Genomic DNA, 288,358 nt, shown 5'->3' with positions numbered 1-288,358 from the left:
TGAAACATGGGCACTGATTGGAGCTCATCTTTAATTTCATTTATTCACTCATGGGATGTGGGCATCCCTGATTAAATCAGCATTTGTTGCCCAACACTAACTGCCTCTACATTGAATGGCTTTGTGGGCCAATTCAGAGATAAGATATGAGTAAACCACATTGCTTTGAGATGGAATTCACATGAAAGCCTATCAGGTAAGACTAAAGGATTCCTTTATTGAAGGACATTAATGAACCATTTGTTCCTTTTTTTCTGGTGATCTTCTAGTTTCAGACTGCAATCACCAGTAAGCCATCACTTGATGCTGAACTTAATGCGCACATTGCAAAAACTGGGGTAAAGCCAAGGACTAGATGCCAAGTATATCCTGCTCCTTGGCTCAACATGACTGAGTGCCGAATCCGGGGTGGACTGGATGGTTCGGTGTGCCAGAATCTGACCTCCACCGTGTTCTGAACTTCCATGTTGCAATGCTTACCCAGACTATAGAGACACAAGAGACTGCAGATGCTGGAATCTGGAGCAACAAACTATCTGCTAGCGGAACTCAGAGGGTTGAGCAGCATCTATGGGGGAATAGGAATGGTCGACGTTTCAGGTCAAAACCCTGCCATCAGAACTGGAAGGATAACATGGGTGGAATAGTGAGTCTAAGTAACAGAGCGGAGAGCAGTGGAAACCACAGAAGGGAAGCAGTCTCACAGAACTCCCGTAGGAAAGAGAAGGAAAACTTCTTGGAAGTGGGCATACCTTGAAGAGAGTTTGCAGTGGAGTAGTACGATGGAGACACAAGAGATTGTGCATGCTGGAATCTGGAGCAACAAACTATCTACTGGGGGAACTCAGCAGGTCAAGTAGCATCTGTAGGGGGAAAGGAATTGTCGATGTTTCAGGTTGGAACTTTGCATCAGTTCCTCCAGCAGATTTACCTAGACTATACTGCGGCTTGGCATTCCCTCCAGAACTACAGAAGCACAACCTGGTTCATTGACGTTGGGTGGGAACTGGGGTCCATAAGGACGGGTTGGGCTGAAGGCCTGTATCCGTGCTGTATTGGTCTATGACGCTACATCTACCGGCTTCCACAGCAACTTGCCATGCGGTCCAGCTCAGCTAACCCACACAACAATTTTACGTCAGCTGAAATTTTTCAGCGTTACTGCATAATGCATGCGTAATTGTTATGCTCCTTGAAATGTCTTCACGTGGTTCATCTGGGCAGCTGTGTTTTGCTCTCAACTCCCAGTCTCAGACTTCTCGTTCAAAGGCAGCCATGTTCCAGACAGGACCAGACAATTAGTTCCACATAGATTAAGTTAGTTTTATGGCATGGGAGAAAATCAGTATATTATGAGAAGAAGGGAAATGCTTCCCAGTGGCGTTGAAAGATGGTGAAATTAAATTCACCTGTCAACTTGCTGGGTTGTGTTATCTTTCCAAAAGGTGAGTCTGGAAAAGAAAACGACTTCAAGCATTTTAAAATGCTCCCGATTCTCAGGATTACATTCAATTATCTTCTTTCTGAACCTCTTGCCTTCCCAATATCTCCGTTTTATATCAAGCTGTAGCTACCTCCATTTAGCTTGTAGTTAAACATAGCTAAATTAATCAATGGGCAAGCTGGCTTCAGTACCAATCCCCTTTTCATAGTTAATTTCCTTTAATACTTGATTAAACATTTCCTAATGTTTACCTTATTGTCATTGGGACTTCCATAACCCACCCCCTCTACATTTTGTAAAAGATTAATCCAGAAGACCTGACATTTATTTGATAAAATCAACATTTGTACCAGGTTTATATAATAAAATCCCCCAGTTTCTGTTCTCACAAGAACCTTACCAATATTGTTCTGACATGGCTGAACTGTGTCGTATTGTTCTCTCAGACAAGATTTCAAGGCAGATACCTTAATTTCTTTCTCCTGTTTTTGCCTGGAGCAGGAACTTTGCAATAGGTTAGGATAAAGAACTGGAACCCAAGCTTCAGTACACTCATTAAGCACTATACATGAATGGATTCAAGGTGGATCCTGTCAATGAACCCTGGGAGGGTGCTCTATTTGAACAGCAATTACACAGCAGTGCCAGAAGGGTGACTGGTAGATTTTACATCTGGGTTAAAAACTTGATGAAAATTGTGGGACACACAGAAACCAGTTAACCAAGTTTGGGGGCTCCTCTCCTCCCTCTTTTATTTGTTGGGATTTACCTCATTCTCACATTAAATGGTATACCAAAAACATAAACATCTTTATTTTTGATACGTCTGTAATTCTATTCTAAACTTTTTATCTTATATCTTTTACGTGGAGGGGAAGTATAATGGAATTTCCAACCATTTGCAACTCACTTTGGATGGTTCAACAGCTGAGAAACAGGCAGAGATATGGATCTCTTGGTAATTAAAGCATAAGTAGTAAGCAGATGGATATAATTAATACAAACTGCACCTGGATTGAAATCTTGCAAGAAATGTCAAGGATAACCTTCCCTCAGCAAGCACATCAGACCCCTGAATAAAGAACCAAGAAGTCAATGGTGTCATGCACCAGGTTCAACAAACTATTAAATGGCGGTCAAGTGAAATGGGGAATTAGAACGAACATCGGTTGGGCCTCATGATTTCTACTTTTTCTTATTTTCTTGCCCTCCTGCTTGCAAATAGAATGAGCTGGGGTGAATTTATAACAGCAGAATTACACATTGTTGCAATAAAAGTCGGGGATGCAGAAGAGGCCAAGAAAGAAAGTCAAATAGCCTTAATTTTTCCTGCACTTTCTTATGTGGAGTATTTGTTTATTTATTGTGTTTTTGTTAACCATATCCACTGAATGTGAATCTGAGCGATCCAGAATAAAATAGAGCACCGTTCTATGCATTCAATGGCAGCTGGGGAATTTCATTCGGTTAATTGATTAATTATTCCAGAATTAAGAAAATCTGGTATCTGTAATGGTAATCATTAAATTATTGGATTGTTACAAAATTCCACTTGGTTCACTAACAGTCTAGAGAACAAAATCTGTTGTGCCTCCCTGACCTAGTTTTTGCCCAACTCCAGGCACATAGCCTTGACTCTAAAATGGCCAAAAAAGACACTCAGTTTGATCAAACCCCCCAGGATCTGATCATAATGGTGGCCTGAGAAGTTAAAGACAGACAATTTATGTTAGAATCATAGAGTAATGCAGCACAGAAACAGGACTTTTGGCTCACCAAGTGCACCCTAACCATCAACTGCCTATTTATACTAATTCTATACTAATCTCATTTTATTCTCCCCACATTCCCATGTTGACATTGCCATCAACAACCATATCCCATGAATGAATTTTAGAAAAGACATTTTATTCATATCCTACCACAGTATTTCTTTTGGCTCAGTATCTGTGTGAATCCATGCTCTATGATAACAGAGTCATGATATGTTGAAACTGAGGTGTCAACTCAGCCCCTTCTAACTAAACACACATGGGAATGTAAAGATTGTATTTACTGGGAGAGTCACCAGTGAAGGATGTGACTGTTGCCTATTAGCACTGGTAATTAAACATGAGATGGGTATTAAAAACAAGCAGTGAAGAGTTAGAGTTTACTTTTAATTACATTGTGCAACCCTTTTCTATAGAGTTTTAACGAAGAGCAAGAAAGTGTTGAAAGCAATTGTGTTTACGTAGCTTGCCCAGATTTGCTTGGGATTTGGACTGGATCCAAGGTATCTCTCACAAAAAAAGGTTAGGCTCTGTACAGGCAAGATTCGGCCCAATGCAGGATAATATACCAAATTTCTAGATGATGATAATTGTGCAGCAAATTAAATCAGAGCAGCCTTTCATTATCTATCAATCTTTACTTCAAATCCAGCTGGGATCAGTGGGATTAAGTTTTCCTTTCCCTGCCAATTGAAATGATCCAAATCGCAATGAGTATAAGGACAGTCTTCTGTGGCTGGAAAATCATAGTGCAAAGTTTCCCAGAATATGGCACTAGGTGGCACTAAATTGTTAGTCTTACCCTATGTGACCACAAGTATGGCTGCCGTGGCAAACTAAAATATCAACTGTAATACTGTTAAGTAGGCACACATAGCAGGCAACTTAACATTAACAAGTCACAGGAACAGCAGATGAATGATAAAGACATCTAACCTTATATCAAGTACCGTATGCTCATCAAACCCACATTGGTTCCTGATCCACCAAGGACCCAGATTTAAAATTTGATGTTTGCTGTCAGATCACTCCAATGCTTTGCCCACCATCACATTCCCTATCCCCACCTTTTCTCTACTTTTTAATTTTCTATAGGCTGTGACTTTCCAAGAACCCAACTACGTTTGAGAGGCATTTAGATAAGACACTTCAATAGGCAAGGCATAGAAGGATATTGCGGGAAAATGGGGTGTGTAGTTGGGTGTCTTCTGCATCCTTGCCTCTCTTTAGCTGGCCACTGGCAGCTCTGCCTTCAATTATTTTTCCACGAAACTCTGGAATTCCTTCCCCAAACCTCTATGACTATTTATCTCTCCCTCTTCTCATAAGGTCCCAGTTTTTTTTTGGTCGAGCTTTTGTTTATCTGCCGCAATGTCTCCATTTTTAGCTTGATGTCATTCCAATTAAGTATGCGTGAAACACAATGAAAAGATTGAGAATCACTTCGGAAACATGTTCTTATTACTGTTTTTGCTGGCATTGTTGGTTGATGAGAACACGTTGGCCACATCCTTGCAGCAGCATCTCATTGTTTTGTCAGGTAGCTCTTGGACAACTTCAAGGTGCAGTATTCTTTACCTATCCAATTGCAGGATCTTCAGCAATGCAGTGCTACGATGTACAACACCGACGTATTGGCTTGTATCAAGTGATGAAGTTCTGAAGTGTGCCGTAAATCCACATTCAATTTACTCAAAGAGAGCCTGCGCTTGGATCATAATATCACCAATCAACATCAGTAATTCTAACAATGTAAAGTCTGAGACATTTGCATGGATGTTCTCTATCCAATCTGAATGAGCTGCTAAGAAATTCAATTAGAACATAGAACAGAGAACATTACAGCACAGTAAAGGCCCTTCGGCCCACGATGTTGTGCCGACATTTTATCCTGCTCTAAGATCTATCTAACCCTTCCCTCCCACATAGCCCTCCTTTCTCTATCATTCATGTGTCTATCTAAGAGTATCTTAAAAATGTCCCTAATTTATCTGCCCCCACAACCTCTGCTGGCAGTGCGTTCCACGCACCCACCTCTCTCTGTGTAAAAAACTTACCCCTGACATCCCCCGAATACCTTCCTCCAATCACCTTAAAATTATGTCCCCTCATGTTAGGCATCGTTGCCCTGGGAAAAAGTCTCTGACTGTTCGATGGGATGATATCATTCATCACACACTGCTCAGGAGCATTGCTGGATAACTTGGACCATATTATCCTGGGCAAACTGGCCTTCCCAGAATAGTGCCAGGCTGGGATTCCTGCCTGGGAAGTGATTTATAAACATTCATCATCTTCAAACCCCACCCCCCTCCTGCCCCCCACCATCCCTGCACTACACTGACCAACCGCACCAAGCATCTCCAAACCCTCACTGTAAAGCGTTCTCATTTCTGATCTCCCTTATTCCACAATCGTCCAAGACCCACGCCACAATTTGCTGCCCTCTCCATCTCCACCCGTCTAACTCTACCATTATATCTGCCAGTCCCCATCCATCCCCTCCCCTCACCAACCATCCAGCCCTGATCTATCTATCCCAAGCTCCAAAACTGTAAGGATCAAATATCCCCTTCCTCCCACAGCACAGGCCCAAACAGGCCTCCAAATCAGCAAAGGGTGGCTCATTTTTGGCACTGAAAACATGCATTAGTTCAAGACTTTGGTTCTGGGTCTCAGGCATGAGTGTGGTTTTCAGCAGAACGTCATTGGTTCTCCAGAGCTTGTTCATCCATCTGTGCACATTGGTAAATGCTACACCTTTACACCAGTAAATGGAGCTGCAGTTTTTACTTGCAGATTTCTGTAATCCCAATGTATCACTCTGGTTTTCTTACCCAAGCAGTCACACCGTGTACCTTATTTAGATAGTCACAGCACTCAGTTTGGTGGCATCAAATATTAAGCTAACACAAGCATTGTACACTCAGAGCAAACAGGTCAGATATGTAATGGCCGTAAGTCTTCTCCAGAAGAAACACTGAAAGATTGTTGCTTTTCGGTTCAACTTCCTTTTTGACTTCTGATAAAAAGTTGATGCGAAAGAGCAAAGGTTGGAAGTGCTTGCAATTATTGAGAATAAGAAGGAACACTGAGCCCACTTCCACTGTTTGTGATTCTGAGATTGTATTTGGGTTGCTTTGATCTGCAGAGCCAAGGCTTCTGTTTGAAGTAGTCATACATTATTGATAAATTCAACCCACGTTAATCCAGTTTAACTCGACTCAGGATGAGAGCCCCCAAGTGGGACGGAAATAAAAGGCTTTCTTAACTTTCATTGGCAATTGCATCTGATCAGGAAAATTTGAGTAACAGGACAGTCTATAAAAAAGAAAGAGGGAGGATTGAAGTCCTGTGGTTGAGGCAGCATGGCAGCATTTAGAAACCAGGAACTAAGAGGCAGATGCTTAGTCCCATGCAAGATCCGAGTAGATAGTGTCTTACTTCCTGGGACACTAATCTTACCCCCAAACACTCAATACTTCAACTATAGCCAGGCTGTAGCTCTTAAGTTTGATGGCCAACACCCTCTGTATTAATTTAATTACACTCCCAAATTATTATCCTGCTGGCACATCAGCTGAAGTCAGCTTCAAATGCCTCTTATTATTCAGCACCACCCCATCAGATCTGCATGCTATCCTTATGCATTGGGCTATTTGAAAGTGACCATTTATATAATTTGTGTGAATGTTGCTGGCTTTAGTAACGTACTTTACTTTTAGTGGGATCTTGCTTAGATCCATCAGGAGTGCCTGGAACTATACTCCACCTTTGTAACATGGTCCTTTCAATCACATATGCTGTGTGATACAGTGAGCTTGCCCTGTAGTGATTGTCTCATTGCATAACATCAAAGTCAACATTAAATACCTTGGAGCTGATCAGCAGATATAGATTTATGTCAGAAATTCTTAGCATAAAAATTTGACATATTTGCTGAATTTGATGGAGACATTGCAATTGCATTTTTGAATCTCAGATTTCCTCAGAATTTTCTGTTGTCATGACAGACACATTCCTCTGACCTACCTGAACTCTTCCAGCCTTACAATCCTCTCCATGTCCTCTGGTCTAGTAGTGGAGCAATTCATTGCCTCAGCCCATTTCTCTAAAGCCCTCTGTCTCTTTACCTTTAAGATCACTGCCACACTAACACAAGTAAGAAATTTCATCTATTTCAGAGGTGGGATCCTCATGGTGTAGAAGCTGTTCCCTCATTTTCTGGACTGGATGCTAAGTTCTAGCCAGAGGGCAGGTGGGAAAGGCCTGGGTGCCTATTCTTATCCACACATTCAGACAACAGCACAGTGGCATGGCTAGTACAGCTGCTGCCTCATAGTTCCAGTGACCCAGGTTCAATCTGGATCTCTGTCTGTGTGGAGTTTGCACGTTCTTCCTTTGAATGCATGGGTTTCCTCCAGGCTCTCTAGTTTACTCCCACGTTCCAAGGATGAACGGGTTAGTTGGTTAATTGGTCACTGTAAATTGCCCCTGGTTTGTAGATAAGTGGTAGAATCTGGTGGGGTGGGGAGGAAATTGATAAGAATGTGTGGAGAATGAAATGGGATTAGTGCAGGATTAGTGTAAATGAGCGTGTGATGGTCAGCGCAGACCTGGTGGACCAAAGGGCCAACCTTCATGCTGTATGACTCTGTGACTACTACATTCTTCTTGTCCTGTCGTGGTGTAGCATTAGAAGGGAGATCCTGAAGGAGGAACAGGCCTGTGCTCCTTTGTCCATAGGTAGGACAGAACTGGCAAGGGTTTCTGTCAGATGGCATTATCCTGCTGGGTATCCCCCTCAATATGATGCCACCTAAGGACAGGAGAGTCACAGAATCACACTGCTCTTCAGCTCAGCACATCTGTGCCAACTAACAAGCACCCATTTACACTAATCCTCCATTAATCCCATTTTTGAACCAACATGCACAACCCTAAACACTACCTCAGTATAGCAACACTACGATCAGTTTGCACTAAAAGTGACTATTTTTTGTTCTACTTGTGTTCTTCCTTGTAAAAATTGTGTATAATTTATGCTTAATTTATGAATGCTGCCTATCTAAACCAACGTGCCTGTGTTGCTGTTGCAAGTAAGTTTATCATTTCACCTATGCATACATGTACTTGTGCATATGGACAGGCACATATGTACTTGGATAGGTACATGGAGGGGTGGAGCTTAGAGGGATATGGGCCAAATGCAGGAAATTGGGACTAGGTGGGTGGGGACCGTGGACAGCATGGACTCTTTTAGTTGAAGGGCCTGTATCTGTTCTGAGTTGCTATATGACGATAAACTCGACTTTGACTTTGACTTATTCTCTCCACATTCCCATCAACTCCACTCAGATTCCACCACTCCCCTCCACACTGGGGGCAGATTACAGAGGCCAATCGATCTGCCAACCGGCACGTATTTGGGACGTGGGTGGAAACTGGAGCATGTGGAGGAAACCCATGCAATCGCAGAGAAAGCGTGCAAACTCCACATAGACAGCACCCGAGGTCAGGATTGAACTCGGGTCATTGGAGTTGTGAGGCAGCAGCTCTTCTGTCTTGAACCCTCCCAAAGGCGGTTGACACAGCTTGGCTGTAAATGGTACCCACTCCAGTTATGAAAGTTTTGTACCTGGCTCCTGTGGACAGGGGAGATTACTGGGAGGTGAGTGGCAGAAGGAATCTTTGGAAATTCCCAGGCTAGTGATACCTGGTAGAAATCCCTCACACAACATAGAAGTTATCCTTTTAGGTATGCTATGGCAATACTGATTTCGTCCACATGCAGCAATGTTAATGGGCGCAATGGAGGTAAATGCACTTCGTGTGGGTATTTACTGAGCAAACTTCTACCACTATTCAGTAACCAAGGAAATAAAGCCCTCACAACAAGAAGCATTGTTCTTGAATTTTTGTGTGTGTACTTGCCTCAGCAGTTTTTTAAAAGGACTTGAAAGGTAATGGAAGATAATGTTAAGATTTGCAGCCTTATATCTTTATAGAGGGCAGAAGAATCCATTGAATTCTGAGGGGAGGGGGAGGGGATTGCCCTATTCATTTGCTCTGCTTTCACTGGGGGAGAACCTCCCAAACCATTGAAATTAGTCCAATAAATTTTGGCAGCCAAGGAATGTGGCTGACAATGGCCATTGTGGCTGTGTCTGATATGTGAAGAGTCTTTATTTCAGTGTTAAATCATTAACACGTTTTCTTCTTTGATCCTTTTCCTATATATGGGCATCTTATAGCAGACCCTATAAAACTGTCCCAATTAAATCTTTGGATTGGTAACTGTTTTCTGTTCAGCTTTGAGAATCCCTTTCAGGGTTTTTGTGTTTTATTTCGTGGTGAGAAGCTGTGGGTGTCTTTGCCCCTGTAGATTTGATGGTAGTTTGCTGAGATTTATTGCGAGACTTTTTTCTTGTGTTCAAAAAATCCGATTGATCCACAATTGAGTGGCCAGGTGGTGAAAGTCTGCTTAACATCTTCATGGTTTTCCTTGAGTAGCATAAAAAGAACAAGAGTGAGCTCAGCATTTATCTCAATTACCCTTCCCCTTCTCACCTTCCTTCTTCTTGCCTTCTGCCTGCAGTCTACAACTCTTTAATACTTGCATGCAAAAAGAAAGCCGATTATCTGGTCTTTACCAGGTTTCTATTTGTGGATCTTGCCATTATCTTTCCTACTTTACAACTTTTAGGGGTGACACGGTAGCATAGCGGTTAGTGCGACACTATTACAGCACCAGCCATTGGGGTTCGATTCCCGTTGCTGTCTGTAAAGAGTTTGTACGTTCTCCCGTGTCTGCGTGGGTTTCCTCCGGGTGCTCCGGTTTCCTCCCACATTCTAAAGACATATGGGTAGGCTAATATGGGTTTAAAATGGGTGGCGCGGACTCGTTGGGCCGGAAGGGCCTGTTACCACGCAGTAAATAAAATTTTAAAAATTTAAAAAATAACAATGGTCCAATCCCAAAAGTACTCTGTTATCTGTAAAGTGCTTTGGAAGTTGCTGAGGTCATGAGAGTCACAATAAAAAATCTGAATCTTTCATACAGAAGAGTTTTCAGTTGATCTGGTGTGATTCGCGGCTCACTCGGCAGAAACCTCACTTCTGAAATCTGAAGGCAGTGGGCTCAAGGTCTCTGTTCATCAAGGTCTGCCTGACCCTTCAAAGGTGCTGCAGTACTGAGGTGCCAAACCTTTCGATCAGGGCACTGATTGTATGGCGTCCTGGCTGACGTGAAATGTTTCAAGTTCAAGTTTATTGTCATGGGCATACATACCCAGGGTATAAATGCCATGAAAAAATTAGCTTTTAGCAGCAGCAGCACAGCACATTACAAACATAAAAACATGAGTTACATAAACTAACATAAATTATACGACACAAAAATAAGATAACATTAGTGCAAGTTGAGGGATATGTAGTCTGAGGTAGAATTAGGGTCATTCAGGTCAGCTCAAGAACCCGATGGCAGTGGGGAAGAAGCTATTGTTGAACCTTGAGGTGTGGGTCATCAGGCTCCTGTACCTCCTGCCTGATGGCAACAATGAGAAGAGGGCATGGCCCGGATGGTGGGGGTCCCTGGTGATAGATGTCGCCTTCCCGAGACGTCGCCTCTTGTAGATGTCCTTGATGGTGGGAGACCTGTATCCGTGATGGAACTGGCTGAGTCCACCACTTTCTGTAGCCTCTTGCATCCTTGTGCATTGGAGTTCCCATGCCAGGCCTTGATGCAACTCGTCAGAATGCTTTCCACTGTACGTCTGTAGAGGTTTGACAGACTCTTCGGTGACATGCCAAATCTCCTTAAACTTCTCAGTAGAGATGCTGGCACGCCTTCTTCATGGTTGCATCTATGTGCTGGGCCCAAGATAGGTCCTCCAAAATGTTGAAACCCAGAAACTTGAAGCTGCTTACAACACCACTCAACCAGCTGACCTATCTCACTCCTGTACGTCTCCTCGTTACCATTCATGATTCAGTGGTGTCATAACAAGGTTTCATTTTGAAGAAGAGCAAGGGCAGTCTTTCCACCATCTTGGCCATTATATCTCCCCAGTCACTCGGCATCAGGCTGTCAGATTGTGTGGCTTACTCCAACTGCCCTCTAACAGGGGTGGGGAAGCCCACCTCGGGAATTTCACCTGCTCAACCACCTCAAATGTTTCAAACCTCTTAACAATGTATGTCTGTTTCTGTACCACAATACTCCTCTTTGTGCGTATTAACATGTGTCGTCCCTTATATACCACTAATCCCTCTAATGGAATTGAAGGGTGTTTTGAGAGAGTAATGCTGTCACTAATGGATAACAGCCAAGATTGGTGGGTGCGTATTATAAGGGTTGTTCTTCATAACTGTCATGTGTGTTATACTTACGGGAAAAGATCACATATCCAGACAAGCCCCAAAACTTAAGCAATCTGCTTGCGACATCATGACACATTTATATACCTTCCTTCTTTCAAGGTAAGCCAGATATGTCCAAAGTGAAAGGGTGCTGGCAGCAAAATTGACAAACTTAGATTGGTTAAGAACACAAAACAACTAAGGTCCTTCTTTGATACATGGTTTGTGTTGCATAGTTGAATCTCTGATGCAAGAGGTTAATCAGAGGTAGAAGATTTTTATAAAGTTCAAACTGTATAATTATCTGCTTTGAAAATCTAGTTCCACATCAGCATATCCTTTCCCAATTTCTGTAACAATAATCTCCACAGTTTGTTTATAATAATGGAAAAGCCACATTGTGTAGTTAACCTGATGTTGTGACAGTATCTTTTTATGTTTTGTTGAATTTTTTTTGGCAATGTAGTTTTCTGTATTTGCATTCCAGAGTTATTGCAAGTTATACAACAGCAAGTGATGGTTTTCAGGAAAGAACTGGATAAAGGAGTGTGGGGAAAACTATGATGTTGATTATATCTAAACAGATTTCTTCAGTAAACTGTGCAGATTCAGGGATGCATTGGGATACTGAGCAGATCCAACTTTACATCGCAGCCTTACGTGAGAAGCAAATACAAATAGTCTCACCTGAGTCTTCACGACTAAGCATGGTGTGTCTCATCAGAGCTTAATTGTGGACACAAGAGACTGCAGATGCTGGAAATCTGGAGCAACACTTAAAGAAGCTGGAGGAACTCAGCGGGTCAGGCAGCATCTACGGAGGGAAATGGAGAGTCGACGTTTCAGGTCGAAATATCAACTGTCCATTTCCCTCCATAGGTGCTGCCTGACCTGCTGAGTTCCTTCAGCTTCTTTGTGTGTTCCTTCAGAGTTTAGTTAGGGCTTTCCAGAACCAGTCATTACATGGGATCACTGGAGGGAATGTAACGTCCAATTTACTCATCTGCTCTGGCCATTAGAAGAGTTTAAGAAGTTGTAGTCTGTTTGAGCTGGGTTGTGCGGGTGGAAATTGTTTCAGGTTTGTGGAGTTGGATGGGGGAGAGATTCATTGGTTTCAAATGGACAAGAAAGCTCACCAGTGCCTCTATTTCCTCAGGAGGTTAAAGAAATTCGGTATGTCCCCTTTGACACTCACCAACTTTAACAATGCACCATAAAAAGCATCCTATCTGGATGCATCACAGCTTGGTATGGCAACTGCTCTGCCCAGGACCACAAGAAACTGCAGAGCGTTGTGGACACAGCCCAACACATCACGGAAACCAACCTCCCCTTCATGGACTCTGTCTATACCTCTCGCTGCCTTGATGAAGCAGCCGGCATAATCAAAGACCCCACCCACCTGGGTCATTCTCTCTTCTCTCCTCTCCCATCAGGCAGAAGATACAGGAGCCTGAGGGCATGTACCACCAAGCTCAAGGACAGCTTCTATCCCACTGTGATGAGACTATTGAATGGTTCCTTTATATAATGTGATAGACTCTTGACCTCACAATCTACCTTGTTATGACCTTGCACCTTATTGTCTACCTGCACTGCACTTCCTCTGTGGCTGTGACACTTTATGCTGTTATTGTTTTTACCCCGTACTACCTCAATGCACTGTGTAATGAATTGACCTGTACAAATCGGTATGCAAGACAAGTTTTTCACTTTACCTCGGTACAAGTGACAATAATAAACCAACCAATACCAATACCATATTCAAACATGAGTCTGAAGTCCACTTGTCCCAAACAAACAAGAGACTGTGATCTACAAGTTTCAAAAACAAAACAATGGAAAGAAAATATTTTACAAAATAGTTATTGTTTGGAATATTTAATCACAAGCATTTCAGATTAGATATTTCTATGATTATTTTTCTTTGAATAGAGGTAGTGGGAATATTGCACAGTGATCATGACCTTTTGCAAGCAGCAAAATAAACTGCAAGGCAACTGCTGGATAGACATGCCACATTGTTAATAGATAACTGAGTAAAACGGCATTATCACTGTAAGTTAGCCAACTACAAATGAACTGATTGTCAACCTTATCACTGGGTACAAAATGTAATAACTTCCTTGTTAACATAAACCTAAGAACGTTATCAGCTGCCTAGGAAGACATGATTTTGATCTTTCCCAGTAAAATATACTTAATGGGGGAAAAATGTGGACTGGGCACATCTTCACAAGTCTGAGGAAATGGAGTAAAAATGGTTGATGACTATGATGTGGGTGGGTTTCTCGCTGGACTCTTGACAAGCAAGTAGAAAGGACTTATTAAATTCAAACATTCATCTACTTCATCCAAGATGCTGTGAAGATTTTGCCCAAATAATTCTGGAATAATAATTTATGGGGTAGAAACAAGCTCCAAAAACTGGAAAAAACAGCAAATGCTGGAAACACTTAGCAGGTCAAGGGGCATCTGCGGAAAGGAAAACAGAGCTAACATTTTGGGTCAAAGATCCTTCGTCAGAACTGGGAAAGAAAGAAAATAGGTTTGTTTTAATTTGCAGAGGGAGAGAAGGGGATGGATGGATACGACAAAGGGAATTCTGGGTAGGGTGTGGTCAGGGTTGCCATGTTGATAGACCATTAATGAGGGTAGTTAGAAGATAAACAAAGGAACAAATGAAAGCTGTGAAATACAGTTACAGGAAATGCTCCAGCACATCAGGCAGTGTCTATGGAGAGAGATAAACTGAGATACGATGACAGCAGAACTGACAAGTTCTGATCCAAACAGTAAATTGGTTACCTGAAATTGTTGAATTCAGTATCGAGTACAAAAGGCTGCAACATGCCCAGATGGGAGATAGGTCTCATTATGACAACACGGGACGCCACAGACAAATGGGTCATGGTAGGAAACGGATGGAGAATTAAAGTGGTGGATAACTGGAAAGTCAGGATCGCCTCTGTGGACTAAACACAGGTTCTCCACAAAGCCGTCACCCAATCTGCATTTGATTGTTCCAGTATACAGGAGAGCACCGAATGCACTACACTAGATTGGAAGAAGTACAAGGGAATCACTGTCTCATTATTTGGGCCCCTGGAAGGTGGGAAGAGAAGAAGTAAAAGGATGATAGTTGTATGGAAAAGGTTGGTGAAGGTGGAAGAGTGGACCAGGGAGATATGAAGGGAAGGATTCCTTCACAATGTTGAAAGGGGAAGAGAGGGGAAGATGCATCTGGTGGTGGAATCTCATTGAAGGTGGTGGAAATTGCAGAGGATGATCCATCAAATGTGAAGGACAGTGGGGTAGAAAGTGAGGACCAGGGGAGTTCTATCCGTGTTCTGTCTGGGTGGAATGAGAGTGAGAGAAGAGGTGCAGGAAACAAGTGAGATGTGAACATGGGGCCCTATCTACTTTGGGAGAAGGGAAGCTCTGGTTAAGATAGAAGGAAGACATCTCAAAGGAATCTTTGTGGAAAGTCTCATCAATAGAGTATATATTATGGAGACAGAAGAACTAGGAGAGAGGTGTGGAGACGTTACAGGAGTCACAATGGAATGATGTGTTGTCAAGATAGCTGTGGGAATCTGTGCGCTTGTAATGGATGTTTGTGGTTAAGCTATCTTTTGAAGTAGAGACAGAGAGATCCAGAAAGGGAAGGGACAAGTCAGCGAGACTAATTGAAGATAAGAATCTGGTGGAAATTGGCAGCAAGAGTTATGAAGTTCTCAAGTTCTTTACAAGTGCAAGACAACTACAGTCATCGATGTATCAAAACTAGAGTTGAGAGAGGAGGCCTTGAGTAAGACTGAAACAAGAACTGTTCCACATACCTCAGTGTTCGCTCCACTCATGAAGAAGTGGGCGCTCCACTCATGAAGAAGTGGGCACTCCCCTCCAGCTTGCTGAGGCACAGGGCTCAAGGGGAGCTCTCTCCACACTCCCCCGTGCATGTTTGTGTGTGTTGGTGTGTGCATACACACTTGTATGTTTGTGCACGTCAGCAAATGTGACGATTGAAGAACAGAGTTTACGTGCTGTGGAGGTCACCTTTGATTTGGAACATAGAACAGTACAGCACAATACAGGCCCTTTGGCCCACAGTGTTGTGCCGACCTTTAAACCTCACCTAAGACTATCTAACCCCTTCCTCCCACATATCCCTCTATTTTAAATTCCTCCATATGCTTATCTAGTAATCTCTTGAATTTGACCAATGTACCTGCCTCCACCACCGCCCCAGGCAGCGCATTCCACGCCCCAACCACTCTCTGGGTAAAAAACCTTCCTCTGATATCTCTCTTGAACTTCCCACCCATTACTTTAAAGCCATGCCCTCTTGTATTGAGCATTGATGCCCTGGGAAAGAGGCGCTGACTGTCCACTCTATTCCTCTTAATATTTTGCACACCTCTATTGTGTCTCCTCTCATCCTCCTCCTCTCCAAAGCCCTAGCTCCCTTAGTCTCTCCTCATAATGCATACTCTCTAAACCAGGCGGCATCCTGGTAAATCTCCTCTGCTCCCTTTCCAATGCTTCCACATCCTTCCTATAATGAGGCGACCAGAATTGGAGACAGTACTCTAAGTGTGGTCTAACCAGTGATTTATAGAGCTGAATCATTACCTCGCGGCTCTTAAACTTGATCCCACGACTTATGCTAACATCCCATAAGCTTTCTTAACTACCCTATCCACCTGTGAGGCAACTTTCAGTGATCTGTGAACATGAACCCCCAGATCCCTCTGCTCCTCCACACTACCCAGAATCCTGCCATTAACTTTGTACTCCGCCTTGGAGTTTGTCCTTCCAAAGTGTACCACCTCACACTTCTCCGGATTGAACTCCATCTGCTACTTCTCAGCCCAGCTCTGCACCCTATCAATATCCCTGTGCAATCTTCTCCAATGATATGTTGCCAGCATTGTTCCAATACCCATTGGTCCTCCTGTCACGTTCTTCAATGTGGAGAACCTCGTTGCTCTTTCTATGTCCTCTCCAGCCTCTTTCTCCTTAACAGCAGCCATTATGCATGTTGCTGCTGTCTGGCTGCCAAGGGGAGTGTGCCTTTTCGAGGTGACACAGAGTAAATCCAATTAGCAATCATCCCTGAATGAAATTGTACCTGTCATACAATTGGATGGGGCAGTTCCAGTTGGGATCCATGCTACATATTCATTGTTTCCCTGACACCAGACCTGCAGCTAAAGATGTTCATCATTTGCAGCTGCCTGATTCAGCATTTGGTAGTCACAAGAAAACAAGGAGCACAGCTTGTTGTGTTCTACAATTGTATCCTTTATAATGTACCCTACTGGGTGCAAGCAATACACATAATGATGTTTTAGCACACCAAGGAATTCAATTACTAGGCAAACATCTCGGCTTTGCTGTTTCTGGATTCCCGACATTACAATAATGCCTGTGTTTCAAAATGTACTTCATTGACCTAAAACTATCTGTAAAGGCAGCTCCCTTAACTTTTAATGTCAGGCTTATTAACAGTTAGATACTATATTGATTATATCTTAGCAGCTCAGAGAAGCATTGTGCGGTCTTATCAGGCAAAGCTTTATTTAAACTATTAGGGACAGTTGGTACTTTTTATAAATGATTGTTCTATTCTAGTTCTTAAACAAAGACTTAGCTGGCAAAGATTTCGTTGACCATCTGTGCAGCACTGCAATATATTCATTTTGCAAGTGTACTTACATTGTCAAAATGGTACAACTGTGTGTCTAATGACTATTATCTATTTAACTGCCATGAGGAAACTTTCAGTGTTAATAGCACTTTCACAAAGGTTCATAGGACTGTGATTTCAGACAGCTATGGAACTGAGGCCTGGGCAGTTGGCCTCCCACTGTAGCCCCAGCATACATTTGGAAAAGGGAGACATGGGAGTTGATTTTCAATCTCCGCCCATACTGTAAAATCAACCATTTTGTCATACTTAACCACTGCTACTTCCAGAGATGTGACTGCTGAGGAAAGGAGATGGTCTCTGTCTGCCCCTTATAATGTTAATGACAGGCAAATCAAACTCATGGTGGAGATTCATTCTGCCAGGAGACACCACTCCTCAACCACTATGGATAGATTAGATTAGATTAGATTAGATTAGATTAGATTAGATTAGATTAGATTAGATTAGATTAGATTAGATTAGTTTGTTGTCATATACTCCAGGGTGCAATGAAATTCCTTGCTTGTGTGAAGCTCACGGTGTAGACAATGTACATGGTAATGATAAATACAACAATGAGTGCATACACAGCAGAATAGTGCACAGATTGTAGTGCAATCTGAAGTAGCACAACAAACAAAGTACTAAAGTGACAACAGTGGAATAACTGAGAGGGGTAGATTAGAACCAAGTCCACATGGGTGCAGTGCACCCCCAGCTCAGCCCTTCCTTGTCTCTCGAAGAGTTCAGAGATTTATTTTACCATGGAACAGGTCATCCTGGGTGGGGCAGCAAAAATAGAGGAGGATGTAAAGAGGCTTCAAGGGAATACAGACAGGCTACGTGAATGGACAAGAACATGGCAGATGGAACATATTGTGGAAAATTATGATGTCATCCATCTGGTGCACAAAACCCGAAATCAGAATACTTGGTAAATGGTGAAAGATTGGGTAATGTTGGTGTTCAAAGGGACCTGGGTGTCCTTGTACATAAGTAACTGAAATCTAACACTTAAGTATAGAAAGTGGTTGGGGAAATGAAATGCTGGTATTTATTACGAGGATTTGAGTACAAGGGTAAAGATGTCTTATTGCAATTATATAGAGTGTTATTGAGACCTCACCTGAAGTATTATATGCAGTTTTGGCTCCTTACCTTAAAAAAATAATTTACTTGCATTAGGGGGAGTGCAATGAGGATTCACTGCACAGCTTCTGGGATGGTGGGTCTGTCTGTATTCAAGACTGTATTCTCAGTGAAAAGGATGAGAGAAGATCTCACTGAAACTTACAAAATCCATCCAGGAATCAACAGGCTGAATGCAGGAAGGATGTTTCCCCTGGCTGAGGATCCCAAAATAATAGGTTGGCCATTTAGGACAGAGATGAGGGGAAATTTCTTCATGCAGGCACGGGTGAATCTTTGGAGTTCTCTACACTGGAGGTCTCTGGAGGCTCAATCATTCAGTTCAATTGAAACAGAGATATGTTTCTGAATGTCAAGGAAATCAAGAGAAATGGGAATGGTGCAGGAAAATAGCACTGAGCCAAGATCTTGATGTATGATAGAACAGGCTTGATGGGCGAAATGGGCTACTCCTGGTCCTTTTTCTTATATGCTTATGATCATATTCTCTACAATCTTGGCTTATGGAACCAAGGAAAGTTTCTCTGGTTATGTGAGAGAAATTACACCATTTCCCATGTGCATAGCAAGAACAAAGTTTCCATGAGCAAATGGGAGGTAGTTCAAGTTCAAGTTCAATTTTATTGGCAAAGGCATAAATACACAGGGTATAAAAACCATGAAAATTAGCCTTTTTGCAGCAGCAGCACAGTATATATGTTGACATAAACTTAAATTAACATAAATTATACATAACTTACGCAACAAAATAAACAAAATAAACAGAATGTCATTAGTGCAACTTGTAATTGTGTCACCTGGCTCCATTGCTCCTTGCTTATGATACCTTCCCCTTGAGCCTACAAATCCTCTCAGGGAATTTCAGCGTCCTGTATTTGGTAATTCGCTTTGACTCTGACCTCTCTAATAATGACCTAATAACAAATGGCACAGGAGTTAACCCATTGCCTCACAGATCCGGAGATCTGGGTTCAATCTTGACCTTGGGTGCTGTTTGTGTAGTGTTTACACATGTGGGTTTCTTCCCATATCCCAAACATATGCTGGTTTGTTAATTTGCCACTGTAAATTATCCCTTAATGTAGGTTAATGACAAAATGAACCAATGTGGAGTTGATGGGCGTGTGTGCGAGTGAATATGTTGCAGAGATACAGCAAAATAAGGAGTGGGGGGAAGCAACTAATGGGAGCAGGTATAAACAATAGGCTGAATGGCCTCCTGTGTTATTATATGTATGATTAGGTATGACCTTAAAACAGCTACTGGATCACAATGTACAAGGCTGTTTTTCCTGATAGAATGAACTTTAAAATAAAACTCTTCAAGAAATGCAATAACAACAAGCAAAACCATAATTTAGAAAATAGGAAAAGTCCTGTGTAAAGAATTTACTTCGTGCTCCAACTTCTGCTGTAGCATGTAGAGTATTAGGGTAAAAATGTGAAGACATGTTGATTGTGCCTCCTAATAATGACTGTCAAAATGGGGCTGAGGGGTAAACTGTGGTCCCGATGTTCTGAACAGTGGGTTCCAGGCAGAATCTGACCCATGTGAAGATGAAGGACCAAACCTACCAACTGAATGGCTCACCATCCACCCTCTCAGCAAGTGAAGGCCACTAAAGAAGAACACTAAGATTTTAAGATGAGATAAGATATCTTTTATTAGTCACATGTACATCGAAACACACAGTGAAATGCATCTTTTGCGTAGAGTGTTCTGGGGGCAACCCGCAAGTGTTGCCACACTTCCAGCGCCACATGCCCACAATTTCCTAACCCATATGTCTTTGGAATGTGGGAGGAAACCAGAGCATCCGGAGGAAACCCAGACAGACGTGGGGAGAACATACAAGCTCCTTACAGACGGCGGCCGGAATTGAACCCAGGTCGCTGGCACTGTAAAGCGTTACGCTAACCGCTACACTACCATGTCTGGTAGGTAACAGGAGGTATGAGCTCATTGACCCAATCACTGTTGGATGGTCTGAGCCTTCAATATCCTGGAAGGTATAGAAGCCGGGTCTTTTGCTGATCACCATGGGATCAGCTCCTGAAGGCAGCATCGGGGGGAAGAGAAAGGTAAACTCCTCCATCATATTCCTTTGCTAAGGCCCTGGAGAAAACCCAAATGCTCAGGAGATCAACAATAAATGAGAAAGCCCTTTATGTGGGTTCAATCACAGACACACAAAGGCAAAAAAAGGAAAGCCAACATCCAAACTTAGTCCTAAGTATTTGTGTCAGATCTTCCTGGCATTAATTCCAGGATGTACCCAGATATTCCTGGCCAGCCAAGGCATTGACCCAAGTGATTGACAGCACCTCTCACCCCACCAGTTGTGCTGCCACTGCTCTTTCACTGTGCTGTGGTCTCCTCATGGAGTCTCAGAGGACACTTTGAGCTTCCACAGGCTTCTTAGCTCTTTGGCTAGGCAGCTACCTATTAACACTGGGGAGGGTTGAACCTGACACAAGTGCAGGTGACCCCACTGAAATGAAAGGGAGAGGTCAACTCCCAGCAGAGAGGTAAGTGCAAGCCATACCTGGGTTACAAATGCCTGACTACTCAACACCCCGACATAAGAATGAGCTCCTATAATATTATTAAATTTAGAAGTCCAACATATTAATTTCCTCTCCCTCTCCACTTTTAGTAATTGTTCTTTCTTATCAGCTTTATGTGCTTTTGATGCTATTCATTAAAATACCGTGGAGGTATGGTTACCATATCGAGTGACTTTTGTGTATCTTCCTACTTATGGACAAAACCAACCTATGGACATTTGTGAAAATGGAACCTGTTTGTAATCAGAAAACAGCTGATAAGAGTATTTTTAAAAAGTAATTACTCAGGTTATTCAATGTTTTTGTTGTTTTATGTCTACATACTGTAGTGTGCTAGAAGTGCAGAAGATTCAGATAATATTGAGAATATTTTTATTTGTAACAGGTTTTGTTGTTACAGAATATTTGTGAATGGCAACATATTCAGTGACACTGTCAGCTTTGACAGCCAGTTATCCCGGAGGTGATGCCTCACCAGTTGTCAGAGCCATTCCGTGAGTGCAGCAGGCTGCCTGCACTGAGACCTCACACTGCACTCAGCCAGGCCAAACCACTGGGATCTAGGCTCCCTGTGGAGGCGTGTGGACAGAGGCACACTGTAAAATATACTGAGGCATGGTGGCAGGCTGCCATTTGAGGGCTAAGAAAGATCTGTGGGTCTACCATAACGAAATAGAATAGTGACTTTGTGGGCCATTTGCCTGCTGTGTAGAAAGCATGATTGCCCCATTTGATGTGGCGAACTGCATTAATTAAAAGTACATCAAAGTCTAAATATTAATTATTAATCTTGTAACAAAAAGGAAGCCAACACAAAGATTTATACATGTCAGAACTTGCATTTCTCTAGTGTCACAGCCTCAAAGTGTCACAAAATTCTTCACATGCTTGGTTTCGGGGGAATGCGGTGTAGGTTCACAAAACTGATTCCTGGAGTGGCAGATTTATCATACGAGGAAAGATTAAGTAGACCAGGCCTGTACTTTCTTGCGTTTTGAGAATGAGCTGTGATCTCATTGGAACACACAGAATTCACCTGGTTGGGATGTCCGGAACAAAGGGTAACAGTGGATGTCTCAAACAAAGGGTACTGGATGGGACTGACCATTCAAGGCAGAGGTGAAAGGAATTTCTTCACCCAGAGGGTAGTGAGTCTTTGGAATTCTCCGTGCAAGAGAACTGTAGAGGCTCAGTTGCAGTGTCTATGCAAGAAGAGGTTGATAAAAGCTTAGATGTTAAAGAAATGAAGGGATATGAGGTCAGTGCAGGAAAGAGGTGCTGAATGGCAGTGTGCAAGTGGGGCCAAAAACTGACCACTGATTCTGGAATTTGAATTGGATTATTATTGGAATTGGTTTATTATGTCACATGTACCGAGATACAGTGGAAAACTTTCATTTGCATGCTAACCAGGAAGATCATGCCATACATCGAGGTAGTAAAAAGAAAACAGAATGCAGAATATGTTGTAGCAGCTACAGAGAAAGTGCAGTGCAAGTAGACAAATAAAGTGCAAGGGCCACTCTGAAGTTGATTGGGAGATTCTGTTTCTTATTATAAGCCAAGGAAATACACTAAATGTCCTAACACAGGGAAACAAACCAGTCAATCTGGAATGCACATTAAACAATACAAGACGAAGTAATGAGGCTTTATATAAAAAAAACAGAATCTGCTAGGGATACATAGCAGGTCAGGCAGTATCTGTGGAGATGGAAACAGAGTTACCCTGCCGAGTTAAATGAATTTTTATGCTGAGATAATGTAGGAGAGGAAAGGTTGCACCACCCAACCCAGGGCCTCACTGAGCCAATTTGATGGTTGAGTTTCAACTGCACCTACTCGGTGAGTTAAAGTGCTGCAGCAGTATTCAGAAGGAGATACCAGGAAATCTGGACCCAAGCTTGAAGTTAGAACTCGAAAGGTGAAGTTGGAAGAGACCTATCATGAGAGCAGGAATGGAAATGGGCAGACAGTTCCTTTAAAAAATGGAAAGGATCTATTTTTATGAGCATCTTTTAAGGACCACTGGTTAGTTTGTTCTTCTACTAGACGGCATTGTTAGTCTGGATTACATATCTGGAGTGGGACTTGAACCCATAACCTTGTGACTTGGAAGAGAGAATATTACCACCTACAGTTATCTGCATAAAATGGTGGGAGTCTGTCCAATAGTAAATGCAACATTTCAGCTATTTAGTTGCATACCTATTCCATAATCCATTTACTGTCTTCAATGTGACACATTCTTGAAAACAGATACAGTATGTTGTTTGGGTTACTTTTCCTTTGAAAAATGCTCTGGTTGTTTAGAATAATGAAGGAGACATTGCTTTACTTCAAAACTTGAAAAGCAACAGGCAAAACTAATAAGATTCTATTTCTCCTTGAGAGCAGAGCCAATGGACTTTTTCAGAAAACAGGTTCTGACTCCAGGGAAGAAATAAACAGGAAGCTCTTCCAAAGGGTGTTTCCCATTGTCTGAGTGGTACTGAGTCATAGAGAACAGGAAGGTTCAAAATATGATTGCTGTGTGTGAAATCAGTTGATTAAAGAAGTTGACTCATCTAGGTCACCATTTATGTTCAAATGGCTTGGGTTAGATGAGTCCAACATAAAAGAAACCCATTTGGCTTATTGAATCTGTGCTGGTTCCTTCAGAAACAATCCAGTTCATCCCATTCCCTCTTCCCCTGATTTTTTTCCCTCTTTTTTTACCCGATTCCCTTTTGGCTGTGGGATTAGAATGGATGACACTCTTTCAGCTGGCAGGGAAAAGGTGGGCCTAAGGGCCCCTCTCTATATCAGAACTTTTCTGTAATTCTTCTTGTGTGACTCTGTCGTATTGAATTAGTATTTCTTTCTAATCCAGTGGTGCATTTTGAACCCAAGCCAACCAATGCAGATGTCAGGGGAGATTTAAACTAGTTTGGTGTAGGAACGTAGCATTGAAAAGGAGAAAAAGAGAGGCAAGAAGCATTAAAAGAGATAAGTAACACCAGGTCAAGAAATAGTAAGTTGTTAGATGGGACCAGACTAAGAAGGGGCACCAGAAGGTCTAAGATAGGTTCACAATGCATGTCTCATAGAGTCATGCAGCATGGAAAACAGGCCCTTCAGCCCACCGAGTCCATGCTGATCACCAAGCACCCCCCCCCCCCTCACTAATCCCAGTTTTTTTATTCATCAGCTCCCCGCAGATTCTATCACACACCCTCAGGGCAATTTTCAGCTGCCAATTAGCTACCAACCTGCACATCCTTGGAATGTGGGAGGAGACTGGGACACCCGGAGGAAACCCATGTGTTCACAGTGAGAACAAGCAAACTCCACACAGACAGCAGAGGAACTCAGGACTGAACCTGGGTCACTGGAGCTGTGAGGCAGCAGCTTCTACCAGCCGCCCCCACTGTGCTATCCTCTGAGCACCCCTAGCCCTTTGGGGTAGAGAATTCCAAAAATCCACCATCTAGTGAAGAAATCTCTCCTCATCTCAGTCCTAAATGGCCAATCTTTATTCTGTGGCTGTAAATCCCAGGTCAGGGCTCCTCAGACAGATGAAATAAAGAATATTAATCAAGGTTGGTGACCTGCAGATGCAATTAACCAGGAGGACTTACAATGCCACAGAGAATGCAGAGACCTGGCTAAAACTAGGGCAGGAATGAGTTCCAAATATTCCTGGATGCAATGTGTACGGGAAAGATAGGGAAGTACAGGAAGGAAGAGGAACAGCAGTATTAATTAAGAAGAAAAATGACAAGGTTAGAGAGAGGGAATATCCTGGAATAATTAAGGACAAAAACTATCTGTTCAGAATTAAGAGGTGCTATTACAGTACTGAGACTATTCTACAGACCACCAATGGATATGGAGATCAAATACCTTGATCTTTCAAATGCTTATCCATCTCCACCTTAAATATATCTAATATTTTGGCCTCCACCACCATTGGGGACAGAGAATTTTAGAGCTTCACTACCCTCTGAGAGAAGAAATTTCTATGCACCCCAGTTTTAAATGAACGGCTCCTTATTTTGAAGCTCTGTCTGCTTGTTTGTGACTCTCCCACTAGTGAAAGCATCTCAACATCCACCCTGTCAAGCCTCCTTATGACCTTATATGTTTGATTAAGGTCACCCCTCATTCTAAACTCGAAGGAATACAGACCCAATCTGTCGAGGCTCCCTTGTTAGGATAACCCTCTCATGCCAGGAATTAGACTAGTGAATCTCCTCTGGAGAACCTGCAATGCCACCGATCCTTTTTTCAGGAAAGTGATCAAAACTGCGCACAGTATTCCAGGTGAGGCCTCACCAACACCCTGTACAACTGTAACAAAACCTCCCTGTTCTTGAACTCTAAACCTCTTTGCAATGAAGGCCAGTGGGCTCGTTGCCTTCGTAACTACTTGTTGGATCTGCATGCTAACTGTTTTGTGATTCATTCACTGGAACACTTTGATCCCTCTGCAGTCTCCCTCCATTTAGATAAGGATCCACCCTTTGATTCCACTTACTGAAGTGCATGACCTCACACTTCCCCACATTAAGCTCCATTTGCCAGATTTTCATCCAGTCACTCAGTCTAGCTCCCACCACAGAGTCGTAATGTTGTCACTACAACATGCCCATCCACTTATTTTCATACCAATGACAGACTTTGAAGCCTTACAGTTTGTTTTCTCCTCCACGTCATTGATGTAAATAGCAAACAATTGAGGGCCAAGAAATGATCCTGGGGTACCTCACTAGGTACATCCCACCCACTTACTTCAATGCTTTGTTCTCTATATGACAGCCAGTTTTCAATCCATGCTGACACACTTCCTCCAATACCTTGTGCTCTTAATTTATGTACCAGCTTCTTATGTGGCACTTTGTCAAATCCTTTTGGAAATCCAAATACACTATAGGTTCTATCAACTCTCCCTGTCATATCCTCAAAGAATTCAACCAAATTTGTCAAACATGATTAACCTTCATAAAAGCATATTGATTAGGTTTGATTACGTTCAGTTTTCCCATTTATTTATTTATTTCCTCTTTGATTATTGACTCCAGCATATTGCCAACAATAGATGATCAACTAATTGCCCTATAGTTCCCCACATTCTGTCTTCTTCTCTTTTCGAACAATGGAGGCACATCAGCTGTTTTCCGAACTTTCGGCACCCTGCTGGGATTTAATGAGTTTTGAAATATTTCAACTGATGTGTCCACCATCTCTGCAGTCCTTTAAAACCCTTAGGTGCAGGTTATTTGGTCCTGCCAACTTGTCTGCCTTTAACCCCATGAGTTTCTCCAGTACTTTATCTCTTGTGAGTGGGATTTTTACAAGTTCCTCCCTGTTATTTGAAATTAGCCTATCTGTTATCTTGGGGTTATTTGCAGTCTCCTCCACAGTGAAGACTGATGCAAAAAATTGATTTAACATATCTGGCATGTCTTTGTTTCCTGTTATTATTTCACCAGCCTTTGTCTCTAGAGATCGCACACCAACCTAAGCCACCTTCTTCCTATTTACATATCCAAGCAAACTTACTGTTTGTTTTGATATGACATATAAGTTTTCTCTCAAAATCAGTTTTCTCCCTTTTTATGAATTTTTTAGTCTTTCACTGCTGGATTCTAAAAACTAGCCCTTGCCACTTTGTATACCCTACTTCTCAATTTAACATTATCTCCAACTTCCTTTGTTAACCACAGATTGTGCCTCTTTCTCATGGAGTCCCTCTTTCAAATTAAGATAAATTCCTGCTGAGTGTTTTGGACCAGCAGTGAATATATGCCACTGTTCATCTACTGACCTGTCTCTTATTCTCCTAGTCCACGTTAGACAACTCTGCCTTCATACCATTATAAACATCCTTATTTGAGTTAAAGACATTGGTTTAGGTCTTGTGCTGTTCACCCTTAAACTGCATCTGGAATTCTATCAGATTGTGGTAACCACCTCCTAGGGGATCTTTAATCACAAGATCTCTTATTAATCCTTCCTCATTACTCATGACCAAATCTAAAGTATCCTGTCCCTGGGCAGGTTCTGTAAGATACTATTCTTGAAGCAATCCCTGAGGGACTTTAAAAATTCTTCTATGATCCCTTTGCCAGTTTGGTTCATCCAATCAATATGTAGTTTAAAATCTCCCATGACAATTGCAATTCCCTTCAAACATGCCCTTGATATTTCCCAATTTTTTCCTTCACCCTGTTGAGAGGTCACATCTTGGTGGCCTATAGACTATTCCCACCCCTGTCTTCTTCCTCCTGTTATTCATGATTTCAACCCAAACCAATTCTACACCACTATCCACTGTCTCTATAGCATGATTCCACATCACTTTAATATCTTCCTTGATTAACAACACTACCCTGTCTCCTTTCCATTTTGGTCTGTTCTTTTGGAACATGGTATAACCTGGAATATTGAGCATCCATTCCTGATCACCCTCCAAACACGACTCCCTAATAGCTATCATAGTTATAATAGTTCTACAATAGCTGTTGTTTTCTGTGCTGTCAACTCTATCTTATTGCAAATGCCATGTGCATTCAAATAAAGACCTTTAAGCTTTGATTTTTTACTGCTTTAACTAACTGGATTTCCTTTCTGCTGTATACTTTTTTTATATTTTCTGCCCAAGCCTCTCACATTTTGCTTGCCCCTCACTATCCTGTGCCACTGCTGTCTCATTTCCTCTTGATAAAACATCCCGCCCTTGCATCCTCCCAGCCCACCTCCCACCCCACCCCCCTCGCCCACTTAGTCTACAAGCATATTTATGCAATTCACCAGGTCACTGGTCCCAGCAAGATTCAGGCGAAGCCCATCCAAACAGCTCTCGCTTTCCCTAGTACTGGTGCCAGTGTCCACAAATTGGAACCCATTTCTACCATACCATGCTTTGAACCACACATTTACCTTTCTAATCCTAATTACCTTCTTCAATGAAAATGGCATTTGTATCCACTGAGTGCAAAGCTACTGATGCAGGCACATCAGATTCTAATGTCAGATTTACTTAGAGTCTAAAATCATGGTAAGCTCCACATTCTTTATAATAGCATGTTCTTGGCATATAGGCTCTAAGTATGTAGCAAATGTGGATTTGCAATTATAATGTAAAGGTACAACATACCTTGAGTTTAGCTCTTAAAAATCTAAATTTATTTCTTTAACATATAAAACAAATTATGACAATACACTGAGTCATGCAATAATTTGACACTCTGAATGTTTCACCCCTCAATGTGAATTAGTTGCTTAGTAAAAAGAAATTCGTAAGTCCTTCCCTTTCCTTTTGGTCAATATAAGTTTATCGAGTGTTAACCAAAAATGGGAATCCGTCTCGAGAGTAATTGTTTAAAAGAAATGCATGGTGGTAGAGTGGGACAACTGTTAATGTTGTTGCCTCATAGATCCAAAGACCCTGGTTCATTCCTGACCTTGGGGTCTGCATTTCCTCTAGGTGCTCCAGTTTCCCCTCACAACCCAAAGACACACTGGTCACTTAATTGACTCTAATGCCAGGATGTACCCAGTTATTCCTGTGCAATGAAAAAGGCACGGTAGTGTAGCAGTTAGCGTAACGCTATTACAGCGCCAGCGACCCGGGTTCAATTCCGGCCACTGTCTGTAAGAAGTTTGTACGTTCTCCCCGTGTCTGTGTGGGTTTCCTCTGGGTGCTCGGGTTTCCTCCCACATTTCAAAGGCGTACGGGTTAGGAAATTGTGGGCATGTTATGTCGGCGCCTGAAGCGTGGCGACACTTGCGGGCTGCCCCCAGAACACTCTACGCAAAAGATGCATTTCACTGTGTGTTTCGATGTACATGTGACTAATAAAGATATCTTACTTGCAGCAGCATCACAGGCACATCAGAGAAGCAGCGTTCATAAACATACATTAAATATAAATTATACAACATTTTTACAAGGAAGAACACAACTAGAACAAAAAATGTCCATTTTAGTGCAAAGTGATCACAGTGTTGCTGTACTGTAGTGATCAGAGTTGTAAATTACTCTTTAGTGTACGTTAATGGCAAAAAAAAGATCAAAGGGAAGTTGATGGGAATGTGTGAGAGAGAAGGTTGCAGGTGTACAGGGAGATAAGGAGAGTGGAAGGGGGACCAATGGGCTTGCTCTCCCAGGTGTCCAAAAAGATAAAGCTCATTAGCACTGCAGAACACAATGACAAAGCCATGTCTACATTATTTACAACTGGGCACTTGACCAAGAGAATCTTAGATAAAACAGAAAATGCAGGATATACTTGACAGATTAGACAGAACGGAGAGAGAAACAGAATAGCCAATTCTTTCCCTGCAGCTGCTGCCTGACCTGCTGAATGTTTCTAGAATTTTCTCTTTTCATTTCCGATTTCCAGCTTCCACGATATGTTGTATCATTGACTTTGTAATTCAGTGCTGCAAGTTTAAAGGGGGCAGGCAAAATCTGAATTTGAACAATGGGCAGAAGCACATTATTTTCAAGTGCCCTCCATCCATCCAACACCCCAACTTCTCCCTGTTCTTTGTTTTTTTTAAAGTTGCAGTGAGTGGAATTGAGAATATCATGTTTCAAATTGTTGCTTGCCGCATTTTAAGTAAGTTGTAATTGTAAGGGTGAGAGTAGTCTGATGATTCCCTTGAAATTATTGTGGGAACACAATCATTCTTTGTTTTATAACGAAGGGGAGGGTCATTAATAGTTTGTTGCATGGTCCAATGTTTGTTTTACTCCTGTTTGCATATCCCTCAGCTTGCAAGCAGTTTTTCCAGATGGGCATCGGTGCAGTAAATACCACACCTTTTACTCTGGCAGCTGTCTATGCTCACTAGCTTCACTTGGGCTTTGTGACCCCCCCCCCCCCCCCCTGTCCTGAAGCTGTCGTTGATGAGTCTTAGAGACCCATTCTCCACGTCCGTGCTGGTCTTATGATTCCATTCAGTTGGCCTGTAGGCCACTCAAACCATGCAAGCTGCTCAACACTCTTCATGCTGCAGTTGCTGATTCACAGAAATAAATTGACATCAAAGACAACATGAAATTTTATTTCTTGTTGATTTAATGAATACATTTAAGGTGGTTGAAGAGGTTCTGAGGTCACAAACTGCAGAGTTCATTCTGCATACAGAGAATAAGAATCCTTTCTGTCATAATGTAGGGGAATCATAGAACACTACAGCACAGTACAGGCCCTTTGGCCCACAATGTTGTGCTGACATTTTATCCTGCTCTAGGATCTATCCAACCCTTCCCTCCCACATAGCCCCCTATTTTTCTATTATTCATGTGTTTATCTAAGAATCTCTTAAATGTCCCTAAGGTATCTGCCATGCATCCATATATCTGCCATGTATCATGGGGACATGCAACCCTGAAACAGGCCCTTCAGCCCAGTGAGTCCCCATCGAGCACCCATTTACACTGATCCTACACTAATCCCACTTTATTCATCTCCCTCTAGATTCTACCACTCACCAACACACTAGCAGAAGTTTACAGTGGTCAGTTAACGTAACAACCCAATCTCTTGTCTTGGGGATGTGGGAAGAACCAGGAGGACTTGGGGGTAATGGTGAGAACAATGCAGACTCCACAAAGACAGCACCTGAGGCATGAAGTTGAGGGAGAAGATTAGGCAACATCTGAATGAATTACCACCATTACCACCTAAGCCCACATCCCCTGATTTCCTGAATAGAAGTCTATCATTCTCTGTTTTGTTTGAGGTCAATGACGGAGCACCCACAGCTCTCTGGGGTGGAGAATTCCAAATATTCACCATGCTCTGAATGAAATAAGTGCTCTTCATCTCCGTCCTAAATGCCTGACCATTATTTTGAGGTGTCCCCCTGGTTCTGGGCTCCTCAGGCCAGGGAAACATCCTCCCTGCATCTAGCCTGTTGAACATGTAAGTTTTAATGGGATCTCCTCTCATTCTTCTGAACTCTAGAGGATACTGGCCTGGTCTATTCAATCTCTCCTCATACGGCAAACCTGCCATCCGTGGAACCAGTCTAGTGCATCTTTGCTGCACTCTCTCCCTTGCAAATTTAGGATAAAGTGACCAAAACCATACACAATACTCCAGGTGCATTGCTCGTTCACCTGCAAGTTGGCTTTCAGTGACTTGTCCACCAGGTCTTTTTGAAGATGAAAATTTCCGAATCTCTACCATTTAAAAGACACTCTCCATTTCTGTTTTGTGCACCAAAGTGGATGACCTCACATTATCTTCAATCTGCTAGTCCTTACCTATTCACTCGGTTTTCTGTGATATATGATATTTATTTGTTAGTCACATGTACATTGAAACACACAGTGAAATACGTCTTTTTGCATTACTGAGAAAGTGTTGGGGGCAGCCCGCAAAGTGTCGCCACTCTTCCGGCACCAACATAGCATGCCCACAGCTCCTAACCTGTGCATCTTTGGAATGTGGGAGGAAACCGGAGCACCCGGGGGAAACCCACGCAGACATGGGGAGAACGTACAAACTCCTTACAGACAGTGGCAGAATTGAACCAGGGTCACTGTTGCTTTAATAGCGTTACACTAACCACAACACTACTGTGCCGTTACTCAAGGACCGATAGTCAGGTCCTTGATATTTATTGCCTTTTAGTTTCACCAGATTCTTTAGTACTATGTTTTTACTAATACTAATTTCCTTCAGTTCATCATTCTTGTTCGACCCTTGGTGAAGACTAACACAAAGTTCTCTTTGTTCAATTATAAATACTCCTGTTTTTCTCAGTTGGGGACCCATATTTGCAAGAACAGACAGATCCAAGCAGATATGAAGGGTCTCGATCTGAAACATCGACTGTCCATTTGCCTCTACAAATGCTGTCAGACCTGTTGAGTTTCTCCAGCATTTTGTTCTTTGCTCCTAAAATCTGTATTGTTCATTGAGGGAAGCAGAGCAGGTTGAGAAAATGATTTTTAAAAAAGCATCTTATCTTGAAGAATCCTGGACTTTATTAACAGAGGCTTAGAGAACAAGAAAGTCACAATGTAAAGCACTGGCTTGGTCAGAACTGTGTCCTGTTCTGGGCACCGCACTTTAGGAAAGAAGTGAAGGCTTTGGAGAAGGTGAGGAAGGAATTTACTGAAATGTTTCTCGGGATGAGAAACTTCAGTTATGTGGATAGAGTGGAGGAGCTGGAATTGTTCTTCTTGGAATAGAGGATGTTGTGATCTGAGAGGAATAATTAACATTATTAAGGGTACAGAATAGACAGAATAAAACTGTTTGCATTCTCAGAGGGTAAAAGGCAAAAGCACCAAAAGAGATACGAGGAAAAACCTTACTATGCAGTTTGTGATCAGGTTCTGGAACTCACTGCCTGGGATAGAAATAGAGGCAGATTCAATTGTGCATTCAAAAGGGATCTGGATAAGTATTTGAAAGGAACGTGTCTGCAGGACTTTAGGGACAGAACTAGTAGGGGTGTGGGGCTGGCAGAATTCCTTTTACGTAGAGTTGGTATACCCTTGATGGGCTGAATGGCCTGCTTCCATGCTGTAAGCTTTCTGTGTTTCTGTGAACGTTGGATAGGCAAGTTAGACATTCTCCTGAGAATGGGCCGTGATCCACATTGCTCCAAAAATTACAATTGCAATTAAAGCAAATTATTTGCCACCTTATTAATGGAATTTTAAAATAAAACATACAGGATTTTATTTTCTGCATCAGATTTGAAATGGTTTTGTTGCTGAAAACGTCAGCTTTTTGCTGATTTTGAATTCCAACCCAGCTGAAGCAGTTGGAAGGTGTGCACAGTCTCTAACTCCTGTTCTCAGGGTGCTGTTTTTTGGCATTTTAATGTAAAGCACAAATATCTCTGGAATCCCCCTTTATAACCAAAGCTAATAATTACTTGTTGTGTTTACACACCTGCACCACTTCAAAAGTGTCTATCACCTCCCAGACCTCTACACTCACTTTTTTTCCCCTTACAAAGTTGGGAAACGGCATTATGTTAAACCTTCCGTGAGAACCTTTCTCTCCCCTTTTCACTTAATCATGGTGTCACATTGTTATTTTTCACGTTCAGATTACTCTTTATGTTCTATATAAATCACACTAGTAGTAATTTCAATCTGTAAACAAGAGCAGTAAACATTTGGCAAGCCCGACCAGAATGTTATAAAGAGCCCTTGCAAATGTGCTGATGTTAATCATATTAGCACAAGTAACCAAACCTGAGCCTTTGAAGTTTCTTTTATAGAAAGTGTTGATTGCTGATTAAGAAAGTCAAGAGTATAGATTTGCAACCACAGAGGTTGGGTAATATATTAATAAAGTGACAGAATTTATCTTCTTGGGCAGTACTTTACCTGAACAAAGTCTTTGAAACTTACTCATTAATTAAACCTTGTGCACTTCTCTCTCATGACCTCTTAGCTGGCTGGCTGGACTTTGACTGAATGCAAAGCTAACCATTCCCCTGACTGCCTCATTTTCAGCATGGGCGTCATGTCTCTGCACAGTTCCATCCCCCATCAGGAAGGCCTTAAGGCTCTCCGGTTCTTTCTCGATAACAGACCCAACCAGTTCCCCTCCACCGCCACCCTCCTCCGTCAGGCAGAACTGGTGAGACTCCCAGTTAACAACTTCCCTTTCAGCTCCTCCCAGCTTCACCAAGCTAAAGATGTAGCCATGGGCACTCGCATGGGCCCCAGCTATGCCTGCTTCTTTGTCAGCTACGTGGAACAGTCCATGTTCCAAGCCTGCACCGGTAACACCCCCCAACTCTTTCTCCGCTACATTGACGACTGCATTGGGGCTGCTTCCTGCACCAGTGCGGAGCTCGTCAATTTCATCAATTTTGCCTCCACCTTCCATCCTGCCCTCAGATTCACTTAGTCCGTCTCTGACACCTCTCTCCCCTTTCTGGATCTCGCTGTCTTCATCTCTGGAGACAGATTAACCACAGACATCTCCTACAAACCCGCTGACTCCCACAGTTACCCTGACTACACCTCTTCCCACCCTGTCACTTGTAAGGACGTCATCCCCTTCTCCCAGTTCCTCTGCCTCCGCTGCATCTGTTCCCATGATGAGGCTTTCCATTCTAGGACATCAGAGATGTCCTCCTTTTTTCAGTAACCAGGGTTTTGCTTCCATCACTGTCAATGCTGCCCTTACCCATACCTCCTCCACTTCCCACACGTCTGCCCTCACCCCCTCCCCACCCCCCGGACATAACAGGGACAAGGTTCCCCTTGCCCTCACCTAACAACCTACAAGCCTCTGCATCCAACACATCATTCTCCGCAACTTCCGCCACCTCCAATGGGATCCTACCACCAGGCACATCTTCCCCTCATCCCCTCCCTCTGCTTTCCGCAGGGTCCGCTCTCTCCATGACTCCCTACTCCACTCGTCCCTCCCCACTGATAACCCCGCCGGCACTTATGCCTGCAACCGCACCAAGTGCTACACCTGTCCCTACACCACCTCCCTCACCACCATTCAGGGTCCCAGACAATCCTTCCAGGTGAGGCAGCGCTTCACCTGTGAGTCCGAGGGTGTCATTTATTGTATCCGGTGCTCCCGGTGCAGCCTCCTGTACATCGGTGAGACCCAACGCAGATTGGGTGACCGCTTGGTCGAGCACCTTCGCTCCGTCCGCCGCAACAGCCAGCACCTCCCAGTGGCCACCCACTTCAATTCCACATCCCACTCCCACACTGACATGTCTATCCATGGCCTCCTCTACTGCCACGTTGAGGCCAGGCGCAGGTTGGAGGAACAATATCTCATATTCCACCTTGGAGTCTCAAGCCTACCATGTCCATGTCAGCCATAAGAACATATCTGTACAAATCCCATTTACCAGCCCTTGGTCCCCCATGCCTTGGCAATTCAAGTGATCATCTGGCTACTACTTAAATGTTGTGAGAGTATCTGACTCCATCACAAATTCAAGCAGTATGTTCCAGATTCCAACCACCCTCTGGGTGAAAATGTTCTTCATCAGATCCCCTCTAAACCTTTTATCCCTTTCCCTTAAACCTGTGCACTCGGGTCTTAGACACCTCTGCCTATGGGGGAAAGAATTCTGCTATCCATCCTATCTATTCCCCTCATAATTCTGTGTACCTCCAACTTGTCCATCCTCAGCCTCCTCCACTCCAGGGAAGGCAAACCCAGCCGATCTAATCTCTACCCATAATCAAAGCGCTCCATCCCAGGCAACATCCTGATGAATCTCCTCTGCACCCTGTCCAGTGCGATCACATCCTTCCTATTGTTTTCTGACACGGTACTTCAATTGTGGCCAACTAATGTTTTATAGAGACGTTCAACACCGCACCCGTGCCCCCCCCCCCCCCAATGCACTTATATCCCATCTCCCGGTTAATTAACACAGGTATCCTGATAGCCTTCTTCACCACCTTATCTACCTGTACTGCTACCTTCAGGGATCCTTGGATTTTTACACCAGGATCCCTGTTTCTCAATACTCCCTTGGGCCCTACCTGTCATTGTGTATATCCAACCCTTATTAGGCCTCCCAAAGGGCACTTAGTGGGATTAAATTCCATTTATCATTGCTCCTCCGAAGGACTTGTTGTCCTTCCCCTTCCCCCTTATAGAAACGTGTTGACCCTGAACTTTCATTAGTTCACTTTTGAATTTTTGAATGACTCCCTCAAGTAGGGAGTCAGAAGGAGGAAGTTCCGAGAAGGTCCTCACCTTTGACAATGATGGGACACATTATATGAGTGTTAACAAAAGGGTGAAGCATTCCCAACCATGTTCAGCCAGGGCTGCTGAATTGACGATCCACCTCAGCTTCCTCCTGAAACCCCCACCATCGCTGACACAGTCTCCAGCCAATGTGGTTCAGTGGTTGAGAACACTGGATACGGCAAAGGCAACAGGAACAGACAACATCCCAGCTCTAGCACTGAAGACCTGTACCTCTAGCCAAGATGTTCCAGTGCAGTTACAATAGTGGCATCTACTCGAGAATATGGAAGATTACTCAGGTACGTCTTGTTCACAAAAAGGATAAGTCTAATTTTCATAATTAACATTTACTCCATATGCTTTCAACCATCAACAATGTGATGGAAGTTGCCACTGGCAGTGCTATCAGTTGGCATTTACTGCTCGCTGATCCCCACTTTGGGTTTCGGCAGGAACACCTGGCTTCACACCTCATCACAACCTTGGGCCAAAAATGGACCAGAGAGCTGAATTCCAGAGGTGGGAGTGGCTGCCCTTGGTGTCAACACAACATTTTACCAAGTGTAGCATCAAGACATGAAGTCAATAGACTCAAAGGTAAAACCTTCCAATGGCTAATATCATCCTTCACACAAAAGAAGATGGTTGTGACTGTTGGAAGTCGATCAACCAATCTAGTACATCATTACAGGGGTTGCTCAATCAGTGTCCTAGACCCTACCATCTTCAGCTGCTTCATCAAAGACCTTTCTTCTATAGTAAGGTCAGAACAGGAGCTGTTTACTGACGATTGCACAATGTTCAATTCCATTCACAATTCCTCAACAGATAAAGGTGTGGATGGAAGAGGCACTGCCTCTCAGCTCCAGTGACCCAGGTTCAATCCTGACCTTGGGTACCGTGTGCGTGAAGTTTGCATATTCTCCTTGTGAACACATGGGTTTCCTCCAGGTGCTCTGGTTTCCTCCCACATGCCAAAGACTTGCTGGTTGGAAAGTTATTTGGCTACTGTACATCACCCCTAGTGTGCAGGTGACTGGTAGAAGCTGGAGGCTGGGGAGTCGATGGAAATGTGGGGAGAATAGCTTACAGGGAAAATTAGATGGAATGGGATTGCTTTGTGAGCCGGCTGGACTCAGTGTGCCAAATTGACCACCTTCTATGATGGTCAGGAAGACACAGGTGTGGAAAGAAACTTAAAAATTAACTGAAAGGAAGTGCAAGTAAAATATTAGTTAAACTGTCTGTGTAGCAATGTGCAGAGTCTCGCTGATAAAACAGGGAGTTGGAGGCAAGAATGCAGTGTGAGGAACCAGATACAGTAGGAATTTTAGAAAATTTAGGACAGAGCAGATAAGAGAAGTAAAAGTAGGAGAACATTATTTAATACACTTGGATAACTGGACGAGATGTATGAAGAAGATTAAAGGCTAAATATTAGAGCTATGGAAGTGAAATGGACAACAAGCTTGGCAACAATAATGCACAATAGCGATGGGAAACATATTGTGTGCTTTCCTCGGTGTCCAAGGAAAATGTATTCTGCCACAAAATAAACAATAATGAGACGTTGTGGATGAATAACGACGTAAAGGAAAATGGATGGTCTGGTCAGAAGCACACATTAAATACATGTAGAGCAAGGGAGAGCATCATAAGGGAGAATGTGGAGAGATTGGGACTGTATTACTCAAAACAGTTTGGAAGACAAAGAAGTACGAGTCCAATTATATAAGTTGTATGGGACAATGGCCAATAAAAAGGAACAAAAGAAAATAACAAAGAGTTAAATGTTAAAATTATAAATAATTGCCTCACTTTAGTATTTTTAAGGGGTCAGGCCAAGAGGACATCACATCAAAAGACTGTGGAAAGGATGATGATATAATTAAAACAGAAAGTGGAAAAATATCAGCCTGATCTGGTAAAAGTTTCTTCCATGACTGCAGATGTTCAGGACTACTGCATCAGCATACATCAACATGGATGCCCTGAGCTTCCACACAGCTGTTTGCAGCTGTCATCCTTATTGCAGTCCAGCTGTGGAGCATGAACTTCAGCAGTATTCCAGCTTGGATTCCTGCCCATTGAACATGCGCCAGGTTAGATCTGGCAGGAATTCAGTGTCTGCATTCATTTCAATGGAGAGGAAGGGCTGCCAGGCAAAAGGGCAACTTCAGGTAATTGCAGTTTTTGTTTTAATTGAATCAATTTAAATGTATTTAATTTCATTTTTTCTAGTGTTTTAAAATGTTTAAGTATTCTATTTGATCTAATAATTTTAATAATGTTTAACATTATTTAATCATACATTTAGCCTTTAACATTACGAATGTTTTAAATGTTTGTGGATGGCAGAGATATTCATAACATTCAGCATTTTTGGCAGCTGGCTTAGCATGACTTCACTAGCTGCCAAATTAGTTCAGAGGGACCAACCATCAATGAGGCTCTGTGTTGCCTTTATGGAAATTCACGCCGGAGACTCATTCAAGATAATGCACAGGTTTAGCAGATAGACCACCAGTATATGCCAGTGGCAAGCCATTTTGGACATATTTTGACCCATTAATTAAATGAATCAAACTCTAAGAAGTATTATAACTAGGAGATTGCAGTGGCATGAATAAATTCATTTGATAATGTGATTAAATTGGGTATAATGCAGAGGACTGCACACACAATGTGAATTAAAAGGGAGTTGGACTGCATCCAGGGAACTAAAAGCCAGTTGGTTTCTTAGGCCTAGTAGGAAAAATAATGGAAATCCTGCTGAAGGAAAAAATAGAAAAACATCCAGGAACATAAAATAGCCCAAGCTCTGATGTCCTTTTGTGCATGAGACCCAGAATGTCATTTGTGGTACAAGGTCAGCACAGAATGTGGAGAAGGCGAGTGGTATTTGGGGAAAGAATCAATGCGGAACAGTGAAAAGCCAGACAGGTGTTGGGGGATTGTTGGGCAGATATTGGCAGGTGTTGGAAAAACTGGGGAAAGTCTATGAGTTGGGGCAATTCTCCCATTTTCCTCACTGATGGTTTCCTCTTAAAGATAGGTTAGTTGGCTACTATAAATTGGTACCCAGTGTAGGTAGTGACAAAAAGAATCAAAGGGGAGCTGATGGGCATGTGTGAATAAGTCAAAGCATACAAGGAAATAAGGAGGGCTAGAATGGAAATAGTGGGATTGTGCCCCTAAGAGCCAGCATGAAGCAGATGGGCGGAATAGCCTGCTTCTACATTGTTATAAATAGAAGATTTAAAAAATCAAATGAGGAATTCAGCTGCTACTTTTTTACCCAAAGAGCAGTGAAGGTGAATCATATCCATACCCTTGAGGGGCAGTTTGATAAGCTTACGAGTGAGAGGAATAGAGGAAAATGTCGCTGGATTTCCTTTGCTGGGAAAGGAAGGGAAGGGGAGGGCTAGTAAATGGCGTGACTGGCCTTAATCTGTGCACATTTTCTCAATAGCTCCCCCTACTGTATCATAGAGTCAGACAGCACAGAAACTGACCCTTTACCCAATCGAGTCTGCACTGTCAATCAAGCACACTTTTACACTATTCCATTCCACATTTACAATAACCCGCTCATCTTCGGGGGGTGGTGTGGAAAGAAATCGGAGTATCTAGAGGAAGCCCACCTAGTCACTGGAAGAACTTGCAAACTCCACACTGACAGCACCAAAGGTCAGGATTGAACCCAGGATGTTAGAGTCATGAGGCAGCCCCTCTACCAGCTGTGCCACTCGAATGGTTTGAATTTAATGATACTGTAGAATGCTTGACATCTATCTGAGGAAGCCCCAGTTTGACATTGCAACTGAAAGACAAGATCTCTAAAAGTAAAATAGTACAGAAGTCAAAAGACACTAAACATATAGAGTGGTATTTTAGCCTTAAGCAAATTAATACAGATGCTTGAATCTGAAATAAAACATAAAATGCCTGAAATACTCAACTGGTCAGGCAACATCTGCAGAGAGAGATAAATAATCTTTCAAGGGGAAGGTCAGAGAAAAGAAAAGCTTCAAGAGGCAAAGAGGTGGGGGAGAGGTGGAGAGAACACCATCAAAGGTCTGTGATGAGGTGGAAACCAGGAGAGATAGAAATAGGTCATGGAAGTGGGTGAAAGAGGGCAGTAAAGGCCAATGACTAACAAGAGGTAGGTTTGGAGGAGGGATCAACAGGAGAAGACAAGTGGTCATCTGAAATTACCAACACAGGCACCAAAATCTGAAAGCATTGAGTCCAAAAGGCATAATCTACCTAGCCAGAAGATAAGGTGCCACTCCTGAAGCTTATGTTGGACTTTGTTGGAACAGAATAAGAAGCCAAAGGGGGCAGGGTGAGGGTAGGAGAGGAATGGAGAATTAAAGTGGGATGCTTTGCAAACTGAGCTGAGGTGCCATCTTAGCCTTATTCTCCAAAGCAGCAAAGTAACTACGTTTACTTGACTTCCAGAGGTTTGAGAAACCTGATTTGTCAGAAAGTGCAGTTGGTTTCGAGCAATTGCACAAAAGTTGCCAATATAATGCACAGAATGGGTGACCAACCCAGAAGACTAGGTAGTGTGCCAGCATAGGCAGGGTGGGTTTACACTTCAGTTCTAGCTGTACCTTTGAATAAGAGGATCAACAAATTTCATTTCCATTACTATACTAAGTCAATGTAACTGCCCTGTGTAATGAATTGACCTGTACGATCGGTATGCAAGACAAGTTTTTCACTGTACCTCAGTACAAGTGACAATAATAAACCAATACCAACACCAATACCAACATGTGAAATTGTGAAACATCACTTGTCAGAAACCATTGTGTATTGTTCAAATCCACAGCTCGTACAGATCTGGTCCAGTTTTCATTAGTTGCTCACCAGCATTTCCCTGGGACATTTTGAGTCCTGTACACTTCACAACTCTCCTATTTAGTGTTCACCATTCCTCAGTTAATTGTAAATCTACTTTTTTTGCCTGAAACTTGGAAACAAGCCCACGTGACTGACACTGATTTCCTTTTGTTAATTGGTTCAGTCTCATATCCCAGAACTGCTTTTTAGAAGATGATGGAAATTGTCTCCCAGATGAAACTTTGATTCTAAATTCATGCAAATGGGACATGGTTAAACAGCAAATCATTAGTTTTTGCAGAGACTGTAGCCTTTCAAGTCTGACCGCATCAAAGTAAGGACAGATGTGACAACATGAAATCAGTATGTCTCTCCACAAAATCAATAGCTCTTTTATGGTGTCATGTAGAATTAGCTTCTGAACCAAATGGTGATGAATCAAAGTTTATACGATTGGTAAAAGTGTATGTGTTCCAGGGAGAGGCTGTGTATATTTGCACATTATTCAATATCCTGCGGTAGGGTACTGAACTTGTTGGGTCAGAATTAGCAAACAAAAAAAAACTGCTCTTGTTGGAAACCTGAAATAAAAACAGCAAATGCTGGAAACACTCAACAAGTCAGGCAGCATCAGGGGAGAGAGGAACATTAACTCATGTTTCAGGTCAAAGACCGTTCAGCATAACGGACACGTCCACAGATGCTGTTTAACATACTGAGTATTTCCAGCTCATTTTATTTATATTTCAGAATCAGCAAATGATTAAAGAGGTTAGCTTTTTTTAACCTTCACCAGCACAGGTTAATAAGTAACAAGGTCAATGGAGAGCTTTGATTTTAAGTAGATTTTTGATTATCTGTCACCAGGCAGAAATGATTAATGGTGCTTGTCTTAATTACCAACATGCAGCCCTTCAATATAATCCCTTAATTATAAGAGTTTACTTTGCCAGTTATTTCACCTCCTTTCTTTGTCAAAGATATTGGCTTCATGTTGGGATATGACTTCAAATCCATTAATCACTCAAGTGACCACTATTGATTGAATGCCAAAGGCGGCTCCTGTCAAAAGGACCATTATGACATCCCTCTTCTTGACACTTCCAGCAAGGATCTGCAGACAAAACCTGGGAGCTGCAACCCAGGCTGACTTTAATGCTTTTCCCTAAGGTCTTGAGACTAATTATAGTGACCTTCACCAAAATTGGGTAATGTGAAAGGAAGCAGGATTGAATCCAAGATCAATATACTGACCAAGGTGGAACCAGTAGAGAGATCAACAATATTCCCCATTTACAATGAAATATTTCTCTGTTCCATCCACCATGAAAGTTTACCACACTATAACCAGCCACGTATGAAATAGTAATATGAATTGCCACCTCTACTTCAGTTTTAGAGTGAGATCATTGGTTTGTATTGACTTGCATCTGGTCTTTGCTGGGTTCCCAAGCTGCTTGCAGTATAATTGCTATTGAACTAGCCGAAGCCATTGGAGCAATAACCAAAAGGGTCAAAGCAGGACAATCCTATTTAGTATCACGTTGTTCTTTGAGGGATAGGGAATGAAGATCATTCATGTGAACAACTGGTTTGGGCAGAGAGCTGGAGCTGGCTATCGATTTTATAAATGCTTTCCTAATTCTTGGCCTCTGTACAGCTGCCAAGGCAAACTGGCAGTGATCCCAGATGAAGGCATTTTGGAACGAGCACCAGAGCATTCTGTTCACTTTGTCAAACAGTGAACCACATCTAGGGGCTTCCAAGTGTCAGCGATCAGGTGATATCTTTTCATCAATACAGTTTGATCCAGGTGATCTAACTTTCAAGCAAGATTCACTGCTCTCACGGTCCAAGGTTTTGGTCAACAGTCTTGGATCATTGCTGGAAAATGCAATCAAGTGTAACAGCTGGAAATGGCTCCTTTATCAATGCAGTGGATAAGTAAAATAATGTCACCTCCATGTAGTTCAGGGGGAATTTTTTTTTCTAACCTTTGATCTGTGGTTTTCCACATCATGCTGCTCTTTACATCAAAGACCCATGGCCCTCATGCCACCTTCCAATATACAAGATTTTTTTAACTCCTGCAGAAGTGAATAGTGACAGCAAAGCATTGATTAACCAGTGTGAAATCTTCTATTATCAGGTGATTTAAATCAAAATCAATTGATTGTCTAAAAACTTATTTTCAGGGAAAGCATCTGAAGTAACATTTGGAAAAAGCTGATGGAAAATTTAACCTATATTCCCTCACGGCAATTTAAGTGTCCCTGTGTTAGTTGTGTCCATTGAATAAATGACCTGCTGCTTAGGAAGTTATAGAATGGACCTTTAAAAATGAAGGTGTATAGTTAGAATTCCGGTTTCAATCAGCCTGGCAACTTGGCCCAATGCATTTGTACTCTCAACAACCAGACTAAAATAAGAGAAGCTGGCACATGGAAAGTACTTTTCAGAGCGGAGTCAAAGAATACTGCCATTCCAGGATGTTCTGACCCACTTTGACTACATGTTACGGTGATATAAATGCAATTGTACAAATATACCAAAGGCAAAGCAATGTTTTCTCTGAAGTACTTTATGAGGTAACCTTCCAGATGTTCTGCTTTCATAGTATGTTTCTATTTGGCAGCTTTACCTAAAGAAAGACTTTGGCATACATATCCATGCAGTTCTAGTCTCGAAGTTGGGCTTACTTGTGTGTTTAAATAAACCAAAACCTTCAAACATTAGCAGCAAGTTTAGGGGAATCAACTCTTGTACAAATAACATCTCAAAAGAACTGACCTAGTGCTCTGTTATTTTAATTTTTCCAAAAGATGGTTAAGAGTGATAACAGTTTCACAAAAGGGTATTGCACATAAATGTCATCAATGGGCCTGCCACCAAAGACTTCTGCTTGCTTGTTTCAGCAGTAGATCCCTTTTAAAAGCAAATCCTTGCCCCCTAATCTACTTTGGACTTTGATTGCTATTTTAGAACTGGTGAGAACCTGCCTCATGCGTTCTTCAACATGTCTCACAGATGATGAAAATCCAAAGATCATGAAACATTTGCTGAACTCATCATAAGGAAACCACTTCATTGTTCTTTGGGTACAAATAAATGTTACTTCACTGGTTATCTAAAATATCTTTATTAGTCACATGTACATCGAAACACACAGTGAAATGCATCTTTTGCGTAGAGTGTTCTGGGGGCAGCAGGTAAGTGTCGCCACGCTTCTGGCACCAACTTACAATGCCCACAACTTCCTAACCCATACGTCTTTTTTGCAATGTGGGAGGAAACCGGAGTACCCGGAGGAAACCCACATAGACACAGGGAGAACGTACAAACTCCTTACAGACAGCGGCCGGAATTGAACCCGGGTCGATGGCCCTGTAATAGCGTTACACTAACCACTACACCACCATGCCTGCCCACTACTAAAGATCCTAACCCAGGAGCAACATCCCTTCCACAGAGTGAAGGGGAAAAATGAATGTAATTGTAATATGTTTCCTACCCTAATGGCCCCAACCATCTGTTAATATACCACTGCTGAACCTTTCACTTTGGGAAGTTCAAGATTCATAGAGTGATACAGCATGGAAAAAGGCCATTTAGTCCAAAACCCATTTTACTCTCCCAATATCCTGCAATTGTACCATCCTACAATTAGCCAACTTGATGCCTAACTTTCATATTTGCACTTGTTTTTTTTAGTCTGTATGGTCTTACTGTAGACAAATTCAGCTAACAACTGTGACAACTCCTCAAAAAGTAATTAATTGGCTGTGAATATGTTTTAAATTTCATATAAAATGCCACATATACTCGGGAGGGAAACCAGTTTTGATTGAATTACAGACCTCACATCACATCTCTCCTGAATCTTATTTCCATTGATTCCATTGAGAGTGAACATAAAGGACCGTTACCTCATAATCTTCCCTGAATATGAGGCAGACCTTGGGAAAAGTACTTGGACGTAGTAAGCCGAGCTGCCCTAAGATGAAATTTTGAGGGAATGATCCACCAAACCACAGAAGACTGAGAAAAATAGACTCATGCAGGACTCCAAGACCTCTATTATTGAACAGAAGCAGGGTTGATAGCTTAATTGGCAATTTTAACTTGCCCCTATTGTGTGGGTCAATGGTAGAATCATAGGGTAATTGATGGAATGTGGAGAGAATAAAAAACGGGATTAGTGTAGTATTGGAGTGGGTGGATGCATCGTGATCAGAATCAATGGGGCGAAGAGCTGTTTCTGTGCTGTCTGTGGGTTTATGTCTATGTCAGAAGACCTAGTGACCAGGGTTGGACTTTGAACCCTACTTCCTGACATAAAATCATGTTAAGTGGGTGGGCTTGCAATGAGGAGCATGGGGGGGGGGGGGGAGGTTGGGGGGTGAGACAGAGGTAACAATCAGAAACTGCAGACACTGGTATGCTCGGAACAAACAGAATCAACCTCAGGTAAACAAGGAAAGTGACATGGAAAGCAGCTCATTACTTACCCAACATCACTGTGTGCGCAGTTACAACGGGCATTCAAAGGTGGGAATCAATTTAATAGCTCTGGGAGCCTTAGTCTACATGAAGGGGAGAGAGGTTAAGACATGTTCTTTCACCCCTTTAATGCAACGAAGTCAGAACTGGCCAAAGTGAGAACTTTCCAAAGTGTTAACTACCCACTTTGAGTGACAGAGTCACAGAAACATGGAGTTGTTCAGCACAAAAACAAATATACCACGTCCATGTCGAACCTTTTGTCCATCTACATTAATCCCATTTGTCTGCATTAGTACTGTCTTCTTCTGGGGCAGGCACAGTAGCGTAGCAGTTACCGTAACGTTTTACAGCACCAGCGACCCAGGTTCAATTCTGGCCGTTGTCTGGAAGGAGTTTATACGTCCTCCCCGTGTCTGCATGGGTTTCCTTCGGGTGCTCCGGTTTCGTCCCACATTCCAAAGACGTACAGGTTAGGGAGTTGTGGGCATGCTATGTTGGCGCCGGAAGTGTGGCGACACTTGGGGGCTGCCCCCAGAACACTCCACGCAAAAGATGCATTTCACTGTGTGTTTCGATATACATATGACTAATAAAGAAATCTTATCTTATCTTCTGTGCCTTGGAGACAGAAGAGACTGCAGATGCTGGGATCTGGAGCCAAAAAACAAGCTGCTGGAGGAACTCAGTGGGTCAGGCAGCATCGATAATGGCAAAGAGATAGTCAACACTTCAGGTCGCGTTTTTGATGCAGAGTCTTGATCCAAAATGTCACCAATCACTTTTCCTCCACAGATGCTGCCTGACCCACCAACTTCCTCCAGCAGCTTGTAGTTTTGCTCCTTCTTATGTCTTGTCTATTTAAGTGTCTGTCTAAGTGCCTGTCAAATGCAATTTTATCTGATTCCACTACCTCTTCTGATATCAGCCACAAATGTGGGATGATTATCAACAGCAACATGCATTAATATTGCACCTTTAACACTATAAGCACATCCCAAAGTGCTTCACAGACAAAATTTGACACAATGTCATACAAGGGGATACTAGAACAGAAAAAGGATAGTTTTAGGGACAGACATACAGGAGAAATTAGAGGCAAGAAGTTTAGAGTTCAGGACCTAGGCAACTGAAGGTGCAGTCACCAATAATGACATGACTAACATCAGAACACGTAAGAGGCCAGAAACAGAAAAGTGCAGAGTTCTCAAAGCTTTACAGTATTAGTGGAGAATGCAGTGGAAGGGAGAGAGGGAGACGACGGAGGGGTTTTAACATAAGAACAAGAAACTTTAAAAATGAGGCATTGCTGGAGCTGGATCCAGTCTAGATCAATGAGCACAGGGTGATGTGTGAACAGACCATAGGCCAGTTAACATACAGACAGGGTGGAGACCTGGAGGCCACCCAGAGGAGCATTGGAATAATCAAGCCTATCTTTGCTCTCAGAGTAAAACTATTCTCTTCTAATTTATAACCAAGAATGACAGTAAAAGGAAGCACCTTTTCAGAATCCACTCACGTTGTCTGCAAGCACAATAACCTCGGCCTTTGCTGTTGGAGAACTCAGAGCTCATTATGAGGAATCGTACAACAATTAATAACATTTCAAAGGGAGCATTATTTTATAAATAAAAAATTCTACATTTTTTTCCATAGGACAATATCCATTTACTAGTTTTCTGAACCTAACCCACTTATTACAGGGCTTTTATAGCAACATTGAATTACTGGTGGCTTTAATTCAGGCAGAGCATTCCGTGAAAGGGTGTCAATTTACACATTGTCACAGCGTTCTGGATCTGAACAGTTGTAAAAGATAAGATTTCCTTATTTTGCTCAGAGGTGTCCTCGGTGGTTTGGTTGGCACATGGTAGATAGGTTGGTGGGTCGTGATTGAGACACAAGAGACTGCAGGTGCTGGAATCTGGAGCAACAAACAATCTGCTGGAAGAACTCAACGGGTCGAGCAGCATCCGTGGGAGGAAAGGAATCGTCAATATTTCGACCTGATACGTCAACAACTCCTTTCCTCCCATAGATGCTGTTCAACCCGCTGAGTTCTTCCAGCAGATTGTTTGTTGCTGTTGGGTCATGATGTCTGATTGCCAGTATCTGGTAGGAAGGTGCTGGTTTTAGTTAGAATCCCGACCAGTGGCAGCAAAATGAGGCTACAGGAGCTTTAATTACTCTGTTACACACCACTGGAGCGGCCAGGTAATGGATGGGAAGCTGCAGGGATTCAGGCAACCCATCAATGTAGAGGCTGGAATTTTGAGAGGGGCTTGCGTTAGTGTTGTGGGGAATGGGGGAGATGTGCCCAGATTCTTCTTAACAAAATGATTGACCTTGCACTTTCTCACATTAAATTCCATTTGCCTAGTTTTTTTCTCCACTCACTCAACCTATCTATGTCTAGCTGCAGAAGCCAAATATACACATTGCATCAAGTATGTTTCTTCCTACCAACTTTCATATTATCAGTAAATTTGGATACCTTACATTCTGCCCCCTTTCACTCTGATGCTCTGCTTCAATGCCATAACCAATCTTCAATCCCTGCCAACACACTTATCCAAGCACCATGAAGTTTTCTAAATGGCAAGCTATTTCTTCCTTAATTATAGACCCCAGCATCTTGCCAACCACAGATGTTGAACTAACAAGCTTAAAGATACACACTTTCTGTCTTTCTCCCTTCTTGATCAATGGAGTCACATTTACAGCTTTCCTTTGTCAATATTTTTATTAATTTCAAATAAGAAGTACAAAATGCATGAAACAAAGGAAAAAAAGAAAATGTTACAAAATAGATTGTATTGAATCACTCAAGAAATCACAGTGCTTCATCTTGATAAACAAAAAAAATCAATTGATATTGATAAGTTGGAATAATTTTATTATATAAAAAAAATCTAACCCCCTTACCAAAACCAAGGCTGTTTAGTAACATCCTAAAGACATAGTAGTATTGGCCAATATCTGTACATTTAGCACCAAATCAGTGGTTTTGAAAGTAGTTCAAAAAAGGTCCCCATAATATTTCAATTTCTGAAGAAACTTGGAATCAAATTTTTAAACTGGTTAATACTTCATCATTATGTGCACGTCACTCCCTCCTTCAATTTAAAGTGGTCCGTAGAGTCTACCTGTCCAAAGACAAGTTATTGTGTTTCTATTCAGATATATCTCCTTCTTGTGACAAATGCAATAATGGAGAGGTTTCCTTAATCCATATGTCTTGGTCATGTCTGAGTTTGGAAAAATTCTGGATAGAGGTATTTCAAACTTTTTCCATACTTTTTAAAATAAATTTTAAGCCAAATCCTTTAACTGCATTATTCAGGATTGTTGGAGAAAAAGATATAATTCTGGAGACTTCTGACTTACACATATCGGCCTTCATTTATCTTATAGCCAGGAGGGCTGTATTGCTTAAATGGAAGGAAACTATTCCCCCTACTCATGCTCAATTGTTACGGGATGTTATGTCATATCTAAATTTAGAGAAGATCCGTTGCTCTATTTCTGGATCTATTCTGAACTTTCAAATATTATGGGGACATTTACCATTTTCCAATCTGCTGGTACCTTCCCGAAACTTGGAGATTTTAAAAAAGCTTCATCCAATGATTCCACTATCTCCACAGCCACTTCCTTTAAAACCCTCAGGTACAGGCCATCGAGACCTGGGGACTTGTCTGCCTTTAGTCCATTTGATTTTTCCAATATCTTGACCCTTGTGATTGTGATTGTCACAAGTTCTTCCATACGGTTTGACACCTGTCCATCAGATATCTTTGGAATATTTGCAGTGACCTCCACAATAAAGAATGACACAAAGTATGAATTTAACTTATTTGGCATTTCCTTGTTTCCTATTATTAATTCCCCTGTCTCACTCTCTAGTGATCCCACAGTTACTCTCCCTACCTTCTTTTTATATATCCATAGAAGCTCTTTTTCTTTGTTTTGCTGTTCCCTGCCAGTTTTTCAATTCTTGCCCTCCTTACTAACTTTTTTGTCCCTAAGTGCTGGATCTTTCAACAACTATAGTTGTATCCTGGCCAATGCTTATCCCTAAGACAGAAACTATGAAGGAACAGATTACTAGGTTAAAACTGTTTGTGGGAGCTTGCTGTAATTGAATTGGTTTTCATATTTCCTGTGCCACAACAGTGAATGCATGTTACTTTTACACTTCAATTTTATTTGGCTACAAAGCATTTTGTGATGTCCTTGGGTTTGAAAGGCATGGTGCAGATAAATGGAAAAGTGTGTCTTTTGTTGCTAACTCTAACCATCCCTGATTAAATCTGCTACCAGTTATACTCACTGAAATATGAAGTGTGGGAAGTGAGTATGATGGAAGCAGGTACCCTGGTATATACTTAGCCCCAGCAATCAAGGGGCAATTTCTTCCCCTGGATGTTTCTTCTTTTATATGTTATCATATATTTATAATGACACAGAAGGAGACCATTTGGCCCATTAGGTCCATGCCAACTCCAAGGGGAGTAATCCCATTAGTCCCATTCACCGTCTCTTTATTTCCCTGCAATTTATGTGTCCATCAACTCCCCTTTGATTCTTTTTGCCTTTAATCTACACTAGGGATAATTTAAAGTAGCCAATTAATCCATCAGCAGGTCGATGGGATTTGGGAGAAAACCAAGCACCTGAAGGAAATCCACACAGTCCGTGAGAGAATACGAAAACTGCATGCAGACAGCACCTGAGATCGGGATCGAACCTGCGACTCTGCAACTGTGAGGCAGAAACATTAACTGCTGCATCACTGTGTCACCTCTAATTTCTACTGCAGTACTTATTTTCTGTTTTTGGAGCTTACTTTCAATATCTTACAGCAACCTGCTGTTTCACTTGTCTAAATTGGTTTTTATTCCAATTTCTCATACTCAACAGTTCCTGGCAACATCACAATTTGAAATAATAGATACCATCAACTAAACTGAGCTACCTGGCATAAGATATGATGAGCTTTGATGAAAACCAAAAAAAAAGCTTTTATGTTAATCATGATTTAAATAGGGTGCATCCTCAATAACATACAAAACTGAAAAGTATAAGCAGTGTAAGCGGATTTTGAAGGAAAGAAATTAGCAAACCTCAGTCATGTGGCACAGCTAGTGAAGCTGCTGCCTCACAGCTCCAGATACCTGGGTTCAATCCCAACCCTGGGTGCTGTCTGCGTGGAATTCGCATGTTCTCCCTGTGACCGCGTGGTTTTCCTCCAGTTGGTCTGGTTTCCTCCCACATCCGAAAACCGTGTAGATTGGTAAATTGTTCCTTGTATGTGGGTGTGTGGTAGAATCTGGTTGATGGGAACGTGGGGAGAATAAAATGGGATTAATGTAGGATTAGTGTAAATGGGTAATTGGTCAGCATGTTCTCTGTGGGCTGAAGGGCCTGTTTCCATTCTGTATCTCTTTATCACTCTGGCCATGCATTTAAGTATTTTATTTTAATGACTCATTCCTTGGGGCAAACTTTGTAAATGATTCAAAATTCACTGAAATAAATGAGCAGGATTGAGAATTACAAAGAAGAATTTACACTGCGGAGCAAATACTGCATGGTCTTGTTGGGGCCTTGGAGATAATGGGGTAGATTTTGCCTTCGTGCAGTAACACACCATCAATGACATGAGTTGGCAGCCTCTTTTACACCACTTCTGACTTTTAACTCTTTAAATCACAAATAGACTCATTGTCCTTGCTGAACATCTGGCCAAAGGTTGAGAAAGTGAATGATATTGCCATTTGTTCGCTTGCTACTCTCTTTTGAAGATTTTAACTCCGTTATTCCCCTTCATCAGGAGACTAAGCCAATGGGTAAAGGCCAGCAAGAAATGGTGCAGGATCTTCTGGAAGAAGCACGATGAATGATCAAAAGATTACAGCTGTATTTTTGTTACACCTTGACAGCCAGGTCTAGAGGTTGGCAAAAGGCAATTTGGTCAGCTTCAGAAGCACTTCTGATCACAAAGAGCACATTGGGTCAGAGCACGAGATAAGTGCAAAAATGAACTACTAAATGTGGTAGCAGAGGCAAAAGCTCTTGAATTCTGAACTAGGAGTGGTTGAATGAATTTCTTCATCTGTGTCTGTCAAATCATCTGCTGAATGCATGCAGCTCTTTACTTTATAAAACATTCCCCCACCACCGGGTTCAAGAACAGCTACTTCTCTTCAACCATTCGGTTCTTGAACCAACCTGCAAAACCTTAATCACTACATCTGTACGGCAAAACCATGACCACTTTGCACTACAATGGACTTTATTTTTGTTCTAATTGTGTTCTTTCTTGTAAAAAAATGTGTAAAATTATGTTTAATTTATGTTTTTCTTGTGAATGCTGCTTACCTGATGCTATGTGGCTGTAATGCTGCTGCAAGTTAAGTTTTTCATTGCACTTATGCATACATGTACTTGTGCATATGGCAATGAACTCGACTTTGACTTTAAATCATTCATTTGTCCTGGTCTATTTCAAGGGTGGCCAGAAATCTCAAGAAAGTTTCAAAGCATTTCCATACAACTTTTGTGAAGTGTATAAGTAACCTGCAGAGTGCTTAATCTTAATCTACATCTATTGTTCGAACTTCTCTTCTGAAAGTACTGACCAGGTCACAGAGCCATAATCATTGACTGTCCTTTTACATCTCAACAACTGAACATCCTTTCACATCAGAGTCCAAACCACAGTCCAATACTGTTATTTGTGGGCTCCACTGCACGTCCAAAGTGTTGGACAATTCTGGCTTGGGAGACTGTAATTATTGGAAGCAGATGCCTATGCTCCAGGATATCCTCAGCAGTATTCACAGAGTATGAATACCAAACAGAGAGAAAGACCAGGTAAAAATGAAATTAAACGTATGTTCTGAAAGATAGAAAGAAAAAGAAAGTTTCTAAAATGTTTCGGAGATACTAATGTGGATGCTGAAGTGGCAAGACAATTTCAATCATATGGAACAATTTCATTCCGGGGATCAGCATATGGGGTATGTCCCCAAGTATTAAAGGGGAAATGCATACACATTGTTTATTGAATTCTGGTTTGTCGGCAGCAGAAGCAATGGTTTGACAGAATGTGTGTAAACGCTCACAGGTTGCAGCTGCTTTTAGTGATACGTCCCTGAACATAATGTTGAGAGTGCAGAGACAAACATTTCCTGACTGAATGGAGGGAGAAGTCTACCATTAAAACATTCAGAGTTGGATGGAGGTTCCCTGTGAGATCATCTGCAGGACCATAGTGCCACACTCATTGATTCCATGCAGGAAACAGTATAATGACTTCAGCAGAGCAAATGCTTTATGATGTGTGTAACACCCTAATCCCCTCATTCTGATTCTCAAACTTAATCCAGCACACCATTCCTCCTGTCAATTTACCTTAAGGGAGCCCATCCCTCTCCATCTATTGCCTTACACACATCCCAATCTGTCAACCTCACCAACACTATGCAGCGCCACTCCTCTCCCTCATGCCCTTCTCCAAGAAAGACTCTCCATCCACATCCATTTATTTTCACTCATGGGTTTCTTCTGTGCAGAAGAAACCACAAAACTTAATGTAGAGGCATTGGAGGTGGCCTTCCAGACATCAGAGGAGCCTTAGCATGCTCCGGTGTTGGAGAGAAAGGATCTCACATCTACCTGTGACAGATTAGAATATCATCCACAAACAAAGCTCACTCAGGTATCAGCAGTGACATAGTATCGTGTATATAATCAGGTAAAACTATCTTACCTTGGTGGATTTATTTTGTGCCTTCAATGAGAGACGTGAATTAGAGCTGTCAAACATCCTACAGGAAGGGGTGCCAGAGGTTGGAATTGGTTTATTATTGTCACTTGTACCGAGGTACAGTGAAAAACTTGTCTTGCATACCGTCCATACAGATCAATTCATTACATAGTGCATTGAGGTAGTACAAGGTAAAACAATACAGAATGCAGAGTAAAGTGTCACAGCTACAGAGAAAGTGCAGTGCAGGTCGGACAATAAGATGCAAGGTCATAATGAGGTAGATTGTGAGGTCAAGAGTCCATCTTATCGTACTAGGGAAACGTTGAATAGTCTTATAACAGCAGGATAGAAGCTGTGCTTGTGCCTGGTGGTATGTGCTTTCAGGCTTCTGTATCTTCTGCCTGATGGGAGAGGGGAGAAGAGAGAATATCCCGGGTGGGTGGGGTCTTTGATTATGCTGGCAGCTTTACCGAGGCAGTGAGAACTATAGACAGAGTCCATGCAGGGGAGGCTGGTTTCCATAACATGCTGGGCTCTGTCCACAACTTTCTGAAATTTCTTGCGGTCCCGGGCAAAGCAGTTGGCACACCAAGCCATGATGCATCCAGATAGGATGCTTTCTATGGTGCATTGGTAAATGTTGGTCAATGTCAAAATCTTTAGCCTCCCTAGGAAGTAGAGGAGCTGGTGAGCTTTCTTGGCCGTGGCGTCTACGTGGTTGGACCAATTGCAACAATTCCCCAGAGGACATCACTCACTCAGAGGGTGCACAATCACAGGACATGAGACATTGCCTCAAGAAGGCAACATCTACCACCAAAGATCCCCACCATGCAGGTCACGCCATCTTCTCGCAGCTACTACTGGGCAGGAGGTACAGAAGCCTGAAGTCCCACACCACCAGGTTCAAGAACAGCTACTTCCCTTCAACCATTCACTTCTTGAAACAACCGGCACAATCCTAATCACTACCTCAGTATAGCAACACTCTGACCACTTTGACCACTTTGCACTACAATGGACTTTATTTTTGTTCCAATTGTGTTCTTTCTTGTATGATTTTGTTTACTGTGATAATGTTTACTGTGATAATGATTTTGTTTACTATGATACTGTGATCCCACTGTGATAAGACTACTGAATGGTTCGCTTATACGATGAGATGGACTCTGACCTCACAATCTATCTTGTGACCTTGCACCTTATTGTCTACCTGCACTGCACTTTCTCTGTAGCTATGACACTTTGTACTGTAATTGTTTTTACCTGTACTACCTCAATGCACTCTGTACTAACTCAATGTAACTGCACTGTGTAATGAATTGACCTGTACGATGGGTATGCAAGACAGGTTTTTCACTGTACCTCAGTACAAGTGACAATAATAAACTAATACCAATACATTATATTTTTCTTGTGAATGTTGTGTCTCTGATGCTATGTGCCTGTGATGCTGCTGCAAGTAAGTTTTTCATTGCACCTGTGCATACATGTACTTTTGCATCTGACAATAAACTCAACTTTGACTTTGACTTTGAGATCACACACCAATGCAAATACTTACTCTGGGACAAGATCCCCCAGTGACTTACACACCACAAGTGACAACACCAGATGACAGAGACAGAAAGAATAGTGGAGAACTCATGCCATAAACAGAACAATGACCCGAGGTCTGCTTATCTATGTGTAGATGCTGCACCTTGGCAGCACTTGATGAACACAATACTCTTGAACAGAAGGAAATGAAGTGTAATGGACATTGCATGGAGCTTGGAGCCTCTGTCTCTAACCTGACTGCCTTGATGCCACATGCCTTGTTATACACAGAAAGAGTGTCCACCCTCATGGAGCATCAAATGAGTCAATTAAACCAGTCTACATAGCCCCTACTTGCACACTCTAACCTCCACCTTGAATAAAATAAAGCTTCGCTGCATATCACCAGGGCAACAGTTTCATGCTAGTTTGTTGATAGAGAGCTACAGAAGGTTTGCGAGAGAGATGCAAGTAACTAAAGAGTAGGCATTGAGCTCAAACTGTCTGTTCTGTTGCAAAACAAAAACCCAGCAAGAGCTGGAGCCACTCAGCAGAGTAGGTAGCATCTGTGGAAAGAGAAACAAAGTTAATGTGTTTGACAAAGGGCTTCGACTTGGAACATTAATATTGTCTGACGTGATGAACGTTTTCAGAATTTTCTGGTTTTATTTCGGATTTCCAATATCTGCAGTATGTTGATTTTGTGTCTTGTTGCTGTTGCTTCAGTCATTCCCCTGATTCTGTCTCATTTCCCAATACCCACCTGCTGTAACGCAGAGGGGCTGAGTACAGTACGACAGCATGGATATCCGAGAGACAAAAAAAATTCCACACATGCTGGAATCTGGAGCAACACACAAAAAGTGCTGGAGGAACTCAGCAGGTCAGGCAGCATCCATGGAGGGAAATGAACAGTCGACGTTTCAGGCCAAGACCCTTCATCAGGACTGGAAAGGAAGAGGGCAGAAGCCAGAATAAGAAGGTGGGGGGAGGGGGATGAGCACACGCAGGCAGGGGATGGGTGAGTTCAGGTGGTAGGCGAGTCCAGGTGAGGGGGGAAGGTGGGTGGGTGGGGGAGGGGGGGGAAGATGTAATAAGCTGAGAGGGGATAGGTAGGAGAGGCTGAGGGCTGAAGAAGAAGGAATCCGGTAGGAGAGGGCAGTGGACCATGGATGGGGGAAGGGAGGAGAGGAGATGGGCAGGTCATCAAGGCAGGGGAAGGGAGCCATAAGAATAAGGGAAGACAAAGGAGTTGGGGGAGAAGAAAAAGGAGCTACCGGAAATTGATGTTGAGGCCATCAGGTCGGAGACTCCCAAGGCTGAATATGATGCGTTGTTCCTCCAACCTGTGCCTGGCCTCAACGTGGCGGTAGAGGAGGCTGTGGATAGACATGTCAATATGGGAGTGGGATGTGGAATTGAAGTGGGTGGCCACCGGGAGGTCCTGGCTGTTGCGGCGGACAAAGCAAAGGTGATATCCCGCTGCAGTTAGACCCTACCTGGAGTAGTGTGTACAATGTTGGTCTCCTTTATTAAGGAAGGATATTCTTGCTATGGAGGGAGTGAAGCGAAGATTTGCCAGACTGGTTCCTGGAATAGTCGGACTGTCAAGTGAGCAGAGATTGAGTAGGGTGGACGTCTATTCTCTATAGTTTAATAAGAGGCTACCTCATCAAAATACACAAAGTTCTTACAAGGCTTGATGGGGTAGATGCAGGGAGGATGTTTCCCCTGGCTGAGGAGTCTAAGACAAGGGATCACAGCCTCAGAGGTATTCCCTTTAGGATTGTGATGAGGAGACATTTCTTCACTAGGAGGTTGGTGAATGTTTGGAATTCACTGCTGGAGAGGATATTAGAAGAATCAAGGAGAAGGGGATACAGCAGGAAAATCGTGTTGGGGAAGAAGATCAGTTATGATCTTGCTGAATGGCAGAGCAGGCTTCAGGGTCTGAATGGCCAACTCCTGCTTCTATTTCTTATGCCCTTCTGTTATTGTTCCAGAACCTAGAGCAAATCAGCCATTGAGTCCAGGATCTGACACCCAAGTGTCTATCCTGGCTAAAGCCAAAGATGGAAGGAATCAGGAAGATGATGGTGTCGATATATCAACAACAACACTAAAGCCATAGAGTTTGCACCATGTAAGAGTACTAGAAAGAAGAGTTAAGATTTAAGGATGCACAAGGGTTGGCACTTTTGTTTAGTAATGTTGGAATGTGATGTTTACTGTTATAATCTTGACCAGAACATGTTACTTACTTACATCACCTTTCCTGATCCATTTCTGATTGGCACTTGCCAAATGGTCTTTTAACTTGTGATGAAAGGGGAGAGGCGAATTGACACCAAGCAGTGGGGTTCTGTGGAAGAGATGTTTGGCTGTTTAGGTATCTCATCTTTGTTTGAGGGAGGTGGCTTGTTTGGGTGGGAAGTTGCTTTTCAATGCGGATGTCAGATGGTGGAACGGTGGAATGTATAATAGTGTATGCTGTTCCTGATATACTGACATCATCACATTCCTGCTTCCTTCTGTTGTTCCTCCAGCATGTCCAAGCTTTGGTTCCCTGCAACATTCTTGTACACCATGACTATTTTGGAGACACTGGCTATCATATACTGAAGAGCCTATCTGCATCTGCCAAGATAGCTGAAGTCCTTCATTACCATTGCCAATGGCTACGCAACATCACATTGGCCAGCATGTGGTTTTTACTTTATCCCTCCTGATTGAGTTGTTCACAAGGCCACCAGCTTTGTTTTCATTGGCAGTACCTTGCGTTCAAGCTGCCAGCCAGAAATTCTGCTGTGAGGAAATCAGGGAGGGTTGAATGCCACATGACGGTATTACCGTGGCAATCACCCAAGAAACACACAAACCTACATGAAGGTATTTTCTGCAGTTACATGCCATTTGCACATTGGAGTAGAAAGCATTGTAGTTCTGACAGTTCTCGGATGATCCAGGTAATTCTGGCCACTTCCAGTCAACGATGCGCTGCCATCATGACTATCTGCTCTGACGGGCTGGCTTCATGCTAAATAAAGTTGACTTCATCACCAACCCAGGCTAATGAAACATCAGTTGCATCACGCCTCCATTTCCAAAGACAGAGAAGTGAAGAAGCTGACAGTGATTGGTAAGTAATGACCATGAGTTCGATTTGGTAGCAGTTCTTGTTCCAGCTGCAAAGGCAACATGTGTGTAGGTCAAAATGATAGCAGAAACATAATACTCCAACATCATGTAATACACCCATGTGCAAACCCTTGTGCAGCCTTAAACCTTAACTGTTCTTTGTCGAACTCTCACATAGTGAAAACTCTGGCTTCAGTGACTTGCAAATAAGGATTCAGCACAAAAATTCTATTGCATTATTACTGTCTCAGCACTGAGCATCCAGGGACTCTGAGACCTTCATATTACATTTGTGTTTCATATTAGATTTCCTTATGACATAGAAGGAGGCTATATGGCCCATCAAATCTATGCCAGCTCTCAGAGCACTCACATCAATCACATTGCCCAATTTATTTCCCTATAACCTATTTCCTCACACTGGATGAGGTAGGTTATCCAGGGTAGTGGGAATGGCCTCCTGTGAGCTGTGGCTCTCTGTAGATCCTCATTACCCTGTGGATCCACAGTCTGTGACAGGTCTGGTGTTAGTGCTCCTGTTGTTGATCACAGCCACCCCCAATGTCCAAAGTAACACAGCAGAGTCAGCATTTGATGGATTGGAGCTCCAAAATGGAGGTCAGACTTACAAGGAGAAACAGGGAGGATGTTACTAGTAGGAACCACCAGCCTCCCTTGTCCAGAGGTATTGAGGACAATTATAGCAGTACAAGTATTGCTATAAAGCAGGTCAACAAAGACTCTTGTAAATTTCTATAGATGTACAGTGGAGAGCATTCTGACTGGTTGCATCACATCCACTGCACAGGAACCCACAAACATCACTTTGTTATTCCTTTTTTTGCACTATTTATTTAATTTGTAATTTGTAGTAATTTTATGTCTTGCACTGTACTGCTGCTGCAAAACAACAAATTGCACAACATATGAGTCAGTGATAATAGATCTGATTCTGATTCTGAGTTGAACCTGAGACTTGCTGGTCTCAGTAAACCAATGGATCCAATTGGTAATCTCAGTTACCAATTAATCCATCAGACAAAATTAGTTGGCAAGCCTAAGGATAGCTAAAACTAAAACAGATTTTAATTTCCTGTTTTCAAACAATGTTTTCCCTTCTCCTGCATTTCCCATCCTTTGCCCTACATTATAGTATTATGTTTCTTTAGTGTTTTTAATTTGCCAGCAGCCTTTTGTTGTAAATTAACTTTAACAATGCAAATCAAGCTGTACATAGTTCATACATATGCTTGAAAGTCCTTTTAATGTTAAATTATTGCAATGGGTCACAATTCTGTCATTTTCTTTTAGTGTATTGAACTAGTGAGCAACAATTATATCATTAGGGGAATTTGGAAAGATCAATTAAACAGTTTAAATTTAATAATTTAAATTTAATTTAAATAGCAACATTACCCCGAGGTCTATCATGGTTTGACTTTGATGATGTATCTCAGCTCCCTCTCACTGTGGGACACACTAACACAGCAGACAGGTCCTTCAGTGGTGTAATCAATGCTTGAGGCGAAAACTAAAATTGTGAAAGTACAGAGATGGTTTTGAATCCAAAGGTAGTTTGTTAATTATGCAGCTTTAAATGTATGTTAATTGTAATACTCACAGTAATGATTTGAAATTATGCTGGGCAAAATTCATAAATTTTCATTCTCAATGCAGGCACAATTTTCTTCAAAGGTTTTTCTAAAAAAAATGACTATAATGATTTGGAAGGAGCTTTTAAATATTTTGGTGTAGAAACCCACATACAGATGGCAACAATAGCATTTAAAGGTGCAGCCAATGGCTTAGCTGTTGTACACAGCGTGAAGCTGATCTCCACCAATCATAAGGCCCAACTTTGATCCCTGATCTGAGATCACTCGTGCCAAAGGGAGGCTAAAGTTGGCCTTAGGATGTAGGTAGCTAAATTCCAGCCAATGTGGGAGGGGACAGAGGGGTACACAGCTGTATGATAGTTATCCTTGTTCACTACTGAGTGCACATTCATGAATAGCAGTCACTTGGGTAAGGTTCCAGAGACTGCTCACTTAGGAAAGGAGCTAAAGGGAGAGTCTTCTGGAGGAAGTGAATAAGGAAGATTGATTGGTGATGTAAACATCCACATCCCACAGTGAATGCATGGACCAGTTTGTATCAGACATTTTTAATCGGTGCACGCATTGCTTGTGTGGTACTGAGTCAATCAAATGACGGACTCATCAGGTTTAAACTGTCTGTGCTAACTTAGCAAACTCATTTGGGGTTGTGATTGGCTATCACAATAAGCCTCAAATTCTTGAAACGAAGGAATCATCAGACAAGGTCCCCATTCCGTTGCCATTCCTCCTGGAAACTGCATGCAATTGTCGCTGGGTAGGGCACGTGGATACATAGGAACATGGGAACAGTAGCAAAACATTTAGCCCCTTAAGTTTGTTCTGCCATTCCAAGATATAGTGGTTAATCTGTGACCAGACTCTATAATCCTTCGATATATTTTATTATCAAAAATATAGCAATCTTAGATTAAAAATTAACAACTGAACTGACATCATTCTTTTGAGTCCAGATATCATTCTGGTAAATTATATTGCACTTCCTCCTTACCTAATACTTGCTCCTTAAAATACGGTGATCAGAGTGCTCCAGATTACAAACAGAAAAAGCTGAAAAACTGTACACGTCAGGCAGCTTCAGTGGAAAGAGAATGAGAATTAACATTTCAGATTAAAGAAAAAGAGAGAGAACCATACTCCCAAAATGTTTTCTGAGCTCTGTCATGAGAAGAGATTATGAGGCTGACAAAGGAAAAGATTCAAGGATGTGCTTAAAGCCTCCTTGAAGAAATGAAACATCTCCACTGACTCCAGGGGATACCTTGCCCATGACTGCTCAAAGTGGAGAAGAAGCATTTGGGATACTGTTGAGAATCTTGATGACATGCACTGGGAGCACACAGAAGACCAGTGTGAATGGGAAAAGGAGTAAATCATCTCACAAATCATCCACCTGCCCACCTGCCTTGTTAGGCACTGGCTGTGGAAGAGTCTGCAACTCCAGCATTGCCTCATCAGTCACCTCAGAACCCAGAGTTAAAATAAGTCGTCCTTAATCTTGGGCGACTGCCACAGAAGAAGTAGAATTGGATCTGGGTATCATTCTTTGCCATATACTCTTTGCTCTATGTAGGTTCAGACTGCATATAAAATGAACACCAAATTTCTCTCCAGCAAGAGCAGTCATTGGAGTTTAAAGTAATAAAACTGATTCATTTCACTTTGAGGCATTTGTTGGAATGTGATTGGGAACCATATAACTGCAAGTTCCCAGGTCTTCCTTCCCAATGCAATGATAGACGGGATCACTTTTATAATAAAAAAACAGAAAATGCTGGAGACTCTTGTCAGGTCAGAAAGTACCTATGGAAAGAGAAACAGAATTAATGTTTCTGATGAAGGGCCATTGACCTGTAACATTAACTTTGTTTCTCTTTCCACAGATGCTGCCTAACCTGCTGAGTGTCTCCACCACTTCCTGCTTTTACTTCAGATCTCCAGCATCTGCAGTTTTTTTGTTTTCCAGGACTAATATTTTATTGGCTGCATCACCAGCATCCTGACGTCCACAACATGTTTGAGCAGGTGGTTGATCCTTCTTTCACCCTGAACATGAAATGTGATAACATTGCAAAACATACAGTAAAGTACCCAATCACCTTCACTAACTGATTATCCAATTCAACTGTGTAGCACACATAAACATGCAACACAATAGAGTTTCTGGGCCTTATCTCTTATACTTTATTAATTTCCTACCCCTGTTCAGTTGTTCAGTGTCAGAGTACAATATCAGAACACAACAGAAAAAAGAATCACATATTTATTACCTTTCAAGCCATGACTCAAGGTCAAATTGCAATGTTTGAATATTGATGAAGCTAAGTACAAAGCCGTGAGCTATCAATTTTATTGTTGGTGTATATTGATAATCTGAATTAAATTGCTTTATATTGTTCTCTACATGTGATATCAATGTAACAGTGTTATTCATCTTTGAGGACCTGTGCATATCAGATATGCACTTTATATAGCTTCTTAAACATCTTCATTAAACTATTTTAAAGCTTTTAATTGAAAATTAAAGAGTTAATGCTAATTGAAGTACCAAATGAAACAATGACAGCCTGTGCTGCTGGATGCCAGGTTCTGTGAGAGGTCAGGGGAAGGGGAAGTGTACAATTGGAGAAGATTGGCAAATCAAACGTGAGTTACTCACAGATACTGGTTTGCTCACAATAGCTTTACTAGAGTAGTCTTGGACCAGTTGTATTACCTGCTTACCAGGCATCACTTGCTGATAGGCTGAAGAGGTAAGGAACCAATGGACATAATGCAATCTCAACAAAAGGAATGAAGAATAAGGGGCAGTTGGAAAGAAGTTACATATACACAGCGCCTTTCATAACTCACCTTCTAAAAGAGTGTTACAATCAATTAAGTTGCTTTCCTGACAGAGCACAGAAGTAAATTTAGTCACAGCAAACTCTCATAAACAGCAGCTAGCTGAATGACCCAATAATCAGTTGTATTGATGTTGGTTGTGGGATAGGTGTTGCCCAGGCTCTTGATAGAATTCCCCTCCTCTTCTTTGAAACAATGCCCAGGGACCTGTTGTGTCTGTGGAGGAAGGAAGACAGGGCCTAGGTCAAAAGCCTCATCCGAAAGATGGTCATTCAACGATGAGATAGATTGCAGCTGAGTCAGACCATGCTTCTTGAACTTCCAGAAACACATCCTGCCAGCAGGGGTCACTGCACAGTGATCTGGAATTTCCAAATCTCTTCCTTCCTCTTACCTGTGCATTTGCAGCTCACCCATCTCCACATCTCACCTCCCGATCTCAGCAGAGTTAGCACAGCACAGAATCAAACCACAGGAAATAACACAATGCTTTAAACAGAGGCTGCAATTTCGTCTTTAAGCTGCTAGTTATTTCAGAGCAGCAAATTATCACATCCTTTCAGAATAGATTGTAAATGCCAAATTTGAGAAACTGATAAAATAATCAATTACAGTGGCTCCATCACAGAATCATAAAGTGACACAGAGCAAAATGACGCCACTCTGGGGCAGCAGAGTGCAGGGCCAGTAGATCTTCTGCCTCACAGCACCAGCCACCTGTGTTCAATCCTGACCTGCGGTGCTGAGTGGAGTTTGTATATTCTTTGGCTGTGTAGGTCTCACCAGGGAGCTCTGGTTCCCTCCCACATCCCAAACATGTGTGGGTCGGTAGGTTAATTGGCTGCTGTGAATTTACCCCCAAGTGTGTGGTAGATGCTGGGGGAGCAGAGGGGAACATGGGGAGAATGAAATGGGATTAGTGCACGATTAGTGTAAATGGGTGCTTGATGTTCAACATGGATGGGTGGGCTGAAGAGCCTGTTTCTGTGCTGTAAGAATCTTTGACAGTCAGTACACTGTACCTGTAAACATCAACCTATAACTAGTGGGGTGCTCTAGGAATCACTGCTGGGGCCTTAACGTACAGTAGTGTAGCGGTTAGCGTAACGCTATTACAGCGCCAGCAACCCGGGTTCAATTCCTGCCGTTGTCTGTGAGGAGTTTGTACGTTCTCCCCGTGTCTGCGTGGGTTTCCTCTGGGTGCTCCGGTTTCCTCCCACATTCTAAAGACGTACGGGTTAGGAAGTTGTGACCATGCTATGTTGGCACCGGAAGCGTGGCGACACTTGCGGGCTGCCCCCAGAGCACTCTACACAAAAGATGTATTTCACTGTGTTTCGATGTACATGTGACTAATAAAGATATCTTATTTATAATCTATAAATAGATTAAGTCTACTGTGGCCAAATTTACCAATGATACAAAGATAAGTGCATTTTAGCAAATTGTGAGGGTAACACAAAGTGCCTGTAAATTTGAAATAGATAGGTTAGGTGAGTGAGTAAGAAACTGGCAGATGGAGTATAATGTGGGAAAATGTGAGATGATCTACTCTGGAAGAAAAGAAAGAAGCAACTTATTATTTAAGTGAAATGTGACTACAAAATATATAGTATCAATATATCGGGGGAAGGGGTGGGGGGAGGTGCCAGTACATGAAAGGCGAAATGTTAGCATGCAGGTACAGTGAGTAATTAGGAAAGATTATGGAATGTTTGCCTTTATTGCAAGGGGCATGGAATAAAAAATTGGGGAAATTTCAACTTAACTTTACAGGACACAGGTCAGACCACACCTGGAGTACAGCACACTGTTTTGGGATCCATACTTACGAAAGAATCCTTGCACATGAGGGGCCATGCAGAGAAGGTTTCACTAGGTTCATTCCTGGGATGAAGGAAGAATGAGCGATTTGGGCGTGTACTCATGGAAGTGTGGAAGACTGAGAGATGACCTTACTGAAGCATAAAAGATTCTGAGGGGAATTGACAGGCTGGATGTTGAGAGGATGTTTTCTCGAGTTTCAGATTAAGGGGTTGCCATTTAGGATGGAAATGAGGCAGAATTTCTTCTCTCGGGGGGGGGGGGGGTGTGAATCTTTGGAATTCTCAATGCCAGAGAGCTGTGGAAGTGGAGTCACTGAAGATATTCAAGTGGGAGAATGGCGAGTCATGGGGCACGGGGAGAGAACAGGAAAGTGATTTTGAGGCTAAGACTGGATTCACCGCAATCTTATTGAATGGCTTGCGGGACTGACCGGTGCCTCCTGCCTCTGCTTCTTATAATCTGATTTCACAATAAATGTGTGAGGGTCCATTTGATTTAGACCTGAAACACAGAGCAATGTTGTCTCTGATTATTGTGGTTGGCCTAACAAGACAATGAAGTCTACTAGTGGCAAGTGGTGGGTCCAATTTCACAGGATCAGAGGGCAGATCAAAGGGAGTCTCTGCATCAATTACAAGCCCCCTCTGTAATCAGCAGAGGATACCAAACTGCCTGCTTATAACTTCAATAAAGTTAACAGGGTGGGAATGCAGGTCTGCTTTGAAGATGACAGTTTTACATGTCACTTTATTTAGCCTGTAAAACATAGTTTTATTTTAGTTTTAGCAAGTGGATTTGTAGATGACTCACGTGTGTGTGTGTGTGTGTGTGTGTGTGTGTGTGTGTGTGTGTGTGTTTATTCTATAACATTATGATTCAATGAGAACATTGGAAGATGTTTTATGTATGGAGTCACACAGAATATAAAAAGTTAAGGAAACATAAGAACCAAATCCAAAGCATTAATTGGACAATACATTCAAGGTCATCCCACTATCCCACTTCCAACGAATGGTGCATTCACAGAACAAATGAAGTTACTGTTTAACAGCTGTGGTAAAAGTCACACATGATGATGTAGGAGATGTTTGTGTTGTCCCTCTGAAATTTAGCATAGTGACGATCAAAATTTAACAAATCCCGGTGCACAGAAGAACCATGCTGTGAACGTAGCCGTGTAACATGGTGTTGCATCAAAGCCATGAGCAATTAACAAGAGGTGGTGTAAGTATCTCCATTAAACAATATTTACACTGGGTCATTTTGAGAGAAGTTCAAAGAAAGTTTGAGTAGATTCCAAGCCAATTGATTCTGGTTCAATTATATCCCAATATATTTAGCACAATGAGTGAGGGGAAATAACATATATAGACAAAGGAAGTTGGCATATTTTCTATTTTAGTTTATAAAATGTCATTTGTGCAGGATATTGTTGATATAACTCATTTTTCATTAAATTTCCCAAGTTTGGTCTTGGTCCTGTATGTTTTAATCCTAAGTGTCTTGTGTAGCATCCTGCTTACACCTCTAAATATATAAAAAACTATGTGCATCTGTGAAGATTTCATACAACAAAAAAATGTAACACATGGTGGGGGTGGTGGCATTGGCATCATGAAAGAGTGGAAGGAAAAGAAGTGGGGGGGGGGGGGCTCCCGTGAAGCATAAGTGACAGCAAGGACCAGCTGGTCTGAATGCCCTCTTCCTGTGTTGTGTATTCTTTGTGATTCTACCTGCTACAGTAGATTCATTTATCAGAGAGCTTGCACTCAGGTACATTTATTTTAAGTAATTTTGGGTAAGTTGCTTATAATCCGTAAGGTCAGCTGCAGATTTGTCTTCATTAAAAATGTATGAACTGGGAAAGGCATGGTCAAAATGACTTCTGAAATTAAGCTTTTTCACTGGGCTTGATGGCAAAGAGGTGAATCACTGGTTCCCACCCTGAGGAAACTTGTACATATGACTCATTCTTTTTATTCTTTATTCCAATTTTAATCCCAATTATATTGAAATCATACTTTTTCCATTCGCCCAAATCAAAGAAAGCTTGAAGGATGGAAAGAAACCACTCAGCCTATCCCTATAAGAATAATCCAACCCAATCCTCCCCCCAATTCTCTGCAAACACTTTACTCTCAAATACAAACCCAGTTGTCTTTTGAATGTCATGACTTCACCTGCCTCCATTACCCAGGCATTCTTGCTTCCCCACCATCCCCCATCCCCACCCCAGAGTGTTTTGGTGTTCCTAACCATCAGCAGTACAGGAAAAACTTCCTCATATCACAAATGATTGCTTTGCTATTCCACTTCATTCTTCATTCAATATTTCATCACCATTCTACCAATAGAAACCGTTTCTCTCCAACTAGCGTAGTGGTTAGCACAACACTGTTACAGCACCAGCGACCTGGGTTCAATTCCGGCCGCTGTCCGTAAGCAGTTTGTATGTTCTCCCCATGCCTGCGTGGGTTTCCTCTGGGTGCTCCGGTTTCCTCCCATGTTCTGAAGATGTACAGGTTAGGAAGTTGTTGGCGTCCTATGTTGGCACTGGAAGCGTGGCGGCACTTGCGGGCTGCCCCCAGAACACACTACACAAAAGATACATTTCACTGTGCATTTTGATGTACGTGTCACTAATAAAGATAGAGCCTTTCTCAACTTCCTCTGTTCCGAGGAGAACAACCCCAAACCAAGTCTCTCATCTCTACAACCATTTTAATAAGTTCTCTTCTCCACTCTCTCCAAAGCCTCCACATCTTTGTGGGACCAAGAACTGGACATGATTGTCCGCTGGTGTTTAGAAGATTCATTGCGACTTCCTTGCTCTTACAGTCTTATATCTCTACTTATAACCCCTTTGTCAATCTACCCTGTCATATTCACCATGCATATATAGGCTGAGATATCTCTGTTCCATTGCCTTTAGAATTGTGCAATCCATCGGTCAGAATCAGAATCAGGTTTATTATCGCTGATATATGCCGTGAACTTTGTTGTTTTGCAGCAGAAGTATAGTGCAAGACATAAAAATTACAATAAGTTACAAAAATAAATAAATAGTGCAAAAGAGGAATAACCAGGTGGTGTATTGTCTTCCCTTGTTCTCCCTTCTGAAATCCAAAACTTTGCATTCTTCTGTGATAGATTTGCTACCACGTTGCACCAGCCTGCCGATATCCTCATACTATCCTCCTCGCTGTTCGGTTCCTTTCCAAATCCAGTATCATCTGCAGACTTGGAAATTGTGCCAAGTATTAGGTATACAAACTGACAAGGGGCATGGATTGGTTAGATTGTAGGAAACCCTTCTCCATAATGCAGACATCTAAAGCCATAGGTTTAAGGTGAGCACTGAGAGGGTTGTGGGGGGTGGAATCTAAGAGGATTTGAGGGATCTGAGAAGGTTGTTGCAATCAGGAGGTACAGAAGCCTGAAGTCCCACACCACCAGGTTCAGGAGCAGCTACTTTCCTACAATCATCAGGTTCTTGAACGGACCTGTACAACCCTAATGGAACACTATGGACCACCTCTTGCACTACCATGGATCTGTCTCTGATTGTGTCTTTTTTTTGCATTAATGTCTTGTTTTTACACAGTCTTTTTCCTCCCTCTTCACTGTCTTGCATAATTTATGTATAATTAATATAAGATTTGTATTCTGTGTTGTCTGTACCTAAGTGCCTGTGATATTGCTGCAAGCAAGCTTTTCATTGTACCTGTACCTCACTTTACTTGTGCACATGACAATAAACTGGGCTTGAGTTGAACACACTACCTGAGAAAGTGGAGGAGACAGGTACTCTCACAACATTTAAGAAGGATCTGAATTAGCACTGGAATCGCCAAGGCAGAGACAACTACGGACAAAGTGCTGGTAAATGCAGTAAAGGGCCTGTTTCTGTGCTATATGACAAGGGACAAGTAGTTAATATAGTTAAGGAAATTTTCATTACACTTACATACAACGCCAATTGACGCTAAAATCTGCCACATGTTTATCACTTTGAAATTAAATCAGGTCTTTAATCCTTCTGAGTCAATGACAACTCTGTGAAGGATCGCCCTTCACCCAACTCTTAACTCACGGCTGGGCGGCGGGGTGAGGAGGAGTGTTCCCTTCGAACTGTGGCATCTCTTTTGAGAGTTGCTGTTGAATCTGATTTATCACTTTTTAAACAGGTTTTTGTGAAATAATCGCAGAATCTCCGAACGGGAGGTCTGTTCTACAGATGTGCTAACTTTTAACACATTCGTAAGCGCGCAGCGGAATTTCTATCCTTGGATGTAAAATCTTACCCTCGCATTTTAGCTGCGGGGGTTGTTGGAGAGCCGGGTGGAGAGTTGCAAACAGGAGTCGGGCATCCTGGTGGAGTGGATGTGAAGAGTGCCCGGGTGCAGAGAAACGAAGCCCCACTTTCTATAATTTTAACAAACAACAAAAAAACGCCCAAGTCGTTGTTTTTTTTTCCGCCTTGTGAAAAAGTAAAGAGGTCAGAGAGATTGGTGGGTGGGGATAACCCTACATGGATCACGTGCTGGATCAAAGCCGGGTGCCGCCTTGCGGAGCTGTGGAAGGCGAGCAGCGAGTGAGCAGAGGAGAGGCGAGCAGAACCATGTAATTGACAAGGCTGTTCCAGTGAAATCGACACACTGCCCAGAGAAGGATCGGCGCCGGTCACCAAGTGGTCTTTGCTTTATTTTTGGGAGGGTTGTTTCCACTTTAGAAAAAAAAGCAAATTAAAGTTTTTTTTTCTCTAGACATCTGTCAACGGAAAGGACAAACATCAAGCCTCGCGCAAGCCAGGATTAATCAGAAATTATGTCCCGATCAGCGCTAGTACAACCGGCAAGATGATGTTAAGGGGAGCTGAGTTGGTGCTTGTGCTCTTGGTAGTGGCGGTAACAAGTTTGGGGTCCGTTTGTGCCAAGGAGACTGCCTTTGTGGAAGTGGTGCTTTTCGAGTCCAGTCCCAATGGTGAATATACAACTTTTACAACGGACTTGCAAGGCCGATTCTCCCGGGCAGGAGCCACGATCAGCGCAGAGGGAGAGATTGTGCAGGTAAAAAATGAAGCATCGATGCCCTGGCTCGGCAGTGCTGCGGGCACACAACAAAAATGTTTTAAAAGTTTTGCAGAGTGGTTATTCACTCAACAAGATGGCTCCGGTCTTGGCTGCTGGTGGAGCAGCGTGAACGTCGGTTCAAATGCATAACCACATCGCTTATCGCTGGTGTAGGGCCAGATATTGATCCCGCTGTCAATAGTCCCCGTCCATGTCTTGTCTAAACCGGTCTCGTGTTCAAACTTAAATGGGTTCGAGCTGCAAAGTTTGTTCCGAAGTTTTCTTTAACCGTCTCGCCAAAAAAAAACATACATTAGAGTTGCTCCGTCCCGGGAGGTGTTTTGAGAGCAGATGAAATGCCTTGTGGTTTACTGATGTTTAATTTGTCGGTGCTGCAGATTACGTTTGTAACTGTGTGCGTGTCGTTCTGTACAATGTGGTGTGTTAAAGGCTCTTTACTGAGCGTCTCTGTGGCTTCAAATGCACGTGGGGAGAGAGCGCGTGTTGAGTGATACCAACATATCCTGCCGAGTCCCCTGCGAATAATTTATTCCCATTTTCTGTTTTCCGGTATTTAGATTTTATTTTTTTTAATCTGGCAGTTCAACCGGAATAAAGAGCGTCCCGTCACACACCAGTGTTCAGCACCCTGTAGGGTGTCAGTGCATCTGGGTCTTATGAAAAAAAGATCCTCTTTGAGAGTTGCACTGATTGGGAAGGTGACCATGTTTTATTAATTCACAGCACCAGATTACCATGGCAACTACTAACAGAGCCACTTAACCATTATACTGGGTTTATTTGTTATATATAAAAAAAAGCATGAGTTCGGCTTTTAATAGTATTCTGCTTCGCTCCGTGTCTCTATTCTGAGTCTGGGTTTAGTTTTAATCCAGTGAAGGATAATAACTCCCTGTACAGCGCGGTATGTGAGTGCGGACGGAGGGGTTGTTCTAAATTGCCTTCCACGCAACGGTCTTGGAAGTGCTTCCATAGCCTGATGTCTCCTTTGCGCTCACTTCCGAAGCAGCTAGGTGTTGTGATTCAGGATTCCTCGCTTGATGAAAGTAGCTTGTTCCACTGTGTGTGTATGTGTAACAATGCGCTCCCCTAGTGGAGGTGTCCTCTGTTAGTTCCTTTGTAACTCAATCCTCTCGGAAATTTAAAAAAAACTATTGTTTATGTATTGTTACAGTTGCAGAGAGTGAGTGAATGAGAGAGAGAGAGAGATCCACCAACAGATCAGGGGGAAACTTGCCCTGATTTAGCGTTATTTTAAATTACAAATATCAAAATCTGTCAATATCGTTTTTACTGTTTATTTTAAATGGCGAGCAGAACTGATGAAACGAACAGAAATTTATCCCCAAGCCATTGCAATGTTGTGGAGGTTGAGCTATTTTCAAAGCAGTCCGTTCTGTATAAAAATATTCTTAATTATAGTAATGCCGCTTCCCATTACCTTGTCTTTTAAAGTTAATTAAATCTCCGTGCAGCAATCTGTTTATTGACAGACGATATGGAAAGCGGAGAAGCGGGACGCCGAAGGTTGGTGTGTTGGGTTAGGCAGGAGGCGAGATGATAGATGTGGCGGACATTGATCCTGACAAATCAGTGAAATTGACCTGAAATCGACAAGAACATTGCAGTTGAAGACCTGGGTTAAATTTTGTTTCGATGTAAGTGTGACATGAGCTGGGACATTTTCCCCCTTCTGGCTACGATTTAATAACTGTCTTAGCGACTTTAAAACTGCCTTCGCCTTCAAAGCTAGCAGTTAAATCCGGTTTGTCTAGACGAACATCAAAGTAATCTCAATTCAAACATCAAAGGAAGATTTCCTCTCACACACACACAAAGCCTGCGCGGAGCCGCTCTCCGCTTCGGTAGCTGGTGATTGTACAGGAAGATTAATAAACTACGATCGTTGCTTCTTAGCAATCGATGAAGGGTTGTAATAGAATTTTTTTAAAGAATCTTCAGCTTTCCGGAAGTTTATATTGGAATAAAACGCAGGCTGGTCTGGGTGAAATGGAAGTGCCAGGAGAGAGCGTCTTCCTCAAAAGCATTTGCCTGCGAGATAAAAAAAAGTTGAATTGTTAACTGCTAAACGTGCGCTCCAAGGGCTTCGGAGTTGGGGTATTTTCAAGGTCAGCCCGCTATCTAAGTGCCCTAAAGCGTGATATGCATTATCTACGTGAATAATACCCCCGCCAACACCGCTCTGCTCATAAGGTGCACTTGTAGTTCATGTTTGAATTAGTGACCCCGAATTTCCTTGGGTTGCCGGGTGCGATTTATCTTCCAGCCTCCGGATGGCCGGAATCACGGTGGGGTCTGTCCGTCTCGCCGAAAGTGAGCACAGGGGGTTCTGTCTGCCTAAACTGCTTGTTCACTGTTCTTTGTGACCCCTGTTGCCTATATTTTCGATTACTTGAGGATCTTGTTATCGTTAAAGCACAGCCCAGTGAACTATTTTAACGAGAACGCGTCAATTGCTTTCTGATCTACTGGAGGAACTCAGCGAGTCAAGCAGCGTCTGTGGGGGGGACGGAATTGAAACGTCGACAGTTCCTTTCCCCCTACAGATGCTGCTCGATTCGCTGAGTTCCTCCGGCAGATTGTTGCTCCAGATTTCAGCGTCTGCACTCTCCATTTATTGGAGGGGATTTGGTACAGAGTTGCATCAAAATAGAATTGCAAGAATGTTCCAAACTGGTCCTTTACAGGTTGAGCACCGGTGAAGAATAGGTCCGATTGTCTTAGAAAAGCAATAGCTTTAGACCACAACACCACCCTACCTCCCAAATCAAAACGCAGACGAAACGCCGACTATCTCCCTCCATAAATGCTGCCTGACCCGCTGAGTTCCTGCAGCGCCTTTGTGTGTTGCTGGCATTTCTTCCGCGCTGCATCCGAACCCGGCCACCTCACCCCCTGAAGCCCTCAAGTCTCCAACTCCTGCAGTGGAATGTCTGACTCTGCAATCGGTAGCGGATTCAATTTATTTGAAAATTAAAGGAAAACTACAAACGGCGGAAAACTCAAATATACGAAAACAGGGAATGCTGAAAACACTCAGCAGGTCGGGCAGCGTCTGTGGGAGGAGAAACAGACAACTTTGCGGGTTGGAGACTCTTACTCAGGCTCAGCTTGCCCTTCAGAGTGTTTCCAGCAGTTCCCACCCCTGTTTTGATTCAATATATTTGTTGGCGCTTTGCATATTCAAGTTAAGGCACACTTTTCAGTGTCAAAGAGCCACCCAATTCGCCCAATGTGTATCGTCCTGAAAATATTCAATCAAGCTGGAGGTTTAGTGTATGATTTGTGAAAGCTGATCTTTTAGAACAACTTCGGATGGGGAGGGATGGGGCTGACTCTGCACCTCTGTGCAGCAAGCTTCTTGCTGTGAGGGAATTCAATGGGTTCCACACAACCCGTTGTGCGGAGCCGTGCGGGAAATGTGATCATGTAAACGGCGGTGCAGTGCTCATGAAGTTGGCTGCGCTCTGATTATCCTCTGACAATGGTTGCATTTATGCACAGACCAAACTCTTTCGACTTCTGTTTTATTTTTCTTTGAAGCTCCTGAGATGACTATCTCCCTTTGGCTATCTCTGTACCTTCAGCTGCCTTTGTTGGTTCGTAATTTGCATCTCCCTTCAAAACATTTAGTTCCTTGAGACAACAAAAGACAGAGGAATTTGTGTGTGTGTGTGTGTGTGTGTGTGTGCACTCATGGTTTTGTTGGTATTAGTGATAGAGTCGAGAAATTGGATTTGAGAGAGTGTGGGGAAGGTGGGTTGGCTTGTGGGGGGTGGGGTGGGGAGAGTTGCGAGAGCGGTGGTGGTGTGGCCCCAAGCCCATTTACTTTTCATTGCGCACCTTTCAAAGTTTTTATTCTCTATCTACTGTTATCCTTTGAGTGGAAGTATCCCTGCAGGTCCAAAGATATTACATGCATGGTTGCCTGGAGTGAAGTGTCAAGTTACAATGTGCTCATACACTTCAGGAGTGTTTTGTGAACATAGTTTCACCAACTAATATTTTGTTGGAAATTGTTCAGGCTTTAATGTTGCAGAACTGAAGGTGTCATTTCAGTAGGAAACCCATTGGATTCCAAGTGAATTAAAGCCACAGATAATTTCCCTTATATAAATTACAGTCAGCTAATTTTTTTGTATTATCACTAAGCTTTGGCCATTTTATTTTTGCTTCTAAAGAACTTGCTCTTCAGGCTCAATTAACAAGAAGTGAAACAAATGTTTGCCATTCCAACTGGTCATCTCTGTGTCTCTTCAGCTCAATCTCCACTTGATTTGTCACCCCCTACATCTGAACCGCCCTCCACCACAAACCCCTTTGAGATTTCCTTTAATTCATGCCAACAGTATATATCCAGCAGGTCTTGTAACCCTTTCTTCCTTCATCCCACCACCGGTGACTGTGTCTTCATCTATCCAGGCCCACCATACCTCTTTAAGACACTTCTTAAAATCTGCTAGCCAAGTTTGTGGTTACCTGTCCCAAACTACACCTCTTTTTGTCTTATGCCAAGGGCTTTGGGGCTTTTAACTGTAATAAAATTATTATACAAATGCAAATTGTATTTCAAGTTCAATAGCCTTTGGTTACTTCACTGCAGTGTATGTTTGCATACAGTAGGTGGGAGTTATTAAGTTGCAAGCCCATGAGGGCTCTATCTTTGCCTTCAATGTGTTTTTCCTCTTCCTCCTGAAGACACTACCTTGTGATATAATGCAGGTGCCCTGAACCTCAATGTTCCCTGGTTCCTCAGTCAGGTGGACCTTTCAAATATGCCGGAGTGTCTGTACATCTTTCAGTTATGAGGAGCAACCCAGTAAACTGTTTTACCCACTCCCAGTCTACATTCCACGCAATGCTCGAAGGAAGAAAACCTGATCCCAGCTCTGGCTTAGCAGGGATCAGCTAACTCAACACGTTCTGAGGACATTGTGATGAGAAGAGTTCAATATTTTACCCATGGTGTGCTGATCATCTGAGCTATTAGAGAGTACTATTGGAGACTGGTTTCACGAACTATAAGTAAATATTCCAATACCTACCTCTAGTTCCATTTGGTGATAATTGTCTAGCCTTTGCCATCATTGCACGTGTAATGTAAGAGTATGAAATTTCAAAGGTACTCTTCAACTGTTTTACAGCAAAATAGGGTAGTGAAGGTGACAGATCACAAATCTTATGGTCGATTTAGGAGCTTGAACGAAACATAAAGAGTAGCAGTACAGGCCAATTAGTCCTTGGGCCTGTGTCACCATTGCTGAGGTGATGGATGATATGCTATCTCAACTTTTTTGCATGAAACACCTAGCCTTTGGTTCTTTTACCCAAGCTGAGGAAACTACATCTGCTTGTTTCTGTGCTGTACATCTCTATGACTCTATTTCTCCTGTGAAGCTCCTCAAGAATATTATTTCTTTCAATGAGTTCACCTTCTCATTGTTCAAAACTGTGGGTCAAGTTAACAAGGTCTCCACAAAGCAATCTCTCAGGATCGTCCTGTATGCCCTTAATATGATAAGAGTCTGTGCTTACTTCACAGTATCTGCATTACTCTATCGCAGCATGATTGCAATAAGAATTGCACACAGTTCCAAAAGTGTGAGCTGTTGGAAAAAAAACTTTTTTCTTGTTATGGTAACTATCCAATGACTCCACTGCAAAATATGCAGTTGTGGAGTTGAGGTGAGAAAGGGTCTCCTGGTTGGAGGTGATGCTCCACCCTCATGGACATTGTTGGGCAACACAGTTGTGTCCCAAAATCTTGCCTTTACCGCAAGTTGTACCATTATACCAGCCTGCTGATAGTTCCAACACAATGAAGACATTATGTTAATGCAAAGTGTTATCACTAAGGGAAATGAAATGTCATGTCCAGCTTCTATGCACATGTTAAGTTGTGATAGGCATGTGGGTGCCATTTTGTTGGTTTCAAAGGGGATTGATTGGGCAGGAGAAATGGGAAAGAACTGGCAGCTCTTCACATGTTGGGAATACTTTTCATTCATTCGTTTATACTGTACACTGCCCTGCCTTCACATGCAGTCTCCTTCAGATAGTGGTTTTAATCAGTAGCCCATATTACTGCGATTGACTTTGCCACGATGTGACACTGTCTGCACAGACTGGTTTGTTCCCTTAGTATGTGCTTGGGCTTATGATCACCACCAGTGCATTATTGAACCACAAAATCTTCAACACTTCCTTCTGCAGGAGAAAAGTCGACCGTATTTTTTAAAGTAACACCTTCAATAAGCAGGGCGCAGTATGACATTTGCTGCTTTGATTGTTATTCATGCTGCTAAGGTTTGCGTGTGAGAGCTCGTACTGCTGGAGGCGAACTGTGCCAATGTGACAACATTTTAATTTAACAGGGCCTGCTTTGATGCGCTTTTTAAATATTTATAGGCAGCTCCGAATTGCTCTTTTTTGTATGTGAGCCTTTACCAAAAGTGCTGAAGTGAAAAGAACCCTCCTCTGAACTACGGTTCTATGTCTCTAATTCTTGTGAAATCATTCTGTTAACATACTTGTGGCTTCTCATCCCTGCAAAGGAAGTCAGTTTGCATGAGTTTTCTCACACTTCAATGGCTGGAGCGTGGAGAAAAAAACAGTGCAGGAATATCCTGGAAGTCCCAGGGGAGATTTACGTTTGAGTTAGTTGGCTTTGGCCCAGGGTTCAGAGGTCACAGTCCTGCCCATGATGGAGGGATGTACTCCCTAAGGTTTCAAAGAATTCTATCTCACCTTTTACCACCTGCACACTCACTTCTAACTTTTCCATTACTAATAAGCTAATGTGATCAAAGAAAATTAAAGGTTTTTTTTCAGGTGTCAGAGAATTTTCTCCAGGTTTAATCACAGGTGAATAATATATTTTTAGAGACTTTAAGAGAATCCTGGAGGATTTGCAGCCTGGGTGGTTGGTGGTGGGTAATGGTGAAGGAATGAATTTCTGCTTTGAATATCTAGAATTAGTGGAAGGAAAAGCAGTCAAAGCATTCACACTCTGATACCCACTTGAAAGCAACTCTCCTGACCATATGATTCACACCACTCCTTGGGGTCCTCTTCTTCCACTGTCCTTCCAAACTCATCTGTTTGCAGAGGTCTAGGTTGGGGAATATGCAGAGGTGGAGTGAGGTATGGCCCTGTACTTAAGAAGAAACAATGCAAGATAATGAGTCATGGACCATTATCCTAGACCAGCAAGTGTTGCTTCATTGTTCCCTTCACCACGTGGATGGATCATCCACCTTCTCCATTAAATACCAGAAAGTATGGGGACATTAAGCCATGCATAATGTGTTGAGCAGAGGAGTGTGACAAACTCTGTCTATGGACTACTGGTGGAAACAAGTTCGCAGACAGACAGACCATGGATCACACAGCCTCTATACTCAATCCTGTGGAGATGACCATTTGTTGTGACCACAACCAGAGCACTGTTTGCCCAAGTTCATGGTGGTGAATGCACCAGTAATTGCTGGGACCGTTCAGGACTCCATTTCTGGGGAGCGCTCCTCTGAGGTCTCTTTCACCATAGCTGTGAAGGTCTCCCCCATCTTTTGGGCCCTTGAGACCCAAGGATTTCTGGCGAAGCTGCTGTCTGTGACAACATTAGCTGATGCTCTGGACAAAAAAAGGGGCACAGCCATACTGTACTTTGGGTGCTCAATGTTCACACTCTGGAATCGCACCCCAAGTGAAACAGCTGTACATCCTCGTGCCTCATTTCCATAGTGGTGGCCAGCCTACATGGTCCTTCCAACATTAGGTCCACCACATCAAATAGCTTAGCCTGTATTCTCTCATAACCAGTCCACATGCAATGCAATTCTGCAGTGCCTCATCCAAAAAAGGTCTGGAAATTGCACTTCTTTGGCACAAAGCCCATCTCACCTCATCAAATTGCACCTCAGCCCACCTTCATACTCAGCAGAGTTTCTTCTGCCTCTTGGTTGGATGTAGCAAACTTGTACCTCTTGAAAATCTCCAGTGCCAGATTAAAATGTCCCTTCATGGTAATCAAATTGTCCTGATGTGAGTCCTCGTCTGCAGCTCAGGGCATTGGTCGACTCACCATTGTCTCACTTGTCTTGGTTCCACCACCAGCAAAAAATCATCTTCCTCTTCTCATGTATTGTAACAATTTCCTGTTCTGTGTCCCCCCACCCCGCTTCCCCGCCCCGAGAGCTCTAGGATATTACTCACTCTCAGAAAAACGTTTCACGTACCAATGGCTGAGGCACTCACACTTCTCAAGCTCTCTAATGTGTCCAAGATGTCCAATGCCTGCTGTTGTTACTGGTCAACTCAGAGAACCTCATTCAGGATTTACCCCACTGTCTTGGTCCTTCTTCCAGCAGCAATACCCTAAAATTGTGCCAATGTAATGTATCCGAGTTTCTTTATGTTATTGCCATGTCTTGGCGATTAGATAAAGGTAAGAGCATTCTTTAATGAAGACAGTAACGTTCAACCAAACAGCGGTGTCTGGTGCAGCAACGTATCAGTATCATGTCACATGGTACACTCTTAAATGTACTTTTACAATGCTGTAACCACTGCTACCAATGGCTTCCAGGGTAAGGATGCTGCTTGAATGGCTGAAGTGTCAGAGGCTGGGAAGTGCCTGTGAGAAATCATGTATCTCTCACGTGAGAAATAAATGTCCATACAAAATCACAACTTAAAGGGACAGTTCAAACAAAGAAACAGAAGGACAGTGCTCTTTGGTACTTGTTCTTTCCCTCTCAGCTCTCTGATCCCGATAGACTTCACTGCGGTAAAGTCTGACAGGCACCGGTTGGCATTGGATGACTTACTGAGTCTACTTAACTGTGAGAGCTATCACCACCAGGTTTCATATCAACTGCAGCTGAATTCCCATGTATTGTGGCAGGGTTCATTACGTGGCTGTGAGTGGTCAGAGGTCAGGGAGACCCACCTTTACCACTGGGTCATCCAGGAGCTCCAGGACCTTATGAGTGAGAGCAGAAAGTAAGGCCGAGGAACTGAATCCCAGGGAATCTTTGTAGCTTTGATGGCTTGTAGTCACTGGAGAAACTTCTTGAAGCACATCAGAGAAGCTTTACAGTAATTACACATGTTAATCTGATTTATATACAGTGGAGGCTGTTAATACTTTTATCTATGGGGGGAATGCTTGTAATTAAAACATTTCACTAAGCAAAATACATTAAGTTTATACCTTTGCAGTTGTGATTTAATGCCCAATGCATTTTAAAACTGGCTGTATATTGAGCTTTAAGTTCAGATCCTGGGCTTGGTGTCTGAGCTAATTCATGCTATACCATTGAATCTGATTTTTCACTCTCCTTTTCAGAGATCAGGTTCCCCCAGATTTAGCAGCTCCATTGATGAGAACATATTTCTGGCCAATGGCTCACTGCACCTGATTTAAAACAAAAATCAAGATAAAAATCCCTTAAAAACTAGAGGGTGGCATGGTGGAGCTTCAATTTCACATCTCCAGTGACCCAGCTCTTGAGCTAGGGTGCTGTGCTGTCTGTGTGGAGCTTGCATGTTCTCTGTTTATATGGTTTGCCCCGGGCGCTCTGGTTTCCTCCCACATCCCAAAGATATACGGATTAGTCGGATAATTGGCTACTGTGTAAACCACCCCTGGTGTTGGTTAGTGACAGGAGAATCGGGGTGTGTGTTAATGTGTGAAGGAGCAATTTCCTGCTCAGGGCAGAGATGGAGCATTTAGGATGGTGTTGAGAACCTCGAATCCATACATGGGGAGCACGCAGGCCCTAAAGAAAGGGCAGAAGAATTGGACCACTTCGCAAATTTCCCACCACCCACATTCTCCTGTCCCATCAGTCTGCAATTCCCACATTAGCCTCGTCAGCCACCTAGGAACCAAGTTGAAATGAGTTATCCTCAATCCCAAGGGACTACCAAAGAAGAAGAGTAGTCACAGCCTCCCAACCTGAAAATGAACCATTTATTCCCACTGTCTGCTCTCTCTCTCTGTTAACCATCCCTCACTCCACTCGTTCACCACAACATTCTATTGTAGGTTAAGATCACCAGCTCAGTTCAAGGTGCATGAATCAAAGACTTTTTTAACTCAGAAGCAAAAAATACTCACCAGTAAGCCATGGCTGAGACTAAAGTTAACGGTTTGCCAACCTGTGCAGTGTGACAGGTTACAGATGGAAAGCTGGAACATGGTTATGGATTTTTAAGTGTCTATCAAGAGAAACACTTAAGAAAATTGGGCACAAGTCCCAATTAAACTTACTTGTGAACAGAAGCTACATGTTTGCTGTAACTTGTCCAGTAATTGATCTCACTGACCACAACTTTCTCTTAAGAAGAAAAAATTCTACACACTAAATTATTCATTCCCCTGACCTGTACTACTTATTTTGCATTTTTGTGTGTTTATTAAATGTCATCTTACTTATGGAATTCTGGAGGTACATTATCTGGGATTAATATTCTTCTGCTTCAGGTGTATTTGCTGTCATCTTCCTCTCCAGAGTAACCGCCATAGGAAACCAGAGTTCCCACAGGAACGCTGCCAAAGTATGTCCTCCTGCTCAGTGCTGGCAGGGAACTGCCTCTCCACCCACCCACAGCTTTACTGCAGAAATGTTAGCTGTCCACAAGCAGAGCAGTCCTGATGCATCTTCCAGGAGAAACCAGATGCAGGTCAACTCTCACCTCTCACCCACCACATCGTTTCCTGCAACACTCTCTCAGTCCCCTTCACATCACACTGCGTGCCTTCAAAGGTAGGGAGAGGGAGGAAAATCTCTGTTCCTTATGCAGTAGTGCTCCCTTTTTATACTGAGATCAGGTGCCCTGTCCAGAGTCTCTTGCAAGCAGTAGGATCTGGAATTCCTTCCTTAAACCATTTTAAGATACTTCTAAAATCCACCTCCTTAGAGGAAGTTTCTGGTCACCTGCCCTGCTGTCTGGTTGTCAGAGTGTGTTTGATGGTTGCTCATGTGAGGGGCCTGGGGCCATTTTATGACATTAAAGCTGCCTTTGTTGTCAGCTTGTTGCTCCAGTCGACCATGCTTGCATGCAGCCTGTTCAGCAGTTTGCTTTATCTCCTGCTGCTCGACTGTGTTTGTAGTGTAAATGGAACGGCTTTGATCCTTATCTTGGCGGTACCTGGAGTAAATGATACCAGATTTACCTTGGTGCAAAGTCTTAAGTGTATACGGGGTTTCAGAATGCTACGTGCTCTGCACCAGGGAAGGCTGGCGGCTCTGTAAGGTGATCACTTTGGAAAGTGAAATAAAGGTGGATCCTGGCTAGCAGGCTGTTTCTTTTTGTTGAAAGGAATTGAATTTCTGTTTGGGCGAGCAAAAGGCAGCCTTCCCCTTTGCTGAAGAAGGTTTAGCAGCGAGAGCAGAGAGGGGCAGGAGCTTCCTTTCAAAGTGAATGGTGTTTTTGGTAGGAAGTCTCCAGTGAGAGGGAAAGATTAGAGAGTCATTATCTTTTGAAGACCAGAATTTTTTTTGTTTGTGGGAGGAGGGGAGGGGGAAGGAAAGGAAATGTGTACCTCATGCAATGCTTGTCCTATTTTCTGTGTTCATACTCATTCTCGCTGTGCACTGGCAGACTGAATAGAGCTGCGGAACTTTGAGGAGTTCCTTGATCCAAACTTTTTCCCTTCCGGCCACAATCCAAATGAATGATGGACAGGGCTTGGCAGGCAAAATGATCTGCTCCTTTCCTTTATGACACAGGCCTTTCTCTTGACTCCAAAGTGCCCAGTCAGACTGCAGACATTTTATAATCTCTTGTAGCCCATTTAAGTGTAGAAATACTCAGGAGCGCACTCTGAACCTAGTCCCACCGTATGCACACAAGTGGGGCCAAGGAGCTGTTCACTCCTTGCTGTTGTAACTTCATTGTGACTTTATCAGAAATGGACTTGCATGTGTAGGACTGGATCCCTGTCACTCTTCCGGGGTCATTACGGTGGAGTGGGCGCTACTTGGAGATGGGTCGCAGATGCGGATTTTCCATCCGGAATCTGTGAATAGGCTTTGTTGTAAGTTTTGGATGAGCCATAAGACATAGGAGCAGTTTAGGTGATTCGGCCCATCGAGTCTGCTCAATTTATTTTTCCCTCTCAACCCCATCTCCTGCCTTCTACCTGTAACTGTTGACACCCTTACTCATCAAGAACCTATCAACCTCCACTTTAAATATTCCCAATGACTTGGCCTCCACCAGCTTGCCCTGCAGTGTACTCAGAGACTTGGCACTGGTACGGCCTCAGTCTTGTTCTGAGCTGGCCGACTTCAAGACTTTGGGCATTGAATCTCACTCACTGTAGTGTGTAAATGGTGGGGTAGGAGTCAGTGTATTTGGTTCACCGGATTCAGGCATGAGGCAGCCTGCTTTTGAAATCCATGCCAATGAGTGTCCTACTTGGCTGGAAGCTAATGTCCCTCAAATTTGATCAGAAGTCACCATTTTGTTTGCTTTTCACCATCCGCACAAACTGTTGGATGCTGTTTTTATTTAGAAGTGTGTACTTTTAGCCGCAAATTAGCTTGTGACTTATTGTCCTGTGTTTATGGATTCCACCTGGATTGAACATTCTCATTGCCTCCATCCTTTCTGCAGTCCAAGGTTTTGGAAACAATACAAATATAAAGCATTGCTGTTAGTCATCACTTTAAAGTTTGGCTTCAAAGTGACTTCCACATCAGGATGAGCGTCTGCCTTCAGCAGTCATGTGAGTGGGAGTCAAGACTTGATTTAAGCCCTAAACATAATAAAGCCAGGGAGAACTGGACTTTGATCGGGGCTGTAACTTTGGTGTCACACTGCACAGTGTGGCGTATAACTCCGGTCTGGGGCAGATAACCATTTTAACCAAGACATAAGGTGTAAGAAATAAAAGCAGGAATAGCTCATTCAATCCCTCTTGTCTGCTCTGCTGTTCAGCACCACTTTCCTGCACCTAATGACTGCTTTCCTGAATATATCCAGCGTTTGAGCCTCTACTGGCCACTGGTGTAGAGTATTCCAAAGATTCGCCATCCTGTCAAAGAAAAATTTTTTCTTGTCTTTCCTTTTCTAACTTCATATCCCTTTATTCCCTTAATAGCTAAAAAACTATCGACCACTGTCTTGAATATACTGAGTGACTTGAGCCTCCAGGTCCCTCACGTTGTTTATCTTTCAAAATCCTTTATAGATACTAATTTCTGAATCTTCCTATTATGCACGCCTATAAAATGAGGTCCAGGGGGAGTAATGCATAGGATGTTTTGTGCATTCGTTTATATAAATAAATAATGATAACACAGTACTGTAGTGTGGAGAGTGTGAATTGTAATTTGCCTTCAACTCAGCTAACACCAGCTGTTGTTTGCACATTGCAGCTGCCAGCTTTAGATAGGTACAATAATCTCCATGGGTTAGATAACCAAGGAATAAGTGACATGGTCTAGCAGAATGAATAAAAGGGCTTTTCTGTAATGAAGTAATGATAGACAACAATGGGAGACACTCAGCAGGTCAGGCAGCATCTGTGGACACAGAACGGAGTTCATGTGACCCTCATCCAAACTAGAAGATATTAGAGTTGAACAGCCGGGGTTGGGTAGCTGAGGGCTAAATGATCAGTAAAGGATTTCTAAAGATGATGCAGACTTACAGTGAGTAATAACTACCTTATTAATTAAATTAATTGTAAGATAGCATAGGAGTTTTAAAACAAGTGGGTTTTTTTGGTGTCATTCAATAAAAGGATTTGAAGAGGCCCATTCAAAAAGTGCACCACCAGTTTAATCTGATCCTTTCACTGTTGAAGCTTACACAGAAAATTCTTTGAAGTTTAGTCACTGTGTTTCCAGTAATAACTATGTGGATGCATTTAAGTACCCATCTAGTTCACAAGTCTGAAATGTCACTGGTATAACAACCATGCAATGTTTGTGTGTATGTGTGAGAGAGGGGGGGAAGGCTCACTTTAAACACAGCTGCCTAGTTTATTTTGCATTCTTGTACTCATGACTATGCTTTTACAAAATGTATTGCACCTTTGAAGTAAGTGCTGATGAGTTGCAGTCAGGAAAAGTTGTAGTGCCTCTTTGAGCTGTAGGTCGTACTCTGGATCAGGCTGACCTTCCCAGCATCCAGAGTAAACAAGGACACAGTGCTATCAATGACAGCTCTGTGCCTGTGGATGTCTATAATGTGCGGACAGTACCAAAGCAGTTCGTGGCTTCAGTCAAACTCAGTACAGTTTTCACTGAATTTACTCACCCCACATCTTTTATTTACTACCAAGAGCCACAATGGGGTAAAATGTACTTGCCATTTCCCAGTGATTCAGAAGACAACTACCAGCGAGATTCTTTTCATGGATTCACATGTTCCTGATTTGTCCACTTGTGCATCACAGGGAAGAACTCAAGAACATGCTGGGTGTCAGATGTCAGCACTTGGGCCTTCCGCTCTCCACTGTACTCAGCACCGAGTCCAGCCACGGAAACCGGCCGTGCTGAGTTGGAGGTTGCATACACTTTGTTTCAGACCTTCAACATTTGAACGCCAATCAGACAAATGGTTTGGTTTTATTTTAATGCCTTTAATCATATCAGGTAAATGTGTTCTTAAAATTGCGAAGATAGGGTGAATGCACAGGTAAAGGGAACAAAAAACTAGAGGGCATAGGTTTAAGGTGAGAGGGGAAAGATTTAAAGGAGTCCTTAGGGGCAATTTCTTTACGTGCATGGAACGAGCTGCCAGAGGAAGTAGATGAGGCGGGAACAATAACAACATTCAAAAGACATTTGGATAAGTACATGGATAGGAAAGGTTTAGAGGGATACGGGCCAAATGGGACTAGCTCAGGTGGGCACCTTGGTCGGAATGGATGAGTTGGGCCGAAGGGCCTCTTTCCATGCTGTATTACCCTTTGAAAATGCATTTATTATTTAATTTTAATTTTTAAAAATGATTAAAATCAATTTTAACAGTTGCTAAATGTCAGTGATTGAGACAAGTAGCAAGGGTCAAATAGATCTTCCACTGCACAAGCTATTGGAAAGTCATGAGGGTGCCTTGGGCGGAGCCTCAGGATCCGCCACCTGAGGCCCAGTTGCATCTTATGGTTCCTCCCCAACTTCACGGGATTGCCCCAGCAAAGAGGCCTCGAATTTGATTGGACTTGGGGCCTCATTGCATCATGCAGGGAATGAACACAAAGACTCAGCCGGGGGAGCATGACCCAGCACCACTCCCTGAGGCTTTTGTTTCAAGTGGTCACTATTTTCACAGAGGAATGCTGCAGCTCTAGTGACTGGTTAATGGTGTGTGGTAACAACATTTTCGTGCTGTGGTGGAAATAACCCATGTCACCTATTTAAAAATCTGCTGTCTGTCAGGCAGTGATGCCAATTTAATGTTTGTATGTTTTCTCGGTAGTAAGCTTGACTGGATTCAGAAATATTACGTTGGTTGTAAGCATTTCGGAGGGTGTGGTTTGAGCCTTTAATTGCTGGTTCCCAGCAATGATATAAATAATGTTCCCTCTGCAAATTCCACAAGCTCCAATGGATAGCGTCACTGAAGGTGATCAGTATCTGTGCACTAGGTATAGAGCAGGATGTATTTGAATCCTTGACAAAGGGCCTTCAGCTCCTAGAGGGTTAAAGCTGCAGTTTGTTCAACAGAGATGAACCAAAAATTAATTTCTAAGATGAGAAACATACTTGAAGGAAACCCAAAGGGGGACAGTCTGGGCATGTAGTAGGCAGCATCAGTATGATTAACCTGATTAATCATCTATCTTTCCCTTGGCTATATGAGTGAGATGGCAATTAAAATAATTGGGGACCTGCCTAACCATGATGGCTTTGGTTGACTCACCATACATTGTTCACATTTGGTTCTAAGTGGTGGCTGTTATAACAGGTCACGTTGGTGGTAATCACACGTAATGCCTTGGTCTGGGATTTGCTATGTAATAAATCTTTGCAAAGACATTTAAATATATTTAAGCCTAGTGCTTCACCGTCAATCTCAAGATGACTTTATAAATATGCCGGTAGTCATCTATGGCTTGTTCTTGTCACATTCCACTTTCTGACTACACCACCTTCATGATGATAATCCTCTGTCAAAGCTAATGACATCAGACCAGAGTTGCAGAGGTTGTCTATCCCTTTTGCTGAATATTGTGGCAATAACGTGAATATAAATTAGGTCTGCTTCAGAATTGGATAAGCCATCTGTGACATCATGTAAGCTGAGGCCCAGCTGGATTTGTTATCTACGGAGTGAGTGAACATCTCCCTCTTTTCACACCCCACTGCTGTGTCCATTCTGGTTTCCTTTCCCTTCTAACTTGGCTTATCAATGGCTTGACCCAAGGCAGAGTTCCAGGTTGTTGGCACTCTCCTGTGTCACATGCCACATGGCTGAGCCCAATGCTGTTTTTGTGCATCGTTCACTTGAACACTCCACAATTTGCCTTTAATCAGCTGTTCAATGTAATCTTCACAAGATAGGTAGATATGATTTTGAGCAGCTGTAACTAAGCAACAGTGAGGTGCTGAATTCCTGGTTCATCAGTCCAAGTACTGGGAAGTGTATTACTCACTGAGGACCTCATGCACCAGATTGTGATGTCTACAATGATATTGATCAAATGAGCTCTCAACATATACTACATCCTGACTTGCTTCTTTACAAGGAACTCAGTCTTAACCAAAATAATGCAGATTTTAAACTTCTGATAAAATAACAGAAAATGCCAGAAATACCCAGCATGTTAGGCAGTATCTGTGGAAAGAGAAACAGTTAACATTTCAGGTCGAGGAATTCTGATGAACATCTTCAACCTGAAACATTAACTATCTTTCTCTCTCCACAGATGCTGCCTGACCTGTGACTATTTCCAGCAGTTTTTTTCCGCTCCATCTGAATCCCTGGAATTAATACAATGTTCTAAAGTGTGTGTGTTGTAAAAGCAGTAACATCACACACGACAACCTCTCTTGAAGAGTAAACTGGCTTCAGCATGTATTTAAAATGTTTCTGTATTATTAAATGCAATAATCACATTGTGTGTGTGTGTGTGTGTGTGCGTGTGTGTGCGTGCGCGCGTGCACAAGCACCCATGCAATTCACTACATTTGAAACAGACAGCAATATTGGAACAGGTGAACAAAAGTTGATCAACAATGCGAGTTTTAAGAATTGACAAAAATATAAAGGCAGGGAATTTTCAGAGAAAGGAATCCTGAGCTTAGGATCTAGCCAGCTGAAGTTACAGAAGCCAGAAAATCAGAAGGTAAACTGGTGGTGCCAAGAAGCCAGAATGAGTGCAGGCAGATATCTAGGAAGGTTGTAGGACTGCAGACAGAGTTAGGCTGTGTGGATGTATACCATGTGCACATGCACCTGTACATTCAGATAGCACTGGACCACATTGAAACTTCTCAGCATTACTCAAAGGTACTATAAATTACTTTAGGTGTAGCAGGTTTCCTTTTTCTCAGGAAGGTGTTGTTACAGAGTGAATGGATCCTGCAATGATGTGAGGAGGGCAAGGGATGGGAGTGCTCAGTGGTCAGAGGGACCTGGACAGTCTGGTGAATAGTGTTCGCAGGAGTCATGTTCATTGAGAAAGGAGGCTGTGGAGACTCTCCAGAGATACTGCCATGAGTTTCCGGCAAGAGGTTACCCAGGATGTTTCCCTAAGGACATGAGTGCAGTCGATGCAATTCTGACACAAATCCCTGCCCTCAATGTGCCTGTGACCTGAAGGGAAGGTAGAAAAAGTCTTACTTTGCGTGGATTTTAGCTGCGCTCCTGAATGCAGCAGCGAGCAACAAAGTGTGAGATGGGGCAGGGATGAGCAACAGCAGCCTGGACTGATCCTGAGGCCGGGAAACTGAGAGGGACTGTGACCTCAACAGTAGCCCAGGTACTCAAGATTGCATTTGAGATCACAGGCAGGACAAATAATAACGTGGATGTATATTTAAGTAGTGTGTGAAGCTGGTTATTCTATGAATTAATAAAAGCTTCCATTTCTCAGACCATTGAGATTGAATGTCTTGCGTGTCACACAGCTGTTCACATTGTCTGAGGGAGTTTTACACTGGGGAAAAGTGGTGAAGGAAAGCAAAATTGTTGCCAAGAAATCAGGAGGTGACACCCAGAAATGTGTGCAAAATTGTTCTTTTTTGGGTTCAGCCAATTTTCCACAGCTCAATTCAGCTTTTCCAGGGTTTGTTCGAATGAATTTCTGGACTGCAGTCCCTGAGATTGGCTTGACCTGGCAGCTAGGTGGGTTGATGGTGCACAGACCGTGCAGAAAAGTAACAGGCAGAGAAACATGGCAGAGCGTCCCACAAATCTTGAACTTGTTCCATTACGGAGAGAAAGAGGGAGACTTTTGAGAAGTTGCAAAAGGCACTAGTGGTATAAAGCTTCAGAAAAACATGTAACATCTGCTCATCTTTCTGGATTATATGAAATAGTGCATTTTCCAACTCTCCAGGAGATCTCCAGATCAATGCAAAATTTTTCCGTATCCACTGCATATAAGACCTTCATGTGAACTGCACTGGTGACCTTCAGGGGAATGGAATCCTTTTAACATGAATACTCACCATCCTCCAACGTCTTCCCTTCTTTATCAGATGCTGTACAAATTTAAAATGTTCAAGTTTCCTTGAACACCATTTATTTGACCTAATTTGGTCCATCACTAAAAAAGATGCCTGTTTCTTTTTCCCAGATTCTCATTAGACCTTCACAGGGTAACTACCTGAAGTTGCCAACTTTGATGCCAGTGCTTTGGGCTGTGAACTTTGCTATTCTAAGCTGCTAAGATTGGTCCTCATTATGGAGAACAAATATCTCTGGTATGACAAATAGAGCAGATCCATCCACCTCTCAAGTTCCGCACTAAATAGTATAACATCCCGACTGGGATATGCATTGCTATTCCTTCATCTTGGCAGGTCCAAAATCCTAGAACTCCCTACTTGGTAGAACTTTACTAATGCCTTCACTGAACTTCAAGAAAGCAATTTACCACCACCTTATAATGTTCAACTGCAGGGATCAACAGAAATACCAAAATATCAAAGGTGCCCACATCCCCAGAATGATCTTAAGAACACCAGCTTTAAATTCCTGGGCGTTAACATATCGGATGACCTGTCCTTGGCCCAGCTCATAGATGCAATCATAAGGAAAGCACGCCTGCGACTTTACTTTCTTAGGAGGTTAAGCAGGTTTGGCTTGTCACTGAGCACTCTAATAAACTTCTACAGATGTACTGCTGAAAGTTTCCTGACTGCTTGCATCATGGCCTGGTATGGCAATTTGAATTCACAGGAACATATGTAAGAAGCTGCAGAGAGTAGTGGACTCTGCAGTATCTAAGGAGGCACTGCCTCTAGAAGGCAACATCCATCATCAAAGATCCCCACCATCCGGGCCATGCCATCTTCTCGCAGCTACCATCGGGCAGGAGGTACAGAAGCCTGATGTCCCACACCACCAGGTTCAAGAACAGTTACTTCCCTTCAACTGTTTGGTTCTTGAACCAACCTGCAAAACCCTAATCACTAGAGTTTAGCAACACTATGACCACCTTGGTCACTTTGCACTAAAATGAACTTTTTTTTTGTTCTAATTGTGTTCTTTCTGGTAAAAATTGTGTTTAATTCATGTTTTTCTTGTGAATGCTGCTTATCTGATGCTATGTGTCTGTGATGCTGCTGCAAGTCAGTTGTTCTTTTCACCTGCGCAAATATGTACTTGTGTATATGACAATAACCTCGACTTTGACTTTGATTCTTAAACACAGGCTGTGCCAGCTGCCTAGAAGATGTAGTTAATGGAAGTAACTAGGTTTGTTTCCCTTGTACAATCCCAGCTCCTTGCAGTGAGAGCTGGTGTCCCTAACCTCTCCAAAGACTGTATTGGAGCTATGAATGTGGCTGTATTATCTCACAGGCAGTGCAGATGCCTCACCAACTCCTTAACAATGATGAATGCAGTCATTTCAGGGACCATTAAACAATTTATTTATTAACAGATATTTTACAGAATAAACTATTAGGGTAGAAATCTCATTGACAGTAGGTTCCTTTCTTAGAGGGATTATTAGAAATGCATACACTTACAAAGGCTGGATCCCACTTACAACAATAATTGTTGTGATTAATCGAAAATGCTGAAGTGCTATTGTGTTTTAACCCTGCAAAAGTTTGCTTTATCGTTAGGTTCAAGGAAGATCTAATACTTTTCCATTGGTTTTCTGCATGATATATGATTGCTTAAGTGAGTTACTTTCCTGGGGATATAATGCACCACACTGCCATTCGCTGTCTTGCCCCTGCTTCCCCAGTGCCCCATTTGAAATGGAGTTTATGGAGTGATGTTCCCATGGCAAGGTGCTTTATATGCAAATGGCAACTGCAGGTGGCAGAGTTAAGATGGGTGCCAACCCCTGGTGACCCTCACTGCTCTCCTTATACATAAGCGCGGAGGCTGGTGTTTTTGAGGCACTTTCCAGCGAGGACAACCCAGCATTCACCTGGGTCAATTACAACAGTTAACCTGCACATTATTGTGCACAAAATCCTAATCTTAGCGTTTATTGACCCACGGTAGCTCTCAGAGCTGTAATGTCTTTGTACTCAGGGAATGCTGTACTGTTAAGAGAGCATATTAAAAGGCATACCTGAGTGTTTGACTATTTGGGTTAAGAATTCTGTGGCACTCTTGGCAAAGGAGCAGGGAGTTCCTGTGTTCCAGCTACCATTCCTCTCTCCTGCAGAATGATCGAAAGCAATGCTGTGGACTCACAGAGCCATACAGCATGAAAACAGACCCTTTGGCCCACCAAGTCTGTGCCAACCATCAACCATGCTTTTACACTAATCCTACATTAATCCTACTCTTTTTATTCTCCCTACATTCTCATCAACTCCCCTCAGATTCTACCAGGCACAATTTACTGTGGCTACTTAACCGCCTGACCCACGTGTCTCTGGGATGTGGGAGGAAACCAGAGCACACAGAGGAAACCCACACACTCAGGGGGAGAATGAGCAAACTCCACACAGACAACACCCAAGGTCAGAATTGAACCCGGTTCTCTGGCACTGTGAGGCATCAGCTCTACTTGCTATGCCACCATGCCACTTAAGTGATAATTGTGGATTTTGCTTTGTCCAAAATTGTATTTGTGCCTACAAAATAGTGACTGCAGTGACTGTGTGTGAAGTGATGCTTTATAAACAGTAGTCTTTTTTTTGAACTTCGCGATTGGAAGTCCTTGATGGTGCAATCGAGGATATTAAGGAAATTTAAGCAACCTTTAACCACTTATTATTCGAGGAGAGGGTGTTCTCTATAATGTGGATAAGGTGGAAATTGTCCTTATTCTGAAATGTTAAAGTTACATGTAAATATTAACACTGTTTCCATAAATATGCCTTTTATGCATATATATATCTATAATGTTTATCATCTAATCTCTGTTCAGATTAAACATACTGAGTTTTACACTTCGTCTATGACATCAGCACAACCCCTTGATTAGATTACTGCCTTGTAATCTGTTATTCTCTATTTAGAAAGCACATGCAGTTAACATCACAATAACTCTACTGAACAATTCTGTGACCTCGCTTGACCCTTCAGATGGCTTATGCAAACCGTTTGCCTACTGCAGAAGTCCTTGGGGAGGATGTGGTTGAGGATCTGAATACTGAGCTCCTTTCAACCTTGGAAAGAATGGCTCTGAATTAGTGTGTACTGGCTGCTAAGAAACAAGTTCTATTTTAAACGAATTGTACTGAATACAGAATGGCACTGAATCCTCCCCGCCCCCTCCCTTCACTCCTTTGGTGGTCATGCCATCAGCCACCTATCTCCCACTCTGTAGTGACCCATCCCCAAATCCCTCTGCTTCTCTACCCTCCTTTTCTTTTTTAAGCCCCTTCCTTTTAAACACCTATTTCTTTAACCAATTATTCACCATCCCTAGCAGTAATTTTTTTTTAGTTTGGTGTTTATTCCACACAGCTCCTTGAATGTTTATCTATATCAAAGGCACTCCACAAATCTGAATTGCTATCACTAAAACACTGTGTAATCACTGCTTAGAAACAAATACAATTTAAAATGGAATTGTCTGGAGTATCATTCTATTTCCCAGACCCCGATGGGTTAGTTGCTGGTTTGGTTACAGTGCAGGTGTTCTGGGACAGAAAGTGGACTGAGGCAAAAGAGGGCTCGACTCTTCACACTCTGAGGAAAACAGCAGGAACTGTCCCGTTTCCAAAGTGGAGCCCGATGCTCTGAAAGTCTCCCACTTGTTACATAAGATCTCAGCCTTTGCACAGATTTGCATTTGACTCGGCAGAGTGAAGTTTGTTTTGAAGCTTGTAACATGTAACCTAGAATGAACGGAATGGACTGAGCAGAGAGGGTGGTTCAGAATAAGCCTCATTCTAACCTTCACCAGTGTTTAAAAAATTTAATGAATGAGGAACATATTGCAAAAACAAAAGAATGCTGCCTGACTGAATACAAAGGGAAGCAGCAGTGATCTGACATTAAGCATTGCAACCTAACTGTTCTGATTTGGTGTGTTTCATGCTGCCTACCTTTACAACCTATGCAAGTTGAATGTACAGAGGAGTGTACAGTTTACTGAAAGTGTGCAGTGCTTCAGTGAGTACAGAGGGCTGGTTGCAGCATTACTGAGAGAATCTGGAAGTCGGTGCAATGCTTGACTACAGTGCAGTGCAGAGCTCCCAGGCTGTCAAGGGTGAGGATGCAGTAGCTCTGTATAACATAGGGATGCCACAACTCTTCAGGTGTTGAAGCATTGCTGGGATGAATTAATATTGAAGTCTGATGGGCATTTTGTGTTTTCATCTTCCCTGAAATGCATGTTTTACAGATGTCAAACACGGAATTGATTTGCAACCTATGCCGGCAGGAATGTTGACCCTTTGCCAGTGCAGCCCTAATCTCAGATTGGAAATCTTGGCATGTAACTGTGGACAGGGCTTTGTGGAAAAGTTTCCTTTGAAAGTACTGAAACAAAAAACTTTTTGCTCAGCACACAGTGATTGCTAAAGTCAGGAATCAGCCAGTTAATCACAGGCGTTTCATGGAACCTAACTAGTCTCACACAACATAATTTTATTCAAAGCAATTTGCCACATTCAGTGCTTTTAAACAATGGTCTTATTGCATTTGTCTGGGTTAAACGCATGTAATCCTGTTGCAAATATTTCAAGGGCTGTGTTTTATGCAAGGTGTTTATTCAAAGTTTACACTGGGATGCCATGCATCAAATGTAAAATTCATCTTTTGGGAAAAAAAGGGGTGAAATTAACCAGCATCCTACACAACTTCAGGATGTCCTAAGGCACTTCACAGTCAATGAAATAGTTTTGGAGTGCAGTCACTGCTATGTTGTGGGAAATAGATGCAGGAGGTTAAACATCGAATGCTCTGTGCAAATCCAGTCCCAAGCAGTAGAATGAAAGGCTCCACTGTCTCTTGGCTCTCAGGTTTCAACACGAAATGAGTTTGGAATTCCCAAAGCAGATCCTCATGGTGCAGCCCTATGGAACAACATTGCATGCTAATTCAGTGCTTGGCAACTTTACGCGGACTCAGGTTCCTGGATAGGAGCTGCCACATTGCTGTGAAATGCTTAGCATACTGAGGTGGAGTGCTTTATACTTGCAGCTGGTTGCTGGATGGCTACAGCATGAGGGTCACTTGGAAACTGCTTTCACACCGGCACTTGTGTGCATTCTGAGAGACCAACATTCAGAAGCCAGTGACTTGGTTTTGTTTTCCATGGCTTCATCCTTACCATGGGATAAAGAGTTGGACTTATTCCATCACTGAGGTTGGGTGGACACTGAGACCTAGTTCACGGACTCCTCTCTCTCATCGCCAAGGGTGTTGTCACTAGTCTAATTTTTTTTAAAGAGTATTGTGACTAACATACTGTGGCTGTGATCTCAGTCAAAGTAATGTAACATTTTACCAATAGGCTTCTTGTGCGACCTGTGTTATTCACCACATCAAATTGTTTCCAGTCCTGGAGACGATCCTCCAACCACGAGTAATTGGTGTCAGCTGGGGCTTGGTAGTTAGCACTCTTGCCTCTGAGTCAGGATGTGTGGGTTCAAGTCACATTCCAGTGATCTGAGTGCAAAGAAACCTTGGCTCGCACCTCGTTACAGTACTGAGGTAGTGCTGCAGTGTCAGAGGTGCTAGCTATGTGCCTGTGATGCTGCTGCAAGCAAGTCTTTCACTGACTTGACTGTCTTTCAGTTGAGATACTTGAACAGAGTTGAGTGCAAATGATCCTATGGCACTACTTTGAAGAAATGCAGGATGGTTATTTCTCCTTTTTGGCTGATATTTATCACTCAGCCTGCATTCCAAACCAGATTATCCGGTGGTTATCGATTGCTGTTGATAGGAGCTGGCTGTGTAAAAATTGGCTGGCACATTTTCTGCCTTCCAATTGTGATATACACTTCATTGGCTCTAAAGTGCTTTGTGATGAGCTGAAGGGGACGTGAAAGGTGGTATATAAATGCAGGTCCTTTTTCTGCTCTGTGGAATCAGAGGAGTTTATTATTGAAATGCAAAAAGACTGCTGTAGATCCAAAAATAAGCAGAAAATATTGGAAATACACAGCAAGTCTGGCAGCATCTGTGGAGAGAGAGTAACAGAGAATGTTTCTGGTCAATGCTTTCATTAAGACATTAACTCCCTCAATTACCTGCATCCATTATATAAAGTAGGCAAGTTTGTGGAAGCCAAACAGGATCATAAACCTCTTTAAAATGTATATCTGTCAATGTTGCATCGAATGAAGAGAGCTTCCAGGAGCTGGGTCAGTGGTGTTAAATAGTCCAGTCCCTGAAACATAGAACCAGCCATCTGGTGATTACTTTGTTTATAATCCATCCCTATCATGCCACCTCTTACCCCTGTTGCATTCACCCTCATGTATGCATCAATTTTCCCTTAAAATGCATCAGTGCTATTTGCTTCAACCACTCCGTACGGCAAGTCTCACTATTCCCTATGTATAATCACCTGAAATAGGGAAATCAGCTCACAAAACGTTCTCTTAATGTTGGAACTTGAAACAAGCTGAGAAGAAAAAAAATAATCTAAAAAGGATTCAAAAACATGAATTAGGAGCAGGAGTTGACCTATTGGCCCTTGGAGCCTGCTCTGCCATTGAATAAATTCATGGCTGATCTGATTGTAACCTCAGCTCCCCATTCCCATCTACCTGTGGTTATCTTTCATCCACATGCATTTTAAGAATCTATCTACCCCCATCTTAAACATATATAAAGGCTTTGCTTCCACATCTTTTGAGAAAGAGTTCCAAAGACTCACAGTTCTGGACTCTCCGTCCTGTCCACATCACCACTTCATGACTAGTCAGAATTTGTATTGTTTCCATCAAAACCCTTCTTACAGTTATAAATTTCCATGGATACAATGGATAACTTCTCTGGACAAAATACCAAGTTTCGAAAAACCGTTTGTACAATTTTTATTGTACTGCTAGCCAAGTTTCACATTGGAAGCTGTTTATAAATAAAATTTCATCTTCCCTCCCATTGCACTGCACTGAAATCTTAGTGTGATGGAAAGACTTCTATTTATGTAGCAGTCATGGTCTCCAGCTGTCCCAAGGTGCTACACTGCTAATTAATGTATGAAATATAGCAGCCAATTTGCATCCAGCAAGGTTCCATAAACAGTAAAGATAAACAGGGTTTTTTTGGCAATTAGGGTTGAAGGATGAGCATAGGTTAAAGAACGCTATCTTGCTTTATGAGATGTTTTATCTTCTCTCAGGCAGAAAGGGTCATGGTTTAATATTTTCACAAAATGGCAGCATCAATGCCAATGTAGGAACCCCTCATGTGGAGTAAATCTGTGGAGTGCAGTTTGAACCTACAGACTTCCAGTATTACAAATTGAGCCACAGCTGTTATCTGATCCACAATGCTAATGGCTGGAGATTGCACACATAATTGGTAGCAGCACTGTCTGATGTGACAGGAGATTGCTCTATTGTCATTCTTTTCCTGAGTGGGTGTATGACAAGAAAGCACCAAACCTGTTCTATGTGCTAAATGCCGCTCCATCAAAAATAGTCCCCTTCAGGTAGAGCTACTCATTGTAATCAGAGATATACACACTAGCCCCTGTGTAATCTCAGTTTACTGCTATAGTTTAGACACAAAGGAGGAACCCTGGGTGTGTTGCTCCTCTGCAATATCCAAGCGCCAATTCTGAAGGTGTTTGGGGATTAGGTCATTGTTTGTCAGGAAGTCTGCTAACAGAGGTGTTTTTCTTTTAAGTGGATGCATTAATTGTACCATTACTGTACACCATTGAAAAGAACCTCGTACTAAATCTCTTCAAAGGCCTTTTGCATAACTTGAGCTATCTAGTTTATAATGAGCTGCATGAATTAGAGGAAGGGTTGATCCAATCCATCACTGAACAGAAATAATGAGAACATGGATGTGATTTGTGTTGATTCCCAGTACATTGACTTCAGCAAGCACCTTCCCTGGTTGTATTATGGGCAAGTATACAGTACCTCCCTCTTTAATGGTGTGGAGTACCTGAACAAGTGCTTGACTTCTTTGCCCCTCCTTCTCTTCAATCATGGTGCCCAGGGACATCAAAAACAAAATATATAAGCTCTTACCACAGCTGTGTTGAGTCAGTCCAACCCACTTAACAAGGTGGTTTCCTGCGGCTGCTCTGTATAGACTGTGCACTGATACCAGGTACCGATTTCATGTGCCGTATTGCCGCTGGAGTTTGACCCAGCAATTGACATGAATTGATCATTAATGACTGCATGCATCATACACTAGGTCCCCATTATTCGTGAGGGACAGGGGCATGGACTTCCCACAGATAACAAAATAAAATAGAGATATTAAAGGGGTACATTAACTACCCTCAGTTTTACCCTAGGCATCTCCTACTTGGTTCCATTCTAAAAGGAATGAAGTTTCCAAGGCTTTAAATGATAGGATGATTTAAGCTGAGCAGCTGTGAATTAGCGGGAATAAAATTTGTTTCACAAAGGTTGTGCCAATCCTCTGGGGCCTAAATATGGACCAAGTAAATGGAGAGTTCACCATGACCATAAAGCTCAACCCAGCTATAATTCCTGCTCCCCGTCCTATTTGTCCATGAGCCCAATGCTGACTGACTTAACCTGGCTCCTAGCCTATGGTTGTCATTCTTATGTTCGCATTGCTTCATAGCCTTGCCCTCTTAATTTTTCCTTCTCTCCCCACAGTGGCCTCATGTTAAACCCTAGTTAAACCCTACTTCTCCCTACTGTTGGTAGCAATGGCTTGAGCCATCTGAGACCCAAACCCCAAAATTTCCTTTCAAAATCTAATTGGCATCCCCCTCCCCCCTCACTCCCCCCCCCCCCCCCCCCCCCCCCACCTCCTCCTCAAACCTCACTGACCAGTCTTCCCAGCAGCCACTCTGGTGTTCCTCATTTACTGATCAGGCTTCTGCATTGTTCCTCTGGAAGATTTTCCATGTTAAAACCACCGTAAAAATCCAAGCCATTGTTCATTATCAAACCGAGCAATTGCCATGGACATCCAATTGGAATTGTGAGTTTTGTGCAGCAAACCACCCCCCAGCTCTCTCCCCGAGATACTCTGCAAAATGAGCAGCAGACACTCGGGAAGTCAATGGGAGAACATTAGGAAATGGATCAAAGGCAAAGTTGAGGTCAATGTTTTGCGGAGCAGCACCAGCAAAAGGACTGGGAGATGGAGCTGGCAGGACATGTCAATGGCTGAAGCTCTACTGATGATTGAAAGGGTCAGGGGCCTTGAAGAGCCAGTTAGGGAAAATGAAGGGTGTTACATTGTCCATCCTTGGCAGGATAAGAGCACACATTCTGCTTTGTGCAACAGGACCATGCTGAAGATTGCAGATCTGCAATTTCTTCAAAGCTTAATACTGATAGTAACGATTAAAGGGAAAATTGGCTTTGTTTGACCTGAGATGGCCATTCTGAAATCCTGTCTCCCTAAAATAGAGACAATTTCAGCTTGCACTAAGAGCATCAGCAGAGTACATTTGTGCTGTTGAAAGCTGGAAAGTGGAAGCTGTGGTTGGAAAATGCTGAGACTGGACAATCTATGATCCTCTTAATTTTAAGGGCTTAATTCAAAGGGATTTAAAATGGCTCATATGTCTTTCCCTGCCCCAGATACAGTAAGAAATCACTAAAGCCAGGAGCACAGCTGTGGGACTCCTGCTTCCCTTGCTCTAGCAGACAGAGTTCGAATCCCTGTATTCACCATGGCTCTTGGCCCGTTCATCTGAGTTGTTGAAGTTAAAGTAAGTGCTGTGACTGAAAATGCCCCGCACTGCCAGATATTTAATCAATGCCCTTATTCAATAGAAGCCAATTCCTAACTACCTGTGGCAGTGAACAATTTAATCAACTTCCCCTTTCAGCTCACAAGGAGTGATCGGAAGGCCAATATTAAAATGCAGAAATTAATGCCCACTGAGATGTTATGTACAGAACATTCAGATTAGTTTACTGTTATATACAGCAGGGCGCAATGAAATTCCTTGCTCGTGTGCAGCTCACAGAGTAAACAGTATACATGGTAATAATAAATACAGCAATAAATACAGCAACGAGCGGAAAAACAACAGAATGGTGCAAAGTACAACAGAATGCGAAGATAATAGTGCAATCTGAAATAGTGCAAAAAGAAATGCTAAAGTGACAGTAAACTGAGAGAGTCCAGGAATATGGCAGTGGCACCAGGAAGGGGAATGTCAAAGAGATGATTGGTTCAGAAGTTTGATAGTAATTGGGGAAGAAGCTGTAAGTTTGAGTCTGGATGTCTGGGCTTTCAAGCTCCTGTATCTTCATTTATGACGAAGGTTCATGTAAACACGTCTTCTTATTAAAAGGTCAGCTCAAAATGGCTGGGAAGTCATTATTTACCAAAGAAAAGGTTCCACTGAAGAGTTAAGATTGGGAATTTCAGGCGGGCTGGTGCATATAGATGGCAGGGAATTAAGGGGAGACTGGGATATTTCTCTGAGAGCCAGAATGGACTCAATGGTCTGAATGGCCTCACTCCATGCCATAAGGAGATAGAAATTAAGTTGTGTTGCCTCTGGAAAGGTGTTCCAGGCAAATGGTGTTTCCCTCCATCTGTCCCCAGAGTGGTCAATGAGTTTTCTCCAAAGCCGTTGTGTTTTGGGCAAAAGATCAAAGTGATTTTGCTTGCACAGGTAATAGCTGGAGCTGGAGAGTTCAGTGTGATAAAGGCTGTGTTCCAACAGATCTCCGGTGCACACAGCTCTGAAGAATGACACACACCTGTTATCACATTTAAAAAGGCACCATTGTGCCCGAGTTTTACAAGGTAGTTATCAGCATTTGAACAGAGGCAGGGACACCCAAAAAAAGAGGAACAAATATTTGGCATTTTTCATTCCAACTTGCTTTTAAAATGCTGCAATAGCTCCTTCCCTGAGATTATCACATATACCCACTTATTTTTATAAGGGGCATTTGCTTGTGTGAACAAGTGTTAGTCCTACCGTAAAGCATAGTTCAGCTCCCTTCCCCCAAAGCAAAGTGTTTTGCAAACACTCTTTCATGAAGACAGGGTGTCTTTACATGCAGCCTTCCATTAAACCCTCCATGACCCCAGAGGAACAACACTCCAGTGTCCTCCACACACACACACACACACACACACACACACACACACACACACACACACACACACACACACACACACACACACATTTAGATCATTTAGATAGCAGGGTGGGGAAGTTAATAAATGTAATTTGTGCTTGATCGAATGTATGGTTACAAGACTGATTGTCGCAAACCAATGGAATTCATTTGAAATTTGCAATTATATAGCCACATAAGAATAACTATTAAATTATTTCTCCTCTCTGTAAGCTTTACTTTGCAAAATTTTACATTGTGGGAAAGACAACCTGAACTGTAACCACATTTATGTGGTAAGTGGGCAAGGGTCAGATAAAGGTCAACACTAATAGGTAAAGTTCAACCACTACAAAGACCTGTCTGCAACCCAGCACGGATTTGCATTGGAAAGGCAATAGGATGTGCTCAATTGCTCCCTGAAGACATATCACCCATGTTGGATGTCAGTGTTAAGCACGTGTTGCAATGATATTTCTAACCACTACGTGGGCAGAAAGTTAGTGGGCTGTGTGAAACCTTTCTAATGCGTAGCCTGGAACAGGGCCGTGTGAAGCCTGGGAAGTGGTATGCTCACACCTTGGCCATGCTGGCTGCTCTGCTTGTTCCCAGCTGAGTCATAGAATCACACAGTGCAGAAACAGGCCCTTCAGCCCACCATGTGCATGCTGACCATCAAGTACCAATCTACATGAATCCCATTTATCATCACTTGGCTGGTAGCTTGGTAAACAGAATAATGCAGTGGGCTGCTGACGGTCAACATGGATGTGGTGGCTCACTTCTGTGCTGTATCACTCTGTGCTAGGAGCAAGTACAGCAGGGTGCTCCAACTCTGGGCCATTTGTATTCCACACTGAGCAGTTTGTACTTCACCTCCTGAAAATGTTCAGACTAACCTTACTCAAAAATATAAGGAGAGGGAAGCCTGGCTGATATAATGCTGCATGGGACAGCCAGATAACCTGCCAATGTCTAGCACTGAATGACTCAGTAACACAGGGCCATGGCCACTCTTACATTACACAGCAGCCCAGATTTCAGAATCACTTCTTGAGACTTGATCTCAAGAATCCAGGCTGACAATTCACCGCAGGACAGAACAAACTCCACACTGATGGGGAGGTATTTTGAAAGGGATATTAAACCAAAGCCCCTTCTACCCCTTTCACTCCACCTCACCCCTCAGATGGGTGTAAAAGATCCGAGATCCCAATCCACTGTTTGAAAGATCCCAATCCACTGTGTTAAAGAAGATTAGATAAACTATACCCAATATCCTGGCTGATATTTGTCCACCAATCAACATTACAAAGCAGGATGTTCGGTCATTATTATGCTGCTGTTTGTAGGAACTTGCTATGCCCAAAGTGGCTGCATTACTTCTGATATTACAACAGTGACTGCACCAGTATAAGTGTATGTCCTCGTTTCATTATCTATCGGGTTACTTAGGGAGCTTCAGAGCAACTATATTAACCAGAGATAGAAGTAATCTACCATCAAATTTCTCATAAGCTAATTAAATATCTTTTACAGATGGTGATAGTGTTATGTAATTTGTCTTTATTTCAAACGCAAGCTTATCAAAAGATAACAATTTAATTGCTGTTAAAACCTATTTTTGACATCCGTCATGGTGATCTTGTATGAAGATTTGGCAGTAAGTAGCCACACCTCAAAATTCCATAATAAATTAACATAAAAATTTCATTGTTCCAGTTATTTTAGCACAGAGCATTATAAGCACTTGAAAGTTGAACCCACAGTGCCTTGTACATTCCTCCAATTAACTTTCAACTCTATCCTGACACCAACAAAATTTCTGAGGGAATCATTTCCTTGCAGGGCAGAATAAATTTTTGGCTGTAAGCTTGTCATCTCTTTAGCTATAATCTTAAACTCTTTTCAGTTGTGTTATTTTCAGTGGTCAGGAATTGCCACAGTTAGATTACAGACTTTGAGGAAGCTACATAAGGCAACATGTTGCAAAGAAAGATGTCAGTATGGGAAAATCAGCAAAGTGTGCTTTATAACATGACACAGATTGATGAGTGACAGTAGTTAGGAAAGAGAGAGAAGTCTAGCCCCAGTGGAAACCTAATTTATAGACTGAAAATGGTGAATCAGTGGTCATCTAGGGGCTAGCATTTGACTATAGTAAGTAATAGACACTGGGCCCTTATTGTAGTGCCTCATACTAATGCAGCACTAAGTTTGGAAGCTCTGTTGGAGAATGGAAATTGGACAGTGTCCTAATTTTAGTCTTGGGTATACAAGACATCAATATCTTAGGCACAAGAGCAAGAACAAGAACAAGACCAAACTGAATTGAAGCTTTCTTCAGTAGAGGTTGACGTTAATGCACAACAAGGAAACATCTTCATCCTTGAAAAATTCTGGCAGAAAATTTGGAAAGTGTGTGAAGAGGTTTGCACTTGGCAAGGAAATGATGAAGTCATGGACTGTGTTTTTCTTCCCACCCCTCTGCCGTAGTAACTACATCAAGCTGTACAACTCTTCAAAAGTCAATCTCATCAATCCACTCCCTGACCTCGCTTCTCCTGATAGATGTGGAGTTGATGTAGTCCTGAATGATTCAACCTCCTATTGTTTGTGCTTCCAGATTTCTGGTTTAATTATTTGTTCCCCCTGAGCTCACTCCCTACTGCAGAGTGCCTAGGGCCATTGAGTTAAGGCTCATGTTCACCTTCTTCCTTCTCATTTCTCACAAGGTTCTCAGATCAAGTATGGAACTGAGCTGGATTTGAAGGACCAGGAGACCCCTGGCCAGACACACCATGGTCACTGTCAAGGGCACTCCATCCACTCAATGCAGCCTGTCTTTGGGAAGATAGTGAGAGGCACTACATAAAGGCATCCCAAAGCAAAATATTGAAGTCTAGAATCTAGAATATATAAAACAAAAACTTCTGGAAGTACTCAGATGGTCAGACAGTGTCCGAGAAGAGTGAAACAGAGTTAATATTTTCAGGTCAATGACCTTTAATCAGAGCATCAGTTTTGCTTTCATTCTACAGTGTCGATGAAAGACATCATTTGTCAGCTGAAATCCAGAATGGAGTAGAAAACCAGGAAGGACATAGCTTTGCAAGGCTTTTTTATTTTGAGAAGTAATTTCTCTCGCTCTTCTCCTGCCTCCTTGCCCAAACTGTCCTGAACAAAAATAGTGTTTAGATATTCACTCAAAAATATTTGATTTCAGCTGTTAAGCACACACAGTGTGGATGGCCTTCTTTTAAATTGTGCTCCATGTACTTTTTGAAGATGTGCAATGACCCTTGACAAGAATGCACGAGTCTTCACAGGTCTCTTACACCAAACACACATGAATGGAATCCACAACACGAGGCGGCTTCCTCCTATCAGATTGCACACATTCATGTAGCAATATGGCAACTGTGTTCCAAAAACTAAGGATGCAGATTTGATCTGAGAAACTCAACAATAATACAGTCTACATACCAAAAGCACCCTGTGAATGTAGGCCCTGTAGGCATGCATCAGAGAATCGGCACAAAGGTTAGCATCCTGCTATTGTATCATGAAAGACTCACTACTGTATGAATGCTGATGGACTTTGTTGTAGGTGTTGTTCCAATAGGGTCTGATTCAATCTCTTCAGCTCAGAAGCTTCAGGTATTAATCATCCATTACTCAAAGGTTACTTCTGAACTTTTGGCCTCTCTCTTCCTTTTTGATCTTCGTTCTAAGATTTCCTCAATGGAGGGCAGGAAGTGATCAACTGATATGAAGGACTGAAAGTGAACTTTTCTAAGCTACTTATCAGAAAGCCAGCACAATAGCAAACAATCACTTGTACCAGTAATTCCCTGCCTCACCTTTAATTTTGCCATCTACTCGATTCCACAAGGTACAAATTTGCGCTGGGTGCCAGAAATCATCTGATACCTCAAACTAAATAAGTACAAGACCTCGCACAGTGAGTGTGGACAGGCTGTTTGACCAGAGATGAAATCCTTTCTGAGCCCTGACCCCACCTTAACCAACGTCCACCTGCCTACTTGCCTTCAGAGGGTACCTAGTAGGAGTGCCTGCACTTTTTCTTTTGATCTTGCCAAGTTAAGATAAGACATCTTTATTAGTCACATGTACATTGAAACACACAGTGAAATGCATCTTTTGCGTAGTGTTCTGGGTCAGCCCGCAAGTGTCGCCACGCTTCCGGCGCCAACATAGCATGCCCACAACTTCCTAACCCGTACGTCTTTGGAATGTGGGAGGAAACCAGAGAGAACGTATAAATTCCTTACAGACAGTGGCGGGAATTGAACCCGGGTTGCTGGCACTGTAATAGCGGTACACTAACTGCTACACTACCATGCCTGCCCGGAAACAAATACACAATCGTTGTTAAAGCAGGGACCCTCATCACCATCCTGGAGAACGTGTCCCACAAATATCTCATAATTTCTGGGTGAGGACATCTCCTTTCCTGCACCTGGTTGGGTACATGTCACGTCAAGGGATATCTATTTCAGCAATACAAGTTTGTGCAGACCTTTTACTTCATGTCAATTGAAGTGGTTTCCATTGATTCCATTGTCAAAGATTACAAACTGCTCAGTCTTAAAAGTGTGTTCAAGCATTCAAAGCCATTTTGTGATTTCTGTGTTAAACTGTGCATAAATACCACAGTTGCTGTCAATTTCACAGTGTAAAGGTGCAAAATGTCTTCACTATTTCCAAAAATCCAGGCCATAGAGTCTCCACTGACATGCAGTGGAGTTGGTCATGGTTTGAGAGCCTGTGTACCAAATTCGAGTCATTTGCAACATTTACTATGCCAGTGTACTCCAACCACTTGGAAAAAAAGAGTGAAAACTGGCAGTGAAGGAAATTAATGGACTGAATTATGGACCAATCATTAACTGATTATCAGCAGTGGTCATTCTCACACAATAGAAGATTTTCTTCCTCTTAATCATCAAGAAAAAAATACAATCAATAGTTTGGTAGGAGATTCCTTTATTCTCCCCACACTCCCATCACCTCCCACCCCTCCATCTCCTATACTCTACTACTCACCTATACACTTACAGTGGCCAGTTAACCTGCCAGCCTGCATGTTTTTGGGATGTGGGACAAAACAGAACACCCGGAGGAAACCTGTGCAGTCACAGGGAGAACATGCAATTTTTAAAAAAAAAATAGAACTCTGATTTTTTTTCTTTTGAACGAAATGTCTTTCTTCTTCACAACTATATCAAATAAATAAACTGAACTGGAATGGAAAGGGTGGATAACTTTTTAAAATTTTTAAATAAGTTTTATTTACAGCGTGGTAACAGGCCCTTCCGGCCCAATGAGTCCACGCCGCCCATTGTTGGCAACTCGGCCAGCATTACATACACTCATAAATCAACTACTTTGTATATCATAATCCTCAATTCCTCACAGACACATTCTCAACAGTAACTGAATACTTCCTGTTAGCCTGTCAATTCGGCAACACTTCTCCAGCCCTTTTCCTATAACTCCCTCTGGGACTGATAAGGAAAATACATCCCAGGCCTTGCTTGATGTCTCTCCTATTTTGGAAGAACTTTGATAATTTTCCTTTAGTTAGGTAGAAATTGTCATCTACTGATGTTCCATTCACATTTTGACTGCTGCAAAATGTTATCTGGCTACACTTTAGTAGCATTTTTCAAGATTTTAGAATGACCCAAAGCAACTTACAGCAAGTTCTGTGGTCAGTTTTATAGTAAGTAAATGCTGATTTGTTTGTAGTGTGCTCTGACAAAAATCAGTGTAATAATGGCCAGATAGTCTGACCTAACCGTGTTTGTAAAGTAATAAATGTTGGTCAGGATACTGTGGAAAAACTCTTCTTCCCTTCCTCAAAGTATTGCAAAGGTGTCTCTTTATCTACTAAGGAAAGCACATCGGATCTTTACTATCTCACCCAGAAGACAGTATCTGCAACAGTGCAGCACTCCCTCTGTACCGCATTGGAGTGTCAGCCTTGCATTTTTGTTCTCAATCCTCTGATGTGGGATTTTAGATGGCACAGCAATGCATCTAGTAGAACTGCCTCACAGTGCCAGAGACCCAGGTTCAATCCTGACCTTGTGTGCTGCTTGTGGAGTTGCCTCACTCTCCCTGTAACCACTGGGTGTTCCAGCTTCTTCCCACATCCCACTCAAGAACTAGTGTTAGATTGTTAGCTGAACAACATCCCAGCTCACCATTTTTGCTTGTGTTCAAGCCCACTCAATTTCCCTCAAGCTACTCCATAGTTCTATGTGCCAGCAGTAGCCAGTAGGATTTCATTCGCTGTGAAGCACTTTGTCCATCGTGAGGTCATGCTATGTAAATGCAAAGATATTCTTTCTCCATTCCCTTAAGATCAGCAATATTGTCAACTCCTTCAGTGACAAGGCCCTTTTTAAACAAATACCATTTGCTTTTTTTCCACTCATTTTTAATTTCTCTACATGGTTTATGTTAGTCCAAGTTGTTGGGCAGTTAATAAAAGTTTTCCTTCAAACTGACTCTGAATTATCAGTAGATAATGCATGCAAAATTTTTTATTTGTCAGCTTCAGTGTCCTTCATTGCAGTGGTTTTAATTTCATTTATTTATTACTTCATTTATTTAGGGTAAATTGGTCCTGGCAAACTCAAAAAGATTAACTGCCAGCAAAGCAAAATGTTTGGCAGCAGCTTTGCTGTGAGTTGCCTTTGGATTCACAGTACTGAGGCCTTTTGAATGACGTTCCAATCTGTAAGGAGCTGTCACCACTGCTGAGAACATAATTCATGCTTGTCTCTGACTGTCAAGGAGACCATTCAGCCCATCAAGTCTGTGCCAGCTCAATCATCAGACAATCCCATCAGTCCCATTCCCCCAACTTATTTCCCTGGAAACTATTCCTTCTCACATCCCCCGAATTCTGCCACACTTCAACAGTAGGGGCAATATACAGTCACCGAATAACCTACCAGCAGAACGTGGGAGGAATCTAGATCACCTGAAGGAAGTCTGTGTGGTCATATGGAGGACATGCAAACTCCATACAGACAACATCCAAGGCGAGGATTGAACCTGGATCGCTGGAGCTGGGCGAAAGCTGTACTGACTGCCATGCCACCCATCCGTCCCAGGTTAGGTGGCACAGGTTAACTGACTTACCTGACTTCATGCGGCAACATTGTATGAAACAGCGGCATTTAAAATTCATTAAGGCGGTAGCCCTGACTCAGCAGGAGAAGCAATGTGACGAGTGATCTGGTCAACTATTTCATTGCTGTTTGTGGATGCTTGCTGTGTGTGCATCAGCTGCATGTTTCCTACATTACAAGTGCTCAACGTACTTCACTGGCTTCAGAGTGCCGTGGGTCACGAAAAGTACCATGAGAAGGCAAGATCTTTTTTGGAAACATAATATGTTAATTGTTCCTGGTGTAACAATGGGATCAAATGAAATGCCATACTCCCGACTACTTTCCTCATTGAGAGGGGATGGTCGTCACTTTATCAATATTGTATTGCTTTTTAATATAATTCAATATACATTCATGTATATGCATAATACATAGCATACACCACATATATGACTATGACTATATTATATATGTGTACATATGATATAGTCATAAAGTCATAGTTATAGAATGGACATTGAACAGAAACAGGTAATGGTTGAATTTGGTACTGGGGCAGGTCATGGGAAAGGAAGAGAATCTCTGCACCTTTCTTGCTCTTCCTTTGGGAAACAAGCATGGAAATGACTTTGGTGGATGCAACGGGCGTGCAGATGACAAGACGTGGCTGAATAGTGAGCTGTCAGTCACTCACGGTGCCCTTGTTGAGGGAAGAAGACCCCTCCCACTCCCCTCTCACTGACCCAAGCAATTGCCAACAGATGCAGGCAGTCCCCGGGTTACGTAAGGGTTCCATGACTGAGAACTGTCCGTAAGCCGATTTCTCTGTGAGTCAGAAAAGTCCATTTTCTACAACTACCTATATCATATCGCTCTACATACACTTTTTACAATTCTTTAATTTCATCAAGCAATCACCCTAACACTACCCATAATTAAACTATAGGAATAAATACTGTACCCAATCATTAAAGAATACTACAAAACATTTTATCATTATTATCTTGAAAAATGCTTTAAAAATATATGGGAAAATTTATGTAATGTCAGATTTACTTAAGTAGGTTCTTCACTAACCCACGGAGCCCTTGTACTTATGCTGCTTTTAATTCCAGCAGAAAACCTACTTTTTGTTCACATCTATGTTATCACCTGGCTAAAAGCAACCCAAATTCAGAAACGTAGTGAAAGTACCTTGTCTTACAGACTGTTCATACTTTAAACTGTTGAAAACTTCCTGGCCGCAGTGAGGAGAGCTGTTTGCCTTCACGTTACTATAGTGACTGGTAGATAAATGCATTCCTGTGACATTCCTCTGTACTCTGTTTTAGATGAGGCATTACCCTATTGTTAGATGGGTTAAATTGTCCATTAAAATAGAAGACAGGTGAACTGCATATACGCATTCAACTGTTACAACATGATATTGTTTTCTTTGAAGGTGAACAGGAAGAGTGGCTTTTTACTTCTTCCAAATGCGAGTCTGGAGAGAGACTATTCTGAGATAGGGTGTGGTCGTGGAAATAACAGATCTTTAGGAATAATTTGAGTAATTATTATAGAAGAGTTAAAATGCAAACCTGTTAAGCACGTTGGCTTGTCTGGTTATATTGTGTGGTGATGCTGGAAGAGTGTGAAGTGGCAAAGAAGATAAGAAGACCAAACTTCACACACATCACTTGCAGGCATCTTCTTAAACTAAACTGATGACTTTACTGGGAAGGGCCACTGAATTTTTCTAAGTTTTTACCCAGTGTTTAGGGGAATGCATTTTGTGATTCTGTACAAGTACCTATTGTCTGTGCTGTGGCCTTACGTACATGGATTTGGTTTGGACTGATTTACTTTATATTAACTTATTACAGAGAAATCCTTGCATAGATGTCTCCTATGTTGTTATTGTGCATTTCAAAATCATGATTTTTACAGTTTTGTCAGCAGGGTAGTAATTACAGGGAAAAGTTGCAAATGCATTCTTCATCAAGAATTCATTAATCTTCCCCCTTGGGCAGTAATACTTCCTGAGTGTACACACACACTGCAAACTTCATAGAATCATAGAACAGTACAGCACAATACAGGCCCTTCGGTCCACAATGTTTTGCCGACCTTTAAACCTCATCTAAGACTATCTAACCCATTCCTTCCACATATCCCTCTATTCTAAATTCCTCCATATGCTTATCTAGCAATCTCTTGAATTTGACCAATGTACCTGCCTCCACCACCACCCCAGGCAGCACATTCCATGCCCCAACCACTCTCTGGGTAAAAAACCTTCCTCAGATATCTCCCTTGAACTTCCCACCCACTACTTTAAAGCCATGCCCTCTTGTATTGAGCTTTGGTGTCCTGGGAAAGAGGCGCTGGCTGTCCACTCTATCTATTCCTCTTAATATTTTATATACACCTCTATCATGTCTCCTCTCATCCTCCTTCTCTCCAAAGAGTAAAGCCCTAGCTTCCTTTCCAGGATAATTGAAAGCAAAATAATAGGTATAATCATCTCACCTTTTAGCTGAGAGAACACTTCGGAAGCTTAATATTGTTCAACATGAAAGTGCTATTTAAAATTTCGTGCTCTGCAGTTTAATATTTGAATTTTCAGTCTATAAACTGGTCATTTCTATTAATGACACTTTCCTTCCTCGCTATATTTCTGAGACCAGCAAAATATAGCCCTGTCCTTTTACAGCAATCAACACAGGTTTCTCACTGGTTTAACTATATTGTGGTCCATGCATCGGGGAGACCTGACTGGTTTTATAAAGCAAGCTGGAGTAAACTTCCATCAGATCCAGCTGTAATCTTGTTCTTCACTATCACATTGCTGCACATGTGAGACTGATACTATCGGAAGAGAACTTGCTGATGAGCACGCAGCATTCTGGAAGATCAAAGTGCCTCCTGAGTGCTGCTGGTCTACCATGTACCAGTCTCCCCCTTCTGTGTAGGGGCACAGAAAGCAGCCAAGCCCTGTCCCGTCTGTTATGCATGATCAGAGCCCCGGGGGTAGCTACTACTTTGGCTAGACCTAGGAGAGAAAACAAAGGGGGTTTTGAGTCAAAGAAAAAGAACACCGTTTTCAATATGTAGGGAATTGATGATCTGAGATAAACCGAATGAATGAATACAGGGTCACAAGAAGCAGAGGGTCATATCTGCTGAGACAATCAGCTTGGTTAAATGCCTCAGATACCCTGGATAGTTCTTTCCTCTCCCGCCCCTTTGAAAATATCACAGCTAATTAGTATAAAACCATATCTTGAAAAGAGAGTTTTTTTCAAATGCACAAGCAGTTAAAAGGATCATTCCTACACAGCTTTTAGAATATGATTTTATATATTGCCCCTTGAAGTAAAAGTCTGCTGCATTTCTGATATGTCGCACTGCAAGGTGAAACAGGAATTCTCTGGCTCGTCCATCATTCACTGTTAAGTGTGCCTATGCTGCAAAAGCATTGACCATTCTGTGTTGGTGCAAAGTAGTTGTACCCTGCTTCAATATGAGAACAATCTTGGTGTAGCCTTGTTGAACTCCCAAGGTCTCTCTCAGCAGACACTCCATTTTAATGAAACTGTTTATATGTGTGCCAAGTTGACATTATTTTATATACAGTTAGTTTTAGCATTCTGAAATGCCCCACTTAGATGCAGAAAGCAGATCTAACAGTAAGTAAGTAGAAGAAAATTGGGTAATTGAAGCGACACATTTTCTACAGTTTTGGTGAAAGGGCAGGTGAGTTGTCTAATTTAATAGCTCTTCCAGAAAAAGACGCTAAAATAACATTTCCTGTGCGATTCTTTGATTGGAGAAAGGATGAAAGTGGCAAAGAGGTGCCCATCAGCTGAATGTATTTCAGGACTTCGCATTGCATTGATTTCACTGAATCAATCATCAGCACTTCAATACTCTCTAGAATGGGCATTGATTTGTGAAACACTATGGTAATCTAAAGTTCCTTTAATTCCATGAAAAAATCAATATTCAAGAATAGCAACTTAAACTTGCTGCCAGTCATATCAATATCCAGGCACATGTTGTTGTGGTGACTAATTGTGGTGGGAAGGTTCATAAAATCTATTCTAAGAATGTAAGCAAGACTAGATTTATCTCTCCTTGGCCTGGGAGTGTGACGGGCCTTTTGCAAGAACCTCTGCGGATTGTGCTGCAATGCTACTCCCACATTATTCAGTTCGAAGTCCCTGGTTCTTGACCCAATGCCAATAAAGGCGCGGTGGTGTAACGGTTAGCGCGACGCTATCACAGCGCCAGCGACCCGGGTTCAATTCCGGCCGCTGTCTGTAAGGAGTTTGTACGTTCTCCCCGTGTCTGCGTGGGTTTCCTCTGGATGCTCCGGTTTCCTCCCACATTCCAAAGACGTATCGGTTAGGAAGTTGTGGGCGTGCTATGTCGGCGCCGGAAGCGCAGCGACACTTGCGGGCTGCCCGCAGAACACTACGCAAAAAAGATGCATTTCACTGTGTGTTTCTGTGTACAAGTAACTAATAAAGATATCTAAATCTAATATGTTTCAGGGTCAGGATGGTGTGTGATTTGGAGGAGAATGTGATCTGATGCTTTCAATTCATCGCTGCATTTATTCTTCTTGACTTTGAAGAATATGTGTCAATTGAGATGCTGAATGGCTGTAGTGCTGTTCATAGATTGTTGATATTGCAGCTATGCTTGTTACTTATCCCTTTACCCATTCTGTGCTATGAAACCCTAATAATCCACATTCTAGTTATATCTGGACTTGACTATTCAAAGCATTTCTGGAGGACCTCCCTTGCCTTGATCTCTGTAAACGTGAAGCTATCCAATACCACTTTGACGTTTGGTTAAGCAATGCCTCAGTTTTAAAAGTCTTGCTCTGATTTTCAAGCTTCTTCATGGCTTTTCCCCTCTTTATCTTTGTAATCTCCAACCCTCCAAACAATCTGCATTCATCCAATTCCCGCCACTTGATTATTCCCAAACGTAATTGCTCCCATTGACGGAGCAGCCTTTGGCAGCTAAGGTCTGGAAAACCTCTCCACCTTTTTTTCTGTTTTCACCTCTCTTTCCTTCCTTTAAGACCTGCTTGTCTGATTAAGCTTTGAATCATATTCCTCAGGACCCAGGTAGCAGCACTTGTTTGATATTGCTCTTGTAGAAGCTGGGCTGCCCTATGGAGAGAGTATGGTTGATGGCACAACACATAAAACATCTGACTAGCAATCCAGAAACCTGGACTAACTACTCCGTAACCCTGAGTTCAGATCCAACCTTGCAGCTGTTAGTTATTTGGTATTTGGAAAAACAACAAAACGTCTTTGTAATGATGAACATAAAGATGGTTCCTTGCAAAGTCTAGCCCATATGTGACTCTGGACCCACCCCATATAGTTGACTTTCTTAAGATGGTTAATGCCACCACATTCTCAAGTGGTAACTAGGGGCAAATGCTGGCCTTGCCCGCATCCCACAAAATGAATGGAAAAGAAATAAACAAATGTCGAGGAATAAAACTGCTGGTATTACTAATGGTGACCATGAAACCTACCAGGTTCTCACAACGATTCACTAATGACTTTTGGGAGAGAACTCTGCCACGCTTGCCTTGCCTGGTCTATATGTGACTATAATTGCACAGCTTTGCAGTGGACTCTCTACTGCCCCCTCAGACTGTGAGCGAGCCACTTTGTTTGGACAATTAGCAAGGGCAATAAATGTAGGCCTCCTCCCACAGATGCTGCCCGACCCACTGAGTTCCTCCAGCAGATTGTTCGTTGCAATAGATGCAGGACTAGCCAATGATGTCCATGAATGAACAAAACAAAGGCACTCTTTAAACGTAAGTTATGGTTGTATAAGTGTGAGCAGTGGAAGTGACTGAAGTGTTATGTGGAATGTTGATGGATGGAGAAATAGAATTGCTGTACCTCTGCGGGCTCTTTGAAGGAGCCAAGCAATTCACTCTGTCCAATTAGCTTGCAAAACAGTTACCACGGTGCCAATTATAATTGGCAGGTAGCATAGGTGATTGTACATTGCAAGACGACCACAATAAGTAAAAGAATGCAAAGTGGTGAGATGTGTCGTTACCAGGCCAGGAAAGGACATAGTTATCCAAGGGGATATACAGAATGAGGTGGATCAAATATCCAAGAGGACTAAAAAATGTCAGATGAAATTTAATAAAAGCAAGTTCTGAACACAAGAAGATTTAAAACAAAATGATGTTGAAAAACTTAAGGAAGCCAAAAGTGCAGATAATATACTGCAGCCATCAACAAAAGCAGTAGAGTTCAAAAGATAAAAGTATCCAAGCAAACAGTGAGTTCTTTTTTAGAGTTGTAGAGCGCTACAGCACAGAAACAGGCCCTTCGGCCTATCTAGTCCATGCCGAACAGATCTTCTGCCTAGACCCATCTACCTGCACCTGGACCATATCCCTCCATACCTCTCTCATTCACGCACCTATCCAAACTTCTCTTAAGTGTTACAATTGAACCCGCATCCACCACTTCTGCTGGCAGCTCGTTCCACACTCGCACCGCCCTCTGAGTGAAGTAGTTCCTGCTCAGATTCCCCTTAAATATTTCACCTTTCACCCTAAACCTATGTCCTCTAGTTCTAGTCTCACCCAACTTGAGGGGAAAAAGCCTGCATGCATTCACCCTATCTACACCCCTCATAATTTTGTATACCTCTATAAGATCTCCCCTCATTCTCCTGCGCTCCGGGGAATAGTCCTAACCTATTCAACCTATCCCTGTTACTCAGGTCCTCAAGTCCCGGCAACATTCGTGTAAATTTTCTCTGCATTCTTTCAAGCTTATTGATATCTTTCTTGTGGGTAGGTGACCAGAACTGCACACAATATCTCAATTTGGCCTCACCAAAGTCTTATACAACTTCAACATACCATCCCAACTCCTGTACTCAGTGCCCTAATTTATGAAGGCCAATGTGCCATAAGCTCTCTTTACGACCCTATCTACCTGCGATGCCACTTTCAAGGAATTGTGGATCTGTATTCCCAGCTCCCTTTGTTCTAGCGCACACCTCAGTGCCCTACCATTCACTGTGTAAATCTTACCCTGGTTTGTCCTCCCAAAATTTATTTATTGTCAAGATGTGGGCATCGCTGGCACAACCAGCATTTATTACCCATGCCCTCTGCCCTTGAACTAAGTGGCTTGTATTAGTGAGTCTGGTCACATGCACACCAGCCCAGGTAAGGCAGGAGATTGCCTTCCCTGAAGGGCACCAGTGATTCCACAACAATCCAGTAGTTTTATGGCCATCATTACTAATGACTAGTTTTTAAATACCATATTATTAATCTGAGGTTAATATCCACTGCTGTCATGGTGGGATTTGAATACAGTAACTAAAGCACTACACTACCACCATACCAGAGATCTGGTAGTCAGAACATTTGTTTTGTCCAATTCTGATCAGCAGTCAACAAAGGAGGCAAATGAATACTGGGAATAGTTCAGGGAAAGCATGAAAAAACTGGGATTTTCAGGGGGAACTGATTTTGCAGAAATTTATGATAGTTAAGGGAACACAGAAGATAAAAATGAAACATTAGTTTAAATTAAACAGGAGTAGATCTTACAGGCAAGGGTTAAATAATGAGATTAGTAAATGGGTTCAATACATTTTCTTAACATAAATTATTTACCTATTAGTGGAACAATGTGTAATTTATCTATTAGTGGCTCCCATTGGAACAATGAGGCAAATTGAGCAATGGAGTCACCTAAGTGATAATTGGTTACTGGGATTTTAGCATCTTCTTCGCTTGAGGAACTAAATGTTTGCAAACCAGAGGTCAAGATGAAACCTACTAGAATTTGGCCAATTGATCAGTTCAAAACCTTGGTCCTGGCAAACACTGTGGGAATTTATCAAAGCAAAGCTGTTTGCAAAGTATCAGCAATCAGCCCAGTAAAGCATTGTTTCCTTTACACTATTCTTTGCAAAAGATCAAGGTAAATTAAACAAAGGCCAATCAAATAAACTTAGTGGCAATGCCTCAAATATATAACTCAACCCTCTTGGGTTTTTATGACTGGTTTGATTTGTAGTCTAGTTAGACCCCAAGGGAGATGCCATCTCTTTAAACAATGAAACAAAGTACTGAAATATACTTAAGTGCTTTAGCCAACTCCTCTCCACAAATTATTTGCACAGCTATCATTGGGTGAGATTGCTGGCATGCTGTTGTATTGAAACTGGATAAAATTATATGGTGTGATTTGACCTGAGCTGCATTTTCATTTAATTGCTTGTATTCATTCTGGTCTTTAATTCTGTGTTTCTTGTGGGAAAACCTTTGCGAATTTAGGGCATTAAAAAGGCAACATCTTTGAACCTTCACTGATCCCACATCAAGGTTTTCTCTTGCCGTGTGATAAAGCATCCATTAACGATAAGAAGTTGGTTGAGGACAGTCTTAGAAATCAAATACACAAGAGCTCTGATGCAGGGTCTCGATCTGAAATGTCAGCCATCCCTCTGCCTCCACAGATGCTGCCTGGCCTACTGAGTTCCTCCAGCAGTTTGGTTTTTGCTCCAGATTATAGCATCTGCAGTCTCGAGTCTTCAAATACAAGAGGACAGATTCTGCAAAGTGATGGCACTGAGCCGTGCAAGGTTATAATCTGATTTCACACTGAATTTGTGTAACTCTGAAGCAGACTGTTCAGTCCAGATGGTCTCTGCTGCTCCACACGAACTGCTACTCAACCTCATCTCAACACATCAACATGATCTGCTATGCCATATGTGTCTCCCTTCAGTACTTTGTAAGTCTCTTAGATGCCTGGTGATATCCCCATTATCATTACTGTGAAATGTGGTGGGTTTCACATCCTCATCACTCTGCTGTCATTTCTCTGGTTCTTTACTACAATGGCACACCCTACGACAATGACACACCCACACACATCATGCACATTCCTCACATACACATCCCTCCCAGGCTCTGACAGAACTTTTACTCCTGTACCTGAAGTCAGAGCAACATCGTCATCTTTCATATGCAGCCTTGTTGAAGGGTCCCAGTCCTCAGATGCTGAGTATTGATGTACCAGAGTAGCATTAACATGTGGAAGTGGTATTTTCTGATGTGCATGATTGGGAAATATCTTCTTAGGCTGCCTGATTTACTCCAATTGAAGCCCTTGCACTGCGTTTTCCATGAGTGTGGCAATACACTACAATTAACCTTAGCGCTACCCTGGGGAGACAACGTCGGCCAAAATACTTGCCCCATGTCATTAATTGGGACCATCTTCAATCCAGTAGATAAATAGGACACTCCGTCTGCCTGTATTCTTGTGGCAAGTGATCTACTGAGTATGGAACCTCTTTTGTACAGCGACACGAACCAGCAGCAGAAGAGATGCAGGTTAATTAAAGCTGTATGTTAAAATTTAATAGGCAGTTGATGGCATCCAGGCTGAATAACTTCAAGCAAGTTCACGGCAGAAGTTTGCAATGTGATCACTAACTGCACCTCACTGCAAACACGAAATGGAAACACAAGAGGCTGCAGATGCACTCTGTACTAACTCAATGTAACTACACCGTGTAATGAATTGACCTGTACGATCGGTATGCAAGACAAATTTTTCACTGTACCTCAGTACAAGTGACAATAATAAACCAATACCAATACCAATGGTGGAATCTGTAGCAACAAACAATCTGCTGGAGGAACTCAACGGGTCAGGCAGCATCTGTGGGAGGAAAGGAGTTATTGACGTTTCTGATCGAAACCCTGCATTAATCCTGTTGCTACAGTTCACTAAATCCTTGATGCTTAGTTTCCATGTCCAGTGAATGGTTCAGCAGGATCCATTGTACCAAATAGCACATGTAGCACTGTGTCCAGACAACAGTGTGGGCACCTTCAGGAGAGGAAAGGGAATGTGGAGTTTTGGTATGTATCCTCTGGAACAGTGATTGTTCAAAGTGCAGAGAGAAGATTAGGGACCCCAAAAGAAAATAGAGACATTCATTCATGCATTTCAATATAAGCTTTTGATGTAGTAATCTTGGCCTAAAGCTTGAGCTTGCATAAGAAGGCTGCCAGTTAACTGGAGTGTTGATCTTTATAAATCATCTTTATAAATCAGCATTCTCCTCCAGGATTTTTCAATGGAGGAGAATGCAAAGATGTAATTCGTCACACAATGGCAGGATCACACGTTTGTTTTCGTGGCTGTTTACGGTCACTCCCACTATACAGGGGGATTGCATTCGTAGAAAACGGACTGTATCGTGAATTTCCATAATGTGAAGTCGCATCATCTGCTCATGCATCATGAAACACGAGTGGAAATAAAATAGATTTCGTGTTTATTTATTTACATTTTTCAGATAAATTCTATAAGGGTAAATTTTATTCGGTATCTCAAATTTTTGGTCGTGATTTGTGAAGGATGAATTAACGTAACCCGAACGGCCATAACACGGGGTCTGTGTGTATATTTATTTAAAGTCTTATGTTAAGCCTCTGAGATGAAGGGCAGTCATGCCATCAGTGACCTGTCCTCTCCCCTCAAGGAACAAACATGTACAGCGGCCAATTCTGAGGCAGAGCCGGTGTATACAATGGGGTGACAAATTTCACCTCACAGTGCTCTGAAGTTGAAAATGGGCTGAACCCAGAGTGGGGCAATCCTGTGCCCACTTCCAGGACTCTTAGCACCTGACCGGAAATTTGACGGCTGACTTTCCAACAAGATTTTTCCTAAGACTAGGAACATTTCTCCAATATGTCAATATTTGTGCAGCTCCTAATATTATCTGCAGTGAGATTTCCACCTTCACTGGGTTGAAAATGGGCAGTTATTGTTGACTTAAAGAAAAAGCAGCTTTTACTGGCTCTGCTGTTTAAAGGACCATTACACACCCACATTCTCCACTGCTGCTTACAATCCTCGCTGCTTACTCTACATGTTACTCGCAATTAAAACTGAGCACTCCTTGCAGCTTCAGTTGTTTTTCTACATTCCAGCCTCTTTTGCAATGAAGTTTTGCCCACACCTAATATTTTCCTTGCTGGGTGGCATGAGGGACGAGCTTAAGCATTAGAGACATCACAGGAAGACAATGAGGATCATTTAGGAGGAGGCAGAGAAGGCCTCATCATCCAAGACCTTGTCCACTCAGAACTTACAGGGACGCAAAGCCATGGAGCAGTGTCTACACAGGCAAGGCTTCACCAAGGCACCTCCGACCCAGATCTGTGACCTGGGTCACATACACACTTGGATTTCTCTGACCATGGATGTTGATCCACAGTCACACTTCACCTCCTGGCGTCAAGATCATTTCCAGGCCCCAGCAGCTCAGCTCTGCCACAACTCACAGTTTGTTGCCCACTGCTGCCTTTAGGGAGGCCAACTCCGTCCTAGGGACAGGCGACTTCATTAATTTTCCATCAACCTGTAGAAGCAGGCAGAATGAGCATGTGAGACACAAGAGATTCTGCAGATACCAGATGTACCTGGAGCAATACACAAAAAGTGCTGGAGGAACTCAGCAGGTCAGGCAGCATCCATGGAGGGAAATAAACAGTTGACGTTTCAGGCCAAGACCCTTCATCAGGACTGGAAAGGAAGAGAGCAGAAGCCAGAATAAGAAGATGGGGGGAGGGGAGGAGCACATGCAGTCAGGGGATGGGTGAGTTCAGGTGATAGGCGAGTCCAGGTGAGAGGGGGGAGGTAGTGGGGGGGGAGGGGGAGAAGATGTAATAAACTGAGAGGTGATAGGTAGAAGAGGCCGAGGGCTGAAGGAGGAGGAATCTGGTAGGAGAAGGCAGTGGACCATGGATGGGGGAGGGGAGGATAGGAGATGGGCAGGTCATCAAGGTGGGGGAAGGGAGCCATGGGAATATGGGAAGACAAAGGAGTGGGGTGGGGGGGGGGAAGAAAAAGAACAGATGGGGTTACCAGAAGTCGATATTGAGGCCATCAGGATGGAGACTCCCAAGGCAGAATACGAGGTGTTGTTCCTCCAACCTGCGCCTGGCCTCAACATCGCAGGCTGTGGATAGACACGTCAGTATGGGAGTGGGATGTGGAATTGAAGTGGGTGAACATGAGGTGAAATTGAAGTGAAATGAGCATGTGAATTTCAATGTGGGCTTCTACGAACTGCAGGCACTCATGTAGCATTACTCTTTACAGAGACCTCCCTGACTACTCCTCCCCTGGAGGGTCTGTGTGACCATACTGCAGCTACTGTTCTCCACTAGCTTATCCATGCTCCTCTGGGTCTTTGAGAATACCCTCCCTCCCTTCTCCCATCACTGCAGCATTCACTCTTGAAGTAGTGGTGCTCTCTGGCAGCTGGAAACCAAGAGTGTTGGAAACACTCAGCAGGACAGGCAGCAGATGCAGAAGGAGAAACAAGAGTTAATGCTTCAGACTGAGGAGCCTTCATCTTTTCTTGAGTAAGAGACCAGAGGATCGGGAATTCTGGAGACAGGGGAAGGTGTCCACAGTCTAGGGTGAAGGGTACTGCTTGCACTGTGTTATAGAGTGATAGTGTTATACAGCACAGCAACAGACATTTCGACCCTGAAGTCCACACCAACCATCAAAAACCCATTCATGCTAATCCTACACTCATTTCATTTTAAACTCCCCACGTTCCCCTTAACTCATCCCCAGATTCTACCAGTCACGTACACACATTGGGCCTATTTATTACGGGCATTTAATCTACCTTTGCAATGTGGAGTACCCAGGGGAAGCTCATGAGGTCACAGGAAAGATGTGCAAACTCCACATAGACAGCAGCAGAGGTCACCATCGAACCCAGCTCACTGGAGCTGTGAGGCAGCAGCTTGTATCAGGGCTCCTTTAAGGGTCAGGGCACAGGGTCACAGCTGTGAAGGGGAAGTGCCGGTAGTTGCGAGAATTTTATCTCAACCAATAGGAAAGTGCACACTGAAAGTAATGCAGCATGGGTTACACAGGGAAGCCCAATAATGCCACTTTGAGAACTTTTCATTGGAAGACAGTGATTTTTCTGAGACTTAAAAACAGCCATAGGTGCAAACAAGCTTTTCATTGTACCTGTATCTCACTGTACTTGTGCATATGACAATAAGTTCAACTTGGCTTGGGTAACACATAGAGTTATTTTAGCACCATTAAAGAGTAGGAAAGGAATTTGCAGACCACTATGAAAAAACAAGAAGACGCTGGAGGACCCTCAGGGTTCTGACCCTACACGTTGACCATCTGCTTTTCTCCATGGATGCTGCCTGACCTTCTGAGTTCCTCCAGCATCTTTCATTTGATTCCAACACCTGCAGTCTTTTGTTTCTCTGGTATTACTGCAGACCAATATATCGAATGCGAGGGCACGGCCATTTGATGCACATGTCTTTTTCCTTTCCACCCACAGCCTCTGTAAGAGGCGAATGACTTCCAGTTTAAAGGCTTGGCCTTCGCAGGAACTACAGGTGGCATTCACTTCACTGGCTCAGCAGGTCATTGGATGGCAATGCCAAACCTCATCATAAACACTGTCTGTCTTGATGCTCCAAGGTGCAGTCTGTGTGTAGGAATTTGAGGATTCCATTTATGCCCTGCGAATTAGATATTCAGTGTAGATCATCCCCCTCCTGTGATAAAGATCATATTGACCTGTATACAGGATGCATTCCAGATGTGAAATCTACTGATGGGGGCCGGAGTGAGGGGGAGGGGGTGCGTGAAAGGGTATGTCTGTGTGTGGTAGACATTACAATGAGTGAAGGCCATGACCACACTTCAGACCATATTTGTTTTATGCATGAAATTAATGGAAGGTTTCCTTCAATTTCTTCCTGACTCTGCTGCAGGCATTGAATTATGCTGGTTATTGAGGGAGCAGGGGGTTGTGGGAGTGAGGGTGGGTCAAGGTTAACCCTACATGAAGTTGCCTCACTTTCTGGACACTTGCAGAATGTTCTAACGAGGCTGGTAGCTCTCTGCTAAACTTGCCTAAGAGTTGAAGGCTTATGCCCAACAATGCCCGAGGGAACCCTTTTGAAATCACGAAGAAATACAATCCCAATGTCTCAAAAAGGTGCAATTAGACTGTAACAGTCGAGCAAGCCTCATGTTATTAATCATGACTTTTACAGCACTAAAGCCCAGTTGATTTAGAGCAGTAGGGGGCCTTCACAAGTATATTGTTGTTTTAATACCTTTTGATATCTCTTTTTACTTCATTGGCAATAAAATATGAACCTCTTTATTGCTGTCTTTAAGAACATGACGGCTGAACGAGACCCTAGAGGTGGAGATTTAATATACCAGTTTGTTCCAAGTTCACTCTGATCACTAAATAAACCTGTCATTCTGATGAATATATGTGGGGAGGGAAAAAAGTATCATGAGCATCTGAAGTTTTAACTATTAGATTAAAGATTAACTACTACACTGGGAGGGAAAGAGTTGGCTGCGGAATGGTTGGTGCTGTAATTCACTCTGTGCTTTATACGACTGTATTTTGAGTAATACTGTGTGCTCACTCTAAAGGGCTGACTTTCACAATTACCAGCGCCCATTATCTGCATATACCTTTATGATTACTGTGTTATAATGATTCCAGTGAAAATTAGTGATGGGAGCATGCAGTGGACAGGAGCGTGTGTTTAATACTCATTCACATGAACATACTCGACAGGGTAATAATGCTGTTTTGTCCTTGAAAGATGTGGCTTGTGTTTGACCAACAACCACTGTGTGCATTTATATAGCCCTTTAAACTTATAAATGAGCCAAGGCTGGACCATTATCAAACAAAATTAAGCACAGAGCCACATGAGCGAACAAAAGGTTAATCAAAGGAGTTGGCTTTAAGCAGCATCATAAAGGCAGAGGGAAAGGTTGAGAAGCAGTGCTTTTTTAGGAGGTGCTTCCAGTGTCTGAGGTGAGACTCCTGTGCTTACAGGGTTATCGCTTTGCATCGACAAAACTACAGGCACCACCTGCCTCCTGCACTCCCCCCTCAAAATATCTTGCCAGCACTGAGCTCAGTTCCAGCTCCACAAAACAGATCAAATTCAGAGTCGAACCTGGAAGCCTGCCAGTTGCATAGCTCCTGTTAAACAACGGGCCGGCTACATGGTAGCTGAATCTTACCGAAATCATCAGGAGGACATAACTGTCTGCAGGGAGTACAAGAATTTCTTGGCCTATGATTCCAATCGGAGCGGGTATCTTGACAAAACCCATCCAGAAATCACATCTTGAAAGGGGTAATTGTTATAATCAGTTCACTTTTTAAAAGACATTCTCCATATGAAAGAAGCAAAAGGAATCTTACATTTCACAGATAATGTGGAAGGTTGTTTTTAAAAGTGTTTTCAGATAAATCCAAGGATAAATTAGAAGGAAGACCAACGCAACAATTAATGTGTACTCAGGCCTGTGTTGGCCTCCTGTAGGTGACTGGTGTAACTGTGGTATGAGGTCCAACCCTTGGAGATCATCACCTTCCTCACATTTATCTGGCTGCTGACAGAGTATAATGGCTCATGCTTTGTGACGTTCCTCCGTGTGATGTGCAGGGAACAAAAGCAGAGCCCGGCTGGTCTCCAGGCTGGAGGCCCTTGCCTAGGCCACCGCCTCAATTGCAGTTAGCTCACTCTCTAGAGCCCAGCTGCTCACTGGTGCTTTTTGTCCGCATTTTTGACCCCACTGTGATGATCAGCACCTCGGCAGTGTGCTGTCAGCTGCCTGGTTTGATGTTCGAATGCTTAACGCCCATGTTCTCTCACTGTGGTAACAAGGAGCTTTGATGCTGACCCCTTGCTGTTCCTCCTGTTGTCTCCTCTTTTAATATTATGGATGAGGTCCAGTATTTGTTTGTTGGCCTCTGCCTGGCTCAACTTTCCCAGCTTTCCCCTGCTCAGCACACTGTTCTTCAGCTGAGCCTGCCCTTGTTTGATCATGCAGAGGCAATATTTTCAGGTCTGAGCTGGCAATGAGAAGCCAGAGGTTTGGATGGGAGCTGGGGGCTTGGTTATGGGGTGGTGGGGGTGGTGTGTGCACCAGTTTGCAGAAGCTGTGAAGCACCTAATGGAGCTGTGCTCAGAATGGAAGAGAAGTGTGCAGTAAGCACTGGCAAAAGCAATGGCAGTCTCGGAGATACTCTTCCTATTATTGGCCTTGGTCATCAATAGAGCACACCCATGCTACTTGTTGTCACAGAAACATTAATAACTTTCAGGGCGGTAGTCTTCCTAAATATGAACAACCTTAATGAAAAATCAGTCCCTATTTTGGACTGATATAACTGATTAGACATGGCAATAACTTTAACACTTCCATTAACTGAGTAAACCATTTTGGGTGATTACACTGTAACATTATTGTAAAAAAAACCTATTTCTGAATGTTCTTGTTTTAAATGGTAAAATTACACCCAACTTTCCAGTATCTTCATGTTCATTTCAAGTTTGGATTAATTATAAAGCTCTCTTAAGATCCAAATGTTTTCCAAAATTTAAAGGTAAACTTTTCTGAGTTTACTGCAAACTATTACAACTCCATGGCAATATAGAGTGTTTTTAATATCAATAGAGGCTCTGGTATGTCATTGATAGCAGTGTATTAATAGGCTGTATTATAGACTGAAGAGGAGGAGATGCTTTGCTCCATTGATTGCCAACAAAATGGGTTCCTGATCTCAATCAGCTTGTGTAAGGGACAGGAGGTGGTGTGAACAATAAAAATCAGTTTGACATCAGCTTTACAAATTTAATCAATTGGGTTGGATTTGAAGGCAGCTTCCAGAATTTAAAGCACTATATAGTCTCCCCAAAAATACTTTCAACACATCAATCATTCTTGCCATTCCCGGTTGCTAAGTTTTAAATACAGAGTCAAGAGTCTAGGCAAATGTATGCAAATAATAATGACAATACAGATAGCAGATGTGCTGGCAAGGTGTGTGTGTGTGTGTGTGTGTGCGCGCGCACGTGCGTGTGTGTGTGCGCGCGTGCGTGTGTGTGTGTGTGTGGGTGTGTGTCTGTGTGTGTGTCTGTGTGTGTGTGTGTGTGTGTGTGTGTGTGTGTGGGTGTGTGTGTGTGGGTGGGCGCACATCCGCCTGTGTGTGTGTGTCTGTGTGCGAGTGTGTATGTGCGTGTCTGCCTTTGTGTGCGCACATGTGTGTCTGTCTTTCACTGATCTAATATCATGAGCTAACAGTTAATTAGCCTAAATTGAAATCATAACAGAAAGAATCACAGCACCATTCCAATCTGCCAAGTACAAAATTGTTGCTCTGTACCATGTCTACTTTATCAGTAAACACAGCATGTACACAGTTGGAAGAGGAGCAATGGTTTAAAAGAAAATTAGTTTTGATTATTTGTGAAGTTTTTTGTAAGTTGTACTTTCTTGAATATACAGTACATCATTTGGGGAAATTTGATTTCTCTACAGTAAAGCATGCTCATATTCTGTGTGTGCCTCTTAATGCTGCTGGACAGCATGAGATGAACCTTGTTTGCTTCACTCATTTGTGGTTGGGCTGAGGTAATTTCAGACTTTGTACATAATTCAGCCCCAGGATCTCTCAAAATGTCACGTCACACTGTGCAATGTGAGATTTTTCTCTTGGTTGATGGATTTTCAGATATTTCGTGCAGGAACAACTGTTGAGCAAAATATGATTTTGTAAAATGATGATAACAATTCTGCCTTTCACCAAGGTCATTTAAAAAAAACAAAGAGGAGCAGGAATTGAGCAAATCACCTGATTCCCTCATCAACAATAGCCCACCTCCATCAACAACAGTGACTTACTGTTGTATATAAAGCACCTTTACTGCATATAAAACATCCCAATGTTCTTCACAGAAACCCAACAAAATTTGATACCAAGCCACATGAGATGGTAAGGTTTGGGTTTTAAATTGATCTTAAAAGGGAAGGAAAGGAGAGAGGCAGAGTAGTTTTGGATCAGGCTTTGGAGCTTATTGCACGGGTGGCTTAAGTCACTGCCATACACACAAAGTGCTGGAAGAACTCAGCAGATCAGGCAGCATCTATGGGGGGAAATAAACAGTCGGTGTTTCAGGTTGAGACCCTTTCCGAAACGTCGACTGTTTATTTCCCTCCATAGGTGCTGCCTGACCTGCTGGGTTCCTCCAGCCTTTTGTGTGTGTTGCTCCAGATTCCAGCATCTGCAGATTCTCTTTTGTCTCCGTTAACTCAAAGCCACTTGTGGTCAAGGGATTTAAAGTCTGGGATGTGCAAGAGACCAGAATTTGGAAGGTTATAGAAATGTCAGAGGGTTGTAAATCAGGAGTCAACTGCAGCAATAGAGACAATTGAGGTCATTGGCTCAGGGAGGAATTTGAAAACAAGAATGAGAATTTTAGAATCTGAGATCTTGTGCACAACTTGTGGCATTCAAACTAATTATACAAGCACCTTAGCATGGATTCAATTCAATATTGTGAGGTATCTGTTGGCTAAATTTTTGAAGTACAGCCCTGTTAATCTGTGTTTGTTCCATGTGAAAGCAGAGGAAGTGTTGGTTGAGCTTGGGTTCGACTTGGGAGCAGAGGAACGTTGGGCTGTTCAATCCTTCAGTGATAGAGAATAAGATCTTCCATTGGCAGCTTTTTATGGACTATTGGCCTGAATTGTATCATCAAGCAATTTAAGCAACTGGAGGTCACTTTAACTGTACTTCCCAATAGCTTCAGGAGGCGAGAGGGATGCTGACCTTCTAGTAGTTCACTTGGAATCCACTGAGAGATGACTTTCCCTGCAGGATTGCTCTCTTGTTTCTTGTCATCTGGCCATCAATCCTTTTGTTTTGTGGTTACCTGGAGTTCCAACCCACCCTGCTCCAACATCCCAACATCCTCCCTGTCCACCCCCTTCGTCCAATCTTCTAGCCCCACCACCCACAACACCCCCCACCCCACCCCACTGTACTTTTGAAAGCCTTGAAACTCAGAAAATGGCAAATTGACTGCTTATTGTCACTGAATTGTCAATCTGGTTGCATCCCGAGGATCAGTTTCACACATCTCCATTTAAAGGCATATTTACAACAAGAAAATCTGGATTTACTTAATCCAGATGCAATCTGCCCATTCTGGCGCTGTCCCTCTGTCTCATAACACAGAGACACTTAGCAGTGATGTTTTGAATTGTTTGACCATAATGACCTGCCTCTAACTGGTGCTGTCTCCATCTGGATAGTGGGCGTTTTGGCGTGAGCCTTGATCCAAACCTAACTCCCTTATCACTGCTGCTGTCTCAAATGAGCAACAGCGAACTGGTTTTAGTCATGTGTGGCTGAATTAGTGAGCAGAATTTAATGATGTATAATTGTGTTCAGTTCTGGTCACCTCATTATAGGAAGGATGTGGAGGCTTTAGAGAGGGTGCAGAGGAGATTTACCAGGATGCTGGCTGGATTGGAGAGCATGTCTTAGGAGGATAGGTTGTGCGAGCTAAGGGCTTTTCTCTTTGGAGAGAAGGAGGATGAGAGGTGACTTGATAGGGGTGCACAAGATGATAAGAGGGATAGATCGAGTGGACAGTCAGAGACTTTTTCCCAGGGTGACAATGGGAACATAATTTTAAGGCAATTGGAGGAAAGCATAAGGGGGATGTCAGGGGCAAGTTTTTTACACAGAGTGGTGGGTGCGTGGAACGCACTGCCTGCAGAGGTTGTGGGGGCAGATACATTAGGGACATTTAAGAGACTCTTAGATAGACACATGAATGATAGAAAAATAGGGGGCTATGTGGGAGGGAAGGGTTAGATAGATCTTAGAGCAGGATAACATGTTGGCACAACATTGTGGGCCGAAGGGCCTGTACTGTGCTGTAGTGTTCTATGTTCTATAATGGTGGTGGTGGGGTGAAAGGGGAATGGGCAGGATGGAAAGATCACCACCAATGACAGCTCTTCAGGCCAGGAATCAAAGTGGTGTGAGATGGATGGTGCAGAAATCAGGCAGTAGGTCGCCAGTTGTGGTGGGAAGGTGGGGTTGGGGGTTTCATATAAGGCGGAGAGGGAAGTGGGTGGCTTGCATTTGGTTTGGCAGGTGAATTAAGAATTGCCTGTACATTGGAGAGGGGAGCAGCAGATTGGGGGTTCAGAGGTTGGTGCAGTGAGAGTGTGGAAGGACCCAAAGGATTAGCTACATTTTTCACTTCCCCTTTGACTATCCAGCTCCCTAAGACCAAAGCAAAGAAACTGAATCACCTTAAGGCCCATTTTTCAAGCACAAATCGGACAAAAAATCAATTTAACCTGGGGTAGATTACACCTACAATTAGTTCTGGTTGAAGCAGTGCCCATCAGAAAATTGGAAAGGGAGCACGCACCATTCATGTCAGTACACTTTTCCAGCATTAGGTGCATACCTATTGATGCTGTTGTTGCTGCCGTGCCCATTTCCATTCTCACTGACATAAGTAGGTGCCATGGAGCATTCTCAGTACAACAAGGAGCATATTGTACAGCTTTATTGCTCTTCTCTCTACTGAGAAGGACACTGTGCTGGCAGAGAACATTCAGAACGCTTCCAAAGTCTACAGTGTGCGCACAAGTGAACAGAGAATGCATTCTCCAATATATTGCTGCTAACATGTTCTCCTTAGTCAGTAACTTGGGATTGAGGATGTCTTGCTTCCGCTCTGATTTTGTGGGTTCTGAGGAGGCTGACTAGACAAATGTGGGAACCACAGAATTTTCCAAAGATGCGGCAGGAGGCAGTTGATGGGTGAAGAGAGGGTCGTTTGTGAGGTGGTCTTCTCTTTCCACCACCTGGCTTCTGTGTGCTTCGGAATCATGAACTCGAGGTTCTCAAACCATCAATAAAAGCTGCCTCTCCATTTTGAGAGGTTACAGATCAGAGAGCCACTGACAATGCTACGTTTCTTCAAGAAGGTTTTGAGCACATCCTTGAACCTTTTCCCCTGTCCACCTGCAAGCCTCTTCCCATGACAAAGCTTAGAATATTGTAACTGTTTTGGGAGTCCAGTGTCGAGCATGCAAATGATGTCCCCTGCTCAGCCTAGCTGCCTGTGTGTAACAAGGGCTTCAATACTTAGGATATTGGCCTTTGAGGAAAGTTGCTGATGTACTCACTCAATGGTGAAACCACCGGGAGCTCTTCATTATCAACACTTCTAGGTGAGGTACAGCAGGGTTTGCAGCAATGCCAGCAGAGGCCACACCAGAGTCACTTATCTCTGCCAAATGAAGGATATAATTTGTCCTAAATTAGGACACATTTCAAACAGTGTTAATGTGTTCAGAATCATTTATAACATCGACAAAAATCAAATAATACAAAAAGGCAATTTTAGGATGTTTGGGTCAGAAAATGACCACCCTTGTGACTTTCCCTTTTTACATTATATGTTCATATTTGAGATCCCAGTGCTGTGATGCAGTGTCCCCCAACAGGCTGAATTCCTTTTCCTTTGCGTCCACACTGATGTCCTCAATGATCCATGAAAAGCTCCAGTCCTAAGTTATCCAGTTTCAGACTGCTGCCTACTCCCAATAGGAGAACCGATCTGGGATGGTCGGCTATGGGAACAGTTCAACACAGTGCCTGAGAGGCTGTGGTGGGAGGTGAATTGGTGCTGTCATGAGTGGGGACACGGATGGTCTGACCCACGCACTGGGCAACTTCTCTGGGGTCTGAAGAGACAATGGTCCACTGACCTGATGACATCACAGCGTTCCACCATTGTTTCATCCTTCTGTCCAGGGCAGACCCTGGATCACAGTGTCTGACCACTGCCGTCTTCTGTCTTCACTCTTCCTCCTGGAGCCTCTGCATAGTCTGAGCAGGACTGTTCGCGAGGGGGGGGGGGGGCGCGGGGAGGTGGGGGAGGAGTGGTGTGAGTGAGTAGCGAGTGGGCCAGTGCTCCTGCAGAAAAGGGACCGGTTCCCATGTGTCTCACCTCTACCGCTCTAGGACAGCAATCCACTCACACATGGCTTGTCTCTGCCCATGCTGGTGATGTGCAGCAGAACCACTGACAGGCACTATCCAAGAACCATGAGCCAAGACACAAGAAATTCTGCAGATGCTGTAATCTGAAGTAATACACAACAAAGTGCTGGAGGAACTCAACAGGTCAGGCAACACCCATGGAGGGAAATAAACAGTCAACGTTTCAGGCTGAGACTCTTCATCAAGAACCATGAGCTGTTCCTTGTTGGCATTGCTGTGTCCAATGTAATCTGCTCACAAGTGGTATCTTTCTGCTCAGTGAGGACATCAGCCTGTTTCCTGGTACCTTAACGTTATTTCTTTAGAGCTTCACATTTCCTCTGCCTGTCAGAGACTGGATCTCCAGTTGGATCAATATAAGAACTGTTTGGAAGCAGAGGGACTTCATGTGGTCTCTGACTTTGCCTCTGATGGTACCAGGTGATGCCAAAACCTGTAACCAAGGCTACTCATCCTTCGCAGCGCCAGTCTCTGAGCTGGTGCTGTGGAGTGTCAGATGCAGCGACGCACCCTATCATCATCATCTTCACCCTCTCCTTCAAGTGCCCTGTCTGCTGAGATGGTGTTCCGCGGAAGGGGAGACCAGCGGCCTTACACTAGCAAAGCCAAATCAAAAGTAGTTACAGCTGTAAATAGCTTCTGAAACACCTTTATGGTAATGTAACAGCATAGTCGGCAATGAAGGTGCGATTGTTGACCTACTCAAAGGGGATGTTATAATCGCCAATGAAACATTGTTAGTGAGTGTATTTGGCAGAATAGGGATCCCTCTTTTTCTTCAGCTGGTGTGACTGATCTGACCAATAGCAGGAGGATCCTCTGTCGGGGACAGATGCTGCTGTTGGCTCCCTGCTACTCCTTGTTGTCTTTGCCCAGCAGGAGGTGATGAAGGACACTGAGTAGTTTCTTCCTTCTCATCCCTTTGGAGGCTTGAGCTCTATGTGGGACAAGAGAGTGTTGAATGGTGGGGTGAGGGTGGGAGGTGGTGTAGGAGATTGGAGGGGAGGACGTGTGGATGGTGGAACAGTCTGTGTGTGTGTGTGTGTGTGTGTGTGTGTGTGTGTGTGTGTGTGTGTGTGTGTGTGGTGGGGGGGAAGCATCAGCAAGAAAGAACAATGTTTACATTGGTGTAGAGCTCACCTTGTCAAATCAAATTAGGTCACGAAACTTCCTGTGACATTACTCCATCTTCTGGGGATTCTTAATCCTAGAGGAGACAACTTGAGCCGTCTCTTGCCTGACCTTTCCGATGTCAATCCTGGCGGGTTTCCTGTCTCCTCTCACCAGCCTCAGCATGCAAGCCATCCCTTCTGGCATGTATCTCTGATATGAGTGCTTCTCTGTCACTTTGTGTTAATCTGGGAACTCTCTCCCTTCTCCATGACAGTCACTGCATGTACTACTGGTGTCTGTCTGCTTTAAGGGTTAATTTTTATGTTTATAATTATAATTTATTCATAAAAGATACAGTTATGCAATATGGAACACTGCATTGTCTGCTTTTCACTGTTGAGCTCATCATTACATTCGCTTTCAATTGTTACTGTATGTCAACTTGTCACCAAATTTTCAGTCAAAAGCATCCTGTCAGCAGCTGGTCTACACTAAATTGCCATCAGCTGCAGTAAATTGTGTGGTCCCATCAGGAGCTGTGTTGGTCCCATTTTACTGTTTGTCTTGGTGTAAACCACTCTCACACTATTCCAAGTGCCGTGACAGTAAGAGATTACAGAGAGCTGTGGACACAGCTCAGTACATCGCGGAAACCAGCCTCCCCTCCATGGCCTATGCTTCTCGCTGCCTCGATAAAGCAGCAAATATTATCAAAGGCCCCATCTACCCCGGACGTTCTCTCTTCTCCCACGTCCCATTGGGCAGAAGATACAAAAGCCTGAAAGCACGTACCACTAGGCTCAGCTTCTATCCTGCTGTTATAAGACTATTGAGTGGTTCCCTAGTATGATAAGATGACCTTGCACCTTATTGTCTACCTGTCCTGCACTTTCTCTGTAGCTTTTACACTTTATTCTGCATTCTGTTATTGTTTTGTCTTGTACTACCTCAATGCACTGTGTAATAAATTGATCTGTATGAACAGTATGCAAGACAAGTTTTTTTATTGTACCTTGGTACATGTGGCAATAATAAACCAATTCCAACTTTAGCCCAACTTAATATCTTTTTTTAGACACAAAACCCAATTAGAGTGCTCCAGGAGAAATTGGCTCAAGTTTCCCTGCAGTGCTGCAGAAGGATGTCACCCTGCATAGCTTCAACATGGAAATCATGTTGGGGTTGCAAGGGTGCCACATGACCAGATGTCATAGGGTCATACAGCACAGAAACAGGCCCTTCAGCCCACCATGTCTATGCTGACTATCAAGTACCCATCTGTACTCAATGAAAAAAATGTAGAAGTTGGAAATCTGAAATATAAACAGAAGATGCTGGAAAAACATGACAAATCTGGCAATACTTGTGGAAAGAGAAACACAGTTAATATTTCAGTTCCAGGACTTCAAGTTATCCAGTCAAACTCAAGGAGTCAAAGAGTAATGCAACATGGAAACAGGCCAACTCACCCATGCCGAACAAGGTGCCCTCCTAACCTGATCCCATTTCCCTACAATTTCGCTGTATCCCTTTAAACCTAACCTATCCATGCACTTATCCAAATGTCTTTTAAATGTTGTTATTGCACCCGCCTCAACTACTTCCTCTAGCAGCTCATTCCAAATATGCACCACTCTCTGCATGAAGAAGTTACCCTTCAAGTCCCTTTTAGCTCTTTCCCCTCTCACCTTAAACCTATGCCCTCTAGTTTTTGGTTCCCTTTCTCTCAAGGTTGGTGACAAATGTGACTTACTCAATCATATTGCATTGAAATATACAGCACTCTGTGATGGAATTTATTTATTTAACACTATTAATACTTCTTGATAAGTGCAATCTGAATTAGCATTCTGTTCCTCTCTCATCCTGTGAACCTTTCTGAAAATTTCTACACAATCACTGGAAGTGTTGGTTGAAGAATTTGAGAACAGTGATCATAATTCTGTAAGTTTCAAAATAGTCATGGAAAGGGATGAGGCTGGTCCTCAAGTTAAGGTCCTAAATTGGGGGAAGCCTGATTTTGATAGCATAAGTGAGGACACAGTGAAAGTAGACTGGGAGTAGATACTTGTGGGTAAAACAACATCTGACAAGTGGGAGTCTTTTAAAAGAGAGTTAGCAAGAAGGCAGGGCCAGCATTTTCCTGTGAGCGTGTAAGGCAAAGGTTGCAGGATTAGAGGAAGGTTATTGAAAGTTTGTTCAGGAAAAAAAGGAAGCTTGTAACAGGTATAGGCAACTACAATCAAGTGAGTCTCTTGAGGAATATAGAGGTTGTAGGAGAGAATTTAATAAAGAAATTAGAAGGGCAAAAAGAAGCCATGAAATACCCTTGGCAGGTAAGATTAAGAAGAATTCTTTCTATAAATACATTTGGAGCTAGAGGGTAGCTTAGGAAAGATCAGAGACCATTGGGGTAATCTATTTGTGGAGCCAGGGGATGTGAACGAGCTCCCAAATGAATACTTCTCACCTGTATTCATCAAGGAGAAGAACATGGAGGATAGTGAGTTCAGGGAGGGATATGTCGATAGTCTGAAGCATGGCAGTATTTAGAAGGTGGAGTTGTTAGATGTCCTGGAATGTATAAGTGTGGATAAATCCCCAGGGCTGGTTGAGATCAATCCCAGGATGCTATGGAAACAAGGGAGGAGATAGGTGGGGCCCTGATGGAGATTTCTGCATCTTCAATAGGCACAGAAGCCTGGAGGATAGCTGATGATGTTCCTTTATTTAAGAAGGGCACCATAGTTGAGTCTTACATCAGTGGTAGGGAAATTGTTGGAGAACATTCTAACAGACAGGATTTATGTACATTTGGAAAGGCAAACACTGATCATCAGTAGTCAGCATGGCTTTCTGCAGGGGAGATCTTGTCTCACTAATTTGGTTGAGTTCTTTTTGAGGAAGTTACAAAGGAGTTTGAGGAAGGCAGTGTTGTTGATGCCGTTTACATGGACTTCAGTAAGGATTTTTCAAAGTCTTGTCAAATGCCTTTGTTTAAGTCCCTATGGACCACATGGTAGGCTTGTTTAAGGCACATGGGCTCCAAGGTAAACTGGCTTATTGGATCCAACATTGGTTTAGTGATAGGAGGGGAAGGATAATGGTGAAAGGATGTTTTTTCTGATTGGAAGTCTGTGATTAGTGGTGTACCACAGTGATCAGTATGGGGACCATTGCTCTTTGTGATATATGTTAACAACTTGGACCTTAATATAGGAGATATGATCAGTAAGTTTGCAGATAACATGAAAGTCGGTGACGTTGTGGATAGTGAGGAAGTTTGTCTAAGGCTACAGCAGAATATTGATCAGATGGAAAGTTGGGCAGAGTGTTGGTATATGGAATTTAATCCCAAGTGTGAGGTAATGCATTTTGGGAAGTCAGGTAGGACTCATTCATTAAATGATAGGGCACTAAGGAATGTTGATGAACAGAGAGACCCAGGGATCCAAGTCCACAGAGTTAGAACGTTACGTTGGAACTTTACAAAACACTGGTTAGACCGCACTTGGACTATTGTTTGCAGTTCTGGTCGCCACACTATAGGAAGGATATGATTGCGCTGGGCAGAATGCAGAGGAGATTCACCAGTATGTTGCTTGTATTGGAAGACTATAGTCATGGGGAGAGAGAGGACAGGCTGGGCTTGTTTCCCCTGGAGCAATGGAGGCTTAGGGCTGACCTGACAGAAGTATGAGAGGCATAGATAATCAAAATCTTTTCCTCATGGTCTGGTTTCAAAACCAAGAGGGCATGGGTTTAAGCTGAGAAGAAGGAGTTGTAAAGGGGATCTGTGGGGTAAGTTTTTTTACACAGAAGGTGGTTGGTATCTGGAACGCGCTGCCAGAGGAGGTGGTGTGGAATCAGATACAATCACTATGTTTAAGAGACATTAAGGCAGACACTTAAATAGGCAATGTATAGAGTAGATGGGCAAAAAGGTTGGCATGGATTTAGTGGGCAGAAGGGCCCATTCTTGTGCTGTATGACTCGATGACTCTACAACACTGATCATTTCCTCTTGTCACAAAGATTTAGGTAATTCCACAAGTGTGACAGAGGAATAAATTAATCTTGAAAACAATGGAACACCTCCACTGAAAAAAAATCAAGTGATTTCAGGAATTTCAAAAAGTTAAAAGAAATCCATTTCTGTTCGATATTGTTGCCTGATTTTCTCTGTGTTTGTGGACACTGCACGATTTAATTGAATTTACTGCCTTTCTCTGACCCAGAAGACCTGTTAAAAGGGAAGTTTTCCCATAAGTCTCCTCTCTCCAGGAGTTAGAGCCGTCAAAAACCATTATTAAACAATAAGAATAGTACCCTTGGGGCTCTCTTGTTACCATATCAAAGGACTGGGCTCAATGTAAATACTTCTTTGATGATATAATGTATCTGAGTATCCATGCAGGAGACCTGAAAGACACAGGGATGAATAGGGGTAGCTGTACATCAGACAATTGAAGCTAAGTTTACAGTAGATAAGATGGTTGACTTCCTGAAGCAGCCTTGTAGTACTAGCTGCTTCCCCTGTTGCTGTGGGAATCTCGCCTTGATTGCATTGTGCTTTGAAGCAAACTGGAGCACACAAGTTTGTGTGACCCGCAGCCTTAAAGCTGCAGTGCGTCAGCAGCTACTACTTTTCCTTTTGCATTGTGAGGGCAAGAGGGCGAGCTTGAGCAATGTGCTTCTATTTACGGAAGGGACAATTTTCCTCTTGGAAGCAGGAGCCAGGTCCATTTTATTTGATATTGTTCATTGTCTCCATACCTTATTCTCCTCACTTGCAATGTTGGTTTGTTAAGTTTATTGTCATATGCACAAGTACGTGTGTGCACAGGTGCAATGAAAGACTTACCTGCAGCAGCATCACAGGCACATAGCTTTAGAGACACAATATTCAAAAGAAAACCAAAAGAAAACCATAAGTTATACATACATTATACAAAAAAACGATACAAGAAAGAACCCAATTAGAACAAAAAATAAACCATGTCCAATAGAGTGCAAAGTGGTCAAAAGCGGTCAGTGTTACTATATTGAGGCAGAGATTTAGGGTTGTGCAGGTTGGTTCAAAAACTAAATGGTTGAAGAGAAGAACCTGGTGGCGTGGGACTTCAGGCTCATTGTTGGGGTTCATATCAACTGCAGTGTTAGTCATTGGTAATTGAATGCATTGTTATGTCAGAATACTGTCCCACAGGGGGTCACACTCAAATGCTCAGACTTGTTTTGAATGTGGGTAAATTGCATGGAATGTTGTGCAGAAGAACATATTGGATTATCTGGTAAATAATATGGATGCTGTTTATTTGACCTTGATATGCACATTGTTTGATGGTTATGAAAATCCAACTGTAATACATTTCACAAGCAGTTTGTTCTCTGCCAATTTCCAGGACATCCATAGGATGAGATGGAAAAGAATACATTCCTCCGCATCACATTTTACTTCTTCACCAACCTTTTTCCTTGAATCCCCATCTCTCCACTGCCAACTCCACAAATTATCCTGGCTTTTTCTTTCAAAATGCTTGATTGAAAATCAATAGTTGCTCTGTAACGCCAGAGAAATCTTTCAGCAGGTTACACTGAAAACTGCAGAAATTAGACTTAACCAGCCCTCCAATAACAACCTCTGGCAAAATGCACACTGTGGATGTCCTCCAAAAGCAAATGAATGTGCTTCTCTACATGGGAGCTGCAGGACAGCTAGAGTTTTGGAAACATAGTTGCACCTCATTAATCTTGCAACCCTGACATGTTAAAGACAGCCACTGGCCCAAAGCAAGACACACGGCCTGCATTAACTAATAATCTGGCACCTTTGTTAACCCAACCGTTCACAAACGATTAAACTGGCTGGGTTCCTGAGGAATGTATCGTTTTATACTTGTCACAGTTCAGCTCCTGGATAAGTGGGTGTTGGAATGAATCCGACTGCCTGTGGAATGTTGCACTGCATGCAGGGATTTGCATGAGACAGCAGCAGATGCAACATGTATGAGTACATAATTGCTTCGTTACCTTGTGCCAGCAATTTCACTAGTCAAGGAGAGGTTGTCTTCATAAATAGGTGAGTTGGTGAAAATGTTCTTATTTACAAATGAAGAGCGGTCTTGTATGGAGATGACTTGAATTAGAAGGATTCAATCAATCTTTTCCTGAATGATATCTGGCATCTTCGGAGCTGACTCACAGCTCCTGTGACCTAGGTTCGATCCTGACCTCCAGTCTGTGTTGAATTTGTACATGAGGATTTCCTCCAGGTTCCTCCCAAATCTCAAAGATGGTTGGTTAATTGTCTAATAATTTGCCCTTGTGCAAGTTGGTGCCAGATGGAGTTTAATCCGGGCAAGTGTGATGTGTTGTACTTCGGGAGATCACGTAAAGGGAAAGTACACAGTTAATGGCAGGACCCTTAACAGTGTTTATATACAGAGAGGGATCTTGGGGTCTAAGTCCATAGCTCCCTGAAATTGGTCTCACAAGTCAATGGGGTGGTAAAGAAAGCATGTGGCACGTTTGCCCTTATTAGTTGAGGCAATGAGTTCAAGAGTCAGGAAGTTATGTTGCAGCTTTTATAAAGCTCTGGTTAGGCCACATCTGGAGTATTGAATTCAATTCTGGTTGCACCATTATAGGAAGGATATGAAAGCTTTGGAGAGGGCACCTGGATTAGAGGCCAGATGCTATAAGGAGAGGATGGACAAACCAGGGTTGTTTTCTCTGGAGTGGTCGAGGCTGAGGGGAGACCTGATGGGTTTATAAAATTATGAAAGGCATAGATGAATAGACAGCCAGTATCTTTTTCCTAGGGTCAAAATGTCTAATACTTGAGGGCATGCATTTAAGGGGAAAAGTTCAAAGGAGATGTGCGGGGCAAGCTTTTTTACATAGAGGCTGGTGGGTGCCTGGAATGCGCTGCCAGGGCTGGTGGTGGAGGCAGATACGAAGGTGTTTAAGAGGCTCTTAGGTAGGCACATGAATATGCAGGGAATGGAGGGATATGGACCATGTACAGGCAGTAGGGATTAATGTAATTAGGCATCATTAGATTAATTAGTAGGCCAAAAGGCCTGTTCCTGTGCTGTACTGGTTTACGTTCTATGTGCTAAGAATCAGGGTGGAGTTGGTGGGCATGTGACAGAGTCCTCTTAAATGCATGCCCTCAAGTATTAGACATTTTGACCCTAGGAAAAAGATACTGGCTGTCTATTCATCTATGCCTTTCATAATTTTATAAACATCTATCAGGTCTCCCCTCAGCCATGTTGGGGGAATGGGACTGATGGGATTGTTCAGACAGTAGGCATAAACTCGATGGGCTGAATGACCTCCTCTGTCCCATGAAAAATTTGAACAAAAAAATGTCAGGTAGACAAAGGTGGTTTTGTAGCTGTTGATTTAACAAACTCGTGTTTTTGTGTAGCTAACGTAATTGTTGTCTGCCCACTGTAAATAGGACTAGTATATGGGATACCTATTAAAACTGATGAAAATCATTTTCAGGACTAATACAACTAAATTCTTCCTCGTACAAAGAGATACTGAGGCAGGGGTGTGAATGGGGCATTGTATTTTTCTGCCCTTGTCTGTTTATCTTGTTTGCTTTAGTTTACAATACTATGACTTCAATTAAACTCCTCTCATTGTAATCCATCACCACTAATAACAGATCTGTAGAAGTCTTGCTGCACTAACAATCAAATTCTCTCCCAAATGAAATCCAATTTTCAAAGAGCATAATTGACAGCGGTGTCTTGAACCATGGACATATCTGTGCAATTTTAATTCTGTTTTGTTCTTGACCCGTAAGATGCATTCTTCTGCAGGTGTGAAATGAAATAACATTTTCTCTGACCCTAATCACAAAGTACAATTTTCTTTAGAACTGATTGAGTTTCAGTGCATTTCAATAAAACCCATATGGTAGGAAATGAGCAGGAGAGACACACCTGGCTTACACAAAGGGAAATCGGCTCAGGATGTTGCTTCTGATCACGATCTTATGATCTTATTTACAGAGAGTGTCCTGAATCAAAACTCAATAAATAGCCTGCTAGCATATATCCAGCCTCACTCAAGTACAATATTGACTTGGTTAAAGAACCATAATGCTCCCTGTAGCTGTGAAACCTGTGGTTTTGGGGTGCACATGGAAAGCTAAATGGTAAAAGGAGAAGTGATCAGACGATTTGAATGAAGAGTTCCCTCTGTAGAAAGAAGAAATCTGTTTATAAAAGAAAATAAACACATCTTTGTTACATTGGAAACCCAAACCTACATGGACGTGAGTTCAAGACCCTTCTTACCATCATGTATTTCACACGGGGGAGAGATCTCCCCTTCAGAGTCACTTGCTCCTTGTTGGTCATCCTCTTGATGTCCTCCTTTTTCTTGGGCAGTACATCAGGATCGACAATGATTTGATTCCACTCTGGTTTCGTGGATTCTGAGATAGCCAATGAGGCCAATATGAGGATGCAAACTCTTCCACAGTTTTGGGCAGTGGGCGGGCGATGGTAGGGAGGTGGGATCCTTCTGCCTTGTACACATGGTCTTTGTGAGCTCCTAATGAACGGATTTGAGCGAATGCTCCTTCTCTGCATAGTTATGGGCCAGAGATTCCCAGGAGTCAGTGGGGATCTTGGCATTTCTTCAAGGAGGCACCATCACAACCTTGGAATCGATTCCTCTGTCCACCTGGTAGTGTCCTCCCATGACAGAACTCCAAATGGAGTGTCTGTTTCAAGGGTCTTGTGTTGGGCATGCAAACAATGTGACCTGTCTAACGAAGTTGATTGAGTGTAACAATGAAGTCGTTACTGGGGATAATGATCAGGGAGAGCACACTGAATTTGTTTTGCTTGTCCTTCTGATGAATTTGGAAGATTTTGCAGGTTTTACCTGGGAGGTATTTTTCCAGTGCAACCTTTGCACAGTGCACTACCCTTTATCCAAGAGCACTGAAAAGTTTAGGCAGGCAACCACACGTTCAATTAACTAATACTCCAAAATCTTTCATCTGTACTGATGTAACACCCTTCACATTTTTGGGATGAAGGTTTTTTAAGCAAATGAAATACTTTTGATTTTAGATGCAATGTCAATTTAGATAAGATAGCTGCTAATTCGTACACACTAGGGCTCAACAATTAACAATGGCTTAATAATCTAACTTTTTTCAGTGATGTTTGTTGAGGGATAATTACTGGGTCTGAGCTGGGAATTAACTCTCCTTATTCTTCATTGTGGAACTGACAGGAGATCTTTCAGGTCCATCTGAGAGGGTAGACAGGACCTCAGTTTGATCTCTCATCTGAAAAATGCCATTGCGGAGAATGAACCGTTCCCTCAGGGTGGAAGTCAGCCAGACTGCAGGGCCAGTAGGTATTTGCAGTGGGATTTAACCCCCCAACTTGACACAGGAAGTGAGAGTGCTAGCCACATCCAGCACCTAAATGAAGGATTTAGACAGGGAAATCTTGGTCCACACAACCACATGTTCAATTAACTAATGGCCATGCATTAGAATGCCAGATAAATCAAACATGTTAGAAAATGCAATGTATTTTGGTAACAGTATGAGTTATGAGTTAGAGAAGAGAGAGATGTCAGTATCCTCCATTTTCCAGCCCCAGTGGTTTCTTGTTTAGCTGTATGAACCATTGCTGGTTCACTATATATGTCTGGAACTCCTTTCAACTGTAAATGCCCAGCAAAATTGTCACCCAGACGCCTGGTTCACCATCTGGTAGCAAAAGTAAACGCCCTTTCTGGGTCACTTTTGAAGTGGTGTAATGAAGTTCAGTGCGGTTAGTTTTACAAGGGAGAGGGTGGGGGTGGGTTGTGGAGCTTGACTTATTTTTTTTGTTTTCAGAAAAAAGTTGGTGCATTAGCGCGATTCATCTTAACAAGACTGCTTTTGTTGCACCTTCTTTATTTAGTTCACAGATGCTCCTGCCAAACAAATGCTTTCATCTCGATTCAAAATAAAATCTATTATTGGCGAAAGTACAAAAAGTGGACAATCGACCTTTTTTTGTGTGCTAGCTGCAACTGCTGGCCTGGGGAACTTCAATGGAAAGGACAGGAGTTGCTCTCATTGTAGTGGCTCATTTCAAAATAATCTAAGCTTTGGTGCACGTGCTGAGTGTTAAACATGTATACAGGGCTCTTTACTGTGGGTACAGAAGAAACATTTAACGCCTACAGACTCTTTCCAGTCAAGTATCAAAGGCATGCTTTGCTTTAGAACAAGAGACGGCTGGATAAGATAGGGGCCAGTGGGTTGCATTTCGGGGACAAAACTGGCTTGTGCTGTAACTTCTGCAGCTGCTGTTAACTCTAAAAAGCCGCATTAAATAGAACTGCTAATTTGCAAAATGGCAGCCGGCTTGGAATCTGCCTGCAACATGAGGCTCCCAAATTTCTGTGCTCTCTGGAAGTTTATAGGATATCTGAAAATGTGAGCGAGGGGAAGGAAATGTGATCTGCAGAGTCCAGGGTTGGTGTTGTCCTATCAACCATTTAGTTCATGGATCTGGCAAGTTCAAATTCAGCAGAGTTCAAGCATTCACCAAGGACCAATTGGATACTTGGGCCAGAGCTCCTGGAATATGTCATCTTCATAACACTATTCTCAATGTTTATTCTGCAGGCATTTGGCTCAATGAACCATGGGGGCCTCATATTCATATCATGCCAGCAATGGAGACAGATACATGCAGGCCTAATCTGACTTCACACTGGGGCTTTGATCTTCCCACATGTCTCCTGGTGAACGTGCGAATCTTCATGCAGAGCCAGCACTTCTATCACCCCGCCCCCAGAGTACTGAATGGCCTAAGGTCTGTAGATGGTGGAATTGCTCTTCAGGGTGAACTGCACATGCTTAAGTATAGTCCAAATCCAACAAGGTAACAAGAGACTCAGATGCTGGAATCTGAACCTTATTTGTTATAGCAAAGTAACAACCTGACAAGACCTTCCTTATTTTTCCCACTGCATGTAAGCCATCAGATTCCTTTGGAGGAGGAGATGCAGGATTTTTCTAATGGATAGTTGTCTGCCCACTCAGTTCTTCATTCCTGTCTGCCTGTCCCATTGCTGTGGAGGTGGCCTTGTCTATACTGTGATACAGTCCCTTCAACAGCTAAATCCACTTTAAAGCTTCGCTGACATTTGTAATGATGTCTGTTTTGCCTTTCCCAATGGGAGGAGCAAAGCAACAGCCAAGAGCTGCTTTACAGACTTGGTCCCCAGCATGGACAGAAGAGATTGTAGGAACATAGCCCACCTAAAAATTGTTCTCATTCAGACATTTTCTTTGATGTAGAAGTGAGCATTTAATAAGCATTCACTTCCACTGCATTACTGTGACAATGTCATGTTATTGCTGATGTCTTCATTATAGCTATTTAGCTGAGCCACTGGACTGCTATTTAGTGTACTGGCTTTATAAGGTACAAGTTTCTTGCAGACCTGTCTTTAATGGGCCCCACCAAATGAAAGCATAATTTAAAGCTATTTTTAACCCGCCACTCATGTGGAAGGGAAGTGTGGATTATATCAAATCAACAGCAACTGCCTGATTAACAATTGAACAGGCCCTTTAACCTGAAATATGGCTGAGTTCAATCACTGTTGAGCAAACTTTGAATCAATTGTCCTTATGCCACCTCATGTGGCTGAGTCAGATTTTTTTTTGATAATGTCCCCATAAATTACTTGGGGATGATTTATTACAGTAAAGGTGTTCTCATAAAGAGACATTGTTGTTAGGAAGTTGTTTCATGACAATGCAGTTTGGCTCCATTTAATGTTCCTTTCCAGTCACGCTCTCAGATTGCCACACCAGATGTGTTAGCTAAGGACAGAGTAGATAGCCCACCTGATGAACATCCAGTACTCAGCATCCAGCATGAAGTATGAAAGATGGTGACATAGGAATCTGATGCAACAGCCTTGAGCAAGGGGAAAGTGAAATGGGAATAAAGAGATGAATACAATTGGTGCATTAGACTGTTGCATTGGCAGAGTCTTGTGAGCAAGAAATATTCCACATTGCTTCCATCTACCACCATATCTTTGCCCAAAGTTACATTAGAATCTGAAAACCTGGAAAAGATATGGCATGCTGAAAGTCCTGAGGAAATTCAGGGTCAACTATCACTTGGAATTGGAATTGGAATTGGTTTATTATTGTCACACGTACTGAGATACAGTGAAAAACTTAGTTTTGCAAGCCATCCATACAGATAAAATATAAGTACATTGAGGTAGTACAAGGGAAAATCAATAACAGAATGCAGTATATAGTGTGACAGTTATAGTTACAGCGAAAGTGCAGTGCAGGTAGACAATTAAGGTGCAAGGGCCATGACGAGGTAAATTGTGAGGTAGAAAGTTCATTTTAATGTACAAGAGGTTCATTCAAGAGTCTTATAATAGTGGGATAGAAGCTGTCCTTGTGCTTGGTGGTAGGTATTTTCAAGCTTTCGTACCTTCTGCCTGATGGGAGAGGGGAGAAGAGAGAATGTGTGGGGTAGGAAGGGTCACTGATTATGTTGGCTGCTTTTCCAAGGCAGCGAGAAGTGTGGACAGAGTCCATAGAGGGGAGGTTGGTTTTCATGATGGATGGAGCCATTATCCACAACTCTCTGCAATCCCTTGCGGTCTTGGGCTTTTCAATTTGTTTTTGAAATTGAAAAAAAATTTGAAAAAAAGAATCTTTTCAAAATTCTTCAACACAAAAGTGCTTATGAATGAATATCTCCCTCCCAGTGGGATTATCTGATGGGATTGTGGCCAGTCTATAAAGTTATGATATAGATCTATGGTCAGCGTGGACTCGGTGGGCGAAAGGATCTGTTTCCATGCTGCATGCCTCGATGACTCAATGACTCTATGTCCTTGTAATATTGCCATTATTTTTTTCCCTTTTTATTTACTTTACCCCCATCCCCACCCAAACCTCAGTTTCCTCTGTCACTGTAGGGTTACTGACTGTAGGCTGTGGGTCTGGTGTCTATAATTATCAGAAGCCTGCTCATACTTCCAGTGCGCGTCTACACAGCACAACAGATCCTGTGGGACAGGAGCTGATGCAGAGCTTTCTGATCAGCCTGCCAAAGACTACTCGACGTCCCGATCTGAACCACTTCCAACAATTTCCAGCGCCCCTTCCCAGCGGCAGCCATTCTGCCTTTGTAGAATATCACCGTCAGCTGCAGCTGATATTCCTTCTTCAATATTTAATACCTGGAAACACTTAGGCCCTGTTTATGCGCATTTACATTGCAATCAAATATCATTAGGGAAATTAAGTGATTTGGTGACTGCTTATGTGGGTTCATTTTGAATAGATAGCTCTCATTTGCGTATAGAGTGCTCATCACACTTGAGAAAATAGCGATGCATTGTGTAGAGAATTTTAAGGCACTGCTCAATGGGAAAGTAGACATAAACGTGGGTAGTAAATTTATTGTTTTATTGTGTTAGCCAGATTAGCTGTAAATTGAAACAGTTAAATTGATGGCACACATCATTGAAATGAATGGCATAGATTAATCTTTTTAATTGCTGATTTATTGTTTTTGAACTAGTAATAATTGCTAAATTTCCTGGCCTTAAGGTGAATCAGTGTTGCAGACAAGGTTTAAATGGATATTTCTGTAAGCATTAGGAGTCAGGCCTCCTCTTGATATGTGGAGTTAATTAAACTGTTCAAGATATAGACGCAATGTGAACTGATTCAAATGCAGTACATCATTGGCTGTACATTTAAACCTACCCAGCTAACACTGGTTTATTGAGTTCTTGCATACATGAATAGCAATGTACTTGGTGAAAATATTAATTAGTTTACATTCATAATCATATTGGACCTACACTGGTACCTCATTTAGTGCTCAGGATATATCCTCAGGAACTGGAGCCCTCGTGGAATCAGCCCTAACATGGGTGGTTATTGCATCATCTAGAGTTGTGTCATGGGCAGCACTGCTCTGCTTGGTGCTTTCAACCAACTGACCCAGAATGAGATTAACTCAGGCATTTGCCTGCACAAAAAAAATGTGGCCGCAATAGAAAAATCATGCTTCGTTTACAAATTATTCTTTTGGTGTACATGACAGGCAACACCACAGTGGCCAATCCTGTTATCGTTTGATATCTACATGCTTATAAAACCTGATTAGTTTTAGCAGCACAACTATCTGTGATAAAGTGTGTCACCCACACTCCAGCCCTTTCAGAGGTCAACTCGCTGGGCATGGATTGGTGAGTGACTGTGGAGCATTCCTGGTCCAGTGTAGTTCATTATTGACCAAATGATTCAACATGGGATCTTGTCCTATCCACTTGTCCAATACCTTCTTGTCACCCATTTTCCTCGAATGTGGACAACAAGGTTCCTCATCCTTTCATTGTTACTCCTGAGTAGCCCTTGGCAAGACTGACACAACTGTGTTTTTGCCCCCTTCATTCCTTATGTTTCGCTGAAGGCATAATCAACACTTGATGTTCATTGCGCACATGGGCATACTTCCTTACTGCTTTCCCAATTAAGTGCTTCTACTTATAGATGTGACATCTCACAACACTTAGCAGCCAATGCGCTTTTAAGGATCTTTTTGACTAGAAATCGGATTTCACTCACCTTTCTCACCAAAAAAGGGTTGTGACACTGGGGACAAACTTCCTTTAAAGTTTATCGTAGTGCCTTCCTTTTAAGAAGTGGTAGCAGACAACCTGCACGATTAGGAAGGCAGCTGCCATGTCAATCACACACTGACTCATGGGACCGGAATCATGAAGATGAGGGAAAGATTGGTGGGGGTGAAGCAAGTGTGGGTCTCCACATGAAGATTTGCCCCAACACACAGAGCCATCTAACTTGTCTCTTGCACTGACTAGGTGGTTGCCCCAAGGCGAGGCATCTGTGAACTGCAGACCTCTGTGCTGTGAGTAGACAGAGTTGTGAGTTTTTTATATTGAAATGACTGGAGCGATTTATAAAATATTACAATGATGTCCCAGCAGGAACACTTTAGATCAGACATGATTCATTACTTTCAGAGCCTTGTGCTCCCAGTGTTATTGAGAGTTATAAACCAAGGTAACAGTTAATGACTTTTGATCAGATTTCTGTCCGAGAAGAATAAATGAGCGTTGATGTTTTCATCATGTGTGGGAAGTATGGTGGGGAACTGACATCAGCCTTCGTGTGAATAGGAAGTGTCCAGTTTAATTTTCCCATGGAGGGACATCAATGGGGAACAGGCACAGACGCATCAAAACATCCCTGCACTTTATACATAAAGTTGCACACACCAGTCCAACTTTTGGGCATGTACATCTAGGTGAGATTACCTCAGCAGAGGTCTCATCCAAAAGTCTGCTCAGCTGACGATACCACGCTCGCTCCATTTGGATCTGCACCTTCAGCGTAGATTGTACGTTCTGGAGTGGGACCTGAAACTGAAGTCTTCTGAATTCTGCCAAGGATGTGACCGGATAATGAAAGAGATCAGAATGGACAAGTTGGAATAAGGAAGAGGCCTCCCACTATACTAGAAAGCAAAGCCCAAACGTCTACAGCTTTCAGTTAAGGATTGTGCCAAAATCTTAACACACCAGAGAGTGGGAATCTTATACCCAGAAGTCAAAGTTTCCACCAGTGCCCAAAGGATGTTCTCAACATGATGTTAGTCAGGATCTGGCACCGCTGTCAGTCACCTGATTGGCACAAACAGTCAACGTAAACTGTGCCCCAGTGCTGAGTGTTTCTGGCATGCATTTGGATGACATAAAGGATATGATTTGATATGACATAAATTGGCTTGGTATCATGTGTTTCCATTCCTCTACATTTTCCACTTCGACAGCTTTTTATTTTAGGACTACAGCACTTCTGAACTCAGATATAAAACTGCTCTTTCTATATAATGTGGCACTTGTTCAAAAATAAAATTAAATGCCGTGGTTATCAAAACCTTGTGAGAGTGGTGGTAAGATTGTCTCTTCAGCTCTTGCAGAGACGCAGCTTTTTAGGTTAGCAACAAGCACCTTATTGTGTCCTTCAGAAATGCCCCAAATGACACCTCATACAATGAATTCCATTGAAGCATAGCCAAGGTTGCCAACTGGGCGAAAGTCCAAAGGATCTTAAATCCTGGGTATCGTCCCATCAGCAGCAGAAAGGGGAGCAAGTTGAGACAGGAAACTAAGTCAGCACAGCAAGCTCCCACAGAAAGCAATGGGATAAATTTTTAGCGATGTTGGTTGCACAGAGGCTGAGATTTTTGTGGCTGTAATAATTACAAAACTACCAGTGTTTGGCATCCTTGGACTGTGAAACTGACTGGGATCTCTAATATGCAACTCACACTGTCAACGATTCTCTTGCAGTGTGCATTGAATCACAGCCTTCTCCACCACAATCGAGGGAACCAGCAATTTAATGAAAACGTAAAGTGTTTTCAAACTAGTTTTGCTGTAAAATGTCCTGAAAATGTCAAGTTGATTGAGGTTTAAGAAAGTTTTGGATGATGTACCAAGCCATTATTGCTGCCAAAGAAACTCCATTTGTATATGATTATAATTTGCTCAAGAAATACTTCAGAATAAAGTTAATTATTAAATAATTATTTTAAATGGAATCGAAATAATTATTTTACATGTTTTATTAAATTTTTATTAGGTTTATAAATGACATTTCACTTTCACATTTAATCTCACATCTATGTTCTAATGCTTATTCAGCATTTTGTAAAAAATTTAAAATATTGGTTAAACATTGTTTTCATCCTTCTCATTTAGCAGTCTGCAATGATGCTTTAATGTGGTTGGCTACTCAGCCTGCTACTGGATGCCAGGGATCCCTTTAAACCAGTGAAGGAAAAAAGTGAAGCCCATGGTATGGGATCACCAGATCTCTGTGGGCTGCTTTCTCTGAGGTCTTTGGTGTTGACTGCAAGATCCAATGACCTCAGATGCTGTTTTGCATCCGATGAAGTGCATGCAAGGAACCAGGTGCCATCCTCCCTCAGTGAAGGAGTCCGTACTCCTCCAGGTTGTGCACAGCTTGGAAGAATGTACTCTGGATGGCAAGGGTATACAACACACTCTTGATTGGAATTTCAATGGCCATGAGTAAGGGTGGCTGAGCATTGTTCTAACTGAGCTGGTATAGTCCAGGAGGGCATGACTCCCACACTGGACTTGAGGTAGTTGTTGAAAACCAATGGGGGAAAAATTACTTCCCACGAAAGGCTGGCTATCTGAGCCAAACCAGACAACACCTGATTCTAGGTGTTGGGTTTGGGTTGGGTCAGTGGTAAATACTGATGAAGCATTCAGGTCAGACTGGGCTGTGCCATCCCAACTCAGTAGGTTATCCTGGTCAGGATGGTTTGCTGAGGATTGTTGCTTGTGTCCTCTATTCTGAATCAACGTCTGGTGTTTCATCCTCAGACAGATCAGCAATTCAGGTCAGGCATGGAAAAAATGTAGAAGTGTTCAAAATTGGCCATGTTCTCACCAGGATTGGATTCGGTTCAGACTGGCTGGGCTCAGATCAGGTTTTGGCTGACCACGCTCTGACCATATTTGGGGTTGAGTTGGCCGTGGGTCTGGCCAGGTTAGGTCAGGGTTGGGGTCAGGTCGGGTTGGTCATGTCTCTGGGCTGGAGTTTAATTTTACACCTGAGCACCTCAGCCTCACCTACCTCCTTGTTACAGACATGTCTGTCCACAACAGTATAGCTGGAGTGATGAACGCACAGTCTTTGCTAAAGCAGCACTTGCCTTCACACTGAGGACTTCCCTCATATTGTGGTGTAGGATTTATTCAGAATGATTTTATCAAAACTGCACTGTTTTCCATCAGCAGCAAAAACTGAACACCATCACAGTCTGTACCATCCTGGCCTGGCTTATCCATTGTTCTACCATTGCTATCAAGCAATAGTTAAGTGAGGAGCTCAGAATAGAACACAGGAGAAATATCTGGCAAATGCAAAAATGGGCGTCAACCTAATGAAGCAACAGCACAGGACTGCTTCACAATCAACAGCAGAAGCATCAAGATTAGAGGCAGAGCTCAGCAAACTCACCACCAACCAATTAATCAAAGCAGAAAGATCAAAGAAGAGCACTCCCCATTTCCAATGATGTTGAGTACCAAACTCTTGGAATTCTCACTGGAAGTACTTTCACAACTCAGGTGTTCAAGAATGCAACTCTCCACCACACACAGTCTGTCTATATAATCTCTGACTCTCCAACTCTCTGAGATGTCAATGCTCTTATAATTCTGGTCTTTTCCCCATCCCCAAATTTAGTTGCATCTCCACAGGCAGCTGTGTTTTCAGCTACCAAGACCCTACAATTTTTTCCCCAGCCATCTCGCCGTCTCTTCTTTCCTTCGAGGTGCTCCTACTTACACAACCTACCTTGAAGCATATGGTCACTGACCTGTGCTTTTGCAGCTATGCATTTTTTTTTGTTTGGCAATGTTCCTATGAAGTTCCTTGAGATGCTTCAGCTATGTTAAAGGCAGAGAGATATAGATAGGTTAAGTGAGTGGGCAAGGGTCTGGCAGATGGAGTACAATGTTGGTAAATGTGAGGTCATCCAGTTTGGAAGGAAAAATAGAAGATCAGATTATTATTTAAATGGTGAAAGATTGCAGCATGCTGTTGTGTAGAGGGACTTGGGAGCGCTTGTGCATGAATTGCAGAAGGTTGGTTTGCAGGTGCAACAGGTTATCAAGAAGGCAAATGGAATGTTGGCCTTCATTACCAGAGGGTTTGAATTTAAGAGCAGGGAGGTTATGCTGCAACTGTACAGGATACTGGTAAGGCCGCACCTGGAGTACTGCGAGCAGTTCTGGTCTCCTTACTTGAGGAAGGATATACTGGCTTTGGAGGCGGTGGAGGGGAGGTTCACCAGTTGATTTCGGAGATGAGAGGGTTAGCCTATGAGGAGAGATTGAGTCGCCTGGGACTATACTCGCTGGAATTCAGAAGAATGAGAGGGGATCTTATAGAAACATATAAAATTAATAAAGGGATAGACAAGATAGAGGCAGGAAGGTTGTTTCCACTGGTAGGTGAGACTAGAACTAGGGAACGTAGCTTCAAGATTTGGGGGAGTTGATTTAGGACGGAGATGAGGAGAAACTGCTTTTCCCAGAAAATCGTGAATCTGTGGAATTCTCTGCCCAGGGAAGCAGTAGAGGCTACCTCATTAAATATGTTTAAGGCACAGTTTGATAGATTTTTGCATAGTAGGGGAATTAAGGGTTATGGAGGAAAGGCAGGTAGATGGATCTGAGTCCACGGCCAGATCAGGCATGATCTTATTGAATGCTGGAGCAGGCTCAACGGGCCAGATGGCCTACTCCTGCTCCTGTTTCTTATGTTCTTATTACAAAACTGGGAGTTAGGGTTACAATTAGGATTGTAGTTAGAATTGTTAACTAAATGCTTGCCTTTCCAATGATACATATAAGCCATGGATGGATACATTTTAAAAACAAGATGGAGGAGGGGAAAAGGGGAAAAGGAACAGAAAAGGCCATCGGAGTTATTCAGATAATCATGGAACCCATTTGTTTTAAGAGGAAAGCATGGCAATTGAAATGGATTAAGATGCCATACACTTGACAATAGACTAAGACATTTGGAAAAATTCGCTTCAGAAAGGTTAAAGAAAATATTTAACAATGCATTTAATTTATTTATGCCAATGAAAACAAATCTGATTTCAAATAGTATCTTAGCTAGTTTTCAGAATCTCTGTGTATCCCATGATCAATGAGTAACTAAAGCTTTTTTTTCCCAGGGATGGCTGAGTGTGTGCTGTGTGTTTTTATAAAGGGGGGTTGCTGGCTGGCAGGTTATGACCCTAAGTGCAGAGCTCGATGTCGATGGCAGGTGGATGTTTCTTTCCGAAACGATACCAGTGCCAGTTAATGTTTCCTAAAGAAAACAAACTTGGGATCCCTGAAACCTGAGCAGCACAATAATTAGACCAGCGGCTTGCTCCAGACTAAATGTGCAGCCTGCCAGGGATGTACAGTTTCCTTTTTAAAATTCCCTGGAGAGAATTTCTGTGCCAGAATTTTTATTCATGTTGGATCGTGACACATCCCTTCAAAGTTGGCTTTTAGAATCCTCTTTGCCTTGTCTTCCCAAGAATTACAAACAGTAGTATTTTAAATGTCCTTGGAGACAAGAAGGCGAAGTTCATTTTGGGGAAGGGGGGTGGGAAGTAGAGAAAATCCCAGCCTAAATACTGCACCTTGAGTTTGGTGAGGTATTCATTTACTTCCTGGTAAGTTTAAGGATTTATTTTGGTTCTCCAGTCTTGCCCAAGACTTCAGACTTCCATCCCTCTCTGCCACCCTATACAACCCAGCCAGTTTAGTGGTCAGTGGGAAGGTACCTTTGGGCAAGGTTCAAGCACCATTCTTTCATTCTTGGTACATTTTGGCATCCATTGCCTCCGTGCATCCAGGAATATAGATGCCCACCAGTTTATCCCTCTCTATCTCTGCCATCATCACTATTCTAGTTCGACTGGATTCTGGCAAAGATGACTCGGGCATTTTCACCCTGATGGTGATGGGTGAGATGGCTGGTTTCAGTCCTCTCCTAGATACACAACGTCCCTCCTTCCTAGGCATGATGGCTGTCACTGTTGTCCTGGATCCCATTCCATGGTCAGCACTGGAAGCCTGGATTGTCCCCTCCCATGATCCCACCTTTAGATTGGCGCTCAGCATTTCTAGGAGTGATAAGACGTTCAGCCCCTTGCGTCACTGGAAGAAGCTCCCTGGAATGGCAGAGAGCTGACTAACTCTGCACCGTTGAACAAGGGGAGCAGAATGTTTGTCTCCTGTCCGAGTAAAAGGAATCTCAAAGTTTTCGTCCAAATTATACCCATCAGCGTCAGCCACTGTGTATGACCACCGGTGGGGATGGGACAAAGCACAGTTCTCGTAATAAAAACAATATTGGAAAAGGTAATTGTGTTTTCCACCTCCACTCCTCGTCCCCTCCCTCCCTCCGTCCTCATACCTCCTCCCCTCCCCTCATTGGAGACTGAGTTGCTGTGTGCATGGTTTATACTTGTGGAGCTTGCTCTCTCATCCTCAGCCCCCACCAAACACAGAGCCAGAACCCAACACTGTGGAGAGTGTCAGCTCCCTGAAATGTGCTTTCCTCAAACCTGCCTCCCTGAATTCCCTGAGGAGGACACTGCTGCTGAAACCTTGTACCTTGTTGATCCTTAAACACTTGCAGTCATAGAATTATACAGCAGGGAAACAGGCCCTTCGGCCCAACTTGTCCATGCCTACCAAGATGTCCATCTAAGCTTGTCCCATTTGCCTGTGTTTGGCCCATATTCCTCTAAACATGTCCTATCCATGTACGTGTCCAAATGTCTTTTAAATGTTCATCTTGTACCTACCTCTACCACTTCTTCTGGCAGCTTGTTCCACAGACATACCACCATCTGTATGAAAAAGTTTCCTCTCAGGTTTCTATTAAATCTTTCCCCTCTCTCTTTAAACCTATGCCTTCTCGTTCTTGATTCCCCAACCCTAGGAAAAAGCCTAAGTGCATTCACCCTATCTATACCCCTCATAATTTTATACATCTCTATAAGATCACCCCTCTGTCTCCTACGCTCCAAGGAATAAAGTCCTAGCCTGCTCAACCTCTGCCTATAACCCTGTCCCTTGAGTCCTGGCAACATCCTCGTAAATCTTTGCTGCACTCTTTCCAGCTTAAAGTCACGTTTCCTGTAGCAAGGTGACTTAACTCCCATCCATACCTTGGAGATGCATTCACTTGTGGCCATGGTGGTGCGGTGTCAGAGGGTGACTGAAGCCATGCATCCAGTGGAGATCAGCTGTGATACTGAGAGGGCAATGAATTGCCTTGCACTTTTCAAACATCAACAGTACCTAACAGCAGAGAAATGAAGGCGTACAGTGTTTATTTAAACCCAATTACTCCACACTGGCCCTCAGTTGGATTGTTCACTTCAAGTTCTTTATTTCACTCTTTCAACTGAGGCAATGCTTCATTTCACCTTCAAGGCCATATATCTTGTGCTACTTCAATCAAATATAATTTTTTGAAGAAAAAGCTCCCCCTATTCTAATTCAGAACTTTGTGTTGTGGTTGCATTGTTAAATCAGGAAAGAGTGTTCTGAACCTGACTTTTGTTCCTCTTTGATGTCAACAAGTATCCTATTATTTTTGCAAATAAATAATGTTTAGCACATGCACCACCTGTAACTTAGTTCTTTTCAAGCTTAACAGTGCAAAATTGGCTTGATGCAGAACTGTAGGTCTCAGTAAGACTGCCTGGTGGCTCTTCAGCAGACAGATTCTTGTTTGCTGGGATAATCACATTCCTCGGATGAAACCGAGGCTTTTGCCACATTCCTTCTCTTTTGGAAACTTTCCAAATGTCCTTGTAGCAGAGCTTGCTCGATCTCGGATTGAGTTTGTGTTTGGGAGCAGAGGGGGAGGGGGGCGTGGGTGGTTGGAGTAGAGGGAAGGAAGTGTATGTGTAAGGGAGATGGAGAGAGAGTGAAAAATGTACTTCAAAGCGAGAACGAGAGAGGGAAGGGCCCTTCAAAGAGTTTTTTGATGAGTTATTTGTGTTCCTCACTCTTGGGGGCACTACACAAGTTATTCTGAACTCAGTGACCAGATGTTAACCTAAAGACATCACTGGAGATCTAAGCAAATGCTTCTAAATAACTCTTTCCTGTCTGGAATGAATTACTGGTCAAAACTTGATTCCAAGTCAGAAATAAGCTTTCTCGCCATCAACCCCATTACAACAATGGGGTGGACTTTCTCACCAAGGTCTCTCTCTGAGAAAGGGGTCAGGGTTGACTAGTTTATGAATGGTTGGCTCTAGGTTCTTTATTTAATTTTTTTTCTGGAAAGGACATCAGGTAACCTGCCTGTATAACCCTGGTCACCACCTTTCCCGACAGAGACTCAGGGTAGAACTTTGTTCTCTATTCAGTTTGCTGAATGTGCAGAAAGCAATGAATAGCCGTCTAATTCCACTTCCTTAATTCAGTTTCATTAGAGTCTGTTCTGTACCACATCTTGCTTACATTACCATAGCTCACATTTAGCATACATGGTAGAAGACAAATATCTTTTTGTAGCATGTAAAGCACCATGCTAAGTACCGTCCCATCTCCCTCTGTGCACTTCCTACAGTAACCATGGAGTGGCAATCAGACTGGAGGCTTATTATCCCCATCTAATGTCAGGCCAGCTACTGAGCTCAATTGTAATGCCCTCTGTAGGCTGGCTGACCGCAGAGTTTGGATTTGACCTTATGAGCTCAGTATCAACATAAAGCACTTTTTGTTTAAGCTCATCTAGGCTGTATGATTTAGAACATGATTAGCAACCCCTGTGTGTGAATTACAATCTGTCATTCCTTTGTAGGTTTAAAAACCATAAGAGTTCTCCCTCACGTCTTACAGGGATTTATATGAAGGCATTGATGGAACCACACCTGGATCACTCTTGTGTAGTTTTGGTCTCCTTGCCAATTGAAGGATATACTTGCCTTTAAGGAAGTGCAACAGAGGATCACAGGGATGAAATTAAGTAAACTCAGACTACTTTCCCCTTGGGTTTAAAAGAAAGTGGTGATCCCACTGAAACATAAAAAATTCTTTAAACATCTCCATGGGGTAGATGCAGGAAGAATGTACCTATTTACTGAAGGATCTTGATTGAAGGATAACAGTTTCAGAATAAATAGACATTTAGAAATCAACTGATATTCTGACAAAGGGTCTTGGACCTGACACGGGAACCCTATTTCTCTTTCTGCAGATGCTGCCTGACCTGCTGAGTGTTTCCAGCATTTTCTGCTTTAATTTTAGGAATGAGATGAGAATTTTTCTCACTGGAAGTTTCTTAAATCTTCCCAATTTGATTCTCAGGGCTGAGTTTATCCAAGAAGTTGATGGATCCTTGAGATGGGAATTGATATGGGGATTGTGCAGAAAGGTAATGTCGAAAGTTATCCATAACCTTATTAAATGGCATTTGAAGTAATTAAAGTGTTGGTAGATAAATTTCTGAAATATCAGGGAAATGAGGGCTGTAGGAAACTGGCACAGAAGAGGAGTTGAGAGCTGGGGTAGATCAGTGCTCCTATTTTCTTCTGTTCTTGCATGGCAGGGTCATGAAAATCTGGAGGTCTCTTCCCCCTCAAGAAAGCTGTTGAGGATAAATCAAAGGAAAATATCAATACTTGATTTGTAGAAGTTTGCTGAATGAGGATATCAAAAGCTGGTGAAGTCGGGAGGTGAGTCGGATTAAGACACAGAGCAACGATGGCTTAAGTGAGTGACAGAGGGACCAAATGGCCTTCTCTGTGTAACAAATATTTACATATAAAGATCTTCCATCTTCAGAAAAACTCTGGAATTTTCACTTCAGTACAGGTGCAAAATAATTTTTGGAATAGACAGTGAAAGAAGCCAGTCACTTGAGTGGAAAATTTGCAACTTGCAGATGAAGTGGCCCCAACACTTACCCTCATTTTGCCAATTTGGACGGATTCCCTGCAGCACATCTATGAACATTGGCTGAGAATAAGGATTGCCAGTGAACAGTTGAACAGCACAAGATTGTTGAGGTTAAATTACTGCTTTTACTGCCCAACTATTTATTATTGTAGAGCGCATAGATTCAAAAATTTTAAAGAAAGGCATTGCTTTCATTACCATTACTTCGCGTTTCCAAGGCAACGACATCCAAGCTCATCTGTGCCACTAGCAAACCAATTGATGAAAGGTTTAAAAGGAACATGTATTTTCCATCTTTGAACCTCGGGATGTTCACAAAATCTATACCGGCAAGGGGGTACTTTTTGAAGTGTTCACATGTTTTGATGTAAGAAATTCAATAACAAATTTGTGCACAGTAAGCTCCCATATGATAGCAACCAGTTCATCTGGTTTCAGTGATAGCAGTTGAGAGATAAGTATTGCCAGGTCACTGGGGAGAAGTCACCTGCTCTGCTCTGAAGTAATATATGGGATCTTTTAAATCTGCCTGAGTCTTCTCCAAAAGACAGCATCTCTGAGAATGCTGCACTCCTCCAGAATTGTTCTGCAATATCTGTGTGGATTACCCCATGAAGTTCCAGCAGAGAATTCACAGTGTTTTAACCCTCCGAGCAGTTTTCTGCAATTATTTTTTGTTTTATCTCCCGAGAATACCTGCCAACATCATCAGGCATATGTGACCAGATCAGCAGGCTGCTTAACCCTACCAGTAAGGCTCAATCCCTTCAATGAGCCCTCAAGCACTTGTGAAATGGGCTGTTTCCTTCTATCTCTTCTTGCCCAGGGATAAGAGGCAATTTGTAGTGTCCATTATTCCCAGATAGGCTGGGATGCATTGCCTGAGATCTTTTTATTGAACGATATGGCACGGAAACAGGGACTTTGGCCCATCAAGTCCATGTCAACCAATTACACCAGTCCTACACTAATCCCATTTTGTTCTCCTCACATTCCCATCTGCTCCCTCGGATTCTACCACTTGCCTACACACTAGGGGCAATTTACAGAGGTCAATTAGGCTTAGCAGCACTTTGGGATGTGGGAGGAAACCCACACAGTCACAGAGAGAACACTCCATGCAGACGGCAGCGAGAGGTCAGCGTTGAACCGTGCTGTGAGGCAGCAGGTCTGCTAACTGTGCCTCTATATCACCCTAATCCTCATTAACCCTAAACGTATTCAGTATTTCTTTGGGGAATTAATCCATCACTAGATCTGTACAAGGTGGCTATTAGTCAAGGCTGGAAAACCATCTTGACCACATTTTTGATCAGTTTCCTCCACCCAACTGATACTTCACCTGGTATTATGTAGGGCAACACATGGCTTCCAAATGGGGGTGTGATATATTAGAAAGCTTGAGGGTTTGTGATAACATGGGACAAACTGGATGGAGCACTGGGGACCATCTCCTAACCATTGTCCTTTTTTGTTTGAATTACAGTCTAGCTCCCTTACTATAGCCGGAAACACAGATGTTATGAACTTTAGAGCAGCCATCGAACTATAAGATAGTAGGTTATTGTAATCCACGTTCACTTGTTTGTGCAAAAATGTGCCAATTCTAGAGGGTTTTGTATTTTTGATGAGGTCAATAACATTCCTAAGATTAGCCCTTGAGTCATTTTTTTCCATTTTTTTTGTGTAAAATAAAGTTGCCCTTGATGATCACTTTCCATGTTGTTAGCAACTGTCAAACTCTTAATAACCATGGCTCTCATTTGCTCTATTTAAATCCTGTCATGAGGTGGATATAATGAAAGACTTCATGCTCCAATTCTGCAGAATGAATTGTAATCCTGCTGCATCTTTTAACACTTTTCAGCGTGACTAGTCTGTTCATGACTTTGGAATGGCTTGAAAAGTACAATCATTTTATATTGAAACAAAATGCTTGATTTTTGGAAGATTATGTATTACGCTCAACCCAGCATTTTAAACAATTACAACAAAGGCAATCTTCCTTTCACTGCAGCCTTAATTAATTCACTGAATGGGGCAAGAATTGCCCTTCTAATTAATAAAGGTAGACAGATTAGGCTGTTGATGGGCAGTCAGATTTTTAACATCTCTCAATCCAAGAAGCAGACATGGCGGCATTCACTGTACTCTGGGTTCGTGCGTCACGTTGTTTTGCTGCTTTCTTGGTTGGGAGAGTGGAGGAAAGCTGGACTGGGACACCCCGTTACAGTATTAACAAGCCACACCTCCCCAACGCTGACCCAGTCTGACCTGACACCAGGCCATAAATGACTGTCAGGCCTCGGATTCTCCCCACCCCACAGCCCCCAGCCCAGCCTTGTATTTCAGGCATGACTGAAGTTTGCAACAGTGAACCCTCAGGGCTGTTTGTTCCACTGTGCACCAACTTTGTGCTGTGCCCATTAACACACACTAGAACTTCTATATAAATATTTCAATTGCACATTTGTGTTAAGAATGAAAGCTCCAGTCTTGCATCATAAAACTGGATTGGAAGCTCAGAGGAAGTGAAGAATAAATCTGTCTGTTTAATGGCTGTGTGGCAGGGATTGTGTAGGGGAGTGCACTCCTTTAGACTTGTATATCTCCTGGAACCTTTACCGAGCATATTTTTTCTGCCTTGAAGCACATTCCCAGTCCTTCTGTTCTCCCCGCGGTGAATCCGGTGGAAATGAGTTATCAGGATACTGGATAATTCAACCTCCATTTATTACGGTGTTGCTTGTTTACACAAGGAAGATAAAACATTAATGTCCAAGGCTCATCCAGTTCACTGCCCTTCATCTGATTGAACCACACGCTCACAGATTGGGGCCTCAACTCATTTTACAGCTAAGTGCTGAGATTATTTTCATCATATCTTTTGACGTTTATTCTGCTCATTCTTAAGAACATCGAGACCCTGGATGGGTCTGGTCTTGGTTATTTAACTGAAAGCAAGTGGTACCAGGGTTTAATTGTAGAGATTCTCCAACAACAGGCGGTCACAATGGCACAGTGTTTAAGAACAGCAGAGGCAGAGAGAGAGGGTTAAGATTCTGTCATTTTTGCTGTCAAAGGTCCCGCGACTGTTTACTTCCCTTCCTTTCTTATTGGCTGCCAAGATTCGTACTGTTTATTTGCCTCATTCTTTTGAGCTTGGATTTAAACTGAGTTCAATCATTTGTCGGTCGTGGGTTCAGGTCAGAATTTGCAGTTTCAACTGTTTTCTGTCCAGGACTCGCAAAGATTTTTTTTGAAATGTAACAATTTGACTTCAACCATGTTTGTCAGACTTTGCCTTTCTTGTTGTGTTGAGACAATTATTCAAATTGCATTGGGCTCCGTCACCACGCTGTGCTGCAGGAGGTGATGTCAAAAGTGCCAGCTTCCGTCCAGTATGAGACCTAATCCTTCACATGATGTGAGAGCCTGAACCTGCTCTCCGAAACCTTCACCTTAATGCCAATGTGTGGTACTTTTTAAAGTGGGCATCGGTTAGTGATCAGAAAAGGGGACCATTGCTCTCTTCCCTCCTCTGCAGCCTGAGCATTGACACCCAATGACATTCACACCATCACCCACCTAAGATGATTCAGTTAAGCTCCGTGGTCTGGAAAGGTCTATACCATCACCAGTGACATTTCTCAGCATCTGAACCATTGCATTATTTGCATCTGGCATAAATGCAACCAAAAATAATTCTTCACTGCTACTTCAAACCAATAGTCTGCATGGGCACAACTTTTGTTTGCTGCTTTTTGAAGTTTTTTCTTTAACTATCATTTTTCTCTGCTCCTTTCCTGCAAGGACCGATCCCTTTCCGATTCGTTGGCCACGTTACCCATATGGTCATTATTTAGACATCAACCTTCTCTATGAGTGCTGACAAGTTGCAATTGAAATTGACCCAACCTTGTCTGAAACCAGTTGATGCGCAATTGCCTGTATCCTAGCTGAGACCTATTAACACTACACAGATAACAATCATACCTAAGTGCTCCATTATCTGTACAGCTTAGCCAATCGCTGGAGAAGCTCACTGCACTATCAAAGGGGTGAGTCATTTGGAGAGGCAGCAGTCAATTTTTATAATAAATGGGAGCTCAATCATGAGAAACAAATAGCAGGAACTTAATAATTATGGCTGCTATTTATATAATTAGTCACCCGGATTATTTCAAGTATTCAATTATTACATGATTTTTGTTAGGCTTTTTAGATGCATGTGACATATAATCCAAGGAAGGTCAGGAAATGAAACACTGGAGCTCCTGTACACTGACGTGGTATTGATATAAATTGCGTCAATTGCTGTGAAATGCCCTCACTATGAGAACTAATTTGTGTTATTCACAGCTAATCCATTACCCTTTGACTTTAGGTTTAGGTTCAAATGTAGACCTGGCTAATAGGAAGGAAGCTTCTTCTTTCCATCATCTGTAAGAATCCTATACAAAATGAGCCAGAGCAGTAGTGCTCAATGGAGACTTAACCAAGTGTCTTAAAGAAAGAATTTTGGGTTATCGTTCACATCCCGATGACGTCCTAAAGTGTTTTATGATCACTGAATTTATGTTTGAGATATTGTTGCTCCTGCTTAGTAATTTATTGTGAGCAGTTAAGTCCAGTAAACCAGTCAGCGAGGGAAAGACTGTGGATTAATTTTTGTCAAAAAGCAAAAATAACTGCAGATGCTGAAAATCTGAAATAAAAACAGAAAATGCCAGAAATACTCAGCAGGTCAGGCAGATCCGTGAAGAGAGAAACAGAATATTTGCAGCCAATCTGTCTTTCTGTTTTGATTACAGGATAAAAGTTAGGCAGGGCTCTGGAAGAAGTTCCTGCTCTTCAAATGTTGCCTTGTTTTTCTTTTGTAACTTATTTGTTGACAGGTTGTGGACATTGCTGCCCAGGCTGGTATTCATTGCTGATTCCCAAAAGCTCCCTGAGTTGAGTGCTTTGCTAGGCTCTTTCAGAGGGTAGATAGGAATCACACCACATTGGCGCATCTTTGATACACATTGGCCAGGCAGCGTTAGGACGGCAGATTTCCTTCCCTTAAGGGTACGAATGAACAGATCGGTTTCAATGACACCGTCTCCATTCCTCAGGTGAGCTTTTTAGTCCAGATTTACTGTCTTAAATTCACCAGCTGCCATGGTGGGAATCAAGCTTGAGATTCCAGATCTGTGGTCCAAGCTTCAGGGTACTTGTCCAATACATGAGCTACAGGACAATTGTACATTATTCTGAAGAATCAGTAGTGAATCAGTTTAACATCTCATCCAAAATATGCTGTACAACAGCTGTTCCTCAGTACTGCAGAGTCCTGTTAATTTAGATAATGTGTTGGATGCCAGACATTGAAGCAGTCTAAAGCTAACAGAATCAGTCCGACATTGGGAACTTCTCATGTCTGTGGAAGGATTGGCTCACAGGCAGGAACTTTCCATTGCATCTTCTCCACGTTACGCTGGCATCTAAAGCTCTGTGAACAACAGAAAAAAACACAAAATGTAAATGCAGTACATGTGTATATCCTTTACCTGAAGAAGGCTGACAGGAATCACTTCATTCTTCCACCCAAATAAAACACTGAAGTCCCGTGTGTGTGTGCAAAACGAGTTGCATTCCACACAGTGAATAGAAAGGCTAGCAAGAAACATCACATACAGTCGACACCACCCTCCATAAGACTGATTCATCCTCTACCTGAATTCCTTCGCCCCCATTATATTAACACTGCCCCCAGGCACTACATCCCATAGTTATACAAAATCAATGTTTCCATAAAGAATTTAAGGAGCAGCTCCTGGATATGTCGAGCCTTGTTTCATAATTCTGGACCAAATGCCTGATATATTATTGGTAATTATTTCTGTTTAAGCCCAGACACGACTTGAATGAGATGATGTGTAAAGTACCCAGCCGGAGGCAGCCCTTTGGGTCAACAAGCTGCATGATTAATGTTCTGGTGTCCTTTAACCATTTCTTTTGAACGGCTTCTTGATGTTATAAAGCTGACTTTTGGGGCTCGGTGTGGGGCTCTGTGTACTGATTGCACAACCGTCTGAAGCATTTTGCCTTATGGCCGATCTTAACGGTGACTGAACCCAGGGTGATTCTGGTCACCTCTCCATCTCTTCTTTTATCACTAGGGTTAAAAAAAAACACAGAGTTTGCATTTACTTAATACCTTTGGCAAAGCCAAAATGTCTGGAAGTGCTTTATAACCAATGAAGTAAAGTGTAGAGAGCGCTGTAGTTCACATGTAATGGTTGCATACAGAAATCTTTAGTATAGTTTATACCTTTCTGTTCCCACATGAATGGAAACTAGGAATGCATCCATTTGCAAATGTTGGTAAAATTGAAGGTTGGGTGTGTGGGGGGGTGGAGTGAAGAGGTGGATTTAAGCATGCAGATTAGCACCCAGCAGTGAGATGGATACCTGGCCGTACCAACATTTACCATTCTGTTGATCAACTGTCATCAATAAGCTAGAGGACCGATTAACTCACTCACCCCATCACAGGGTTCTTCAGCTTAGAACATAGATCACTACAGCACAATACAGGTCCTCCGGCCCACAATGTTGTGCTGAAATTTTATCCTGCTGTAAGATCTATCTAACCCTTCCCTCCCACATTTTTCTATCATTCATGTGTCTATCTAAGAGTCTCTTAAATGTCCCTAATGTATCTGCCTCCACAACCTCTGCAGGCAGTGCGTTCCACGCACCCACCACTCTCTGTGTAAAAAAATTTACCCTTGACACCCCCGTTATATCTTCCTCTAATCACCTTAAAATTATGTCCCCTCGTATTAGCTATTGTCACACTTGGAAAAAGTCTTTGACTGTCCACTCGATCTATGCCTCTTATCATCTTGTACACCTCTATCAAGTCACCTCTCATCCTCTTTCTCTCCAAAGAGAAAAGCCTTAGCTCACTCAACCTATCCTCATAAGACATGCTCTCCAATCCAGACAGTGTCCTGGTAAATCTCCTCTGCACCCTCTCTAAAGCTTCCACATCCTTCCTATAATGAGGCGACCAGAACTGAACACAATACTCCAAGCGTGGTCTGACCAGAGTTCTACAAAGCTGCAATGTCACCTCGCGGCTCTTGAAATCAATACCCCGACTAATGAAGGCCAACAGTCCATATGCCTTCTTAACAACCCCATCGACCTGTATGGCAACCTTGAGGGATCTATGGACGTGGACCCCAAGATCCCTCTGTTCCTCCACACTGCTAAGAGTAACTTGTTGGGCCTTGATTCACTGTGGTCATGTTGATACTAATTTAAGTTATGTTGCTATTTCCAGACAATGGCTCTGCATTCTGTGCTTTCCCCTTCATTTTAAAGAACAGCTCACCATCTAGCACAAATTGGCCTGTGGTATTTTTGGAGCATGCACTGATAGCAGTTTCTGCAGTGCTGGCAGAAGGTAACAAGTGCATCTCTGCGGCTGATTTATTCAGTGGCACCAAAAGTTTAAACAAATGAAACCCTCCCCACACTTGTTTTCTTCTCTGACTACTTCTGATTTTGTGTAGTCTGTGACCAGAAATAGGAAAACAAAATCCGCCTGAGATGTAAGATGTATCGTACTTCCATTGCACCTGAAGTGAATGACCTTGGAAAGGTGATAGGCATGTGAGAGAGAATAGGTTACTGGGAAATAAGTGGGAGAATGGGATTGATGGGATTGCTCTGAAAACTGGCATAGGCTTGATGGGCCAAATGACCTTATGTGTCATGAGAAATGTGAGAAATAAGCAACTGGAAAGGGAGTTTTTTGGAACAAAAAAGCCTTTGGAAGTTCATAAACACTGAGTACCAGTAAACAGAACCCGATTCAAAGCTTCAGGGTGAACTAGGTCAATAGGAAAATGGGACCCACACATAAGTCTAGGGTTGATGTCAGAAACATATGAGGCATATACGTTGTTAAAATACCTTTTATGTAACAAAATGACATGTTAGCTCATATTTAGTTTATTCCTGTTTTTATCTCAGTTTTTCAGCATCTGCAGTATTTGTCTTCCCCACATGCAGAGCTCCCTTAGGTTGTCAGGCAATCTTTTACGTCCACCTGACAGACCAGACGAGAATGTGATTTTCTATCCAATCTGAAAGGAGTCACCTCTGACATAGAGCATTCAACTCAGCAGTGTAGTGGCTAGTCTGCCTAGATTTTGCTTTTTCTGCTGTGGTGATTGAGTCCACCAACCTTCTGACTGAGGTCAAATTGCGACCCTGTGATTCAAAGGTGGCACCAACTAAAGCAGTGGCATCAATGTGGAGAGAGTTACTTTGTCATGATGTTGTGTTCAGAAGCAAATGGCATGTGATCTGGAGATACCCATTCTGACTGGACGAGTGAAGAGGAAATGAATTAATTTTCCTTCAGGTTGCCAAGCCTGTGAGATGGATCTGCAATCAGAACCACAGAATTCTAACTGCAGGTATCAATGGGGCCCATTGGGACTGTATGCTTTATCTTGTTCCAGTAAATTTGGGCTATAGACAATAGACAAGAGGAGCAGAAGTAGACCATTCGGCCCTTCGAGTCTGCACTGCCATTTTGAGATCATGGCTGATCCTCAACAATCAATATCCTGTTCCAGAGAAGTGATCTAGCATGAGCTCAAAGGGCCAAATGGTCTATGTCAGTGCTGTAATGTCTATGAAATGGTGATTGTTTAGGATGGAGAGGAATTTGAGGGGATTATTTAGGAACAGTACCAATGCTCTGATGTAATGATGTTGCTGTCTGTCACACCATCAAGCTTTGCATGGATGCTGCTTTTTATCAGAATCTGAATCAGATTTATTATTACTGACATATGATGTGAAATTTGATGTTTTGCAGTGGCAGTACAGCAAAAGACATAAAATCTATAAATTACAAAAATAAACAAATAGTGCAAAAAAAAAGGAACAATGAGGTAGTGTTAATGGGTTCACGGATCATTGAGAAATCTGATGGCGGAGGGGAAGAAGCTGTTCCTGAATCGTTGAGTGTGCGTCTTCAGGCTCCTGTACCTCTTCCCTAATGGCAGTAATGAGAAGAGGGCATGTCCTAGATGGCGAGGGTCCTGATGTCGTTTTTAATTCAGCACCAAGATGTCACATCGAGGGAAGAATGAAGTGACCTTATTTTAGCCACTCATAGGCCTCTGGTTATGTATTTTTGATGTGCAATTTGGCTCAAATTAAACCTTAATTGAGCTTCAGGAAATAACATGAGAATTGCTAAATTTGGACAAACTACAAATTAAAAGCTTCCACAATAACTGTAATTCCACTCCAAGTTGGTGACGTGTAATCCACTGTTCCAGGAAAGAAAGCAGTTAAGCACCTAACAGATAAATTTCCAGCATAATCAGTACTTACAACTGGTTTGAGCAAACTGTGAACATATTTTTTTAACAGTAAGTGAAATAATCAAGGTTTGTAGGGCCATCAACCAGCAATGTTGGAAGGAATAAGATATGAGACAAGCTAGAGCAGATTTGAGGAATCTGTGTTTCCTCATGGGAACAATTAACACAACAAAATGGCCCAAGCTTTCGAATTGCCTCCCTGGCCCCATATCACTTGTTCCTCCTTTAAGAGTCTCCTTAAAACCTACCCCTGTGGCCAAGCTTTTGATCATCTTTCCTGATATCTTCTCTGTCAAAAATTGTTTTGGTTGATAAATAGATAAATCACACACTTTGACTGTGTGTGCTTTATACGCTGTGATAATGGTCTGGCTGAGTTATTGCTTTGGAGCTTTCAGTCTAATCAGAATTTTAGTATCAGCTGTGGAATGAAGTAAACAGAGTAAAATAAATTGAGGAAATGTGGTTATTCTGGAGGCTATTTACACTTCCTCCTTGCAGTTCCCTTTATTCCTGTGGAGGATGTGGGCATCACTGACAAGAACACCATTTATTGACCTTCCTGATTGCTTGAAGTACATCAAACATAGAACAGTACAGCACAGGAACAGGTCCTTTGGCCCACAATGTCTGTGCCAAACACAGTACCAAATTACACTGAATCTCTTCTGCCTGTACCTGATCCATATCCCTCCATTGCCTGCATAATCATATGTCTATCTAACAGCCTCTTAAATGCCACTATCATATCTGCTTCCACCACCACCCCGGCAGTGTGTTCCAGGCACCTACCACTCTCCATGTAAAAAAAACTTGCCCCGCAGATCTCCTTTAAACTTTCCCCCTCTCACCTTAAATACATGTCCTCTAGTCCTTGACATTTCTACCCTGGGAAAAAGATTCTGTCTACCTTGTCTATGTTTCTCATAATCTTATAAACTTCTATCAGGTCTCCCATCAGCCTCCAACGCTCCAGAGAAAAGAAACAGTGGCTTGCTGGGCCATTTCAGAAAGAGTTGACCACATTTCTGTGGATTAAGAACCTCTTTAGCAAAGGCATCAGCATTCTTGTCCTATCATCGTCTCCATCACAAATATTAACTTTACGCTTACAGATTTATTTGATTAACTCAATTTAGCTGCATTGTTGGGATTTGAACCTGCCCCCAGCTTGCTCATCCAGCTCACTATATTGCTAATCCAGTAATTTAAACACTATGCTACCATACTTTGGAAAAAATGACAGCTAATTTCTAGGACTGAATTCCTGCCAAATACTCTGTTGTACTGATGCATTGATCGTAATTCCACAAGAAATTCACCATGGTACAATGACTTTGGCCGTCCATTTTGCATCCTTCCTGGTTTTTCAGTTCTGTTAAAATCAATTGGATATCGAATGGGTGGCCTAACACAAAGTAGCTGTCTCCCAAGGATCTATGCCCCTCAGTATTTCTTGTAGAAAAAAAAGACTGCAGGCCCTAAATTTTACAAATTATTCTGCACTGGGTACCTCCTCCCAGACGTGGACTCTGCTCCCAGTAGGTGCAGTTAATCTGCAACACCTGGAATCAGCTCAGTAGTTTTAGCAGTGCACAAATTCTACCAGTCACCTACCCACTCAGGGCAACTTACACTTACCGATTAACTGCCAACCAGCAAGTCTTTGAGATGCAGAAGGAAACCAGAGCACCCGGAAGAAGTGTTTATTTTAGTTTGATGGTTCAATAGCCCCGAGAAATCCCCCTTCCAGGGCACCAACTTACTCTGGTATCATGGAGTATGGAACAGTACCAGTCTCGCTCCAGATACTCTAATGACAGAGTACCTTTCTGGTCAGTGTACTGCTATGAAGAACAAATGTCATGCTGAGTACATTATTGAAATTGAGGTGGGATGCAGGAGGACAGCTCAATGACTTCTGAACAATCCCAGCACCCGAGTCCACTGCAAATTAACGTACATTTCAGATCAATTTTGCCTCCAAGGTCCAATGCCAGTTTGTGTCTTCTGGATGCAGGGGACAACCACAACCTATTAATCGCAGGTAGTCAGTAAGTTCCTCCAAACAATTACTTTCATAGATGAGTGAACAAGCTGACCTAGATGCAACAAATTAACCCTGCTCTATTTTTATTTTTCAAGATGAAAGACAGCAATAAAGAAGCCCAGGAAGCAGGATATCACATTAGACGAATTAAGAGCACATAGAGGTGAATTAAGCACCTTTTTGAATTGAACATAAAAGTTTAAAATAATCTATACAGTTGGGGGTGGGGGTGGGGGTGGGGTGGTTGGAGAGAACCAGTTTTTTGTAGAGCTTGTCATATAATCACCTTGTGTCTCTGAGCCAGCTGCTATTCTTCTCTGACGTGGGAAGGGATAAGAGCCAGACTTTGTCTAGTGTAACACCAGATCTGATATCAATATCACAGGCCCTGTATCAAACCTTTTCAGTCCTCTTCATTGTTTGAGTCCTCATATCATCCAGCTGGAACCCTGTGAACAATGGACGGGAACAACACGCACAGCAGAGTGCCTTCCGATCCGTATTGTACATTTACAGGCCTTCAATGCCTATTATCATTTTACTATATCTTTTCAATCATCCTCCATGAAGCGTATTCCATTTAAAGTGACACTGCCCCTTTTCTGTCCAGTTGACAGCTGATGTCCATTACAAGACCCCAAGCTCAACAAGGCACATTTTCCACTCCACTCCTGGTCGTGGCTCTGATCAATCCAGTGAACAAACTGAAAATAATCTTCTCCCCGTCCCCTTCACCATCTACCTGCTGTTCCCCATCCCCCCCCCCCCCCCCCCAACCCACCTCATCTTTGTGGAACTGAGCCACAGGGGTCTTTGAAGACCTGAGATATAGAGTCACATGGCATGGAAGCAGGACCTTTGACACCATGAAGTTTGTGCCAACTATTAAGCACCCATTTACACTAATCCTTCACTAATCCTATTTTACTCTCCACGCATTGCCACTCACCTACACACGAGAGGTAATTTCCACTGACTGATTAACCGACCAACTTGCAGGCCTTTGGAATGTGAGAGGAAACCTGAACACCCAGAGCAGTCACAGGGAGAACCTGCAAACTCCATGTGGTCGGGATTGAACCCGGGTCGCTGGAGCTGTGAGACAGCAGCCCTACCAGCTACATCACTGGGCTTCCTATTGGTGCTGAGTTAATGTTGAGTTAGTTGATGTCAGTAAGAACATGAACATTGACTTCATAAAGAAAGAAGAAAAATGGCTTGCATTTATATAGTGCCTATTATGACCTCATCTGAAAACACTTGACAATGAATGAAGCAATAGAAAGAACCAAGACACAGAATCCCTGCTCCCAGTGACTAACCATTGAATTCATAACCAGACGTATCTGGATTTGAAGTAAAAGCAGGTTTGCAGGGAGAACCTGCAAACTCCATGTGGTCGGGATTGAACCCGGGTCGCTGGAGCTGTGAGACAGCAGCCCTACCAGCTACATCACTGGGCTTCCTATTGGTGCTGAGTTAATGTTGAGTTAGTTGATGTCAGTAAGAACATGAACATTGACTTCATAAAGAAAGAAGAAAAATGGCTTGCATTTATATAGTGCCTATTATGACCTCATCTGAAAACACTTGACAATGAATGAAGCAATAGAAAGAACCAAGACACAGAATCCCTGCTCCCAGTGACTAACCATTGAATTCATAACCAGACGTATCTGGATTTGAAGTAAAAGCAGGATTGTTATGCGCCCGTCATATCTGTATATCTATCCAAATGGAGTTACATTGACTGTGTTATGCAGGTCTCTGGCAGCTTTAAAACGTTGCAGTGGGGATATCTAATCTATAGACTATACAGTCACAGGAGACAAAGTGTGGCAAGGCACCCTGTATCCAAGCTCCAGTGTGATTCAGCTGCTTCAGTACATGAGGATTGGAGACTATCGTGGAATAAGTTAACAAGTCAGCAGTCTGTTGGCTTGAAGGCTGATTTGGCATCAAGTGATTTTACCATCTGTCCAGGTTCTGTCTGGGGTGTTGCTAAAGAAATAGGAACACCTCTGAAACTGTTCCACAAGTCTTCCAACTCGCACTGGAGTACAAACATTGAGCAAAAGGACAGAAGGAAGGAAGAGTCTTCCTTCTTACTGAGCTCATTTCATGACATTAGGGCTTCATATTTAAATACATATCAAACTGTAATCAATTTTGCAATGTCAGAAAAACAACCGTGTCTAGGGCAAAAAAAAAATTGGCAAAATTTTTATTATAATTGTTTGTTGTGGGCAAAGAGCCGCCTGTCATTTCCGCCTCACTCAGTAAGTGAGGTTGCCATGTGGTTGAGTGTCTTTTATTGCTTTGTGAAGGCTGAGCAGGAAAAAATTGGTTTGTGAAACACTTTTTGATGAAAGGATCTGTGACAATGTTAATCAAAATGCTGTTGTTGCTCTTTTTGAAGTGGATTAGTACCAAAAGTTGCAAGGCCATTCTAAAGAGTAAACATCCATTTTGAAACAAATTAAAAGCTTACATTGTTACTTGGTAACTGGATGTCCACACACTTCATTTTTCCCCCCCAAGCTTGTTATTTTTTCTTTTGTTGCATTAATCACAATTATATAAAGCTATAATTGTAGTTACAATGCTATTTTGTATTAGCTGTTCTGCTTTTTAACTGCCCGGTCGCTGTAACGTTGCAGCTGTGTTTCATTTTGCTTATTTATAGCATGCTTGGACAGAATTCCCCCCGATTTTGGAATTTGTTTCTCTCCTAACGGAAGAATTCTTTGCCTTGAGGTAAAAAAGCCTCTGTTCAGAACCCATGTGGATTAACTCCTGAAATGGCCTGGCCTGGTTTCTAAAGAGAGGATTCTGCATTTCTTTGTAAGGTTTTAATGCTGAAACCCTTTCACAAAAGGAGGGGGATAAGCACCTATTAGAAACCATTGCATCAGTTTTCCTTTAAGGACCCTTTGGGCCCAGTTAAAGCTGACCCCTTTTGTTCTAAGCTGCAAGCCTTCATTGAAAGCAGAGGTGGGGTTTAGGGCTGCTATGGGTCACCAGAGGGACCTTTTAAGAGTCAGCCTCTGCCCCAGGGGTATAGGGCTGTGTTGGCGCCAGCACAGCAAAACTGGTTTATACGCATTGTTTGGTCATTGGGTTAATAGGATAAATGAGGCTGGGCAACCTCCTGACCTATGCTCAAATGCGGTAACTTTTGTGTCCTTAAACCAGATCGGGAGATTGAGGACAGGGGGGCTGCTTATCCATTAATCTGCCTTTTTAAATAACTGAGCATTTAATCCGATTTGTTCCATGGGATGGCAAAGTTTCCTTACTTTTGTCCAACTTTTTTCCTCATGGATTCAGGTTGTGTGGGGGGTGAGTGCATAAGCAGGCATCCGACGTGTCTTTAACAAGCATGCTTCTAAGCACTGAATTTTTCTGTTCGATTTCTTGCACACGCAAATAAAAACATGAACATCGAGTGCCGATGTGCTGTAATTTTTAATTGTGCTATGCAGCTGAGGTGCACACTGTTGGATAAACTGCAATGGGTTAAAGTGCTGAAAAGCTCCAGTCAGCAATGCAGTTGTTGCAAGGGATGATGCTATAGGACTGTGTTCAACATTGTTCTATTGGCCCAGTTAAGCATGCACTGCTTGCTTTTAGCTGTGTAGTAATTTAAGAGATTGAAGGAATTGTCTTGATTCTTTCCACCAGCATCTCTCAGGTGTATGTTTTTGCAGCTGAAGCAATTGCAACAGGAAGAAAACCAAAGTGGGAACTTTATAGACCCAAGGTGGTTGTGTTGGTTGCAGAGTATTCCTTAGTGATGAATAAATATTAATGTACACATTATTCGGTTGTTGAGGAGGGCTGCATTGGAACAGTTTATATAGAATTATGAGGGAAATGAGTTAATTCCCCATAACAAAACAAACTGTGCAATATTCTACAGATAAAATCCATGAACAATTTATCGATGTTCCTTTCAGCCACTCTGTTGCTAACTTCATCACCAATTTCCTCAGGAGATACCACTGATCCCCTCTACTGGGGCATAGATCACCCGACCCTCCACCACTCAAATGGACGTGATACACTTGTAGGCCTAGGTGGTGAATTTCCGCAAGCTATTCGACCTACGGGTGCATCATATCCAGCCCCAAACCTGCCCTGAAATGGAATTGCTGGGTAGAATCAAAAGCATGAATTCTGCTCCCCATTGCTTTCTGCAGATCATGGTGCTGGAGACATCTGTCTATTGATTCTGAAGCATGGCTGTAGTTTTTAACTGTAAGGCTGGAGTTGTATTTAACCTGCCATGACCTTGGAAGGCTATTGGTCAAGAATGATCGAAATGGACATATGAGATAAAAGGCTAAAATATTGCCTCAAACTGAATTTTTCTTTTAAGCACACTTAACTACTTTTATCAAACTGAGTTAATTGACTTAAAGTATAATAACAAATCAGAACTAGGGAAGGTACACATCAAAAATAATGAAGCTGAAAAGCTGCAATTGAAAAAGGTACATTGAAGTAACAAATTCAAAATAACAATGCAGGTTTTAAAAATGAAATAATGAAAAAGGTTAAATAAATTGTCATAAGCTATTTTTTCTCAATATTCCAATATTCTTCAAAATAATATGCTGCCTGGATTAGAGGGCATGTGCTATAAGGAATGGTTGGCCACACTTGGGTTGTGTTCTCTGCTGCAGTGGAGGCTGAGGGGAGACCTGATAGAAGTTTCCTGTGAGAGGCATAGGTAGAGTAGACAGCTGGCATCTTTTTCCCGGGGTCGAAATATCTAATACTAGAGGGCATGCGCTTAAGGTGAGAGGGGGTAAGTTCAAAGGAGATGTGTGGGGCAAGTTTTTTTACACAGGGAGGGGTGGGTGCCTGGAATGCACTGCCTGAGGTGGTAGTGGGGGCAAATACAACAGAGGCGTTTAAGAGATAGGCACATGAGTATGCAGAGAATGGAGGGATATGGACATTGTGTAGGGAGAAGGGATTAGTTTAGTTAGGTGTTTAATTACTAGTTTAATTAGTTCAGCACATCATCGAGGGCCACAGGTCCTGTCCCTGTGCTGTACAGTTCAATGTTCTATGTTCTTATATTTTACCTAAAATAAATAAATATGACATTAACAATTAGGAGCAGGAGTAGGCTATCCAGCTCTCCAAGCCCGTTCTGCTATTCATCAAGGTCATGGAAGATCTTCTGCTTAAGCTCCATTTTCTTGAACTATCCCCATACACACTTGATTCCCATGTTCACATATTTCTCACAACATGGATGGAGGCCATTTGGTCCTTTGAGTCTATGCTTGCTCTCAGAGCAATCCCAGTAGCCTCATTTCCCCACTTATTTGCCTGTTAGCTATTCCCGTTCATACGCCCACCCTGATTCTCCTATCACTAGCCCACTTAGTGGTAAATTACAGTGGAGAATCAACCCATCAACAGCACGTCTTTGGGATATGGGAGGAAAGTGGAGCTTCCAGGGGAAACTCATGCAGTCACAGGGAGAACTCCACATAGACAACAGCAGAAGTGGGAATCAAACCTTGATCACTACAGCTGACAGCCACCTGCTTTGTCTCTGTTTTGAAAACGCTCAGTCAATCAGATTCCAGAGCCCTCCAGGGTAGAGGATTCCAAAACTTCATCACCCTCTGAGTGAAGAATTTTTTCCTCTTCTCAGTTCTAAAAGGTCCTACAACATTATAACTGAATTTAGCCACTGAAATGCCATAACTATTCATTTAATATCATTGTTAGGTTTACTATAGCTCAGCAGAGAGCTGTGGAAACTCTGTGGGAAAACAGTGCAAGTGATACTGTTGCCACTACTGCAGAATTACTGTGCTTCCACTGAAGTTATGGTAGAAATTCGCCTCCGATGTTGTTGCCCAGAACTGTGCTTCTTGAGTGTAGGTAAATCAGGATGTTCAAGCGACCACAATGTGCACAGTTGTTCAGGATTCATTGACAGTGTTTAGCTTGCCCACTGTTTCTGCCCAATAAGGTTTTATTAGCACAGAGTGGAAGAGACTCAATACATTAACAGGTAAAGCTTATACTGTCTATTTTTGCAAGAGTGGTATGGATGTATAAAAGAGAGAAATGGCGATCCATTTTAAATAAGATGCCCAGTGATTATACCCCAGTTACTACTTCTGTCTAGAATTAAATCAGAACCATCAGTGGAGAATTAATATTGTCTCAGTGTATAACAGTATTTCAGTTTGTGTGTTTGAGAGTGAATTAAATAAAAATGAATGCTAAGCTTAATCAATGTTTAACTAAACTTTGAAATAAAACCTTTCAATTTTTCTCCCAGAAATGACAGTAAGAATGACATGGGTGGGTGGTAGAGGAAGGGTGTGGATACTGTGGGGGAGAGGGAGAGATGTCATTCCTTATGCTAATTTGAGTTCTGCTTTGGAATAATTAATTGAATTTTGCTACTTGTTATAAATGTTGATTGTGGTCCCCTGTGCTTTGATGTGGAGAATGTGAATATTCCAGTCAGGCAGAGCCATGTGATTGAGGGAGAAGGAAGTGGAGGGCAAAACTAACAGCCTGAAACCCACAGCCAGGAACTACGTTCTCCCGCTATAGTGATGCTTGATCAAAGAAAACCACAGGCTGCTGAACCTACTAGGAACAGGAGTAGACCACTCGGCCTTTCAAGCCTACTCTGCCATTTAATAAAGCCATGACTAATCTGACTGTACCCTCAGCTCCACATTCCCATCTACCTGCTGTAACCTTTCACCCTCTTCCTTATCAAGAATCTATCCTCTCCTTTAAAACTACTCAAACACTCCGCTGCTACAAAACCTTTGAGGTAGAGCATTCCAAAAGCTTACGGGCCTCTGAGAGAAAAAGTCATGTCTCATCTCTGTATTAAATGGTGACCCTGTTTTTTTTCAAATAGTCACCCACAGCACCAGGATGCCCTCCCTGTTTCTGGCAATTTATAGGACTTCAGCTTGGTTTATTGTCATATACACCAGGGTGCAATGAAATTCCTTGTTTGCGTGAAGCTCTCAGAGTAAGCAGTATACCTGGTAATAATAAATACAACAAGTGCAAAGATTGTCGTGCAGTAAGAGGTAACCAAACCCACTCTTCCCTGTGCCACTGAAAACCTACCTGCAATCGAGAAGCAATCACACCACAGAGACAGTGGGTAGTCCACAGCCCAATGGTACAAATGTTCAATTTTCCAACTTAAGGTAACCCTTCCCTACCGTGTTTACCCCCCTTCCCCTCCCGACCTTCCATCCACCTTCGGTCCTCCCATTTTTGTCCCCTTTCCCAACACCCACCCCCCCCCACCCCCAGCCATCCATCACCCATTTTTATCCCCCCTCCCCCTCCTGGCTCCACCTGATCATCGCCCTTCAAGCCTACTCTGTCCACCAATCATCTGCTCACCATTCCCTCTCTCCTCTTTATACTGACCATCTTCCCTCTCCACCCTTAGTCCTGATGCAGGGTTTCAACCTGAAATGCCAACAATTCCTTGCCTCTCCCTAGTGCGACTTGGCCCACTGAATTCTTCCAGCAGATTGTAGCTTTCACATCATGTGGGTGCGAACACTTAGTTTCCCTCGAGTGCTGGTCATTTCGTCCAACCACTGCAAATTGCTGCTTAGTCTCCACGTAAGCAAAATGTTCTAATTGCTTCAGAAAAACAGAGAAACAAAGGACTGCAGATGCTGGAATCTGGATGAAAAAACAACAAGATGCTGGAGGAGCTCAGCAGGTCAGGCAGCATCCGCAGAGAAGAGCAGACCCTTCTTTGACCCTCTTCTCTACAGATGCTGCCTGATGCTCTAATTGCTTTTATCTGCTTTGTTTCCATGTCCCTTCAATCCCATTTCCTTCTTTAACCTAATCCTGTTTTACAAACTTTGACATCTGGAGTGTCATGTTTACGCACACAAGATGTCTTCAATATAGCTTAAAACATGCAGGTAGGTTTATAGTTGTTTGTATAAATAGCACAGGAGAAACATGAGTTAGTATTTTGTAAGTGTTTCCTGACAACATATCCACTTTAATTGCCAACTCTAGGACTGGGACTTACCTGGTTCACAACCGCTGTGATTGTGTGGCTGGAATGTATTCCCACCCTTCCGCATGGCTTTGAACTTCTCTGCTTTGTTTCTTTAATTGAAAACTGAAGACTGAGTGTGACAGTTTTGTCATGCTGTGTTTGTTAAAGGGGACCATTTTTTTTGAGGGGTGGGGATGGATAAATATTAATAGGCATTGTTTTTGTCCTAGCAGCTCGCATACTTGAGACATGGGACTAGAGATTGTGAGTTGTTTCCAGTAGGGTATAATGGCGTGATTAACATCAGTGTCCCTTTAAATGCTGTTGATAGTTTCTCTCTATATCTAACAATTATAACCACCAAAGAGCTGAATGATTGCAGCTTTTAAAGGGACACTATCATCTTTTGTAGACAATTATTATGCAGGATTAAAGCTTGGCACAGATGTTCCTAAAATCTACTTTGTTACTCTTGGAGCAAAGCAATAGCACACTGGCATGCAGATTCCTGTGACAAACTGGGACGTCAGCAGAAAGTTCATCTGATTCAGAATGTACCAATTACATAAAAGGATTTTCAACTGCAAGTAAACCAACAAGGACCATAAAAGCAAACTGTAAAAGCTTTTACCATTACTTAGAAAGGAAGAAATTAACAGAAGTAAGCATATCCTGTCTCTGCCTAGCAGGGAGCTAAATTGTTATGGACAATAAGGAATTGACAGTGACATTAAACGAATCCTTTTTTATGTCTTTGTGATAGAGGATGCAAAAACACATTCCAGAAAGAGTGCAGAAGCTAAGTTCCAGTGTAAATGAAGATCTTAAAGGGACAGATGTTGGGAAATGGTCTATCACTGGGGCACTTAATGGGACAATTCCCCTGCATCCAATGGCATTCTTCCCAGGATTTAACAAAAAAAATGGTTTTGATTGTCTGGAATTTGGTAAATTTTGTAATAGTCCCTTGTAGATTATCCAAGAGAAAGACAGAGCAATGATAAATAAATTAGCCTGATAACGATTGATAGAGAAAATATTCAAAACTATTATTTAAGGGTGTGGTTACAGAACATTTAGTAAGTTATAATGACTATGCCAGATCAACACAAATTTATGAAGGAGAACTTGTGTTTGATGAATCCTTTTTTAAAGATTGTAGTTAATATTAGATGAGATGTAGATAGTAATACAGGTGATGAGGCAGAATTGGAGATCATGTGATTTTGGGAGAATGTGTTTACATGGACTGAGGATTGGTTAACTGACAGAAGACATAGAGTAATAGGTCATTTTTAGGTTGGAAGTCTGTACCCAGTGGCATGCTGGAGGGTCATTGCTTGGACCTTGGCTGTTTACAATCTATGCCATTGATTGTGACAAGAGCTCCCAGTGCAATGTATCTAAAATTCCTGATGAGACTAAACTAGATTGTAAAAATAAACTAAGAGAGAATAAAAATAGGCTGATGAAAAGACGTAGGCAAGGGAATGTGACAGATGCAATATGATGTGGAGAGCTGAGAAGTTATCCACTTTGGTAAGAAAAATAAAAAAAATTCCTACATTAGAAAAAGGGAAGAGATTGGGAAATTAGTATTCAGGAAGACCAAGGCATCCTGGTCTTATCCATATGTACAAATTATGAAAAGTTGCCATTCAGCTCCAGCAAGCAATTTAGAAAGCAAAGGGTCAAAGGTTATGAGGAGCGGGCAGGAAGGTGGAAGGTTAGTGTAACGCTTTACCACTTTACAGCGCCAGTGACCCGGGTTCAATTCCGGCCACTGTCTGTAAGGAGTTTGTACTTTCTCCTCGTGACTGCGTGGGTTTCCTTCGGGTGCTCCGGCTTCCTCCCACATTCCAAAGACGTACGGGTTAGGAAGTTGTGGGCATGCTATGTTGGCGCCGGAAGCATGACAACATTTGCGGACTGCCCCCAGAATATTACGTAAAAAGATGCATTTCACTGTGTGTTTCAATGTACATGTGATCAATAAAGATTTCTTATAACTGAGACCATGATCAAAGAAACTCTGATCTTATTGAACAGTGGAGCAGGCTCAAGGGGCCAGATGGTCCACTCCTGCTCCTATTTTAAAGTGCTTATGTTCTTACTGGTGGATTGCAGTGGAAGAGATAATTATATTTGACTTGATGATACCACACCTGGAATGGTGTGTACAGTTTTGGTTGCTTTGCCAAAGAAAATATAACATTGCCAGAGGGAGTACATTGAACATCTATTGGTGTAATTTTTGACATGAGACGGTCATCCCATGAGGACAGTGAGAGTAGGTCCACTGTAACCAGAGTGTAGAAGAATGAGGAGTGAGCTGATGGAAACTAACAACATTTTAAAGGGAAATACCCTAGAAAATGTTGGAAATACTCAACGGATCAGGCAGCATCTGAGGAGAGAGAAACTGAGCTGAACATCTTAGGTCAGTCACAGCTGTCATGAAACAACATTGACCTGAAACGTCAACTATGTTCCTCAGTTTGCAGACACTGCCTGATATGTTGAGTATTTCCATCATTTTCTGTTTTAGTCAGACTTGCAGCAACATCTGTATTTTGCTTTGGAAATTTTTTAGGGGACTTGATATGTGAGATACCGGGAAGAGATTTCCCCTGGCTGGGAGTTCTGGAATCGGAGCCCACTGGGAATAAGTGATCAGTAATTTAGGAATGAGATGAACAGGAAGTTCCTCACTTGATTTGTGAGTCTTTAGGACTCTCTGCCTCGGATGACAATGGATGCTAAGTCATTCAATATGTTCAAGCCGGAGCTTTGCAGTCATAGAGAGATGCAGCACAAAAACAGGCCCTTCACCCCACTGAGTCTACACTGACCATCAACCACTATTTACAGTAATCCCACAGTAATCATATTTTTTTATTCTTCCCACATTCGCATCACCTCCACCCAACCAACCCACAGATTCTACCACTCACCTACAAACTAGACGCAATTTGCACAATTTCCACTTGAAAATTAACTTTCCAACCCATATGTTCTTTGGACATGGGAGGAAACTCGCGCAGTCACAGGGAGAACATGCAAACTCTGCGCAGGCAGCACTCAAGGTCAGGATTGAACCTGGGACTTTGGAACTGTGAGGCACTGTGCTGCTTATAAGAGGTTTACCGGAAGATCACACATACTTAATCAATTCTATGTTTCTATCCTGTGGTAGATTCTATACCAGGGATATCAAGAGATACTGAAGGAGTTATACAATTAGCCTTCGATGGCAAAGCAGATCTGAAGGACCAGATGACCAATTCCTGCACCTATTTTTTGGTTTCTGTGATAAAGTGAGCTTGCTCTGACACCATTTAGATCCCCCATCCGTTTTACAGGTAAAATAGTCTGCATATTAAATTGCAAAGCATAGGGAGCCTCCTTTCTGAATGTCATTTCCCCCAGCTTTCTGCCTTTTCTCTTGGTAGTACTGCTGACAAGGATACTCTGGTGCTGGCTGGCATCGCTGGGCAGAACACCATTGCTGTTGGTATTCTGTACTTGCCAGCTAACCTCTTGTGTCCCACCTAATTAGATGCATGGTAAAGAACCAACACTGTCACTTTAAATTCCTGTTCAGGATTCATTTCTGTCATTAATGATTATAAATGCCTCTGATTGAATAATTAACTGGTTTACCACAGTACTCTTATGTTCAGAGCTAACTTTTAATCCAACACTATCAGCTTACCTTTTCATAAATGGGGTGAAACCTGTCCCATATGCTGTGCTATGTATTATTGCAGTTAGGGAGCAGGTGCAGCCTCCAGTTAAATTATATTCGGTTTCCCTGGTAACCTCTTCTGATTTCCAGATGACCTGCTTTATCTCCTCCCTTGAGTCTTCCTAAGCTAATACTGTAATAGCACTGGAACCCATAGGAGGTCCCATTTAACATCAGTCTATTTGTAGGTTAAATCAGCACATATAATTCAGCAATGTCTCCTGGTAAATCATTTGCCAAATTGTGGAATTAAATATTCAAAAAACAGACATGCATTTTTCTAGTACCTTTCACAACCTCTGTTGTAGAGGACTTCAAAGCCACAACTGCTGAGTGAAAACATATCTTCACATCTCATTCCTAAATCACCAACCACTAATTCTGACACTCAGGTCCCTTGTTCTAGGTTTTTCCAGCATCTTACCTTATCAGGAGCTTATCTCTCTCTCTCTCTCTCTCTCTCTCTCTCTCTTGCTGTCACTCTCTCTCTCTCTCTCTATCGCTGTCTCTCTCTCGCTGTCTCTCTCTCTCTCTCTCTCGCTGTCTCTCTCTCTCTCTCTCTCGCTCTCTCTCTCTCTTGCTGTCTCTCTCTCTCTTGCTGTGTCTCTCTCTTGCTGTCTCTCTCTCTTACTGGCTGTCTCTCTCTCTCTCTCTCTCTCTCTCTCTCTTGCTCTCTCTCTTTCTCTCTCTCTCTCCTCATAGAACAATAGATACATCCCAGAAATAAGTCACGTATCACAGCTAACTAAGTACTTTTGAGTTATAGTCATGGTTGGAAATCCAGCAGCCAATTTGCACTCAGCAAGATCTCACTGGCTGCAGTTTAATACTGACCAGATAATCAGTTGGTGAACCTTGACCCAATATCTTACAGCTCAGCCAAGGCTGATCTTCCAACCTAAGATGGTCAGTTCAGATCTCTAATTGGCTGTTGGCCAATTTTAATTCAGTTGATCTAAATTAACTTGGAATACAAAGCTCAAACCAGCAATAGTGATCGTGAAGTTATAGGATTGTTCTTTAAAAACCAATTTGGTTCAGGAATGTCCTCTAGAGAGGGAAACCTACAATTTGCAATACCATATGTGACTGCAGACTCTCAGTGATGTGGTTACTCTCCAAATTGGCCTTGGTTAGGGATGATGCACAAGTGCTGGCTTTGTTAGTGATGCCCATATCCTGTGAATAAGTAAAAAATCCAGGATTCAGACCTCCAGTCTATGCTCAATCTGCTGATCTTAGCCTGAGGCAGATACTTCAATTCAAGGACCTTTCATCAGAATTGTGAAATGTTAGATATTAAAGAAAGTGCCTGAGTTGTAGAGAAAAAGGGGAGGGATAAAGAGAGCAAAAGGAAAGGTCTGTGATCGCGGGAAGGGCCAGAAATATTGAATAAGATATCTTTATTAGTCACATGTACATCGAAGCACACACAGAAATGCATCCTTTGCTTAGAGTGTTCTGGGGCAGCCCGCAAGTGTTGCCACACTTCCAACGCCAACATAGCGTACCCACAACTTCCTAACCCGTACGTCTTTTGGAATGTGGGAGGAAACTGGAGCACCCGGAGGAAACCCACACAGACATGGGGAGAACGTACAAACTCCTTACAGACAGTGGCTGGAATTGTACCCGGGTGCTGGCACTGTAAAGCATTACGCTAACCGCTACACTACTGTGTCTGCCCCGAAATTCAGCTCTACTGTTAATGGAAAGTTGGGAGACAGAGCTGAAGTATATCTCTGTTGCTAGCACTCTCACCACTGATAACTAGGATCGCCTGGAGATTTATCTCTGGCTGGTAGCACTCAACATGCTATATAGTAATACCATTGTGTGCATTCTGTCTCCCAACTTTCCATTAACAGTGGAGCTGAATCTCAGAGGCAGAGTACAATGTCCCCTTGGTGTTATATAACATATTTAGTGCTACTGACTGAAGTTGAATTTATAGCCACTTGAGTATTAAAACCCCACTGCAGACCACTGCATTATCTGAGGCTCTGCTGCAGGACTAACAGAGTGTTGCACCCTTGTAGGTGCTGGATTTTAGATACAAGGTTAAACTGAGTTTGACTTGTGGTTTCAGCTAGATATGATAACGACATTATGCCCGCAATTAGCACCTGTTTGCATTAGGCAGCTGTATTTCCCTAAAGAACAATTAACAATAATTAAAAAGAAAACCATTGCTTTAGGATGTTTAAAGGTGGGAGAATATATTATGCAAATACAAGCTTCTCAAAAACAGTTGCTACATGCACCAGGATACCAGGCATGTTCCAGTAATTTAGTCTGGGTCACAGATACATGTCCACATGAGGTGCGAAGTGAGGAGAGCCTGCTTAGTCTGTTTTCCAGTTGAGGATGACTCAGTTTATGCTGTAAATTGTAAAATAATTTAATTGGTTTTGTTCAAAGGAAATCTTTGGTCCTAGCTATGTTTAATCACAGGTACTTGAATATTAATACAGCTGAGAATTCTCCCAATCTCTAATTAAAGGGACATTCCCTTTGAACAGAGACATTTCTATTATCTAGTAACTACCTGCTCCAAACATTAGGAACTCAGGATATTGAATAAAGTGCCCAATTCAGCATGAGGTATGTTACCAATCTGACCTCCAGATGTGGACTTTACTTCTTCACCAGCAGATATCAGGAATTTTTCCAGCAGCTGTAAAAATGGGACCATATGCTCTGAGGACCATGTGTCGATATTCACTTCTAATAAATGGATTTCTCATTTCTGCCAAAATGAGTTGACTGGACATAAGTAGACATTTCCCCTGGTTTTAGCAGTGAGCCTTTGAAAAACACACCTTGTGAAAAATCTATATTGTTGCTTCTTGCACTTTTTAAAAAATTGTTTCCAAATATGTTTTGGGAGATTTAAATTTTTCATGAAACCTGAAAAGCATGAACAAAAATGTTGTTGATATAATGAGGTTAATGGCATCCTTACACACTCCTAGTATATAAGTGTAACAGGAGAAATGCCCCCATTAACAAAAACTGAGGGAAATAATTGACTGATCTCTGAATTTAATGGTGAATGCTGAAGTCACATTTCTATTGTGCCATTTCAAACTTCACAGAGTTGGTAATATTATTGTTGAAGTAATTCTCCTGTATACTTTGTGTTTGTTTTTTATGTCAGATCTTCTTACTGAGTGGATTCTACAAATGTATAACACAGCATCTTATTTCTCCAGTCTGTCTTTATTGAGCATGTACTTCATGTGGTGTGTATTTACTTAAGAAACATAAATCATTATTCAGTGAAAATAAAGGGACTAACAAATAATCAAAAATACTGTGGCTAACACAAGGGGACATAATTTTAAGGTGATTGGAGGAAGGTATAAGGGGGATGTCAGGGGTAACTTTTTTACTCAGAGAGTGGTGGGTGCATGGAACGCACTGCCTACAGAGGTTGTGGGGGCAGATACGTTAGGGACAGTCTCTTAGATAGACACATGAATGATAGAAAAATGGGGGGCTATGTGGGAGGGAAGGGTTAGATAGATCTTAGAGCAGGATAAAATGTCAGCACAACATTGTGGGCCAAAGGGCCTGTACTGTGCTGTAGTGTTCTATGTTCTAGAACACTACAGCATAGACATCAAGCACAGAATAATGTTGAACCTTACTTGCACATACCTTCCAAATATAAGTAAAGGGGATACATACCCAAAGGCATGATTATTTCTTATTCAACTGCAAAATAGAGCAGGCACTGAAGATCTGAATCTAAAAATAAAAACTGCTGGAAATACACAGTAGGTCATTCTTCCAACTTAGAACGGAATTACATTTCTACAGAGTTCCCTATTACTTCTGAACTTCACATCAGGTGAAGCTTGATGTATAGGTCAATGTTATAATGCAGTGAAAGCATCACTTAAATTGTACATTGGAAGCTTGAACTAAATGCATTGTTTTACTTGTGTTAACTGAAATATCGCCCAGGGCATTCATATTCAAAATAATGCCATGGGTATTTTATTATTGGGCATTCATAAGATATCCAGTAACTAATTTATATTGGAACAGCCCATGAAAAATATTTAGGCTCTCGTGCAACCAAAGCAAATCTGAATCATTGTCCAAACATTCCTGAGGGAAACCATTGGGACAGGTTTAATAAGTGAGGCTGTTCGCCAGTGCTGTAATCCAACCAGCTCACACAAACCCCTGCTTTGTAACCAAGGCCAAGCATTATTAGAGGTGGCTGAAGTATTGTATATTCTGTGGTTAAATAGACAGTATCCTCTTTGTCTGACTTTCTAAGCCATATTTAATAACTATCAGAAAACCATTCATCCTTTCATGCACTGTATTGCAGGTCTGTGCTGTCAACAAGTTCCAAGAAGTTTACCAGAAAGATAAATGTAATTACAGTAGGTAGATAAAAGATGCAGCATTTTGTTCATAGATTGTGCACTCCTCTGCTTCATTGTAGGGTTTTTTTTTGGCAATTTATCACATCGCCACTAGGGCTACAAATGTAGGCAGCACAGTGGGGCAGCGAGTAGAGCTGCTCCTCACAGCACCAGTGACCTGGGTTCAATCTTGACCTTGGGTGCTGTCTGTGTGGGGTCAGCATGTTCTCCCTGCGACTGTGGGTTTCCTCCAGGCACTCAGGTTTCCTCCCACATCCCAAAGATTTGCAGGTTGATTGGTTCATAGGCCACTCTAAATTGCCCCTCATATGGATGAGTGAAAGAATCTGGGAGAAGTTGATGAGAATGTGGAACTGGTATAAAGAGGTAGTTTATGGCTGGTGTGGATTCAGTTAGGTGCTATATGTCTCTATGGTGCTAAGTGTAATAGTGAACAGGTGGAAGGAATCTTCCCCACTCACATTGTGAAACACAATGAAGAAACAGCTCAGTAATGAGTTTACTGATTCTGAACCTGGGATGTTGAGTTTGGAGTGAACATGTTCAACGTGAAGTATTCCCTTAGTTGCAATATCAGTACCAGTGTAAGCAATGAAGTGCATGTTAGAAAGTGTGCAGTCTTCAAGACCAATTTATTGAGTTCCAATGGGAACTCCCCCCAGTAGTAAATATTGTTAAGTGTGTCTAGTTTCAGCATTTGAAAGAACGAGAAAATTGCATTTACATAGCAACATTCACAACCCAAGGACATCTCAACATGCTTTGCAGCAGGTGAAGTGTCTTTTTTGCAAGTGTAGCCATTGCTAGTGTAGGAAACAAGGCAGCTGATATTTGCCTAGCAGCTTCTAAAAGCAGGGGTGTGACCTGTAATCAGTAATCTGCTGTCCTGTTGATTGAAGGATGTTAGGGGGGATACTGGAGGGAAATTCTATGTCCTTTGAGATAATGATGTGGGAACTTTTGCACCTACTGATCTGAGGAGCCCTTACAACAAGAATATGACCACAGGCAACCTTGGGAGAAAGAAATGGAGAGGGAGGTTGGATGGGGGAGGGGGAGGTGTCAATAGGAATGGTGTGTTTTGAGATGCATACATTAATAAGTATGTATTTTGGGGATGGGGGGGACTTAGATGTTGTGGGCATGAATCATATTTACCTGAACATCTGCTGACCAATCAAATGACCTTTGAAATTTGATCTTGTCAGTTTGGCGTGCTGCACTGATGGAGCTGGTTGCTTCAAACCCAATCCAAGCTAAAATTTCACACAATCTGACCAAACTGATTCATCAAAGGGAGCAGCTAACATGATATTCCAAATATCATTCCAAATACTCCAAAAACCAAATTTATTTGTTGGTTTTATTTATCTTTTCCATCCTCCCTTCTGAGACCCTCTCCCACCGACATGCGAGTTTATATTTTTGCAGTGCATCTCGTAGAAGCTGTTTGTCATTTGAGATTCTTGATTATGTGAGTGAGTAGCTTGATCTCTCTGTGACTTTTAACAGAAACTCAGGCTGACTGGAAGTAAGGATGAATGGGAAGGGAGATGAAGAGACAGTTGTATGGGTATTGTTCTCCCTACTTTGGACTCTGTACTTCTGCTGGACTGTTGTAATATAATGGGACAGGACAGCTGTCGTAACCAAAACAAAAGATGTGCCAATAGTTCCCCCCTGTGCTGAGCTGCAGTATACTGGCATAGCAATGTAACAGTGAAATAAATCCTAGGAGTAATAACCATGTGCTTCCTCTGGTCACTGATGTTAAATGAAGGATATGTTCATGTACAAAAGGGCTAACCAAGAGACCTGGTCTTACAAGGAGCTGAGGGACATTGTTCAATCAGCCCATGATGAGCATATGAAATTTGTCCACAATGAATATAACTTTCCACCTATTAACTTTCTGTTGTTGGTTCTCCCCAGATGCACCCATTGGGACTATGCAACAACAATGATGAGGAGGACCTGTACGAGTATGGATGGGTGGGAGTGGTGAAGCTGGAGCAACCAGAACTGGATCCCAAACCCTGTCTCACTGTACTGGGCAAGGTAAGGCAGGACACACTGGGTACAATCTTGAGTGCACAGACCTGATCTACACAAATCCCGTTGTCTGAAATTTTGATGGATTATAAAACAAATTTGGTTATCAGTGTTTGTCTCATTAGCTTAAAACTAAACATAGTGCTTTAGCATTTTGTCTATATTTAGAGACTGCCAAACATCCACTTTCTTGGGCATTGTGAGCAAGCCAGGAAAAAAAACATAAGGAGAATTACAGAAAGGAATCAGTTTTAATACTTCCACTTACTGGGTGCGAAAATATTAGAGGTGGGGAAGATTGCTTGCTTTAACCAAGGGGACATGCAAAGGAGGATTGTCAGGTGATGAATATTGTTCGATTAGTGTTGGCTGTCCTTATCTTGCAGCTAAGACATGCCTCTGAGTGTATTTGTTGGAAAGTTAACATGATCTTTGTGCACTTTTTATGGTATATTATGAATGGCAAGACATATGTAGAACAAAAATTTTCAGCCATGGATCGTGTGTCGAAGGATGAACCAAGTCCATATAATACTTATGGATTCAGCTTCTCTGCTCCGTCACCTGCTCGATCTTCCCCTTCGTTGTTGCATCGTTCTGTTTTTGACAACTGACATTTCCTGCATCCCGACAGCAACCCAGTTGGTGCATTTCACTTGTGCCTCTGCTGTCCCTTCTCAAGTTTCCTTGAGCATGCTGTTCAGATCCAGTGATTTTGTCGCTTTAGTTTTACTAGGTAACAATTAATTTTCTCGATTTCAATCCCAACTGCACTAATATTATCTTCAGACTCTGGTGAAGCGTCCATTTTGTTACCTTCTTTGGTCAAAACCAAGACGAAGTTATTAAGTAGTTCTGCCATTTCTCTATCTTTACTTGGGAATGTAGATTACTCACCCTTCAGTAGCTTGATTTCTTTATGTTCTTGTTTCCACTTCTGGGAGATGTATGGGAGCACAATCAGTGGCAGTTCTACAAGTCACACACTCTCCTGCCTTGCCCATATCCCATGGATAAATAGTGAAGTAAAAAAAACACATAACCAATTCCGGTGCTGTATCTTTTATATAATATTGTGCAATTCCTAATCTCTACCGTAGTTTCTTGTGGTTTGTTTGACTCTTTCCCTCCTCTGTTGTCCTCTCTTTCAGGTTTCCTACCTCGCTCTGTAGAGTTCAGAACATTAGTTACCTCTCAGAACTTTCTTGGTTTTTCTTTGTCTGTGGACCCACACTATCTGCAGTGTGATCTGAAGGCTAGAGCGAGTATGTCTGTTGATGTATGATGACCTGATTGTAAGACCAGGGCAGGTGATAAGGAGTATCCCCCTAATCTCTGAGGCCCTCTTGAACAACAATGCTGTCCTGCATTTTAGAATCACACTTCACGGCTTGACAACTTCTTAAAGTGACCACAGTATATTATTATTTCGAGGGCAGTCAATTTAAACTCTTAAAGATTGCCTGAAGCACAGAACCCACTTTATATATTTTTCATCAAATGAATTTGCAATTTTCTGAATAAGAAATGGTTTTTAATGAAATTGAATTTTCCCTCTTAAAGTGTATTGATCACATTGAAAGTGGAGAGAAATTAACTTTTGATATAGCAATGCAAAGTAAAGTTTCCTAAATACTTTTTTTTGGTTTTAACAATGTGAAAATGATGTTCGTGTTTGTAATGTTACTAAATGCTGATTGATGCCTGAAGGGCCAGTCAGAAGGAATTTATATGCAGATCATGTACAGAGGGGAGAATGGGGTTGAATTAAAACCATGTTGATTGTCTATTACCCAGAGCTTGGTAACATTCAGATTCAATTAAAGTGCAGCCCCAATTCAACTGTACTCTGTAAACTGACAGACTTCAAAGGGGCTTAATCCCTCCATTCCAGTTTGTTTGAACTTGAGGAAAATAAATTCAAGGAGACAGTATTCTATTCTGCCTTCTGTTCAGGGTTTCTCCTTCCACTAAATGTGCACAGGCTCCCTCAAAATGGTCCCAGTGTTAACCTTCAAAGTACGAGGATGCAGGCTAATCCATACAAAGTCTGCAGTGCTGCCGTGCAAATCTCTGAAGCACTCCACCCTCATTGAAGTCTTGTCAGCCAACTTTGTGGGTGTTATGAGGACCTATAATGCCTTATGAAAATGCTAAACACCTAAGTGGCAGCTGGTGACCCCCCGATGCAGGCATATACATATATTGGCACATATGATGAAACCTTGTTGTGTTGGCACTTGCTGTGACAGTGTTTGGAGGGCACTCCCACCCATGGCGAGTAACTTGGGCAAGATGTCAGAGGGTGGTTGCCAGTCATGGAACTACGATGCAAAAAGAGCCCGTGCCTTCAGGAAAGGAGGAAAGAATATAGAACAGAGGAAATAGCTTTTATTTGTCTTTTTACTGCTTCAGGGCACCTCAAAGCACACTACAGCCAATGAAGTACAGTGAAAGTGGGCCCACTATTACAATTTGTATGGAGCAAGGTTCCACAAAGAGCAATGTGGTAATGGACAGATAATTTGTTTTCAAAAATTGGTTGAGGGGTGCATTTTTTCTCACCACTGCCCTGTGCCAAAGAAGTCCCCCCACCCCACCACCTTCTAAACAATGAGATGAGATGCACAACTGAAAGCAGATTAGGTCTCGGTTTAATGCCTCAGTTGCGTATTGGGTTGCAAAAGCCTTGCAAAGGAGGGAGATTGTAGGATGAGAGTTAAATAGTGATGTTGCTGGGTGCTTGGGTACAGTCCATTGAATTCATTTTACCAGCCAAAGTCCTGCCTCTTGGTTTCCAGTTAAAGATACAGAGTTGGACAATAAATGTTGGCACAATGCGCACATCCCATAAATGAATTTTAAAAATGCCATTTTAAAATTAGAAAGTAGGAACTGATTTTAAGACCTCCTCACTCAACCATCTATCATCAGGCCTATAACATACTGCACAATATGACATATGCAAGAATGGCCTGGGATTTGGCATGGCTTGTGACTTTTCTTTATTCCCTCCTTCACTTGCTGAGGTCAGACCTGGCCTCGTCTGGGCACTTCCCGCAACAGTGCGGTTGAGAATGGGTGGACGAGATTCTCGGCCCCAAGACTCAGTCCCTGTGGCCCAGTGCTGGTGCTCCACTTTGGCACAAGGACCAAGAAGGTGCAACATTTTGTTCTTGTTCATGATCCTTGATCAGTGGTGGAGACTATAACTGCATCATGCTTCAACTCAGAGAAATAATTGTTCATCTGATTCCCATTCCTGATCTCTGAAAAGAGCTCATACCACAAAAGTACCAGGCAAAGACCATCTCTAACACAAAAGAATCTATTGGTATTGGTATTGGTTTACCATTGTCACTTGTACTGAGGTACAGTGAAAAACTTGTCTTGCATACCATTCGTATGGGTCAATTCATTACACAGTGCAGTTACATTGGGTTAGTACACAGTGCATTGGTAGAATGATTATAGTAAGGGTAATGTGTAGATCTGTAGAGAGCAGCTTGCAACGAGTCACCACGTTCCGGCGCCATCTTGCAACAAGCTCCTATCCTTGATATTCAGTAGTTTTGCCATTGCTGTGTTTAACAGCATCAATATGCCATTGACCTGAAACTCAGGTGGACCAGTCACATAAATACAGTGGCCATGAGAGTAGGTCAGAGACCAGATATCCTGCAATGAGTAACTCAGTTCCTGACACAGCAGAGATTTTATTCCATCTACAAGGTACAAGTCAGACCATCAGGGAATCCTCCCCATCAATGTAGGAACAAGCAACTGTCAAGAAGCTCGACACCATCCAGGTCAAATCCATCACCCTAAGCATTCATTCCATTCACCGGGTGCACTCTCGCTACTGTGTGTACCATCTACACTGTAGGGGCTCATCCAGGCTACTCTAACAGCACCTTCCAAAACCCCCTACCTCTACCACCAAGAACAGCAAGGGAGACTGACACATAGGAACCACCACTTGCAGGTTCCCCTCCAAGTCCTGTTGCCGTTTCTTCATTGTCACTGGGTCTAAATCCTGGAACTCCCTGCCAAACAGCACTACCTTCACCAGAGGAGCTGCTGTAGTTCAGAAAGGCAGCTCAACATCACATCTCCAAAGGCAATTAGGGCTGGGCAATAAATTCTGGTCTTCTCCGTGATGCCCTTCTCCTGATAAACAAGTTTTTAAAAAAGGCGTGGGATCAGACCCGAATGATTTAGTTGCTACAGTTAAAGGATCTACCAAACTTCCATAACTTTGTACAATAGTTGGGAAATAGCCAACTTCACTTGGTCCAAGACAGTTATTTATTCCTGCCACACAATAACCTGGTATCAGACTGAGTCCAATCCAGTAGAAAAACAGTAAATAGGATGCACCGTTCGAGGGGGGAGGGGGGGCAATGGCAAGTACGTGTTTGGGGAATAAATATCTCAACTAATAGTAGATTGTGAAGAATATGTAAGCAGTGAAAGATGAGAAGGAATCCTTTTCTCCAGCAAATTCTTCAGCAATGTGTAAGTCATCTGGAATTTGTAGATTACCAGATGGACAGGAACAGCTGAACCACAAGTCTCTCTGGGCCTGACTGATGAAAGAAATGAAGTTGTCGGTGCTTTTCATCTCACCCCAATCTCAGCCTCTTTGCACTGGCTTAAGTGGACAACATGGACAAGGAAACGGGGGCGAAGCATGTTGTGGAGACACATTTAGGAGGTGCTGAATTCTTTTCAAAACGTAGCTTTTCATCACATGAGAGTCTGAGGGAAATTGCAACTAACTCGATCTGCACAAGAGTCTATTCGTGCATGGTCCCTCGAGTGTGAAGAACAGAAATCTTCACCTCTGTACCTGATCACCTGTCAATCACCAATTTAGCTTTTCCTTCGCAGACAGCAGTCTGTGTGTCCATATATGTTATGTGCATAACGTATGATATATTTCTCAGGCTTATACATTATAATCTCTTTCCTATCTTATTCATGCTGATTTGTAAAATAGGCTGAATGATTCTTCTCTGATTTCATCGCTTGGGAGCTATTTATTTTTTCCATAGGCTTACTATTTCGAGGAATTGGCCAATAATTTATTGAAGTAAGTACAGGCTAGAAACTCTTTCCACTGGCAGTGATAAAAGTGGATTTGAGGTTCTCTCACATTGCTCCTCCATTTATTTTAGCAAGGGGGGGGGTTAAACTATTGAAAATCTGCATCCCAGCCCACCAAATGTTTCACCCATCCTCTCTCCCAATTGGTTAAGCCTAATTATGCCTTAGTTCATGACATTTTCTGAGGACCTGCTCCACCTCTACCATTTTGTTCCAGAAGCTATTCTTGAAGCCAAATCCTGGCCTTATCCAAGGTCTACATGAGCGGGAGTCTCACCAAATTCCCCAAACCACACAGACAATGTAGCCGCTTTGTTTGCCTGCCCTTCAGTGGTGTAGGGCCACCAAAGCCTTTGAAGACCTTGAATTGAGATTAACCCATTCACTGTAAAGATCAAATATGGGCATATTATAGACTTTTATGTTTCTGTTCTACATAAGTTTCCGGTATCATGTCTCAGTGACATTGCTATTGTTGTTTAGTGGGAAGTAACTTTGGTGACAGATATTAGATCAATGAGAATGGGGGTGTTTTTCAACATCAGAGAAAGAGCTGGTATGCTCCACAAACAATTAAGGTTTTATAAATTAAAAGACTTGTGCTTGCAAATACTGCTTGGATACCTCACCCAAATTAATGCAAAAAATGCCAGACATATAGTGTGCAGTGTTTATATCATCTACTGTTTCTGTTCACATTAGGGCTATGATTTGTCAGTCATCGAATGCAGTAATGAAGAGGTGATGAGTAGACGTTTATTTCATTACTGTTATTCAGGCACATCAAACACCTGCCTCCTTTGTATATTTGTCATTCAAGGGTTTAAATTATTACTTTGTCTTTCAGTGGGAAACAATGAATAGCTAGGAAGCTCTGACTCCCTAGCCATTTTAAGTGAATATGTTTTGTCACTGGCTGGACCATAACCTGCCTAAGGGCGAGATGAATCAGACTGGCATTGTGCCCACGGATGCCACGTAAACACAGTTGTGTTCAGATCTCAGAGCTCTCCAGTAGAGAAAATCTGTCACCTCTCATCAAACCATCACAAATAGCTGCTGAGTACCATGACAATATTGGCAGGTCACTGGTGAGATTGGGGAATGGGGAAGGAAAGTTGCTGAGGTTTTTCTTCTGAGGCAGGAGTTCTCACAACAGAGGATGGCTTTCTCATGAAACAGTGGCATATAGTTGCAACAACATTGGCACATCATTTTAATCAGCTGGGTATACAAAAAACCACCATCCTGAACTGAGCCAGGACTGACTCACATGTACACTTGATTTTGATGGGGATATGGATGCAAAAAGAAATTTGCATATTGCCAGAACATTGTGTGCAAACTAGGAATAAAATAAATGGAACTGAAGTGTCAATCAGCCACGGTCTCATATAATGATGGAGAAGATCCGAGGGACTCTTGTTCTTATACTCCAGGCTGCTGTGCTTCACCCAATCTGCTCAGTAGAACCATGCTTTTCTGGTGTGTGCCCATGATCCTCCTCAGCACCAGTGCAAGAAAGTCAGCTACAACAGGGGATCCCATGGATTTCAGCAACTCCCCACCCTTGTGAACAAGAGACAATTTTTTCACTGTACCTCGGTACAAGTGACAATAATAAACCAATGCCAATATTAATACTAAAACATTGACCTTGCTAGTAGCTGGCAGCAAAGAAAAACTTGAAGTTATTCTGGAATGCTGAGACTAATTCATACTTTAGCTATCCTGCTTCGGAAAGATGTGGTTAACACTGTGGTTAGCTTCCTATAAACAGTACACAAAGCTCTAGGTGTTTGGTGCTTAAGAGAAATGTAATCCACTGAACAGCACAAACCTGTGTCCCTTAGGACCAAGGCATGGTCAGGCAGGAGGACGATTAAATAACTTGACTTGCATTATCTCCATCTGAAATACAAGGCATCAAATTTCAGTTTCCAGCAACATAGTGGGCCAACGTTTTATTCAAAATGTTGTATTGTGTATGTAGGGGTAAAGTTTCCACAAAGTTGTCCCCGCCTCCACAGCAGAAACCCTAGAGAAATGCTGGGAACGGCTAGGAGATCATTTTTGCTACATGACCTGCAAATTATGGTGGTAGGATAGGAAAATCCTTGGGGTAGTTTCTGACAGATTGCTCTTGTGTGTCAGGAATTGCGTCCAATTCAAGCCAAGTCTCCAGTTTATTCATTTTTTTTCTCTCTGTCTTGCACAGGGCATGCGCTTGGGTTCAAACTAAGTCCAAGTATATGGAAACACCGAATTGGCTTTACATTTGCACTTAATTATTTGCTAATACAGTTTCATTTACATAATGCTGTATGAAATTTCATTTTCAGATTCAGCAATGGGTGATGTTTGAAAGGGCTTGCTAATATCAGCAATCATTACCATGGTTTGACTTCACAGAATCTTAAAACACAAATGGAGACTTTTCAGCCTGTGAAACTCCCTCTAAAAGAACAATTGAGTAGCGTTCCCCTGCACTTTTCTTTTCAAATATCTATCCCTTGTAACTCATGGTTTTTGAATTCTGTTTTCATGACTGTTTCTGGTAGCACATTCCAACAATTTCTCCTAACTTCATTTTGGTTTGAGCAGTGATCTAAAATTTGTACCATCTAGCTACTGATTTATCAAACAGTGGAACAATTTTTTTTTCTGAATCTTGAATGTCACCCCCCCCCAAACCCTTTGTACTGAAAAAGCCTCTGTTTCTTGGTAATTAATGCTTCTCTTCTCCAACACCATCTTATAAATACTTCCTATACTCTATCCACAACCATGTTATGGGAACCAACTCTCACAGTATTTCTGTTTAGAAACTCAACCTCAGCCAATAGCTACAGTAGTGTATGTTATTCTCTGCCTCCAAAACTCAGTTACGATCACTTGAAGAGAATCTTGGAAGCAGAGTAGAATGCATTAACACTAGTCCATAGCAGTTTTTTATGGCCACAGATTGGGAAAGAGTTTCAAAACTTTATCTCATTCCTCCTCAAACTGACCTCTTTGATCACATTTTTGGTCACCTGCTCTCACATCTCTTTACGTGGCTCAAATTGTGTTTGATGATGCTTCAGTTGGCTGTTTTATGACAAAGTTATTACATAGATATGGTTTGTTCTGATGTGGTGCCCAGAGGTGATACAATATTCTAACATATCAATATAAATGGAGAATTTTTTAATGATTCTAGACCAACTAAATGAAGAATCCACCACTCCTGTGTTGTGTAGTACATTTTTACTTCATTCAAACAGACCATTCAACCCAATTTATCTATGCTGACCAGTAGGCAACCTTCCATATTAATTCCTTTGCCCAGCACTTGTTCCATAACCCTCCTTGCCTAAGCGATTCAAGTGCTCATCTAGGCACTTCTCAAATGCTGTCAGGAACCCAGTTTCAACCATTCTCTCAGGCAGTGCACTCTAGGTACTCTCTGGGTGAAGAAGGTCCCCTCTAAATCTCTTCCCTCTAAAATTCCCTCATATTCTCTAATAAATCTCTACTTGTGGATGGATTGTTTTAACTGGACCATTTTCTTGCCAATGCATACTATTGGTGGCTATTTCTTTCAATCCGAGCCAACCGTTGCCAGTAGCAAGCAGACTGTGCCCTCGTGTTGACAGCAGCATCCTGAGTTTACCGCAGTAATGTGTAGTTTGTGGAGACACAGGTTCTCAGGATGTTGGGTGGCACAGTCAGTTGGGGTGGGGGGCAGGGAGGATGTCTCCCCAGGTTTTCCCACATCAATTTATATTGTCCCAGATTGCATTGGGGGTGGTCATTTAAAGCTCTAGAGGATTTATGTGTTTCAGTGAGCAGGCTAAGCATCAGCAAACCACATCAATCACTGTTAATTGGTAGACCACGTATTATCCTGTGGACAAAACTTTTCTGGCTGGTGAACTCTACCTAGAGCTTTGTATTTTTAGGCAGATTAGCATAGATTATTACAATGTGGGGGAGGGGGAACATCTGTGGGTTTAACTCTCCATCATCCACCTCTTGGATCCTAAACCCAGAACATATTTGCCTTGGTAACAGTTCTAGCTCACAAATCAATGCAAAAACCATAGGGGCTGACTTACTGCAATGTTGGTTCAGGGACCTGTTTAGAGTGAGCATCCAAGTTACAGGCCAAAAGGTACAGAGTTTCATATTTGACCATAACATTTTCCCTTCTCCCCCGTCCTATCGCACAGAAGATACAAATGCCTGAAAGCATGTACCACCAGGCTCAAGGACAGCTTCTATCCTCCTGTTATAAGACTATTGAACGGTCCCCTAGTATGAGGAGATAGACGCTTGACCTCACAATCAACCTCGTTATGGCCTTGTATCTTATTGTCTGCCTGTACTGTACCTTCTCTGTAACTATAACACTTTATTCTACATTCTGTTATTGCCTTCCCTTGTTGTACCGCGATGATGTAATGAAATGATGGATGTATGGATGGCATGCAAAAGTTTTTTACTGTACCCCAGTACATGTGACAATAATAAACCAATTTAACAGTAAGGCAACAACAATGTGCATTTATATAGCACTGTCCCTACAGGGTGTCACTGATAGACACCAATAGAGGAGGTATTGATGCTAGTGGAAAAAGCCTTGCTTGAGGAAGAAGGCTTTAAGAAGCCACTTATAGAGAGAAGCATGGAGTGGTAGAGAGGTTTGGGAAATAAATTGCAGAGTTTAGGATCCAGGCTGCCACGAAGGAAAGTGGGCAAACATGAAAATGTGCTGAGGTAGGAGGATTGCAAAGCAAAAGAGTTTATCCTTTGCTTTCCTTCCTCATTTTACGTGGTGATCCATGCACAGATTGGTAGTCCAACACCATGCAATTAGGTGCTTCTGTACAATGGGAGTGTAAACACAAGGATCTTCCCCTATTCCATAGTGTGATGGAATATATGCCTATCATTCTGATGCTGAACACATGAGTCTGGTTTACAATGTAAAACCTATACACTGACTTGCTGGAGAGCTCTGTTCAGGATCTTCTGAGCAAAGGCAAGAGATTTGGAAATAGAAGTTGTAGTTATGGAGCTTATGTTTAGAAAGGAAATCTCTATGACAATTATTTCTCTCTACAACTCTAAAAACTTTCAGTGCTAGGGGCAAACAACTAGACTCTTCAGATAGATCTTCCAAAGGGTCAACATGGAAATGATGGGCCAAATGGCTTCCCCACATATACTGTAAGATAATATGATCCTTGCATCCACAATCTGATTGAGTGGGAGAAGAGGCTCAAGGGGGTGAAAGGCCTACTTGTGTTTAAAATGTTCTTTGGCTACTGTTAGGGAAACGGAGGACACCAAGACTTCTCAATGCAAGTGTAAAAGTGGAAGAACCAAGATAACTTCTCCCCCAGAAATGGTGCTATGTAAGTAAAAGAGTAAAAGTAGTTCATATGACAACTAACTACGCTGGCAACCGGAACTGGTTCATCAAGGCGCAGGTTGAAGTGTGCAATTCAATGATGGGCATCATTTTTCAGGAAAACGTTTACATAGACCTCCTCATTTTTGAAGGAATTCTGCACCAATTTTTAATTTCGAACAGAACAACCAACATTCATATCCAAAAAGCAAAAGAAAAACCTTCAGCTGCTGGAAATCTGAAATAAAAGCAATAGAACTACTCAGCAGGCAAGGCAGCAACTGTGGAGAGCACTGTCTCCACGAATTCTCCCTGCCCTGTTGTTTATTTCCAACACCTTGTGTCTACATTTCAGATGTCCATGATATACATGCTAAGCAATCTGTAATGAGGTGGATGCGCAGTCGGTGCTTAGAATTTCTATCTGGGCAGCTGGAAGTTAGTTTTCCTCACCTCACCCTTGCTATGAGATATATGTGCAGCGGAAGAACACTCTCCTGCTGACACACCCCATGGAAAAAAAGTAAGATTTGTTAGCAGGACCCAGGAAAATGAAGCATCAAAAAATAGGAGCAGGAGTAGGTCATTTGGACCTTTGAGTCTGCTTCACCATTCAGTACAATATACCTCAATACCATATTCCCATTCTCTCCCCATACTCCTCGATGTATTTTGTGTTCCTGGAAGTTAGCAGGAGAAAACAGTAACATTGAGATGCAGAAGGGGGCAGTCACTATAAATTCTCAGTAGATCCATTGGTGTAACAAAAGGGAAGGCCTATTTAGCTTGCAGCTTTGCAGTGCAGTTATCCAGCTCTCGTATCGCAGGTTGTATTGGCTACTGCTAACCCCAGAGGAAACAAGAAAGTACATGGACAATCCTTGTTCCTGACCAGCTGAGGACTAACATGGAGAGAAGCTATACACAATGGAGTCTGACTTTCAATTAGATCAAGCCTTCAAAATAGTTGAAAGATAAGATTTTCCAAGAAGTGGCAGTTGATTGTGTGCTGCCAGTCCTGCATTGGTTTACAGTGGGTACTGATGGAGTGGGCCTGGGGCTGTGTGTAGACAGTGCAGGGGAGGCTGTCTTACATATCAAGAATGTGGGAATGCCTTGAAAGCCAGGTAACAAGTGAAAAGAGGGAAAGAGTTAATATTTCAGGTCAGTGATCAGAACATCACTATTGCTAACCAGATTTCAAGCAGGAAAATCCTGGCCATTTGCTTGTTACCAGCAGTGGCATCACTTGAATTGCACAGGAACCACAGCCTTGATTTTTGGCTTCAGTTTGTAACGGGGCAAGAGTGAGAGCTACTGACAGTGGCACCTGTGACCCAAGGTCAGCAGGTTCTGCAGCACTTCAACCAAAGCCAAAGGTGCTGGAAGAGCTCAGCCAGTCAAACAGCTTCTGTGGATAGAGAAACCAGTAAACTTTTTGGGTCAAGGACCCTTGAATTCCCTGCAGCACTCACTTAGGATTACCGAGGTAAATATCCCCTCTTCCCGCACAGATGTGCAGCTGTTGCTGGCCCAATACGCTTGCTCATTGCGAGCTGAGGACTTGAAAATACGGCAAAAGTGGAGAGGTTGCCATCGCAGTAGCAAGTCACTTGAAGCTACCTAGGCCCAGAGCCTTGAGACCTCCCAAAGAGAGGCTTAAGGCCCAATAGAGGGACGAATCACTTTCTGATGCTCCAAAATGACAGACTTTCTGCAGGACTATCCCAGACAGAAAATAGGGCGTTGCGCGCACAGATCCACACCAACACACATACATGCACATGTGCACACACACACACTCCAAACCCATTCATGCCACAGCAGGTTTGGTTTAATCAGAGATCTCTAGCCAAAGGCAGACCATGTTTTATTAATAGCTTGTTCCTCTTGAAGCATCAAGATATAACAAGAGGTGATGTTTTAAGTTGTGTGCTATCTTTAAAGTCTTTATGGAGGACTAAAGCAGTGCCTTGGAGTATAAAGTAAGGAACTGGAGGATTGGCTCAGTCTTAATACTCCACACTGGGTAGCACAGTGCTATCCTGCCCCATTTGCAGTGCTCCTGTTGCCTCGTACCCCAGGATAACAGCTCCAGGGCTGCCCATTGTTTTCCTGGTCACACCAATTGCTGATGTCCAACTGGAGCGCGGTCAAGAAGCAGGGGGAGGGTGGGGAGGGTAAGAGAGGGGAGTTTGGGAGCCCCTTGTGGTGCCCCGTGACTAGGAAAGTTGAATGGCTCTCTGCATCATTGTGTGGCGGGGTTGTGTGATACTATTTCTGTTACGGCCAGCCTGCATCATCAAGGAGCATATTAAATGCTGTTACCTTTACCAACTAAAGAAGTGATTGTTAACTTCAGGAAGAGGAAGGAGGGCGAATATACACTGGTGGGTCGGCAGTGGAGAGGGTCAACAGTTTTTAATTCCTGGGGCATTAGCATATTGGATGACCTGTCCTGGGCCCAGCACATAGATGCAATCACAAGGAAGGCACGCCAGCATCTTTACTTTCTTTAGAAGGTTAAGGAGGTTCTGCTTGTCACCAAACACTCTTACAAACTTCTACAGATATACTGTTGAAAGTATCCTGACTGGTTGCATCATGGTCTGGTACAGTAATTCAAATGCACAGGAATGTGTGAAGCCGAAGAGAGTAGTGGACTCAGCCCAACATATCACAGGCACATCCCTCCCCACCATCAGTGGTACCTACAGGAGGCACTGCCTCAAGAAGGCAACATCCATCATCAAAGATCCCCACCATCCAGGCCATGCCATCTTCTCGCAGCTACCATCAGGCAGGAGGTACAGAAGCCTGAAGTCCCACACCACCAGGTTCAAGAACAACTACTTCCCTTCAACCATTTGATTCTTGAACCAACCTGCACAACCTCAATCACTACCTCAGTATAGCAACACTATGACCACTTTGCATTACAACGGACTGTTTTATTTTGTTCTAATTATGTTCTTTCTTGTAAAAATTGTGTCTAATTGATGTTTAATTTATATTTATCATGTGAAAGTTGTGTCTCTAACGCTATGTGCCTGTGTTACTGCTTCAAGTAAGTTTTCCAATGCACCCGTGCACACATGTACTTGTGCATATGACAATAAACTCGACTTTTGACTTCGAATTTGACACCTTTTAAATGCCATCCTGACAGGCTTTGGGTTCATGGATCCATTGGGCTTTGGATGATGGCGGGGCATTGTGGACGATAAGACAATTCTGCACTGCAATGTCGGGAGAACAGAGAACGTGCGTGGACATTTTATCTTCCCGAGTGCCCAGCCTCTGGAATTGCTGCCTGGAATTTCCTTGTGGGCCACCTCCAACCTTTGTTGGCTGGGTGCAGCTTTTCCCGGCTATCCCCCTTCTGCGTGCCAGTATCCCTGAACCGGCCAGCTCCCAGGATGGGAACCCACTGAGCCGGTCGCCATGGTCACTGGGAAGCTCTCAATGCCATGTGGTTCCATGTGAGCTGTTCCCTCACAGAATGACTTGGCTTTGAAAGTGAAGTACAATGAGCATTATTATACCTCGCTTCTTGTGCATCAAAGCAGGGCCTTTTTTCTAAGCCTTACCACTGAGGAGCCGATCGTTTTAAGAGGCCAAAAATAAAAAAAAAGCCTCCCAACCTGCTAGTGAGGGAGGTTTGAGCACACTGATCCTTTTGATGAAAATCATCAACTGTTAACATAGGATGAGCAGTTAAAGCTGACACAAAGGACAGGCTCTTGAGGGGCGGCGGGGGTGTGGAGGGGAATGAAATTCCCCTTTTTCAGCTCGATTGTCCCCAAAATGAGAAACTGAAGCTCAAGAAAAGACGCACACTGCGGGGTTGAAGCGTAAGATATTCAAAACACGGGGAGGAGAATTCCTCCAGCACTCAAATCTGTGTGTGAATCAGCAGTCTGAACAGAAGGGATCCCATTCCTTGGCCTCTAGCTGGGAGTTGGACAGCAGTAAATGATATCAGAGGGTTGGTGCCGCTTTGATGTGGAAACCAGGGGGTTTTATCATTCTTTCACTGTGCCTCAAGCTTTGTCCTGGTCTTGGCTCTCTTGCTGTGACAACCTGCAGTGATAGGGTTTGCTTATTCATCCCGAGCCTTGGTGGTTACAGGCCTTTTTCTTTTTGTCCAAGGGATGGATTCCCTTGAAGAGGGGAGGGGAGTGGGAGACTTTTTTGAGGGGGGGGGGTGTTTGGTATGTCATTGTAATGCAGAGAGCAACGTGCTACTCAGCTGTGACCTGTGAGCCTGAGTTAATGTGTGAAGCGACCACTTTGGATTCACACACCTGGCTCAGTGGGAAATGGGGCGGTTGCTTGCTACGACTCCAGCTAGATTCTTAAAATTCTGCAGAGCCCCTTTGTTGACAAAGTGTCTGGTTTAAAAAAAGAGGCATCTTAAAATGTTTTGATTCCAATCTGTTTGCACCTTAACAGAGCTGCTGCCAGTCGTTTAGGTGTTCTTAATAATTAACATGCATTTGGCTTGACCATGCAGAAGATATTGATTCTCCTAACTTCATCCACCTCACCCCCTGCCCACAACCAAATGCAAAGTTCAGATTCCAGCTCCTTCTCAAATCTTCTGCTCCACCACATTGAGTTTACTCTTTAGTCACTCCGGAGGTGAACACTGTAGCATTTCTGGACCATGTTAATACAGTAATGTTGCTGATTTGACCCTCATTTCTTCTTTGGAAATACATTTTAACAGCAGTAGCTTTTTCAGTTGAATGTGTACTTGCTGAGTCTGATGTCTGCTCACACTTCCTGTTTGCACAAATCGGCATCCTGGTGTCAGACTTTTTTTTTGTCATACATTTGTGGGTCATTAGTGTCTGGTAAAAAATTTTTGCAGTCACATTTCTCCATGGTTTTACCTATTGAAATGCTTCAGACACTGAAAGTGTTGCTTCTGCACAAAACTTCAAGTCTGATGTACAGCTGTTGGTATTGGTACTGGTTTATTATTGTCACTTGTACCGAGGTACAGTGAAAAACTTGTCTTGCATACCGGTCGTACAGGTCAATTCATTGCACAGTGCAGTTACATTAAGTTAGTACAGAGTGCATTGAGGTAGTACAGGTAAAAACAATAACAGTACAGAGTAAAGTGTCACAGCTACAGAGAAAGTGCAGTGCAATAAAGTACAAGGTCACAACAAGGAAGATCGTGAGGTCAGAGTCCATCTCATCGTATAAGGGAACTGTTCAATAGTCTTATCACAGTGGGGTAGAAGCTGTCCTTAATCCTGGTGGTATGTGCCCTCAGGCTCCTGTATCTTCTACCTGATGGAAGAGGAGAGAAGAGAGGATGACCCGGGTGAGTGGGGTCTTTGATTATAATGGATTATTATTGGTGGAAGCCACCGGGCCTGGAATTGATGCAGATGCCAAATTGTCTGTCCCACCACAGCATGAGACTTTAGCTCCTGTCAATCCACCCACTCGAACCTATTGCGAAAAGGTTGTTGGCCAGATGTGGGTCCTGAGCAGCATGTGGACCAGACGGAAAAATCCACCAATGTGTTTGGTGGCACAGCGGCTAGTTTGGGGAGCTGCTATCTCAGAGCTCCAGTGACCCAGGTCCAGTCCTGACCTCCAATGCTGCCTGTGGGGCTTACAAGTTTTCCTTGTGACGGCATGGGTTTCCTCTAGATGCTGCGGTTTCCTCCCACATCCTAAAAATGCACAAGTTAATATGTTCATTGGCCACTGTAAATTGCTTCAAGTTGACCTGAGTGGTAAAATCTGGGAGGGAGTTGTTGGGGACATGGGGAGAAATGGGTTTGGTTGGATTTGTGTTTGATGGTTAGCACAGATTTGGTGGGCCGAAAGGCCTTCTAGATACTATAATTATAGGGATAAAAGGTTGTTTGGTAAGGAGTTTGGCCAGGCACTAGGGCATAAGAAATAGGACCAGGCGTTGGCCATTTGATGCTTTGAGTCTCTTCCACCATAAACTGTCTGATCTCTGTCCCAGCTCAACAGTTGCTCCCGATCTATATATACCTAGATTCCCCCAATATCACTCTTAGTCTTGAATGTGCTAATGACTGTCTAGAGGAAAGTTTCAAAAATTCGCAACCCTGCCTAGTGCAGAAATTTCTCCTCACCCCATCCTTCAATCACTGACCACTTACTCCATGTCTCTGGTGCCAGGTGCTAGTCTTTCCAGCCAGTGGGAATATCCTGCCAGTATTTACCTTATCCGGGATATTATCTTCATATATTTTTATACAATCCCCCATCTTCCAAACCACCTGGGAATATGGACATGGACTACTGAATCTTCCCTCATAGGACAATCCTGTTATATGAGAAATCATTCCAGTGAAGTTGTTCCTTAACAGAAGCACTGCCCTATAAATTTGTATGCATGGCACTGTTTTCTCATAGGCCTATGACAACCGGCTACTTCCCGAGTGGAACGTGGTTGCGCTGATTTCTGAAATCACAGGAAATTTGTCAGGGCATTTCTGGTGGTGAATCGGGCTTGCAATTTCTGCAGCGATATTTCCTGTGTAATACTTCTGTAGAGCACTTTCCAGAAAATTGAGTGACTTAGAAACATAGAAAATTAGGAGTAGGAGTAAGCCATTTGGTCCTTTCAATATGATCACAGCTGATTGTTTATCTCAATAACATATAGCTGCACTCTCCCGTATCCCTTTTTGCCTTTTTGGTATTGGTTTATTATTGTCACTTGTACTGAGGTACAGCGAAAAACTTGTCTTGCATACCGATCGTACAGGTCAGTTCATTACACAGTGCAGTTACATTGAGTTAGTACAGATTGCATTGAGGTAGCACAGGTAACAACAATAACAGTACAGAGTAAAGTTTCACAGCTACAGAGAAAGTGCGGTGCAATAAGGTGCAAGATCACAACAAGGTAGATTGTGAGGTCAGAGTCCATCTCATCATATAAGGGAACCGTTCAATTGTCTTATCACAGTGGGGTAGAAGCTGTCCTTAAGCCTGGTGGTACGTGCCCTCAGGCTCCTGTATCTTCTATCGGATGGGACGGGAGAGAAGAGAGAATGACCGGGGTGGGTAGGGTCTTTGATTAAGCGGCTACTTCACCAAGGCAGCGAGAGGTAAAGACAGAGTCCATGGAGGGGAGGCTGGTTTCCGTGACGCTGGTTTCCGGGAGGCTGGTTTTTGTATCTAGAGATCCATCTTCCTCCTTCAGGTTGCATGACTCGGTCTTGCTGCCTTCTGTGGTATTCAAATAACCTGGGGAGTGCCTGTCATTGGGCACTCTCAGAACAATCATGTTTTAATAGTGCCACTCCAGGAGCGGGGCACAGGTCTGTGCCAGGAGCCCCATTCATGTAGTTACCTCAGTGTCTGCTAAAGGTTACCTCCAATACCAAGAACCTGAATTTTCCCAAATAATCATCCCCGTGCTATTTCGCAAAGTGCTTCCTCGTGAATTCTAAGGCACCAGATCATTTATTCACTCATTCGCCATGCTTCGTACAGCTTCAAAAAACTCAAATTTGTCACTGAACATTATATATTTATATATTTGTCACTATTTCCCTCTGGTAAATTTGTGTTGACTCAGCTGTTGTAAATTTCCTAGTAGCATCTTAAGAATAGCTTCTACCTTTCTCTGTACTCTGGTAGCTACCCTATCATTTCCATCCCTTCTCTACCTTCATGGACAGCACGTGATGCTTGCCACCTTTCACACTATGGTGATCATTCCACAAGTTAAGTCAATGCATCCACTATCACTGGAGCATCTCTTTGAAGGCCTAGGATGAAGTCCATCAGATCCAGGGGGGTTGTCAGATATAGGTACCATTCATTTCTCCAGTACTATTTCCTCCACTAAATACTATTCCTTCAAATTCCTCACTCTCATGAGAACACTTACTTCCCCAGTACTTTCAAACATTTTATTTTGTCTTCTACAGTGAAGAAAGATACAAGGGCTTTATCTCTTTACAGTTTCCTTTTTGTTCATTACAATTTCCTTCGGCCCTACCCTTAAAGTAATCTTATTTACTTTGTCAATCTCTGTCTTTAATTACCCCCACAGAAGTTTTTACAACTTGTTTTCATGTTTCTCATTGGTTAATTCTCCTATTTCTTTTTCTCTTGATCTATTTCTTGCTAAATTCTAAAATCCACTCATTCTTCAACATTATTGGGGAAATCATGAGTCTTTTCCTTTAATCTAATGCTATCTATAATTTATCTAGTTAGCTATGGCTTAACAATTTTCCCAGGGAGGGTTTCTACCATTTAATCTAGTTTTCTAATCTATATTAACAACGCACTTGCTTCCAGAGTGTTTTAAGAGCTAGTTTGGACTTTACTAAATCACTAAAAAGCTCAATATAAAGTTCTATCATATTATGAATATACTTCCACTGAAGCTCCTTTCCTGGTTATAAATTAATCCTGTTTCATAAGGCAGACTGATCCAGAAAACTACTCTGAGCTCCACAGTATTACTGCAGACTAGGTTGAGTGAATGTGAAAAACCCAATGATTATTGCAATATTTTTATCATTGCAGCAAAATTTTCCTGAGTTGTGTTCTATCAGAATCATCAGGATTGCCAATTCACTCTTTATTTTTTATGTTAAGTGCATTGAACTCCTCAAGTTTGGTACTGAATTCAAAAACGGTTCCACAGGTATATGTTACCAGGTTGCAAGTTCAGTGACTTTAATAAAAGACAGATTCTTTTAGTTAGTTTGCAGGGCCTATAAACTACTCGCACCAATATTTTCTGCCATTTGTTGTTTCTTAGCTTACACCCTCTCTATCTTTACATTATCCTTTACTATCAGGACAATGCATTATTTTGCTCATCTGCAAATCATTTATTCCAGAATACATAGTTCCAAATCGGTCACTGCAACATATCTCTTTAAAGACTTATTTACTCAAAGATGTTTTTTTTTCTCACTGTGGTATTTAATCATCCAGGTTGTTGTCAATACTTTGGCATTTTAAAGGAAGTACCTTCATCCTAGAGTATAGTGGAAATGGGAGTCAGAGACTTGGGGCTGGGGAGGCCCAGGTTTTCCATGAGGGTCTACTAGAACACTGCTGCAGCTTCTTGCTAACAAGAAAACAAAAACACTTATAAAAAGAATTCACCTTCTTTGGCCTCTATGACAACGGCATTCATTGCCAGCAGTTTGGTCTGTTGATGAATCCACACCACAGCTTCCCAGCACAGCCTTGGGCTAAGGTTGCGAGCAGGCTCCAACGATATTATAAGAGTCCGTTCATTATATTTAATGAAGGATCCTGCTGCCTCTCTGTTGACATCCTCTCTCGCTCCCTCCCTCTCCTCTTTCCCTCCCTCTCATGAGTCCAGACTAATGTTCCAACCCACAGGAAAGGTGTGGGATTGGTGGGAGTGAAGTCCCAGTGGACATTTTAGCTGCCTGCTTGTTTAGTTTCTACTGGAGTGGGCAGGATTACAAATGGACCTCTTGCCAATATTTCCCGTATATAAATGCTGGGTCTTCACTTCTGCGGAGAACGATCTGTGTAAACTTGCCACACTCTCACTGTATCCGCTTCTCAATGGTGATGTTGGAGCGCCTCCACTGGAACGTGAATGTAATTACAGCTTGGGGAGTTTAGAAAGTCACAGAGTCGTGCAGCGCAAAAACAGACCCTTTGGCCCACCACATCCATGCTGACCTTTTTGTCCATTTACACTAATCCCAGTTGCTTGCATTATGTCCATATCCTTCTATGCCTTGCCGATATAAATGCCTGTATAAATGCCTCTTAAATGTAGTGACTGTATCTGATTCTACCACTTCTTCCTCTGGCATCAATGTCAAACCAATGTCAAAAACTTCCTCCCTCAAATCCTCTTTAAAACTCCGTCCTCTCACCTTAAACCTCTGCCCTCTTGGTTTTGATACCCTTACCATGTGGAAAAGATTCTGACTTTCTACCATATCAATGGCCCTTATAATTTTGTATATCTCTGTCACATCACCTCTCAGCCTCCTTTGCTCCAGGGAAAACAAACCTAGCTTATCCAGTCTCCATAACCAAAGTCCTCCGATTCAGGCAACATCTGGTGAATCTCCTCTGCACTCTCTCCAGCGCAATCCTTCCCATAGTGCAGCAACCAGAACTACACACAATACTCCAAGTGTGGTCTAACCAGTGCCATGTAAAGTTGCAAAAACACAGAAATAAGGTATATAATAGAAATGGATTTTCAAATGGGATCTGAAATCATTATACTTATATAATCATTACACAAGAATCATTATACTTGACTCCTGTGCAGTCAAGTATAATGATTCCTGTCCTCTGATATCAATTCACCTGAAATTTGCAGTTGATTTTGACTGCTTGTGTGCAACACTATGTCGTGGACTTGGTTATGAGAGGGCAGGGGAAGTGGGGCTGGTGAGAAAGGGAGGGCTCTCTGTCAGTCAGTGCTCCAGAATGAGTGTCAACTCCTGAGGCCCCAATAGTCTCCAAAGCTATTATGTCACTTACTCCATCCAGAGCTATGACAAAGAGCAATGGATAGACTCTTTGGTCCTATCCATCTACGTCGATCATTACTTTTTCCTCCCACTTTACAGACCCTGCCTTGTCTATTGTTTGCCTGCAAAATAAGCTCGTTTCTGCTTGAATGTCAAGGCTTCAAGCAAACAAGTTTCACCTTAGTTGACCGGTCAGTTCTCCTTGCTGTGGCTCAATCTGTGCATTGTTATAGCTGTGCTGCAAGGACCAAGTTCTTCATGCAGGAAAGCAACATGATTGATAGAATTAGGCTCAGTACACATAGAGCTAAATCCAGGTTCCTATTCCCAACACAATGTGCTTGCTAACACTGGAGGAAGCCTGACTGCTGTGGTACTTGCAGTGTAATAATCTGCACAAACACGTCAACCAACCTCACAGAACTTCAGTGAGGAGTTCTTTCCCTATGCATCTCCACCACGAACAAAAGGAAAAGTCGGGGTGGTGGTGGGGAGAAGGCACCTGAAATGAGCGGGACCTGCAAAATGTTAGTCAGTGGAGAGGTGGTGCAACATTGCGGGTTCCTCCCAAGTCCTGCATCACCTGCAACATTATAAACTTCCCGGGCATTTTTAAAAAAAGTGTGGCAGAACGTAATAATGTGAAGAGCATAAAGAACAGGAGCAGGAGAAGGCCATCTGGCTCTGCCGTCCAGTATGATCATGGCTAATCTTCGACATTTGATTCCCTTAATTTTCAGAAATCGCCCATCAATTCTTACTCTGAATGAACACGGTGACTAAGCCTCAACAGACTTCGTTCCAGGGTCGATCTCCAGCGAGATCCCCATGGAGCCTCTACTATCCTGTGAACAGCAGTATTTGCATGATGCTTATGTCCAAGGTCCTGTGTTTGCAGTTTAACATCACCATTGCATTAACTGCAGTACCTGTTTCTGTAAAACCAAACCCTGCTTGACAGATATCCCACTGCCAGGCAACGACTGCCTCACTGGTCACAGCAAGATGTTTTATAAGCTCTTCCCACCACCAGTCTCTCAATTCCCCACCATGACCCTCTGGGGAAGGGTAAGTCCTCTCAATGCATTCAGGATGACGAGGAGAACATTTAGGACAGACGTCAGAAAAGAAAACTAAAGGACAAATACCAATGAGGAACAAGGAAGTGTTGTGGCCGTGATAATGAGCTCACTTAAGAAATGGCTTGTAAAGAGACAGAGATTAAAGGATTAGTTTCCCCCTCCTTGTGAAACTATCTGGTGGTATTTCAGAGCCAAATGTAACATGCTTCCAAACAGTTTACTGGCTTGTATATACTTGGAGACTTCTGGCATTGGACATCGTAAACTAGGCAACTTGCCTCCTAGTCTACAACTTAGTTAGACATTCTGGACTAAAGGGCAGGTTTCTGAGCTGTGTGCCTTCAGACTATTCATCAGAGCCAGTAGTGGGATGTTGGTGGAATAGATTTATGGATGATCTAGAGGGATGGCCAGTATAAAAGAAGCCTTTACTATTCAGCAAGTGATTTCCAGCCAGCTAAAAGAGTCCTGTCCCTTCACTGGGTGAGGTGGGGCGATTTCACTGCTGTTTCCATTACTTGGATTTTCACAGCTGTCAGTTTTGAGAAATGGTTAGAATTATATGCGGGGAATATAAGCCTGATCAGTTTTGAAATTGCCCATCATCTGTGCCAATGCTACAGCCCAGATGGAAGTGAATTCACTGTTTTGTCTCAGCTGAGGAAGCTGATATGGAGCCTTGGCAGCCCTGGGCTATCGGAGGGGCAGTTATACCAGTGGCTGGGCTTGGCCTTTATCCAATGTCTGCCGACTCACGGGCTCAGGTCAATTACCCAAATTGCCCTCTGCCCTGACCCCAAAACATGACTCTCCATTGAAGCCGGGTGGGATTTTTAATGAGCATCCAACACAATAACACAATCCCAATAGGTTCCCTTCATGTGTGTTTCCCCATTTATCAGGCAAGAGCAGGTTTGCCCTCTCTTGGCTCACGCACACACGCACAATTATGGAGAGCTGGCCATTTTAACTATAAGTTTCAAAAGGGAAACCGATGGGATTGGGTAGGTTTCCTATTTTACCTCCAACCCCTTTGCCCACCCCTGTTATTCCCTATTTTACCTCAGCCAAAGATAAGATCAGAGGTGGTGTAAAGCCAATGTTGTGCTCCATCCTGTCAGATGTGACACAGGTTGATGATAAATCTGACTCCACCCTGACCCCTGGTTCACTCCTGTCCTGACTTGTTACAGGTTTAAGTCACCTTTGGAAACCATTCATTGCAGCAGTTTGGCAGGTAGTTTGCTTCAATGGTGCTTTAAAAACACCCATCTCTATCCTGTCCCCACACTCCTCTCCACCCTTGCACCAAGCCCCACAACCTGGAAATTTTGACTGTCTGTGTCCAAAAGCCTAAAAAGTATTATCCTGCCTCTGCGGCTGATTTCAGGTTTCCTGGGCAGCTCAAGAGGTGGAAGAGCAAATGCAAGCTCAAAATTGACTCATTTCTTCCTCACAATGTTATCAGAATGTGACCCGGAATTCTCTCTCTGCCCTTCCTCCTCTTTTCCACTTCTAGAAACTTCCAGGCAGAATATTGCCTTTGTAATCTGGGCATGGATCACAGACGACAGTGGCTAGGAAGAATTTCTACATTAGCTGACTGAGGTTTCCTGAACTGTTAATGTCTAACTTCTGCCACTAATGTAGTTCAGAATAGATACAATTTGAGACAGGGCTCTCTGCGGTCAGCTGAGGAAATGTCAAATGCCTGAAGGAAACTTTCTCATGCAAGAAGAAGTCCCACCGCCACACCTTCATGAATAAATATTAAAGCACTATATAAACTCTAGATCATTGCATCCTCACAACAATGTAATAAATGGAACTTTACACAACAAAGGGGAAAACATAACTCAAATATGAGTTGTTTCTTTACAGCTTTGGATTGTTACTTTGGTGAAATGAACTGTTCCGGTCTTTTTCCCTATTGCTTATTTAGTGTCCCTGCTTCACCGCAACTTCCACCTGAATCATCCGTTCAAGTGGCTGTTTAATAGTTGATCATCCAGTATTAGGAGCAAGATCCAGTTGTGCTACTGGATTCGCCATCAACACTGACACATTGCCACGTGCACACATGGCCCGCTGCCTGTTTAAGCCAGGGGGTGGTGATGTGAAGGCTCTGCTCCATCGTACCTGGGAAGTTTAACGTTCAGGTGACTCTGAAACTGTACGGACCCCAGATTCCAACTCAGCACCTTGATATCGGAAGTACACACACCCCCTGTGTGGGTGGGCTGATGTTGGTCTCCTAGTATTTTCATAGATTTACCAGGGAGTTTGTAAGAAGGTGACTTCATTGGTTTCCACTGGAGTTTGGGAGGAACGGAGATGGTCATTGAAAATATCCAGCCCCCACTCCCCAATCCCTCCACAACCCACCCCTTAATTGGGGCTGTTGTTTGGAGGAGGGTAACTCAGCTGAGTCACTTTCTTGCTCTACATTTTGCTTCTTGCAGCAAGGAGAGGCTGTAATCCAGCCCATGTTTTCCTTCCAGGAGTTAACTGTGACCCCAGTATTGTTCCCATTGCTCGCTGCACGCTGACGTCTTTTGGCCTTTGCCAAGGTGGTAGATTTCAGCTGGGAATATCCCGAGTCTCAAATGGCCAGCATCCCCCTGGTCAACGTGTTTCCTCCTTTAAGGGACTGAGGACCATTCTGCTGATCTTGATGCCTTGAACCCCAAAGGCATCTATTAGTTAAATCTCCCCTCTGACTGGTCCTCTGTAGCAAACTGTTAAACAGTTACTAACATCTATTAGCAGTCCTCTGTGATGTTCCATGTGTGAAGCTATCACATGACCCATCAAAGAACAGCAAAGTACTGAGGACCATCTAAAAATGATCGAAAAATCCAGGCTAATCGTGCGATGTTTGGGCTGGACTGGAGCCAACTTTCTGCTGGCTGTGTCCTTTGATGTGCACAGTACAAGGCTCTATTTTTGTTGTCTGGGAAGGACCTTCAGGACTCCAGCCAACTGTTCACTTTGGCATTAATAATGAAATGGTTCTCCTGAGCAGTCTGCATCTCGCAAAAAACACCTCGGGTTTGGGTTCGATTCCTGCTCATGCCCAGTATTACAGCAAAGGGAACAGGGGCACAATTTGCCCAATGGACTAATGTATGTGGTCTCTTCCCTGCCTGCATCACTTCACACAAATTGAACCAAGTAACATGTTTTGAAAAATTATGTGGATAAAAAAATGGATGTTAGCTAAACAGTATCAAGTGAGCTGCTGGTTTAATTCACTGATGGTCAGGGCTATAAAAATGATCAACCTGAAACCAATAAAAGCTCAGAAATTCCCCAAATCTTCCTGCTGGTCTCTACAGAGGTACGTTTTTCCTCCTCTACCCCCCACCACCCCCCTGCCATTTGGTTCCAGTTCTCCATTCTGCTTGCAAACATAATGAATAAAAACTATTTTTCTACATTCCTTTTAATGTTAGCATTCATTCCCTATCCCCTCTCCCTCTGCCCTCTCCACATTGAAAACTGAAGCCCCAGTTGGGTGCAGGCTACTTTTTATACTTTTGCTGAATTTACCTGGTTTAATTCACAAGGACAATCAGGGCTCCCTTCTCTGAAACAAAAGTGCCCAACTATCAAGTGGGGGTAGGTTCAGGTCTGGAAGCAGTGCCCCATGTTGTCAAATAGCCTCCAAGGTACCAAATACAACAGATGCCGGCAATCAGAAACAAAGGCTGAAAATGCTGGAAATATTCTTCTTCCTGAAATGTTAACTCCACTTCTCTCTCTACAGATGCTCAGAAACAGAATCAGGTTTATTATCACTGACATACATCGTGAAATTTGTTGTTTTGCAGCAGCAGTACAGTGCAAGACATAACGACGTAAGGATTACTACAAGTTACAAAAATAAACAAATAGTGCAAAAGAGGAATAACGAGGTAGAGTTCATGTGTTCATGGACCGTTCAGAAATCTGATGACGGAGGGGAAGAAGCTGTTTCTGAAACATTAAGTGTGGGTCTTCAGGCTCCTGCACCTGCTCCCCAATGGTAGTAACTTGAAGAAGGCACGTCCCGGGTGGTGAGGGGTCCTTAATGAATGATGCCGCCTTCTTGAGGCACCACCTCTTGAAGAAGTCCTCGATAGCGGGGAGAGTTGTGCCCATGACGAAGCTGGCTGAGTCTACAACCCAATGCAGCCTCCTTTGATCCCGTGCATTGGAGCTTCCATACCAGGCGGTGATGCAACCAGATAGAATGCTGAGTAATTTCTAACATTTTCTCTTTGCTCAGATAGTCTGCTGTATTAGCTCCTATTTCTAACCATCCAGGATTGGCCTGGAATCTCCAGGAATTAAAGCACACAGCTGCTCACAAGCAAGGAGCAAAATTACAGGAGGAATAATTTTTTTGTTAAAATTTTCTGTGAAAATTTTTTGTTAATAGTTATCAGAATTTTGAAAATGGGAGCAAAAGAAGTGACTGACAGTGAAGAATAAGCCAAGCAGGATTGGTATACTAGAAATGCTGCCTCACTACACCAGAGCTCTGGTTCAATCCTGATCTCTGGCGCTGTCTGTGTGGAGTTTGCACGTTTTTGTTTCGACCAGATGGGTTTCCTCCAGGTGCTCCTGTTTCCTCCTGCATCCCTAAGACATGTGGCTTGGTAGGTTAATTGGCCGTGGTAAATTCCCCCAGTGTATTGGTGGGTGGTAAAATCTGGGGAGAATTGATGGGGATGCAGGGAGAGTAAAATGGGAGAAGTGTAGGATTAGCTTCAGTGGATGATTGATGGTTGGCACAGACTTAGTGGCTATATCTGTGCTGCATGATCAGAGAGGATTGACTTAAGAAATCTAGGAAAGAAATTCTAACCCAACAGCAAATCACACGCAAGAGCTGTTTTATGCAATGTTTTAATGCCTTAGTGATCATTTCAGGTTGATGGGACTGACGTTTGAATTGCTTCCTTTAGTGAGAATGCATCTCAAGAAGGGTGAGGATAAGAAATGAGTCAAAAAGCACTTCAGAGGGAATGAGACTTTACTTTGGATCTATCGGAGAATTAAGCAGCAGAAACCTTTGCTTTGAACTACTTTCAGTGCCAAAGTCATTGCACATGAGAAATCCACAAGTCACAAGCAAAGGAGGGAGGAGGAAGTGGGGAAGGCAGGACTATTCCATTATTCCCAGCAAGAGTGTGTGTTACATTCCGTGAGGAAGAGTAGTTTGCATCAGCAGTTTCCATCCCAGTGAGTAAGGCAGTGTAATTAGTATCCTTGTTCGCTAGCTAACCACATTCTAGCAGTCTGTGTAAATTAACGTGGTACCTTACTTGTCTCAGGAACTGATTGGTATTTTTTTCTGTGAATCTGAGAACTCATTTCATTATTCCATGTATGAAAGCAGCGCAAGATTGAGTGGAATGCTTTGCACATAAATAAAACAGTGGACTCAGCCACTCGGATGTAAATTATTCAAGAAAGTGTTTATTTCAGGAACCAAGTCATGCATAAGGAATAGGGCTGAACTTTTAACATTGTGGTAAGTGGAAGATGCACATTGGGTATTTCAAAAGCTGGAAAACTCAAAACATTAACTCTTTACTGGCCTGATGCAGCATTAGGTAAATATGGACCAGTTTAAATCTACTTGCTGTGTATGTTGAAAAGAAGCAATGGATTGGTCAACGTTGACCTTTGTGTAAAATAGTTTTTAGGGTAATCCCTACAGAATAACTTCTTTTGTTAGTGACAACTAACAGGTATGTTCTCAGTTCAGGGCTTCGTGGGATGATTCCATTTTTGGAATTTGACCACAAACAAAATGAATTCCGCTGGAAGTGACAACCAGAATTTGGATCGTTTTTCCATGCCCGTCCCTAAGTTGAGTTCCTCTGGTTTTGATGCACGATTCCCAATGCAGGTCTTCACCCAGAGATTGTTACTGATGAGCAGTAAGCTGGGGAGAAACAGCTCCACATTCTCTGCTCCCTCCCACTGCACCTCGCTCCCCCCCTCCCCCCCACCGGCCCAATGACTTTCTTTGGTGAGTAGCTTTGTTTTAAAGACTAGGGGCATTCCAGTTTTGAGGGATGGTCTGCAATGGGAGAGAAGTATTATAACTGACTGTTCTAACAGCCTTCTAGCGTTGTCGAATACTAGAGAGTATAGCTTCAATTACTACAGGGCATAGCTTTGAGGTGAGAGGGGGAAAATATAAAGTACATTTTTGTAGCAAGTTTTTTACAGAGCGTGCTAGGTGCTGCTGGGGAAGTGGTGGAAGCAGATATGAGAGCAACGTTTAAGAAGCATTTAGACAGGTATATGAACAGGCAGAGAATGGAGGGGTATAGACCACGTGCAGGGGGATGGGATTAGTTTTGATTGGCGTTATACTTGACATGGCTGAAGAGCCCATTCCTGTGCTGTACTGTATGATGCAGACAAGGCGGCTGACACAATTGTTGGAAGCCATGGTGGGGCGACCAGGAAGGAAAAGGTTGCAGTGTGTGTGTGTGTGTGTGTGTGTGTGTGTGTGTGTGTGTGTGTGTGTGTGTGTGTGTGTGTGTGTGTGTGTGTGTGTGTGTGTGTGTGTGTGTGTGTGTGTGTGTGTGTGTTGATGGGGCAAGGGGTGTGGGGGTGGTGAATGGACGTTTAAAATACATTGAAGACTTTTGCCCCTCCTTTGCTGCCACAATCTGGACAAAAGCATAATTCAACAGCCGGCAGCAAGAACACAGCATCCCCACCTACAGGACCCCAGGCCCTTCTTTAAATATCATTGTCAAAGAGTCACAGAATCAGACAGCACAGGAACAGGCCCTTCACCCACCATGGCTTTGTTGACCATCATGTCCTGGGGGGGTGGGGGGGTGGGGGGGGGCAGGCACGAGAGTGTAGCAGTTAGCATAATGCTATTACAGCGCCAGCGACCTGGGTTCAGTTCCGGCTGCTACCTGTGAGGAGTTTGTACGTTCTCCCCATGACTGCGGGGGTTTCCTCTGGGTGCTCCGGTTTCCTCCCACATTCCAAAGACGTACAGGTTAGGAAGTTGTGGGCATGCTATGTTGGCGTCGGAAGCGTGGCGACACTTGTGGGCTGTCCCCAGAACACGCTACACAAAAAGGTGCATTTCACTGTGTGTTTCGATGTACATGTCACTAATAAAGATATCTTATCTTATCTATATTAATCCCATTTACCAGGACTTTGTCCTCAGCATCCTAAGCCTTGGTGATTCAAGTGCTCATCCTGATGCTTTGTAGGTGTTGGGTTTTCCCTAAACTCAGCCTTCGGATTGTTGCTTACTCAAACCTATTCAGCACTGTTCTCATCTGAAAGAAAAATGGAGACCTACTAGCTAGAAACTGACTGTATGCTGCACATTCAGTGAAGTGTTAATGAAAATTGGGAGCCATAGTCGGTGACTTTCTTCCCTGGGTCCTCTGGGATTCTGATGGTAAAGTAGTCCAGGTGTGAGCAAAGGTGTCCATGCATGCCTGGACCCCATTTCCATGACTCTTCATTGGCCCATTCCAGCAAAATTAGCTGTTCCATGGGGCAGTGAAGCTGACATAGTGAGGGAGTTAAGATGGCATTAAGTAGCCTGAATTAAGGACCTGTGCTAGAAACCTGACCCACTGTATAGTGTATCCCACCACATCCCTCGGGCTCACCCCTCAAACACCCCACCCTTGCTAGTGACCCCAACCTTCAAATACTTGATTGCAGCCCCTGACTCAGTTACCACCCCCTCCAACCAATCCTCCCACCTCCTTCCCCCCAACACGATCCCTGATAATAAAATATGTGGCCCCTTACTGGTAAGCATATGCATCAGATGAGGATAGCAATGGCCTTGGTTGTGATACCCACTGTGGTTTCCTGGTCAACTGACGCTCACTGTTGAGGCTTGTGTGAAGACCAGAGCAGAGAAAGTCTGACTTGGGAGAAAAAGCCTGATGAGAAATGCACAATAAAGCACTTCTTTTAAAATATGACATTACTGTAGTGACACTGTCAGTAGAATTACTTCCCAATGGCTGAAGACGGGCTACTTAGAAAGATAAAAGCTTTAAATCAGAAAGCTGCTGCTTTAAAACTCTTAAGAGCTTTTTAAACACTCTCATGACATTCATCTTTGAATCTAATGCAGTTTAAATAATTGGCGCTCATGACGTAACCACTCAGGCTGAGTTTTCAGATCGCACTTAAGTTGAACAGTGCTTTTGGCTTCAGTGTTTGTAACCTTGGAATAGGGAGCCGGTAACAGTGCTGTATTGGCTGAAAGTTGTATTCTGACTTCAGTGCAGTGGAACTGAGTTTCAGAAGCAGAAAGCAACCTGCAGCCACAACTATACCTGTGAGCTTACTGTTACTGATCAAAGAGGAGTTTTCCGCCCTGTAGGATTTAACAAGTCTGCCAATGTGCTGGGAGAGGTATAGCCTGGGAGTGGTTGGAGAGGGTGACAAGTGATGATGTAACATTGAGCTGTATCAGCTTAAGTGACATTTATTCCATGCCATGTTGATGAAAATTTACTGCATATTCCAAGCAACAACTCTAACCAAAACTATATTGTTAGTGCAGTCCTCAACAAGTGTTGCCATGAAGTGCAACAAAAATAGGGACCATGTCTGCTGTCCTCCAGTCATCTGATACTTCATTTGTGTTCAGCGAAAATTTTAAAATCTCATCCAGAGCCCCTGCAATCTCTTCCCTTGCCTCCCGTAGCAGCCTGGGATAAATCCCATCTGGTCCTGGGGATTTATCCACCTCTAATCCTGCTAAGACATCAAGTATCTACTCTTTATTTATGGAGACCTGCACTAAACTTTCACCTACCTCTTCACTGAATTCTCTAATTGCAAAGTCTGTTTCCTTTGTGAATACTGATGGAAATTATTCATTTAGGACCTCACCTTCACCTTCTGGCTCCATGCCCAGATTACCATTACTGTACCTAATGGGCCCTACTTTTACCCTTAGTTATTCTGTTGTCATCAATATACTTATAGAATGCCTTCGGATTTACCTTAATCCTGCCTGCCAGTGATTTTACATGGCCTTTCTTAACCTTCCTAATTTCAAGTGCCTCCCTACATTTTTTATGCTCTTGATGGGCCTTCCACATCATTAGCTCCTTATACCTGTCATACACTTCCTTTTTACCCTTTACCTAACTGGCGATATCCCTCAACATCCAGGGTTCCCTCTACTTGTTATGCCTGGTTTTTACCCTTATAGGAACATGTTGGCCTTGAACCCTTGCTCTTTCTCCTTCTGAATGCTTCCCACTGTGCAGGTGTAGACTTACCTGCAAGTAGATGCTCCCAATCTACCCTTGCTAGGTCTTCCCTTATGTTAATGAAAGTGGCTGTACCCCAATTTAAGACCTTTATTACTGGTCCATCCCTATCCTTTTCCATAACAACTTTAACATATGCAGAGTTATTGGTATTGGTTTATTATTGTCACTTGTACCGAGGTACAGTGAAAAAGTATGGTCACAACCCCCAAATGATCCCTCACTGACACTTCCTTCACTTGACCAGCTACGTTCCCCAAGATAAGGGGTCCAGTAATATTCCTTCCCTTATTGGTCTGCCTAGATACTGTGCCAAAAAGTTCTTCTGGACACAATTCAAAAATTCTGGCCCTCTGAACCTTTAACGCTAAGGCAATCCCCGAGTATGATAACTCTAGTTTTTATTACATCTCTTTGATATCTGCCTCCGGCTCGAACATTGATTACAAAGCATCTGGCTGTCAGATTGGTGCCTTTCATATTGTTCTTTATGGGTATGAAATCTGGGTTGAGGACTCCAAACTGGAAACCACCTTCGTTGTCTCAGAAAAATCCTTGGAGTCACTTGGGACCAGTGACAGGAGAACCGACCTACATTAGATTCACCGGTTGGCACACATGGACGAGCTTCAAGGTTAATGATGAAGACCTCCTCTGTGGCCAATGAAAGAGCAACCAATCCAAGCAAGGTCTCAAGGAATTCCCATTAATAGCCAGGAGAATAACAGGAGTAGCCTGGTCAAGGCTGATACAGTCACCAGAGGGAGCACAGCGCAAGGCCCACAGACAAGGCAGGAAGCATAGAATGCTCCAACTTCTGCCCGCTCAATGGACCTTCAGCCACCACAGGAAGGTTGCCAAACACAAGTGAAAATTCATCAGAGCTTTGAAACAATTTTATGTAATTTCAACTTGTAACGTGAAGAAAGCTCGTTTAACTAGGTACATGGTTGGAGGCAGGAGGTCAGATGATAATGACACCTTGAGGAGTAGGTCCAACCACAACTGCTAACTCTAGCTGAGTAATTTGAAAGATAGTTAGGTCAGTGTACCGAAACCCCTCCCTCACCTCTCCTGTCATCTGTCAAGACATTGCTTGACCTTCCCCAGGTAACCGCAGAATGCCAGTGGAGCAGTTTGAAGTATACTCAATGTCGCTGTGTAGGAAGTGCAGCTGCCAAAGAGCAGCTCATCTGATTTTGATGATATTGGTTGAGGTTAAATATTGTCATGGTCCTGGGGAAGATCTCTGTTCCACTTCAAGTTCCATGGGATCTTTTAAGGGTAAAGTGGCTTTGGTTTAGATTGTCATTCCAAACGAGGGCACTTCTTCTGACAGTGCAGAACTGAGCTGATGTCTCAGACTAGGGTTAAGTCTCTGGAATGTGTTGCGAACACAGAGGTGTGGATGTTACCACTGAGCCAAGGCTGATGCCTGTGAAGGTACAGGATATGATTCCTACTACCCCTCTTGTGGAACTCCATAAATCCATAAAACAAATCCTGATAGTACTAATGTTCACAGACTTGGCCACTGTACAGATACTAGTAAAGTTTTAACAGGATGTTCCAGAGAACCAATTCAAACATTGAGGTAGCACAACCTCATTCATATTTTTGCCAGTTTATTTGTACTTTAGCTAGGGGCCAAGGACATGCAGAGTCCAAATCTTTGTATTCCTTCCATTATACTTTAATCAATATTGCATCATTTTTATGAATATGTTAAAAAAGGAAGGTTATTCTGTTTGACTGTTCCTAAGGTAATGAAGTACAATTAGAAGATTAATGAGTTTTCTGCAATCAAGAGTGCTCCTTTAATCTTTGAATAATCTTCTGAAAATTTATTGAGGGTTGTTAACTCATGGGGAACATTCTGGAGAGTGCAAGGATTAAAAATTGATCCCTTCGGTATTACTGCATGGAACTCAAGTGAAAAATCATTTAAAACAATTGTGTATCATTTCATTTTTATTAAACACTTTCAATGGATTAATTGTAAAAAAAAAATTATAAATGATGAAGAAGGCTTGTTGGACTGGTCAAATGGTTAGAGGTGCATGTCCAACCAGAGCTGGTAACTTTTCCTGAGTAATTTAAAAGACAATTAGGGCTATGCATTCAAACTCACCATCTCACTTGGCCTGGAGTATCTGATTACAAATGATTGAGGTCTGGGTTTCAAGGACACTGATACCAGTGGCAATATCACTTGTTTTGGCTGATTCTAACTATAAACAGGTTGAATGTAAAAGTTGTTTTAGTTTTATACAACATGGTCTTCTGAGCATAGAGTGACAATAACAAAGCCGAACTTCACATCTGAGGCAAAATTGATGGAATGGTGCAAATTGGCAATTGGAATTTCCTACATTACAGTGATGACTTCGCTTCCATGGTCTTCATTGGCTGAGATCCTGGGGAATTTCTTGAGGTCAGCAAAATCTTGATGGAGCTAATTTTCTACCTTGTGAAGATCACATCACTGCTGCACCCATGATGTGCCATGATTGCAATGCTGTTTGTCTTTGATTGGGTCAATTAAATATAATTCTGGGTAATTAAATTCAGGTGTGGGTAGCACTTTCCCAATTCACACTACAAACTTAAATCAGTGGGAACTGAAGGAGGAAATAAATGAACTTGTATCTAAAGCAAAATCTTTTTCAAAGTCAGGATGCCAGAAGCACTTTGCCTCTAACTAAGTACTTTCTTTATGGTATAGTTGCTGGTGTTGTGTAACAACTGTGGCAGGGAATACATGCCAGCAAGTCCCCACAATTATATGATGAAGTGGCCAGATGATACGTTTCTGTTTAGTGATGTTGATTGAGGAATAAGCAGTAAGAAAGCAACTGCTCTTCCATAGGTATGGCTTTGTGTTCACTTCCACCCCCTTATCTTTAATTCCCCAGTGATGGGTGGAGGCAAGAGATGTGCAGAGAATAAAAAATGGGATTAGTGTAACTGGGTCAGCACAGACTAGATGAGACAAAGGGTCTGTTTCTGTGCTGTATGACTCTAACTGATCATTTACACTGAGGAGGAGGTGCATTGATGCAATAGCGTCTCCACATCAGTGATTGCTCCTGTCAACCCATTTGCTCCTTCCCAATTACCTCTGGATCCTTTAAGGCTTGGATTGTGGTTTAGTTCCATAGATGTCACCAGCTATGTTGTAGCTCAGATAAGCATCTGTTCTTTGTCCTCACCAGTGAGAACTGGCATAGTCCGGTTAGTTGTAGAGGGCAGTTGATGGATTTTCTTTCAAGACTCCAGGGTCAGTTGATTCAAAGGGACAGGAAGCCTTTCCCAATCACTTAACACTTACCGCAACACCTCAGGGCACCTGGAAATCAACAAAAGTTTGTCGTCTTGATTAAGGGGTGATTCTAGTGGTCATAAGGAAGATGGGTTTACAGGGAATGTGTTTCACGATGGATATGGTGTGCCAGTTTCTTGAAACATGCTTCCATCTCCAACCCCACCAAGCTATGCTCTTAACGTCCCCGCACTGGGAGTCATGGAGTCGTGCAGCACGGAAACAGGCCCTTTGGCTCGACTGGTCCATGCCATCCAGGATGCCCATCCAAACAAGTCCCATTTGCCCACGTTTTGCCCATAAGTTGTGAATAGGATCACTGTGCCTACCTCCTCAGTGAGCGGTGAATGGATCAGCCAGGCCTTGAGTACAGCTGGTTTGTTTCTTTAAAACGAAACCAGCAGACAGGAGATTCATGTGGCAGAAGTCAGGAAGGCAATTGCCAGTGCATACCACTGGAGAGGATGCTTTATGTACGGGTACCTCTGCATGGTATGAAGGCAGAGAGTCACCACCTGGGTAAAAACGCACACAAGTGACTGATCACTCTCCTTGATCGACACCCTCAGCTCTGCAGCAGAGTCCTAATGATCCCCTTGCCCCAGAAGAAATCCAACAGTTTCTTTGGATCTTGCAAGAGGCAAGATCAAAGTGACCAACCAGTACCACAGAATGGAGGTCACCAGTTGGCTTGTGACGTTAGCCCCCATAAGAAAGTGCTCAAAGTAGTCTGGTCCAGCACCCTACCTGGGTGCTGACTTTCACCTCCAGTTCCTGCCAGTCTGCCGGCCAGACTTTCTCAACGTGGCTCAGGTAGACTCCCAGAACGGGGAGGTGCACGCGCTCCACGCGAGCTTTGTCATCTCCTCCGGACAGAAGGTGGCAGAAGTCCGTGCCTAACCTTCCTCAGCAGCAGTGAAACCAAGGCAAGGCCAGGAGCACCTCAGCTCACCTCACGCCCCCTGGAAAAGGAGGTTCCCCTGTGCACGTTGTGGGAACCATCCTGGGAATTGGGAACTCCGGTCCCCCAACAAACCCATGCCTCAAAGGACACTTACCACAACCTACCCACTCCCTTCCTTTAAGCCAATTGCTACTGTACACAAATACCAGGCAGGGTCACAGAGGTTAACCTCCATTGTTGATTCATAGTTCCTGAGGGTAAATAATACCCTTGTTCCAAGCTGCAATATTGAGTTAAGTCGAACTGACAGATAAGAACTAGTCTGGGTAAGACGGGTATGTACTTACCTTTTTTCTAATAAACAGATGGCAGTGAAGGGCATAAAGTTACAGTATAATGGCAGACGGGAACATTTCTGAAGGCATAATTGCTTTAATTATACCAATACGAGTTTTCCCAATGCAATGCTGAGTGACTCTTCTGAAAAGTATCCCATTATTGTGGTGTGAAAAGAATGTGGTGCCTCTCCCCTCCATCACTACCCCACCCCAGCCAGCAAAGAGTAGCTGCACGGCACAGGTGTGTTTATGGTCACAGACCCCTGATCTGAAGGTGCAGCGCGAAGGGGAGAGACTCCCAGCGAGATAAAAGGGCAGAGCCTGGGCTCCAGCCTGCCGCTGCGCTCTGCAGAAGAGGGGGCAGTGCTGGAGGAGCTGCGGGCTGGGGGGGAGGGGAGGGGCGGGGAGCGCAGCCATTGCATTCTGCAGCACGCTGCTTTGATCTCCAGCCAAGGAAACCTGGAAGTTCAGGCCGTGCTCTTGCTAAACTGTGGAACTGGAGCCAGCCTAAAAGTGGATTCAGGATCTTAGGTCAGTGAGAGTGTTAAGCCAGGGAAGGAGCACACCACCTCACCGTCCCCTGCCTACCCCACCCATGGAAGACCCTGCAGCTCTCACGTTGGTCTCATCACCCGTCTCAGAACCCACAGAACCAAAATGGAAGCAGGCCCTCAAGCACAAGGGAACTGTTTAAGAAGAAAAGGGTGAGGTGAGGGGTTGGGAGAGTGAATGGTGTTGCCTCTACATTTAACCTGTTAGCCTTTTGACTCAACTCCTCTTTACTGACAACTGGCCAGTTATTAATTCAGATCTTAAAGAAACATGGCTTGGGAACATGTTTTTGTGAACAACTGTCCCATTATTCCAATTACTTTGCCTATAATTTTGTTAAACAACAAGCCTTAATTCCAATGCTAAACAGATGCCAATGCTAGTCGACAATAGTGTCTAAGTTGAATCAGCCCCAGACTTGAGAACCTTGAATCACTACTCAAAGCTTCTAGGCACTAACTGCATTCTTGCTAGTTTGTCCAATTTAAATATTGTAACAGTGGAGGCACGGAGTTGTCTTTTTATTAAGACCCCATTGTAGGAGTCTCAAAAACAAGAGGGCATAGGTTTAAGGAGAGAGGAAGGATTTTTAAAGGGGATTTGAGGGGAAAGATTTTTACGCAGGTGGTTGATATCTGGACCTCATTGCCAGTGGAGTTGGTGGAACCAGATACAATCACCATGTTTAGGAGGTATTTAGACAGCCACTTAAATAGGCAAAGGATACAGTGGTGTAGGCACGGTAGTGTAGCGGTTAGCATAACGCTATTACAGTGGCAGCGACCTGGGTTCAATTCCCGCTGCTGTCTGTAAGGACTTTGTACGTTCTCCCCGTGTCTACGTGGGTTTCCTCCGGGCACTCCAGTTTCCTCCCACACTCCAAAGACGTAGGGGTTAGGAAGTTGTGGGCATGCTCTGTTGGCGCTGGAAGCGTGGCGACACTTGCGGGCTGCCCCCAGAGCACTCTACGCAAAAGGTGTATTTCACTGTGTGTTTTGATGTACATGTGACTAATAAAGATATCTTAGCTTATCTTATAGAGGGATACGGGTCCCGATGCAGGAAAATAGAATTAAGGTAGATGCGTAAAAAGGTCAGCACAGACATGGTGGGCTGAAGGGCCTGTTTGTGTGCTGTACAACTCTAGGACTCTATGGTGGGCAAATCTTGTCAGAACCTCAAGAGCACTTTAGTGTCAGGAACCAAGGATACGTGTGAATTAATGAGAACATGGATTGAAATTATAACAGTGGCCCCCCAGAACTTGGCGATGTGAAGCTACACAGCCTATGAGGACAGACCAGTGGGTATGCAAGGATCCCCTGGCCCAGAATCCGGTGTAAATCCAAATGTTGGAAATCCAGCCCTGAAGTTCCATGTGGGATCTCCCAGTTGTCTGTCAGTAACCTCAGCAGCAGTTCACTGGAACCACTGCAAACAGCTAAATAGCTAATTGCACATTTCTCTGTGGCAAGGGGGAGTTTCCACTCACTTCCTCCTTTAGTTGGAGGCAGAGGTTATGGATCTCCAACTGTCCAGAAGCCAAAATCAGTTAATTAGATTTGATCTGTTTTTGCAGAGTTTAACTTTATTAAAAATGTTATTTTGTTTTCCTTTTTTGTTTGTTTTATATCGAACAATAATTTTCTCTTGCATCAGATAACCATGTGTATTGGAGAAACTACCCAGTTTGGATGGTCCATCTCTCTCTTTCAGTTAACCTGAACAATCCTGGCATTGCAGTCAGGGACCCAAACTTGCAATCCAAGGACTCTTGGATGATGCCACCCCAGAGAGGGACCTCAGTTTGCTCCCTATGACATATTTGCCAGATCTTCCTCTTGCATCAATCCAATTTGGTTTCTTTAAGGAACAAAAGCCAATGAGCACGTGTATCCTTTGAGATGTGGCCGCACAACTTATCAGACCCCTCGCCTTCAAAGCAAAATAGCTACAGAAATGAAGGAGCAGAGTTGTCAAAGTCAAAGTCGAGTTATTGTCATGTGCACAAGTTCATGTGTGCACAGGTGTAATGAAAAACTTACTTGCAGCAGCATCACAGGCACATAGCATCAGATGAGTTATTGGAAGATAATCCAACCCATCCTGTCCGTCACAGCATCCAGTGATAAAACATAATTTGACACTAAAGCTGCTTCATATCCTTGCAACCTGCACCTGTGACTTGGTTTGGAGCTTAGCTCCTTCAGAACAGCAAGAGCCACTTGCTCACGTACACCGTCTCCCTGCTCTTTTCTTCCACCATCAACCCAATTGCCTTTCTGAACTTCTCAACATTTCGACGTTTCAATGCACGTTGGTGGCACTGTTCACTTTGAGTTCTACCCTGTCACGTTGCACAGATGTTCCTTCTCCTTTCCTGCAAGTCTCCTCCCACTGTATTCAGAATAATCCATTACTGGTCTCCATGCCTTCATTTATACACACCTCCCGGGTGACACCATTGGAAAGCATGGGGTCAGTTTTATGTGGATGCTGACAACAGTTGGCTGCCCGTCTTCTGTCTCCTCTGTTCTCTGCCTCCTCTTTTACCTCCTTGTTGTCAGCACTCTCTACAAATTGCACTCAGAACTCAATTAACTCACCATTTCCTCCAGCTAAATGTCCACTGCATTTATTCAACCCTCTCTGGCTTGTGCTAATACCCGTGTACTTCCAGCTTCCAACAGCCCCTACACCTACCTGATTACTGCCTCTGAAATATAGTCCTCTTTAGTGCCTTTATCTCCTCCCCTTGCCAGCCGAAACCCTGACTGATGCCAGTATTGCTTCAAGTTACTGGTTCACTCTGTGCTGATATTGGCTAACTCTTAATGAAAACTTTGCACCCCACATCCACACCCCTATAACCTGGTCAGCTCAAACTCTGGTCTTCCTGGACTTCAGAATAGCAGCTGAGCCACGAGCTGATTCCCAATTCTAGCCTAATCCTTCCGTTGGGAAACTTAAGGGGCTCGGGCACACTGTTGGTTTTATATTCTAGTTGCTATTACTCTTCATTGATGTCAATAACTTGGGCAGTGTATAAAACTAGCATGGGAGTTAGGTTAAAACCCAGCCCCACTGACTGGCTTTTGCTCTGCTCCATATTCCCTAGCGTTACCTGATCTGAAAATTGTTGGTTTTAGAATGGGTGGCTGGGGAGGTGATAAAATAAAATCCTTTATTTCTCTATTGAAGAATATAGAACACAAATATTATTACTGGTTTCTTTTTCCACAGATGATGCTTGACTGGCAAAGTTTTTCCCATCTGTTTTTGTGTCACACTCCAGTGTCTGCAGTTTTATTTATTTTCCACATACAATATCATTATTGATAACAAGTGCTTCAGTATCTAATGGATCTATTCAATTTTAGTGGTTTTAAAGTTTTAGGCATCTTTCACCTGGACAGAGAGCTTGCAATTTATTGTTTTCTTTTGATGGTGCATTAAGATAAGATTTCTTTTACGTCGAAACACACAGTGAAATGCATCTTTGCATAGAATGCTCTAGGGACAGGCCACAAGTGTCGTCACGCTTCCAACGCTAACATAGCATGCCCATAGCTTCCTAACCCATACGTCTTTGGAATGTGGGAGGAAACCGGAGCACCCGGCGGGAACCCACGCAGACACGGGGAGAATGTACAAACTCCTTACAGACAGTGGCCGAATTGAACCCAGGTCACTGGTGCTGTAAAGCGTTACGCTAACCGCTACACTACAGTGCCTGCCCAACACTTTTTCTTTTAACAACGACAACATAAGTTTCCTCTAAAATCTGTTTAATAAATTAGTTATAATTGCTGAAGGATTAATAAAAGCAAGTGACATTTTTTGGATTTCCTTCCAATCAAACTGCTCTGGAGGCCCAGAGTAAGGACAGTAACCACTTTTTCTTCTGAAGGAAACCCACCCTTCCAGGTCCTCCCTGTTGAGCAGACTGCTGGCTGCCTGGCTCTTATCTCCCTTCTTCCTCCAAACTCCAGTGCCCCAGCGCTGTCACGTTTCAGCAAGCATTGCTCCCAGCCCCAGCTTGCTGCATAAACAGTTTCTGTTGGCTCCCTTTCATCTCAGGCATGGCAGGAGATGCCCTGAAGTGTTTCTTGGAGCAGTCCTTTGATGTACCGGCTCGTCTCCATGTCACAGAGAGAAGGCAGGGAGAGCAGCGCATACACACACAAAAAAAACGATTCTGCCGCCACGATGAATCACAGGAGACGAGGAAGAAAATATTTGTGTCTCATTGTTCCTATTTTCTCTCATGATTCAACTCTGAAAGGAGTTTAGTTAGTCCCTCTCGAATGCAAAACTGACAATATCACATGACTTAAGAGTTGGACATTGAAAACAAAAGCAGATAAACTTCTTACAAAAGTAACCTTGTCTGCTTTGTTGATGGTTTTTCCCTTGTTTTGCAGGCAGTACCTCAGCCAGTGTCTATTTTTAAGATGAGGGTCCAGATAGTGACTGTGAGCTTCCCGTTTGGCAGTAAGGTGGGGGAACTGTAGCTGAAGCCACCACTGTCACCTTCAGCATGCTCTGGAGGACCACTGAGTACCAAGCAGAAGCCTAACTGGCAACCTTCACCTCAGCGAAACTAGTGGTCAGTTGTAGCATGCTATCCAATCAGGGACCTAGTTACTACAAATTTTATAGTGGGTAGGGAAAACCCATGAGCTTCCAGGGCAGTGGCGCAGTTAGTAGATCTGCTGCCTCATAGTGTCAGAGACTCGGGTTCGATCCTGTCCTCAGGTGCTGTCTGTGTGGAGTTTGTGCATTCTCTCTGTGACCGTGCAGGTTTGCCACACATAGTGAAACTTGCACCTTCGGTATTTTTATTTTTTTAAATCAGAGGCCTGTTTGTACATGTCTGATCCTTTCCCTATTTGATAGCTTCAGAATCTGGCTCACTCTTTGCACTTCTGAATGCACACTGCTGATGGGGAGGACATCAGGGATCTGTGCTGAAAGTTCATTCGAGAAGAAGAGCCAAGAGACGAGCTGATGCAGGCTCCATGTTACGCTGATGTCTGTGTGCAGGGGGTGAGCGAGGGCGAAAGGATCTGTGCGGAGGAGGGGTGTGCCTGGTTGATCCACACCGACAACGGCAAGACTCACCTAGGAATCCAGACCCAAAGAAAATTGTCAGTAAACAAATAAAATAAACCATATGGATTTGGCCTTAGGCAAGCACTTTGAGTAAAAATTTTCACATCAATTTGACAGAAATCATTGTAGCACGCTGACACTTTGTTTTTCCTGAAACTCCTGTGATTTCTTTCCCTTGGTGTCTCTGTGGTAAAGATTTGAATTCAGCTGTAAAACAAGGTGACTGCTGATGTACCCCCAGTCAAGGGCCACTGCATTAACATTAGAAAGACCTCACATCCAGGGTCAAGAGTAAGTCTTGCATCTCTTCCTGTCTCCTGAAGCACCCTTCCCCCTCATCGTCCACCTCCCGTTGGCTCTTCACAGGCAGTGAATTATTTTGAATTGTGTAGAGTCATGTCATATATAGATCAGTTGGAAATTTGGGCAGAGAAATGGCAGATGGAGTTTAATCCAGGCAAGTGTGAAGGGGAGGTCACTTGGGATGGTCAAGTGCAAGAGGAAAGTAAATATCAGGATCCTTAAAAGCATTGATAAACAGAGGGATCTTGGCGTGTTAGTTCATAGCTCCCTGAAAGTAGTGATGCAAGTGGATCGGGTGGTAAAGAAGGCATATGGCATGCTTGGTCAAGGCATTGAGTATAAAAGTTGGGAAGTCATGTTGCAGTTACATAAAACTGTTGTACAGTGAAGTCACATTTGCAGTATTGTGTGAAGTTCTAGTTGTCACATTATAGGAAGTATGTGGAGGCTTTGGAAAGGGTGCAGAAGAGGTTCACCTGGATATTGTTTGGTATGGAGAGTATTAGCTCTAAGTACAGGTAGGACAAACTTGCATCACCTTCACTGGAGCTTTGGAGACAGGGGGGCAACCTGATAGAAGTAGATAAAATTATGAGAGGTGTAAATAGGGGTAGATGGTCAGTCCTTTTCCCCAGACTGAAAATGTCAAATACCAGAGGGCATAGGTTTAAGGTGAGGGGAGAAAAGTTTAAAGGGGTTTTGCAAGGCAAGGGTTTTCACACGGAGATTAATAGGTGCTTGGAATGCACTCCCAAGGGAGGTGATGGAAGCAAATACAATAGCAATATTTAAGAGGCATTTAGACAGACACATGAACAGACAGGGAATGGAGGGATACAGACCATGTGCAGTCAGGTGGGATTAGTTAGATTGGCATCATGATTGGTACAGACATAGTGGGCCGAAGGGCCTGTTCTTGTGTTGTACTGTTCTATGTTAAGACATGGCAGCTATCTTGGCGGGGGGGGGGGGGGTAGGGGCAACACAAGAACCAACAAACAGCCACAAGATTATTGACCAAGTTAACCCTCATTGGTAATGTTGGTGAAGGGACACAAGGAGGACTCCCTGCTTTTGTTTTCAGTTATGGAATTTTACCGTGACCACTTGAGCAGGCAGATGTTGACTTAACATTTCAGCCAAAGATTTTGTGCTTAACTGTTTTGTTGGGACTTGAACTTTGATGCTAACTTTGAACCCAGTGGTCACTCTTCTTACCTAACCCAGTTATAAAGCAGAAGCTATCTGCAAATTGAGGCTTTAACAGAAGTATTCAGTGATCAAAATTTGAAACATTCGATTTATACTGATTTCTCTCTCTCCTGATACATTCCAGAGTAAACTGGGGCAGGATTTCCTACACTTTCTGAACGAAAGCCCTATTTATTCACACTCGGTAAAATATATCTCCCTTCTAATCCATCCCCCCACCACAACAAGTGACTCATGATGCCCTGAGCTACTCATCCTTAAGAAGCTGGGGTCATCCATTGGATTGTGGGAACTGCTAAAAGCCTCACAACTGGGCAGCTAGTGCAGCGAGTACATTTTTTTATTTTTGTGAACTTTTTGACTAAATTTTTGCAGTATAAACACTCTTGGACCCCTGGAATCTTTTGCAGCTCTAACGGAAGTCGTGCACCCAAGGTTGCGAACTACTGATGGAGTGTGAGGCCTTTCATACAACACTGTCCTGTGCAGATAGAGGTGCCCTGCACTTATGGTGATGGTCCTATTTTTGATTCCTCTTCCTCAGTCCTGCTCGTACGTTCTCCCCATGTCTGCATGGGTCTCCTCCGGGTTCTCCGGTTTCCTCCCACATTCCAAAACGTACGGATTAGGAAGTTGTGGGCATGCTATGTTGGCTCCGAAAGTGTGGCGACACTTGCGGGCTGCCCCCAGAACACTCTACGCAAAAGATGCATTTCACTGTGTGTTTCGCTGTACTTGTGACTAATAAAAGATATCTTATCTTACCATTCAAGATCATGAATTGTACCTTGGCATGAGCAGTGATTTTAGCAGAGGAATATGGGAGGGTTTGTGGACAGGGGACTTTAATTCCAATTTTGTGGAATGGAGCTCTGTGTGGAGTGGGTGATGTCAAAAGACTGATGTTGTTCGTTTCCAGGAGTTGGTTAGGATCACTCCACCATCTGTAATCAAGCACTTTTATATTTTTTATTAAAAGTAACTGTCTTAAGATGTGATTGAATCAGCCCCGTTAAACACTCTTACAAAACCTTTTATCACAACAATACTGTTCCTCTAAATATACGTACTATTAGTGTTTACCAACAGGCTTTACCATCAGTGAGATTTAAAGCACTTCTAACTGAAGTTCAGAGGCATGTTCATTCCTTGAATTCCTGACGGCAATCCTAAAATGTGACAGAGAGCATAAGTTTCTGTTGGGACTGCAGGCTGGATGTGTCTATGTATAAATGAATGCCAGGTAAAGCTGTGGAACTTAGGCGAATGCAGGTGTCCATCACAACCTTTGCATTATAGGATGTTCTTCATTGATCTGGGCACCACTGGCAAGGTCACTATTTATTGCCATTCCTAATTGCCCTTGAGAAGGTGGTGTGAGCTGCCTTCCTAAATGGCTGCAGTCCTTCTGACGATGGCGGACAATCAATGTTGGGCGGGATTTTCTGGACTGAGAGGTAATGACAATGAAAGATTGAAGAATTAATTCCAAGTCGGGACTCGAAGGAGAACCTGCAGGTGGTGGTGTCCCTATGTGTCTGGTGCTCTTGTCTTTCTTGATGGTAGAAGCCATGAGTTTGGCAGGTGCTGTTGGAGCAGCCTGGGCAGGTAACCACAGTTCACTTTGTATATGGTAGACACTGCAGTCACTCTGCACACAGAGAAAGTGCTTTAAAAGTTGATTATTTTCAGAATATGTTCACTGTGGCAGGTATGTGCAATTTTTCTGGATTGAAAATTTAACTCCTTTCCCATCCTCCACATTTCCCACCCCCAAGCTCCTCACAGAAGTGCCTTGTTGATAATCAGCAATTTCAGTCTAACAAGCCCTGACAACAAGAAGGCCCTATAATTTTGGTTACTTATTGGTGAAGGAAGGAATGAAGCAGGGTTTTTTAATGGAAGTATTTTAAGTCCAGTGCCTCCATGAATATATCCCGAGCTGTGTCATAACGGCCTCTCTCTCTTGTAAAAATGACTCCCCCCTTTCTCAATCAATCCAGGATTATGGAAGATTTTTCTTTCATAATCTTCATCGAAAGGTATGCATTGAACAATCACAGGAACATGACCTAGTGGTCAGTCACATGGCAGTGTCTTTCTAACATTGAGTGTGTTTGAAAAAATAGCAGCAAAATAAACATGCATTAACTCTGGAAACTTCCATCCTGAGGGGGTTGGAATGAGTGGAACCTTCGAAATCTGAGAGGAATACTGGGCTTGGGGTTCCTCACGACTCCCACCACCTCAGTTCCCTGGAAGGTCCCACCTCAATAATTGTATTGTTGTGTGGGCAATGGAGCAGATGTGAAGATCCTTAGAAGGTGACATGGATTTATGAGGTGAGGCTTTAGGGAAGCAGGGAGAGGAATTAAACATGGCTCCTAAACTTTATCCAATGGCACCAACCACCAAGGTGACACATCTCACTTGAAAACATTTTATGTTGTGAACCAAATCAGTTGTGGGGCTTCTCTAGATACTCATGGAATAGCTACTTGAGGTGAGGTAGTGAAAAATTGTTGACCTCTTGGGGATATAGCAGAAAGCAAAGAAGTGAAAGAAACTGGCAAAGAATAGCAATGAAGCCATTCTGAATTCCTGTCGTCCGCAATATTTAAAGGAGTCACCATGCAAACTTAATGATAGCTTCAAGTGTCCTTATCAACCATTTGCAACCAGATCCCAGTGATGTGGGTGGGATGGGGAGTAACAATTCACTGCATTGACATTACGTCAGTGTAAGTAGGTGGTTTGATGTTGCAAAACAACACCAATGCATTTTAGCCAACGTTCCTTCTTTTCCTGTGCTCGTCCTGTATGTCGAGTGGTGGCAAGAGGGCTGCAGGTGGTAGCAATTTTCTCTGCACTGTAAAAATACTAACTTGCACTGTAATTTACTTCCAACGTAATGCCGCAATTAAATTGTTTGAAGTTGTGCAATTATGAAACTGGAGAAAGGAACAAAAGCAATAGAGGAAACGAGAACCATGCTTTGTTCAGGTTTTTGCCACTGTGTACTGGCTCTTTAAGTGCTAGATATTTCTTCAGCTCTCGGGTTGCTTGGATCAGGACTCTCCAGCAATGACTGCTCATTTTTAAAGGACCACTTCAAGAAAAACTGTTTGATCCAGGGGCTGAGGAGGAAGGACTCTGGGCTTAGAAATTCAAATGTATATCTCGATGTTCTCGATGTGTTACACAACTGCATTTTATCAATAATCCGACTGCTGAATTAGGTGTGTGATCCATTGTGTCATCGGTATGCACATAATGGCACTGGGCAATCTGTGCTTTTTGATGTTATGCAGATTGTTCTGTGTGTATGAGGGCCACACACCTTGCAGTCCTCACGCATCAAGGCACACTTTAACCATTGGCCTGCCTTGGCATTAATTAAAGAAGGTGTGACCTACCTGTGGATTGTGAGGCATCTATCTTCTATTAATTGGTCCTTCTTTAAATGGTTTTCTTAATGTTCAATTAAGCATCATAACCATTCTATCCAGCTCCATGTTGCCCCACACATACACACTGGCGATATCTTCACCATCCAGATCATGTCTCAGACCGACCCCCTTTTTGCCTCTCCAACTACCCTCCTCTCTCCGTCTCCTACCACTCCCTTCTCTAACCCTGGATTCTTTCCCTGCTTCCACACCTAGTCCCATCCAATCTCTGCCCAGTCCTCTCTCTACCCACCCACCTTCCTCTCAGTCCCTCCCCTCCCAATTCATCCACTCACTCCAGGCACTGTGACTTTCTCCACTAGTTCCGCAGCGGTGGAGACAATCGGATGAAAGACCTCTGTGCACATCAAGTGTGCAGGGCCTCTTCTACTACACATGAAGGTATGGTGGAATCCCACTCTCCGGATGAGAGACCTTGCACTAGACTACCACTGGCTCCCCACAGATCACCCTCAAGTTGCCGCAGGATGGATCCTAGCCACAGAATTTTTTTTACTGACTTTAAGTGAGAGAAAATCGTACCTATCATGGAGAAAGATAGCCAAATCTCTTCACAACCAGTGCAGTACTATTGAAGTTTAGTTACTGTTGTAATGTTGGAAAAATGTCCCCAATTCAGTGTCAACAAAGTTCTACAAATTGCAATGTGACAATGACCAGATCTTCCACTTCAGTGATAATTCATGGTTTAAGTTTTGGCCAGAGCTCGCCTCTTTTATTTTCAAAATAGGCCCATAGGATCTCTCAGTTCACCTAGAAGGGCAAGAAGGCCTGTGGTTTGGTGTCCTGCCCAGCACCTGAGGAAGTGCAGCACTCCCTTAGTACTGCACTGGAATGCCCTGCCTGGACTTTGTGCATGTGTCTCTGATGTAGCCCTTGAGGTCATGAGGTTAACCCAAAGGCAAGAGTTCTGCCAGTGGAGCCATGGTTACTCTGTGGATAACAATTCGAGATTTTGCACAGCATGTTTTAATATTAAACATCAAAGGGCTGCCAGAAGCTTTCCCTGCTGAAAGCATTGCCTTTGAAGATCTGTGTGAGAGGCAATGGCTTCTAAGAAAGAGTTCGACCCAGAAGGCTATCGCTGGGAGTGGTAGCGCACTGAATGGGCGCTGGGACTCAGACATTCCTAGATTTGGAAATCTGCTGAATTTGTTGGTCGGCCAACCCTTCAAACTCTGGAAGGTTCCCTCAGCTCAGACGAGAATGACTGAGCCCTGCCATGGAGATGGGACAGTAGATTTTGCCTCGTCAATGCTGGTGAATCCAAGTGTAAAAGATCTAAAACCACGAAGGCTTGTTACCTGATACAGTCATTCAAAATAAGTGCTTTTGGCAGCTGGCCATATCCTATGTCGATGAACTTGGTTTTGGCTTGCAGCCAGCTTTGCCAGGCCCAGATTCCAGGTACCAAGCAACATCACTTAGTTGCACGTTAAACTGAAGAAGGCCAAGCTCCCCCATGGGGTGGCAGTCTCTCCATACTTAGAACTGATGCCATGCCTGATTGTGGTCTTCCCTTGTTCATTGCATGACCCATTTGACTCCATGTTTACCAGTCCCAAGATGGTATATTGAGAAAGAGAACGTCTCTTGTTAATTGTCCTAATCAGTTGACATATTTCCCAAGCCCTGGTCTCATGTTGCTGTGACATCTAATTAACATGGAAAATAGATAGTTATAACATGCAGTCTATGTTGACATAAGTCACCTAATTTGATTGAGCAAAGGGGGAGCAGAAACCTCTTTATGCAGAGAATTAAACTCCGTGAATTGGACTTTCGAGGTTGATGATTAAGGCAAGCAACAATGGCCCAGAATGTCTTTCTCCTACATTGCTGGATCTTGGGCCTCATCTTGCTGTAGATGGAGATTCTGCTAAGGTTGAGCTTCTGACTGAAAGGCTGAGGAAATAGTAGACCTATGTCACTGTTCAGTTAGAGGGCTTGACTGGACTTGAGAGTCATGGTAATTAGGACGGCTTATTTGTTTAATGGGCAAACACCAGCAATTGACTGGTTGTGCCGAAAAGCCAGATTCCATGTTGCAACGTCCAAAAACTTCCATGTATCTGCTCCCCTTTGACTTGTCTTTCTTAAGTTGAACTGCTGAATCATTTAATTTATTTGCACTGAGTGCAGGGAATATGATATGGCATAATACAAAGGGACTCACCTTTCCACCAGTCCCTCAAACCTGAGACGTTGTTTGGGCTCTGACACATAAAGGGTTAATAGTGCATGGCTTTCTCTCTCCATGTTTAACGCACCTGCAAGAAACAATCCTGTAATTAAAGGTGGGTAATGCAAACTGTGACAGCTTGAACATGAAAGACTTTTAGGTCTACCTTTCGGAGGCAGGGGGAGGGAAAACACGAGCATTGGGTGGGCTGGGATGTGCCTAAAGGGAATAGCTCCCCCATCCCACCATCCCCCTACACTTCAGGCACTGAAGTGATAGCCTTAATGGAGATTCTTTTAGTCCTTCACTTAAAGCCGTTAATTATTAACTGAGCTAACAGACATCAAAAGGGGTAGAAAATATTAGCTGTGATCGCTGGGCTGCGGTGGAAATGCTTGACTACAAAGCCTGATTTCTTGCATTCTCCCCCCTCTCTTTCTTGGTTGGGAACTTGATCATCAAATTTTTAGGAGGTCGAAAGAGAGAGGCAACCGGGAGAAACTCAGCAGACCAGACCCTTCTACTTGAGGGTCGGAGAAGTTATTCCCAGCATTTTGCAGTTCAATACATGCACTCAGCTGCCAATCCTCGGAGATAGTCCCAGAGACTTCATGAGATGGGGATTGATCGCCCAAACAGGGAGAAGATCAGAATGGCATGAAAAAGTTTTATTTTCTTGTCATCTTTAAAAACATAAATTTATTAATGTGCAAAACAATGGACAAAATAGTTCGTGACTGGCCTGGGTGTTCAGAGACAGGGTATATGCAGTGTAAAATTCATGAATACATCCAGTGTAGACAAGCAATCCCAGCGCTATTGCACACACTCACCCATGCACACTTTCACATACTCACTCTCAATCACTCTCACCCACACTCACTCTCTCACACTGTAGAGAGAGTGAGTGAGAGTGATAGAGGTATAGAGGTAAAGTCAGGCCTTTATCTGTATTACAAAGGCAGAGGTTAGTAAAGCATATAAGATGTAGACCATGGTCTTCGAAGCCAGGCTGTGCATTTACATTTTCCTAATACCTTTACAGTGCAGGTGGTGATCGTTTCAGTGTAGTTCTGCAAGCCAGTTCATGTGCTCTGTCAGAATATTGTTGAATATCTTGTAGGGCGGCCATTGAGACTTTGGTGGAGTGTAATGGACCTGAATTGTATCTTTCCAGTCAAGATTGTTGACGATTGAACCAGCAGGGAGAAGAGAGGAGGTTTTCTGCAGTAAGTTCTGCTTTACAGTAAACTGGTGTAGATTTGATGGTAATGTTGAAAAGTGAACTGAGGAATTAAGATCTTCAGGGCCTTAAGTATAATGCAAGGCAATGGGACTCTTTGGCTCGTGTCTTCATAAAGCAAGCAGAGATTGATAGGCCAAACAATCTCTGTTGTACCATCCTGATTTCCATTTTCTTTTCCTTCCTGGCGGGGAGGGCAACAAATGAAATGTAATCTCTTCTGGTTTTGGTGATACGTTTGTGGATATACACTCCTCAACATTAAGGTGCAAGTACTGCTGAGGTTAGCGAGCCTTGCTTGCTTTACCTCTTTATGCTGACTTCCTGGTCTGTTTGGACTTTTTATTAGTTTCCAAATTAATACAGATTAATATATAACATTGATGACTGTACATGTAATACAAAGACATCAAGAGAACAATCATGGCATAGAAAATCATAAAGAATAATAAAATATAAAAAAAATCTTTAGATCTCATGATCTCTTAGTAGGTGAATATAATATAAAAGAAAGGAAAGAGGAAGAGTCTTGAGTTGCAAGAGCATCACAGGGTGCAGTCTCTGGTGTCCTCTTTGTGGTACCACACTGCTCCAATAACCCTGAGTCAATCTTGATCTTCAGTGCTGCCTGTGCAGAGTTTGCGCGTCCTCCCAGGGACTGCATGTATTTTCCCCGGGAGCTCTGGTTTTCCTCCAACATCCCAAAGAAATGCTGGTAGATGAATTAGCCACTGTACGTTGCTCCTATGGTGTAGTTGAGGTGTAGAATTTGGGTGGAGCTGATGGAATGTGGTAGGGGGAAATGAAAATGGATTAGTTCAGGGCTAGTGTAAGTGGGTGCTTGATAGTTAGCGGGACAAGGTGGACAAAAGGTCTGTTTCTGTGCTGTATGACTCTATGACGCACATCACTTATGGTGCAAAGTCTGCACTAGTTTCCGGTTCATTTTGAACCCTAAGCTCTGAACCCTCAGCCTTAACTCTCTCCCTTCCCATATTCTAGGTGGTTCAGTTTCACATATAAATTGTAACATTCCATTAAAACATTTTACCCAACTAAAGGTGCTGTATAAATGCAAACTATTGTCGGCACTAAGCAGCCACATTCTAGGACATCTGAAATATTTTGAGTTCAGTCAACTGCGTAGGGAGAGTCACAAAACTCTCAATATCACCATGACATCAATTCACTTTGTCACACCAATTTACTGATGTGTGAATGTTTACACAACAATGCATAGTATGGCTGCATTTCTTGTGAGAAGGGTCTGATGTCCTGTGTAGCTGTGGTATGAGCACAGACCAGTTTTATGAGAGAATACTTTCACTTGGTAAACACATATTGCAGCCATTTGTGGATTCATTCTGGGCAAGGGTCTTAAATAGTTCCAAGAGGTCACTTCCAATAATTATTGTGCTGTGATTTTGGAATCTGTAATCCAAAAGGGGCTTCAGGTGTAGAGAAGTTGCAGGGAGCCTTGGTCTTTAACACCTGTAGCATAACCCAGGCACAGAAGGAGAACCTGCTTTTTGTTACCGTTCCAGGCACACCTTCTGTCATAAGTGGGGAATGAGTGCCCCCTACTGCCAAACCAGCACTCTGCACCATACCCCAAGGAGGAGAATTCTGCAAAAATTATAAGATGAGATATGTTTATTAGTCACATGTACATCAAAACACACAGTGAAATGCATCTTTTGTGTCAAGTGTTCTGGGAGCAGCCTGCAGGTGTAGTCACGCTTCTGGCGCCAACATAGCATGCCCACAACTTCCTAACATGTACGTCTTTGGAATGTGGGAAGAAACCGGAGCACCCGGAGGAAACTCACGCAGACACGGGGAGAACGTACAAGCTCCTTACAGACAGTGGCCAGAATTGAACCCGGGTCTCTGGCACTGCAATAGCGTAATGCTAACCGCTACACTACCGTGCTGTTTTACCACTGCTCTCTGTTACAGTTCTGTTCAGATGGAATCACAAACAGAACAGCTCAACTTAACAGGCAAAACAAATACTTTATAACTTAGAATTTCAATAACTTGCAAGACTCCAGTCGCTTAAATTCAGATTTGTTTCCATTCTTAGCCCCCGCCCCTCCCAAAAAATATGTTGGGATGCATCAAGGCAGAGGGGAGATAGTCTTTCACAGTCTTGTCCTTTCTGTGCAAGCACCTTGATATTTTGGAGGCCACAACAAGGGTATTGATGTCTCTTTTGCTCATGAGCTGATGTTCCATCTGCTTCCCTTACTATTGACTGTATGACTTCTGTCCAAGTTTCTTCGCGGCCCAGGGAGTGAGGGGGGTATATCTGTCCAGTTGGTCACACCTTGAAGTGGTGCTGTTGAAGGGGGATGGGGGAGAGGTTCGTCAGATGACGGTGGCTCGATTCGTGTTAGTTTGTGGTCCAGTGGAAAGGGTGAACTTTACAAGAAGCCTTTCTCTGCCCATTCAGCAGGATGGTGCTAGGAATAAGAGGCCATAGTTGGGAGGAGACTAGACAGAGGAGGCATGGCAGGCACGTGCTATGTTGTGGGCATGCTATGTTGGCACCGGAAGAGTGGTGACATTTGCGGGCTGCCCCCAGGACACTATGAAAAAAGGTGCATTTCGCTGTGTGTTTTGATGTACATGTGACTAATAAAGAAATCTTATCTTAGTAGTGTAGAGGTTCATGTAACGCTATTACAGCGCCAGCGACCCGGGTTCAATTTTGTACATTCTCCCTGATTCTGCGGGGGTTTCCTCCAGGTACTCCGGTTTCCTCCCACATTCCAAAGACATACGGGTTAGGAAGTTGTGGGCATGCTATGTTGGCGCCGGAAGTGTGGCGACACTTGCGGGCTGCCCCCAGAACACTCTACACAAAAGATGCATTTCACTGTGTGTTTCAATGTACATGTCACCAATAAAGATGTCTTAAATCTTATCTTAGGAGGTGAGTTCTGCTGGAGCAGTTGTAGCTGTAAGGAAGGGAAGGAAGGGGCAAGTTCAAGGAGCTGAAAGACCTACTCCACTTATTTAATTCAATTTTTTTTTAAATTTAATTTTATTTACAGCGTGGTAACAGGCCCTTCTGGCCCAACAAGTCCGCGCCGCCCATTTTAAACTCAAATTAACCTACCCATACGTCTTTAGAATGTGGGAGGAAACCGGAGCACCCGGAGGAAACCCACGCAGACACGGGAGAACGTACAAACTCCTTACAGGCAGCGACGGGAATCGAACTATATTGTTTTCTGCCACTGTCTCCCAACTCCACTCCCAACCCCAGCCCCTCCCCCTACTTGGTGCAGCCTGCCTGTCATCTTCACCCCTCCTCTGTCCACCAATCACCTCTGACTCCTGTCTCACCACTCCCCCTCCTCTTTATATCGGCCATCTCCCCTCTCAGTCTTGATGCAGGGTTTTGACCCAAAACATCGACAGTTCCTTTCCCCCCACAGATGCTGCTCGACCCGCTTTAGTTCTCCAGCAGGTTTTTTGTTGCGCCAGATTCCAGCATCTGCAGTCTCTTGTGTCTCCAGTTCTTTTGGTTCTGAAGACGTTACAGGACTATTAGGGGAGCAATGGTTTAACGTTGCTTGTACAAAGAACGGACAAAGTAACAATGAGCAAATGTCCTTAATTAAGGGTCTTTAAAGTGCAAAAATAATTGGGTTACTAGGAACAGACTATCTCAGCTGGTTTCAGACTCTATGTGGAGTGATATTAGGTTTAAATTGTCACTGGGAGCCAAGAGAGAGGCTCTTTGGAAAGTTGGTTTGTTATGAGATACTATGGCACAAGAGATAAATGAGGTGAAAACTTGTTCCATTGTTCAAAGGAATAACCATTTGGAGCTGAAGATGTCACAGATGTCAACAGGGGAGTGATGGGATCGGTTCTAAATTGGTCATACAAAGAACTGGCAGAGTAATAATGAGCTAATAATTCTCGTTCAAAGCTGTAACACCTTGGGCTCTCTATCTGTTGCACTGCAGCAAAATAGTCACTCTGTTCTCTGTACTGACACTTCCAGTTTTGCTGCAATTGGCAAACAGTGGAGATCTGTGAAATTCCCACCTAGATACTCCAAATTTTACAGAATCCAAACGTAAGCACAGGTCTGGATGGTCTTCCTACTGAATGATGACACTTGAGTGGCACTTAAATCCAGGGTTGGCCAGAATGGTTCCTGCATGGCCACCCACAATTCTCCTCAAATTAATCTAGCCATCTCCACCTTTGCTCACAACCAAACTACTCAAAACCAAACAAAACCATTGCAATTCGACCGCATGCCCCTTTTCATTGTTTGAACCATATCAAGGGCTTCGGGACTTGGGAGTTGGACGAGGAACAGGAACAGTTCCACATTGCAAGGACACTTTGGATGGAGAAAGCCCGTCAGCTCAATTGATCGCCCCTTCCAGACTATCCACTCTGCCATCTATCCATTGCCGTTGTTTAAGCCCAATGACCTGAGCCTCAGCCACCAACGTTATTGAACATTTCAGCCAATGGATAAAGAAATACTTCAACTTCTATTGTAAGTTTGTCTCTCACAACTGCAGACCTGCTTCTTATCAAGGTGGTTAGCAGTGTTTGCTCTGTACATCTCACTATCTTCTATCCCCCTATTTGGGTTCTACAAGGACATCTCATCATTTTGGGGGGAGGGCTGGTTTATCCAATCATTCCATGTTATTCCTCTCACACAAGGAATTAAACTCATCGCTAGAACACATCTACTGGAATAGGAGTTCTATTGGAAGGCCAACCTTTTCCAGCCCAAGAAACACATCTACTGGAATAGAAGTTCTATTGGAAGGCCAACCTTTCTCAGCCCAAGAAACCAGCTGCATCAACAGCAGGTATAGAACACCATATTAACTATATGGTACCATAAAAGGTGACCTATTTGAGTTAGGAATTGTATCTGAATTAAATGATCATCCGTCTGGCTGAGGTAAGCAACACTGCATTATTGCACCACTTGTTCTTCTCCACAGTGAGATTGGAGTGTGGATGTAGGGCCGTTCCTTGAGTGACCCTGTCTCTTGAGGCTTGAATTTGCATTGTCTCTCTCTCTCACTTTCTAAAGGGAGAGCTTTGTGATGTGCCATGAATGTGTGCTCTTTATACACCATTTAAATGTAATGGTAGGGAATGCACAGCATCTGTAAAGGGCAAGGACAGGGTAAGATGTCTAAATTTTGCTCTTTCGACCAACATACAACCTTTATTCTGATAGGGATCTTCTCATCTCCCCATAGAAGCAATGATCTCCGTACTCTCCTTCCCCACCACTCCCTGAGACACACACTGACTGAGATGAGCAACTCGTCGTAAGCAGTGGGACTAAAAAGAATTCCCAAGTTCAGACTTCCTATTAAAGGCAAGAGAATTCAACATTTAAATGAAGAACACTGCAGATAGACACGCTTTATTTAACTCTTGATGGTGAGCACAAAGCTAAAGGGTATAGGAGATACCCGGCAAACCTGGAATCAACAGCACAAGGACAAGCCGGTCAGCCAGTTCTCCATGCAACTGTCCCCCACTGCCCAGAGAAGTTCCGCCCCACTCTGCTTATCTATTCTCCCCCTTCGCCCCTTTTTTTCTCCAGGAGCCGTCCCCAGGTTACAAACACCCGGTTTCCTGACACCCCTACATGCCGACGCACGCTCATAACATTATTAAATTCAAAAGTTCCACATACGTTCATTCCTAGGAAAGGCGGAACTTATTTCCTCGCCCCCACTTTTAGTCATTGTTCTTCTTTATCAGCCTTGGATGCCAATCATTAAAATACTGTGGAGGGATGGTTACCATGTCAAGTGATTTTTGTGTATTTTATGACATACGGATAAATTCAACTTCTGGCTGTCCGTAAAAATGGAACCCTTTTTTTTACCCAGGGATGACTTGTATATCCTTTCTCTTTTAAATGCAGTTAAAAAAAATCTTAAAGGTTTGAGGTGAGAGTTTACTTATCACTATAATGCCTGGAACATGTGGAACAGGCTCACAGCTATAACAGTTAATGCTGAACGAATAAACCAAGAATTACATGATCTTTAGGTCATTTTAAACAAAAACCTTTACCCACACTCTCAGCGTTTACAAAATATTCTACTTTTCTATTTTATGCACCAAAATGAATAACTTTACATTTTCCACATTATATTCTATCTACAATTACCTTGCCCACACACTCAGTTTGTCTAAGGCCACCAAACTGTTGGGATCACAGAAGAATCAGAGATCACTTGGTATTTGTTTAGATATCAAGGGATCTGGGTTTAGCGTACGAAAGTGGGGTTGGGGTAAAAGATCAGCCATGACCCTGTTAAGTGATAGAGTAGACATGAGGGTCCAAGTGGCCTCCTCCTGCTTCTGTTCCTCGCATCACATTATTAAAGCAGAAATGAGTGTAGGACGGGTAATGGTGAATACCGGGTTAAACAGGTCTTCTGTTCTTTCTTCCATGAATGCTCTACTAAGAGAGGATGCCAAAAAGAAACAGCGGAATTTTTCCTCAGCTTCTTGGACAAACTCCAGAATAAGTACCCATTCAGCTTGGACTATAGTAGGAATTCATTTGATGGGTTGATTTAGCCCTGTTGTATAATTTTCTTACTTTCCCTCAAACTGTCACAGCTCCTCCGTAGGTTTTCCATACTGGCAGCGATTGGATTCCACGTTAGAAAATGGGAATCCTCAGTTATGCAAATAACAGTCCAACCCACTGTGGAAGTGCAATCTGTGCCTCTATGCACTCCCTTGGTTCTCAATGTACCAGTACATTTCCAGTCTCTCCAGAGAGTGGGTGCATGCACAGAACTGCCACAATTGGTAATGCGACCCAGATGGCAAAAGTATTTAGTTGACAATCGGACTTGAACAGGAAAACAAGGTGGCATTTTATTTCCATAAGTATTTTCAGAAACCCTACAAATGCTCTGTGTTGAATCAGAATATGTGTTTTGAGTTACAACCCAAAATAATAGTGTGGACATGGGCTACCCACACATTCACCTTGCAAAACTCTAAATAGCTGCATTTAGTTGATGACACCTCTTTGATGTGCCTGGACTATGGGGTGCCTTGTGTGGTCAGAATCTGTAAGCAGACTTCTTGATTTTTCAAATGCTTGTTGTGCGATGACAAACTCACTTGAGATAAACAGCCCAGTTGAACGTCTTAACCCCTAGAGTGGAAAACAATTTGTTTCTGTAGTTGAGGGGAGTTGCAGACCTCAGACTGAAATTGTTTCCAGCCCCTAGAGTAACTAGGGGCAAATAAACAAGTTCCAGTGATTGATGAGTAAAACACATCACAAAGAGATGGTTTATCCTGTGTCTGTACACCAATACTAATCAAAACATTTTTTTTCCTTCAGCTCACCCTTTGCTCCCTTGATGACTGCACTGCACTGCACAGTATGGATTTTAGTCACAAACACTAGATTCAACCTTTGGACCATGTTAAGTCAGTTGACCAGCCAATGACTCATTGGCTGTGGATGGGGAGGTGGGAGTGAGTGGGAAGTGAGGCATCAAAGGGGGAGGCAATACTCTTGTTCACTAACTGGTAACCCCTGCTGAAAAGAAAATGGATACTCGCTTTCACCACGTTTCTCAGATCCACACTGAAACACTTCATACAAAATGAGTTACTCTGAAGTATTATCGCGAAGACAAGTGTGAATTTGTGAAGACACAATGAGGCTGTATTGTTGGCTGTCAATGCTTACGATTAAGGATACCAAGGGGGCAGAGGAATGTCTACCGTGGGATCTACAGGAGAGAGCTGGGTTGGGTTATCGATGAGGGTTACAGGTTTGGAAGGATGGCGGTGGATTCAACTTGTCCCATGGATCAGTACCTCCATTACTGCGTTGTATAGGAACAATGGATACTGGTGCTCATAGGGAGGAGGGACAGGGAGATGTCCCAGACACTTCCTTGTGTGTCCTTGGCACCCAGTATCAAAGCAATATTGAGATGATCTGCCAGCAGTTCATTCACTTAGCTTCTCCCATGCATGATATGTGCTATTAGGGCAGCATTTAATTGTTAAGAACCCTGGCCTCGTAGCACATTTGTGACAATCTTTCTACGTTTATCTCAGCAACCTACATAACCAAACGAAAATAGAAGCAAGGATTCCTCGAGAAAGAACAGGGCAGAAGGAAAAAGCAGAAAGGCTTATCTGCTACAGATTATATTCCTATAACAGCCCAGGTTGTCTTGCCTGAGGCAACATTATTGCTTATACCATACATCGTACTGGAAAAACAATATCTCCGACATGCTAACTATTGCAGCTGAACTGTGTTCCTTTTTGAAATGTAGTTTGTACTCAGGAACATTGTGCTTTGTTTTTCAGGCAAAGCGAGCAGTCCAGAGAGGAGCGACAGCTGTCATCTTTGATGTGTCCGAAAACCCAGACGCCATTGATCAGGTATGAGATGCATTCTCACCATTGGCCGATACATTGTTGCCCGGCCAAGCCTGACACATAAAAGAAGCAAATATGCTCATTACAGGGTGATCTGATCATTATAATCACTCCGTCATTTTGTTGTACAATGGGTAAAAGTGAACAGTCCATTTTCCCTTTTTGTGGATTTTCATTCCTCTTAAAGTCAAAATCTACCCGGATGTGTGATGTCAACACACATGGATTTATGATTTTACAGAAGATAGCAGAGCGTGAACACCTTTTTTTGAGTTGTGCCTGAATATTTGCTGACAGCCTGTGCCATTGAGGCCACACATTTACCCAATTCAAATCCAAATGGCAGAAATGAAAGGGCATCATAGAACCATAGAATCGGACAGCATGGAAGCTGGCTATTCGGCCCACCACATCCAGGCCGACCAGTGGGCACTCATTGGTATTAATCCTATCATCCAGAACCCATAGCTAAGTGCTGGAACTGCACTGTGTGATGTAATCCAGGCACATGGGCAACATCACCCTCAAGGTGGCTGAGGAGTGTGTGATGGAATCTAGTCATGTGTGTGGGCCAGAGCAGAGCTCGTCCAAGAGATAAATCTCTGCAGGACAGCAAGACAGAGAAATTGTGGCATTTCCCATCGAAATAAAATCAAAGAATCCATTCACCAATCTGCTCCCTGAAGTGAATGCAAAGATCCCCCGGCACCATTTCAAAGAAGAGCAGAGGAGTTATCCCTGATTTCCCAGCCAATATTTCCCTCTCTATTCATCAGTTCTAAAGATGATTATCTGATCTTTATCATAGTGCTGTTTGTGGGAGCTTGCGGTGCACAAATTGACTGCCCTCTTTTTTACATTTTAAAAGTACATTGACTACAAAGTAATGTTCTTTTCTTTACATGATGAACCAAGAGTGTCCATATAGTGTCCAGACAGGGACTAGTATTTCAGCTCCCTGCATGAAGAGAGTCTGCATGATTGATCACAACTCCCATTAGTCAGAGAGTCATAGAGTAATACAGCATGGAAACAGGCCCCTTAGCCCAACTTGTCCATGCCAACCAAGATGCCCATCTAAGCTCGCCTTTTTAATGCCATTTGCCTGCATTTGGCCCATATCCCTCTAAACCTTTCCTATCCATGTACCTGCCAAACATCATTTCAATGTTGTTATTGTACCTGCCTCAACTACTTTCTCTGGCAGCTCGTTCCATGTACACACCACCTTCTGTGTGAAGAAGTTACCCCTCAGGTCCCTTTTAAATCTTTCACCTCTCACTTTAAACCTATGCCCTCAAGTTTTTGATTCCCTTTCCCTGGGAAAAAGTCTGTGTGTATTCACCCCATCTATCCCCCTCATGATTTTATACAAGTCAAAAAGGACTCCCCTCAGTCTCCTACGCTCCAAGGAATAAGGTCCTATCCTGCTCAACCTCTCCCTATAACTCAGGTCCTCAAGTTCTGGCAATATTCTCGTAATCCTTCTTCCTAGCTTAGTGATGTCTTTCCGATAATAGGGTAACCGAAACAGTACACATTACTCCAGGACACACAAGAAATTCTGCAGATGCTGGAATCTAGAGTAATACACAAGAAGTGCTGGAGGAAATCAGCAAGTCAGGCAGCATCCATGGAGGGAAATAAACAGTTGATGTTTCAGGCCGGGACCCTTCATCAGGACTGGAAAGGAAGAGGGCAGAAGCCAGAATAAGAAGGTCGGTGGGAGGGGGAGGAGCACACACACAGGCAGGTGATAGGTGAGTTCAGGTGATAGGCGAGTCCAGGTGAGAAGGGGAAGGTAGGTGGTGGGGGAGGGGCAGAAGATGCAATAAGCTAAGAGGTGAGGTGCAGCCTCATCAACGACTTTTACAACTGCAACGTAACGTCCCAACCCGTATATTCAGTGCCCTGACTGGTGAAGGCCAGTGTGCCAAATGCTTTTTTCACCACCCTGTCTACCTGTGACACCACTTTCAAGGAACCATGTACTTGTACTCCTAGGTCCCTCTGTTCTGCAACACTCCCCAGGGCCCCAGTGTTCACTGAGAAAGTCCTACCCTAGTCATATTCAGTAGTCCAATGGGTGACTGTGTTCATGCCTAACCACAGATACGAGGAGTGTGATGAAATATACTGTATTTGCCTGGATGAATGTAGCTCCAGCAGGGCTAAGAGCCAAATGCTGGTAGTTGAAGTTAGTGTAATGGATACGCAGCGGTCAGCATAGACATGATGGTCCAAGGACCCTGGTTCAGTGCTGAATGACTGTGTGACTCTAAATCCCAAAGCTTGAACCCCATCCTGGGTTGACTGGCACCCTTTCACCAGGTTAAACATTCACGCTCTCTGCCTCCTTCAAACCATGTCTGAAGTGTGTGCCATCTTCCAACTTGTCAAGGCTTCTTCAATGTTATCTCCCAAATCTACAACATCCTAGATAATCCTCAGGCAGCATATATGTGGGATCACCATCCGCACCGGTATAGCGTACCTCTTGAATGGCAGCTTCCTATCCATGTTCTTGCACAGGTTGCACACATTTGGAAATATGTTGCCATTCCTTCCTCATTGTTGGGGCGTAATCACAGAGCTCCTGACCTAACAACACACAGTACAGGTATTTAAGATGAACATTCTATAACCTCCTGGGGCAATTAAAGATAAGCAATAAATGCCAACCAATCCAGTGACCACACATACACATGTGATAGAGCCAAACAAAATCAGGGTTCTACCCTTACTCAACATTAGCACATAGAGGGCAGTAAAAAAGAGATGGAGATGGTAACCCTGGAAACACCTCCCTTCCATTCCATTGACTGTAAGTGCAGTTGTCACGACACTCAAACCTGCCAGAGACTAGAAAAGGAGCCCAGGGATTTTTCTTCTCATCCTTTTTAAACTTCTTCGGATGAATTGTAGATGTTAGCCTGTTACATAACCAACACCCCGCAGAGCAAACAGCTATTACATTTGCCAATGTTTCCCTGTGTGTTTCTTTAAGATATTAAATGAGCAGCAGCAAACAGAGGCTGAGGCAGTGCACCTTGTCGATCACAAAAAAAATTAGTAAAACACCAGGCGTTGCTCTTGTCTCCCAGGCCCCTTCAATCTCTGTCATTGGAATGTGCCGGGCGGCAAGAAACCATGGAGTCTGCAAATTCCTCTATGCATTATTTTTGGCTGCTTTGTATTACCCAGTGTTGAAAAGGTCTCCACCCCTCCAGGTAAACACTGGTATTGCTGTCTGGACAGGAATGGCAAATGCTGAAGAGAACAGTTTGAACTAGTCAAAGACCCAGGGCTAAATTACAATGAGGAATAGAAAATTAATCCAAGATTTATAACTAGGCCTAAGAACTGTCATTAACTGTGGCTTCTTTGATGTCCCAGATGGGAAAGGTGGTTTGTTTTTGGGAAATGAAGTAACAGATAAGGATTATTGGCTTTATTGCTAAATTAAGATGGATCTCGTCACCAAATAATGATTATTACTGGAATTTAACTTAGTTTTTGAACAGTTAGCATTTCTTTGCAAAACTGATTTCTGTATTGGATTTAGAAGTTGAAAGGTGATCATGTCCATCTATAATTAATCAGCTCCTCATTCCTTGGCTTAGACACTTTAAGACAGAGTCAGAGGCAGGCCAGGTGTAGGCATCAAGATTATGCTGTGTGAATATTAATGGGTTGCTGCTACTCCTTTAACTATTCAGAATTGCTAACCTTTTTAAAAAGATTGACCACGGACCTTTGGAGAGAGAAGGTGAAACAGCAAACTGAATCCCAACACAGGTTGATGGTGGGTCAAAGAATCCTTGTGGGACAAGAAGGAGCATTCCAGTTATCCTGCCCCACCCAAGGATAAAAGCTGAGGACAATTTCAAGCCATGACAGCCTCCTATAGTACCCCAGCATGGGTTAGAACCTCTCTAATCATTTAACACCATTCAGCCCCTTGATAACTCTCTCAAGATGCTGTCCCTGACGCTTGTTTCAGTTCCATTACCAAGGTGGTGAATTGGGCTGTATACCATTTATACCAACATTGGGGTTCAAGACCCCAGCTTGACCACCTCAGAAGCTCAATGTATGAAGGCAAATTATCACCCATATAATTTTCTTGAAAATCATACAGCTTTATCTCAGAAAATTACGGAGTTCCTGTGTAAGTGTGTGATTTGAAGCATTGCATAGCAAGTAAAGCAAGTCTGAGAGGAACAGGTGGATTTTCCCAATGGCGGTTCTGAGTTTGTTATAGACTAATGATTATTGACTATGATTATTTAAATGCCCTAACAGCAGAAGTTAGATGGGGTGGCTGTGATCTTTTTGCATCGAGCATCTCCTGGCATTCTGTACTTAATCAGCAAATGGCAAATAGCCTGTGGTTGTTCAGCTTCTGATCTTCAACATTAAAACATCCTTATCTCACACCTGCTCCACCATTAAAGACCATGGCCGAACTTTTACCTCAGTGCCACGCTCCTGTACCAGTCACAAATGCCTTAATTCACCCATTATCTAAAGGTCTATCGATCACTGCCTTGAATATACTCAGCAACTGAGCCTTGACGAGTCTCTTAAGTAGAGAATTCCAAAGATCCACTGTCTTAAGGGTGCATAAATTTCTTGTCATTTCCGTCCTATATAGCCAACCCTTTACTTTGAGACTGTGACCCTGGTTCTAAATACCCCAGCAAAGTGAAACATCAGCCCTGCATGTAACCTGACAAAGCCCTGTTAAATTTTTATGTACTATAATGAAAAATTTATGTACCTGAAAGAAGCTGCAATTTTGAATTATATTACTGATTCTAATGAAGATGACTCATTGCATAAATAACTTGATTAAATCATGACAGCCCTCGAAAGAGACTTGGATCATCAGCAAGAAAAAACAGAGGCTTGTAAAACTAACATGACTGTTTTTTCTGTATTGCTCAATTATCTGGCCCTGCTACACAGAACACAAAAACATTTAGAAGGTAAAAGAATTATCTTTCAATCTTGATACAAGTGCTACACAGTAGCATAGTGGTTAAGTTACTGAACTAGTATTCAGAGGTTGTGACTCTTGATCTACAGACATGGGCATGATTGCTACCACAGCACCAGGGAAATTTATATTCAAGTAACTAAATAAATATGGAATGAAAAGCATGAAAGTATTGGTTTGTTGCAAAAACCCATTTGGTCCATTAACGTCCTTTGGGGAAGGAAATTTGCCATGCCTGTCCAGTCTGCGACTTCAGTGCGGTTCATTCTTAATATGAAATGTTGCTCAATTCCAATGCAATCCAGGGCAATGAATGCCGCCCTCGCCAGCAACATCCACACCTGTCAACAAAACAAACTTGTTGCAGAATAGAATCTTAAAGATACAATCCAAATGCTTGCTTGGGAACGGTTCCAAGGAATGAGAAACTCCAGGCAGCTTCTAAGCAGCCAAAGCAAGAAATTACTTAAAGTGAAGCCGCTTTTCAGGGACAGAGATTTTAGCAGCTCTCTAAAGGATGGGCTGTAGTGTCATAATGTCAAACATGTCAACCCTTAGCACTCTGAACCTGCTGTGTGCTTGTCAGTGTGTGACCGTCGCTGTCACTGCAGACCAGAACCCTCTTCACTCAACAATACTCTGCTGCTGTTTGAAGGCATCCCAATTGATTTGTGATTAAGGGGAGAATTCTCAGGAGAGCAAACTTGCTGCATACTTCAAATAAGATCTGAACGTCGGTAGGAACAGCACCTTGATGGAGGGGAAAGAGGAACACAGTCAGGTCGGTGTTACTGTAACGGGGTCAATAACAGGAGGTAGATATTAGCTTGAATATGTGGGGAATGAGTAGTAACTTGAATAGAGCTGGTGGGCTGGGAAGTAGTGAAGAAGAACAGTGGATTAACTTGCAAAGGGAAGAGGATGAAGAGTGTCGTAACTCAACTGATCAGGGGTTGTTGGTGGTTGGGGAGGGAGTTAGATGGGACGAGATGCCACTGCAGAAAGATGGCATACTGGAAGGTGAATGGGACAGTGAACTGGGTTGGGCATTTGAGTGTCAGATGGTGACTCTCAAATTAAGTTATTTTATGGGTCTGCCTCTGCTGAAAGTCTGATTGCCTTTTTGTTACATGGAAGGGTGCGGGGTTTTAACCCATACAGGCAGTCTGAGCAAATCTATTGATCAGAAAGCAATCAGAGGGTGCAACTGATTGCCATAAGAGCAGTTGAAGCAAAAAGCATGGATTATATTAGGGATGCTAAACAAGGAGGCAGGAAGTGTCTGCTGATAGAACCAGATGAAATGATATTGATATTGATATTTATTTATTAGTCACATGTACATCGCTGCCTGGGGCAGTGGTGGAGGCAGGTACATTGGTCAAATTTAAGAGATTAATAGATAGGCATGTGGAGGAATTTAAAATAGAGGGATATGTGGGAGGAAGGGGCTAAATAGTCTTAGGCGAGGTTTAAAGGTTGGCACCACATTGTGGGCTGAAGGGCCTGTATTGTACAGTACTGTTCTATGTCCTATGAAACACGCAATGAAATGCATCTTTTTGCATTACTGAGAACATGCTGGGGGCAGCCCGCAAGTGTTGCCACGCTTCCGGCGCCATCATAGCATGCCCACAGCTCCTAACCCGTACGCCTTTGGAATGTGGGTGGAAACCGGAGCACCCAGAGGAAACCCACGCAGACACAGGGAGAACGTACAGACTCGTTACAGACAGCGATGGGAATTGAACCCGGGTCGCTGGCGCTGTAATAGCGTTATGCTAACCACTACACTGCCGTGCCACCCCCAGTGGAAGGAGGGGCTCGTGGAGTTTAACTGCCAGCACAGTTCTGATGACCAGTGGCAGGGTGAAAGTGATTTAAGTTTCTGACCAATGTGGTCGTATTGCTAGCATTCCTGATTTAACCAATTCATACTGATTGTATTGACTAACTTCTTGCCATTACACTGTACCATCGGTTTACTTGCACCTCTGGTCCATTGTCCTGTTACGTTGCTGCAAATGCTACCTATACAGGCTGATGTGGCTTTTTGTTTGCAGTTGAATCAAGGCTCAGAGGACCCGTTGAAACGGCCTGTGGTTTACGTCAAGGGTATTGACGCGGCGAGGTTAATGAACATTGTTAACAAGCAGAAAGTGGCGCGGGCACGGATCCAACACCGACCACCACGGGTAAGGATGAGGGAAACGACTTAAGTTCCATCATTGCAATCGTATTGTGTGTTCCCCAGCTTTCAGGTCAAAATGAGCTTTCTGCTCACATGATGTCCAGGGAAATACTTATCATCTCCGACCCAGAACCATTATGTATCCAAGATCAATTATTATCGGTCAATAAATGGAGAGAAGGCTGTTGAATCAGAGACTATACAATTTATTCATGCTGGACTCTGTTCCACCTGCTTAATCTCCCGATGTAAAGTTTGACATAAATGCTCTTTGATTCCTAAACCCAAGGAATTACCACCAATCCACACAGCTCCAACTCAGGTCCACTACTTCCCTTAGATTACCTCTTACTGTGTCAGTACTTCCCATCCCCAATTCTTCACTCCAACCACTCCTACTGCCACTTCTTGGTTCCAGTTTGATGGTTCAACAAAGAGATCACCCCGTAGTAGATACCTGGTATGTAAGGTGGCTCATGAGTGATTACTGATGCGATCTTTGGGAGAAGTTGCCATGGAAGTCCACAACTGATGGTATTTTGTTCTGGTTTAATACCTAGAGATTATCTTTTACTCTGTTTGATAGTGCACTTCGGTTCTTTAATTCTTCCCGGGAACAAAAGTAATCCAGGGTCACTGTGGATTGGTGACATTATAGAAAGATCAGAAGATCACCAGTATTGATGTGGTCCCTCAGATGATTCAATCTGTGACTCAAGATAGCATAAGTTATGCAAAGGAAATTCAACAGGAATATCAGAAAGATGAATGATTAAATTCATCAGAGTTCTTTTCAGCTTTTAATTTTGCATAGAGGTGTCTGTTTTGGAATCTTTTCTCTTTTAAAGGCAGACCTGGAGATTAACTTTTAGCCTTTGCTCAAGTTTCCTCATTAAAGTTGAACACTGTGAAGCCAAAGTTTGAAGTAGATGGCTAAGGTATAGCAGAAGGTTCACAGCAATGTACAGAGGAGAGGAAAATGGATTATAGGACAGAAATGTGAATTGTAATGGTCAAGAATATTCCATTGTGAATTAAATTCCTTCTTCATGTTGGAGTCTCGGAGTTCATTAAACAGGTGAAGAGAACAATGTCCTGTGAGAGAAATGTCAATTCATTAATCTTACCAGTTTTTATTGTGAATTATTGATAGCTTAATGTATTTATCAGAATAAGGTTTATAAGATTGAATTTCATGCATTTTGTAACTCTAACTTTGCCAATAGCTATGTCAGAATTAAGCTAATAGCTTCTTGTTTTTTCTTGACACTGGCTCTTTTGCTGCATTCTTTCTTCTTTGAATCAAAAATATACTTCTTTTGGTTTGAGTTACTGTAGTCTTTCGTTTCATCCAGGAAGCGTCTTTCACTCTCTCCGCAAAGAAATCATTTAAATGGGTAAAAGGAGGAGGTATGAAAATATATTCCCTTCTGTGAGCTGGTTTTACTTCTGCTGTTGCCTCTATTGAGGCCATAGCCTTGCCTGTGTACTGTTTTGCCACAGGCTCTGTAGACCAGCTTGATTGATGTTGAATAGAAGATCAAAAGAATATGTTAGTTGGATAGTGATAATGAATTGCCAAATGGCTGCAGGCTGCAGTCAGGGTTTTTTCTAGTTGGAGCTGTAAATGAATAAAAGCAGCAGAAAATCTGTATTTTAATCAAGTTGTACATTTATGTACAGAAAGAACTTTAAGAAATTTAGTTCAGGACTGAATCCAGAGGTCTCACATGGCTGTAGTGTATTTGGAAGATCCCCTGACAATCTCTTAGGGGTTTACAGCTATACCGCAACCACTTAAAACATTGCAAAAATATTCCTTGCATTTTTCAAGAGTTTTATAAGGCCAGAGCACATGAACCACAAGTAACATCAACAAAATGGAGTCATAAGGCTATCGGAATATATTTCACAAAAAGCAGAGATCACACATTTGAAGTGATTAGCACGGGGTGATATTAGGAAATACTTTTTTTTAAAATGCAGTAAGCACTTGTGATCAGGTGCACACTGCCTGAAAGTGGGGTGGATCCAAATTCAATTGTGGTTCTCCAAAGGGAAAAGTTGAAGGTACAAGTAACGGAGGAGGTTGAGGGAAAAGAACAGAGGGGGTGAGACTGACTGAATGGCTCTTAAAATAAAGCTGGCAAAAAAGTCAGTGGGCTGAATGGCCTCATGCAGGGATTGAACCAGTGTCGCAGGGCCGGTTGCTTCGCCCTGAGTGGGGTACTTCTGGTTGCAAACGCCAAACTCTCTTCACCTTCAAACAGGGTCACATAGACGTGGTGAGGAAAATTATGGACATGCCATCACACCGGATCGTACTGAAGCCTTGTGTTGCATGGTGGATGGGCTGGGAACTGATCTTGAATTCAGCGCAGGGAGTTTCACTTTCTGATATCAGTGCAGCCATCCAAGGTGAGTTTGGATGGTCTGAGCTGAAATTCAACAGAGGTATCAATCTTCTGTGAAAGCCTCCCATAGCTCAATTAACTACAGGGAATCACCAAGGTTGCTGATATCTTGAGTTGGAATTTTAATGAGGGGTTTATGAGGGGTCCCTGACAGATGAAGAAGTGTGGCCACAAATGCCCTTTGTGTTATATGTTGACTGTGCCTCAGATTGTAGCCTCTGAGCTGGAAGATATGGTTCAAATCTAGTCTCCAGTGCAAGGTGGTGAGGAACCCTCCTCAGCCCCCTACCCCCCACACACCCCCACTTCTGTTGGATGTGCGATCTTTCAAATGGGATTTTAAACTGGGGTCTCACTTTAAGGAGCTTGTAAAAGATCACATGACATATATCTAAGTGGAGGAGAGGTTTCAGCCTGCCAATATTTATCCCTCAACCAACATTATCAAAATGATTTTTTAAATTTTAAAAATGAACATTATTCACTAACATAGACACAGGAAATATAACACAATCGGTACCTGTCTGATGAAGTCCAGACAAAGGGTTCTGACCTGAAGCGTCGACTGTCCATTTCCCTCCCAGATGCTGCCTGACCTGCTATTTGTTTTTTGCTCCAGATTCCAGCACCTGCATTCTCTTGTGTCTACATTCTATGCACAAAGCACCAGTACTACTCATGGCCTCTTTGAACAATATTCTCTTCAAGTGTTTCTGACAGAGCCCAGCCCGTCAGAATCTATTGGCGGCAGGATCTTAGATTGCAGTCCTTTCCCACAAAGCCTTTGCGTTGGCTGCATCGAAGTTTCTTGGCACGTACTCCTGCAGCTTGGCCAGTCAGCAGCATTCCTTTATGGACATCTCGTTGAACTGAAAAACCAACAAGATATTATCAAAATGAACTACCTGGTCATTATTTTACTGCTTATGTGGGAACTCACTGTAAGTAAGTTGGCTGCTGTGTTTCCCACCTAGCAAGAATGACTAGACTTTAAAATAAAGTGCTTTATTGGTTGTAAAAGGTGATAATTTTGTTTAAAGCCCACAAAAAAGGAACAGCAAAAAGAAATTAAAGGCTTTTGCAATGTAGTATGTAATTTTCACCCATTATAAGTAAGCCGTCCCAAACTTTAAGTTGGAATTTCATGAGTAAGCAGAATTCCAAGGAATGTGAAGCCAGTTACTGGCCTGGTGAAACTAGGAATGAGTTCACTTGTTTCAAAATTGATTCAATTTCATTATTCAATCCATTTCAATATCATGAGCTCTTCTAGTTTTGAATCTTTTGGCAAGCAGCCTGTAACCTAGATCACAGAGTAAACATGTTTAAGCATTTTACCAGACAAAATGTAGACTGTCAAAGGTTTGTTCTGAGAATTAATTAGAGTGTAAATTGCAAACCATTTTCACTTTTGTTGATTGGTTGAGACCTGTTTTGCAACATTTCTGGATCTCTTTACTATTTTTACTCTCAGGACCTCTGCCGATTCATTTTTTTAAAAACTTCCTTTATATTGCAATCCTGTCACCATGACTTTCTTACAACGATAGATGAATCTGCCAGTGCTGGAATCCTGCAATACCAACACTGCTGGCAAATAGCCCTCCAAAGGGAAAAAAGAGGCCATACAACTTGCTGCATGATGCATGTTTTTAGGGTGTTAAGGGTACCAATCTGCATCCAGTTTAATGCACAGTGCACACAATCACATATATATTATGACAGACTCCATCCGCCATAAAAGTGGGGGTGCTGTAGACTCTTCACCTATAGTAGGCATAGGGATTAGCTGATTAATACCCAGTGAACAGGCAGCAATCATGATCAATTCACTTTGCAACAGTTTGGTAGTGGTATGGATAAGGGAGGTGCATTCACTAACCTTGATGACATGGGAAGCTATTGTACTCGTTGCAGAAATGCATGCAGTTTCTTGCTGCTTGACTTCAGCATTTACCTCCCAGTTTGTCCACCTGCTCTTTCCTGTTACGGTGCTGCATTGGTAGAGCACTGTGCCCCGTCTCTCCTGTGCCGATCACCAAGTCGCCTTTGCTTCTCCATTGCAATGGATGCCGAAGCCAAAAGCTGCCTCCCCTTTGGGAGGTGACTTTCAGTGTCAATTGTCGTTAGCCACCCCTGAAACTGCAACCGATTAGTTAATTAGCTCAAGGCTTGGTTAGTGCTATCTAGACTCCACTGTGAAGTTTGTATGCTGCCTGTCACTATCAAAGAGGTGTGGTTTAATTACACATCAGTGTCTGAAACTGCTTAGCCCAACTATTCCACTGACCTCCCTACTTATCTTACTGTCCAATTCATAACATCCATTCATTTGGAAAAATCCATTACTGTAATCCCTAAAGTAGCGAGTCTGTATATTTCTAAATGCCTAGAAATTTTTCAATCAGATATAAAGGGCCTTGTTATCATGTTGGGAATCATTTGACGTAACGTCAAAGGCCTAAAGTAGAACTCCAAAGTAAAGCTGACTTAGAACCTGCTGTGCTTCGCAGCAACAGTAAGGTCAGGCAGCCATCAGAGTTCAGTACTTTGAAAAGTGATCATCTTTCCCCCTCCTCTTAATTCTTCACTCCTAATAGTGCCAGGATTTGTTGTCAGACTGCGCCTCTGACAGACAGCACTGGATCTGCAGAGATTTCCTCCAGCTGAACAGGGAACATCCAAAACCATTGTCTTTCACTTCAGTTATAGGCATTATTCCCCAGCTATTGACTCCATCCTGATAATTGAAACTGAACCAAAATCTTTGCAACTTTGACGCTGTGATAACCTTTGGCCTTTCTACGCATGCTCTGTTCCCATCTCACCCTTCCCTCAGCTCATCCTGTTGCTAAAGCCCCACCCAGGACATTGTACAACGTACTTGTGGCCAGCTTCCTTGTTCTGCTAGAGGATACACATATACTGCCACCCATCATCCCTTCACCAACATCTTAGTTGACGTACATTGGCCCCCATTGGGCAAAGTCTTGGTTTAAAAGTATTCAGCATTGTTTTCTGAACCATCATTGGTCCAGCCCTCCCTACATCTGCAATCATGCTAGCTGTACAAGATGTTGGTGCTCCTTTAATTCTGGCCTCTTGTTCCTTCCCAAAATTAAAACACCTTTTGCTCCCTGTCCTTTCAGATGCTAAGATACTACTCTGTGGAATTGCCCCCCTTTAAACACCACCTCTGTTCTCCTTCAAGGTCCTCCGTAACACCTACCTCATGGTCCTAATAGGCGGCTCGGTGTCAAATTTTCTTTGTTGGTATTTCAAAGGGTTGTAGAGTCATGGTCTTACGGCACGGAAACAGGCCCTTCAGCCCACAATGTCCATGACAACTGTTGCACCCATCTACAGTAATCCCAATTACCCGCAATAAGTCCATAACCTTCTGTGCAATTCAAGTACTTGTCTAGGTGCTTCATAAGATGTTTCGTAAAGCACCTTGGGACAATTTTTATGATGATAGGGTTACTACAGAAAGACAGGTTGTTGTTAATTTTGTTGCAGGGGTGTGGTTTCAAAGCTTGTACCTTGGTCATGTCCCTAACACATCTGGTCAAGTGCCTGTTACATATATCAGGACTGGCACTGACACCCAGACATGATCCTGCACTCACGCAGTGTGCTCACCATCCCTTTGCCTCCACAGATGCTGCTTAACACACTGTGCTCCAGATTCCAGCATCTGCAGTCTCTTGTGTCTCCCTGCATCCCATCCCATTGTCCAGCTGGGTTACTGGCCATGGACCAATTGCAGAATCCCAGCTTAATTTCCTATCTCCCTCCCTAACCCAGTGATGATTCCAACCACACCAACTTGTACAGCTACCCTGGCTGAAATTAGCCAATGTAAAATATGGATTTGACCTGGAATTTATTTGCCCTTCATGTCTCATTTCCACATTGTGACTTGTACCCAGCAATCCATTCATCGGGGAAACAAAGGACACTTTAAAGTAAAATCAATTCTCCGGGAAATTAGACGAAGAGGTTAAAATAACGGAGCATTGTTGGCTTTCAGTACTGTGCTAATCAAAATTCTCCTAGCTTTAGCCATGCTGAGAAGTATTATGTGTCATTTTAAAGTCATTTTAAATATTTTCCATTTAATATCCATGTAGAATTTGTGCATGTAAATGTACATCAAAAGTAAAGCAACTGCAAGTTAAAGATGTATATTGATGATCTTATTGAAGGCTGGAGCAGGTATAAGAGGTCAAATGGATTATTCCTGGCCCTCTAATTTATGTCCTTATGTTTACCCGACCGAGGAACAGTTCTTCATTGTTCTGTTCCCATCCACTCCCATTCAAACCCTTTCCACTCCCTGCTCAACCCACATACGGACCAATTTGTCCTCCAAATGTAAGCCTTCAGTGTGAACACAGGGCAGAGTTAATGGGCGTGTGAGAGAGAACATGTTACAAGGAGAATGAAACTGATTTGATGAACCAAATAGCTTCTCTCTATGTCTAAAGGAAATATGAGTCATATGAGAAAAACGAAGCGTAAAAGCACTGTATCCTCCCATAGTGCAAAACCACTTTTTATTGAAGTACTTCCAGCCTTGCATGACATTTTGTTAGTTAAACCACATCTTTTGATCTTGACACGGTTTCTAGTAAAAGAAGTGATTCACAGTTCAAATGAAGCCTGGTGCAAATTGCACAAAGTATTTTGGTATATCCCGCAAAGCAACATGTTGCATAAGGCCGAAATGAGCCGAACATCGTACATATCCTGTGGTTCTACAATGGCAGAAGAATGAATAGAAGAGCCCAGGATGAAGACGGGCCTCCAGGTCTCATCTGTCTGATCATCTGTTTAAATATCCTGATTCAGTGTGGGGAGCATGGCTGGGATGGAGGGGTTGTGGCTGATGCCGAACTAGCCGTCTATTTTCAAACTTCCCTTTAGTTCAGGACATGGTAAAACTCTAACCAGCAAGAGAGGATGTTCAACCCTGCATTGGCTCTTTATAAGATAGTTGTCTGAAGAATCTCACTCCATTTCCCTTTTAACACTGGGCATGTAATTTTTTTTTCCTTTTCAACGATTTATTCAATTATCTATTGAAAGCCACCATCACATCTGCTTCCACTGCCCTTTCAGGAAGTGCATTCCCAGATCAAAGCAACTCACTCCATAAAAAATATTCGCCTTATCTCTCTTCTCGACCATTAAGCAATTACCATGAATCTGTATGCTTTTATTACCATTCTCCTTCCAGTTGAAACAGTTCCTCCTTAGTTACTCTATTGAAATCCTTCATTGTTTTGCACACTATTTAAATCTCACCTTAACCTTTTCTGCCAAAACAAGAATAATTCAAACCTCTCCTTCATATAAAAACAAATCATCAGTGAGTTCCATTGAAATGCTAGATAATTATCACTGCCTGCAGCAAACCAGAAGAACATAAAGCACTGTTCCATCAAATGTAACAACTGTTTTATGCTCCATTATTTTATTTGAGTGTTCCTTTTGCCAACAAGGTTAGTTGGCAATTACAGTGTTACGCCTTACAGGGCTTCTCATTGAGACCACTCCTAAAAGAAACAGCATATATGAATACATTTGGAGTTTGATGGCTTATCCTAAATGCATTTTTTAAATAAGGAATTTAGAAATGAGAGATTTGGGAAAGGGGTCTTCACTTTGCCCACCCATTCTCTTACACTGCATGTTCCTCTCATTACTGACCACTCCAGCTTTGCTGGGAATTAATGGAAATGTAGAGAGGCCCTCTGTATGCTTGGAATGAAGTATCATTGATCCAGCATTGACTCATATTATTATAAGTGGTTGAGGCAGGTACATTAACAACACTTAAAAGGTACTTGGGTTGGTACATACTGCACCCAATATTACCTGTTGGCAGGCACAGTAGTGTAACGGTTACTGTGACGCTATTACAGCGCCAGCACCCCGGGTTCAATTCTGGCCACTGTCTGTGAGGAGTTTGTACGTTCTCCCCGTGTCCGCGTGGGTTTCCTCCGGGTGCTCCGGTTTCCTCCCACATTCCAAAGACGTACGGGTTAGGAAGTTGTGGGCATGCTACGTTGGCACCAGAAGCGTGGTGACACTTGCAGGCTGTCCCCAGAATACTCTACACAAAAGATGCATTTCACTATGTGTTTCAATGTACATGTGACTGATAAAGATATCTTATCTTACATGGATAGAAAAGCTTTATGAGCCAAACACTGGCAAATGGGACAAGGCTTAGATGAGAATCTTGGTCAGCATGGACTATTTGGGCAGAAGGGCCTGTTTCCGTGCTATGACACAAACAGAAGCTATAGTCAGATCCCAACCTCCGCTGGACTGGAGACAGTGTAAAGCTATGCTGATTAACAAAGGTGACAAGGGTATTCTGGCCCAAGTCCCACACAACACTAGGATGATGTGTGTCTTACTGTCTATCTCAATAATAACTGGAGCTGCACAAGGCCAAAGTCATAAATCCTCCCTCCAAATCATACTTCAAACTTCTGGATAAACCCAAACTTCACGCAAGATCTATCCAGTGAGACACATTCCAGTTGGTGTTGTTTATTATGGTGCAGACTTAATGACCACAAGCTGAAAGAAGGTAGCCAGAATAACTATCAGCCAGTGTAATGTTTGTGCTTGGCCCATTGGTACTCAACACCCTTCTGGATTCATTGTTTTATGCAGTGTTTCCATTCAACCTTCATTACTGTAGAGTGGCTCCAGGGGTGCATTAAGGGTGCAAATTTATACCCCTGTAATATTATATAAATTCATCAGAAGTGTCCTCCTTGCCCCTCTCCATAGTCGTACAAACCTATTACCACATGGAAGAATAATCAACAAGGTCATCTCTCAACCCAAACCTTGCCTCCAAGATTTCTTACAGAAGTTGATTAGTTGCTATAACACAACCAGAACCATCATTGCCACAGGGAAAACTGTGTTCAAGTGTACTCAGTACACATGTCTGGCTATGTTGATAGCCTGGGTTCCTTGTCAGTGTCAAACTGATCCTGTACTTGCCCATAGATCAGGCTTAATATTGTCTAGGACCCTGCACCTTCAGCAAGGATTGCCGGATAACAACTAACAGCAGGAAACCTGCTTCCTTAGACAAGGGCATCAGGGGGCCAGAAACAATCCCATAAAGCAATCAACGCAGTCTACAGATTAAATGCAAACACCATCATTTACTTTCTAAGTGCTCTTCAAAGGAAACCTATTGGGCTTCAGAATCTTGTGCATAATCTCATATTTAGCATTCCTTTGGTGTCAGTCAAAGATTATTGGACAGCTGGTATTTATAAACTCTCAAAGCTAGCTAAAAAAACAAGTTGTCTGAAGTCTTATTACCAGTTGTAGGTTCTGTTATCCATAACTTACCCAAAACTACTTTGAACATCACAGAGCTTTGATTTTTCTTGTATTTCATGTGATGTAAGCATAGACTTACATCATCATCTGTAGAGACAATAGCAAGGTGACTGGTCTGATAGAAACCAGCTCTACCCATCACAGTAAGCAACAGAGGCTGCCAAGTCTAAGAATTTCAAGCATCATTCAATAAGACCCAGATAACTGTAAGGAAGAGACTCAATGATCTGCCAAAAAGTATTCAACACCGAATATTCAAACTCTACATTTGAAGCTCAGAGGATTATTGACCATTAAGAATTGAAGAATATTTTGGGTATAAGGAATGCTGCTGCCTGGGTTCCTCAGGGAAGTGTCCTTATTATTATGTCCTTATTTTGGGGATCTGGCTGTCAATGGCAAGGCTAACATTTCCTGTCTATCCCTAATTACCCTTGAGAAGATGGTGGTGATCTGTTGTCCTGAACTGCTACAGTCCTTCTGGTGAAGACATTCCCACAGTGCAGTTGGGAGGGCATTCCAGGACTGAGGCCCATTGACAATGAAGGACTGGCAACATGTTTCCAAATCAGGATAACATGTGTCATCAAGGATAACTGCCAGGTGGTGGTGTGACAATGTGCCTGCTATCTTGTCTTTCTTGGTGGTAGGGATCATGCGTTTGGGAGGTGCTATTGGAGTAGCCTGGTCGAGCAACTACAGTGTATTTTAAAGATGGTACACAATGCAGTCACTGTCACTGGTGCCAGAGGAATGAACGTTTCGGGTGGTGGATGTGGTGCCTGTCCTGAGCTGCTTTGTCCTGGATGGTGTTGAGTTCTTGAGAGCTGTTAGCACTGCATTCATCTGGACAAGTGGAGTGTCCATCACTCTCCTGACTTCTACTTCGTTCATGGCAGAAAGGCTATAGAGTGTCAAGAGGTGAGTCACTTCCTGCAGGGAACTAGGACTCTGACCTGCTCTTGTAGCCACAGTATTGATGTGGATGGTACAGTTGCATTTATGGTCAATGGTGTCAAGAGGATGCTGGTGGGGGACTCAGCGATGGTAATGCCACGGAATGTCAAGGGTAGGTGGTTAGATTCTCTTTTTTTTGGAAAAGAGAGTCTAACCTGGCACTTTTGTGGTGTGTGGTAGGCCACTTAGCAGCCCACAGCTGAATGTCCTAGACCCAACTTTAAATTTAAATTAAATTTTATTTACAGCATAGTAACAGGTCCTTCCAGCCCAATGAGTCCGCGCCGCCCATTTTAAACCCAAATTAACCTACCCGTACGTCTTTGTAATGTGGGAGGAAACTGGAGCACCCGGAGGAAACCCACGCAGACATGGGAGAACGTACAAACTCCTTACAGACAGCATCGGGAATCGAACCCTGATCACTGGTGCTGTAATAGCGTCGTGCTAACCGCTACGCTACCGTGCCGCCGCAACTGTACTGCAACTGCCATTAGTGACTCCTCCATGATAAGATCAGAAGTAGAGTTGTTCATTACTGCATTCTGTTGCTGTCACAACTCCCCAGTTAAAGCAGTCCATGTTCAAATACAGCAAGACCTGATTAGCCTTCAGACCTGGGCTGATGTGGCAAGTAACTCTTGGTGCCGTACATACCAGGTAGTGCATACCTCCAACAAAATAGGTACTTGGTGCCATTACCATTGCTGAATACCCTACTGGAGGATCATTGATTCAAGGGGTCATCAATGCTGTAGCAATAGGGACTGGCTGATGGCTAGGTATCCTGCAACAACTAACTGATCTCCAGATTTCCCATGGTTGTTACAACATCTTCAAAAGAAATGGGAAGGAAAATATCCCACTTGGGACAGAAGGAACTTAACACCAGCCTACTAAACTGGTACCCCATCCACCAGCCTAAGTATTCATTCTCTCCGCCACAGGTGCCACGTGTCTGGTGTACGTAGCATCTGAAAGCTTCACCGCTGTAACTTATCAAATCTTCTCCAGCAGGCCTTCCAAATTTGCAAATCCTAGCATCTGGAAGTACAAGGGCAGCAGGCTCCTCTCTAAGTCATCCAAAAGCCCAATTTACTAAAATACGTCATCATTCCTCCTTTGTTGCTATGTCCACATCCAGGAGCTTGCTGCCTGGCAACAAACTAGGAGAAATATCAACAGTGTTCAAGAAGGTAGCCCACTACCACCTTCTTAGCAATGGGAATTAATTGTTGATCTTGAGCGATAACTATATCCCACTTATGAATGGGAGACAGAGAAAGATCATTAGACCCAACAGGATGTCCTTTTTGATTGAGATCTGGGAATGTTGCTGTCAACATTAGGATTGCATGCCTTAGGTACCTGATGTTTTCATTTGGATAAGAACCACCTTTCTTCTTCAGAGGCGATGAAGCAAAACTAACATGGTCAGTAGAGAATCAGTCCAAGTAGTGAACACTTCAAATCTCTTGAGATCACTTACTTATGTGCCCATGGGTTCAAGATCATTCAGATGGTTGTTTTAAGACAGGATTGTGTCCTCAGGATGGTACTGATATCATGCTTCAAAGGCCATGACTTACAACAGTTTGAATTCAATAATGGTATTAATATTTGGGCCAACACCGGATATCCGGACATGGAAAATCCTAAAAGATTTGTTAATGTTCTTTAGAAGGAAGGAAATTTGCCACCATTCCCTCATATTATTTCATAGAACTTTCATCTTACACTGTATGTTCCTTGAAACGTCTAGTTTTAAACAAATGTTACAAAATTCAATAAGAAGAGGGAAGGTGACCTATCAGGAGAAACTAAGGCAGTCTGGCAGACTGGCAAGAAAACCCTCAAAGGAAATCTCATCTTCATTGAGCTAGCTGTCAGTTATGTCAGTGATAACTTTGGCATACCTGACCATGGTACACTGCTTAGGGAGCACAAGCTTATGTCTCTGCTGTGAATATGTCCTCCATTGTATGGTATGGCACCACCACCCCATGAGGTAGAGCAAACTGATCAAGCATCTCTAAACTGGGCACTGACAAGGCCAAAAGGCATCAACAGAAGCAGAAGGATTTACCATCACATTTACAAAGGCTGAAGCCAGTTGTGTGATGGAAGACGCTCCAGGTGATAGGTGTAGTTGCAAAAGATTCAGGAAATTGAACGCAATCTTTGACATGTTGTTTGTGACACTTGTTCACTGGAGCAATATCTGCTCTCTCCTGGAGTCATTGCAACGACCTGTATTGATACAGCACCTTACCATCATAAAATGTCAGGCTTCAAGAAGGACAAATGCCACTGGCAGTCCCTTGGCTTCTTGAGTTGGTCTATCAGTTGTACAGATGTTGGCAATGAACATGTGCACAGTTGACATATCTGTTTCACCACACTTCAAAAAAATTTCTGCAAAATATTTTGGCAGACCACTGTCACCAACATCACAACCTCCCCGCACCACCCACCCACACCTCCCCCATCATCTCCCCAGTACATAATTAAGAAGCTCCCAGTGAAATTTACTCCTGTTGGCCATTGGCTTTGGAAGGGACACAGAACAGACTTCCAGCAAGGCTATGTTGATTAAATTCTTTCATAGAGAGTTAGAGCCATTGGCTTTGGAAGGGACACAGAACAGACTTCCAGCAAGGCTATGTTGATTAAATTCTTTCATAGAGAGTTAGAGCCATTGGCTTTGGAAGGGACACAGAACAGACTTCCAGCAAGGCTATGTTGATTAAATTCTTTCATAGAGAGTTAGATAAGCAACAAGTTAACAATGGTCCTGTGGTTCATAATAGTAAGTACATACACAGATGATCAAATACACTATTGATGGGCCCATGCTGCTGTCACCATGGGAATGGTATTTGTGGAATGCAAATTGTTATGGTTGAATAATGCAGGTTGTGGCATCAGATTGATATCCTGGAGTTTAGTGGGATTAGTTTAGATACTCAGCGAAGATTTGCATCCCTTTTCTTTTAATCAGGTTACCTACTTAATGAAATGCAATTATTTTTGTATTCATTTAAAATCCAAAGTGTTGATTATATGGGTGTGTATAATTAGGCCCAGTGATGAACAAACTGTAGCTCCTTCTCTTTTTTTTACTTTCTTCAAACAAGAAAACAGTTACAGTTCTTATTCTCGAAGGAAGCGCCCTTTAATTGGATGCAGTCAGGATGATAAATGAGGCAAAATATGTTGCATGTACATTGCTATTAATTCCAGCGACATCTGTCACCCACATCAGCCACCCACAGCTGTGAGGCACGGCACGGTGGCGAGGAATTCCAGAGAGGATGAAGTAGATGAATGCTGTCCTGGTATTGCTGGAGTATCCCGTGCCTTTGACCTAAATTTTTGCTGCTTTCACTCAGAAGCAACAAAAAAAACCCTCAACGACCTCTCCAGTCGTTCAGCAACCAACCACACAGAAGTGTAACTGAAAAATTAATTTGACACTTTCCCGGCCAAGCCTTCCTGCTAAATTAAAATCCATGGGGGCTGACATGAAAGATGAGTTCACGACAGGAGAATGCCTTTGAAATGTGCTTCTCAGTATAATGAATAACCCTGGCTGAGGCTTCTACTGTACAGCTATGTCTCCACCTGCTGGCCAGTCTTATTCCAAGCTCAGCTTTCTGCTCCATGCCAAACTGTGTGGTAGTTCCAAGCATTGAGTCGTCTGATTTAATATTTGTGGTATCTACAACTCAAGGTGCATGGGATTTACTTTATTTAAAAAAATATATATTTATAATACAATGATGGAATTTTTGGGTTGATTTAAAAAGTGTGAACATTAGGGACAGGACCATTTGTTCTCTTGAGCTTGCTCTGCCGTTGAGGAATATCTTGATTGATCTGGTCTGGATTTTCACTGTCTTGCCAATGGATCAGAATCTACGGCTCTCTAGAATGGAGAGTTCCCGATTTATGACCCTCTGGGGGAAGAAATTTATCCTCTCCTCTGTCCTAAATGAGCAACCTTATTTTTGAACCATACCCCCTTGTTCCAGTGGAGAAACATCCTCTCTCTCAGCAACAAACCTGTCAAACCCCCTCAGAATCTTAAGCTTCATGATAAAACCCCCTCATTTTCTAAACTCTAATGGGTATGGGCCAAACCTTCTCAACCTTTCCCCGCAAGGCAGCACCTTCATCCCAGCAATCCATCCAACAGAGTGAAGTCCAATGAGTGACCCTTACATTGACTGAGTCTTTCACGAGCATATTTTTGTAGCAGAGCATTTGTTCCATTGAGTGATCCATCATGGAAAAGATTGCTTTTCCTTCACCCCAATAAGCAGGCTGAAATAGATATTATCTGTGAATCACGACATGCAACAGAAATGGATCATTTAGCCTACGAATTAGATCCAGGCTTGCCCTGTCAATCCACAACCAGTTTAATTTTCTCCTTTTTCAAGTAACTTTCCAGTTTTCCATGTTAAACTGTGTGGTATTTCCAAGCATTTGAGTCATCTGATTTAATATTTGTGGTGTCTACAATTCAAGGTGCATGGGATTTTTACTTGACTTAAAAAAATATGTTTATAATTCAATGATGGAGTTTTTGGGTTGATTTGAAAAGTGTGAACATAAAGGACAGGACCATTTGCGTAGCAAAGGTTAATGGCTGACAGTGGTATATTGTCACTCAGGCAGGGTTTTGGTTCTACAGGTTACTGGTATACTGCCCATTACTCAAGCACTTCCTTGGCCGTGAGGGTCACCAAGCTGGCCACAGAATTCATAGAGCTCAGTGGAAAAAGGTTTGGAGAACATGACAACTGAGGCTGATCCTGTTCTGAACTGGCATCAGTACACAGCCAGGGGTTGGGATCAAGAGCTCTGGCTGATCTTAATGCTGATCACTGCTCCAGCTACCTTAATGGCACAGAGCAACTATCAAACAGATAACCTTCCTCGAGGCCAAGTAACTGATCCAGTGAGGCAGTCATGCAAGATGGTAAAGGCTAGCTAATCATCATCGCAGATACATTCAAGAATGTGCTTTGGGAACCATATCCTTCATATCCCAGTGAAAGATACACCATTTAAAAATAAAAGGTAATTCTGGTGTGTCTGCATTCAGAACATAGTCAAATGTGTCTGGTTCATGAGCTCTCCCTCTGAATAAAATCAGCCAGCAACAGATTAGATGATCCCTTGCAAAATCATTAGCAAAACTCATCAGGGCCACATTCTTCATTGCAACTATTTGGGGATGCCTTTGACTTTTACCAGTGTTTTGGGATCACTTTCTGCAGTTGCCATCCATGCTGCTTGAAGCTCACAGATTTAACCCATCATTTAGGTCTTCCCTTCAATTAATAGAGACTTGGGAGTAGGGTTGCACCACTGTTAGAAAGGAATTGATATACCTCTCAGAGCAAATGAGAAGTGGACCAAGGGGCTAGCTAGAAGGAGAGCCGTAGTCTTTCAAGCAACTAGCTTTTGAAGGCTTACTTCAAATATATGGGGAGTCTGACTGGGCAGCAGGTAATTTTCATACAAGTAGTATCTATATTAGGAACAACTCTAAAGATGACCAATACAGTACTTATGAATTTGAAAATGTCTCCTCTAGTTAAATATTGGCCGGTAATGCATATTTTTTTCAGTGTGCTATTTTCTGTATTCCAAGCTCTCAATTCCAAAAGTAATTTTTTCTGCACTTTTGATGTGACTGAGATTTAAATAAAATATAACAGCAGGGAGTCCGCTATCTATAATGCTAATGGTTTCTGGTCTGTCACTAGTTCTGATAGAGAGAATTAAAAAGATCACAGCCAGACTATATTAGCATAGCATTAAAGGTTTATGTGATGACAGGAGTGAACACATTCTTAGTATAGTTTCTTGTCACTAATTATGACAATATTTGTGGCTGGATCTGCTTACTTTAACAACAATTCATTTAATTAATGGCATCTCTCAACATATTTCCTTCCTTCTGTCTCACCAGCAGCCCACGGAATACTTTGATATGGGAATCTTCCTGGCTTTTTTTGTGGTGGTTTCCCTTGTCTGTCTGGTTCTACTCATTAAAATCAAGCTCAAACAACGCAGGAGTCAGGTAAGAGACTGAACAGAAGTTTTTTAGAACTGATCTGAAAAGATTAGCACAGATTCCGAAGGGTTTGGAAAATCCTAAACACTGGGTATAGTAAAACCCTGATAATCCAGCATACTCAGGACATCTGCAGTGCCGGACTGGCAAATTTTCTGGACTATTAATACGCCAAAACACTGAAAGGTCACTTTTTTTTATGTTACACTATTATAATAAATTTTCCAGTGAACCTGGTAAGTTTAAAGGGAGCATGAAAACTGGGGCCTGGTCAGCCAGATGCCAAACCACTGGGATTTCCAAATACTTGAACTCGGGTTATCAGAGTTTTATTGTTGTACCTTTTGTATATTCACAACTTGCAGCTATAAGTTCAGACTGAGCTCCTTTGTCAAGAAGTTAAATGTCTTTCTAAAGGCAACACAACTCCTGAGCTTCAACAACTTCAACAGAACTAGACAGATATTTATTGGGTTGTTGGAAATATGAGCTAAAGGAGAAAATGTAAAGAAGTTTACTTTGAACTTTGAGCGTGAATGGAACATGGCTGATACTCGAAGAAGCTGAACTCGAAGAAAATTAAACATGTAAACCTGAACAGATGATTAACATGTGTCTGATTCAGTATCGCCTGCCTTACACCATCCACACAATACAAAATTACCTGCGTGGTGCTTTGTTGAACTTTGTCAGTACTGTTAGCAATCTGTTATCATTGTAGAGATTCCTATTCAACGTAATTGTGTTCTGGTCTGAGAGGCAGAAACAATAAAAAACCTAAAATTATTGTAATGCAAACACATGCTATTGCTGTTCTGGATTATAATCATAGGTAAAATCCTTCTCTTCACATTTGAACAATGAAGTAGTTGGTGTAAGAGTGCTGTGGTTTCAATGAGAATGATGGACCAGGCCCATCAGGAACCTTGTAATGCTGTGGCATACGAGTATCTTCACACTGATTGTTGCATTGCAAGTTTCCATGTTTATATGCTGTTTGTAACACTTCCAATATGGCAGCTACGATCTCTAAAAATGCAACCAACTACAATCTAATTCTATACAGTGCCAGGTTCTGTTGTCAGGTTAACAATAGAGGCCATACCCATTTATTTGACATGCATGGGATTGCAAAGATTTGTATTCAGATGCATGAATATATTGACTAGGTTTTATATTTATTTTCTGAAGCTTGTTGAGACTGCTCTTTTTAACAACTTGGAATGTACTGGCAAAATATTTTATGGGCTAGACATTCTTTCGCATAGTATTTTTATTCACAATGTGATTGCATTGTATTCTAAAGCCCAATTTTGATTCATGATGTACACATCTACTGCACTACTGCACTCCCAAAAACTTGATCCTGGTTTTGTGTGTGTGTGTGTGTGTGCGTGCGTGCATGCGTGCGTGCGTGCGTGCGTGCGTGCACACACGCGGGTGACTCTTTAGGCACCTTGGTCACCAGGGAACTGAGGCCTGCTTTGATGTTTGTTATACATCTAGTGCCAATTAGACCAACGACACAGAAGATCCAATACCTCATTCATAAAGGGATAGCTTTAGGCACATGTGGATAGAAATTAGATCATATAGCAGTGAACTAAAATCACTGATATTAGTGATTAAAATCAGGAACTAAAATCAACATAGTCCAGAGTTAATTGATTAGTGATCAGTTTTGAGTAAAACTGTGCCAATTGTGAAATTGGATTTAGCACCCCAAGTGGGATGCACAGTGGCAAGCACCCCTCCAAAAGCAGCTAGATTTATATTCCCGCTCTGACCATGTCATCTGAATCTTTCTATCCTCCCTCAGAGTTCGATGAATAGGATGGCTCTCCAAGCCCTCGAGAAGATGGAGACGAGGAAGTTCAAATCAAAGGGCAAAGTTTCTCGAGAAGGCAACTGCAGCGCCTCAGATACACTGAGTAGCAGCTCCACCTCAGATTGTGCCATCTGCTTGGAAAAATATGTCGACGGAGAGGTGGGAGAAGCATTTTTAAAATCTAAAGCTTGTCCATGATTGATTTGAACGGTTGGCAAGATACGTGCCACGGGATGGTCAGTCTGATTAGCATCATAATCTTACAAAAGCAAGCTGTGTAGACGTTCTTTTTTGATCAAATGGTAAAATAAACTTTCTTCAGTTTCTGCTTAGTTGATAGGAAATACCAGAATACGAAAAGGATACAGGTCTTTAAAAGAAAGTGTTCATGTAGAGTTGGCCCCAGTTTTAATTGTGTTAATGGCCTAGGAGGCCATTCAGCCCATCAGGTCTACGTCAGCTTTCAGAGCAATCTCATCAATCCCATTCCCCCACTTATTTCTCTTTAACCATGTTCTCTCACATGCCCATCAAGTTCCTTCTTATTCTTCTTTCACCCACGTACATAATCAGGATGATTTACAGTAACCAACTAACCTGCCAACTAGCACATCTATGGATCACCGGAGCACCCGGGGGAAACCCACTTGTCACCTGCAGAACATGCAAACTCCATGCAGACAGTTCCAGAGGTCAGGATCGAACCCCAGGTAACTGGAGCTGTGAGGTAGCAGCTCTACCTGCAATGCCACCACATTTCCTGATTTACCTGAGGAACAATGCAAAGATTTTAAGAAGCACAATTTCATCTCCAGGAGCAACATTGCAAATGAGAAGTTGTGGCCTGTAAGAAAGATATTGCACCCTGGGTGAACAGTCGGCTGGAAGTAGCCCTTTCATCAGGGAGTTTCACAGCTCTGCTGCTGACCTATCACATGGAGAATGGGGAGCAGAGGGTGGGAGGGGAGGGGGCAGTGCGCAGAGAAAGGTGAATGGCGGAATTGGAAAAATAACAAAAAAGTAACAGGCGAGCAGTGACACAAAGACCATTCTTCTCTTAAGATATAAAGCTACATTCACAAAACCTACACAAGCAAACAGAACCCTATGTCTGGGTTTCGACTGTCTGCTTGTTGAAATATCTGTTTTTATACAAGTAACAAATATTGATGGGAAAACATGGAGGAAACTTGATTAAGTGTGTGTGTGTGCAATGTGGAATGGTTCGAACGTGGCTGTAAACAGTAAGTTGGAAAGTCAGCCACACGGGAGTTTGGTCAGTTATTGAGACACTTATAATATCTTGTCGAAAGAGATTGTGTTACCTTCTAAGATAAGATAAGATAAGATATCTTCATTAGTCACATGTACATCGAAACACACAGTGAAGTGCATCTTTTTGCACAGTGTTCTGAGGTACCTTCTGCGTTTCATTTTCCTGGATCAGTCTTCCCAGCAAACATCCTTTCTTCTTAAATAGCAACTAAAACCTGTCAGTTCCATTTCCTTGCCTCAGAACCTGTTTTTTATGTGATCTTACAGATTACCTCTGAAAATGTTATTTATTGGCCTCCATTATCTCTCTCTACCTTCTACTCAAGATCTGCAGAGTGCCAAAATCTTACTTCATTAATATTTTACCACAAATAGCATCAAAACTTCTCTTTATCTGTTTATATTTTCTTTGCATCAGACTACAAGTCAGTTCGATGTCATTCATTGCCAGTACTTCTCAGCACGTCTAACTTTACATTTAAAAAAATCCAACCTTTCTTCTTGTTGGCAGGAGCTGCGTGTGATCCCCTGCACTCACCGGTTCCACAAGAAGTGTGTGGATCCCTGGCTCCTGCAGCATCATACATGTCCTCACTGCAGGCACAATATTATTGGTAAGTTCAGCCTCACTGCTCCTTCAAGGGATCCTGGTATGTTTCCTCAGCTCATGAGTGTGATGGATCTTCTCCCCATTTTAGCCACTGACTTTCTAATGGTTAAACAAAGAAGGCATCCGATGGGCCAAAAATGAGCAATCTGACATCGATGCCGGGATATGTGTGCCAGGAACCTTTTGCACTGACCCTGGCAAACATTGGAAGTGGTGGCTCAACCAGTAAAGCCACTGCCTCGCAGCTCCAGTGACCCGGATTCTATCCTGACCACAGCTGTTGTCCGGGCAGAACTTCCATGTTCTCCCTGTGACTATGTGGGTTTCTTCTGAGTGCTCCGCTTTCCTCCTCCTACATCCCAAAGACATGTGGGTTGGTAGGTTAATTGGCCATTGAAAACTCCCTCTAGTGGTAGAATCTGGGGGGACTTGATGGGAATGTGGGAGAGTAAAATGAGATTAGTGTAAAGGGATATTTGAAGGTCAGCACACACTGGGTGGGGGTGTCAAAGGGTGGGTTTCCATGTTGTATGACTGTGGCTCATTCTAGGGTCAAGTAGGAAAATTAGAGGTCTGTTTGGGTATAAAACTAAAGAAGTTGACCACATAATCCAAACCACAGGCTGGAAACATCTCTGATACTGGACCTGACTAGAACCTGAAAAGTTTAGTTGAATTCTGTCGGGCTTGTGTCGGCGGTCAGATTCCACAGCGAAGCCCTATGGGAAGCATTCCTGTACTGGTTACGCTCTTCCTGCTGAAGGCAGGCAGTTTGCCTCATCACGTCCCACATTACTGAATCTTAGTGCATTTATTTATCTGAAAAGAGCCGGCCTGGCCTGGTCACGTTCATCCAGAACCCAAGGGCAAAATCTTTTTGATACCCAATGTGAGCCCGACACATATAATCTGGTCCCATCGTGCTGGGGCCTTTGGGAGATTTGTATCAATGCCATTATGGGTATATCTTGAGTGCATACCAAGGTCTTGATTGTAAAATGAGGCTTTGTGTGGTGGGGGGGGGTGGTTTGGAAGGTAGTGGGTGTGATGTTACATCTTCCCCACCCACTTACACAGATTCACTTAGAGGGACCCCACACTGCTATTTGGCTAATTATGTCCAGTCCGACAAAACCCATCTGCTTCAAAGTACCCGGCAAGCGTTTACCAGAGCAATGACAGTCCCAGACAAGATGTTGGGCCCTCAGGCTTGGACCAGTGCTGCATCCACAGTCTTGGTTGAAGGAGAGAGTACTCGACTTCTTTCAGTAACTCCCAGTCAAAGATTGGGCCAGAAGAGTCAGCCTAACTCGTGACTCTTTGGTCGGATCTTCATGAAAAAAATCCTTCAAACATCCCTGACAGATCTAGTCCATTGGGATTTCTTATTAATTCAGCTATATTTCAAGGATTGGGGGTTAAACCACACTGCTGTGCAGAGCAGGTGTTCTGTATGTTGCTCCCAACGCTTTGCTGTCACTCAGTGCAAAGCATTCCATTTTCTGGATTCAATGCAATGGTCAAAGGCATCTAATGTGTATGATTGGACCCAAATGACAAAAGAGAAGTGTGTGCCTATTGGCTTGGCCTGCTTGTGTATTCCTGAGTGTCTCATCAAAACTTTGCAGCAATGTACACGGGTAGTGGCAGCTGATCCAGTGGCAGAGCTGACAGTGGTGTTGAGTGGTACTGGAAGGGGATGTCGGGGAGATAGAATGGGTTGCTCCTTGTAAGGAGGTTGCAATGGGTGCCTCAAAGTCCCTCCGGAGAAATGCCCAGAAATTGACAAGCTTAGACTGGTGGCAACTAAAGAGGAAGGTAATGCATACCTGTGGGTTAGGATGGGGCTTGGGAGGACAACAGATTCAAGAGGAGAGAAATGAGAGGTGGGGCAAAGCCAGTGGGCTTCGTGGGGAAGGAAATGTGCTAACCGGGAGTGAGGAAGCTGATACAGAAGTGATGGGCTGAAATCCAGAATGCTAACAAATCCACACAGGGAAAACTCGAATCACACCTCAACAACCAATTCATCAGCCTTCCTTAGTAATCCACAAATGCTTCATGGTTACGACATTGAAAAGTTTCTGGTTATTTAACATTCTTAATTAAAGGGGATTAATAAAAGACACTTGACCCAAAGCCAGGTCCAGAAAAATGTAATGCCAGGTTTTAGAGCAGCAAGCTACCCAGGCAAGCTTTGGTCAGACACAGAAGGAGGTAAGATGCAAGTTACCTTGATGTATTTAACTAAGATGAACCACTAATCCAGGATAGTACAACATGTTTATTATTTATTGTTATAACACCAAGACAAGCTGTGCTGTTTAACTGCTTGTGATTGTGACAGTTGCTCTGTGCATTCACTTGATGTAACATGAAGCAGGTCAAAATGTTATTCCTCACCAAGTGCTCCCTCATTTTGAAGAGGCTGAACATCCACTTTTGAGGAAGTTACAGATATCATATTCAGAGGACAAAGGCTTGCTGTTCTTTGACCCTGGGTTTCAATGCCTTATAAATCAAATATTTGGCAATTTATCTGCCTTGATGTTGCACATTGATGACAAGCTGCCAACACATTTTACAGCTCGTTTAGTTTTCTTTTCCATTGATGTGACACGGGGATTGGAAGAGTTAATCCTCACACTGCAGGTTCCTGCAAGACAGCAATAGGATAAAATGGGGCAGGAAATTTGTTTTGGTGACTTTGGTGTTTTGGGACACAAGGGAGAATTCCTCTTTGGATAATGCCATTGTTCTACAAAGAGGATTGTTTTACAGACCACTGCGAGTGTGGTTGTAGGGGTGGGGGGGGGGGGGTGGGTGTTGATAGTTTCATCTAAAAGACAAGAGCAGGAAGGAGCAGAGCTATGATGTTTGTGCGTGACAATATTGTGAAAACACTTATGCTTTTGAATCCCAATAAGACCACCGGGAGCAAAGAAGAACCTAAAAGGCCATCCTCCCTCATCAATACTCTTTAAAATAAAACATAATTCTTCATGTTCCTCTTAAAGTCTCTCACCATCCCAACATGGCTGGGTAGAAATCCTGGAACTCTCTCCCCAACAGCGCTTCACTAAAATGACTACACCACCACCTTCTCAAGGGCAATTAAGGATGGCTAATAAATGCTGGCCTTGCTTGCAGCACTGAGATTCCAAAAAGTCAATAAACACAAATGAACTCCTGTGCAGCACGAGGCAAAGGGATCTGTGAAACTTTGGACAAATGGCAGCTGCAACGAAAGACACAGCGTTGTTAATTTGCTCGAGATTTTAATGAGTGCGGGTTGAAGCTGCCTGAGTTCTGCCTCATAAAACCCCACCTAACATTTCTTTCTCTTCACAGAAAGGAAGAAAGAAAGCAGTGGCCCCATGTGCGTCGAAGCCGAGGGCCAAGGGCGTAGCCGGCAGCGGGTGGTGCTCCCCGTCCACTATCCTGGACGCGTGCACAGGACGAGCCAACTGACCACCTATCCCACCAGGACTAGCATGGATCCACGTGGGAATCCTGTCACGGTGCTCACGGTGGAGCAGCACAGCGAGCAGGGGCTATACCCAGCGCAGTCAGGCACTTACGTCCGGAGCTACCCACCCGTCCACTTGGACCACGGCTTGGGCGCCCACCATTGCAACCTGGAGCACCGCGCCTACCCTCAGAGCCACACCTTCCGGAGGCCCAAATTCAACGGGCGGGGCTACTCGAGGGCCCCTTGCTTTTCCCAGTACGAGACCATGTATCAGCATTACTTCATCCAAGGGCTGAGCTACCCGCAGGCAGAATCCCAGCCGGGGATCAACAGTCACAAGGGTCCGGCCCGCGGGTTTCAGGCGGGCGGGAGCATGTTGTATCCCACCATGGTCCACATACCACCGTCGTCCCATCTGGATGGGGGAAGCGGCTCCAGCTTCGGCTGCTACCACGGCCACCGGTCGGTGTGTAGCGGTTACCTGGCCGACTGCCCCGGCAGCGACAGCTCCAGCTCCAGCTCTAGCTCAGGCCCTTGCCACTGCTCCTCCAGTGACTCCATGCTGGACTGCACCGAGGTCAGCAACCAGGGAGTGTATGGCAGCTGCTCCACCTTCCGCAGCTCCCTCAGCAGTGACTATGACCCCTACGTCTACCGGAGCCGAAGTCCGTGCCGCGGCGGCGAGTTGGCGACCGGCCGGACCGGGGCCCTGCTGATGGAAGGGCCTCAGGAGAGCGGCAGCAGCCTGTCAAAATATGGCTGCCCCTCTCCCGACGCGGGACCCCTGGCCTCGCCTGGGGACCAGCTCTCGGACTGTAGCATGGACATGAACTACAGCAGCAGCTCCTCGCTGGAGGACAGGGATCCGAGCGCCGCTGTCTCCGCCTCCTCGGAAGGCAGGCCCGAGGACTGCAGCGGCCCGGTTGAGCAGGCCTGCGCCTGCTGCTTCGAAATCCACACAGCGGACTGCAAGGGGGCGGAGAGCGGCCGCTTCTCGCTGCTCAACGGGCCATGCCGGAGGGCCTCCGAGCCCAGGACTGCCTTGCCGGCGTCATACAGTGTTACCGCTGGCCGCCCATGCTGGACAGATCCGGGCAAGCGCCGGGCCCCGGCCCGCTGCTTTTATGAGGAGAAGCAGGTGCATGTCCCGGCCAAGGACTGCGCCGTCAACGTGCGGTACACCCAGGCTGACGAGACCACTCGCGACCCCCAGGCCACCGCCACGCCCTCCTCCTCCTCCTCGCCCCCTGGCAGCCGTGAGCTGGCCCAGCGCGTCGCCATCATCCCCGAGGACACGGACGGCGAGCCGGCGGTGGCGGCAGGGACCGAGGCCGCCAGGCTGCGTGGGCCCGAGGGAGCAGTGCGGCGGCGGGGGGATGCGTGTCCTGCCCCGCTGCCACCCCTCCACCACCTCCCCCAGCCGGATGCCGCCTTTCAGAACATTTGCTCCAGGCTCCACGAGTCCACCATGAGGAGTAGCTCAGCGGGTAAGGTCGGGAAGGGTAGGGAGGGGCAGGTTGAGAGGGTTCGGGGACATGCCGGCAGTGAAACTCCAAAAATCTGCTATCCGACCGTTCGGAAATCCTGATGGTTTCCCTCACTACCCTGACACTCAGCGGGGTAATTGTTTCATTGTTGTCTCATATTACCAGGATGCAATGAAAAGCTTTTGTTTACATGCCACCCAGACAGATCGTAGTCCTGATGCAGCATTTTGACCCAAAATATCAATAATTCATTTCCTCCCACCCATGTTGCTCGACCCTCTGAGTTCCTCCAGCAGATTGTTTGTTGCTCGTTCCATACATAACTGCATCGAGGTGGTACAAAAGGAAAAGCAATAACAGAATGCCAAATATAGTGTTACAGTTACAGAGAAAGTGCAGTGCAGGTAGACAAATAAGGTGCAAGGGCCACAACAAGGTAGTTTGAGAGATCAAGAGTTCATCTTTATTGTGCAAGATGTCCGCTCAAGAGCCTCATAACAGCGGGATGGGAGCTGTCCTTGAGCCTGGTGGTGCGTGTTTTCAAGCTTTTGTATGTTCTGCCTCGGGGAAGAAGAGAAAATGATCGGGGTGGGAGGGATCTTTGATCACGTTGGATGCTTTCCCACGGCAGCGGGAAGTGTAGACGGAGTCAATGGAGGGGAGGCTGGTTTTCATAATAGACTGGGCTCCATTTACAGTTCTCTGCAGTTTCTTGGCAGTCTAGGGCAGACCAGTTGCCATACTAAGCTGTGATGCATCCAGATAAGATTCATTCTATGGTGCATCTGTAAAAATTGGGGAGGTTCATCAGGAACATACCTAATTTGGGGCTCCTCAATGCCCAAATACTCACCAGGGCTAGAGCCCCCTCACTGCTCTATCACTCTCTGGGGCCTGGGGTTCTTCTCACTGTTCCAATACTCACTGGAGCTGGGGTTCCCTCACTGTCCCGACACTCATCAGGCTCCCTCTGCTACTCCAGCATTCACTGAAGCCTGGGATCCCCTTGCTCCTTTTAAATTTACAGGGTTCACCAGAGAAAGTATTATAGCATTGTAAAAACTGTGAATTAAAATTATTTTGCAGCATTAATAACATCCTGTAAACAAGAAACTCTTGACAGTGTGGCACCACTAAGACCCAAAGCATGCTGCATTATTGAGTTTTACTGTACAACCAAGGGGAAGGAAAATCAGCCGGATACCCAGTTCAGACACCACATTCTCGAGGAATCCTCACAGAGCCAGGGCAGCAGAAGGGGGTTGGCCTGAAAGCAAAATGTCATGGATTTTGCATATCGAAAACAAAATTTGGACACCCTTTTTGGGTCAGCCAGCTTCTGTGTTGGTGGGCCTTCAGACATAAGCCCTCCGCAACTGAGATTTCACTTAATCTACAGACACCTGCCTATTCAGTTCAGAGAACCATACAGAGTTTAATGCACAGATATTCCAAAAGTTTAACTGATTCCCATCCATCCCATCCCCCTTACTTCCCAGTAACCCATTCTCTCTCACATGCCGATCAACTCCATCCTGATTGTCTTGCCACCCACCATTACTGGGGCGATATACTGGAGTGAGTTAACCCACCAGTGTATTGTTGAGACGTGGGAGGAAACTGGAGTAAACTCCCAATTGTGCTTGTACATTGTGACTGCAGGAAGCAGAAGGCCAAACTGGAGAGAGGCCAATTTTTTGGCTGAAGCCAGGAAATCATTCTTCAAATAAAAAGTGATAAAGGCATTATTAGAGTATTGGACAGAGTAGTCGAGGCAGTAGCTACTTAGGAAACAGTTGAGGGTGGAGGCAGTGGCTGTGGGAAGGACATGGGTCTGTCCAGATAATAAGCCACAATGGGCCAAATTGGCTCTCTTCATCACATCAATCTTTCAACGCTCCTCTCACTGTTGGCAGCTGCATTCTAGGCTAAACCATACGGATATATAAAAGTTTCACCACAGTGGCTTCTTTTGCAGAGAAACTTAACTTGTGTTGTACACATTGATCAATAATTTCCTTATTTATATACTAATTGGCACTAATTCACCAGCCTCACTGACAGATTAATGTGTGCAAGAGCTGGAAAGCATGGGAAACAGCAAAGTGTATCTCTCTGAAGCTTAGGTGGTGATGCATTGGAGGGTTGGAGCCTTGTATCACATTTTACATGCTATTCACAATCTTACATTCATTTCCCTGTCACTGACCTCTTTTATCCTCCTATTCAGCTCAAATATACAGTAATTATTTTGTGAAGAAAGTGTTGACATGACATTTTCTTGTAAAATGATAAAATATTGCAGGGGAGGAAGGTTGTTTTTTTTCCCCAAAGGCCAGACATCAATCATTGTCAGTCTCGATCTACTTCGAACTGAGATGCAACTTTTCTGGGTACTTTTAACTCTTACTGTATCCAAGGTAGCCTGTGTAAAGACAACTGCAGGATTATGATTTTGATTTTAAAGGTAGAGGTGGGTATTTTGAAGAGAGCTGCAAATGGACGATAGACTGGTAAATCCAGGACTGAGAGGCTCAACCAAGCAAAACAGAACAACTGGGACTCCTTTCCACATGTTTTCTCCATCTCCCACTTAAGTCAGATCCAAAGCAGGGTACATGGTCAAGCTCGGGAGAATAATTTGCTGAAAATAGATATGAATGATACTGAAACACTTAAGTGGCATTTCTAGTTTTACATTTCCTTATGTATTTCTTCTGTACAGACACACAGAGCAATCACAGTTAACCTTTCCAGTCACTTTGTGAGGGTGATATTCCAGCAATGCATACAGCAGAGGTCTGAGTCCTGAATGGATGCCACAGCATCCTTCACCCGTTCTACTCCCCAGCCAGTGGAGCAACATCGATTAGGTCTGTGCAGTAGCCAGATGATTTTATGTTTAGAATGGAGATGGAAGAGACATCAGATGCTGGAATCTGTCACATTTTCTTGTTTTACTTAGTGTAGAAGTTGCATCTCATTATGCACCGTTAATGATTTGTTCACAGTTTGTGGACATTTTTGCTTCTTTTTTTTCTTGGGACATGGGTAGTATTTATTGTGAAGTTTTCCTGGGAGTTCACTGACGAGTGTGGAAATGGAGTTACTAGCAGACCAGATAAGAACAGGTTGGACTTTTTCATCAGCCTATAGGCTGCCAAATACTGAGGCCACTCCATAAATAAACTGACTGAATTCATTTACGCATCTTGCTACATTTTGATTTGAGCACCAGACCTGTGGGCTACTTAGCCTAGACCATAGCCTTTCCTGATGACATTTAGGATTTGTTCAGAGTCTCAGAAAGACTGTCAGGAGCTGCAAATATTAATAAATGAATCAAAACAACTGAAAGTCAACAGAGACCATTTTTATGATCTGCACATAATTTGAGCAACCGATGAATGCAGATTGAAACATTTCAAAAGATTAAAGGGTGCATGAAAGGTGAAAATCTGTTGAAAAGGAAAATTGAGAAAAAGAGAGATATTAATAGCACGCCTTTGTATTTCCTCAGAAGAGGTGGAGGAATGGATCATTAAAAGGGTGACTGAATGGATAAGGGGTGAGCAGGGGTTAGAGATAACCAGACAGGGTTTCTGGCTGTAGACTTGGTGGGTCAGTAATCTTTTTCATTGCAAACCTTAAAAGCAAAATATTGAAGATCGGGTGTTAATTTATAGAGAAATATGGTTGTTTCTGATACTTTAATCCATTATGACAGCTCAGTGATTTTATCCAGTGAGTCATGAAGTCACACTGAAAGTTCAGTCCCTGATCTGCTTAATATCTACCAGGGCACTGATAGGGCTGTAAAACTAGCCAAGCGTCCCTCGGCTAATGGGAAGAAAATAGGGCAGGGTTCTTGCTCCTGTTTGCCATCAGACCGTCCCTTCTGGAAAAGGACCAGATTCAGCTGTGATAACCCTCTGATGGCAGAGACTGCCAAAACACTCCATCACTCTTTGGCAATGGATGCAAGTCAAGTCGAGTTTATTGTCATTTACCCAAGTACGATGAGATACAGGTAGAATGAAAAACTTGCTTGCAGCATCTCAAGCACGTAGGTACAGACAACACACAAACTATAAATTATACCATACAGTAGGGAAAAAAAAAGATAGTGCACAAGAAATACAAAGACAAGTCCATGGCAATGCAAGAGGTGGACTGTAGCGTTCCGTTGCTGAGGTAGGGTTAGGGGTGTGCAAGTCGGTTCAAGAACCTGATGGTTGTAGGAAAGTAGCTGTTCCTGAACCTGGTGGTGTGGGACTTCAGGCTTGCTGAGTACCAAGGCAAACTCTTGGAAACTGATTGCTGAAACCAGTGAAAGCTGAGAGGAGAAAGGAACAAGCCTGGGGCAGAAGATTAGCAAGCAAAGAGAAAGTGTTTCAAGAGGATTGGCCAACGGTTCCACCTGAAGGATTAAGCTTTGTTCCTCCTTCACATGTCTGTCTTTCTGCTGCTTTCCAGCATTTCTAGATTACCTTCAGTTTTGTTCACTTTGCTGACTCTTGCTGTGCACCACTCTGGGCGGCCAGCCTCTGTTTTAGTGCCCCATCCAAGAAGCTTACTAACTCTTGAACAATGCATTCACATTCCATGTGCATGAGCAAGCATACACCCGAAGACTGATCCCCAAACATGCATGTGCTTTTGAGCATGGATGTGCACTGCCTAACCCCTGCACACCACTCCATGCACTCATGCAGGCAACCCTCATTCACCACCTCACCTCACACATTCACACTCGTGCATACACGACACCACACTTGGTCACACCAGACCATGACTTGAGTACTGGACTATTACAAGTAATATCTGCTTTTGATATCCTTGGATACAGCTACTCCTATGAGAGATCTGAGCACCTTACGTTCAGGAATGTGCCTGTATGGTTCAATATCATTTAATGTAACTGTAGCATTTTTATCATAAATTGCTGCCAGGTCCCTCTACAGCCAGAAAACCCACACGATAACAGGGACTGTGACCATTCAAGCTTCTGGACATGACCTTTGACTGTTCGTATAATTTCCTCATCTTGGCATTTTGTTATATAAAATTTGAGTATCACATCTGTGTCCTGGCCAACATTTATTTGTCAAATTAACTTCAGTAAGATAGATTACAGTATATGATGATATATCCTGCAGCAGAGAAAGAGGCTACTTGGATAATTTAGAAATGCCAGCTCTCTGTTGAACAGTCAAATCAATCAATCTCTATATTCCTGCAAATTGATTTTGCTCAACTGCCCATTCAATTTTGATTTGAAATCATTAATCATCTCTCCTTCCATCATTTTCACAGGCAGTGGATTCAAGGTCATTAACACTTGCTGCATAAACAAGTTTTCCTTCATATCTCCCTTTATGAATCGCCCCAAGCCTTACACCTGTGTCCCCTAGTCTTCATACCATCAGATAACTTTCCTTTGTCTGCCTTGCCTAATAATATGATGGAGCAGAGTCAACCTGGGTTTATGAAAGGGTAATCTGTTTGGAGTTCTTGGAGGATGTATCTGGCAGAGTAGATGAAGGAGAACCAGTGACTGCTGCTTTTGTATTTTCAGAAGGCTTTCAACAACGCCCCACACAGGAGGCTGGTGAACACAGTTAGAATTCATGGAACTGGGGTAACGTACTAACATGGATATGAAAACTGGTTAACAGATAGAAAACTAATTATTAATAAACAGGTCTTTCTGAGGTTAGTAGACTGTGATTAGTTGGGGACTCCAGGGATCTGTGCTCCGACTCCCAACTGTTTACAATCTATAGCAACAATACATTTGAGAGGATTAAATGTGACATTTCTAAATATGCTAATAACATAAGTAGAAATTTGAGTGCTGATGAGAATGCAAAGAGGCTTCAAGGAGATATAGGCAAACTAAGCAAGTAAACAGAAACATGACTGGTGTAGAACAATGCAGAAAATGTGAGGTTATTCACTTTCATAGAACAAACAGAAATGGTATTTTTAAATGGTAAGAGATTGGGAAATGTTGATGTTCAAAGGAGCCTGGATGTCTTTGTACAGAAATTAGAGAAAGCTAGCATGCTGTTGCAGCAGGCAGTTAGGAAGGCAAATCGTATGTTGGCTTTCATTTCAAGAGTATTTGAGTGTTAGAATAAGGATATCTAACTACAGCTAAGCCTTAGCGAGTGTACAATTTTGGTCTCCTTTCCTAAGAACAAATACGCAGTTATTGAATTCATTCAAAACAGATATTAAAGAATCAAGAATATGGGGAAAGGAAGGAGAGTGATGTTGAACAATGTCTTGTTGAAGCACAGAGCAGGCTTGAGGAGCCAAATAGCCAACTTCTGCTCCTAGTTCTATGTTCCTTTTATCCCTCTATCAAATCTCCCCCGACCTCTCCTGCTCCAAGAAGAACATCCCAAGCTCCTCCATCCCTACCCTGCAGATAAAATCCCTAATTCCTCAGACCTTTGCATCCTTCCTAAAATGTGGCGTCCAGAGCAGGACACAATTCTCTTGTTGTGGTCCACCCAGAACAAATTCCCTGTATAAATTCCCTGCTTTTATACTGAGTACTATTATTCGGGAAGTCCAAGGTGCATTGCTAGCTACTCTCTCAATATGTCCTGCCACCTTCAAGAGTGCACACAAGCTCCCATGCTTTCTGTTCCTGCACGCTCTTCAGAACTGTGCCACCTCCTTCATCAGCCTTCTGTGTTACTCCATCAAAAAATTCAATTAGTCAAACATGACCTTCCCTTTACAAATCTGTGCTAGTTATTCTCAATTAACTCAGACCTCTGCAAGTGCCTGGTCATTTTTTCCCCTGAATATTGATTCTAAAATCTTACCCACCACCGATGTTAAACTGATAGTTACTTGAAATGTCCTTGCATCCTTTCTGCCCATTCCTACCACAGAAGTACATCACCTTGAACTTCTCTGTATTAAAGTCCATCTGCCACTTGTCTGCCCACTCTTAGCCTCCTGCAGTTGATTGGCATCATCCTCGCTGTTTGCCTCACTGCAAGTTTGATATTCTTGGTAAATTTTGAAATTTTACTCATTCTAAAATTTACCACAACTTCTAGTTTTGTGTCCTCACTTCCTTTTATATCCTTGATCTCATTTGTTATCCAAGGACTCTCCTACGTCAGGACCCTCACTTTTGTTAACCATCCTTTTTTGTGGCACTTTGTCAAACACTTCCTTAAAATCGACCTAAGATACATCTCCTTCATCAATTTTTCCTGTCTTACTATATCAGACAGTTCAGGTGGGTTAGTTATGACCCATGCAGGCTCTGATTAATTGGCTCGTATCCATCATCAATATTAAACTAACCCTAGTTATAAGGAATGTCTCTGCACCTCGTCTTGAATATGTAAATTGTATTTTCCATTTTCCAATCCTCTGGCACCTCCCCAGCATCTGGGAAATATTGGAAGATTATGGCAAGCTCTTCAGTTATGTCCACAGCAACCTAAACTGAAAGCCTTCTGGATCAGGTGACTTATCCACCCTAAGCGGAGCAAACCATCCTGCCTGTCAATTTTCACCACGTCTGTTCTCTGTCTGCTTCTATTGATACTTTGTAAGCATACTCTTCCTTAATGACTACTTGATATCAGTGCTTACCAAGTACTCGAGGCTTGCCCTGCACTTTATTGTTGGATTTTGGCAACATGACTGCCGTGTGTACCCACATTACAACAGACTGCAATTCCATAACAACTAATTAGCTGTGAAGCATTTTGAGATGCAATGGATACTTCTTACACTGTGCAAACTCCAGTGCTGTGAATACAATCCAGCCAAGACTGTTAAAATGTCCTTGAAGTTACCGCAGTAATTTTAAGGATCATGTCATATTACCCATAATATTTAGTACGTCACACTTAGTACTTTATCATTACCACGACTGGCTATTATTGTTGGCAGCTCCCGGGAAGGTTAGGTTGAAGAACAAGTGATCTGTTCCAGCTGAAATATGGTACTGAACATCAGCTGAAAGTCTTTAGTGACCTCCTGATGGCATTCAAATGCCGGTGGCAGGAGCGCCCCAAGAAGCAAATCGTCAATTTATTGTTGGAATTACTTTAAGCATGGCGAACCTTCGCAATACTAGTTTTGCGTGGCAGCGCTTTGCACATTTGTGAAACATTAGTATTTAGTGTACAGTGCCCTTTTGAAGATTGGAGTCTGTAATTGGGAACAGAGCTACAGCTGCCCTTGAGCGGTCTGGAAAGAAAAAACAGTCAAACTTAAGTATGCATTTTTAAAAATTTAAATCAAGAAAAAATGTGAAGATGAAGGGAGCCGGCAAAGAGCACCAGTTCAGTAATGTGCCGCAGTTGACTTCAAATAAGCAACATATGAATCATGCCGATCCACATTAATCTTATTGTGTGGAACCATTCAGTCTTTTTGAATTAAATTTGTTGATTCTCCAATTTTATTTCCCCTCTCCTCCCTGAAGATGCTGACTACACTGGCATATTGTGAATGAGTGAAAATCAAAAAAGCTGGTTGATGCAAATCGAAAATAAGAACAGAATATGCTGAAAATACTCAGCAGGTCTTGCAGCGCCTGTGGAGAGGGGAACAAGAGTTTATTGTTTTTGGATTGAAGACCCTTTATTAAAAGTGAGGAAGTAAGTGTGTTTTAAGTTGCAGAGAGGGGGAGGGATGGAGCGATCATGGTGACTGTCCATGATAGGTTGGAGACCAGGTGACAATGCTTTCAGAGCTGTCTAGTTAGTAGATGAATGAGGGCTATTAAGGAGAGGGGGGGGAAAGAAACAAAAGAAAAAATGTGCTGGAACTGAGTTGCAGAAAATATGAAGCAAAAGAGATTGCTGGAAATACCCAGCAGATCAGGCAGCATCTGCAGAGTGAGAAAAACTAAGTAACAGGTGGGTGACCTTGCATTAGTACTGGTCAGTTCTGACACAAAATTATCACATTCCTATTAAGTCCCAAGGGATGCAATGTGCCCAGATGAGGATAAGGTGCTCTACATTGGGATGCAGAGCACCTTATCCTCATTCGGGCACTGGGTTTTGTTGGGACAGTGAAGGAGACCACAGACAGAGGTCAGAGTGAGAGTGGGATGGAGAATCAAAGTAACAGATGACTGAAAGCTCATTGAAGGCAGAGAGAACAGAGGGATCTGCAGAGTGGTCACCCAATCTGCACTTGCCTTCTCCAATGTAGCACAGCAACATGGTGAACACCGAATAAAATACACTGGGTTGGAAGAAGTGCAAGTGATCTGTTGCTTCACCATGGAGGATTGTTGGGGTTCCGGGGTGGTGGAGAGGGATGAGGTAAAAGGACATGTGTTGCATCTCCTGTAGTTGCCTTTGGAAGGGGAGTGGATGGTAAAAAGGGAAGAGAGATCCAGGGAGCCACAGGGGGAACAGTCCCTTCAGAATGCTGACAGGGAAGGGGAAGATGTCCGCATCTTTAGAGAAAAGAGGAAGTACAATTCAAATCAAGTTTAATTCAAAAAAAATCAGTGGCGGAATCTCATTGAAGGTGGTGGATATTACACACGATAATCCATTAAGTGACAAGGTATTGTGATTACAGAAGCTTTGTAATCAAAAGTGAATCCTGGACTATTTTGAGGGAGGAGTCACAGCTAGATCGAATCCAGGTCACCATCCACTTTTCAGCTAGACGTATTGAACAGCAACCAGGAGTGAACGTTGTGGAGATCCTGATTCCCCACTCTCACCCAGGAAATTGAGTTTGACACAATTTTATTCATTATTTCTTCATTTGCATGGATGTTGTGCTCTCTCACATGCTCCAGAGCACAGTGGTTCCATGAACCAGTCCAGGGAGTTATTCACATTTCCACTATCATTCCAAATAGAGGTCAACATCCTCATGGATTGGCCACTCAGAAATTAATTCACCCAGAGGGTAGCTGACCCGTTTCCACCCCCCCCCCCCAATAATAATCTCTCCCCAGCAGGGCTGTGGAGGCTCAATCACTGAGTATATTCAAGAGAGGGACAGGTAGATTTTTAGTTATTTTTATGGTTTATTGATTTGAGCAAGAGGTACAAAGGCCTGAATGACCTACTCTTTCATCTACTTCTCCATTCGTGGAGTGGAGAAGATTGAGAGGTGATTTTATTGAAGCATTCAGCCAACAAGCAAGACAGGTTGTATGAACAGGAACTAAACAATACAGATTTAAAGTGACTGGCAAAAGAAGCAGAGGCAATATGAGGAAAAGCTTATCCACGCAGGGAGAAGTCATGACCTAGAATTCACCTCATGGAGGAGTATAATCAAATTAAATTGTCTCTTTTAACAGGGAATTGGACAGATACTTGAGACAGAAAGGAAGTGCCGTAATTGCTGTTTTGTGGGGAAGAGCCAAGGTATACATTGGACAGGATTGCTCCTGCAGAGAGCTAGAGCAAGCCTGATGGGCCAAATGGCCTCCTTCTGTATTTTGCTTTGAAGCACAGATCAAACCCAACACTGCCAACCAGCTACATTTCTTGCCTCACTCATCTGTTTGTCTTCATTTGAAGCAATTAAGATGTTCTGCATTCTGGAGAGATGAGGGGACTGAGGGGTCAGTTCCCCAGAGGGCAGGAAGTTTTAATCAACTCATTAAACAGAAAATGCAAATGAGCAAGTTTCCATCTGGCAAGGAACTTGCCCTTGGCAATTCTAGAGGAGCCATTCTTAAATCTGGGTTCATTGAATTCCCAATTTTAACAGTGGTGAGGCATTTGATTCCAGCTATTGATAAGTTCATACCTTAAATTTGATCATTGGGAATTGCTACAGTGGTGGATAATTTGCTGTGCAGGGAATCTAACCGTTTTTGCCACTTGGCCCTTGTCAAAAGTATACCAAATAATAACGTTAGCTTCACAGTTAATAGGATAGTCACTTAGAATGGATGACGGTTATTGCATTTAATCTTGATGATAAAGAAATCCATTTGTATGTCTGAATTTTAAAAGTTTACAATTTTAATTGAGAGTTCATTCCTCTTTGGTAATCATATTCCTTTTCTTCTTTCTGTAGGGTCCGGACCATCTCTGATGCTAGAGAAAGATTTTGTCACTGAACAGAACATCTGATTTTTTTATATATAAATATATATATGTGTGTAAATAAGTACGGAGATACGGGAAGCAATCAATAAAACTCCAAACCCAGTCCTTAACCGACTGTTTTAGCTTTGACAAAACACACATAAGTGGTAACATGGAGGAAAACACCAAATCTGATGCATCTTCCCACGACTCAGTTCGTGCTGCTTGTCTTGTGAGATCAAGATCTGCTGTTATTTAAAACCCTGCTGCCCTTTGTTGCAAGGCAACAAAACTACTGTTGTCAAGGAACATCAGGAATAAACTTTGATCTGTTGTCCAAGGGATTTTTGAGCCTTCTACATGCTCAGGGTTACGGTTGCCTTAGTAAGTCAGCAATATGAAATGTAAGAAGAGCAAACAGAGAAGGGTTGGGGGAAATGAAGAGGCTGCAGAAGGGAAAATTTGAGGGAGGGGAAACAAGTAGGGGAAGGGGGGGTTGGGGATGGGGAGGGAAGCAACAGCCAATTTATGGCTGTGACTGAATGTTTTTCACTGTGCTGTATCAAGAGGATCAGATTAGCTATAACAAGCACTCATGGAAGCCATGGAACAAGCTTAGTGACACTGCAACAGTTGAGTGTATGTTTTGTGCATCCATATTGAAAGGCACCACAGTAGAGTTTTATGTACACAATAATGCCTTTACTGCCTGACCAATCCAAGCAAAGTAACAATTTTGTTGGGTACTTAAGGCACTATTTTATATTTGTAGCACTTAAAAGATTTGTCTGAAATTTCTTGTAAAGAATTATAAAATGGTCAAGAGTTCTTTCCGTCATTACCAGTTTTTTCTAACGTGTTAAAAAGGCTAGAAATTGTCTGTGTATATTCTGTATATGTATAGCGGCACATTTCATTTATGGAAATATGTTCTCAGAATATTTATTTACTAATATATTTATCTTAAGCCATGTCTTATGTGGAGAGTGTATGACATTATGAAATAATCATTGAAAAATCACTAACATGGGACCTTGTAAATACATGATAATTGCACACAAAGATTAAATATTCTCTGACCAAAAACTGATTTTAAATTTTAGTACTATACAGTTTTGTAACAAAAAATGTACAAATGTCTGTGGAAAAATACAGTTTTATCAAGTAAAGCTTTACTGACGCTTTCTTGTGGCTTCACATCAAATCTTGACGGTTTTCTTTTGATGCTTGTTGTTAATTTCCATATGCTGAGGTCAAAATGAAGGTCAGCATCTTCTGTGCATTTTGCAGCTAAATGTTCGGTGTGGTGAATTGACTCATTGGCTACCATTGGCTCAATTGGTAGCACCCCTTCTGAGTCATAGATAATGACTGTGTTGATCCACTCTGCATAAAACCAGGCAGAATCTTGGGTTGTGAAAGGTGCCAATTAAAAACAAGTGTTTGACCTGGAAATTCATTCATACAAATCTCAAAACAAAAAGGTGGTGTTGTGCTGCTGAAAACTAGCTTAAGGTGAAGCAGAGCGATTTTGGGCACATTTCTGGGTATGGTGGTACCTATCAGGAAATGAATCTCCTTATTTTCAGACAAGATTTTCATTCTCCCTAGCAGTTTTGACTGATGTAAAATTCCCCCAAAAGGTACCAAGAGTGGTGTCCACATGCAAAATTTGTTTGCAATGGGAGTTTCAATCTCACTGAACCAAAAAACTTGTTTGATATTTGACCTTAGAGCAATTAACTATTACAAATACTGAAGCTGTGCTATTTAAATGTGCAGCACTCAAAAACTACACGCTTAGCTCCCGCTGAGATCTCTGACCTCCTGTGGCCTCAGATACAATCACATGTGCCTGGACTGTTTTACCTATGGAACCATGGTCACTGTCACCACATCTTGGAAAGATGTGATTGTACTGGAGAGGGTATGGAGGAGATTCATGAGGATGTTGCCAGGACTGGAAAATGTTAACAATGAAGAAAGATTGGATAGGCTGGGATTATTTCTGTTGGAATAGTCCAGGAACATTGCAGACTGCTCCTGCTGATCTCTTCCACGTCTCACGGTTTGTTGCTCATTGCTGTATTAAGACATCATCCAAAATCAATACTTAGAGAGGAGATGCTGTCTCATTTTCTTTCAGCCCATTGGAATCGGGAGAGTTGAAGGCTTCCCCAATAATGTAGAGATCATCTTAATGCCCTCATAGGAACCTCCTTGGCAACCCCTTACCATGAGGACCTGGCTGCAGCCCTGGAGAGTGTCTGTGGTCCTCTTCTATGTGTGGACCCCATTCCTCAGAAGCCTGTATGGCTCTCTCTGATCCCCATTCTGGAAACATTCTCCCAGCTCCTCCTCATTGCAGGATCCATTCATTCAGTAGCAACACTTCCCTGTAACTGGAAGAGTACAGCCTGAATTGTGAGGTGCCCCTTTAAGAGATGGCTGTAGAGGTAAACCCTGGTGGACCATATTCCAAAACGTGAAGATGTACAACGCATCAGAAGGGCACACTGTAATGAGACTGACAAATCTTAGGATGACCCACATTCGGAAGGCCAGAAAATTGGTGTGGAACACTTTCTATGTGTTTGTGCCTGTACAGAATAGTTTCACAGTTCTCACCAAAGGCAAATCAGAGGGAATATTCCCTCCCTCCCATAGTAACAGCCTTGTCCCAAGAGTCACACTCTCGACTCTGACAGTTCAATTTTATACTGAGGGAGAGCTGCATAAGAGAGAGAGATGGAGCCATCTTTCAGAGGTGATGTTAAACTG

At 42.9% G+C, this 288,358-nt stretch overlaps 1 protein-coding gene across 3 annotated transcripts; it reads left to right on the top strand.

Moving 5' to 3' along the window:
- The first annotated feature begins 68,372 nt into the window (after positions 1–68,372).
- Positions 68,373–286,762, top strand: znrf3 (zinc and ring finger 3). Of its 3 annotated transcripts, none has more exons than XM_052032112.1 (9): positions 68,373–68,867; positions 183,209–183,334; positions 241,733–241,807; positions 248,870–249,001; positions 265,741–265,848; positions 267,662–267,829; positions 269,457–269,559; positions 272,907–274,514; positions 285,567–286,762. In XM_052032112.1, exons 1-9 carry the CDS (start codon positions 68,658–68,660, stop codon positions 285,620–285,622), a joined length of 2,586 nt encoding a protein of 861 aa, XP_051888072.1. In that variant the 5' UTR covers positions 68,373–68,657; the 3' UTR covers positions 285,623–286,762. The 3 variants fall into 3 exon arrangements, with proteins under 3 accessions (XP_051888072.1, XP_051888070.1, XP_051888073.1); XM_052032110.1 differs by having other exon boundaries at positions 265,738–265,848; positions 285,567–286,038; XM_052032113.1 differs by lacking the exon at positions 285,567–286,762 and adding an exon at positions 282,985–283,150 and having other exon boundaries at positions 265,738–265,848.
- Positions 286,763–288,358: the final 1,596 nt, after the last annotated feature.

Source organism: Pristis pectinata, chromosome 17, assembly GCF_009764475.1.
Source record: "Pristis pectinata isolate sPriPec2 chromosome 17, sPriPec2.1.pri, whole genome shotgun sequence".
Taxonomy (NCBI): Eukaryota; Metazoa; Chordata; class Chondrichthyes; order Rhinopristiformes; family Pristidae; genus Pristis; species Pristis pectinata.
The sequence above is the reverse complement of the archived record's forward strand: the minus strand, read 5'-3'. Positions and strand labels throughout refer to the sequence as shown.

Excerpts from the sequence above, each read along its gene's own strand:
- znrf3 (XM_052032110.1), top strand. The coding sequence starts at position 68,658 with ATGATGTTAAGGGGAGCTGAGTTGGTGCTTGTGCTCTTGGTAGTGGCG. Across the intron at positions 183,335-241,732 it reads GTCTCACTGTACTGGGCAAG|GCAAAGCGAGCAGTCCAGAG; the intron begins GTAAGGCAGGAC and ends TTTGTTTTTCAG. Across the intron at positions 265,849-267,661 it reads TCAAACAACGCAGGAGTCAG|AGTTCGATGAATAGGATGGC; the intron begins GTAAGAGACTGA and ends ATCCTCCCTCAG.